Below are 288,358 nucleotides of genomic sequence, written 5' to 3' on the forward strand. Positions count from 1 at the left end.
CATGTTTTCTTGCTTCTCCCTTCTCCAAAGTGAAAGACCTCAGTGCAGTTCTTGTCCAGTTTTCAGCGCACTCTGGGTTCTGATGTCTTGAAGCAAACTTAGGTTTCATGCCTGGCTTGATAGGGAGTGGTCTGAGTGCACCACTAGCCCTGCCCTGGTCCCTGTTACCCTTATTGGAAAGGAAACATCAGTTCCATGGCTAAAATACTGACATCTCAGAACATCAGCTTGTGAGATGCAGAAGGCAAGGTGGCATCTAAGTCCTGATAACGGAGAGGAGACTCAAAAAGGCTAGAGAAACTTCATGCTAGTGTGGTAGCGGTAGCAAGACTTTCATGCACTTCAATGAGAGTACCATCAAGGCTTGAAATACTGACAGCTGATCCTCTTAGTCCCTGCTCAGGAAAAAATGTCAAAGATAGTATCAAATTTCCTCAAGAAAAGAAATTCAAACAAATAAATAGATGTTTATATATCATACACCAGCATGCACAGTTTCTAAAAATAAATACAGATACTTATGTGTTGTATTTTATCTTTGTTACTGGACTTCAGGAATTATTATTCTAGTTACTAGGCTGTGTTATGCTTCATTTGAATTAAAGTTACTAGAGTTGCTCTAAATACACCATTTTCTGTTACTCCTATCACCTGAAAAAATACATGCACTATAAAAATACAAAATCTGCTCCATTTCAATATAAACAGCAACATCTACAACATATTGCACGTAATTTCTGAGCTATAGGTCTTCTGCTTGCCAAAAGTCTAAAAGTGTGCGTCAATCCTGATTAAACACAACTGTAATTTCATCAGGGGATGATGCTGAGATCCTAAACCGCAAGCGTACAGCTCAAGCAGTTTGTGAATGGTAGCCAGTCCCTGTGATTAAATACCAAGACTGGAATTTAGCTCAGGACTGTATCACTATCTGTCATCCACCACACTTGTTCCTTTCCTAGGGGAAAGCAAGCTGTCAGAGGCACAAGAAGAACCCCCAAACTACGCTGCAAGGTTACTTCAGAGAAACTGGTAAGAAAACCCACTAGACTTAACAGGGCAGGGATTAGTCCTAAAGGCTGGAATACAAAGTAACTGATCTTGCGGTCATTAATGAGGGGAAATTAGACAAATAAAAGGTTGCCTCACTAAGTACTGCACCTCTCGCTTCCCCCTGAGTTAGCAGCAGCTGCGTTGCAAACATGCATTAAGCGTAACAGGCTGAGAGCAGCATTGCAGAACAGAGATTATTGGATAATTACATTGATTTTTACCAGGAAAGAGCTTGCTTACGGAACATTTTAGTAAATCATTATTATCCATTCTGAATTTATGATTGTTGATTGTAAGGTGTGTACACAGGTGAGAAGGGCCAATCAGTTCATATGAATCTTTGAAGCTCAGAAGACTGAATTATTCCAGTCCATTTACCAATGTATTTTCATATCCATTTTCCCTGCTGAGAAGGTTTTAACCTAGTTTTTGCTCTAAAGGCAAGAAAAAAAAAAAACCCTGTCATTTACAGTAAAACCATGAAATCAGAGAGGATCTTGCAATCAGATAAGATCCATTTTCAGCCTTATACCCAACCAGGTGACTTCAGCTACAAGTTCACAGCATCAGCATAGCTTGGCAAATGGTCAGCTACAGAGGTAAGCCTCCTCCTCTGCTCACTTTGTTGTTCTGTTTGGCACCACACTGTTTGCCCTATACCTGGTTCTGGAGAGCAGAGGCAGTGATTGCATCTCCTGAGGTGCAATTTTGACTAAATTCCTCCCTTGGTATCATGGTTTAACCCCAATGGGCAACTAGTACCATGCAGCTGCTCACTCACTCCCCTCCCCTTGGTGGGTTGGGCAGGAGAATTTGGAAAAGGTAGAACGTGTGGGTTGAGATCAGAACAGTTCAATAATTGAAATAAAGTAAAATAATAATAACAGCAACAATAATAATTGTAATGAAAGGGGAGGTAACAAAGAGAGAGAGAAATAAAACCCAAGAAAAACAAGTGATGTCCAATACTATTGCTAATCACCTGCTGACCTGCTGACCAATGCCCAGCAGGTCCCTGAGCAGTGATCGTCCCCTCCTGGCCAATACACACACACACACACCCCAGTTTATATACTGAATATGACATTCTGTGGTATGGAATATCCCTTTGGTTAGTTGGGGTCAGCTGCCCTGGCTCTGCTCCCTCCAGGCTTCTTGTGCACTTGCTCGCTGGCAGAGCATGGGGAAACTGGAAAGTCCTTGGTTTAGACTGAGCACTACTTAGCAACAACTAAAACATCAGTGTGTTATCAACATTATTCTCATACTAAATTCAAAACCACAACACTTTACCAGCTACTAGGAAAAAAAATAACTATATCCCAGCCAAAACCAGGACACTTGGTTAGGGTCAACTCAGATTACTTCTAATACCTCTTAACAGTTGCATATTACCTATTTTTCCTTTGGTTTTTAACCATTCTGAAGCTGCAATTCAGATTTCTTCTGCTATAGACTTGATTAAAAGCTATGATTGAACCTTTTTTAAGGAATTTCATTTTTTCTGTGCTGTTCAGGATCTTTACCACACCATAATGCATCTATGTCATTTACCTCATATACAGACCATAGCCTTAAATTAATGCATGTTCTGAAAGAATGAAATAGTACAATAATTTTATTGTATTTGAGTAATACGGCTTTCTAAGAGGCTATTTTTCTATCTGTTTTCATATCCAACTTGGCCAAAAAAAGTACCCTTTGATGAAACTTGGTCTGGGGAGCTAAACACCTGAACTCTACTAGGATTATGAGATGGGTCAATGACATCCAAATTTCCATACATGGAATATGAGGTAGATTTTTCCGAAAATTACTAACCATGCTGCCACCTAGTGAATCTGTACTGTCTCTGATAATACTTTTGTTCATAAGGATATTTAACTCCTCTTTTTGAGGGCAGAAGCAGCTTCCTTTTAAGAACTGTTTCAATAAAATAAGACACTAAAAATGTATAAAATGCATTACAATTTTCTTTAAAATTTGGTTTTAAATAGCCAGATACAACTATTGTAAAATGCTAGAGCTTTGAGCTTGGGCACTGTTTTTTATCACTGAATACCGTTTTCTTGTAGGATCATCCTACAGAATTCCAAAAAAATCATAATCCTAAAATATAAGGCCATTGTACACATAAGCATCTCTTTTCAATCTTTGTGCTCTCTGTAATGGTTAAAACTTCACCATTTTACCAACTATCCTGTGTTTGTTCCTGCACAACTAAAATCAATACACTTGCCATTTATTTTGTGAACTGGGTCCTCCCGTAGCTGCAAGACTTAATCCGTATGTCTGCCAAACTGTTTTTAATATAAATCATCTGCCCAATAAGCATATTGGCCCCTGTTTGCAAACACTTTTTAAAGAAGAAAGACTGCTTGGATTTCATCTAAGAAAATTACGCATTCAGCAGGCTTGATTTTTTAGTTCTTTTTTGTCTGCTGTGCATCTTAGTGCAGGAGAATGCTGAGTAAAATGATTTTTACAGGGAAACAACAGCAGCTGATCCACAGTGAAATCAATTCTTGCTAACAGTAATTAGCATTCCATAAGGAAATCCATGGCATAACCTCTTGCTATCTGACATTTAGTCTTTCCCAGATAAGTGAATGATGGCAAAGCACCTGTGCGATCTTAATGCCTTATTCAAATCCTAGAAATATGTCCTGAAACTCCTCATCCTGTACACTTATTCTCCCTATACTATATCAAAATAAGCCTAGAAAAGTAAAGACATTTGGTTGTCATAGGACTGTATAATAAACATTTGTTTCAGGGCCAATTTTCTTGTTTCCAGACTGCCGTTAACGGTTGCCTCTCTTTTGTTCTTTGTCTCCATAAAATTGTGTTCCACTTTTGCAAAGGGGAATCCCCTCTGGCTGCTGAAGCTGGGGCTGACATGTCCTGGCAGAGTCTCACACCACGCTGTTCCACAGTCTAGTAGTCCCACTACCCTTGGACTGAAGATGGTCTAAATCCAGGTTATCTGTTTCCTAGATGAGTCAGTGCACGCTGCCAATCTGTGTTTTTCATTTAATAAAGGAAAATCAGGATGAACAAGGAATAGGCTGAGCAGATCTAAAATGCTGGGAAGTTAATCAAAATTCGGATGTCATCGACCTATCTCATAATCCTAGTAGAGTTCAGGTGTGTAGCTCCCCAGGCCAAATTTCATCAAAGCATACATCAGCATAGACACATCTGTGGCTCACAATAAAAGCATTTTGTATTGGAGATACATATATCATCTGTAAGTATTGTAAGGCTGATTTTAAGCATGTCTGCAGTAAATTAGCACTGAGGAACAAGAGGATGTAAGCCAACCTGAGATTTAACAGTCTGAAGCCTGCGTAAAATTGGAGTTTATACAAAATTTAGATCAAGAGAAGCTGATCCAATACCTCTCAACCCCTGTGTTTTATTTCCTAAATAAGTTGTCACCATACTAATCCAAGTGCTGCTATATAACCAGAGATGTTTAGTCTTAGGGCTGTGTTATACACAGGTAGCCCTACTGGATCCAACTCTGAGTGCTTAAAACTTTCCATTAGGGCCAGATTTTTAGGGAAGCAGGCTATTCTGGGTGCTGAATTTTTCTGAAATATTTGGCTGGCAGCAGCAATAGCAGGAGTTAAGCTAAATGGTCAGCCTTGCTTTGGGTTGATCATAGCAGTCATGCAGTTCAGTGGTAAATGTTATCAGCTGCAAAAGCCCATGTTCAGGGTTGCCAAATCCAGCAGCCCAACGAGGCTGTTGCGGCTCTGTGGCCCTGGGGCTGACCAGTAGCATGTCCCCCCAGTAGGCACAGGCATACATGTGTTCCTAGTAGTTGTGCACACATGTACACAACACGTATACACTGCCAACTACAGAGATCAACACAAACCACAGCACTTGCACAAGAACCAACAGCCTCATCCTGTTCCCCGCTCTGGCTGACCCAGCTGTTGGTCCCCTGCTGGGAAATACATCTGTGTAGATGCAGTGGGGATCCCCCTGGCAGCTGGGCTTAGGCACAGTGCGCCTGGTATCTGGCCTTGGATCCTCAGTGTCCCCAGCTGTTGGCACCTGTGCACAGGACCCCCCTACACACACCAGCACACACACAGCCCCCAACAGCTGAATTTAGCTGGTGAGTCATGCACCTAGTCATGCACCCAGATCATTGCTCTCCCCACTCGTCTCATGGACGCAGGCACACACACACACACACACACGCACACACGCACGCACGCACACCCTCCTCTGTCTCCCAAGGCCCTTGCCCTGCTGGCATCCAGACACATGGCCCTAGGACCCATGGTGCCACTCCAGCTGCTGGCACTTAGACGCACCCACACCCACAGATGAAAGTAATTAGAAATGGAGCTGAGTGAGGAGAAGCCAGTTCAGGCTGCACTGATGAGGTGCCAGGCATGGCCAGGCAATGCACTTCTATCTCAGTAAGCCTGAAGAGCATTTGATTTTCTGCCTCAGATGTAAAATGGAGATCTTGAGCACTTGTAGTCTTTAAAGTACTTTGCAGTTCATTTTTTGTAAGAGATGTTACTAACCATTATATCCTAGAATTTATCCTAACAAAGGTATCAACTGGTAGAGCTACTTTTCGTCTTATCTCTGTTAAAAAGTATCTGTGGTATTAAGAAATATTGAAGAAAGGCTCTTGTGAACAAAAGCCGCTCTTTTCTATTCAAGGTAGCTAAAAACAGGAATAGGAGAATGAGAAATTCTTACGTAGTTTGTCAAACATTTGGGAACCTTCAGTACATAATGTAAGCTCTTCTTGACCTGCCACTTTCCAACAGACAATTATCTGCTTTTATTTCTGGTAAATCAGTAGCAGAATGTGGGATGTAATCCTAAATGCAGGATTATATGACATCCTGTGAACCAAAGATGTGGTTTATAATAATCCCATACAATATGACATTAATTTCTCACTTTAGAGACTTTAGAACGACTTCTGTACTTTGAAAAGCTATTAATTAGCAGCAATAGCCAAGGAGAAACTACGCCACATTCACTGATATCTCAGCTGACTCAGTTACTTCAGAATGCATCCACCAGTAATGTTATTTTATTAAGAGTAATGTCTTACGCAGATATTTTTCCTGAGATGCAGTTCTGCAAGTGCATAACTCCTACGGATAGTGCACACTTGTCCACTTTATCACTGTTTCCCTGAAATAAATATATATATACATATATAGAGTGACCCGTACCAAGCCATGTTGATGCAGAAAGTTGATGTCTTTTTTTTTTATCTTTAAAAAATATGATCAAGAGCACCTCCAGAATCAACAGCAACATTTGGCAGCCAAACATCAGAAGCAGGTGACTGCTGGAGGTCCTGCAAGTATGAAGTCCTGAAGGAAGATCACTCTTGTGGAGGTGAGATGTCAGGATTGGTGGTGGTAAAGTTTTGGTGAGGATCAGATGGAGATTCTAGTAGAGTACAGCGATATGCTTGTCACCCTGAAGGTGCCAGTCCTATAATTACCTAATTGATGTAGTTTAGGTGCTATTTCTGCTGATTCATCTAAAATAATGAAAAGGGAGGATGGTCAATCACTGGAGATCACAGAATCAGTCAGATCTCACAGAATCTTTTCTACAGTGAAAACGCAGAGTAGGCTGAAGGGCAGGTAAACCAAGGCAGAAAGAAGACTACTCCTTCACTGGTGAAAGCATGTAATCTGAATCCAAGCCATACTACTATTTCTAAACAGTCCTGTCAGGGCCCCTAAAACCAGCCTTTATCAGGCGTGCCTTGTCATGTAGGTCCAATGCTACTATTGAGACAAAGAAGAGGGAGAAGGTCTTTGGGCCATACAGCTCAGGGAGATATTATTGCAAGTTTTCTCCTGGTTACACTCAAGAGATGAAAAGACATGGCAGAAATCGGTGTCAGTACAGCAGCTCAGGTGTGACATTATCCAAGTGAAATTTCTGGGAAGGAGGACCTGTGGTTAGCAAAACTTACATGAGTAAGAGGTGTTCAGTGCCACGTCACATGGAGCCCCATAAGGCAGGGGATTGGTTTCAGAGGAAAAAATGGGGAAGCATTACATGTCTTCCAGAAGGTTCTCAGATTGGTCACACTTCCCACAAATCATATTTCTTCATTCCCTAACGGTGAACCTTTCTGTCCATCTCCCTTGGATATCGCACAGTGCCAGCAACATGGTCACGGTGCCTCTGCTCTTCTCCTTCTCAGCCTTAAGAATCCTCAGCCACTTCTGTGCTATCCAACCTTTTAGAAGCTACCAAATATTCCTCTTTTTACATTCTGCTCCTGTTATTTGCCGGATGCTGGATGCCTGACAAAGGTCACGTTATCATCACAAAGGATGGGCAGTGAGGTGGGAGGGAGAAGCATTTAGCAACTACATTTTTATACCTCTGCAGGCAGTCCTTGTCAGAAGAGACGTCACTGATGAAGAATCAGAACAAACGTCTATTTCAAAAGGTCTAAAGGGAGCACAGCAAGGTACACGCTGACATCACCCACCAGCACGGTCCCACCTGACATCCTTCAGGTTTGAAAGGCCAGAGCTACCTATTCTGAAATGAAAAACATAGCAGCTCTCCTTCTGATGCTGGAGCTGCAGAGTACTTTTATGCACAGAAGCTGCATTTTGTAGCCCTTGCAGACATGCACAAAATTTGTAGTGACATGAATGTAGTTACAACAACTTTTGAAATTACTAGAGTTTGCAGTGACCTGAGCCTGTCACCTTACCAGTGCCTCACTAGTTGTGCATGCTTAGGCATTTGATAAGCAGAGCACAGGAATTGCTGAGTTTTGTATGAGACAACCCCCTGCCACACACACACAAAGTCGTCCAGTTGTCCTGCCGAAGTGCTATGCTTCTGTGCTATGAAACCTGAAAGACCTCTCACCACACTGTTCCACAGAGCTTTACAATGTACTCTGTAATTTTCTATGCAGTCATACAAGAGCATTGACCAAGTTTTAAGATAAATACAATAATTATAATTCAAAGTCTGCACTGTACATGGGACAGGCAGGAAGGTCAGTGTTGTGAGTACAGAATGATGTATGTCCACCTCCCCCTAAGCAAGAAAAAGTGTAGAACAAGAAATAAAGGGTTGGTACAGAAAATATTTAAATGCACAAGCAAGAATGATCTGTCCCTTACATAAGCGATATTCTAGTTATGAGTAAAAAACCTCAATGTCTGTCATAGAAAGTAAAACAAAATATTTGTAACGCAAACCAAATCTGACCAGTTTCCCATCCCAAAAAAAAAGGAGTCCCATCCAGAAAATCTGGCAGACCAAGTATGTAGTCTCCTCAGAGGATAACAAAGAGGCTCTGGTTTTTGAGTGGCTGTTATCAGACTCCATGCTGATCCTGGCATCATCTCCATCCTGCAATATCTCAGGACCGTTTTCCAAACTGCAGGCAGGCAGAAGTGTCTGGCAAACAAAGCCTAGTCCAGCCCCACATAAAAATAAATAAAGTGGAGCTACTGCTGGAGGGCCACTTTTTTTCTTTTGATTCTTAGGAGGCTGTGCTGGATTTTTTCCTGTGGTCCCACACTGCAGGGCAGACACAACTTTGAGAAGCAAACACTGCAGTGACAGCTTTGTTAGACCATTGCTATGAAGTTTGCTCAACAGACCAAATCATCACTTCTTCCCTAAAGAAAAGGAGACCAGTGGGGTATTGCTTTATATAAGGCACATTTTGAGGGTGATGTACCCTCAAATTTAGAGAGCTTTCAACTGCAGAGAAAGCTTTCCAGCAGGAGATGGTAACTAGTCAGCCCCAGGACAGTAGAGGCCACGTGGACAAACCAACCAGCCAGTCATGTGAGGATGCAAGGCTGCCAGAATAGCAGGCTCTGCAAATTAATATAAGTGCATATGAAGTTAATGTGCTGTGAAGTTTGTATTCCTTCAGACAAAGGTCACAAAAGTCTGTACTTCCTTACCAGATGCTCAGAAATGGGTCATATGAGCTGTGAGCAGAAACAGCACTCCATGCAAGCAAGGAGACTGTTGCAGATCTGTTTAAACTGATCTAATCCCAGACTACCATGGTCCTCCCTTCCCTGCATCAGTACTACCAGTGGGGACAACGGGAAGAAAAACATCCATGCAATATATCAGTGTAGGTTACCATAGATCCCATAGCTTGAATGGTCTCAGGTGAATGTGTCCTTCAAAGAAAGTTGTGGGCTCTATTTATTGATATTTTTTTTCTGTAATGTATTAATTTGGACAGTTCTATTTTGTGCAAGTTGCTTGCAGCTATTGACCAATAATGGTACAGTGTACGTAAGATAGGAATATGATCACTGCTGTTAGTCCTCATAAATCGGTCAAGTTCAAGTTGGAAGAGGTGTCCTTAAACATCATCACCACACTTTAAAAGCCATTTAAACTTAACAGTGCCACAGAATTAAAGGGTTCAAGTTATCAAAATTTTTAAGGGCACACTGATCAGAAAGCTTATAAGCACTGGATCCAGTACCTTGGTTTTGTTTTTTTTACCAAAAAGATTTTCTTCTTGGTGTGTGTTACGATTTCCACTGCTCCCCCTGTCATGTCCAATTGTAATGTTGATCATACTCTATGAGATCAAAAGTTTACAGCACTAACTTCTGCTCTGCCCAGAAGAATTTAACTTCATGGGTTTAAGCACATTTAAACCATGAAAACTGATTAAAAAAAAAATCAAAGCCTTAGATTCTAATGAACTTTCCTCATCTATTTTGCTAAAAATAGATGTCATGGCTGATAAGTTAAATAGCAGAAATTGTTTCCAAGATGTGAGACTAGAGGATATCTTTCACTGGTTAATATTTTGTAACCATTTCTGAGAATTTGACCAAGATTTTGGTAATAAATGCAGATAGAAAAACCTGATAATAAAGCTTAAAATAGTGATAAATTATCCCTAAAACCAACTGGTAAATTTAGAAACCCCTTTGTAATAAAGCGTCTGTAACAAGTGGCATAGTTGTGGTTGTCATCAGCAAAAAAAATGTTTTACAAAGACAAAGAAAAGAAGGTAGGTGCTTTTTGGTTTAAGCATCTACCCTTCTAGTTTGTCCATACTGGCTGAGTTTGGCTTGAAAGAGTATGCTACATGCAAGCTGAAATGTCAAGGCTTAAAGCAATTTATCATCTGACTATTTTTGCTTTAAATTTAGTAATGAACTCCTTAATATGCTTGTATTGAGAGGATTGACACCAACATTAACTATACTACCAATGGGGGGGGGGGGGGGGGAAGAAAAAATAGAAGAAAAAAGAAAGGAAGAGATATGTAGGCAATTTTTTACTCTTTGCCCATGCAGACATTTTGTTATTTAGATGGAACAAGCATCTCTTAAATACCAGGACTACCACCCTGCCAAATTTCAGACCACCTTTTAACGTCTACTTCTTTGCAAGCACTGAAGCAAGTCCCCCAGGGAAGCAGTCATGGCCCCAAGCTTTTAATGTCCAAGAACCATTTGGACAACACCGTCAGATATCTGGTTTAACTTTTAGGTTGCCCTGTCAGGCAGAGCAGGAATCAGGATCTGGACTTGATTTTTGTGGGTCGCTTCCAACTCAGGATATTCTGTGATTCTATGATTCAAATTTATTTTCTGAAGTAGTCATCAGGGTTTTACAAATATTTTTTTTTTGGGGGGGGGGGTTTGGGTTTTTTTACTTAAAATGAAATTAATCCCTCAGCTGATTTTAACATAAGGAATATTTGGGGTAGCCATTATATGTGTACATTTTTTTTCCAAATATAGAATTACTAGAAAAGCTTTGTGAAATGTTAAATATGCTGTCCTTGGGCTGAAGGTGAATCACAATTTCTGATGAACTAATAACTCAAAGCTGTAAAAAACCCAGGAGCATTAGGAAGTCTGAGCTAGTAACAAATTCTTTGACTGCAGCTGATGTCTTAGTATGCATATAAATAAATAAATAGATAATAGCAGTCCACTGAGATTATAGCAAAAACAGTTAATGCATAATTTTGCATGGAATTAGGAAAATGTCAGTCATAGAAAGAATAACTGGCAAGTGTTCTGCATCAAAGCTTTAGCAAGCTGACAGATGGCTTAGTTAATACTTTCTTTTACCAGTCTACTGGACCAGTTCCATGACCCTCATGTATGTTAAGAATAGGTGTAACCGAAACTATTGCTTCATGTATAGCTTTAACTATAGCTACTGATACAGCTATTGAACTAATCTCCATTCTTTCAAGCAACAGTTTATATTCTTTTTGTTGGAGGAGCATAACTTAAAAGAAATCTCCGCTCTGGGAATATTTAAAACATCTGTCTTTTAAAAGTTAGAACATCTCTTTCACCCTCTACTTACCCAGTAGCATAATTATCAAGGCACCAGATACAGTTTATGCCACTGGAAGATTAGATTTGCTCTGATGTAGATTATTTTAGTGTAGGTTGGACTCTTCAAGGGGAAAAAATCTATCCCCGTGGAAACGCTGTTATCAATTGCCATGATTTCGCATCAAAGTGAACCAATTCACCACCACTTCAAAGTGTTATGTGCTTAATTCCTAGACAAATTACTGTGGCATAAAATCCCTAGTTCTGAGAGAAACATCCAGGTTCCCTACACAGTGAGCATAGCATGCTGGGTATCAAATGAGGGAATCTGCATAGCCTGCTGTCAGCAAATCAAAACCAGCAGCTTCACACTGCTCCTGGCCAAACTGGGCTAGCCTGACCATGAAAGTCCCTTCAAGCAGTTTATCTGTTCCTGGCCCTAGGAAATGCCCCAGCCTGTTTTATAGCAGTCTTCCTTTCTTTTCTCTTCCTCCATATCAGTGGCTTCTAAATGTACTTCTTTAAAGGTGTCTTGGGGTCCTAGGCAAGTGTCTGCAAGGCAGAAACCACCAGTATTGCCTAGCAGCTACCAGCATCAGAACCATGGAGTAGACGCCTTGACACCAAGGTTGCATGTATAGGCAAGACTGATGCCATTTTATTCCTCATCAGCTACAATGTGCAATTGCTACTGGCTCAGACCAAGCAGCAGAAATCAGTCTGGCCCTTTCTGAGCAGGCACTGAGCCTGCAGTCAGGCTGCAGGACCCCATAGTCCAGGAACAGTGAGGAGCCAAACCAAGGCAATGAGAATACAAAACTGTTCCACATGATGCACGAGGCATGGTCATAGGGACAGTCCCAGAGACTTGCTTAACACAGCAATGTAGACATAGTCCTATCTATGCCATGTAGACTATATGATTTTACTTCATTATTGCCTCACTAGTGTCCAAACCCTCAACTGTAGTCAAAAATAGCCCATGATAGTAATATTTTATTAAGTAAGGACCATCAGCTACATGCACTACAGGGGCTAGCACAACGCTTCCCATCCTTTGCTCCCTTCTCTAACACAGCTTTGTCTGAAACCAGCACAGCAGAGCATGGCTTCATTGCTTGCTTCAACAAGAGCTGAATATGAAACATATTTGCTAATTGGTAGTGGCAGTAGTATGGGAACACGTTGTATTTAAAAATTATAAAATAAAGCCTGGTTTTCTGCCAGAAGAGGATCCAGCAGGCAGGTACAAGAAGATAGTTTATTTTTTTGCTTGGAAGTCCACGGAACCCAGCAGTTTATTATTGCTGTCACTTTCAAAAGACGTAATGCTGCCCTTCAACCATACAATATCAGAACTGGATGAAAATAGCTAGCAAGAATTCACTGTCAATAATAACTGCAATAGAATCCCTGTTTTGTTACCACCTGCTTATGTTGAATAAGGCTGTTAGCTCCAACAGTGGTCTGTGATACTTTTTACTATGCTGAAATTCTATAAATTTGATCACTCTTTGGTCAAAACCAACAATACATGTAAGACATGCTGGACACAAAGAGGCACATTGACATTCTTGACTATAAACTTCTAAAAATAGTTTTGTTCTACATTTTCTTGTAGTTTTTAAACATTTGCAGTCACTATCCCCAGCCACAAGCATTTTGTTCGTGTTATTTCAGCTCATATATTAGAGTCAAAATTAATTCTCAGTCACCCAAAATTTCCCTTGACTTCAGTTCTTCTACTTTATCTTTCCAAATAGGGAACAATAGCCAGCTATTACTGAAAACTCCTACTTTAAATAAGATTGTGCAACAGTATTACATACACACACAAACACAGGCAGCTGGAGAAACTTTCAGGGATGCCTTTTCTGAAATTTGCCATCTTTATAGCAAAGAAGGTTGAGGTGGTTGTGAAACCATTCTTAAACTAACCCAGTTTATAGCTTAGTATTTTAAAGTAATGCAAAATTAGCTGTGGCTTGCTTTCATAATTCACTACCCTAGCAGAAACATGCATTATAGAAATACTGATGAAAAGCTCTTAATAGTAATCTCTTTGGAGCAGTTTGGTGTAATTCTTTAATGTCAAGAGATCCTAAGGGTCAAAACTGGGATTGTAGCTAATTATTTCCTCTCAGTAAAACTGAGCTTTGCAAAACATAATTGATAATATAGCTTGTATCTTTACAAGCATTTATAAAGACAATAGAATAATCGTGATAGAAGTATTGCTGTATGGTAGTATTTGAAACTTCATTTACCAGTCACTATGCTACCCTTTGATTGGGTTAATTACATTTTTAATTGCACAAGTAATACCAGTCATCATTGATTATTTTTAGCCCTGTAAGATATTGCTGAGTTTTAGATACTTCATAAACTTTAAGGCTGTAAAGATACATTCAACCATGTAAACTTAACATCTGTATATCACTGGCAATTAAGAACATAGACAACCCTTAGCTGATGTAGGACAAGGCAATGTGAAGGGCAAAGCAATCCTGAGCTTGTCAGATTTTTCAGTGCAAAAAAGAAGACACAAATAATTGTCAGGACCTGTTCCAAGGCTGCTTGTGCACCTGTGCTTTCCCCACCATCTCTCTGCTCTGCACCAGGCAGCAGAATGAAAGCACTGCTGAGCTCTCCCCAGGTTCACCCAGGACCCCAGAGCATGGGCTGAAGGGCAAACCATAGTGTCTGTGGGTCATCCTGAATGAAGAGCAACCCACCTCCTATTCTGCAGAGACGCATACACCTTTTTTACAGCCACAAAGAACCTGTGCTGTGCTATGTTGTGCTCTAGGCACAGCCTTGCGCGGTGCTGGACTGGCGTGAGCTATGATGGGACATCTGTGCTCCAGCACTTACAGCACCCCAGACCTCATGCTGTGGCAGGAGGGGGACTCCGGACTTTGAAGATACTATTAAAGATCTTGAACTCTCAACTACACTTAGGCAAGAAGATATGAAAAGAGAAACATCTGTCTACACTTTTAAGAAATACAAGATTTGCAAGTGTAAATTGAGAAATTCCAAATGCTAGCAGTCTTAATGAATTCAAGTTGCTTAGTAATGGCTGATTTCCCCCTTCTCCCCTCATCTGTTGCTAAAGATTATCTCATCCACATTAAAAGGCTAATGAAACATGTCTGCCCACCAGCGTCTAACAACTACAGTTAAACTAACAAAGAGGATTTAAGCCCTGACTTTATACGAAAGTGGCCATTGTCTTCCATTGACTGTTTGAGCCCTGGGAGTAAGGAGCTGCCAAGCAGCCAGCAGTAAGATGCAGCCAAAGCACTGACTTCCTAAGGGACTGCCCCAGCCTTTTCTGCTGCAAACATGTAAATGGGACTCCCGCCAAACCTAAAGACTGAATCTTGTTCTGCACTGAATTTGGGTCTGATGAACAGTTTTCAGAAGACAGCCTGAGTGAACAGCAGCAGGGATATCACTCTCAGAAAAAAAGGAGAAGCCATGGTACCAGCCATTGCCCAGGAATCCAGGAGAATTAAGGCATGGATGAAATTAACTGTCTGGAGAATCTCAGAGGCAAGCCAGCCCCTAACCTGCAGGAAATCCTTTCCCTCATTCACTCCTTACCACACATTCCTACCAATATGATTTGCAAGAACTGCTGCAAATATGAAATGAGTGTGACTCTAAAGATGATAAAGACTCACCCATTTGGCATCTGAAGTTTCAGTCAGACTGTGGAAAACAGCTGTGGTGATTTAAGGTATCAGACCTGCTGTGCCAGTGATTACCTACTGCACAGCTGAACTAGCATACGGGAGTACCCGAACAGCTTGGTTTTAACAGCTTTCCAGCCAAGAAACAATAAGCAGCTGGAGGTAATGCTCCACATTAGGTCAGCCCTTTCCAAAATGACTGTTGGTCTACATCCTTATTTAAATCAGGCACCAGTTCCATAGATACTTTAAGCTAACGCTGTTACCAAAATGAAGAAGTCTTCCTCCATAAACCCCTGGGAGCTCATTGCCATCTTTGCACCACTACCTCCCTTTCACCAGCACAAGTATTCATACCAGTGCAAGATGAACTGGAGGGGAGACCAGATGTTACAGAAAACTCACCACCTTCTCAGTTTCCAGTGGTGTTGGCCCCCTGATCTGGCTGGTATGGCCAGACAGCACTTGTGCTGGCAGGGGCGTAGGGGCAGTGTGGGCAGGAAAATGAGGAGACAGAAGAGGGGACAGGGACAGCTTTCAGCGTCGGTGGCTTGTTTTTGAACAGTACACCCAGTGCTTATATCAGCTGAACAACAGAGCATCCAGAAGGGAGCTGCCAGGCAAAGAGATTGCATAGGGTTTTTTCTTTAATCAATGATAAAAGGGAAGAAAACATTGTTCTTTTTAATTACATGAATTAGCAGAAAGTTTTGAACCTAAAAACATGTTCATCTCAGAACATTCTTTGATTCTATACTAAGTATGGTTTCCCTCTTACAGTGTCATATAAATACCCACTGTTAAATATTCACCTAGGCTGTATTTGACAGCTGCATTAGTACCATCTTACAATATATCCCTGAGTAGTAATATATCTAGTAACAGATACAGTGAAACATAGGAGTAACAAATCCCAAGCAGTTTACTTACTTACATAAAGATAATATAGTATTTTAATTATATCTTGAGTGTTTGGGGAAATTCGTATTCTACTCTTTCATTCAAAAAGAAAAACAAAGTGATTTTAATAGATTTTCTCGCATTCTGATCACGAACGCTATGATTTTATGGTGTCCATAAGTACTTATTTGAGTGTGCATGCCTATCTTTTTACTACTGCATACATAAAAGCTTACTAAAATGTATCTGTGTGTGAGTGTATATTTACTGGCTATGTGTGAGTAAGCTGTTTGTACTGTCTTTTGGTATGATCCCAAGGATAATGCAAATGAGAAAACAACAACTAGAAATAGCAATACAACAATATTTTTATATATTTATGGAAAGAAAAAATATTTCAAAATAGAATTTTCCTGGTATTTGTCAGAGAAAGCTGAAATGCAGAATATGGCAACATTGACTGTCCATCACAGAAGTACCCCTGTGCCCTTTTCTGGGTAGAAAAGTGCCTTCATGCCTGGTTTTGTTAAAGCCAGCCAATGTGACTTGGGGAGGAAAAAATATATCTTGCTATACTGGTTATCCTTGACTGCTGAACCATGTATACCAAAGTACGCTTTATTGTATTTGGCCAATGTGTATAACTAAATACAAATAACTTGCAATATATGAAGCTGCTTGGGATATGCATTTGCTTAAAATTATTAGCATTTTAACAGCAAAATGATGTTTTGACATTAGCACTCTATTTGACACATGCAGAAGAACTTCACACCTCTTTTAGTGTATTGCTTCAGTCTGACTGCAATGCAAACAAGACCTACAATCAGAAAAGAATTATTTATAAATTGTGTAGGTTTAGGAGCCACAGAATGAGTGAAGCAAAGCTAAATCAGTGAAACCTTACATTTTCCCACAGACATTGTGCTGCCTGAGACTGAATCACAAAGCTGATTTCTTCTAGCTATTTTGGAAAACATGTTTAACTTCATTAATTCATCGTGCAAGCATAACACAAACATTATGTGGCTGTTTTCAATGCAGTGCATCTACCTACCTTCAGCCTGGAGCAAAGCGTTCACTTTCCCTTGAGATTATCACCCCTGGCCCCCCTCCTGGAGAATGCATTTAAACTAAGGTTGGGCTTTCTCTGACATACCCTCCCCCCAAAATGACGATCCCACCCCATCTGTAGTGGTTGACAGCCTGAAGGTGTAAGGCATATCCCCAAATCCCTGCTCAGCCTAATCTGCAGCAGGGATTTAAGAGCAGTTTTCACGTGTCCTCTGTGCTAACCGAGAAAGAGGCTCTGCGGCAACCTGCAGTGAATCTCTGAAACTGAGGGCTCCTCTTAACCTAAATATTTCGGAAGTCCTGAAAAGCACAGATTACAGCAACCAGCTGGAACGAGGACTCCCTAACTGATAGACTGTCTAAGGGTACAATCTCAGAAGATCGTTAGACCGGGAAGCTTGCACCCTTGTCACTAGAACAAATGGTTAGACTTACATAGGTGCTTACATGTAGGGATGGGGTTTTCTTCAAGACATCATAAATTAGCATAGCTGAAAAAGGGGCAAAAAGCAGGATGAAATAGTCCTCTGAAGTGGGCCTGTGCATTCTTTTACTTATGCCATGGTTACACTATCACAACAAAATAGGAGGTTATCGATGTTCGAACTTCCCAGTTCCCTATCTCCACCATGTAGACAGAGATTATTGATTACCTTTCCACTGCTGGTTTCAACTAACATTCTTCTATCAGATGTGGAGTGTTCACATGACTTCTTCATCTGGATATGATGAGGAAACAATAACACACAGGTAGTGGGAATAATGACCGTTTTGGTGTGGTAATACTGTAAGAAATGGGCTGTGTATGTCCTAAACATCAATGAATTAAATAAAAACAATGACCCCATAGGGACATCTATTTTGAATTAATACTGCGTTACTTAGTTCATCCTTTAGAACACCTTGTACATAAAGAGTTTGCACCAATGGATGCCAAATTAGTTAAACTGCTGCTTCTAGTCCATAAAATAGGCCTACGAAACAGCCCGTTTTGTTTTCACCATCCAGCTTAATCACACCTACCTCACCTAGCTTCATATGCCAACACAATTGCCTGACACAAAAATTTATGACTGACTGGATCCATCATTATGAATTAATAATATAAAACAAAGAATGTGCATCATGAAATGTGTTAAAACTTAATTATTAATCATCATCTCCATATTCATGTGATGGATAAACTGAAGGAAGAGTACTGTCAGTGGTAAGCAGCCGTATTATTCAGCAATCCTCAATCATGCTAAAATATCAGTTCAGAAGTGCTAGGCGGCAGCATGCACTGCTTAGCGGCAGTGCTCTGCTCTTTGGCTCAGTGATACCTAAAAGAAATCTGTATCTCTTACCGAGGTGCGTGACTCCTGCTCAGGGGTGTCCTGCGCAGCTCGCTGGAGGAGGAAGGAAGGGCTAATGCAGGAGAGACCAGCCCTACCCACAGCCACCCCATGGCTGTCTGCCTTGAGCGGGAGCCAAACAAAACCCAGAGGTATCTTCACCTGAGCAGTTCAGACCGGGTTCCTGTGCATCAAACACACTCATCGCTTTATTCTTTCAAAGTGCTGAGGAGCTGTGAGCATCCTACTAAGTATTCATAAGGTGCAGCAAGCTCAAGTTTTCCCAGTTATACTGTGACCACCTGAGAAAAGACCTCTGGACACGTTCCCACCAGCTGGCCAAAACTGATTGTGTGCAGTCATCTGTCTTTACTGATGAGGGCAGTGCGTTCAGTGGTTCCCGTGTACGTCTTCCCAGTAACTCTCACTCCTCTATCTGGCTTATTCATGGAGCTGATCAAACACCAGGAGAATTCAAAAACTTTCCTGAGGTTCTTGTTTCTTTGCTGCCTGGTAAACGTTTCTGCGTCTAGCTAGTAGCTCTTTTTGAGGCTGGGCTATCTCAGACATGTGGCCATGCCTGATGACGGTACATTTCACAGAGACTAGTGGAGACCCTTCTCAGTGACAGGTCAAATCCTGACTTTGGGCATGATTGAGTCACTGCCTGATGAAATCGTGCATTGATGCAAGGCTTGTTTTAAACAGATGTGCAAATGTTTGTTGCAGTGCCTGTGAATCTGGAAGGACAGTGCAAGTATGGAGTTCTGGGGGACAAATCCTCCCATATATTTTTTCCACTTTGAAATGTATTCTAACCAAATTGGTCAGGTAAGATGAAACATTGCACAGGCAAATGATATAATATGAAACATTGCATGGGTCAAAAGATAAGGCCAAGAAAACCTCAAGAAGGATGTCTGTCAAAACAAAATAGGAAATAATTACCTATGAAGAGGAACTTAAAAGAGTAGGCCTGGAGACAGGGCCTGAGATGGATGAACCTAGTTAGCAAACCATGAAATTTGGCAAGAGTTGTTAAATGTTTTGATCTTTAAGTCAGCCATCCTCATTATACACTAATTTCAACAGAAAAACACACCTCCTCATCAAAAGCTACCTGCTTCCAGAAGACCACCACCCAGAGAACATGAGTAGTAAAAATTCTTGACTATACCTTTAAACTAAAGTGAGGAAAGTTGTAACCAATGATATTTAAGAGGAATGATTGTACTAGAAACTGAAATGTAGAAATATCACAACACTGTAAAGATCTGTGTACTAGCTTTGCTAATTATCACCTAGCACCCTTCTCTGCTCAGATTTGTGAAATAAACAAATACCTCGACTGTGTGTGATTCAGCTAATGCACACTGGGTAACAATCCCACAGTTGCTTCCCTGTTTAAACATGGCTGAAAAATCCTACTTGGACTGCAGGCTGTAATACAGAATAAGAACAATTAAAGCATGTGAGCAAAATTCAAGTGATGTATTTTATAACACCTCTTGGGTATTGAAGGTCTAAGTGCTGTGTAGATCACTTACTTGCTGAGGCAACCGTGTAAATGCAGTGTACCCATATGGTTCCACACGAGAACCCCAACCTATGTCACAGTCCAGCTATGCAGACTCACTTTAAAGATACACATCACTTTCTAGATGTTACCCGGGCTAAAAATGTTTCTGCATCCCCCCCTTAGGAACAACAGAGAGCAGCTTTGTCAAACATTAGCACCTTTGAGGACCTGCCAACTGAACCACTTAGAAATTGCCACAAAGCCTTTTTCATCAGAATAGGCTTGGTAAGCTGTTATTTTCAGCTAGCCTTAAAATTTTTTACAAAAAAGAAGGTCACTATGACTGACTGCTGGTTCAGCTCTGTGAACTGATTTAAGAGTAGAGCAAGCAAATAATGGACTCTTGCACCCAACCTTCTCAGTAATTAATGGATTAACTTCATTATTTTGAGTATTCCACATCTTAGTCTTATTCACCAGGAAAGCTTGAATGGAAGTGAGAGTACCCTTGCAAGCAGTAGAGCCAGTATAATTCGAGCAAAATTATTTGAGGGAAAGGAGATGGGTACTTTTTCTAATTTTTTTCCTTTTGTTTTATTGGAATAACTGCTACTCATAGTTTGTATTTCTGGCCTAACTTTACAAACCAATGCTCCATTAACATAGAAATCTTCATTGTTATAATGCATTGTAAACAACTATCAATCTAGGGATATGGTTCCACCACCTATTTTCACCCAATTGGCCAGGGAGTTGGTTAAAGACATTGATACATCCAAAACCCAGTATACCAAAAAAAATTACATTTTCTGTTTAGGCTGCACTGCAGATTGCATGACCACACAGATGGCTGCAAAGAAGACGGCTGGATTATGACTGCAGGGCTTAAGTGTCAGAGGTCTCTGCACTGCTCAGTGGCAGGAGCTAAGCCAGCAGTGGCATGATCAACAATACTGATGGTCCTGGTGAGAAATTTATACTTCTGGAAGGAAGGAAAAATAAGGGTGATATCACTTACAAGAAGAATTTTTTTTCCCAAGTTTTCTGGAGGAGTCCCTGTGTTGTAATGAAGATCTTCAGTCTGATTCCTTTCTTTGTAGTATATGAGATTTCATTTTTGTGATTCATGAATTTTTAACTTTTACTTGATTTTTTTCCTGTTCTCAATATCCAGTAACCTTGTATTTTTAATTTGACACAGTGTTCTAAAAGTTAAATATAAAAGGGTTTGATTTTGCAGTGGCTTAATTTCCAGAAGTTGTGTTCTTAAAAAAAAAAAAAAGACATTTTCTTCCATGTATTCTCTCATAGCTTGTGCGCTGTTGCCAGTGATAGCAAGGACAGAGTCTGATCCACATGCTATTAAATCACCTTAAAACACAGTCAAATCAACTTTCTTTTCTTCCTTTCAAATTACCAAATAATTTGTACAGCTGAAACAGAGAGAACTTTGTACTTGGGTTGAATTTTGTTGAAGTGGGAGAGCTCATTTTTCCAGTAGCACTGTAGATGGTATGGATGAAAATATTTTGAAAGTCCATATAGTAAAAACTTGGATACTAGAAATGGCATATTTAATCAGAAACACATGTAAAGAGTTGATTTTTTATTATATTCTTCAGAGTTAATTCCTACAGCAGAGGAACTTGCCTCCTTGATAAGCTCAATAGACAGCCATATTCAGAATCCTTGATGCTCCCCTAAACTCTGATCAAGGTTTAGAAGGGCTGTCTGGATTGTTCCCCTTTATCTACAGCTGAGTAATGGTTGTGAATGTTTTCTTCCTAGATCTTCTTATATAGTCTTACTCAGGTAATAAAGGTTTTCTCTTGCATCTGCTGTACATTTGTGTGTCCCCTGATCTTGCAGCTGCATTTGTCTTACTCTACAATAGCACAGAAATGAGAACTGAAATCTCCACTTTAAGATTTTCTCCTACATCAGTATTCAAATTTCCTTTCCCTACCTTCATATTGCTTCTTTCGGCCACTTCTGTGAGCATTCAGTGCAGTGCTTCATGCTAGCATGTGCCTGATACATGTCAGCAATAAGCTGGCATTTTCTTCAGGGGGTGGGGAAGGTGACAGGAGTGCTTTCTTGGAGTATTTCCCTATACGGTATTGAAAAGGTTTATGGACAACTGATGCTCTTTTCCTAATAGCTCAGCACTGGATCCAAGATGACATATTCTGCTTTCTATAAAGTTGCTTGAATATATTCTTAATAATTTTTAAAATAGATTGGTAGTAAGTGAAAGAAAAATGAAGTATCTGTAATGCATACAAAGACAAAACCAAATTAGGAGAGCATCAAAGAATGTACATGGGATACTTTGCTTATATCTTTGGTATGCACTGATTCCTTACTCATCACGCTTGCAACTTTGAGACCTGGCCCTGTACAAAATGCCCTACCTAGCTGTTACGTACAGATGTGCACACATCACATTTCTCATTCTTGTACTAAAATGTACTAGGATTAACCTTAATTCCAACCTCGGTAACATCCACGTAGAGGCCTGTTAAAGGCTAGGTATTTGTAGTCTGTGACGCCATAGACTCTCCACAAATTGACATGTAAAGTAGGTGTAATAACTCACTTTTCCTATCTAAGATAGTTTGACATATAGATTTATTCACTTAGAAGTGTCAATTCCAGTTGCTGGTAGCTCATTATATCCTCTTGTAAGACAAGCTGCATGGTAAATCAGTGCAGGCGCAGTGTGGATCTGCCAGCAGAGGCATGCTGGTCAGGAACCTCATCTCCTGCCATTGTGTAACCAACTACATCAGCAGAATTCTGTACCACAGATAGGTGTTTAGCTTGGTCTGATTAAAACCCAAGATTTTCATCCTTTGGTCTGGAAAGATTTTACAGTAAAAGCAAGTGTTGTCCTGACTCATCCTAGAGAAATTTAATTTTCATTCATTTCGTTAACCAGGGCTGGTTACATCCTAATAATGGACATTCACCCTAGGTGTTTGAAGAAACGGATCTCAGTGAGTGGCTGTATTTATTAACAGGCAGGGTTCACTCATGCTTAGAACTATTCTGAATTTGACTTGAAGTTATGCCGTAATTTGCCAAAATGCTGTCTGTCTTCAAACTATTGCCATTGTTGGGTTTTTTTGATCTGACCTTTAAATGTTGATTGAAGAATATAAATATTCCTGTGTTTTACAATACTGAGCACAGGGAACCCTTCCCTAGATAGTCTTTAGATGCTACCATAATAAATAGAGGCATTAATGAAGACAAATATCAACATCCATGCTCAGTCTTTCTTGTTGCCTCCATAACGCTACTAGAAGACTGGTGTGCTCTTTTCCTAGCTCTGTTTTCTATAGTATATGCAAGTAAGTGAAAGCACTTCTGAGAAACATTTCAAAGTATTTGTGTGTAGTGATCCTTATACTGACTTAAACCTGATTTTTTTAAAACAGCTGCTAAACTGTCATCACGTCCTTCCCCCCACAAGCGTACAGCCTGCAATGCCCTGTGCAGATGAACATTTTGCTGTAGAGTTCGCCGCACAGGGCTGAATGTGCACATTGTTGTGCATGGCCCTAGTTCACTTGACACTTTTTGAAACATCGGTAACCAGCTGTCTGCTTCTGCTTTAGCAGGGCTGTTCTAGGATGCTAGTCTTCTTACAGGATCAAGTAGTGACCTCTCCACTCTCTACTCTCTACTAATGTATCTCTCTACTTTTACACTCCTTGATTTATAAGGCAAGCATCTTTATGCTTTGCATTTGGTTTTATCTTTCAACATTTTTGCATTTGGTTTTATCTTTCAGCTTTTTGGAGCTTTTTTTTTTTTTTTTTTTTTTTTTTTTTTGTGCCCTGCTCTTTGCAAGGAAGTAAGAAGTGTGACAGGAAGGTGTGATTTTTCATTTACACCAGAGTTCTCAACAAATAATGACTTTTCACACCCTGTTGTTGCTGCTTAGCCTGGGGGAGGAGTTGTATGGCTACTGTTGTCATATCAAATTAAATCCACTCATGTAATTCAGAAAGACATTCCTCTTAAACTTAACCCTTTTAAGTTGCTGAAGCCCAGTGGCACAAGAGCACAAGCTGAAGTGCATCTGTCTGGGGGGTCTCTGCTGCTGAAGGATGAAAATGGAATGTTTTTATTCAAGGATGGTGCACTTAGCTTTTGTGGTGCAGTGGACCAGATCCTAATGAGGTCTGTGTGGGTGAATCCTCACGTTAGCCGGGAGTTCCCTGCAGGCTCAGGGTATGTGCATGGATGTATTTTAAGAAAGGAAATGTTTGGCTAATGATGCCAGACACTCGTGTTCTCATCTGAAAAACCTGCTGGAATAATTTCCTCTAACGGTGTTTGCCAGGGATTGCAAGCGTAGCCATGGAATGCTCGGTGCTCCTGTATTTGGTAGAGCTAAAACACATTGATAAGAAAATCACCCCCGGAGAGAGTTTTCTGCTGTCAAGGAGTTGGTAGAGTGGGACCAGCTTTGTCTTCATGAGAGGTCTTCTCTGGAGGGGGTTGCTGTTGGTTTTGGTGTGTGATGTACAGCCCTGGCAATTGCCGGCAGCCCATCGGCGGGAGCACAGGGCACTGGCCCGGGGGATGGGGTCCCCCAGCCCCCAGGCCCCCAGCCCCCAGGCCCCGCTGGCCCCTTCCCTGCCAGCCCACTGCATCTTCCCCAGGAGTGCTGGAGCCTGAAGGATGGGACTAGCAAGGAACTGGGCTAGTCACCTCCCCTCCACTTTCCAGGACCTTTGTTGCCTCTGATTGCTGGTAACGGAGCGTTAAGTATTTGCTTGAGTAGCTGCTTGGTGGTGCAGAGAGGGTTAAGGTACCTGATTTACTATAAACCTCTATGTGACAGACTCTTACCTGATGGTGGGGTTGGTTTTGTTTTTTTCTTCTCTTTCTGTAGAATGTCAGCCATTTCCTGATGAGTGTGGTGGTGGTGAATTTCACACCTTTTTTCTTCTCTGTGTGGAAACTTGGGTGTTAATGGTACTGAAGCAGGTCATGTTTTTTAAGGAGCAAGGCTGTCGCTCAGAGTGGAGGGAAAGAAGAGAAGGGAGAGGAGGTGAAGAAAGGGATTTAAGGGAACTGCCACTTGTAACAGGCATTAGTTGGATTATTTTGTGCTGTTTTTATTCAGAGCATGTAAATGTAACATTATTTGCTAAGTGCATTTTTTGCTGGAGTTCAGAGCCGTGGCATAAAAGTAATCCTTTCTTTTCATTTCACGGTGAAATTTAGCACTGCAACACCTGAAGATGGAAAATTGGTCAGTTGATCAAGTCTGCAACTGGCTGAGACAGAGAAATTTAGGAGAACTAGTTCCTAAGTTTCGTGGTAAGTGTTTTTGTTGTTTGTGTGGGGTTTGCTTAGTGTTTCTTTCTGTGCCTTTAATTAGCACTGCCTACCTTGGTTTGGAGCATGAATATATATATATATTCTGACTAGGGTGAGAACTGACACAGATCCGATAAATCAGGATAAGTCTGCCGATCTGTTATGAAGCGTCTGAGAAACGCGGGGGGATGAGACTAAGCCTGTGTGTAAATAGTTGCACCTTGAGTCAGAGCTGCCAGTTCAAAAGGCTGAAAGGGACGATTTTATATTGTATAAATCTTTTGAAATAATGCAACTGTAGTGTGTAAATGTTTTGTGTCTGAGTATATAAACACTCTACAAAAGAGTACATGAGAAACTGTTGTGTGAACTGGCTATTTATGGTGTGCTCTCTTAAAAATCTTGCTTTCCTTCATTAACAAAGTAAGTCTGCTGTGGTGTAAGTAAGGCCTGATTGAAAGAATTGCAGAAGTAGTGAACTGACTACTTTATGTTTCGTATTTGGCTTTTTGTCAGGGGAAGGTGTTTGGCCAGTGATTATGACTCCTGGCAATGCTTGGGAAAGGACAGTAGCTAAACCATCATCTTTTCAGCAGTTGACCTTCAGCAGTGGAAAGCATCTTTGCCTCTCAACTGTCCTTCACAATGTTTTTAGGCATATAGATTGTTACTGTAACTATAAAGTTATTTTACAGTAATTCTTTAATCCCTTTCAATCTACAGAAGAAGAAGTAAATGGAGCAGCTCTTCTGGCTCTTAATGATCGTATGGTGCAGCAGCTGGTGAAGAAGATTGGGCACCAGGCAGTGCTGATGGACCTGATTAATAAATACCAACAGCAAAAAAGTGGGCTAGAATCCCTTACACACTGTTGTGAAACAGCTCAAAAATTTCCAGAAGTAATCAGTGGGTGAGTTTGTATGTGGCACAGGAAGTATTAGTCTGTGTATAGTTCTATTCTTTTCAGAGCATTTTAAAATTGCTATTTACTAGCTCTTTAGCTGTAAGTTTAAACTGTTTTTTATACTTTGGATATCTCTAACAGCATGTGAAATGCAAAATAAGGTTATTACCTTGGGGTTTGAAACAGGACATCAACATTCCTGAACAACACTGTTACTTAATCTTAAACTGCTTTTCATTTCCAGTTCTAGGACCTAGTTTTCATTTAGTTGAAGCATTATCAAACATTTACTGAAGCTAAGATTTTCTGTATTTGAGACACTAAGCTTTTGAAGGACTTCTAAATGTTTGCAGGTCTTGGTGTAAAATCATGATTTAGCCAGAGATAGTATTTGTGTCACAGGTGTATTTACATTCAGTCTCTCAAAGGAAGCTCTGGACTTGATCTAGGTGTAAGCATTTAATAATCCCACTGTGTGGAACTAAATAGATTTTTAGAAAACAAATTCCACAGAGTCTGCCTTCACTGAGCACAGTTTATTTTCTTGTTTGTTTGGGGTTTCTTGAGGGGAGGGGGGCAGAGGTTGTGGGTTTGGTTTTTTTACATTTGGTGTTTTGGTGTGGTTTGGTTGGGGCTTTTGTGTTGATTGGTTCCCTCCAGTCCCTCCCCTCCATTCTGATCTATAGTAAATCTTGTAGGATTTTTTTCCCTTCCCTTCGACTGAGGAGAGACATCCTGAGCTCTGAGTGGTCTCTTCTAAGCCCACGAAACCTGACAGTAGAGGATGCCTTGTCACAGATGCAAAATGCTCTTGTTTGAAGGAAAGGACTCTAGCACTAAGCCTCCATTAGTACACAGTAGTAGCCCAGCAAGAGTAGATCTGTAGAGCATTCTCTTTTCAACCAAAAGGAGTCCAGGTCGTGCACTCTGAGATGATTCCACATTGCAAACCAAAGCGTGGTAAATGGCGATGACGGCATTATTTTCAACCAAACTGCACTCATGAGCAGAACTAAACTGCTCATATCGATAAATCCTTTTGTCCTTGTGGACAATATAATAAATTGCAGAATTATTTCTCAGTCAAGCTGGTTCCCAGAACTAGCTCGCCCTGCTGGTACCAGTGCAAGGGTAGAGAAGGCATGACCCTCTTGTCCGTGTGGAAGTATTTATGAAACCCCTTGGGTAAATGGTCCTGAGAGGGTGCAGGAAGAAGACAATATCACTGCATGTGGGATTTAGTATAGACCTGAAGTATGCAATCACAGCCAGCCTTGGTTTTCTGCACTAGGGTCCTAGCTGGCTTGATTTATAGGAGGCTCCTTCTATGGAGGTAGAGCAAGTGCCTGCTCTGAAGAAGACTGCTGCGTGTGGGCCTTGCGTTTCATCCACGGTGCAGTAGATACATAGTGGTTTCAGCAGGGGCATTCAGAAGAAAACACGTCCCTATGCTCAGGGCAGTTTGAATGTTGCTTTGAATATTTAGATTTTGTCTGTGACTTTGTCAGGGATGTTTGGCTAGGCTGCATCTCTGATGTGACCATTCCCTGTGTACTTCCCCAGTCCTGCAGGTCAGGTGCTAGCATCTCACAAGGAGCATGTGGCTGCAGTATTGTGAGGGCACAGCTTTTCTGTGAAGTTCTGCGGATTCCAAATAAAAATCAAATGCTGAAAATCTCAAGTGTTAGTGTATATAATTTACCTTAAAATCTTTCCCTACCTAGTCTTCTTGCCTGGAAAGTAAGATGCTGGTGTCCCTCTATTTACAGGGAAGCTAGGTAAATAAGCTGCTGCTTCTGAAACATTTTCTGTGTCAAATTCAAGCGTGTTTAAGAAATGCATTCAGTCATGTATTTTAGAATAAGTAAAAAAATATCAAGATATTGTATGCTGTTTGGGGTATAGAATGATGAAAAAACTCCTACAGTAAAAACAGTCTTTTATTACAAAACTAAAAGCTGTATCCTCATATGCAGGTGGCTGTAACTCACTTTTTAACTCTGGAGTGCCTTAGTGATGTACTTTGAAATGATTTTGTCTGTTCGGTACATCTTAAAAAAAAATCCTGTAAGAATACTTTCTTTTGACCTAATTCCAGGACTTATGACTAGAATAAAGTGTAGAAGTCACTGTTTTGAAGTAATGTAATAACATTATTTTTTTGTAAGTTGTTTTGACACAGAAGAGAAAAACCAAAAATTCATAGATCCCTGATATATGTGAAGTAACCTCATGTTTCCTCTACTGCTCAGTGATCTTAGGCTGACTTGTCATCTTAGTCATGTGAGCAAAGTCACTGCACTAAGGTTCACAGTTAGCAGCGCCCATAGCTGACTCTGTGGTCCCACAGTGGCAGGGGACAACTGTGAAAAGAGTCTGCGTGTTCCTAGCCTTTCTTTTGTGATGCTCAAGCTTGGGTGAGAACCAACCACCTTTTCTGTTTTGCAGAATTATTTCTCAGTCAGGCTGGTTCCCAGAACTAGCTCGCCCTGCCGGCACCAGTGCCAGGGTGGAGAAGGCACTGCTCAGGGCAAGGGAGAAAGCAGCACTATAGCAGTCTCCTGGGTCAGCTGAAACTGCTGTGGAGCTTCCAAGAGTTGTCAGCAGTATTTCCCTGTTATGTTTCTCGCATGAATGCTAGCCCAGTGCTTGTTGGTGCACTCGTGGCCAGCCATCTCTTTATCCTGGTGTCTTCAGCCCACCTTCTAACTGTGTGTGAATTGTGCTCAGCTCTCTGCTGGAAACAGAAATAAAGTCATTGGTTGAATGTAGAGTTGTGAGTATGGTAGGTGGACGCTGTGTAGAAGTAACAGACTCATGAAAGGACACCAAATGTGACTTAACGTCTCTAGCAGTTTCGATTAGGACACAGAAATAGTATCTCTAGTCTGTTGCTGTTAAGATGGAAGCGTTTTGGGTCGTGCAGTAGAAACTGTATTTCTGTGCGTGAGTACCTCACACATAGATGTTACCAGGTAAATACCAAGATGCTTTCCAATCTCAAGATTGATTGTTTCTGGGAGCCATGTAGAGAACATACTGGATATTTTTTTGCTTTGTTTTAACCTGATAGCTGAAAAATATTGATGCATGAAAAGGGGAAACTCCCTTCATAAACTTGGCAAACATTAATGTCACTTCCAATAATAGCCTTTTATGTGTGACTGCAGCTGAGGCTGGAACAGTTTATAAAGCATCTTTGGAGTTCAGAGGTTCTGAAGAGATGAGGCTCAGAAAAGAAGCTATTTCCTCCCCTCTCCAAAAAAAAAAAAAAAAAAAAAAAAATTTGACTGCCATGAATTCTTGGTAGTCAGTAACAGTAGCCCCTATCTTAGCTCTGCCTTTCCCGCAGTGCAAGGTAAAACTGTTGATGCTGGCTTCTACCAACAAGAGAAGAAGAAGAAATGACAGGAAAATGAGAAGGGAGAGATGTGGACACAAAAGTTAAATGCAAAGCAGTGATTTGGACTGGCACATAGCAAAGTGAATATCTGGAGATTTTGGTGCTAGTGATGGGCTAGATTTGGAGCAAATGATCAAGAACAGCGGAATGTGAGACAAGGTGGCATCTGGGGATCTTCTACAGTGGTTGGAGTAATACAAAACTGACTTGAAGGTTCAAGATGGACTTTAACCTCCAGAGAAAACAGCGGTTCAAGGTTCTGATTGAGTAGAAACTGCCTTACAATACTGCATGAATCACTCTTTCATGCCACCCCTTGCATATTGTAATGGTTAGTTATTCCCAGAGATTAGTGTTATCAAATTTTGTCACCAGAATGCGTAAGCTAACTAACAAATACCATATGGATATATGGTTTTATTTAACAGTCTGTCATATTCTTGAGAAACAGAATGCACACATTATTTTGATTCAGAATATCCCATGCAAAGAACTATCAAGGACGATTAACTGAAGAAATTGCTGCTTAGGACAAGGCAACTTTGAAGAATAATTACATCCTGCAAAGTTGGCAACACAAGACTCTTGCAATCAAGGTATATCTGATACTTGTTGAACAGATCGCCAAAGATGGGTCCTTAAGCGAACTACCTTCATTATAATACTAAAAATCACACCCCGTACACCAGGTGCCCCAGCCCACGAAGAGGCCCTTCCTCAGTGAGCATGCCTAGTTAACCACTAAGATTGTGTAATCAATATGTAGATTACCGTCCAATCAGTGTTAGAGGGTTGGAAGTTAACAAATTAATATTTATGTAATCATGTATAAATCTGATTGTGGAAACTACCAATGTGTGCTAGCTCACCTAGCACCCGAACTTGTGCAACTTTGTATTAAAAGCAATGTCTTGCATTCCTAGACTTTTTCTTAGATTTTGCACACTGGGTAATGAACTCCCTTTTGAAACTACATTAGGAGATATCAGGCTATGAAGATGGCAGCTATCCTGCAAAACCAAGAAGGTTTATTTTCTTGGGTTTTGTAACTGTCGTAATTAGAATATCACTAGGCAGCAGTATTTACAGTTTTTCTTTTATTTTGTCAGAGTTTGGTAATCGAACTGAAAGATTGATTAAGATACATCAGCATCATGTAAAATCATGACTGTTCAAGATGTTAATTTTTGTACTTTTCTATTTCTACCACCAGTATTTTAGAACCCTAAAATATCTCTTTTCTATAAGCTATGCAAAACCCAACAGTGAAAATACTTAAATCCTTTTTTTTCTTTTTTCCTTCCCCCCCTTTCAGGGCTACCAATGGACAGATGTTAAATTCTTCATGTCCTGTGGAGCAAGAAAAACATCTGTGCTTGGCTGAAAATGAAGAACTAATTGATCACAGAGTGCTAAAGCAAAAGTGAGTTTATAATGCATTTACTAAGTTTTCCTTACCTCTTGAAAATTACATAAACACTTCTTTTTGCTTTGTTAAGACTAAACAGATATTTTATAAAAGATGATCATATTTATTGGAGGCCATATCTAGGTATATGAAGGTATGTCTAGGTATATTTAGAAAACAGCAGGAGCAGGAATTTTTTAGGATTTGACTGAATGAAAAAGTCTAATGGTGTTTTTTCTGCCCTCTATCCTCAGTCCTTGCTCACTATCTCATATCTTACCTCAGGCAGAGGACAAGATACAGGTTTGTCTTTATTAGTCTAGTTTTTAAAATTCCTCTTTTACGGATGTGTTTTCAACAGCAATGTAGCAAATCAGTCATTATAGAGTGGAATATGGCTATAAAAAAATGATGTGTTTGAGACATCTTAAATATAGGACTTGGGAAGGTAGGCATGCTGATTTCATTTGCATGCTCATTTTCCTTGAGTATCAGAATGAGTCTCCCTAAAAACTGGATACAAGACCAGTTGCTGGAGTTTTACCTTTTTTATTTTTTTTTTCTCCTGCATGCTTTTCCCCTTTGAGATGGGCAGTTTGTGTTGGAAAAGCATCCTGTTCCTTTTTCAAGGCAATTGTGTTCTTGTTGGTGAATATTTGTCTGCTTATCGTTATCCCTGTTTATTCCCACCTGCTACAATTTCTTCCCTTGCTACCATTCTCCCCCATAGATGTGACTGATGGCTTCACCATTCTGAGATAAGGGGATGCCTTCCTGCAAAAGTGCCTATTTTATCAAAAGTAACAAGGAGTTAGGGATAAAGCTGTCTGGGAACAGAGAAGAGGGCTTAGTGAATCACATAGTTAATGCTTTTAAAAATAACTGCTACAAGCTTCAAAAAAACCAAAACAAATACCCCAAACCCAAAGATCTTGTCAGCACTGTTATCAGTGAAACAAACCCAAATCACTTAAACCCTTGGAATAAACAATGAATATGACCTTGCAGTGATGGGGTTTGGCCTGTGCTTCTAGAGCATGCTTATTTTTAATTGATGAGTAACTTGCCTTGTGCTGTATAAAGTTTTAAATGGGCTGCGTGAATCAGTGTATCCCTGAACAGACTGGCTTTAGGAAAAGTTCTCAGCAAGCATTGTCAGTAAGGAGCTTTCAAAGGGCTATAATGGCCTCTTCAGGGAAAGGGACTGCGAAAGAGCAGGGCCAGTTCACCGTGGGGCGGAGAAGCAGGAGAGGGAAGTCTGCCACTGTAAATGAAATGCCCATTCTCTGTGAAGTAGTTGATGGCCTAAAAGTCTGTGGAGCTGTGACGATTTGTAGTCTTGAAGGCCTGAGTAAATTTTATGAGGGCTTCTCTTTAAAGGTCAGATGAGAAGCTGGCAAATGTCTTTCTCAGAAATGGCTGTTTTAGCTGACTGAGGGTGGAACTGAACAGCCCTTGCATCCATTAACCACTGCACGAAGTTCACGTTCATTCAAACGTTATTCAAATTCAAGTTAAATACTATTTTTGGAGGTGAATGCTGCTGTTTAGAGATGCCTGTGACTTCACCTACAGTGATAAATGTGATATTATAGAGTTTAGGTTTGATTTTTTGGGTTTTTTTCTTTTCTTTCTGCCTTCTTTTCCCTACAGTACTCACTGCATTTTCAACAACCGATGGAAAATCTTAATGTTTTATATGCTTGAGGAGATTATGCCACGTATAAGCAGATTGTGAAGGGTTGAACAAGACATTTGTTATAGAAATTTGATTATGGGAACAGAAAAGCTGCTTTGACTATAGCATGATGATAGATTCTTAGCCTAGAGTGTAAAAGTAACCCACGTGTCTATTCTGCTACTCCACTTACTTTGAAAGCTGGGTTGGTTGGTTTGTTTTTCACTCAGGTTCCAGTCTATGGGTTTATGTGCCACAGTGAAAAGTGGTTTCCATTTGAATAATGGTGGCTATTTTTTGTATTTTAGTATAATATTAATTGAGATTTCTTTTAGATCAGCTAGTAGCTTTTTTCCATTGCTCTAAATTTGCAGTGTTTAAAGTCTGTGCATTTGTTTCTCTCTCCTAGTCTCTCATCTTAACTAATGGGGAAAGGGAAGCTGTAGCAATACAGGGAGGTGGTTTTGCAAATAAACCACTCTGGACTGTCTCATTCAGAGTAAGACGGAGCATAGGTATCCGTTTCTCCTCAGCCAGGCCAGATTTGGAAGAACAGCTAAGAATGATGATGACTTCCACTGTTCCTCAGTGTTCCCACCTCACCTGTTTATTTGTCAGCAGAGCAGTTATTATAAGCACTTCCAGAGTCAGTTCTGCCAGGGGTTAGTTTAATTCAGTGGGATTCATTTAAATGTACAGTTCATATAATCGATATTTGGCCAGGGTTACACTTGTAGCTTCTGTCTCCTCATTCATGTCACCTAATCTGAAGAAGAAGAACATAAAGTTTTGTGGGTTGGGTTTTTGGTTTGTTGTCTGTCATCCTCACCCACCCTGCAACACCCATTCTTCAATAACTGGCATGGTTTTGCTCAAAATGAATTTGCGGGTGCTTTTATGGATTATTAGTGCTGGTGAATTGGTTCAGAGTTTCTCTCTCCTGTGTACTATAGTCCTAACAACCATGTTAAGTACACGCTTCTGTATTACTAAATATTACAAAGATATATTGCAAAAGTATCAAAGCAGACTGTTTAGTACAAAAAGCAAGAGTAAGTAGATGCAGCAACTATATAATTTTATTTTCCTTGTGTTGAAGTGTGTATACATATAACCAGATGAGGTTTTCAGGTTACCTTGGTGGAATAACTTTTACTAGCAACTACAGAAGTAAAAAAAGCCAATGTTTTTTTTAATGTCCCAAGAAGATTAATCTTAAAGCAGTGCTTTTCTGTGGAGATAATAAGATTTGTATTATATTTATATAATTATAGAGGATAATTCAATAAATACATTTCCCCTGTACCTGCTTTTCTGTATCGGAGTACCAGCAGTTTGATGGCTCATGGCAGCCTGGTGTTTATCTTGTTGCTAAGACAGAGGCTGTCATCACTGGTAAACATCTGATACTGCTGTGAAAAACCAACCTTTTATTTGTTGGGTTATACTTTCTGTCTGCCTTTCCTCAAGGTGTTTGTTTCTCAAATGATGTCCCTAATGTATCCCTTTCTCATTGTTTCAAATATGATGGTCCAGCTGCTTTCCTTCAGGAGTGATGTCCTGATACAGGTTTATTTGTACATTTATTCTTTCTGTAACTTTCTATAACATTTACTCTGTCTGTATTCTTTCTGTATTTCCATGTGTCCTGTAGTTCTTGAGCACTGCATAACTAATTTGCTCGGAGCAGGCTTATGTGCACAAGCAGGATAACAGGTCTTCTGCCCAGCCTTGTTCTCTGTTTGCTGCCCATTTGGAAGATGTGGCCAATGCTCAACTAAACCTGGGCCTGCTAAGTGCTCAAATACCAATAAAGCCATTGCCACCACTGACAGCATATTGGTGCTGGTGCCCACATAAATTTGGGCTGATAGCAAGGACAATGAATTGGAAGATTTGTTTGAAAATAAATTTGGCTCACATCTCCAAGACGGCCATGCTGGCCTGCATGATGGCAAACCGCTGTTCATCCATTCCTCAGCGGAGCTGGCTTGCCTGCTGCAAGCTCTCTGGAGGTCAGGTACCCACCAGCGTGCACTTGTGCAACGTTTGAACGAGTAACACCCCCCTGGCAGGGACTGGGGGGGAGCAGAGCACAGAGCCATGCTGACTATGCCGTGTGTCTCCTCAGCTAGGGCAGTCTTGCATCTAGTTCGGTCGGACTGCAGGACACTGCGCTGACTACTGGGTAGCTGCATCTGAAGTGTGTTTTAGTTTTGACAAGTCATTCTGCTAATAATCTTTATAATAGAGCTCCTTCCTTTGCTTTGCATTACCCATGCATCGGTATTGCTGGTCTGTGTTTAATGTGTTTTCTCTGAAACATGCTTTAAAAAGAAGAAAAGAAGAGGGGAAAAAAAAGAAAGAAAGAATAAAGAGGGAGAGTAGCTAGCCTGAAAAATTGTTGCTTAGTCAATTATTTTGGATGATGTTGCTCTTTACACAAGACAGTAAATAGTACTTTTATATGTATACATGTATACACATATGCAGCTTTAGTCCTACATAGAAAATCTCCGCTGGAGTGTCTTTATATATAACTTAAGTTTCTTAGTTTCTATGCAGAAACCTTATTGTTGATATCATCAGAATTATTTCTAGTAGATGTGATGGTCCTTTTCTTTGTTAGTTCATATGGACGTGAACAGCAGCCATAAACTCCCCCATGTTAAGTCTCTGACAATGGTCAATAGTGAAAGAAAAGAAGTACTCTCTCTCCATTTTGCTCAGAAGTACTCTCTCTCCATTTTGCTCAGAAGTACGGACATCAGATGCTTCCTTTGATTATACCTTTTCAACAATTAATGTTTAGGCATTCTAAACCATAAATTGCATCTAGCCCATTAATTTTAACAGTGAATGATTGAATCTTTCTTCTAAGAATTTGTCTCAGTACTTCTGAAGCTATTTATTGTTTCAACAGTAGATTCCCCTGTTGAATGATGTATCCCAACAGAAAAATAATTTCTTTTTTGTTTTGATGATTCTGAAAATGACACTTAAACTGTTATTCTATCTTCATAAAAACCTGTTATATCTGTGGGGTTTGTTTTGTGTAGGGTTTGGGGGAGATTCTTCACATTTAGGTTTTCAATTTATGTGGGCATGAAAATTTCTGCCACTTTTTTTTTTTTTAAAGTCAGCATTTCATGTGTCTGTCATTGCAGCAGGAAGCCTAAGAATACTAACTGGAATTAAAAAAACAAACAAAAAAACCCCCCAAAAAAAACCCCAGAAGACTCACAATAACAACTTCTCTGGGCTTGTCGCCTCAGTGTTTTAGAAGTCAACTGGACTGACAGTTTTGGAGCACTTGAGGTCAGCAGAGCTGGATTTACTGCTATGGTGCTGTAAGGTTTTCCACAAGAGTTTGCAGGGGAAAAAAAAAGTTTAATCTCCTTTTTCCACACCAGAAATGAGCCAAGTCTTACAAATGACTTGCAGGAGATACTAACTGCATTGCCTTGTTAAAGTGACTTTGCTAGCAAAGCCCTTTTGATACAACGTAACACATCTTACATGGGTGAATGCAAATAAACACTGTTTCTTTAAAATAGCCTGATTTAGCGGGCAGTTCTGTCAATCAGATTCCCCAAGGAGCATTTTCTCTCCCCCAATCTGTAACTTACAGCTGCTGCCCTCGCATGAGTTGGAAGTGCAGAGCCTTCACTTAAGTGATGCAGCTCCGCAGAATTGAAACTGTCAAAAAATCTTGACTCCTTCTAGAAGCAGGTTGTGTCTGCATCTCACAAACTTTATTTTTATTTTTTTTAAAGCTGATTAATTTTTTCTGTAATTCCGTACTCCTACTGAATGCGATGATTTCTATAGCAAGGATACTGCAGGAAAAGCTGGCACAGGAGCTGCGCTGGGAAATGGGCAGCTGCGGGGTGTGCGCCAGCTCCCGCGCCCTAGCCTTGCTGAAGCCGATGTAACTTCTTGTTCAGTCTAAAGGATACCTGCCCCTGCGTTTAGTGGGATCTGAAAGAATAAAAGACACCATCAAGCACTATCTAGACTGCAGATCGCAGGCTCTAGGGAATAACTGGCAAACGCTGGGTTTGTGCTGGGAAGTAGGAAATGGCAGTGCAGTACATGAAGAGAAAGGCATGAGAATCCTTCAGGTACAGATCTCGGAACTGTGAATAGAAAAAGAGCACCCTATTTTATCTTGCCATTGAGAGGGGGAAAAGAGTTTCTTTTGAATTTTTGTCTTCTGTCATTTCTTCCTTTTAATAGAACTAACCTTTGCAATCTTAAATATTGTCATAAAGCTGAAAGCATATTATACATGTATTAGGGAAATGCAACATGTTCTATGCCTGCAGACTTCTCTTTTCCTTCACATCTGCAAGTTCCGTGGGGGTTTTTTCTGTTCTGATTCTGCCTTGGCTTTGTAGACATGGACTTTTTTCCAGCCTACGAATCTTCAGACATGAGTGCCTTGCTGATGCGTAGTGTAAAAAGACTAAACCTTCAGCTGTGAAAAATGGGACTTTGTTGAGGCCCCACCCATGTGCTGAGTTTGCCTGGGTGTACTGAACATGGGAACCCACTGATGTCAGCAAAGTTCTGCTCAGCTGCCATGTTCTCTGACTGGGACCTGGGCTGATACAGCAAGTATAGGTGTAGCAATGAGTGCCATAGGCTCACGGACTTTAGTAGACAAGAAGAAAAGCTTATGGCACGCAGCCTGTTTGTGCATGTGCTTGGCCTTTAAGTCACTTTTTTTCCTAAATGCACTAAATAGATGCAGGAAACTGATCCTTGCCAGTATGATCAAGACGCTTAAAAATGACAGTCTTACTATGATCTAGTATTTGAACGTGGTTCTAGCTCTCTATGGCACTTTGCACAGCTACCTTGATTGAGCTGTCTATATTGATTACTTACTTGTTACAGCTAATTCAGGTGACTGTGTGAGGTGCACAGGGCACAGAGCTTGGAGACCATGATGCTGTGTTCGCTCTCCACTGTTCTCTCCAGTGCAGTTTAAAACTGTCATCTAATGGCCTGAGTGACACTGCAAGTGTGTAACTCTTTGCCTTATTTGCTGGGATTAGGGATGCCAGGGGTTATATAATTCAGATAGGTGGGTTTGCTCTTTCTGGTTTGTGTTTTTAGGTTTTTTTTTTTTTGTTTGGTTGGGTTTTTTTCAGCTGAAGCTCTTCCCAAATGGCTCAGTCCAAAATGATGTTATTATACAGTTTTGTGTCTCAGTAAACACACTGTACGTGAGCAGAGTAAGGTTGTAATGAAGCCAAAGAAATAGGTGTGTAAAACAGTGCTGTGACTTAGTACATTAAGTAAAGTGGTTATCTACAACAGCTGAGTGGTCAAAAGCTCTGTGACTAGTTGTGTCCTTACTGGAGAGATGCTTCTTAAGATGCAGTTCCACATTGCAGCTAAACATAAAGAGACCAGCTTGCTTCATCTGTGCTGGTATTTGTCTCACCTCATGGGGAGCCATTCTGGGGACATACCTAAGCCAAGAAGAAAAATTAAGAATTTTGTCTCTGTAGCTCCTTGAAGTAACTTGCTGCAGGGTTAGAGGCTTCCCAGTAAGAAAGGGGTAGAGACATGTGACAGCACGGGGATAGGGGAACTGACATTTGGCAGGAATTAGCCATCAGATTGATTTAGCTGCAGCACCAAATTTCTAAAGCACTGAGAGAAAACATGTAGTAATTCGCATTTTGTGATTTTGATCTTATCCCTGTCACAGGTTAGCTAGAAGACCAGAAAGAGATGGTTAGAAAGGGGCTGTGTATGTTTGTACCTAAATCTCCAAATGTAATGTGCTTCTCCGCAATCAAGGAAGGTCTTGGCTATACGCATGAATTCCAGCGCATGTACAGTTTAACCGAAGTATTGTTTTAGTAAAACAAGTTTGCACGTGAGCATTTCTGGGGATAAAGTTTAGTGTGGAGTTGTGTTTCTTTTCAAACAAACTTGTATTTCATTGTAAAATATTACTGCATATATGTAATGTGACTGCCCAACAATGATGATTTAAGCAATAGCTAGTAAAATATTTAATCTCTTGCACTGTTGCAGTGTGAAGATTAAAGGAATTTTTGGATTTTCTTTGGACAGCAAGGAACTATTTTGTGTTGGGTAAGATTAAGAGAAGTAGAATTTGGAGTGTTTTTATTGTACTGGCAAATGTGAAGGGACTGGTGTATGGGAGAGTTACCATGCCTCCCTGGCTATTAGCCATCCAAACTGCAACAAAATTTTATTTTCTTCAAGTAACTGAGTATGGTTCGGTTTGGTTTCAATGGGACTAGCAACAAAAGATATTTCAGTGCTGCTTAGATACAAATTACATGTTTTAAACTTCTGTCCATTTTTGAGCTAGCTTAAATGATAGCATGTTGATAACAGTACACAGTAACTTCCAGCCTGTCTGCTACATCACTCTCATCAGTAAAGTTGGTGAAAGTACAGGATTCAAACTTACAGGCTGCAGAGCTCCTCACTGGTGCTACATTGAACATATGCACTTTATTTGCATAGGAGGGATTTCCAAGAGATTTCAGAATCTGTGTTGCATTTTATTTTCTCGTTTGTGTATTAGTTTATCACCAGAAAAGCACGTCAATTTGTCTATGTGGATATGTTGGCACTTCTCACACAGCTTTTCCTTCTTTTGAGACTGCAAGTACTAATAGAAGTTCACTGCAGTTTGCATCTATTGTTAACCATCAGTGCCCCATAAAATTTGGTGAGCTTGGAGAGACAGCAGCCCTGGCCATTTTGTATCTGTTTTGTATGGGGGGGGGGGGGGGGGGGGGGCATGGTAGTGCTACCAGTACTGCTGCTACTTGTTAATATAACTACGAGGATCAGATGACAGTTCCCAAATGACTATTATTTTTTTTCAGCAGTGCATTGTCATTTGCAGTAGTGCTGGGGTTGGTACGGGTATATCACGGCTGTAGAGCTGCTGCTAGCCTGCGAGCTACCAACCTACATTAAGAGATGCCAAGATGGTAGGCAGCACAACTAGGTCAAGAATATTGAGAGTTACAGACTAATCTACTCAAGAAGGTATTGAGACTATAACTGGCTGTAGGGGCCCAAAATGAGATATCTTCCAGGTATATAGTAGTCTTTCAAAGTGGTGTAAATTAAGCTATCACAAATGCCCCTCCATCGGTATTGCAGTTGATTTTGCCATTGACTACCATGAGTTTGGTGAGGTGGTTTTTTACATCCTTATCTGAAAGAGTCTGGATAGCAAAACCTCCCAATGAAGACCTTGCTAAAACTCTTCACAGCTCTTATTTATACACCTAGCTCTTGTTTATAGGCTATCACAGAGACCTTTAGGAGTGAAAACCCGTGTATGTTGACTGGACTGAAGTCTAGTGGTATTTCTCTCCGTATGTGTTATAGATTCAAAAACTAGGGCAGCTTGGAAGGGACGCTGCAGCATGCCTAGTCCAGCCACAAGTGTTTGGGGGATGTAGGTGAAAGCTCCCACACTAGTGGGGGATTCCTAACTTGAGACCTATGCAGTATAGATTTCAACAACTGTAGTAACTATCCTAATCTCATAATCATAATTAGTGGAGAGAAATAGATGAGACAACATCTGGTCTGATTTAGATGTTTTCTGGTTGTTCTGTCATCCTTTAGTGGTGTCTGTGTCCTCAGTGAATATAAAGAGACTTCAGATGATTAATTTAGGTATAGATGTCTGAATTTTTCCACCACTTAAGCACCTACGTTTGTCATCTGTAATGATAGCATGGTTTATTTTAAAAACTCTTCTAAAAGTCAGCTAGTTGTTTCCAAATTTTTCTCTGCAATTTAAATCAAAGCAAACATAAATTGCAGTGATACCACACGTATCAGGAATCTCTAGCTGTCTTTGACACCTCTCATTTTAATTCCTTTATTGGGTCTGGACTACTATGACTGGGAAGCTGTCTAGGGCTGCCAGAACCACTCCATCTTCTAGGTGGCTCTTGATTGACTTTCAGCTCAATTTGTCTCTACTTTTCCCGGTGTTCCTTCAGAGTTGGGGTTCGGCATGCTCTCTGGAGGAGGAATGCACTTGGGTAGCCAGTGGTGATATCCTACCTCAGGCTGACCCCAGCTGGGGTGTGACATTATGGTCTTGGGGCAGGAGCTGCAGGTCCTTACAGGCTATGTCTGCTTTGTTTTCAGCCATGTGCTGGTAGCAACTGGCCTCATCCCATTCACTGCTTTCCCCTTCGGGAGGACAGTATTTTATTCAATTAAGCTGTTTGGCTTACTCTCACTAGTAAGTTAGCAGAACTGGTAGGAAACACATTATAAATTATGGCAGATAAAGATATTTTATTTTGCAACAGCAGCAAGTCCTCAGTGAATTCCTCTGCTCTGCCTTCTGCTTTCAGTTAGTGAACACCTTCCAGTGTCTCCTGTTTATAACTTTTCACATTTGACACCTGGTTTTAACCCCATATGTTTTGATTGCAGCTTTTGTAGATGTTCTTTATGTAGAAACCAAGAGAGTAAGCCCTGAATTTCTATAGCAATAACTTCCCTTTGTGCTGAGTTTTTAGACTTGCATTTTTCTTTCCTTCTTGCCTGCGTTCCCATAGAAAGAAGGGCATGATCATGACAATATAATCTTTTCTTTTACAGAAAAAATCTGAAATCATTTTTTGCAAGATACAAGACGTTGCAGTGGACAAGTTCTTACGCTTTGCCAGACTTCCCTTATGATGTCAAGTGCATATTAGCAGAAAAAAAATGCCCTGATCACAGTATGAGAATAAGGATAATTGAATTTTTACAAGCAGACATGACAAAATACCTAGAAGGATCACTGTGAGTAAACAGCGCTGAATCTATTTGGGAGCATTACCTATTGGCTGCAGAAGTAAATTTTCAAATGGATGTAAAGCTGTTCTCTTTAATATGCTTGCTTAATCAGAGGTGGCTAAAGGCCTGAAACCTGTTGAAGCCAACAGGAAGATTTCGTTCAAACCTTAAAGCTGTTCCCTTTGTTATTTGTGGGGGAATCAATAGTCTGAGAAATTCTCAGTTTAATGTAAATCAGTATAGACTCCAGCTGGTATCTAACACTGCCTAGAATATCAACTATTTCTTCTACATCTCCATCTTGTTTTCACAGGTATCCGAACAGTCAGCAATATAACATTGTTGTCAATGCTCTGCTGCAGGCGTACCCGTTCCTTGATGAAGATGGGAAGGGCTTTGTAAGTATTGTAAAGAATACTCTGTCTTGAAAAATACAGGTTGTATTGTGTTTGAGGTTTGTTGGTGTGTTTCATTTCCACATAATCAATCACAAGAAAATATCTTCATTCAGAGGAAATCAATATAAATTTCTTATATACTGGCTGCATTCAGAGCTGTAAGCTTTGCTTTGACACGTTTGGCAAATCACATTCTTATTTCATTATTTTAATTAAAGATTAATCCTGTTATAGCCACTCCTCAAAGCCACTGTGAGATCATGCAGACAGGTACGTGAAGTCCCTGGATGCCTGTTATGTATTTTTTTCTGAATTGATTTATCCAAAAATATACATTTAAGTAAATGTAACTTGGTTTTATTTTTAAAAACAAAGAAGCCAAGTCTTTAGAAAATTGTCTGTATAAGAGCTAACATATGATTGATGCTTTTGCAATGCACTATGATCATTTAGCTGTTAGGTATCTAGGCCTAATTTAAAAAAAAAAAGCAAACATTTAAAAACATTGGTTGGCATCTCAATGGGGACATAACGGAAAGCAGTGGAAGGAGCTGACTTAAATTTGAACTACATTTTTTCACTCTTGTGGCCCAGAATATATATCTGTGGTCTCAGAGGACAGTGTTCACCTTCTGACTTCACATTATTGCTTTGCCATGTGATACTTTTATAGCATTCTGTAAAAGCTTGTGAGACTCAGTGGGGGTTGTTAGCTTTAAACATATATAAATATATCTCATGCGCAGTTACTGCAGAAAGCAAAATAATTCTGAAAAAAAAAAAAGTGAGGATTAAGGGGTGGCTATTCTAGTTCTCCCTTGAGCCCACATGTTATAGGAGGGAAAGGACTAAAGAAAAATACATCTCAGAGAGGAGAGAGAGGGAGAAGGATCAGAGAGCAACAGTCCACCCTTATTTTCAGTCAGGATACCACTTTGAATACCCCAGTGAGGGTCCTCAGCCAGGCTCCTGGGCTTCCTCTGGCTCTCTTTGTGAAGGGGAGCTGGAATGATGTTCAGTTTGACTCTGAAGAGGCTTTTACAGCCTTTAACTTTTAAAATCTCTTTTTAAACAGAGATGCTTAAGCTAGGTTTTCAAAGGACTTCAATTGCAGCAGGAGCATAGACTGGGCAAAACTACTTATAACCCCATTCTTGAGGAAACTGCTTATCGGCTCATCGCTTCCCAGATGGATCCCAGAAGTGATGGCATAAGTTAAGTGATGGGGCAGAGACTTCAGAGTTGTTGTTCTTTATCTTTTGATATTTATCTCATGCTTACTAGAAAGCATATCTGGAAGAAACCACCACAAGTAAGCGAGGAAGCTGGAATTAGCAGTTTGCAGTATTGCGAGTCTAATGGTTCTGAGCCAGCCCCTCTCCACTGCCTGGGTCAAGGCAGGAAAAAATGCACTAAAGGTGTATGTGTGTATATTTAAGTTTGGAGGAGGGGGTGAGAACAAATTACTATTTTTATTGGCCCTACTGTTATACATTCTGTTCTTCCTTCACAATCATAAAGGCTATAAATACTTCTTTTTTCATGATCTGAGATAGTTGTGTGTTACAACAGCAATGGCTTAAAACGAACCCTATAATATATGCAGCTACTTAGCATGAGGCTTGCAGTAAAACTGAATTCACATACCTTTAAGAAACAAATTAACAACAAAAGAAAACTGGCTAACCTCCATTCTTTCATCTCTTCTTGAAAAAAGTGTCTTCAGCAGCTCAAAAAAAGTGAAGGTTTTGTAGGCTTTTCTTTTAAAATAGCCTCAGGCTAGCATGGGACTGTAAGAACTGCTGCTTGCTGTTCCTGACAACAGTATTGAATCCCAGGTCTTGTAAGGTGTAAAATATTATTTACTGAGAGGTTCTGAATACCTTAAACTTGTTTATCTATAATAATTAGACATTCATTATTACCATTTTTGAATAGTTCATTGAAAGTATTTAAGAAAACTATCATCAATAAAATAATTCAGAAGGAAAGCAGAAAGGGACTTATTTGGGGACTGACAGCTAAATGTAGAAAAGGAAAACTAACATGAGTAGTATTTTAAACAAAAATGCTAGTTATATTAGTTATTAAATAACATATATATAAACTTCTGGAGGTGCAGTTTGTGTCATGTGGTTTTGTTGTCTACATTGGGAGGAGAGGAATAATACTGTGGAAGGTCTTCATTCTTTCTGTGGGCTCCAAAGGGAGCCTCGGGTGACCAGCTGTGCACAGATGTCTGTGCCTGATAGATAACCCCCCCTTTCAGTCTGTTGTAAGGCTGGAGAATGGGACACAGAAACATGGCAATTCAGCTGAGAATAATGCTTTCCAGGACTGGTAGGTCAATCAGGTTATCTGAGTTTATTTAGCATACCAACAAACATGTTTTCAAGCATTCAGAGGTTTAAATTCTTGACAAAGTTAACAGGAAAAAGAAATAGTTGCATGCATTTCAAAAAAAAAAAAAAAAAGGTCTGAACATAGTTTGGAATATGAAGCCTTGTGCTCCCTCTGGTGTGCTGAAGCTCATTTCTGCCATTGGGTGTTTTCCTTTCTGCCATGTGAAATGCTCTACCCCACTGTACTGTTAATGACATTAATGTATTGCTCTTTATTTATTGCTGGGCTATGTCTCGGTTCCTATGTTCAATTTAACTCTAAATCCATGCTTAAAAGGAAAGCAATTGCTTACCCTTTGGGGTGGAGGAGCATCCACAGTGTCTGCTGGGGTGTGCAGAAGGCTGCAGTAGTTCTTGATGAGACGTCCTGAGAAGGTCTATCAGTGGTGTGATTTTAACTCACAATTCTTGTGGTTTGGAGCTTTTCACCAGAAATGGATGTGTCTTGGCTGCTGGAAGAACACAGTGGGAACGGTGCTGGGTTCTTCCACAGCCAGTATGCATGGCTGTGCGTGGCGTGGGCGGGCAGGGGCAGGCGGGTGGGCTTCCTGGCTGAGGCAAGGGAAAGCTCATCCCGTGACAGATCTAGACATTCCAGATTTAGCTTTTTCTTCTGAACAAGAATAGAAAATCAGAACATAAAGAACTTGGTGTAATGAAAATCTTGGAGAAACTCTGAACTGAAGATTTCAGCACTTTTGTTGTAACATTTTCATGGAAGTGAAGTGGCTTGGAAGATTGGAAAGGGGAAAGATCTGCTGGAAAACAGAGAGGAACAACAAAAAAACCCAAACCTTAGAGCGTTTACATTCACACCAGTATTTTCATGGCAGGAAAAATATTACTTGCAAAGCTTTGAACATTCCACTTTTGCGGGTTTCAGAGGGTTTTTTCCCAAAATACCGGACACTTTATTTATAACTCCAAACTATTTTAAACAAGTACTTTCAACAATGCATATATTATGTAGAAACTTAGTCTAATATTTTCAATCTCATACTGTTGCAGTGAGAGGTCATTAAAAGTTTAACGTTTCAAGATTTACTAGTGGGTTATCCATAATTCTGTTGTCTTGGTTAAAAGGTTTCACGTTTGATTTTGCAGTAGGGAAAAATATGCTTCTGTGCCATCAGCCCTTTTGCAAAGGATATCCAATGCAGTATAGTCAGGATGATGATAATGATCCTAAATGAATAAGTTTACAAATAAGCTACTTAGGTACTATGAATTTAAAAAGAATGTTATTTACTAGATCCCTCCTGAAGCAGGAATTAAAGAAAAATTATTTGAAAATCTAAATAATAATTAAAAATAATGAGGCAAAACTCATTTAAGATGTCTATGGGAGACCTGGAATGAAATTAATTTCCCTACCCTGTTCCAAGATCAGCTTTTGGAAAAAAGTGCTTTAAAGTGATTATGTAAGTCATTTTTCCCATGATGATTCCTTCTACTTAAAGAACAATGCTATCCTAAACTAACACATACAAGATTTAAAAAAACAAAACACATTGAACTCCATTTGATCAGGAAATAGATTATTAGAGTTCTGATGTATAATGTAACCAACACAACATTTGTAAGTAGTTACAGACAAAATAGGTTATACAGCAAAAGCCAGAGTCAGGCACAGCAGTCAAAAGAAAATTAGCATGATGCTGTTTCTTGACACTTGCTAGATCCTATTCTGTATATATTTATTCCTTTTACAAGGGTTACAACCAACTATTTGGAAAGAGTCACTGCCCTTATTCCATTTCAGCCAACATGTTGAAAATTGTATTGTTCCAAGAAAACCTTAAAGGAAGGAAAAGGGAAAAGAGAGGGCTCTTCATCCACACCGGTGGCCAGTGGGCTTTGTGTAAGCGGCTCCCTTGAGCTGGGGCTGCCGAGCAGTGCTATGATGCTGGTGAAACCCAGGATCCCAGTGCTGACATGCCCGATTTATGTAACTGCCGCACACAAAATGGTTATTCGCTAGTAAATTACTGCTTTTAATCTGCATGTAATCCTTCCCCTCCTATGTCAGATAGACACAGACTAATCCTTCTGCTCCCTTGCAAGCATTGTAAACCTTCCTGGGGTGGTTTGGGCTTTTTTTTTTTTTGAGGGCGAGGGGAGGGGAGAATTAATAGAAAATAGACTTATCAGCTCAAAAATGGTAACGAAAGCGTCCTTTGTAGAAGATGCATTACCCGCCAGGGGAAGCACATAAAAGTATGTGCTTGCAGTCTCATTCATGAAATAGGTATGTGAGAAGGGACTTGGCTAAGCTTATGAGAATCCTATTACAGAAATAATTTAGTTAAAACTCTTAATTTATCTCAGGACAGGGATATGAAACAGCTGAATGTTTTGAACTTTGAGGGATATTTAAAGCTCTGTATAGGTGTCAGCATATTCTTTCATGTGGAAGAATAAGCAAAAATATCTTCTAGCCAAACAAAGGTTTTCAAAAGAAAGAAACTGTGCAAAACTCAACTAAGGGGAGATTTAAATTGTCAACTGCTAATATATTCTGGGCTTATCATGTTTTGAAATATTTTAACATCTGTTGAACACTTCAGGGAAGCATTAAGCTAAGGTTTTTGTTTGCTTGTTTCTCAACAGCCTTAAAATGACCATATTCCAAATAAATTTTGCTAGGCATATAACACTGGGGTATTTGCATCAAGATGTAAATGCATAGGGCCAGAATTGTAAACTTATTTGGGAACCTTAATCTCTCAGGCAGATAACAAGTGGGATTTGCAAGGCATGTAGTTACCTTACTGCTTTTGAAAGCAGTGCTGGTGTGATACTCAAATTGAAGCTGTAAATATGCCTTGTGAGGAGGCTGGGGGAGCAGTTGTGCTCTGTGTCTAATTGTTATGTTTAGATTGGTGAAAATGTGACTCCAATCCCAAGTCTGAAGTTTACGTACTAGAAATACAGATGGATTTGTTTTCTTGCCAGTTCTCAATGTTCAAGTGTTACTGGTGCTGAGAGGATACTTCTGTAAGGGCCTGCAGGTGGGTGGCAGAAGGTGTCCCCCAGGAAAGGCACACCTCCCCTGGCTGGCCCAGGTCTTCTTGAGAAGAGCTGAGGTAGCTGCTACAGGGGCTGTGTTCTCATTGCTCTTCCACCATCATTTTTCACCATTCATGGAAGTCTTGCTTTTAGGCTTGAGGGCCTGTAAGTCAGCTAGTACCCTAGCGGGTTGGGAGCAATATGTTCAGCAGGAGAAAGGCAAGGTCATGCTACCTTCATCAGTGTCTCTGTAAGAGACCCTCCTATCCATATCCTGTGGGTGAGAAAGGCAGGCATGTCAGGCTGCTGTGAAGGCAGATGCTATACTACTTAGTCTATTTTTACTGAATTCTGGTTCACACCAAAGTTAGCCCTTAAAGTCATATGACCTTGACTAATAAAGGACACCATTTTGGTAAGAAATCTGGAGTAATCATTCTTCTGTTTATATGGTGGTTTAGTATGTCAGTGAGTACAGGCCTGAGTGCAGTATTGAGTAAGTGTAGTACTGGAGTCAATTCTGGAAAATGAGGTAACAGCTATTTGAATCTCTCTTGCCACATCCTGTCATTTGCAGTCACTTTTCTGACTAATTTTTATTCCCTCTGACAGTTGAAACCCCCTCAATAACTGGAACAAGCATTTGCTTTTGAGGATCTGGCAAAACATTTTCAGTATTCACAACTGCAGGTTTTGCCTGCAGACTTTTTTAATGGCGTTTGATTAGTAATTGCTTCCCCACTTGTCAATGGTTAGCACGGCTGGGTCCTGCCGTGGGATGCTGAGCTGGGGACTGCAGGTAAACAACCATCTGTCCGTAAGGATGCACGAATAAGTTGCTGTTCATACAATTTTCAGAAATGACTTTTCAGCACCCAAGTAAAAAAAGATGCGAGTGTGATAGAAGCAGTGGGACCATATAAACTCCATCTTTGGCTGCCAGAGTGATGGATGGTTCCATTAAACAAGGGCTGCATCCACATGCAGTGCAGAACTACCTTTAAGTTGCAATTTACATACCTTGAAGAGTCTTACAAACACTAGTGTCTACTGAAACGATCCTCTTAATTCAGCAGTTTTGAGTTCAGTTTAATAGACTTGATGCAGTGTAACTGTAGGTTCCCTGCAAAAGGGAGTATCCCACTGTATCTTTCCCACTCCCCTATGTTAGATATTACAATCATACAACTGCACAACCCATCAGAGGCTGTCAGAAGCAGAGGAAAAATAGTCCACTCAGGTTAAAAAAAACAACAAACCCACCCCACCCCCAAACATTAGTTTTCTGTGGCATTAGTGAGCCGATCTGATTCATGGGTAGTTTCATGTCCTGATGTCATGACTGGAGCATCCCAAAGTAAGAGATGAGAAAAGGAAAGCAAACTGTGGTTTCAACTACATCCCTAGTTATATTGGCTAAATCTAACCCTTAGGTTTAATTGCTGTCATCCTTAATGAACTACAGCTGTGCCAGTAGCCCCACCGTTTAGTTGCCATAGAGTCACATACTACAGGTGCTTATGTTTCATTCAGTCCTGAAACCACCAGTATGCTGATGCTGCCCTATGAGTCTTTTTCTGTTATTGGCAAACAGTTTTTTATAAAGTAGAGCTAGATAAAACAAATTGACCTGTTTTAGGAATGTGGCAAATTCTTGATAAAAAATACTGGTAATGACAGATTTATTCTCCGCCCGCCCCCCCCCCCCCCCCCCCCCCCTTCATGCAGCTGCTATGGAAACGGGCCCTTAAAGATCGTTTCAAGTATGTGCGGAGACCCATTGAAGATGATGAGCAAGTCCTGAGGAACAAATGCAAGTTTGGCCACAGGCGAGGACAGACCAGGAAATCTTCATTTGCTGAAAACAAACCTGATGATGTCCAGGTGCAGGTAGAGGTAAGGGTTTTTGGTGCTTAACTGAGTTCTGTATCTTTCAGCTCCTCTGCTGACAGTAAGGCTGCCAGCCAGTAAAAAGGAGAACAAGGTGATCTCAGCCTATTTAAACTCATTTTGTATAGTTTGTCCTATAGCCAGACCCTTGACTTGCTTTCTGTTTTCAGAGACCTAAGTATCAACAGCAGAGCTAAACGCAATACTGGTGCCTTGCACATTTGCTGCCATTTAGAGTTGTTGCCAACTGGACAGAAAGTTCTGGGTTTTTTTTAAATGCAGTGTTCCCATTCTGCTTTAGATAATACACCTCCAATTAGAGTGAAAAATGATAGAGGTTTATGTCTAAGAGCTGAAATCCCTGTACAAATAAGAATGCAAAGTGGTATTTGAGCTGGCAGCAAGTGGCCATATCCTACTGTCGCATTGCACTTTGTTATATAAAAGCTGTTTACGTTGATGTGTGATATACATAGGGATGCTTATGAATGTATGTGTGCAGTTGCTGCATATCCCTTTAGTTAGAGAATTCAGAGCTAACACTGCACAGTAAGTGTTTGAAGCATACTAATTAATTTATACGCTTTCATAAATACATTAAGGTTCCAGTTATGCTTTGCCAATGCTCCTCACACTTCCTTGTACTGCAATTAAAATGTGGTAAAATTTAAACAACTGTAAGAATGTGATAAAGAAGATAGGTAAGCAGATATTTGACTTTAGTTTACACATGTCCATCCTGCTCTTTACGAGACACATGTATTTAGAGTGGTTAACTGGATGCATTTCTGCATGCATTGCCCTTGTGTTTGAAGGAAGCTATAGTTTTCTACCCAAAACTTTTGGGTTTTTTTGGTTTTGTGGTTTGTTTGTGTTGGTTTTTTTAGAAGCTTCTGTAATTTCTGTTTATCCTTTTTTGATTAACGTGTGCAGGAATAAACTTCCCTCTTTTTGCCCGCTTTATTTGAAAGGTTTGCAAAATGTGCGAAGTAAGAAACCTTTCATTTGGGTGCAAAACAATAAACAGTCTTGCATGCAGTAAAGGAGAAATGACAGGCGTCTGGTTTTGGGCATGCATTAAGAGTTAGCCATCCTTTATCTGCTAATGCTTGGAAGGGCAAATACGGGTTGTTTTTGTCACATCAGCTAGCTGGGAAGGGCTTTGCAGTGATCCTGTAGGGACTGTGTGATCAACTTTATTTTTCTATAGAGAATGTCTAACTGCACTGTGCTGTGTGTCTGTAAACTAGGAATCACCCCTCTTTTTAACTACATTACCAAAGGACCTCACTAGTCATTCCTTGTTTGCTTTAGAAATTAAAGAAGGAGAAATTATTTTCCATCTTTTCTAAGGCCCTAGGCATTTTCTGCTAACCTTAATGTTATAAGCAAATAAGGGTTAAACTGGAAGAAGGCAAGAGGATGCAAAGTATCCCTAAACAACTTTTCCTTCCTTTCTCTCATTTTTCCTGTATCCTGAACACACACACACACACATAGATATATATATATAAAAATAATATAGAAATATAAATGCAAGAATTAACACTTGTGTAGCCTATTAAGTCTTAAGAATGAGTCCCATAAAACTGAATGAATCATAACTTTCTTAGGTTTAAATGTGTTTCTACATTGAAAGCAGGTGTGTCTGACTCTGAGGTCCTAAATTCTGTCACTACAAATATGCACAGCTGAACAAGATGTTTGTTTAATATTCTTTTAAACAAATGCAGCATGGAGGTTTTTTATCTGTATATTTAGGGACACACATAAAGGCACCTTTCTGCCAGTCCTTGGCACTACCTACTTTGTGATAAATTTAAAATGCTTAATAAAGAGTCTTAGCCTCAGAAGAATAAATACTTGGTCTAGAAGCCAATACCACAGGCAAAACCAAAGGATATTCAAATTATCATTAGTCAGATGCCCCTGCCTTCATCCATTTTTCAGGTCTGGAAGAACAGCTCAGCCTTGTGCGGACTAGAAGCCAACACATCATGATTATTTAAGGTAAAAGTGTGGGAAATTAATTCCAGGTTAAGGAGACCTGTGGAGAACAATCAGTGAAGGACTCCTAGCCCCTTTGTGTCACCACACTCTCCCTTAGATAGGCAGAGTAGGACGTTCAGGGCATTATAGGTTGAAGCCAACTGGGAAGCGGTGCAGATGAAAAAGTACATCTGTTCCAAACAGCTGACCTACTTACCAGCCACACAGCTGACTTACATACTGAGCTTTAGTTTCTAAATAGTCGTAAGATGTAACTTCGCCAAATGTGCTTTGTGTCAGTATAATCTTGGATTGTTAATGGCATGAAACTGATAAAAAGATTATTTACTAATAAGAAGTCCCTCACCGGTATATCTGGTATTTGTTCTTATATAAAGAGAGTAATAAAGCTATTACTACTAATAGTAAAATCCTTAACCACTCTTTCTACTTTATCATGTAAAAACCCAGCTGCTTGTCAGGACAAGCTTTCTGTGATGTTCTGGGGTGTGCTCAGAGCCGAAGAGGATGTCTGCCCCATGGTCTGTCCAAGCCCTGTTACCTGCCAGCAGGCGTTCCTCCTCCAAACACAGCACAAGCATTACGTGGCCTCCCATGCAAGGCATTGCTTCCAGATGCAGCATCTGGCTTTCTCCTCCGGTTTCTTTAAAACATATGATGATGTATTCCTCATTACATAGCATTACATTCAAGGAAGACCGAACACTATACTCATTTTAGAGTGGCTAGCATCACGGGAAAGGCCTTGAACAAGTGCAGGGCTGTAAAATGGTGGTAGGTAAGCACATAAATCCATGCTGGAGGTGTCTGTTACTGAAGGAGGTTTCCCTTAAAACGGTGATCCTTACAACCACCAGGTTGAGCCGTGATTGCAAAGAAGCTTGGACTGTGCCTGACATAGACTTTAATATGAGCCTCTATGTCTGAGGGATATTCAGAACTTGATCAGGAAAACCTCCTTAATTAACAGGTTTTCTGGCTATGGAGTGAGGGTCCTCCTCTGCCGTTTTCCACAGTCAGGCAAATATCCTGGAGCAGCAGTAATCCCAGAGGGAGTTCTTTGTAATGATAATGCCCTTCATCTGCTGCAAATGGAATATACTTTCCACGAAAGGGGTCATCACACCATAAAAATAAAGAAGAAAGGCAAGCCAGTCTTCCCTCTGAAGCCAGGGGTGGATTACTGCTAAGACAGCCATCCAGTGGCATGTTCTCATTGATCTCCTTGTTTGTTTGGTTTGGGGTTTTTTAGCAACAAAATGGCACCATAAACCTCTTTCTCTTCCCTAAGGAATTATTTGGCTTATGGTCCTTCAGGCTATGAGAGAAACCACCTCCTGCTAGTTGTAACAGGAGGGGCCATAGACTTGGGGGAGCCAGAAGGAATAGAAAGGTAGAGCACTCTCGGTGTGCATCTTTGGCTGGAGGATTTATCGAAAGGCAAAAGGCAAGTACAGTTAGAGCTGGTGATTGGATTCCATATGATGAAAGCATGTGGTTCAAATGTTAGCTTAGTCATCACAGGGGTGGTGACCAAAGAGCAAATTGTCCCTTTCAGAACTTTAAGACTTCAAAACTTTTGAAATCTTGTCAGGTCAGTCTTGAACAGTGCTGTCCATGGAAAGTATGACTTCACAGCCAATTCAGTTAGCTGAATACAGACACAAGAATGCCCACAGATATCCTGCATGGCTCCATCAGTCAATGCAGAAGGGTGTGGGTCTCCCGTAGGTCCTGTGTCATATTTCCCTGCTTCCAGAGACTTCTGGGATACCCTTATGACATCTCAAAAGCCACTACATAGCTACATGTATGCAACTGAATCAAGCTCCTTCAATCCATCCCAGCCGCTGTATGAGAAAACTTGTCAGCAAAGGGACTATCCAAGGAGATCTTAAGTTACCTGAATTTGAAGGGCATATAACAGGCTAGAAGAATTTTAATAGTTCATAATCTTAGAAGCGGAGGAAGTACAGTCGTCCTTCTGCCTCCAATTTCTTACATCCTGTGACAGTTCGTATATGAGATCATCAGGGTTGCTCTGGAGTTGTCACACAAGTAAATTTGAAGTTAGGTGTGAAAAGGAGAAATAGGCTCTGACAAGATGTCAGTTAAGACTGTAGATGTTTGCAGATAACTGGGCATATTTGTCACACCCAGCAGAGCTGGAAATAGCGTAACGAAAACAATTTATAAAGGGGGCACCAGCAGGCCATCTCCTTTCTGTGTCTATAGGATAGAGATAAGAAATGTTCTGGTGATTACTTAGACTGGGAGAAGTGGAAGGATTCTGCAGAAACTTAAACTCATGACCTTGGACATCTGCTGATGTTATTCCTGTACAGAGAAGATAAGTACGAATGTTGAACATGGAAAATGTGCAAATCCTCAGCCAAGAGGACCAGATGAAAATCAGAGATATCTGGCCTAAGAGGCATCCAGGTAGAAGCTGGGGACCGTGAATGCTTTCTTTGGTGGTATCATGTAGTACCAGAGCAGTGAAGCTGGTGAGAACATCCTTGCTGTAAGGCCAAGGTTTCCCCTTAATTAATGAGGCTCAGAGAGAGTTCTTGTCTTAGAGAGAGTGGAAGGGCCTTCTGGCTTTAAACAGGAGGAGGACTGTTGAAAAGCTGTGTGATGGGCTTCCTGAGTCTGGCCAAAATCCATATTAAGATCACCTTGGGTACCCGGAGCCAGATGTAATGATGAGGTCTGGAAGGCTTAACCTGCACAAAGTACCTGGTTCAGGGCAGATGTAGAAGACGGTCCCTGAACCAACCAACATGAGGGAGCTGATTGTTGATGGAAGGAAGCCAGGCATTTAATGGGGTGAAGCAGATGATCTATCCTCTCTTTTGCCTTTACCTTTCCTCAGCCTGTGCAACCTTTTGCCGAAGTCATACTGATACCAGAGCTGGGAGTCTGCTTGAGCCTCTGGGGGTGGTCTTAGGGCTAACAGCAATGATAAAAATGGTGATGGAAAAGTTGCTGCTTTTGGGTGCTTCACAGAAGTTTATCTCATTGGCTTTATGCTCATCATGATCTAGAGACTCTTTTCTGATGAAAGAAGGACCCAGGATTGACTGATGTCTACCCTGTGCGCTGAAGTTTCTTTTACCTCAAATTAGGTAAATTACACAAGTTAGACAATTCCTAGAGATATGTTTTTCTTTGAGGTGATAACTGACATCAGGTTTGTCAACGAGATTATGCCACTGCAGGAGTTAGAAACTTAAAACAGTGTTTCAGTGAGTGTGGAAAGAATAGGATTTGGGAGGCAATGGCTGGAGAAAAGGGAGGATGAGAAGAAAAGAAAGCATGTGCTAGGGAAAAAGGAAACCAAATGAATCAAACATCTGGAAAACTCTCAAAAGATGAACAGCTTGTGCATGAGATGCAGAAACTTGGCTCAGCCTTGTGTTTGAGGGGCCCTACTGGCAGGTACAGCATTAGGTACCATCTATACTGTGAATGCTATACACAGATGAAGCAGGGGTGATAGACCCTTTTCCTCTAAGATTAAAAGCTTCCAAATCAAGTGCTTGAATGTCTGCACAGCCAGAATGTGAGCATGCATATACAAATGATCATTCAGTGGCTGTACTTTTGTACTGTGATTTTTTCCACCAAAATTTTGATGTGCATACATAGTGTGTGGTATTGCTTGCCTCATATTTTAAAATACTTTCGAGTCAAAGTAAAAACTTTAAACACAAAATCCTGATATACATCTTGCACTTCACCTTCTTATTTATGTCACTCACTACCTCCATTGTTCTGTGAATTAACATAAAATATGGAATACAGGTTGTCCCTTGGTAGACGAAAACAGATTTCACCCATTTGCTTATGCAGTGTATTTGCCAGCTTACAAATCAGAAAGCAGTTGTGATCAGAAATAAACTGACTTACGCGGCTTCAAAAGTTTGCAGTTAGCATTGGCATGTGAGTCTAACTCTGAAAGTCTCTGCCTGGCTCAAAAGGGTGATTATGTGTAATTAAAGCAGAGCCTGCTTTAATTAAACATCTCATTTGAGTACAAGTCAGCGTGGATCCTGCAGTAGGTTACATGCTCATTTTGCATGAAAGCAGTCTGCCTGTGCTGGGTCACCTGTATTTGTGCTCAGGGTTTGGACACGAGGGGTGGCACAGCTGTGATGCATTCTCAGTTCTCTCCCACCCTCTGGGACAAGATGGGCCCTGAGCAGTGTCCAGCTTGCTGCCTGCCTTTCAGGTTCAGACTTGTTCCAGATCAGTCTGGGGTGTTTTGAATTATTTTGAGCAAATCTCCGCTTTCTGATGGTCATAGCCTGGTTTGAGCATTCCTCCTGATATAAAATGCCCCAGTGTTCAGCATAAGAAATGTCATTATGATGAACGTGAAAGTCACCACAGATAAAAAGGCTGTCCGTTAAAGTAGTGGTATTAAAAACTGTTCTGTGCACTCTGTTTTTATGATGCCTTGTGTCTGTACATAATCCAGACAAAATAGCAAGACTTTTCAGTATTCAAAAATCAAGACATGAGATTAAGATTATGCTCACTTAGCTACCTGTGAAACCTGTTTCTTAACATGAAGAAGTTACAAAACCCAATTAATGGAAAAGATTATCCCAAACAAAGGTCCCACCATACCCCCAGTGTGAGTATGCAAGCATCATATTCTTCAATTAGACACAGAGAAATCACTGAAACTGCTGCTGTCAGCCTTTCTTGCGTAAATTCCTTAAGCATTGATGCTAACTCTGATGCAGGTAGACTCAGCAATCAAGAAGTGTTAGCAGCTGCAACGCTCTAAGCAATAACATCAGTCGGGGTATGTCTCAGCATCTAGCAAGGAAAATTTGAAATATTCTTTCAAAGGAAATATTATTAGCTGCTTCTGGGAGCTGACAAGGGCAGCAATAATGAAAAGCAATACAACAGCTGTACCGAAACTGCAACTCATCAGCAACCCAGTCCCAAAGTATGATGTAAAAAGAGCTCCCACTCAGTGCTGGCACCACTGAATTTGTGTGGCACTGCTGTTCCAGGAGATGGTTCTCATTACCATTGCATGGTTTCTACCTTTCCAGCAAGCAGATTATTCTCCATCCAAAGGAATTCCCTCAAAGGTATATTCCCAAATCATCCCAGATGAGGAACCTGAATCCAAGGTTAGCAGTGAGCAGATCAACAGCATGCACTGCAGCATCCTCATATCCATCCCTTTAACTCTACTGGTCCTATTTGAATTCACTGTCTCAAACCAGGGAGTCAGTAGGTCATGTTGGCATTCTTAAAAAAAAGGATCTTGATCTTTATTGTTAGCAACTGCTAGGCTACATTTACCATTCAGGAACTGGTGTAAACGCTTGTAAAGAGCAAGAGGTGCCTGCTGTCCTCACCAGAGGAGCTTTCATCACTCTGTGATTAGGCAGTCATGTTACTTTGGTGTTGACATTAATGACTTCTGGGATTTATGATGCTGGCTTTCAACAGTAACTGAAAGCTTAGACCTTGGAGATGCACATCATGCATAAGAATTGCTCCCTTCCTCCCCACAAAGAGATGTAGCAGCTTCACTTCCTTGGCTGTGGCACTGACTCATATAAGTGCCCTGCAAGCTGGGGCTTTTCACAGGAATATGGGGAAAAATCAAGATCCATCAAAAGGACATTAAAGAATTGGGCGTGTATTTAAAAGCCTGTCTCCAACCAAATGACTATCCTCTTGCTTCAGGAAATGGGAGACATGAAGGATTTGGAGTCTGGTTGTTTTATGTATGTATGTTTTCTTACTTTTTGTTACTCTGAGCATCTTAACACTTGCATATGTTTCCAAGTAGAACTCTGAATATCGACTGGGGGTCACTGTCAAAAGGCATCTGGAGCATGGGTAAAGAGCCCTGAAATCTGCATGGCTCCTAGATCTAGTGGCTTTAGTCACAGATACCTGAGATGCCAAGAAGATAAGGGCAGATGCAGGCCTGAATGCTGAGGAAAGGGCTCCCCTATTGCTGTCACTTGTCACCTGTGAATCCAACAGAAGGGCTAAAGAGCCTTGGCAGGACGGCCCCTCAGGCAAGGTCTGTGTTACACTGACACACAGCTACTGGATATGCTTTGCTTACCTCATCAACTTCCTTTCTGCACCTTTTTGAACTTTTTTTTTTTTCTGCTGTATTTCTCTTGAGCTTGTGACAAAAAGTCAGCTTGCTTTTTTAAAGCATTGCAGTAAATTCTCATTTGTTCCAGATTTACTTCTATTATTTAAAAAGAATGTAAATTCTTTACATTACTAATGAAGTACATACATTGCTAAATAAGACAAAATTCTATATACAAAAATAACTGAAGATCACCAATTTACATTATCCTTATTGGTGCAAGGGAAATGGATATTAACAGCGACACAATTGAAAGTCTGGCCAGAGGAGGTTGGCTGGCCTCAAGAATAAAAGATCCTTCATTTAAAGAGGCTCTTAGTTCTGTCCTGCATATATGCTGAACGGTTAGCTTTGGCTTCTTTTCTTCAGACATTGAGACAGGTTTGGCTTCCGTCTAGATAGGATTGCATTTCCACAACATTGAAGTAACTGAGCTTTAACATTATTGTCAACATTTTACTGGAATACTGCTGTGCTGTAACTAGCTTTGTTGCATCTAGAATCCTCTCTAAATTGGCATGTGACAGGCTGATGGACTTGTTCAGTAGCCAGCCTTCCCCAGATTCTTACTGTTCATACCAGCAATGTTAAAGATAACTACAGAAGATTTTAAATCACACTTGGAATAATTCTCCAATAAAGTTTAAAATACTTTGCAAAATGATGTCCCACTGAGGTAACTTCTTTTCTCCAAAAGAAAGCCAGCTCTTGGTTATCTTTCCACTGACCTTAAAAATCAACTTGTTTACAAACTAAAAACTAAAAGGAAAAAATGAAAATATTTTAAGTGAATCCTGCATTTAGGTGTGACTAAGTTAATATCAATTCACTGCGCTTTACTAGAAAGAAGGCAAATTTGCAAAATAGGGAGAAGGGCTGAAGAAAATGGAAATTGAGTTATCAAGCGAGTTACATACTGAACACATTCTGCTGCACGCATGGTATTTTGTAATTTTTTAATAAAAGCAAACCCTTTTGTGATATTAGACGCTAATAAATCCTGAGGTCAAAAATAATTTGTGTAAAATTCAAGTGGTGCCAATATTTCCTGCTCTATCAAAGATATTCAGATTTTATTTCAATGAAACTATGCTTAGAAATAACAAACAACATAAATCAGAATGGTTTTGCCCTTTAGATTTTCAGCTAGGTTGACTGAAAACAGCTATTCATCCACAAACATCTAAAGTCACTGTTCTCCATCTCCACACTGGTTCTGCTAAAGTCAGTCACTGCTGTTCAACTTACCGTGCCGGTGAGGTCCCATTGCTCTGTTCTGTTCTTGACTGACAGACACGCCCCACTTGCACCAAACCAGTTGGAATTAGAAATACACAATGATGCGGTAAATCTGTCCTTCCCCATTATCAGTTGATCGGTGTTTACATAGCACTATATACTACAGTATAGTGATTGTATTCCCCAGTAGGAATGACACCGTCCAGACACAAAATGAAGTGTTTAGATATAAAAGGCACAGGCCTGCCACTGTATATAGTCAAGGAGTCCCCAAAATCATAGCAACTTGGGTTGCTAATGCCAACCCTAGAACTCAGTACTCACTTGCTCTTTCACTGCATGCGCAGCATTGTTTTACAACATCCCAAGTGTTTTACATCATACTTACCATTGCCCATCCTCAAGGTACATAAACATTATTTGTTGTTTCCACTGCACTTTACTAAACAAGAAGTAATCTCTGAAACAGCAGCACTGGCTTATTAAGACCAGTTGAGAACTCTCATTAATTGGTATCCAAACACTGCTACTACAGATCTGGTACATTTCTGGAGCTCTATTACTTGACTGAAGTTTTATAATGTGTTTTATGGCTGGCTACATATATCTATTAAATAGACTACTAGTTTAAACAACCTATGTTAAAGATCTTAAATTTCAGAACTACCTTTCTTCAGCCTAGAAGTGCAGCTTAAAAAGATGGAAAGGTTACAGATGGCGATTGCTCTAAGCAAGCTGAATACTGTAAGAAACCCAGTCCTAACACTGACTTCTGCTTATGTTACTCATATGTAGCGGATGACTTAAACAACAAAGTTTGGCTTTCCATCACTTTTTTTCCCCCCCGTAGATAGGTATGACAGCAATTCTTCCTTGTACTACTGCCATATTTCTACTGGTAGCTTGCCATTGGTGCTTACAAAAATGTCAGATGGTCTCATTTAGGTAATTAGTAATGTCACTAGCTAAACTAGTTCTTGAGGACAGAGCTGACTACATGAAAAGTCCATCAACGCCAGAGGTGTTTGCCTTGACAAGGGAGATGAAGATAAGCTGGAGTAAAGGTCGCAACTTGTTCTTCTCACTGTTTCTAAGCAACCCTGTCAGTTTGTCTGTGGTCACGGCACACTGGGTTGAGTTTGTTTTGCTGTTCTGCCTCTGCAAGTAAGGCACTGAAGGTGACAGCTCTTCTTGAAATAAGCTGCTGTGCTCCATGTCAGGTAGCTGAAGAAGCTCCTGCTCTACAGGCAGGAGGCTTGGAAACAGACCCACAGGAGAAGCCAGTAGTAATGGAGCTGTTTGGAGCCAGAGGCTTCAAACTAGCTCTTGCCCAGAGTAAAAAACATAAATGTAAGTAAAAAGCCATGAACGATTGCCCAAGTGTGTGTGTGTGTGTGTGTGTGTGTGCATGTGTGAGAAAGTGTGCTTGAGATGACAAGAATGGACCAGCCCCTGGTTTTGTGCAGTGGTCGTGCTGAATCAAGAGACAGTCCTTCCAACTTACTGCAAGTGTGAGCAGGTTAAGGTGCAGCTGAACGGCCCACGTGGGGCTGTATGAATACTAGAATGGTATTCAAAGTCAGTAACCGATAAAAAATAGATACCAAAACCCACCAAACACTGATGCCGGGAGCTTGCAGAGATGACACGCTAGCAGCAAAACAGTGCTTTGATGACTGTGAGCAATCTGCTGGAGATTTGCACAGAATTTTTTTGTGGTTTTCTGCCTTTTCTGCACTGCTTACAAAGGCTTTTTCAACCAGGTGAGAAGCAGGAAAAGCCTGATGCTGCTGAAGGACAGGAGTGCTCAGGGTGCACTCTCTAGGTGCAGGAGGGTTTGCAGAATATAAAGCCATACCAGAAAAACTAAACAGACTTTGCAAGGATTCTCAGAAAAGGAGTTCAGGTGATCACGTTACTGGGACCATTCTTCACAGGCAGCACCAGGGCATCTGTCTCAGATTGGCGTGCCAGTAAAGAGGTTACAGAATCATATACTAACACGTTCCCAGGACCGAGTATCTGTGCAAAATTTTCGGACATGTCCAAGGATAAAATAGGTAATTTTCTAACTGTGATGTGCAATTTGTCTCATGAAACATGGCACTAGAAAATTTGAGGTAGCTAATTTGATGCCAGTTTCCAGAGTTTCAGGAGAGAGCTAGGGAACATACTGACCAAGAAACCTCTTTACTGGCCAAATTGGCAAGAACTGTAATGCAGACCCAAGAGATGAACACATTGGGAAGGAATCAACAAAGTTTTGGTAAACAGAAGTATTTTTTCATAAATTCAATAGTTCTTTGAAGTATTCAACAACCCTGAGGACACAGGAAATCCAGCTGACATAGTTTAACTTCAGAAGAGATTTCACCAGATGCCTTTCAAAGGCTTTTACAGGATATAATCTGAGGGGATAAGCAGGAAGGTCCTTGCATGGATAAGCAGTTAAGATAGAACAAAGAAGGCAAGGCAGAAATAGTTGGGATTTACAGTTGAAAAGATTATTAATGCTTAGTTTATGCCATTCAATGTATTTCTAAATGACGTGGAAAAAGGAGAATCATTGGCTGACCACATCTGGTGATGCTAAGGGTACTAAAGACAAAGACGGACTGAAGAATTGCAGAAGGACCCCATGCTACTCAGTGATGGGCCAAAAAAACAGCAGGTAAAATTCAATAGTGATAGATGAAAAACGAGGCACAAGGAGAAAACCCAGTCCTAACAATTAAAGTGATGGGCTCTGAGCTTACTAGTACCGTTCACAAATTATATTTTGATGTTATGCTAAAAAAAATTGGGGACAATGCTAAGCAGTAATCCAAAATGTATATTGAATGCTCAGAATTATTGAAGAAAGAAACAAAAAGGGAGCACATTATTTTATTGTATGTACCTGTGGTGTCCCTGCATTTCAACTAGTATTTTTAAGTTTTACTGTGCCCATTTCATAAAGGCTGTAGTGACATTAGAAAATATGCAAAGAAAATAACAATGATAATTGAAAGTATGGATCAGCTTTTATATATGGAATGATTAAATAGCTTAGGACGGTCTTGGCTGGCAAAAGAGATGGCTGAGGACAGAATATGAGATAGCTATAAAACTACAGTGGCAAGGAGATGGTGAATAGGTTTTGAATCCTGTACAATAATTAGAAGGCTGAAGCAGCAGGAGAAAACACGAAAAAATTTAATTTCTTCTGACAATGCATAGTTAAAGTGTCAAATTTAACGCAGGATGTTATGGGAGGTATGATTTTATGAGAGCTGGAAAAGTGACTGGGAGAAACAATGGAAGGAGAAAATCTACTGAAGGCTGTTAAATATAAAGACACAATCCTTGGCAGTCAATGAACTTCAGTTCAGTGGAGTCTTGACAGAACTCAAGGGAAGTACCACTACACGCTCACCCTTACTTTATACTTCTTCCCAGCACTCTTCTCAGACAGGTAGAGTATGGGACTAATTTGTCTTGACCCACCAACTCTGTTCCTGCGCAGCGAGGACAGGAATGCCTGCTCAAGCTGGTCACAAACACTCCTGTTGCAATACAATTAAGACTAAAATCCTCTATTAGAAAGAGTGCAGACTGTGCTAATACAGCATCCTAGCAAGGGCCAGGTCATGGTAGGTACCTGTCCTGCATGCAGGACTTTTTTTTTTTCTTTTCTTCTGTGATCCCAATGGCTATTGAAATCCATAGATATACACTAGAAGGGAGACAGTTTTTTTAATTGTGTACCTTATGCAACCATTCCCGGAATACCACCTGCACAATCTAAAAAAAGGATGTTAATTAGACTGGAAAGTTTAATTGCACGTACAGAGCAGTGTGAAGCAGTTTTGGACGTTGTGTGTTTTGCAGCTCTGCATCTTAAATGTTCTGGGCAACAGGACTAAGTGTCTTGACTCCCTCTGGCGTTGACCCAGAGGCCACCACTGACACAGACAACAGCTACATTGGTGACAATACGCATAGGAAACGCCAGTGTAAATGCAGCCTGAGCGCGGTAACTGTACTAACTGTGCATCTGTATGTTGTCTCAGCTTGTTTCAATGAGCAAATTCACTGCATCCTCGAACAGAAGCTAAAAAGCCCTAGGCGACTGCCACTGATGTACTGCTTTGGATAGCCACTCCTCCTCTTAGTAATTACTGGGTTTGGAATTACAGCAGGGACAATAATAACAGTTTCGAAGAAGGCTGTTAACGATCTTAAAGTACAGCATAACTTTTTGAAAACACTAACAGTCAAACTCCTTAAATGATGCTTAAGAGTTGCATTAAATTAAAAAAATGCATTAAGAGTTTTCTTAGTTCAGCTGGTCTTCTTGGGGGTAAATACCTCAGCTGCATAAATGTGAAAGTTAATTGTCCCGCTTTTAGGACCTGTATGAGTAAGAAGAAAATACTATTTATCTTGGTAATACAGAGATAATATTGCTAAATACTGAGTCATCATTAGAACTGCCTACTAATTTCAAATAAACCACAATTAGGCAAACCAGACACAGCACAGGAATTTCATGGACATCCTCAGATACGTAATTTCAGTTTGGGAGTCTTGGCTGATAGTATTATATGAAAGCAGATCTAAATATGACTATTAACTATAAGGGTGAGCTCACAGAACTGGTACTAAACCCATACTACAGGTACTTTCTGCTAAGCTTGACCACACTTTGACTACACTCAAGTCACACAAACTACGCCCGATAAAAACGCTAGCTGACTTGTTATGATTCTGTCCTTCATTTCTTGATAGGAAGAACCTATTCCTCTTGAAGGCAGTGCAATGGATGTACATATTAAGTGGCTTAAGCAAGAATATATGAAAACTCAGAGGAACTGGAAAGAAGTGGATAACAGAATGAATGTGACAATAGAAATACGGAGAAAGATGATACGAAATAAGGCACCTTTAAAAGACATTCTTAGACTATTTCCCTTCCTAAAATGCCCTTATCAGGTAACAGAGCTATTTTTAATACTGACATTGAATTCTGTGTTATAGATGTGATACAACCATGGGCACATATTTTACTGGATGTTTCCAGTGAAGTAACCATCGACACTGTTCTCATTAATCTAACTCATATTTTTGCTGCTAACCTCACTTTGAAAGATTCACCAGTCCTGTGTTAAACATGCCACACACAACACTAGTGGGTTCTTTGAAGTATGGTGGTGTTACCTGATGTATTTCTTCCCTGCTTGGAAAAGAAATTAAACCATCCCCTCCAGTTTATAATCTTATTTTACTGAGCTACTTTTATCCTATCTTCAAAGTGTGCACCTCGTGTTGTTTTCAGTTTTGGTTTTGAGGATTGCAATAATATCAAATATTTGTTTTTCTTTTAGCTTTTTAGGGAGTTCCAGCTTCTCACGCAAATGGACATTTATAAGAAAACAGTTGAGATTTTGGAGATTTATTCAGAAAACATATTATCTTTGTATGTGGTGAGGAATAATCCAATTAACATTATGCTGCAAGAAAATCTGAAGCGGCACACAGAGGAAGACATTCTGAAATGTCAGTACAAATCTTCTACACTCTGAATAGCAGACTTTTGTTCTTATATAACTAAACTAGCTCCAATTTCATTGCAAACACATTTTTTAAATGCCATGGTTGCTTGAAAAATATATAGTGATAGGGAAGCATTAGGAATAAAAACTAAGAAATTACTAGGAAAATTAAATCAGTCAGGTATTGGAACTTTTTTTTCTATTGAATAAAAGACTCCAGGTTTGATAAAGTTAGTAACTACCTTAAAATAAGTGTTGCTAGATGAACAGAATTATGTATTTCTAGATACATAAAAGAATGCTTATTATTTTCTAAAAATACACACAGAAGACTAATTTTCTGGTTTAGAAAGAGAAATTGTCCCAGAAAAAGAAAGAGATCATTTCCTTTAGAAAGAGAGGTACTGTTTCTATGGTTAAAGTCTTTATCCCAGTGAGATAAAAGAAAGAGTTACCACCAAGTGTGTTTCAAGTACCTCATCTCTGCAGAGCCACACTGCAGGAGCAAGCACGGGAACTGGTACCACTGGCGAGCAGGTACCACGGGCACGCAACGAGGTCCACATACCTTGATGTGTTTGGCTTACTGGCTGCCAGGGAGCAAGCACCTGCTGCCGCTCACCTTTCTGTGTGAGAAGGCTGGGGATTGCGGTTCTGCAGGGACAAAACCTTTGAAGCAGTTAGAATTGTTACCGTTCCCAAACTGCAGCTCTATCGATGCCTATGCCTGAGCTTAGCTCTGTGAGAAGTGCTCCTTAGACTGTCATTTTCTATCAAACAGGCATAATGCCAGGATGTCAAATCAAAGGTGACACACTATGAACATGTGTGTTTCCTACAGCAGTTTCACTCCTTTTATTACCAGGCTATTTCTTAAAAAAGCAACAGAAAAGGTTAAAATACTGAGATTTTCTTTAAGCTTAAACCCACCAGTACTCAATAGGCTCATGATGGATTAAAAAGGGTCAATGAACAGCCTAATCCTCAAAGCCTTTATGGACTTTCTACTCACACCTTTGGCCTTAGAAAGCTACGGGTGCTGTCCTTTCCCCTTTTCTTATAAAACATGTCCACAAAGATTTGAACTCATACCTTAGTAAAGTCCCAAAGCCTTTACTTTCCTGTTTTTCTCTCACAAACAACTTGACCTGGCACCTGGATAACAAACGCCTGACAAACTAGGCTCAGTGAAACGTACGACACCAGAAGTCTGACTTGCAAAAAAGATGTTACAGTCAGTAAGTGCTGCACCAGAGGGGTAGCAGGTACCATGTGCCAGGAGGTCCTGCAGCATCCGACTGTACCACAGCCTTCAACGTGGAGTCCTCTGGCAACAGGACTCCCCGGAGACATCTGATTTACTGGGGAGAGAGGCCTTTGGGGATGGGCAGTGGGGGCAGGAGGACTACTCAGCTTGCAAACTCCACTAGAAGCAACCCAAAGGCCTACTTACTTATTGTGACAGAAATTTAATTGTATTATTAAGTAGCAGAGTGCATGAATGATTTGAATACTAATGGCCATTGCCAGCTCAGGTGCCTAAAACTTCACTGTGGTACAAACTACTCTTCAAAACGGACCTAACAACAGTTAACCTGCTTAGCTGTTAACTATTACATAGGCTGCAATCTGCTTTTCCAGGATGATACTGCAGTGTCAGAATGTTTTCATTTGTAATTTAGCAGAAATCCTCTTCTTTGACAGATATGAAAATGACTGCTGCATGTTTACTCCTGCCGGATGTCTTTGGAGACGATTCCAGTCTGTTTGCTGCTGTGAACGAGGAGGTAGGAGGCAGAGCACCAGTAGTCTTGGCCTCTTCCTTGCATCAGCTGCCTGGGCACATTGCCTGGCCTTTTGGTGGCTCAGCTGAGTTCGTGGAAAAGGATGACATTAGCCCGCCTTTTGGGTAAAGGCAAATGTTCATAGAAATATGAGCTATATTCAAAGCACTGTTATTAGGTTTACTGAATTCTCCGTCCCGTTCAACAAAGCAGTGCTGTGGCATCATTTGAAGGATCTTTCTTTTTAATTTAGGTAAAGGTGGTGACACCAGTGTTGGAAGTAAAAAATCCCTTCAATGTGAATTCATGTGAGTTTGCGCTGTATGTACAAAGAGAAGAGCTAGCCCAGCTCGATGACTGCACAATGGCCCTGGCAGCACTGGTGGCTGCATTTCATGTCTTCGATATCCCATGCCCAAAGAGAATCCACAGGACGCTGAACTTCCTGGAGTCCCTGGTCTTTGAGGTGAGGAGCCCAGCATCCCTGCCCACCCAGGTAAAGAGAGGGCTGGAAGCACCAGAGTATCCCGGTATCTGATGGTGTACACAGCGCTCCTCTCGGGAGCATTTGACATTCTGTCAAAATAAATCCCTTTGTTGTGAAGATAAATCAGTGCCATTCTTTCTGGTGAAAATGTCTGTATATTTGTAATAGTTATGTTTAATAATGCCCCCCCTTTTTTTTAATTGTACTCGTTACTTTTAAAAAAATTAAAACCTAAGCATTTTCATTATTTTAAATGGAAATTCTAAAGCAGTCTAGAGACATTACAGACAATAAACTTTTTTAGATTACTGCATGTGTCGTTTATTATTTTTCCATATGGATGGAGCATTTGACAATTTCAAATAATATTTTGACTGTCAGAATTTAAAAAACACATTGTAAGCTAACGTGAGCACTTTGCTGCTTCAGATGTTAATACAGTTAATGTTTTAAAGTGGCACAAATTAAAGATTTACTTATTACCATCATTTCATTATATTATGATCACTGAAAGACTACTATAATAATTGTTGTGTTTTAAAATGGTGGCCCTGATATTTAATTTTCAGAATTGAGTTTTCATTATTTTCTCCATGTATGCAACATTCTTCTTTTTTTCTTTGTTGTTGTTGTTGTTGTTTTTAACATTAATTCTGAATTTGCTAAGTAGGGATTCTAAGATGAGCTCTCAAAGTAGCAAGAATGACTTATCTGGGATGCTGCCATGTGCATTTGTAACCACAGCTTTGGTGCCGGTGAGAAAACGCCACATTTTCTTTCTGAAGTTGTTCTCCAGAACAGATCAGCTTTCTTCACGTGGTGGTTCTCCTGCCTGCCCACACAGATCGGAGGCCCTTTCCTCTCTTCTTCCACAGCCTCCTTTTCTCCCTAACATGCTCCTCTTAACTCCTGCATGTCTGGAAACCCCAGGGGTTACTGCCTGACAGTGCACAGCTTTCGCCAGGTGCCTAGTGATGGACAGTAACAGCAGCCAGCAAACATGACCCACTGCATTAATTAGAAATCAAAATGGCTTTTTATTAAAACACTGCATTTTACCAAAAAGATCAACCTCCCACCATTTCTAAAAACATCTGTGTAGGCCAAGCAGTATTTGTGGTCACCACAATTCTTTAACACTCAAACACACAGCTTGGAAGACCACAGAAGCTGCGGTAAAGCTTGGCTGTGCAGGCGTGACTCCAACGCAGGGATGACAGTGGGAGATGCTGCAGCGTGAGGGCAGATCGCTGCATTTAATGTCCAAACTCTTGCTGAAGTCTCAGGATTTTTCATGTGGCTCCAATGGAAATCAGGGGACAACCTTTACCAGTGTGACAGCTGGGACACCTCCAACACAACATACAAACCAATACCAACTGACATTCTAAAGATTCAATAGGTCTCCTGAGTGTTTTTAGTTTCTGAGTGAATGTGCTGGGTGTAGTTTTTGTAACTGAGTTGGCTACACCCTGCTACGTCATCACACAGGATACAAAAGTAAGGATTATGCATGTCCTCCCCGTTGTGACAGCTGTATGGATATAAAACTGGGCTCTGTACCACTGAAGTGAGGTTTATTCTACATCTTGCGAACAGTATTAATTTGAACCCATTTCTTAAACCACAGCACTCTGTAGGTATCTAAGAATTCAGGGAGCTGTTAACAACCCCAAGTAATCTCTGTCGAGCAGCAAATCTCTTGAATGGTTCTCACTGCAGGCTACAGACCTGGCACCGGGGAGAGGCACAGAGGGTCAAGGAAAATAAACTACATAGAAGGACAGAAGGAAAGAAAACAAGGATTTGGCATTCTAGTGATCTGCATAGGCAACCTCAGCTTCTGCCAGTGACAAAATCTAGGTCCATAAACAGGATTCTGATTCTGACAGCAAGTGTCCTGTGAGCCTGAGGAGTAAGTGCTTAGGCAGAGGGCAGACAGCGGCAGCAGAGTTGCTTTTTTAAACTCATAGCCACATTGAGCTACGGTGAGGAATTACTCTATACCAGGGGAACAGCCGGGTTCATCTGAGAATCCTGGGCACACACAAATGTAACAGACGGCTCCAGTTCAGGTTTTATTTGTTTTGTAGTACAATAAGAGTGCAATCTGAATGTACAAATATTGAACAAAATGTAAAAATATTATTTATGCAATGCCATGGAAGGAAATTAACAGAGCAATGCAACTTACTTCATACTGACCCTGTTTCACCTCTTCTTATGGCAGGTACCAGTCATCTACATGATCTGGAAGGGGCACAGAGAGTTCTTGAAATCTTAAGGAACTCCAGCCAAAGAACAGCCTAGCAAAATCTGTGGGAAGATGTAAAATTCTCCCAGCTCTGTGCAACGGAAATGCTGTTTGTTCTCAGCTCTAAAGGCTGAGCAACTGCCCACTGCAGCACTAAGAGGGCTGCCAAAAATCTTGATCCAACTCCTCTCTCTTCTTGCAAAACTAACATTCTAGAACAGTCCTCAGTATACAGGTGGCTAGGCTTTCTCCCATAAAGTGCATCTGGTTTACATCTTACATATATATACCAAGTGCAATGACTTTCCCTGACGAACTGTTGTAATAATCCTCCAAGAAGGAAGGTTGCCTCACCGAAGTACCTGCTGGTGGCATCTGCAGCCTACTAATGACCCAGTGAAATGCATGCATTTTACATCTAGGATATGCCGATGCACTATATGCATTTAAGTAACCTTTTCCTCCACGCTTTATCTTTCCCCCTATGCCTTATTCATTTATAAATAAGACTTTCCAACTAGGAAGTGGTGAGTGAAATAATTTTCCCACCACTGGGAAAACACCCCTATGTCAAATACAAAGACAGAGCAGCAGTCCTAGCTTTAGCACACAGTTTATCTCCACTGTTGTGGTAACTATACTGGAGACTGGCATGTGCAGACACTAATGAATATATTTTCTTTTTTGCTGATGTCCTTACCTCAAAATACATGTATTTTCTTTCATGAGCTGAACAACTTTAGTAGGCTTCCATGTAAAAGGCTGGGACTTTATTGTGCAGCATAAACAAAAACTCTTCTATGAAGTCAAACTTTATTTTTCAGTTGCAGCCTTCTCTATACTGATCTTTTGGTAAAATACATTAAAGATGCTGGTGGAAAAACTCACATAACGTTTTTTTAATCGTGCAAAAGTAAAAACATTCAGTTATCAAAAAAGCATTATAATTTCAACCCCAACATGGTTTGTTTTGTTTTGTTACAAGCAAACAGACAGTTTTATAATCTGTAAAGTTATATGCTGTAGCATAAAGTGTCACATATGTAACGTTAAGTGTTTCATTTTCAAACTATGGCACAAATACATATTAGCCATAACAGTCTCATCTGGCTACCTGTAGCCTAATTTTTGGCTAATCAGTTTTTATTTTGATAATATGAAGTAAAAGCTTCTGAAAAGTAAAATGGGTACATGAAGTAGAATTCAAGAATTCTTAGAAAATATTAAGGTTCCCTTATATAATACAGCATAAATAATTAATGAAGGTTTTCTTGATGTCCAGAGAAAGTTAGGGATCCTAACCATCCATGGAGAATTAGCGCCATTAGTTTGGTAAATAAGACTAGCTGACTCGGTTGTTACACAGTACCTTCTCAAAAGCTTGAACACTTCCCAGAAGGATTCAGATGTACTGGCTCTAGGAGAATATAAATAGTCCACCAGTGCTGAACCTATGTTTCTTCCTTTCTGAGAGTCCTTACTCAACAGTTCTAGCAAGTCTTTGTGCTTTGAATAAAACATGAGCTCCGGTGGAGAAAGCTGGCTCATACACATTTTCCATTATCTTCAAAGTTCATTGTGTGAGTTTTTCTCTGCAGCTTTGAACATCAGAATGGAATTAAAGATTTTTAGAGCTGGTCCCAGTTTAATGCTCATTATTTTGACTATGTCTGATTGGGTCATTAGCAGAAATGCTTCTCCATCAATTTGCTTTAAAAGAAAAAAACACACAAAGTTATTAATAGGTCTGACAGTGCAGCAGTATAGATGTTTCAGAAAACATGAAAAGAAAATTCCCAGCAATTTCAGACAGTGTAAAGAAATGGCTAAATACAAAACACTTTCAAATGCTTTCAGGAGAGCTTTGATTTCAACCTTTTAGACAGATCAGCCAGTCCAAAAGAGCTGGATTACCATCCTTCTGCTTGAAAACAACCATTTGGCTAGCTATTAGCTAACCAGTTCTTATTTTTATACTGACAACATAAAGTAAAAGCTACTGAAAAGTAAAATGTGTAAATGAAGTAGAATTCAACTGTACTGCAGCACAGTAACGCTTTTTAACATCTGAGGTACTCCTTTTATGCAAGCCTCGATAAGAAAGCTTCTGGATTTCACTCCCAGCTGCAGAACTGGAACTCCCTTCAGACCACCCCCTTTTGTTCATTAAATAGCAAATTAAAATTAATTTGGTCCCAGATGCAAACAGGGACCAGGCTACATAATACTGCCTCTTTGACACAAACACAACTTCTCAAAAAACTGAGTATTTTTTCTGCTATTTTAAGCAACATTACAAGTCAATATTCTCCTGTAAGCAAATCGCTCTGTCAGCAGGAGCACTAAATCTGAACATGATGAGCCACAAGGCCCTCACTTCCAAGGGCTTCAATGGGGCCAACACTTTTCTTGTGTAAACTTCAAGCCACTTGGGTATCTACAGTAAATTTTCAGTGCAACATAAGCAGGATAGCTAGACCTAAAAGCCAAGTGTGGTTAAGTCAGGAACACTGCTTAGGCTTGAAGATACTAATTTGAGACAAGAACAGTATAATTTAAGTTTCTAGAAGACAAGCTTTCTGAATCAGACACGCTGCAAAGGAAGCCTGCAAGGTACACCCCAGCACTAAGTTGTGAGGAGCACTGCAGTGGGAACAGAAACATACAGTTACAGTTGCCACAGTTACTTTCTACTCATTTTGTGCACTAACCCAGACTGGGTGGACTCAGAACCAGAAGTGTGTGAACATGGGGGTGCCCACCTTTTTGCAGCCTCTTAATATAAGCAGGATGAGGGTTTATTTCCACAGCAAAAGTCTGAACCAGCACCTTCTACCTACTGAAAGCCTTACTGATGCCAGTCAGTCCATGCCAGTTGGCCTCACTGGGAGAGGTTTCATTTACTACTCACAGGCAAAGCCTGAGAGGCTAAATCCTAAAGAGGGGAAGTACTTCCTTACACCTCTGAGAATGAAAGCGTTTAGGACTCATTCATCTCTGTGGCACTTCCCACCTGCTGACTTGATTAGCAATATGCCAGTTTTTGTCGATCTTAAATTCATTGGTAAGACACCCTAAGTGACATAAGGGATGACCTAGACCTGCATACCTGTTGCAACTGTAAAATGTCTAACATCTAAGCAAGTTTAAAAAGCCCAGAAATGCAGCTTGTCAGTCCTTTTGATAAGCAACTGTAATAACCATTACAATCTACAGAACAGCCTGAAAACTTTTGTTGCAGGACATCAGTAGGGCCATCTGTATGTATTTTCCCCAGTAGGTGCCTTCTCAAGTCTAAGGATGACAATTATTCCTCACCTGAAAGGCTGGCTGACTTGGGATATTACAGTATCAGACTCTGCCCATTCAGGTGGTCTGGCTGGGATAAGCACCTGAACTACTCACTCTGGCAATCTGTGATCAAACAGCCTTCTCGAAACTAAGCATTAACAGCAGTTACAAACCTCTGAGTGGAAAAGAAAAAGCCAAACCAGCTTATAAAGGCCTATTGTACCTTAAAGCCCTATCACTTCCTAATGACAGCTTTGGCACAACAATCTTCTCATATACCAGAATGCATGCGTAGCATGCTCATAAAGTAAGTACTGACTCCTTTGAACCTCATCAGAAACCTTCAGATCTTTTCACTTTCCGCTCACTCACATCACATTCTTAAACTGGCTGTATCAGAAGGAAGAGCATCAAGAGCTAAGTGTGATCAGACAAGAGTTTTAAAAGGTGGTTATCTTGAACAACTGCTCTGCTTTATTTAATTATTAACATAGTGCAGAACTAAAATAACACACTTATAAACTTCCTCAAACCAGGTGAAGAGAGAACAGTAGTAAATCACAAAGTTCCTCCCCTTCTACCATTAGTTTAACTTCAGTTGCAGCAACAAAGCTAGGGAAGCGTGAGAGACCTGGCTGACACTTACCTAGTTTTATCTTCTTTACTTCTTTCCCACTCCAGCCCTTCCTGCAAACCAACCTAATCTTCCATACATGTGCATATGATTTTAAACATACACTTAATCCTACTAGTTTATATGTATTTTTAATGATGACATAAAACTAATCTTTCCACCGAGCTTTGTATTCTGTGTCTTTTTTAAATAAAATTTACCTACCTCATCTTTAAACACCTTGCCGTGTTCTTCACACCCTGGTAAACTCCGTATAAATTCAGAGACCTGCCATCAAAGTATACAACAAAAGACTCAGTAAGACCCGTGCCTTCTCAAAATACTCTTAAACGTTGACAATCATTAGTTTTTTAGATACAGCCTCATATTAGGTGCTCTACCTTCTTCTACGAGTACGTGGACTCATGCAGCTGGGTGTTTAAGGACAAGATTCACAAAATCTGAAAACTAAAAGAGCATGTGCCACCCTTGTCCACAGGACATCTAAGAGTGAGAGAGGCTACTCCATCAAAATCACTCAAGCTACTCTATCCATGCAGATGCAGAACCATGCATCTTCTCTTGGTGGATCAGTTCTCACAAACTGAAATGGTTGCTGCCTTCCTCTTCTTTATTCTTTACTGCAGAGAGATCAGCAAATTCTTTTTCAAAGTTGATGCTTCTTTTTTCTCTGAAGAGATCTGACTGTCCCAGCTGCAGAAAATTTCCTTAGCCATAGATACTTCTGGAAGTAAAGCAGGAACTAGACCCTGTACATCCAAGCATTAACACGTACCTGAACAGTCATTGGGCTCTAATCTTGAAATCAGGTGTCATGGCCTGACCATATCCATACCAATCCACTCAGCACTGTACTCTCACCTCCAAAACAGTGTGCCACACACAGACTATGCACCGGGAATAGCTCCTTGGTCCGGGCTGATCCCTAAACCATTCCTCCAGAACGTATGCGTGGGTACTAGATGTGGTTGATGTAGACCTTGAGCACCTGACCATCTGGGCCACACATTTAGCACTTTTCTTTCCCTTTTTAACTCCAGTGAAAAAAATATATACACACATACATACCTATCTGTATCTATACCTATCTATACACACATGAATTAATACTTAATGCTTCCAGGGCTGGATGGCAGCTGAATGGGCATTTTGGGGTTCTGTTAGATTAGGTCTGGCTGACTCTAATCCTTGAAGTACTAATGCATTACTGCTAATCTACTCGGCTAATCTAAAGGTTTGAATCAATGAAGACTTCAAGGGCTTGTAGTGAGGTAGAAGATACAGGGGAAACTTACCTCATCTGTACTCCACTTAGAAACCTTACTGGCTGGGATCCCAGCCACACTTGGAAGGAGCTTGCTCTGCTGTTCCCAGCGCAAGGGTAGGCCAGGGATTTGCAACTTGGAAGACACAATAACGGGTTGAGAAAGAAGTCTTTGTGTGTTGGGTTCTTCAACATCTTCAATAAAAGGAAGCAACAAACAAGCGTTAAATCCCTCAGTCAGTGATGAGATCAGTCACAGTAAAAGCACATTCATTTCTATTGATACATATGGGCCTCCCTACACAAGCTGTACGATTTTGCTTACATCAGAATAAGAGGGGTACCATGACTGTTCTTCCACTAGTATGAATGTGATTGTATTTGCTCTATATAAATATAACTACTCTCATGTGGAAAAAGTCTCTTCCGACACAACACAATTCTATGCCAACACAACTGCTGGCATACCACACCACAGGTCACATAATTTTAAATACTTTGATACAATAAATCACACCTACATTGAATAGCTACATGTACAGTAGTACAAGAACTAAGTTAATTCCAGGGCTGAGCTGTTACAAATTCATGAAAAGCAGCACTGCACTGCTACAAAATTCCAAGTGAATCAGTTGTACAGTTTCAGCCCACAGAACATTTATGCCTCATCCACAACAAAATGTTTTTCAGTTCTGAGGAAAAAACACAAATGTCTGCAAATTCCTTGCTCCCACTTTAACTGAACATTTTATTTGGGAAATAACATGTAACTTCTCCATACTGGTACGGTTTTTTTACGAAGTCATTTCCCTTTTTATCTCGCTTCTCCATAATGGAAGGAATGAGCTTCCATCCCACTGGCCTCAAAGGTAATGTACCAGTGGGAGGGTGGCTTCAGCCACATGCTGCTGTTGCTGCTGGTGTCTGAAGAACAGCAGCAGTTGCAGATGTGCGTAGGAGGAGAGAGTGAAGAGGCATGCCTCAAATGACGTCAAACTGCGTAAGACATCTACATTTATTTAGATCCACTGCAAACACAAAAACAACGTGCCTGCTATGAACTCAGGCCTGAATGCTTCCCGACTGCAGAGCCAAATTGTAGAAAAGCTCTGGAATTAATTTCTGAATGAAACAGCCAACAAAGAACCTATACCTAATATTCCTTACTAACATGACTTCACGCAATCGCTCACAAATCCCTGTGCTATCTCTGTTTGGATTGCTCAGTTCTATTACAGCTCCATTCTATTTCAGTTTTTGGGAAGTTGCTGTTATTCAGAGTTCTCCCTATCCTTAACATTCTAGTTTTCACACATTTGTGCCCAACAACTAAGGTACAAATTCCTACTACAGACTTTTGCCAGCACTGTGGGACTGGTCCAGAATATGTAATGTGGCCAATACAGGATATGATTACATTTGCTTGTGTTGCTCTACTCTAGCTTAAATTTTTGGTTTTTTCAATACTTACCCTCATTTTATATCAATGTCAATTATTCAGAAGTTGACTCTTAAGCCATTTAGTCAGTATTGTCAGCCCACTGATTAAATTTTTTAATAGACTCTTTATTTTTTTCCTAGCATCATACTCTTACTCTTGGAAATGAGTACTCTAAATGTCTGTTTACACTTCACTGTTGTTCTTCAGATGTTCCTTAAGAGTTTCTACTACTACTAAAACTCTCAGCAAGAAAGAAAGAGTCTTGTAAGGCAGTAAGCATGCTGAATGTAAAGCCTGTTTTACCGAATAGTATCTTTCTCACTGTTCCCTTGAATCCCCTCCTGATTTTTTCTTTCTAAAGAAGGTCTCTTAAGAGCTGAAAATAGAAATATTTAGCTTTTTTTGTTTGTTTTCCATTTGCAACACATGTAATACATTGATACTATAACATAATTAGGAAACGACAATACTGTGTGAAGAAAAGTCCAAAGAAATTGCACTCCATTTTTTGCACATGTTTAAACATAGGTACACCTAAAAGCATATAGGTACATGAATAGTGAGTAGCAGCAATAATAGCTAAGGTTACCTGTCTATCCCGTGTTTTCAATAGTGTCAAATCCTAACAGTTACAGATGAAAAATCTATGCTGGGCATCTATCCATGCTGGTCTTTTTGGAAAACTTCAAGCAAACACAGGTTAGCTGGTTATGAACAAGGTTAGTAGAAAGTAAGTTCATGAACATGACACTGCATAATGCTAAACCTTGTACTCCACCTATCCACATTCAAGAGCTCTATTTACTGACATGGGAAGGAATGCAATGCCTAATGCTTTTGAGGATGTGGTCAAAAATGCCTCTGTTCTCACCCCATCTCGTATCTGCCTCATAGGTAAAATGAACGGCACAAAAGGAGCATGTAAAGTGCCGATTTACCCAACTATATGGAGGAAAAGGAAGTCCCCAAGCCTGCAGCTGGTATAACCACATCCCTGACAAAAGGAAGTTTAGGTTTAGTGTGGGTAACTTCTTGCAAAAGACAACGCAAAGCACAGCATTTTGGCTACAATCTACAGCTGTAATACCAGACATCTAAAGCTCTCCCTATCCTCATGCTCTGGTATTCCTCATTCTGCAAGCCCTGCTTCCCATAGAGAGACAATCTGTGTTTGTAGACCAGAGAAAATATGTCATGTATTCCACTTTATGTCTCAATTCGGACATAATCCTATTTGCAAGACAGCATTTGTATATGGTACACTGATTTAAAATGAACTTCTGTTGTTCTCCAGCGAATCCTTTACAGTTCTCTTTGGGGAACAAAATTAATTTGGAGAGAGGATGGGTTGGACTTGATGATCTTAAAGGTCTTTTCCAACCTAAACAATTCTATGATTCTATGATTTAGGAGAACAGTTAACTTGAGATGCACCATGGGTTAGCCGGTTTCACCAGATCCACAAAGAGCTCCTGGAACCACATAAATGAAGAAACAATATTTGCTTGCCAGCTACACGTGACAGCAGAGCCACATGCAGTAAGTTCACACTTTTAACCCTGACCACTGTTCTCTGCTGACATTTTGCTTCAGAATCAGCCCACCTGCATCTACACTCTTTTTCATACTTAATGCCACCTTGTTATCCTTCTCCCTGAACCCTGTCTTCCTTAATTCATCTCTATCCTCTTAGTGAGTTACCTTCCAACAGAATATAACCTAATGTTTCAAAGAAGATAATGGCATACACTTTCTGGCATTGACCAGAGAGACCATTAACACTGTTCACTCCCTTCTGCATGTTTTAGCTCCTAGCATGTATCAGGATTTGTGTCCATAAAAAAAAGCTGCTATGAAAGGGCCATGACTTCAGTGGAGCTCTTTAGCTCCAAATAATCTTCCTCCAAAAAAGGGAAAATACCAGCACACGTTTTAGAAAATATCAGTAGAGAACTGGTCAAGTATGGCAAAAGCAGACGGAAGAGTAACAATGTAAGTGACATGCAGAAAAAATAGGGCAACAAGCACAGGTACCAGTCCCGACAGTACACAGAAGTCTGCACAACTGCAATTATTTTAGCTTGAGCTTTTTATGACTATGATAGCAAGAACTCAAATGATCCATTTTCATCCTAAAGATTAAGTATTCTGGCACATTTAAACAAACAATGGCACAAACTATATGTATAAAAAGGAGGTAAAAAGGATAACTTTTAAAAACAATAACAGAAAAAAGTGTTCTAGTTTTATAAATCTAATTATGCAAGACCTTACACAGAAATATATCCTAATAAGTAGAACTTGTTGGTGAAATGTTATCCAAATAGTCAATTCTGCCAAACTCAAAATGCTTCACAAAATCAGGCCGTTTCCTTAGAATAAAAAAAAGAATTGCATACAATTTAAAATGCTCCGAACTATTTGAGTGAAAATTTTTGGTATTGTGATATATAATGCAAAATCAACATCAAAACAGTATGTTTCCATTCTGCTGAAATGAAGTAATTCAAATGACCAAAACCTCTCTTTCCTTCACCTGCTTTACAGAGATTCTTCTTTCAATGCATCATTTTCTCCAGAACTCTGAACTACACCATGTTTCAAAACACCATAACAACCCCGATTTTTTACACCTTTTGCCCAGCTCTAGTAATAGATGGACTCTCTCATACTTCACATGCTTGCCAGAGTGCCTCTTAGATCTATCTGAAAACAGAAAAGTGCTAGCAGACAAATGATGGTTTAAAATAAAACAAATATATCAGAGGTTAATAATTAAAAATAAAACACTACCTTGATTTTATCTTTATGCAATGCTCGAGTAGTCTCAGAGAATTTCATAGGTTTTACAAGGATGAGCTCACTTAAAAGGTAAGAAATGTAGACCTTAAAGAACCACAGTTACTCAAGTCTCAAGATTTTTGACAAGACTTACAAATTTTGTGTTGCACAACAAACTGCTGAAGAAAAAAAATCTAAAAGTTTAAAGAATTAAATTATGAAATTAAGACATTTAGTTTCTCATTGAACTTGCATCAATTAATAAAATTATTGCAGCAAAAGCTACACTGAAACAATGCACTGACTCAGTTCAATAACTAGCCTGGTATACTGTTTCACACAGGCAAAATAATTATGAAATGTAAGACCGTGACATTCTGGATTTGTGCTGTATTCTTTCTAAACAATGAGGATAAAAATGAATAATGAGCAGCCACCTCAATCCACCCAACTGGATTAGTGAACAGCCAAGAGTTTCAGCACAGCAGTACACATAACCACAAAGAGCAGCTTCTGTTAAGAGCAGGGCATCAAGAGCATTATCCAGGGTCCTGTCCTAAATATTTCCAGCAAAAGAGATTCCATCTCTTCTCTAGGCAGCCTATTCCAGCTGTTTTCATGGTGAGCAGTTTCTTCCTTATATTCAGACAGAATTTCCCCTGCAGCAATTTGTGCTTACTCTCTTTTTTTCCCATTTCTGCATATGGGCTGCTGGAAAGTACCAGACTGCCCAACAGGCTGAGGCTGGGCTGAGGAAGTCACCTTAACTTTGTGTTATGTCTGCAATGTGTAAATGCTTTAATTTTCTTTCGAAACGCTTTTGAAGCAATAAGTGAATGTTGTACCTTTATAACTCAGACTTAAAAGTCACGGGAAACATTTCTGAAATGTAACTTTTCATACCCGTATTCATTTTGCACTCATCTTTACAACTGGGACCAAATTCTTGGCAAATCCTTTGATAATTACAAGATAGCATTAAAAGTGGTTTTTTTGTGTCCAATAACTTTTTGGACACAAATAGTGAATGTGGAAAATAAGCTGCAATGCAGTTTCATGAAGAATTTCAAGGGATGGCACACTTATTTAGTTCTGCAGATTTTAATAAGAAACAAATGAAGTACTGCCAATTTACCTTTAATTTCATTTGAAATAAGCAGCTTGTTTTCTGTCTCCTCTTCTTCACATTCTTTGTTCTTTATGGAGTCCTTTGTCTGTAGTACTCCACTGAGGAAAGTAAGATGTTCATTTTTTATTAATACATCATAAAAATCACTAAGCACGGTGACATCTCCTGCTAACAATGCTATTAGCACACCAGGATTCACACACAAAGGATGCTGTATCATAATAAAAATAAAAAAATAGAGGATCTAATTTCTAACTTACACAGATGGCATGACTACTGACATGCATTTCGCAATGAAGGCTCAAGAGTAGCGTAAACTAAGATTACATAAATCTTACCAACACACTTTTGACTTCATAACTGAAACTGGAAAATATCCAAATGCAGTGACTGGATGGGTGCAAGGCAGAAGATGGGAAGAGTGAAGAACACATATAGCTGCATCTCCCACAAAGCCTTACTGTTTTTTCAGGCCATTTTCAGGAGCTGTCTAAACATCTCCTACTTTTTCTCTGCTCGACCTTCATCTCCAGCCTACTCCAACTCCTGTACTACACTGACGTATTGTTGTGCAGCTGTTAATGATGCCACTGAAAACATGTATTCTTTTGTTACTGTTTTTGCAGTACTTCTACTCTAAAAGAGCTGCTCTTTGCCTGCTGCCTGTGACTGCTCCCTCAGCTTTGCCAGCCCAAACACCTGCAAAGAGGGAACACTTTCCCCTTACTGAGAAAAATGAGGCAAAAGAGGTGGAAATCAGAGAATGTCTCAAAGCTGAGGGCCGGTGTATTTGCATCTTAAAGTCAGCCCATGGGAAGTTCCTTTTCAAACTCTGTCTTCAGAAGGTATTTCCAACCTGGTTTCTTACAGAAATGAAGCTTTTAAGAACTTGCTGACATTATGTGTGTATTTATTTCCTTCTGCTCTTAAGAACTTGAGAACCCTTTGGCCAATTCTTACTAAACCATCATAGATGCAGAGTTCTCAGATATACTAAGCAGGTAATGAACATGTTTTAAAAATATGCATCAGGCAGAATGGTCTTCAAGTCAAGACTGCAAGAAAGCCCACTACATGAACTCACTGTTTACCACCTATCAGAGAAGCAGCCAACAAGAACCCCTTCACAAATGTCCCAAACTTGAGCTAACACCTTGTTAGACATCAAGATCAACTAACCTCAAAACACAAATCCACAGAAGCAACAGACTTGTTTAATTCCATTGTTTCCATTTATACCAGTAAACCCAATTTATACATTAAATACTATTTATAATATTAAATACAAGTAAGCATGTGGGAATAAATAAGCTAGCAGCTGCAAATTCACTAGCATCAAGAGAAAATTATTGAACACACTATTAATGGTGAAAAATGAACACAACAAATCAGAAAATTCAGCCTTTGTAGTATGGTAGGACACCAACAATAATGGTATGACAAGCAGTGCCAGTGGAACGCGTACAGCAGGCATGTCGTCCTGTGCCACAAAGGACTTCTCCACAGGATCTTCCTCAGAATTATCACCTGCATTTATTTACTTAAAAATTATTTTCCTAACCTCCACAAACACAGAAAACTTCTGAAGTGAGATGCTACAAAATAGTGCAATTCATTACAAAGCCAAAGTAAATGATTACTGTAACTCAATGTATAGGAGAGAGAGCACCAAAACCTGTGAGGAAACATATCTTTCTGTTTTCTTGAGGACAATTTTCATAGCAACATACACAGAGAAATTTTATCTCATCAGTTAAATACAAGATAGTATCATGAATTAAAGATTTTGGGGAAGCGGTTGGAAGATAAATTGAATTTTCTTGTGAGAAGTAGTACCATTTGATTCCCAAGTCTGGGTGTTCACCTCCCTTCATTGTAAATATTTCCAGAGTGGAATTCCTATTACAGTGAAATTCTTTTTCTACTCTAAAGATAGTATAAATTAAAACTGAATATGCTGCAGGCCTGTAATTTTTATCTTGATTTCTAATCTCAGGAACATTCCAGAGGGACAGACTGCAGTTTTTACACACATATTTTTGCAAAGCAAAATTTTCTAGTATAATTGTTTGTATGCACAGATACCTCTTACTAGTTTAAAAAAAAAGAAAAAGAAGAAAAAGAAAGGAAAGAAAGGGAGTAAGTGGAACTGGAGATTAGCTGAGATTCACTTCACACATCAAAATAATCTCATGGTTGGCTTCATATGTGGTTGGTTCCAAAGACTTGTATGAAACAAAAGATTAGCTGGAATATGAAAGTATCCACAACTGTACTGAAGTCAAACATAACTAAGTCCACACTACAAGCTCAGCAGCTAAAGGGCACACAAGTATACGTATCTATGTCTTCAATTATGCATGTGTACTTTGAACACATATCCAAGAAGATCCACTGGGTATTGCAATAACTCAATGTTTTATAACTCCAGTTCATATATACCTAACGTTGTGAACACTGTTTTTCATGCCTTTTTCAAAGGAATGAAAATTATTCAAATAAAAGTCCTCTCTAATCATGCTGGATACATAAAGAATGTGGAAAGCTAGGTGATAAAATGCAGATAGTCATCAGTGTATTCAAACAGTTCAAATACAAACTGGAAAGCCTCTGGGTAGTTCAAAGTTGGCAGGAGGCTGTTATTCTCTTAATGAAAATGACTCAATACAGTGAACAGATAGCACACGTATTGGTTATTTTAGGTCTTCATAAAGACAGCACCCTCTAAAAAAAGAAAGCAAAAATTGTTCTTCAATTAATGTCACATGATAGTCTGTAAAGCCGAAGTTTATTTCTACAAAAAGATGAATTTACTACAACTATGGTTAAAGTGATGAATGACAACTGTTATTTAACACAAGTTATTTCAAAACTACAAATGCAACTGCCTTGTCTCTTTTTTTGATGTTTAAATTCACTTGAGTATGACTAGTGAATGCTGTTTATTTGTGGTACGGAAATTATATCAACACTGCTTGACACTCCTACTAGATGTTTTTCAGTATAACTTGAACAATATGAGCTGATCAAAATAATACGAAAGAACGTTCTAAAGAATAGCTGACCAATTTTAGAAGATGCAAAAAGCTACACCTTCATTTTTCATTTCATTTTTTACTTAGGCTTTTTGGAATAAAGGAAACCAATAAGTAATACTTCAGAAAAGAAAAAAAAATCTAGTGAAAAGAGGAAGCAGTATCATAAAACACTGCCAGATCTGGTTAACCCAATTTGAAAAAAAAGTTTTTAAAAAAATCTTGCAGCAAGTTTCACAGGATTTAATTGATTCTTAACAAGACAATCAAGTTTCAATCACCAGCTTTACTGTGAGGCATTCACCATATAATACTACCTCTCCAAAGTCTCTCAAGACACTGTTATTGCTAACATTTACAGTTCATCTATTATCAACGCATGATAATGTAGCTGACACTTAAATATACAACAGATGACACTTCTTGTTCTAGCATGTCTTCTATTTCTGTATGAAAATAGCCAATAAAGTAATGCACTGATACTGTAACTAATTAAAAATGTAAGGAACCCTATTGCCTCACTTATCCCCGTGAAAACACTGAATTGTATCTTTTTAGTTTCAAAGGTAGCCTTTTTAAATATTATTTTCCAGTGCAAGCTTGGAAATGATCTCATGCCATTTTCTGTCAAAATGATACTCTGAGAGTGTCTTTTACTTAGAGAGTATCTATTATTTGAGAGAAGAAATTTTGAGAGTTAAGGAATTACATTTCATTTGTAAATGTATGTACATATTTGTACATATACAATAACATTATTTGTACACAGAGGTAGAGAAGAAGGATCTCAACTTCCAATAATTTCTTTCTCTTGTAGTACTTTTCCTCTCCTCTCTGATAGGCATTTCTTATTTCTTAAATACACTGTGAAACTCCCTTCTTCCCTATTTCTAATAAAGACAGCTGAAGAACTTCCATCTGCCTCCCCACTACTTCCACGAGTTCCACAGACAAATTGCTGCACTGCATTGCCTTGCAAGCTGCATTTCAAACTGACTGACTCCAAAACAACTCATACTTTGAAAGGAACTGATAGTTACCTGGGTGCCTTCTTTTCTTTCACATCACATAACAGGGGCTTCTTGCATGGAGATTTACTTTCTGCATCATCCTGCTTAGCTGTTTCAGGTACAGTTTTCCCAGATGATCGATTGTGAGCTGAAGATTTCATACCTACGTGACCAGGACTGGGGCATTTTCTGTCACTGTTTAAAACAAATTAACAAAATGTTTAAAACTGAAAGAACCTGAGTTATTCAACTTATTTTCGATATGCGTAAAGAGTCACTAATGTAACTGAAGATATACAAAGTTTTTGGTTTTTTTAAGAAATACACAGAAGTTTTTCATCTGCCACCAACAAAATTGTAAACCTGGGATTTTCAGAAATCACAGTACAGAACTCTCTTCCCCGTGAAATCAAAGGTAAAACATTTAGGCAATTCAACAGGAAGAGAATTTGCCTAATGTTATTTTCGATAATAAGCTGTCCACCTCAAATATTTCTAACATAAGAAAACTTTGAAGTATCATTTTCTGCCTGTCCCTTCTATCCCTTCCATGATATACCACCCTCCAGCCAGGACACTTTAAAAATGTTATTCAGTCTCTTAACAGGGACAATGAAAAAAGGAGCACTTGACATGGTCCCTGCTACAGAGAACACTGCTCAAACTGTTACTAGCTTCACTGGGACAGTACCTGGGCTACCTGTCAGAGCATAATCAAGTCACGAGATTTCTACAACCCTGCATTTACAGGAACAATCAATCCAAGCAGTGCTCTTTGACAGCTGAGTGTTTTGGTTTTTAAAGCATGAAGCTGAAACTGTCTCGAGAATACGATTTAAAATACCACCTATCAAAAATACATGGTCATTACAGTGGCAACTGGAAATCTTCACTATGAACATTCACATTTACGTTATGTAGCCCTTGAAAAGAATGGAAAGCCATTCTTCCTTTCCTTTCCTTAAATTCTCTGTGGATCCCCACAGCTCAGAATAAGCACAAGAGTTGGTGTCCACAATTTCGGATAGAAAACTATCATCTGGAAATCATCATCATGGAATCACATCCCTTTGGTTTTTCCCAGGGCTCCTACTCGAAGCTTCAGCTACAGACTTAAGCATCGTTCTTGCAAAACTTACTCCCAGTAATTTGATTCCCTACTCCCACAACAAGAATTTATAGCGGCTGATCTTCAAAAAGCAGTATTAATTTACAGTCACATCAGTAAGGCCAGCCCAGCAAACAAAAGAAACACAAATAAATCATTTTCTTAAATGAAACCAACTAGCAAACATTCAATTCTGAATTCCAATTACCTTAGTAGTCTAGATAGTTACACTGAAGATGAAAATGAACTCTTGTTAGATCATACACAGTAAAATCAGTTATCAGCCTTTGACAGCTAGGTGACCTTTTCAATAAGCACAGATAAAACCATGTGCAAACAGGCAGACCCTTCTGAAACCATTCAGCAGTTACCTAACTACAAATTACATTGCAGAATACAGAAGTAAATGTGTCCAATTAGTCATGGACATCACTTCAATTGTAATTACTTGATTACAGGAGAGGTGGATCTTTCACTTGCTTCCACTTTTCTGTTTCTGGGGACAGGACTGGCTGCTGGCATCTCTCCGCTCAACCGGTCAGGTAAGAGGCTTTCTTTGTTCAAGTTCATCTCTGAATATGGGCAGTTGACTGCACTAGAAGTTGAAGAAAAGACATCAGAGACCAGTTTTCTAGAAGCAGATGCAATTGATTAATATAAAGTTTAGAAAACAATGGAATAATTACTCATACTTCAAAATGTCAATAAATCCATGCATTAAAAACCTCAACCAGAATGGTTTTTGCATTTCCTTTCGACAGCAAGTTATGTAACACATATATTCTGGAAAACTGCTTGATGAATGTTTAGCCAGCTTTCTCATGGTGATTTATATACAAAATACAGGGTGCCTTTGACTATACCCACCTCTCTCCAAATAATGTCATATTCCCATGGTTATTTTTTCTGTGAACAATAGTATTTCTATTATGCAATGTCTGTACAGAAGCTGCGTTGCAAGGGCACAGTATGAGGAATGGTGCACATCCTCCTACTGCGGCAAATGCCCCATCTTTGCAAATGCCATTTTGTGATACTCCATTAACAGACTGTGATATTTTCGTAATTTTTCCTATCATTCAGCACTCCCTATTTCACTGCACGCAGCTAGGGAAAGAGAGAATGTGACACTGCACGTAAATATTACTCTTAACAAATGCAAAAGCCGTACCTCCCAAAGTCAGAAAGCCCGTGTTTGCATAGGAGGTAGGAAAGGGAAAAAAGAGCAACACAAAACACATGGGGCTGAACTAGGATTTTTTCTTCAGAAAACCACTCTGCAGTATTCAACTGATCAGTCAGGCTACACACACTTCAAAGACAGTATCCTAAACTCTGAAAGGTATATATAAGCCACAACAGTGAATAACAACATACTCAAGTTTTCAAATCTCTATTTAAGACACAGGAGAGGCTGTACTAAACATGACGTTCTATTTGTGGCTCATGAACTATGACACTAACTAGAATGGGAAATTATGTTTTCCTACTCACCTGTATTAATACAAGGACCTCCATAATGGTAAAATGTAAAAAATGCATGTCTGTGATTTTGCTTACTTTCTTTTCAACAATGTAACTACCTGCCTTTCCATAAACCACTCCAATATTTTATTTCACTGATCGTTACATGCATGATTTCCAAACAGAACTGCCTAATATAAACAAGTCTACCATGCCAGCCACATCCCCTGCCACCTCCAAATTACAAAAAATAACCAGAAAACCAACAGCTTTCATTATCATGTTCATTTTACAAAGCACAGCATTAAAAATGAAAAAAGGCCTTTTAATCAATATATGCTGTGCATTCTCCTTTTCCTTTACTGATGAAGCTTTGGAGTCAGAGAGTTAATAAGTATCAACTCCTATGACAAGGTTCGACCAGTATTGGTGACCTAATTTTGGTCTCACCAACATAAAAAGTTGGTCAAAAATTACATTTCTCTCAGCTGTAGCATGAAACGAGTAAATTCCTCAAGGCTACACAGACCAAGTCAATCAGTCCTTGCTGGGGTTATCAAGACAGGAGTCCAACAGCATGTCTGATTTTTCAGTTGGTTCACTTGAAAACAAGACAGTATCAGCCTTTTTTTAAAAAAATCCTTGTATAGCTGTGCTGAACTTGAATTATGGAGGAAAAAACTTGCCAGGAGAATACAGTTTCTGCTTTTCTCATCAAGATGAGATCCCTGTTTAAGCTCATTCCAAGCAGATATTGCTCCGTAACAGCCTGTACGGTGTCTTCAAGGGACATACAGCTATATCCCCAGGTGACCTGATGAAACACAAAACAATCGTCTTTGCTTTCTTCTGAGGAACTGGATGGTAGTCCCAGCACCTCCTCTGAGATACAGGCACTGATTTTTTTTGCCACGAGAACCTTCATACCAGGAGTTTTCACAGCTGAATAAGATATAGCTGAATGTGTGGCTGGACTCTAAAGCACTACACTTGAAATAGGATACCTTTTTGTTAATAAAATTGTTTTAAAGATATGGAACAGAATATACAAATAAGATTATTATCTGAGAATATACAAATATACTTTTTATTTCTAAATTCTCTTAGGCAGAATTTGGCATTTTATTTTAGATTTATTTGTATACGTCTACTTATACTTATTTTTCAACCTACTGTTTTTGTCTCTTAGGACTAGCCTCTGCTAGATGTCTTAAAAGAACAAAAAAAACATTAACTGAAATATGGGGAAGAAAACAGGAATACTAGGGAAGAGAGGAAGCTGTTATATAGTCTCAATTCTTTATACTGCTGCATCTACCACAACGATCTCTTTTTCCCCTTTCATATGAGCTACATATGAACTAGATGAAAGAACCAGGCCTCTATTCAGAAAAAAGGTTTTAAGGAGCCAACGCTAGTGGGATTTAAGTTCTTACTGTGACAAACTCATACCACTGTGATGAAATACAGTTATCAGAAACTCAGGAATATATTGATTCATACCAGATCTGCCATTGCTGTAAGGCAAAGCATGTAATCTTTTGGCTTCCTATGCTCAGAGGGGTGTTTTGAGGCTTAGTGTTTTTAAGCAGTTAGACGGTTGTCTCAAGGAAAAACTAACCACCTAATCAGTCTTACACCACAATGAAATCTGACAATACAATTTCATCTCTAGCAGGTCTTCTGTTTACCAACACTACAACATGTTTTAAATTAAAAAACAAAGAAAAAAATTCTCAAAATTCATTCCTTCACTAGAACTTGACTGCTTATATACTGCCTTTTCTTTTAGCATTTTCTCGAAAAACAGAAGCCGAATGACAATTTCAGTCAACAGTAGTCATAACGTGATGCTTTAGAGCACTAGATTCCGACGAGCTTTTCTTTGTAATTAAACATTCCAGCTGCTGTATCATTTTTTAAAAAACTCTTTGATAGTCCTTTGATGCTACTATTACTTGGGGCAACAAAAAGAACCCTCATGGTTTCCACCATTAGCTTTGTTTCAACAAAATACAGCATGAATGAACCTGTGTATGAGTTACATGGCTTCAGATCAATCAGTAAATCCTGCTGAATCTCAATGCCTCCAGCCTTCAGTTCAGTTTAACGTGTCTACTACAAAGAATAAAAAATTAATCTTGTTATTCTTACATAAGAGAAGTATTTGATTTACACAAGACTGTAAGTTTTAGAGACAACTCATCTCAAGGGCTCAGAAGTCTTGATGTTTAGGTTACTTAATTTTAAATTAGGGTTTTTAACTCTTCTGTCAACTCGAATCTGGATTTCTGCTCCAGCTTGCAGTTCGCCTTAGCACACTATTTTGAGAATAGCAGAGGTTCAGAAGCAGTTTCCAAAATGATTAGATGTCCTTGACTTGGGAGTAACAAGGTCTGCCAGAGGCACAGAGAGAATGCCAAGAAGCAGAAGCAGCAGCAGGTACTCAGTTTGAAACCTCTACTATACATCTGACAGGGCTGTCCACCCTCCAGCACTGCTTCACAGCTTTGAAACCAGTCCAAAATAAAGATAGTCAATTATCATCTGAGCTGCTTTAGCAGGCTTCAGTAGACAAATATTCACATTAATACCACCTGACACACACACCCACACCCCACAGGAGAGTAATCAGCCAACTCTAAATGTTGAAGGATCAACACAGCAAGCAATTAGCTATCTGCAGCACACTTTGCATCCTACTGAAATGGCAGCAGAGTGGCTGGCAATACATGTCCGTAACAGTTTTCTGAGGAAAGGGAGCCAATGCTTCCAGGGTCCTGCACAGGCTAAGTAAAAACTGAGCACTAAAATAAGCTTCTGGTTTTATCAAACCAGGGAAGATCAATAAAGGAAAAATGCAATGCACTGATTACTACTTCCTGTATACCATTCTGAAGAATTCCTGTGATCATAGACCTAGGCTTTTCTAGTCAACAGAGGTTTTACATAATTAGCCCTTTGCAGAACTCTGATGTAACAGTAGCATATCCCATTTGTGGTTATTTTGCAACTCCTCTTCTGTCCCTGTCAAGATCTATCTCTAGGTAGGGTTACACAAATACCGTTTTTCTCAAAAGTTCAAGAGTAATAGGATAAAACTGGGCAACTGATGGGTAGGCATGGACCTTAGCCTTCTCCAGACATGTGGAGATGTTCCTGTGTTCTATTAGTATGCAAACAAAGTTTCTGAAGCGCAGAGTCCAACTGGATTACTTGGTTTCTGCTACATCTAACATCAGAAGGGAATATAAGACAGGCTTCTCTCTTAACCTGAAGAACAGTAAGGTGGTACTCTGTTTCATAAAAGAACATTAATACTGAAGTATTTTTTAATATGGATTATTAGTCTTTATGACTGCTTGGAGTATTTTGCAAACTTGTGTGAAGCCACAAACAGGTCTCCTGGTTTAGCTGTACTGGTTGGAAATGTTACCAACCCCAGCTCCTCATTGCCTTCTAGGTGCAGGCTATTGCCAAGTGTTGCTAAGGGATGAGGCTGTACGGCAGCTTCAGGAGAATTCACCCAGATTTGCTCAAACTATCTTCCTTGGTGTGTTAAACAAACAGGTTGGACTAACTGATGGATTAGACTTTATCTAAAACCGCATTTGCTGTAAGTGATACGTGATTAGCAACAAACCTCCAGCAAGAAGGTCCTGACAACAACTGGGGGATGTATGCTTTTTCTTCTGCGGGATTTTTAAGTGATGTCTTTACTTCAGTTGACTTTATAGAAACATTTTTAACTAGTCTGGAAACAAGTGACCAAATTTTCTCTTCCACAATTTACAATACGTTTATCACAATTTACAACACATGTTTATCATTAAAGCATTCTTTCTTAGGAGGAAGCTGCTTCAGCAGTCTAAACCTGACTCAAGACTAGCTATGACGGATTTGGCTGGGGCCAATGATCTTACATAAAAGATAAAATGAAACTTGAGACTGGCATCAAAATCAGAGGAGAATTACTTCAACGAAAAGATAACAACATTCTGCTGAGCTGAGGTTTCCATGTTTCTGTGCTGTGGTTCTCTTACAACACAGCCTCCACCACGACACATTCAGTTAGTTCACTTTGACTTACACATAGTGCGTGTCAAGTTTCTGGTAAAATTCTTTATTCATGGAGCGCTGACCCAAAACACTAATGACCTGTTTACAACTGACGGCTTTGCATTACTGCTTAAACTCGAAATATCATTGTATGCATTAAACACCAGAGAGCATACAATTCACAATCATATGCAGGTGATCTGCATAATGCTAGCAACCGGCACACCAGTCTCAGTTTCAGCTGCGCAGCACAAAACCCTAGATCAACTGGTGACAGATACCAAGTCCTTATCAACATCAACTTTTCCCAAAAGTAAATGCTTTCACCTCACTACATAATTAATCACCGAGGCTTTCATCTGGTTCCTAAGTTACAAGCTTTCAAAATTATTTCAGAATTACTTAGCATTTTAAATTATCATCTTTTCTGAACACAGGCATTTATGCTGTCGATAGATGTTGTGCCTCATCATGAAAAAAAAGATAAGCATGCTTAAATACATTTCAAGGTTGCCAAGATAAAAGAGCCAAGGGACTGCTACCTGATGTGGATAATTATACCGATTTCAAAATGCCTTTGTTAATTCAGGAAAAAAGTGATGGTACAATGTTAGAATTTTGGGGGTGACCTGGACCCTCAAGTCTGCAGACTGCAGATAAATAAAAAATCTCACTGTTTTCCTCAGAAACGCTCAGAAAAAAACCCACAATATCAGCACACAGGGCAAAATGATACAGTTAGTGAATAAGACACTTAATGGTGTTAATTTATTTGCAATGAAACAGCAAATACCTGTCTTATGACCAACAAAATCTCTTCAGTTATATTTTTATAACCTAGAACTATCAGTTAATGTGCAAATAATAGGATTGCTAAGACTGCAGTAAAAATAAACCACAACAGATTTCCCTGAGTTTGTTTCTTAATATTCAGGATAAGTAAATACAACAACTTTAAATAGCATGGAAAATCTAGTTATAAAAGCAAAGGCTACATGAACTAACTAGACATATAGCTCTTACTCATCCCTTCCCTATGAAACATACAGAAGTTTTAGTGCCAATGTTTATTTAGAGAGACCATAAATTAAAAATTTTTCTGACATAATCACTTACGGTTTCGTTTTCTTTTTTTTTTTTTTTTTTTTTTTCTTTTTTTTTTTTCCAGTTTCAGCCTTGGGCTAAGAATGGGTTCACCTGATTCTAAGTATTTGAGATGGGACACAGTAAACAATTGGAATTTATTACCTTACAGGCCAGGTGCATTCATAAATCACGCAAGACTCAGTCTACTGGAATATGAAATAAAATGGGTCACAGCTAAGCAGCCAGGAAGCATTTGAGGCAAGTCTAGTTTACTTTACATTTGCAGTGGGCTAAGAACATGAATGTAGTAGGTTACCAGATGCTAAATGAAGGCTAACCTCTTAAGTACTAACTCGACTGTTTAAGGAGTTATCCTACTGATTGAGTCCAACAAAAAGGGTAAGAACAATCTGAAAGACAGCAATGCGGCATACTGTGTCATGACACCACCACCACAGCTCATGTTGCAACAGGTTTTGTCACTGGAGCTAACCTAGCCATGCCCCTTCCTGGAGATAAAGCTTGTAATAGCAGCAGGAGTTCTTCTGCGTCCTAACAAGACAAACACAATGCCCTGCTGTGGATAGGAAAGAACTTCTTGCAGCAAAAGATGCCTTTTGCACACTAAACATGTAACAACACAGTAAGTTTTGCTGGCAGGTATCTTTGTTAGGGACGAGTCAGGACTTTAACCTCGGCTGATATGTCATCAAAACCTTGTAGCATAACTCTAGTCACCATGACAATTCTCTCATCAGAACCAAGAAAAGTTAGCTCTCCCATTGCAGAGCTAACTCTTGGATCATGGTAGTTCAGTAATATGTTTTAAAAACATGAACAGACAAATAACCAAATAGCCCTCTAACCAAACGAGAGCAGAAAGTACAAAGTGATATGCCATCTGAGGATTGTATGACTGTGTCATGGAAAAAATCCAAGAGAATTTCTGGAAGCTCAAATTTGCAAAAAAGTGATAGGATTATATTTATGATACTTAAATTCTCAAATTAACATGTTAGGTTAACTCTATATCCCTTACTAAAACATTCAGGATTCACCTCATACTGTATTTCAAAAATCATCAATTTTTGGCTTAGTAACTGTTTCCCATTTACTGTCATTGTCTCTCTGTCCCCCATTCCATTCTTCCATGCTGCTGCTCTCCCTATGTCAGCTCTTGTCTAGGACAGCTTGGGATGCCCATATTTCTGCACTGTATTTCAGGTGTTCAACAAAAGCATCTTTAGAACCACTAGGTACAAACAGCAAGTTGTTCAGGCTGTCATTCAGGAATATGTCAATTGGAATTCCCTTTCCAGCATTTTTCCAAGCCATCAAGCAAATCCTCACGCCTACCAATCAAGCAGAACAAAAACATCCAAGCCATAATAAAATTAGTGGCCTCATATTTCAAAAGGTTCAAAAGTTACTGCTTTACGCATATCTGTCCATAACATCTTGCAAGTTGAACAGCAAACCGAGGAATCCATGTAGGAATTAAATACAGAGCACCTGAACCTCTCAATTGTGACAAAAAATTATGTTCGACAAATCTTATCTCAGCACACCCTGGTGAAATGAAGTTACAGATTGCTAATGTTTATTTCAGCATGTTCACCATGGCAACTGAAATAATTGAATATTTAGGTTTACAAGATTTCCTATTTTTTTCCAGCTTGGATCTGTTTTCTTATGAACAACAGTTAAAAAAACAAACATGTACACACATCGCTCAATTGAAAGAATAACATTACAGTTTCATAGCACATACCCATACCTATGATGGCCGATATGTCTTGCTCTTTTAATGTGCCCAACTCCTTTACATCCTGCTGTGGGACACCCTCCATGCTCTAAAGCTTCCACCAATTCCAAAGGAGCTGCATGTCAGGGGAAAGTACATATGAGATTAAATAAAAGTATCTAATCCTTAAAAGTTATGTAAGTACACAGGAATAGCAGAGTAGCACAGTAAACATGAAGAATAAATAAGTAAACAAAATCTTATTTTAAAGTAATTTAAAAACACATTCTGCAAAAGCGTGATGGAGGTTCAAACAACCTAATCCACTTACTCTGTGTGATTAAGTCTCTATAGAAGAACCACATCGGTATAAAGAACGCACATTTTGGAGGAACAGCGTGACTTCCAATTTCTCTCCTATTAACTACATGTATTTGGAACCTGCTTGTTTTGCAAAAGCACAGACAAGGTTATCCTGCTGTTCCTGAACATAGGAATCTGTCCACAATGGGTACTGACCTCCTCCATTTTTAGCCCAAGTTTTCCAGTGAACAAGACTTGAAAACAAAGGCTGAAATTGCTACTAAAAAGAATGAGCCATCAGGATATTTTTGACATTTTTACTTTCATGTGTCTATCTTTTTTTCATCAACCTGTAACAATGACACCTGCAGAGACATTAAAGCATGTAGCTTTCAAAACTAGCTTTGATGCTCAAGCAAACACGGTATATAACCCACAGGTTCACAGCAAGCAGGGGACACGTACTCCACCACAGGAAATGGAGAACACCTGCTGCACATCTACAAACATGCACTCTCTCTAGTACTCGTGTTACTTGAGAAGTACATGAACTTGTACCTCCCCCTACACATAACAATACTGACATAAAAGGTTTATTTAAATAATTTTTCCTACATGAAAGACAGATTCTTACTCGCAGATGGATAGTGAAAGATGGAGAATTATTATGTATAATTAGGGCAGTCCAAAAGCATATTTTAACAGATGTTCCCACTATGCTGTTACAACACTACAACTACACTGAATTCCAAAGATTTCTATAGGCTTTAAAATGGTGCAGTGAATGATAGAGCAAAAAATTTTATCTTTTCTACCTGTATGCAGATCTGACACCTATAACCTAACAAGTTAGTAGACTCAAAGGAAGAGTTAACTAAACAGGGATGTTTTGTAAAGGAAAGTCCTGTCTTACTGATGTTCTGGTTTTGCAAAGACTAGCTTCCTACAAATGTTCTCTTCACTCAAAAAAAATCAAACTCTCTGAAAATGTACTTTAAAATGGCTGTCCATATTTATGCAAGAAGCCGCTGCTTGCATCATTGTGAAACTAAGATTTTTATTTTTTTTTCAATCTTAGGTAACAAAAATGTTGCAACCTTATTCAGCTCTTTTGCCATATGATACAAATTTTACTTATGTCGCCACAGACTACTATTTCCCACTGGACTGTTCCTTCATTCAGTACAAGGATGCACATCTCAGATTAAGAAACAGATATGCAGCATCCTGTCTTCTCATTACACACTCTGTGCTTTGGCACTTACCACACTATTGAGACTCTGCTTTGAAGACAGAATGATTAACTTCCTAACAGGCAGTCATCACTGTACCACTGGAATGCTCAGAAAACTAATGAATATACTCTGATGATGCTCCTGATAGGAGACACTTCTTCTTGACATTTCAGAGACGCTGAATTGAGGTACTGAGATTTTCAGGTAACACATTCACACAATCTGTATGCACCTTACCTCAGTTATTTTAGATTTAATTTTTTATCAGAGTACTTGGCATTGCTCAGCATTTATTCCCAAGCACAGCTCTTTCTGATCACAGTTACAGCTGTGAACGCTCAGCACTTGTGCAAACCATACCTCAGAGTCACAACATAAAACAATCCCAGAGAAGATCACTCAATTAAAAATCCTCTGTTCAAAGTTTGGCTAAAGTGATTTTACTACCGTTATCCAGAAACACAATGGCATAGGCAGGGATACAGTTACCACAAAAGTCTCTTCTCCCTGCAACCTTCGGTCTCATTTATGACAGACCTCCCTCCTCTTTAACAAGTAAAACAAAATCCCCAGAGAGGGCAAGCCAGTAAATTCAGTATTATTATTGGAACTATGCTTCTGTTAGATTTACCTTCAGTGTGGGCACCACTAACTCCTCTTTGCTCAGCTGAATTAAAAAATCAAGTTACCTGGTTATGAGGATTTGCCACAGCATTTGTGCCTTCTCAGTGCAGTCTGGACTCCTTTGAGCTAAAAAGCACACTAACCTTCAAGAGGATTTTAACAGTGGTACCCTATCCCTACTGAATGCCACAGCAGTTTCATCACTGGCTTCAAGGTCAGGATTTTATGCAACAGATCTTTGTCATCACTTCAGGTTTTGACTGTGGTTCTTATGCAAACAAAGAAACATTTTATTTCCATTACAGTAAGGATCAATAAAGCTATCTACTAAAAAGTAATTAATTACTGACTGTTGATCTTGCACTAAATGTAACATTTACATTATTTTGCATATCCTAGTTGCTATGCTTACTGGGATAGCACTGGCAGGGAAAAAGATAGCACACTACATGTGCCTTTTAACATCATTACGTTACAATGTGATTTCTCTTACTAAGTGGGGGCTGAAGAGGGTGTCCAGTTTTTGTACACCAGCCTGCAGGATGGATATCAGGGCTATCTACATCAGTCCAATAGTCATAAATACTATCCCAGCCATCAAAATGAACCTAAAATAAAAGAGAAGAACAAAACATTTTACATCAGAAAAATTCTCTATAAAATCAGTTTCCCTAAGTAATCTCTAAAAATGGGATGTCCATTATTGAAGTCACTTTAAGAGAACTGTCAGAGTTACACAAAAAATACATGTGCATTAGATTCTGGACCAGGCATACTGTCGCTGAAGGGAAGAGAGAGGTGTCGTGGTTTTTTGCTGTCTTGCATCATCAGGCTCAAACCTCAGAAATAAAGCAGGACAAGTTTAGTTCTCACATTAATACTTAAATTAAGCATTAATTTCTGCCTTTTTTTTCCCTCAAAAAAAGTCAAAAATCCAAACATCTTTTAATCCAAAAATCCAAACATTTTTTAATCTCCTGTTTGAACAGGATTTAGGAATAGCAGAGCAGTAAGCAAAGGACTACAAAAGAATTGCATTTATCCATAAAAATATAAACCAACAAGTAAAATTTTTACTAACATCAGACTATACAAGATAAGGAGTTGAAACGGAAGAGAAAAGTATGTGACTTCCCAGAAACCCACCAGTATGGGCTATACATGTGCTTTTTTTCAGGTGAAAGCTAAGTATCTTCAAATCTTACTTGAAGTCTGTACTAGTAAATAGCTCGGATCTCTTATGCATGCATGTGTGGATGCATGTACACATAGATACATACAAATAGAGCTCTTTCAACATATGCTACAGAGTCAAATTACCATCCTAGAAGTTAAAAATCCTGTCATTTAAATAGATTAGACTGGATAAGGGTTTGGTTGGTTGGTTTTGGGGTTTTTTTGCATGACCAACTTAGAGTTTAGATAGAAAATGCGTAGGTGTAAAGATATTAGTTTTGATAACTCCCAGACACCAGTTAATTCAGATTCAAAATGAAATGTCAGGTGTTATTTTCTGCTTGAAATACGAGGTATGTCTAATCTGTACAAACTGCAAAACCAAGTATCTTTCAAATCCATCTAACTGGATATCTGGAATACACTAGCCCTTCTAACAGTAAAGTGCTTCAGAGCATAAACTGGTTTTGTAAAACACATGAAAAATAATTCAAGCATAACAACTTCTGGAAGTTTGCAATTCCTTAAAAATACATTATCTGAGATTAATCCAATCTAAAGTCCGTAATTAATATAAACTTCAGAATTACAGAAGTCACTGGCAAGACACAAGAGATCAGGGTTATTTTCTCGTGTCTCACTTAGATGTCTCACCTCTCCCTGGATGTTTAAAGACACAGATTCAATTAACCTAGGCCAAATATTTTATGGGCCCTAACACAAACATCATAGCAGACCTTTGACACTTAATATTAAATCATTGCATTTCTTGATAGAATAGACAACTGTCTTACAACAACTATTCCCAAAGCAATTTTCCAACATATTGAACTCTGCTTTATAATTACCTACGTCAGCAAATGTAACTAAGGACAATAAAACAACCCCTTCCAAAGGAATTACATGCATATTAATCAGTGAAAAGGATGAGCAAAAGCTTAGCAGGACCCAACAATGTGACTCATTTTGTCCTGTGCTCAATTTTCCAACCATAGGATTCTGGTTTTACAAAGTACTCATCAGTGACTCAAGCAGGGCAGTACAGTAAGACAGAGAAACTTACTTTTATTCTATAATCATCGGTATCTACAATGGTTGCTACTCTGATAAATACTGGATTTCTCTTGTCAACCACTTCAAGTTTCATGTTTTTCTGAAAGCCATGAGAAGGTTTCTAGAAAAGCAGAACAATATTAACAGAAGAAAACCTCAAAAATCTCACACAATAGTAAAGTATATAAAATCCATAGAAATTTTTGTCTTCATTTTCTCAGATCTGCCCTCTCCCTCCAACAAATCCAAGCATAAAAACGTAATTTAAACCAGTGTTATTAAATTAGAAAAATTAAGTAACTACATTGGGATTCCAGCTTCTCCTGGAATGGACAGGATTCAAGCCATGCAAGCAAGTTAAATGGGGATCTTTATTTTAAATCAGTTGGGTTTTTTCCTAAATTCCCTAGAGGAGTTTTCCCAGAGATTTGGTCAATGGTTTCATGTGAACGATGTATTACATACCAACAGCTTGAAATGTCTATGAAATTGTCCACAGGAAACATATTTGTGCTTTTTAGTATATGTTTTTGCTTTGTGAATCAAATCTTTTTCAGTCTCCTACTGAAGACGTTAACCCATGGTATACTAATAATAAATACTTAGAACAAACACCTATTTTGTAATCCTATTTTGGCAGAAAAGGTGTCTTTGTTTGGAGTACCAGATTTTATCTCTGCCATCTACAGCTATGAAATTTAAAGCAAAAGATATTTCCATTTAAAAGGAACATATGCAAAAAACAGATTATGTTTTTATTCTAGATTTCTAGAAAAATAACATAAACTGTCTCTTTAAGACTTTCCAGACCATTGGTGCTTTTTTTTCAGCTCAGCTTAAGAACTCTGTTTTCTCCCATAATCCAATATAAAATACTGCGACTGCCTCAGGAAGACTTCACCCAAACTCCAACACAATCAGCATTTTATTCCCAGTAAAGCTGCTTGCTTGCTGTTTATCACAATTAGTATTAATATGGTTGTCATTATGTTAGTTCAGAAAGCAGGGAGGTGTTTCTCTGGCTGTGAAACCACAAGACAGAGCACAGCTAACCCACATGTAGTCAAGCTCTCCTTCGCCTCCATCCTCAAAGCCAGCCAGCCTGGTCTAAGCTAACTTGTGGGACCTACACCATCCCCAGACACTCCCTGCTAGTATGGTTTCTGGAGCAGGGCTGAGCCAGGCCAGCTGGCATTCTGCCCGCTTAATGCTGTCAATGCCTGCACACCTGTGGTATGTTCTGTTCAGTTCTCCAGTGCAGACACAAACAGACGGACCTTGCTGGCTGGAAGACCCTGTGGGCCACCGGTGGGGCATTCCCACTGCTGAGCCTGCAGGGTGGCTGTTGCCTGAACTCAGGGCGGCAACATTAAAACATGGATGCTCTGGGACAAAAAGAAAATGTTTGCTTTTAGCTTGATGTAGCCAAGGTCACAGGCCTCCTCTGTTTTGCCAAGGACTATACCTCTCAAAAAATAACCAAACATCTTCCTAATCCTCACTCTGAGTATTCTTGCTAAGACCGTAAGAATGAGTCATGTCATTAAGTCAGACATATTTTGGGGCGATAAACTGCAGCTCAGTAATAAAGCCTGGTGATCTCCTGATCCCACGAACTGCTATAAGCACCACACTTCTGCTTTCATTAATCCAGCTCTTAGCAAAGCGTTATTCAGAATTAGTGACCCTAGTCGGAAAAGCCGAGTCAAATAGGTTCAGTGCGCTGTGAGACAAGGGGCTGGGAGCTACCAGCCATCTGATGCTGGCTCCTAACAGCAATCCTGATCTGCATTACTGACCAGCCCACTTTCCTCACTGAAATCCTAAGAGCTCATGAAAGATGGGTGTCACTGAAAGAAACTAGCAAGTACAAAGCTAAAAGAAAAGGATGTTTCCCACAAACATCATAGTTACGCCTGTGGATGCTGCCCATGTGCCCTACTCGCAAGCTCACAGCTGAAAAAGCCTGCTGAAGGGTATTAAAGACAAACACCCTCTTGGCTACTGCCAGAGACAATGGACTAGATGGGCAACCAGACTGACCTCCTAGAACAGTTTTTACATTCTCACTCTATTTACTGCACCATTTAAAATGTATGGATAGAAATACATCTGTTCAAAATATGTTATGATGACTCACTACCTACCTCATTATTTCTAATAACCAGGCAGTAATTTCCCATAGCAAACTGCATTCATTAGTAATATTTTGTAGCATTTAATTCCATTTATAATGATTAAAATAATAAAGTAATAGTGATTTATAATAATAATTATCTGATTTCTAACAGTGAACTGAAAACCTGCATGAAAACAAACCACCTATTATGCAACTAATTAACTGGATACATTTGGAAACATGGGAACACCATATATGTATTCTCTTCTTTAATTAATTACATGCTTTTCAAAGCATGAAAAAAATATAAGCGTTTTCTCACCACTTTAAAAGCCCTTGCAGGTGCAGGTAATGAACTGGTTTCTTCCAAATACTTCTCCCAAGAAAAATGCTTAGCGTGTGGATAATCTGGCACAGAAGAAAAATGAGCAAAATTAAACACAGCAGTACAAAACCCCAAAATTGATGTCTAATTTACAGAATGCCTAACGATTTCATAATGCTGTTCTGATTTATGCTTCAGATTTATAAAATAAGTACAAGAAAGGCTATTCTAAATTGTCTCTGACACATTCACCATGCAGGTTAAAAAAACTAACAATCTCCTCACACACGATACTCAGTAGCTAGCAGAAAAAGTCACAATTCCTTTGGATATGAGAATATAAATAATGTGGACTGAAAAAACCTGTCCATTCAATTAAAGAAATTATTTTAAGTATTATAAAGCTAATATTTTACAAACAGGAATTTACTGGCAAGCACAATCTAATCAGTGATAGCTTTGTACCACTTTAGAGCACACCTGACTACTTGTTACTCTTTCGGCGAATTTCTTTTAACTGAATTTCTATAAAAAAGCCTGGACATTTACGATATGAAAAATTTACAGATATCATCAAAGAAGATGTTGCCTTTTTCAGAAAGTGTCATGTTTATAAACACTTTATGCAAGAAACACAAAGACAGCTTTGCTCTTAAAGAAAAGGCAGTGCCTGTCCTTTGCCTTTACTCTGCACTAGAAGTTTGACGTTTAAACATTATGATTCATAATCTAGAACAGAACAAAACCAATTCAGATTAATTTTAAAAAGGATCTCACTGAAAAATAGGCTGTAATTAACCTCCTGACAGATTGCTTACGACTTTTCAAGATTGCTGGCTATTAGAATTTCTGTCAAAGTTGGTTTTAATTTTCCATTTTCTCAGACCACAGATGGCAGTTTCCGCAAGAGAGCATTTAGATCATCCAGCTATACACAACAGTCCACAAAAACAGTGGTGGTCTTATATTTCGTACTAATTAATACACTTTCATTCTTCTGTATCTCTCTCATTGTGTCTTCTTCCCTTCCAAAGAGCCCTTACAAATTTGATTCCTTGATCATATAAGGCAATCTTCTCATCAACTCATTATCTTACATATTTAGTTCACGTGAAGATGTTTTTCTTATGCAACAATCTCACACACCTAGAATTTGTTTCAGCAGCATTTTCACAGTGTGTGTCTCAGAGTAAGTGAATACAATCAGCCAAAAATACAAACTTGTTCAGATGCTAAGGGGTATCTGTCATGAATAGATGTCTCTCTACTGAAGCAGCATAAATGTGCATACCTAACACCTAATGCCTATTGTACTTCTACATTCACTATATTATGTCCTGTAAAAAAATGCAAAACCTCTCAAATACCAATTCTTAATCACCGAAAGAAAAATTCAGAAGAGGTAACAATAAGCTTATTGTAAGTTGTAATGCTGCTACCTCACTATAACCTCCTTAAATCTTTCAGATGTGTAATAAGATACAAACCTGGTGGAGTGATGAGAGTTCTTTTATGTTCTTTACACCATCCAACAGGATGAATATGTGGACTAGCTGCCTCACACCTGGTGGAGCAGGAAAAAAAAAGTGATTGATAATGTAGTTCTTCAGGAAGTCCTATTATGCTTAGAAAACGAGACATGCAAAAAAGATTTAACAAATTCCAGATAACCTATGACACCTTCAATTTACACTTAAACTACTAACATAATCTGAAGATATGAACATATTTAGCACACCCTTGTTACCACTTAAACAAGCATCAGGTTTTATTTACAATGTCAATGGAAGATCAAAAAATAAGTCCTTTAAGTCAGTGTTAGATCCATTTAGGAGATAATAATATATAATAATATAATGCTGGACCTGAAAAATTCACATGTAGACACTCTTGGTAGAAACATGTTGGCTGGTTGCAAGAACACAGTAATCCCATCAAAGACAGATGGGGTTTTGCAATGCCAAGATCAAAACTTTAAACCAAAAGCTTAAAGATCTTGATTAATGGTCCAAGTTACACCTGGGAGCAGATTAGAAAATCATGCATAACTGCAATGCACTGTCAATAACAAGTACTAATTCAAAACCAGATTCTGAGTGGTCTGAATGGAGCTATAAACAAGTTATTATAACCCAGCAGCACATAGGCAAAGTACGTCTGAGAAAAAGTGTTCAGCAAAAAAGAATAAAACAGCATTTTAGGCTCCAAACTGCCGGGAAGAATCCCGAAATAACCAGTGATCCAAGACAGCAAATTGCTCTAAAAAAAGCTGATCAAACTCTCTTACTCAAGGGACTAACAACTTTTGATATCCTCCGTCACGTGCATCAAATTTTGCACTAGTGCTATTGCCTGTGGCATGCTACAAGAACCACTGAAGACTAATTGAGGCAGTGTGAGCTACACTTGACATGTGCTGGCATCTGTCTGAAGCAAGGAGAGATCACTCTCACTGTGCTCACTGGTTCAGTTACATTGTGCTCAGAAGAAAGTGGCAGTAGGTCCTGGCTATCAAGCTCTGTTAGCAATTAAAAAAAAAAAAAGACACAATTTTATATCAATTACACAAAGGTAATTGATATAAAAGCAGGTAAGAAAAAAACGAACATTCAGTATTATTAAATTATTATATAGAGAACGATAGAACTTTATTACATTTGTTTTATTATTTCATATCATAGCACATTATGTACAACATAACATATAATCTATAAGATATGTAATGTATATGCTATAATTATTACATAATTATGCAATATTATTAGGAAAAAGGTAAGACTGATCTACAGGAAAAGTAAAATGCCATCAGACTCTGCTGTGAAACATGCACCATCCCTATTGTCTGCAGCGATACCTAATAATTGTTTTTGAGTTGGCTGAACAATTAACAGTGATTTTTAAAGAAGTAGATAATACGTAGTCAAGGTGACTAAGGAACATCATGTTGACACAAAAAGCATCCATCTGATTATTCTGCATGGCACTGCACTATGCTGTGCAAACATACTGTTTGCTTCTATTTAGCTGGAAATTATGAAATCCAACAAAATGCAGCCTGAGTAAGTTGAAATAACTAAGGCCTTCATTCCACATTCCCCAGTAAGAGATCAAGAAACCATGCTTAAGCAGCCAAGCGGCATTCTAGATAGAAACACCATCTCTCCCTCCTGCTGAAGGAATGCTGCGTTCCAAACACTTCTCAAATATTTAATGAGAAAAGAAGACAAGCAGAGAGCATCCATGCATGAAGACATGTATTTCATATACAATAATCATTGCATAAAATACTGAAATACTCATGTGATCCAGTTTCTATTTAATCCTTCACTGAAGTCTATGTCTCAAATGTTAAGCTGGAGAGTAACATGTATTCTCTTCCTTTCCCCTCAATCCGAGTTACTAATGCAAAATACCTAACATGGGTCTGTTCTCCCTGACTGTTGTAATACAATCATTACCTGCATCTACCCAGCAAGTATTAGCATTCTGGAAGTTCATATTAATGAAGTTCCCTTAATTAGCAGTACTAATTTATATTTTAAAAAAAATAACACATTAATAAAATGTAACATTTAAGAGGGTGCAATGAACTGTGCACGATAGAAAAAGAAGTTGAAGGTAAATTAGCAGGCACCCTAACATCTTAAGGCTCAGATCAAAATGCTAGGTCTGCTGATCTTGAATACAAACATCTTCCAAAGACTGCAGAAGGAAACACAGTACAGAAGAGACTCTAGACTGAACCCTGGGCTACTACCACATTGCAGGTTTGAACCTGTGCTGCATAAAAGAAAAAGGAGGACCATACCATATTTGGAATACTGAGAATAACACTAATTTTATTATTTTTTTTAAATCTGAGAAGTAATTTTACATGATGTCTAAAGTTCAATATGGATATACTTAACAGAAACGTAGGTTGGGTGCCTCAGATGCACCATCTCCGAACAAGCACTCCTCTAGCCTTCTACCTAAGAGTCAAGCACTAATGATGAAAAATACTGGCCAACCTACTACAATTATCTTGTGGCTTTATGCATGAAACAGCTCTGCTAGTACATCTTTGTAATGACGCCAAACAGATCAACTTCTAGCAGATAAGACCTACCTTTGATAGACTCTCTAATGGCTCTGACAACAGCCAGGGATTCAGCTTACTTCCAGAATACCAACCTTTTGTCCTACTGCAATACATAAAGCTATACTATATGTATTTATTATTTATAGTATCACACAAGGTACTCTCTAAATCACTGAAGCTGCCATTAATAAAAGGAAACAAAAGGACTTCTGTGATAAGTTTGCACTGTTAAACTCAGCAGCTGACTCCTAGGAACACCTTGCCCCAAACAAATCGAAGAGAAGGTGAGTGCTTCAGGCTCCGTCTGTTCTCTTCCCTTCTCTTTACAATAAATGTGAAGGGAAGCTAACAAGCAAGGGGACAATACTGCTCTCTTCTACCCCTCTCAAGTCAGAATTTTACGTGGAAGAATTTTTCATGGATGAAGTATCCTTCTGCACTGGAAGGACATATTCTCTTACTTCCTGAAACGTTTTGCAGTAAAGTCCAAAACAGTATTATACTTAAAATTATGAGGTGAACTTGTGAAAACACCCACCAGGACAAACCTTCTAAATGCACTTGTTCTGCTTTGCTTTTTCAAGCATAGTTTGAACAAACATTTTTATAAAATTCTGAAAAGTAAATGCCACTGCACAAACTTCTTGAATAAGCAAGCATTATCATCCATTTCTCTTGATCTGAATTTAACAATCCGTATATATGAAACAGATTTTTTGGAAAAATTAACAGGACAGCTTCAAGAATAAGCAAGTGACCAAGATATGTCGCAATGAAAGATCCACTCATGGAAGGTGCTCTGCCATTATAGTACTGGGAGCAAACATGGAACACGTAGCAACAAGTGCTACACACCACAGCAGTGCAAAATAGCACTATAAAGCATCCACAACATTTTGATTTGCTTTAAAAGAAAACCGCAGTCATTACAGATGAGCCCGTTAGAAACATCTGTAACCACTGTGGTCTCAGGAAAAAAACCAACCCTGTTCCCGCAAAACCAGGTCACACAGTCCTTCTTTACCTACTGATTGCACACAGCCTTTTAGCTTCTAACAGTCCATTTAACAATAAATGTAGAGATCAGTAGAAGTCAAACACAATTTAAGGTAAAACTATTATGCTTTAATGTGTGTTATTTCATGGACATATCATCTAGTTTGGAAGAACAACAATCTATCACACTAAGCCCAAGACTTGTCAGCTGGAATGCTAAAGGCTACTCTGACTTTTCACAATCAATTTGCTGCATCCCATAGCTTTTTATCTCCTTTGTTCCAAAACAGAAGGCAGATCACCCGGCTAACGTGCTCCATAAAACATGATGATCCATGAATTGTTAGGATGCTTCCTAGGCCAAAAAAGGTGACCACCACTAGCAGGAGCTAAGAATTTTGCATCTCCAAATCTACCTACCCCTGGACCACAGCAGAGCACCACCACCTTCCACCAAGCAGTGGAGTCACCAGTGACACAGGCACGCTCAACTAATAAAGCAAGATTAAAATGTCCACACAATTCATGCCACTTGCCATCCATTCCTTCTGTTGTGTGAGAACAAGCAGACAGAAAAAGGCATCTATTATCCATACTGGAAACTGAAGCTAAACTGAAGCTGAAGTGAAGCCAAAAGCAGCAGAACCTGCCAGCTGAACCCATAAGAGAGCCACGCAGAGGGACAGAACAACTGGCAGCTCTGCTGAGTTACGGACAGCTTAACTACATGTTAGAAAAGATGTCAAAGCAGGGAAGAGCTACGCAATGTGAAAGGTCAGGAAGAAATTCTGCGATAAGGAAAGCTAAGGGCAGCTGATGACATGCCCCCCGGTGGGTGCACCACTCTGTGTGAAAGGAGCATGTGTGCAGTTCAACTGTCCTTAACTGACAGCAGGACGGCACGTCCCCGTGGGAGTCTCAGATATGGAAGAAGATTTAGTATTTTTCTGTTGGTCACTGTCAGCTGTACTGTTAATTTTTCCAAAAAAAAATCTGTTTCATATATACGGATCGTTAAATTCAGATCAAGAGAAATGGATGATAATGCTTGCTGTTAAAAAAATGCATATTCAATTCTTTTAGAAAATTATTTTCCAAATGGGTCTCCATCTGAAGATCTGGACAGAGTTTTTATTTAGTAATTGGCATGTTCTTTAAAATAAGCTGTATGTGTTATACTCATTTGCTGTTTTGAAATAATTTCTGAAGTTCTATTTTGGGGAAACAAACCTTTTGGTATTTTGATTTTCACTTTACTAAACGTAGATAGAATCTATAACAAAAGTGTTATCTATGAAAAACTGCTCACACGTTTGTTAAACATGCATAAATAATAATATATCCTCAAGAATGCTACTTATACAGCTTCTTGATTGTGAGAAGTCAGTCATCTAACTGCATAAAAAAAAAAAATAAATAAAGGAAAACATAGAAACCATCCTGCAGCCCCATCTAGTGTATAAGTGAGAACACTTCATCACTGACAAGTGTAAAAGCAGGTTATTTTTAAGTAAAGGCTTCCCAAAACGTGGCCCATGGGGTTATAGTATGCATCCAGAGGTGGTTCAGCAAGCCACATAACCATATTTCCTATTTAAAGTCTGATAAGACAGCTGCATGGTGATTTCCATGAAATTGCAGAGCTTTAGGGTCAGATAATGGTCCATTACCAATTTAAATAGTTAAAAGCATGCACTGTGACTCATGGTTTTTTAAGATTGTTTTATCTTCTTTTTGACATAAAACAACCCCTTCAAAAAAACCTGTTCCTTCCAAAGATACAGGGGAACAAAGTTAATTATCTCAAAAAGGTCATGGAGAACTGGAGAGGTGCCTGAGGACTGGAGCAAAGCCAGCATCACTCCAGTCTTCAAAAAGGGCAAGAGGGAACTACAGGCCAGTCAGCCTCACCTCCATCCCCAGAAAGGTGATGGAACAGCTCATCCTGGAGGTCATCTCTAAGCACCTGGAGGAAAACGAAGTTATCAGTAGCCAACGTGGATTCACCAAGGGGAAATCATGCCTGACCAACCTGATAGCCTTCTATGATGGAATGACTGACTGGGCATGTGATGGGAGAGCAGTGGATGTTGTCTGCCTTGACCTCAGCAAGGCCTTTGACACCGTCTCCCGTAACACCCTCACAGGTAAGCTCAGGCAGTGGGGGTTAGGTGAGTGGACAGGGAGGTGGGTTGAGAACTGGCTGAATGGCAGAGCTCAGGGGGTTGTGGTCAGCGGCACAGAGCCTTGCTGGAGGCCTGTAGCTCATGGTGTTCTCCAGCGCTCTGTACTGGGTCCAGTCCTGTTCAACTTATTCATCAGTGACCTGGATGAAGGGACAGAGTGTACCCTCAGCAGGTTTGCTGATGATACAGCACGGGGAGCAGTGGCTGATGCAGCAGAAGGCTGTGCTGCCATTCAGCGAGAGCTGGACAGGCTGGAGAGCTGGGGGTGAGGAACCTCAGGAAGTTCCATAAAGGCACGTGCAGGGTCCTGCACCTGGGGAGGGACAACCCCACGCACCAGTACAGGCTGGGGGCCGACCTGCTGGGAGGCAGCTCTGTGGAGAAGGAGCTGGGAGTCCTGGTGGGCACAGTAAGTTGCCCATGAGCCAGCAGTGTGTCCTGGTGGCCAAGAAGGCCGGTGGGATCCTGGGGTGCATTAGGAAGAATGTGGCCAGCAGGTCGAGGGAGGTGATCCTCCCCTGCTACTCTGCCCTGCTGGGGCTGCATCTGGAGTGCTGTGTCCAGTTCTGGGCTCTCCAGTTCCAGAGAGACGGGGAACTGCTGGAGAGGGTCCAGCGGAGGGCTACAGAGATGATGAGGGAAATGGAGCATCTCCCTTACAAGGAAAGGCTGAGAACGCTGGGCCTCCTTAGCCTGGAGAAGAGAAGACTGAGAGGGGACCTTATCAATGCATACAAATATCTTGGGGGTGAGTGTCAGGAGGATGTGTCTGGGCTCTTTTCAGTGGTGCCCAGCAACAGGAAAAGGGGCAATGGGCACAAACTGCAGCACAAGAAGTTCCACCTGAATAGGAAGGAAAACTTCTTTACCTTGAGGGTGACAGAGCCCTGGCACAGGCTGCCCAGAGAGGCTGTGGTTCCTACATCTCTGGAGACATTCAAAACCTGCCTGAATGTGACTCTGCAACCTGCTGTAGGTGAACCTGCTTTGGCAGGGGGTTGGACTAGATGATCTCCAGAGGTGCCTTCCAACCCTCACCATTCTGTGATTCTGTGGAAAATGAAACAAGATGAGCACAACTTTTAAGGACTTAACTGTTAGCAAAGTAGTAGATGCTGGTGGAGAACAGAACTGGCCTCAGTCTCACACCAAAATCCAGTCCTTTCCAAAACTCATAGATCAGAAAATGGCTCAGAAAATCAAAAGCTGGTGTGTCTTCGCAAAGCACTTTAGAAATCGTTTTTTCTATGCAAGATAGACAGGAAAAGAATGGTGAGAGAAGCATGGGACATTGTATTTTCTAACACTCCTGGTAAGCTGATCCCAAAAGAGCTGACTGTAGCACCTTCTCTGCAGGCAAAGTTCAGACCACGCCGAGGATGAGGGCAGCCATAGTCCTCTGACCTAGCAAGTTTGGGCTGCAGCATATCCAGCATGGCCATCACTCCATCTCTCCTGTGGGCAAGCAACAACAAGCTAGCACAGCTTAACCCCCTTCACAAGCTCTGGCAGTGTTTAGGTTTAGTCAAAAAAAAATCAGGAAGCTGAGATGACATAAGTCTGTGTGTAAGAAAAGATGCAAGAGAATGGAGAACCGAAAGCCAGCATGGACCTGTAGTTAAATCACAGTTCGGATGTACCCAAAGATTCCCAAATGCTACTTCTAGATTCAGACAGCCATAAGAAAATTTAGAAATTCCACCCACAGGGAATGTCTTTGGCTCTCAAAGAAGTATTATTTGTTTCATAAAAGAAGATGGGACAGATGGCAAGGACCTGACGGCTTGTGCCATATAGGTCAAAATTCTCCTTCCTGAAGGAGTCTTTTAATTTGTCCATTTTGTTCACTCTGCTTCCTCTAAAAGCCACTGGCAAAGGATAATTTAACAGGATTTATAAGACACTGAAAGTATCACCACCATGCATTAAAGAACTGTAGTTATGGCTAATTCTGGCCAGGGTACTTACTTTCAACCATTAACGTATTTTCTAATGCTCAGGAAAAAATCAGGAAGGGTATCTTCAAGCTTAAAGCCTGAAGCCTAATAAGCTTACGTGATGGTAACAGATTTCTGTTGCCTGAAGTCCAGCAAAGTCAGTCAACTGCCTTTTACTTATCCAAGAAGAGGAAAGAATTTTTAACCTCAATGAAGAAGTTCAATCTACTCAAACTAACTAAATCACAAAAGGTATACAGAAAGAAAAGGTGTTTGAAAATCATCAACTACATACATTAAATACATCATTTCTCCTTCGTTACAATTCTGAGATTGAAACCTATATGCAGGCACAGGGAAACTGTGAGTCTCCACTCTGGGTAAGCCCAACAAAACTTTTCCTTTTTTGTTACAGAAATAAGTTGGTAGGTTTTGAAACTTATGCACCTAAGATATTTTAAGGCCCCTACAAACCTAGTATCTAAAATTAAAAATGTAAGTGGGATGCATTCAGGATGCATTTTCAGGCTCTCTTTTGATCAGACACTCCACTGTTATTTTCATTTGCTGTTCTTTCTCACATTTTCTTTCCTTCCTCCTCTATTCATTCTTGATCTCCATCATAGCAATGCAGAGAGGTAGGCCACGCCACTCAGGACTTAATTTCAACACACTTCCAGCAGCATCTTCTTGCTCCTTCCAGAAAGGTATTTTTACAATTTCACCAAGAGAAAAAATCATCAGCTTGGCTTCAGTATAAATATAGCTCCAGTGATTTCTCACACACCTATACATTTTCTACTTCTATTTTCCCTCATCCTTTAAGCAGATGTTATTTCATACATTCTGCATACGAAATTCAGAAAGCCCACTTCAGAATACTATGACGGCAAAAATGTAAAGCCTTGTTATATACTTAAAAACTACTTTTCCCTCTTCCAAGATCAGTAGGCAAAATTCCTGTTGACATGGGAATATTAACGAGCCTGAAATTCAGTGTATGTCTGCTATACACAGTTTTAGAGAGATACCTATGCTACCTCTGAACAAACTACAGGTTATTTTGCATTATGTTTGCCCTAAAAGCCTCTACCTAACTGCTGTTTTCATTATTAATTAATGGAATAACTGTTATCAGTGAGCATTCAAGTATCAGGTAATTCAGAATACCTTTTCCCCATCCCCAGTTTCCTGCTGGTTTGTGAGGAAATGTATGTTCTGTGTTACTTCTTTATAGAAATAATCATTAATTTTTCTGGTCTTTGATTCATGGCCTATTATCTTGACACTCAGTCCCTGACCTCATTGAACTACCTGTTCACCGCTGCTTCAATAATTTAGTTCTTCTACAGCTTATTTGTCACGTAGCCAATACAATCATTATTTCAAGAGATGGACTCACGAAGTTTTGAAGTTACATAATAGTTTCTCATTGACGTAGTGCCTAAGCAGTCATCAAATATAGATGAAAAAGCCCCTTTCATTTATTTTTACAGGCTCAACTATGCAATTAAGTTGCCACTGCTGAACCCAAGACGTGGGCTTACAATGCTGTACGTGTTCCGCGGTAACTTACTCTTCGAAGAATGTAAGGTACATTACTTTGCTCTAAATGATCTGCCAAAAGAAGATGCAAGTGCAAATACAATCCTGCACTGTGACAGCCATAGGCTGAATCTCCTTCAGTACCTTTATGCTCATAGTATGACCTACTCCATTCACTGACCTTCCTACATAGATACACAGAGCCCTCCACCATACAACATGCAGAAAGGCCATCTCTAACACAGATCAGGATAGCAGAATCCCAGTTTTCTGAGGAATGTAGAACACAAAAGACCAAAACCAGGTTTTGCCAGTATCCTGATGACTTACAGAAAATGGCTAAGGTTCAGTCTGAACAATGTAAGTGGATCAAGAACCTTATGAAAAAATGCAGCCCTTCTTTCAGTTTACAACAATATGTAAACCTAATTCCAAGTGCCATTATAGTCACATCATTATGGTGCACACTCTTCACTACAGGTATCAACCTCAGAAACACTATGTAATTGAAATGAGAAATTAATCCACAACTCCAGATGTAGCAGCACACATGAACACTCATTTAGCACAATTCAAAATTGTTTATGTGCAATCTGACATTGGAAATTTGATTCCTCCGGTCTGCCACTGAAACATACTTTGGTGGTCATGATTACAAATCTAGCAAAAGTTGGTATGGTAACTGTATTGACAGTCTGGAAAGTATCACAATAGTCCTTAAAGCTAACACATTTCTGATACGTCTCACTAGGATACAAAACACAAACATCATACCAGTAGTCGTAACTCTCATCCCAGTTGTCAAAATGAACCAGAAAACGATTGTCCACCATGTCTGTTACCGTAGCAACACAAATGAAAGTCGGATTCTTCTTGTCTACAGCTTCCAGCTTCATCCCCACTCGAAATCCCGACGGAATCACTGTCTACATAGAGAAAGACATTTAATTGAAGATGAAGACTACAAATCCAGAAATCTCCCCAGTGTCTACAATCAATATACTCATGTCATTTCTAAGTTTCCCAATTAGCTGCTCCAACAAAGTGGCAGCAGCCTAATTAGTTGACATGAGAGATGTTCAAACACAGACTCATGGTGTATGAAATAAAAAAGCTCTAAACATGCTGCTAAAATTAAATGTGTTGGTTTTAACTGTCTTAGATACTCTCTCTGAAAGACTGTGCTTGTTCCACAACTTTATGGTGCAAGACACAGTATTAGTAACAAGTCTTAGATTTCATTTAATATACTGTTTCTGAATGTCCCACATCAGATGTTTAAACAGAACAGTTAAAAATTAATGGATCAGAATTACAGAGGCGAATTGAAGTGGAGATTGTTATTCAATTTGTTGTAACCTTTTCATCTCAAACTTCAGGTCTCCAGTCTGCCATCAGCAAAATATGCTGTGAGTCTCTACCACACACATGAGCATGCCAGCAACTTTCCACACCATTAGTAATAATTGAGTACTTACTGCATTCTGGTTTTCAAACAGTGATTTAGGAGCAGCTTGAGCCTTGCATGCCTTTAGGTATGAGGGCCAGCTGAATTCTTCTTCCTTATATCCTAAATAATGGTCATAAAAGAAGGGTGAGAAATGACAGGCATCAGACACAAGGTGCATGCAGGTGATTTCGTCATAATTGGTGAAGATTTTTTTCCCATGTAGTTCTGAAATGTTTCGTACAATTTCAAAACTGAAAAGATTATGCACTGTTAACTATCTATTCTAATTTTATATAAACTACACTGATAAAATTTACTTTTAAACTACATATTAATTCTATCCCAATATGAACTCAGCAAGTCTCTGAGGGAGCACTGGTTTGGATTATTAGAAATTTTAGCACGACATACCTTAGAGGAGCTTACAGAGTTCAAAAGAAAGTCGATGAAGCTTTTCTTATTTTATTTGGGCATCTGGTATTACAAAGAGGAATAATGTTCTCTACTTATGGCTGGCTGAACTTCCTTACCAAAATGTCAAGCTTTCTTTACACTAACTGAGGAAAATACTCTGCTTTCTTGAGCTGCACATTATTAGTTTCTTATAGTTGGCTAGGACTAACATTTGAACTGTTCCTAATCTTCATCTGGGAGGAAGAACAGTCATATAAATAAAGCACTAGGCAAGAACTCAGCTCAGTCTCAGTTTCACCCTCAAAAAAAGAGCTGGGGAGCATTTATTTCAAAATCACTGCTCTGTCCCTGATCTCTGACCTCGTAGTCCTGGCCATCAAGGGACCTGAAGGTCCTCAAGGACCAGAACATCTAGGGGCAGCCTAGGAACTAAAATCTGTAATTCTACCAGGTATCAAAAATCAGTCTCAATAAGGTTATCAGTTTTATACTAAAATATCTCTCTCCCTTCAAGCAATCCTCTCCAAGTGGCACAGGTTACAAGTCACCTCTGTGTCTCTCCCCAAGAAAACGGCACCTTACCTCCTCTCTGCCTCGCAGGCACCAACTAACTTCCCTTTGGTGGTCTGACTGACATGCACACAACCAAGCTCGGGGCAAGCGTTCTCCAGTTGCTTTTCAGTTTGTTGCTTCTACTTCAGAAAAAGCAAAAGGCCTACAGGCCCCAAAGCTCTTCCCACTATGTCAGTCAGTCTAAAATAAAAAATTCCCTCCTCCTGCAGACTTCACCCTACTACACCCTCTACATCCTACTATCACTAATACAGCGTGATCACTACTAGCTTTAAAACAGCTCCCTAGGTTCAAGCAAAACAGCTGCTTACACCATCAATGCCCCAGGACCCCTTATGCATTTACACTGTAAACTCTCCCCTGCATGGACTTTCTTCATTTTTAATTCTATGCATACAGCACTTGGGAAGAAATCTAGATTTCTGTTGACAGTTTGCCTCTTCTAGTTTCTTAGGGAAGAAATAAAATTATCAACACTATATTGAACTGCATAAAATAATTCACAAGAAGCTGCTTGTACTTCAAATCTATAAAACAATGCTAATATTTGGAAGCAAATAGTCTTTTTCTTTCATTCTCCTGTTAAATAATAGTTGCAGAAACATCTATTTTAGTTCATATGTTACAATCCAGTAAAACAAGACCAAAACCACCATAAATTTCAGTGAGTAATTGCCTTTACTGAAATGGGTCACCTCTGGACTATTTGAAATGTTACTCAAATATGCTATAGACAACAGCTCTGTTTAACCTTCTGAGAATCTCCTATTTTCAAAGGAACTGCAAGTAAAGAACCCTTTAACTTCACCTTCTCTGCATATGGATTTCTCACTTTTCATTTTAAATACTAGCCAACGTAAATCAACCTCCAAGTCTAAACAATGATACTTTTCTTTATACTCCAATTGTTTCTTATTTTGATACACTATAACTGCAGATCAGTTGAAATATTTTTAAAGGAATGCGGTACCAATGCTTTTAATTTCCCCTTTGTAATTTTAGAGGATATTCAAACTTAACTCAAAGCTCACAGCAGACAACACCAAACTCCCACCTACTATGTGTGATGGGATCAGGTACTGGTACTGGGACAAAGTCCAAGAAAAAAAATGGTTTTGGTAGACTGTGAAACCATTTCTGCACAGCGTGGGTCTTCCTGTCACCAAATGAGAACGGGGGATCTCTAGCTCCTACCTCATCTCTCAGAAAAGGACCAAAGGTGAACTTGATTTAGTCACTGTAGGTATGGAAGAGTCAATGCAGTTTTTATTTTGGGACCTTTAGTAACAGACAGTTTTCAAGGCTCTTCCCCTCTCTGCTGATGGCAGAACAACTCCTCTGAAGTTGGCTTCAGAAGACTGGTGGCCTCTGCTGCACCAACTTCTCTCTTTCGCACCCAACTGATTCTTGGCTTAATCCAGGCAAAAGCAGTATTACCACGGCAGAGCCCATTATAATTCTGGAAACACACACATATCCATCCCCTCTCTGCAGGTTTTACCTGAGCGAGACAGAAACACAACCTCGCCTGCACACAGAACAAACAGTGTCCTGAAACACCACCTTTTTTCCCTCCTGGGAAGCCCAGCTGGGTTTTGCTGCCCCCTCCACTGTGGGAGCCCCACCGCAGCCACCTGCTGCCTCTGCTGTCATGAGGATGGGAGGCACCCTGCCACGTGGCCTGTCCTGCCTGGCAGCACGCAGAACTACCCACCCCTTACGTTCTAATAAGCAAGGATATAAATACGTATCAGAGTGCATCTTGACTAATATTCTTCCTTTCTCATGTCCCTCAATCTCCCCCACAGTCCTCTCCCATCACAACACATAGCCTCCCATCCCTCAACAGGAAAGATCAACTGAAGCCTCTTTGGAAAGTTACCCACTTTCACCTCCTCAGAAAACAAGGAGTCAGTTACTGAGCCCCCAAATCCCCCTGGAGCACACTCTCCTTACAAGCCTCCCCTGTGAAGCAAGACTCTTCTGCCCAAGCTTGCAGGAACAATTAAGCGGCGCCACACTGCACAGAACAGCAGCAGGAGTATCTCTGCTCCTTTCTCAGGCCACCAGGTTCCAAACTGTTTATGGTTTACATCATGAAGGTCATAAATTTGCACTGTATCTGGAAAACGAATGGCTACTAATGCAAACCTTTGAGTTCTTTGAAGTGTCCTTTATATAAGATACCGTGCCACTATGTCCTAACTGGTATCAGCTTTAGTGTCCATATGATTTGCAATAAGCACTAAAGAAAAATAGTTAGTGAAATGTCATACCACAACAAAGTATAAGCAACCTTATAAAACCCCACAACCCAATAAAAATGTACAAGAAGCCCCAGCAACCTACAACTGGCATCTTCTCCCTTCCCTTGGAACAACAGAACTCCACAACTATCAGTAAAATATGAGTAGTGCAAGACCTCCTGCTGAAAACTAGAAAAAATATGTCTAATTGATGAATGGCTGTTCGCCCTCAGTCTCCTTCCAATGCATGACTACCATACTGCTTGCTTTTCCCTGTTCATCTTCCATCCTGTGTGCAAGTTCAGCTTGCACTGAGGACAACAGAGTAAGTCTCACGAGTACCAGAGCAGGTTTTGGCAGTCACACGATACCTCATCAATGATGAAATGGTTTACTGCTGAGGTGAAGCAGCAGCCAAGTCATACAAAGACCAAAATATTTTGAAGGTCTTGGATAAAAACATCAGAGAACAGTCTTGCTATTCAAAGTCAAGAATATGTCTTGGAAATAGTAGGAGTACATGGCTGTGCAGGACTGACAACCAGATTCCTGACAATTCCCTTCATATCTTCCCCTAACTTGTCTCCCTCAACAGCTCTGATAGGCTTCAGGACTTTCTTAAGTAAAAGATCCTTCCACCACTTCAGAATGGTGAAAAAAATAAACATAAAAGAACAAGCTTCCCACCAACTTAAAACTAGAAGAGAAACTGAAGAAACTTTTCATAAAAGTGAGTCAGAGAAAGTAACTTTCCTCCAGCAGCAATAATTCATGGTTAACAAAAGGTTAAGCTTTCTAAACCAGGCATTTAAGATGGAAAAGATAACAAACCTTTGTCATAGATACAAAACTTACTAAGCATCCTGTAATAATATCAGTAACTGTAACTGGGGACTACCCATTTGCTACATACACCTTACTAGTTCAGTGGAGGCCAGCCTTCTGAGAAATCCCGATTTGTGTGCAAGAAATTGCGATTTGTGCACAGCCAGTTACGCAGAACTGTGCCCCAAGGAAAACTGCTGCATGGGAGCAGCAGCACAGAGCACTCCTGCCCTGTAGCCAGACTGAAGCTTGCTGAGCGCTCAGAGGAGCAGCTCATGCTCTTTCATACTCCTCCAAGGCTCAGCTGGAGAAATGCCAATCTCTCCCACACTGGCAGGTCCCCTGTCTCCATACTTCCAGTAGCTTTACTCTCACTTTCCACACCTGAGCACTTCCATCCACAGTTTTATAATTCTCCATAACGCATCCTCTTGACTCTGCACACTCATTATTTTGCAGCCCTTCTAAACCACATTTTACCCCCACTGTGTATGTCAAAGCACCACATTCATATAGTTCTCTCTCCTGTCTTCATGGCTTGCTCCCTTCATCCCCACATACTTCATTCCTATTCCAAAAGGGAGCCCATTTATCCCTTTTTCACAGTACAGTTCAGTACAGATGCCCTCCATCTGCCAAAATAAAAAGTACGTAATCTGAAATAGAGTAATTAAACAAGCATGTATTTCAACACCTGTGTACCATTTACAAAAGACATGTACAAATTATGCTTTCAGGCTTGTAATCTCACCCTTTTTTTTCTCCCTCCTGTTCTGTTCATTCCTCTTTTTGTCTCTATTTCAAGCTTACTCTTTGTGGAAAGAGCACAATCTTCCTTAGTCCGTGCCAACACGTGTAATAATGGTGATTGATATCTAGTAATGAAAATGTCCTAAGACCTTCCACTAAAGGATTCTCAGCTGTCTGTGAGACCCCAGTTTAAGCATATATGTCACCAGTATGCTGCCATTTCATTTGCAATAAGCAGTCATTTGGGGGTCTAGGTTTGTGGCTTAACTTTCTTTCCTAATGCCTTATGAATGACTCTTACGGTTCACTTTGTTTTCTTGTTTTCTCTGAATTTCCTCTGAATAAAAAGGTTAGGATTTCAACCCTGGGGTTTTAAGCAAGACTTCGAGTTTTATTTGCCATGTTCAAATACTCTGACTAAATGACCAAAAATGTTTCTACCAAAAATTTTACAGGATTACCTAGATAGTCTCAATCTCAGAACCATGGTAAACATACACATTGCAGACTAAACAGTACCTTTAGGTGGGTGAAGCTTGTGACCTGTTTTCTCACACCATCCAACAGGATGAATGTCTGAAGAATCAGCATTCACCCAGAAATCGTAACAATCTGGGTATCCATCAAAATGGAGGCGTATTCTGTAGCCACAAACCTAAAAGCAGGAATGTACAACAGTGTTTTAAGATGTCTGCCCTACACATAACAGCTTCTGGTCAGTATTACATACAATAACAGTATGTTTTCAGTCAGCCTTTTATTTCTGCTCAAACCAACACTGGATGAATAAATTCATTTGATAAAAAGGAAGGAATAAAAAAGCAAAGTTATTCTCAGTCTGAGTGCCTCCTCTTCTGGTGAAAGGAATTAACTAAAAGCTGCGTATCACCATTAGTGTTCAAAAACTTGTAAACTGTTCAACCCAACATCAGAATAAAACAGAAAACCTAAATAAGAGCATGAATACATCCCACACAATCATGGACAAAGTGCAGCTAATGATGTTTTCAAGCTATCCTGATTAATCAATATGCAAGGAAGTACTCAACAGCAACTATGTTCAACAGGCTCTCCAGAGAGATGAGCAGTCAGTGGAGGTATCCCCCAGAACTTCATTACTCCATGTAGTAGTAACTTAACCACTGAGAGGAAGAGGAAAAGCAGGACACAATCCCTCTCTCTCTACAAAAGTTCTCCACATCTCCCAAGTGTCAAATGCCATAACTTTCTCGCAGTCATCAGTGAAAATCTCTTGACATCAAGGTCACTCTATGTTATATTTAATTTATACTCTGACATAACTCTCAGTTTGCCATCTCCGAATTCTGTGGAATCCAGGTCATCCTGCAGAAAAACATGACCCATCACTTAGGGCCGAGCACAAGGTACACAGGAAATACTCAACTACTGACATACCACCCGCAGAAAATGGAAGAGATATCCACAAAAATGAGATATGGCTATGGGCCATGAAGAGATCTAGAAATGGGTACACAAAAGCCTAGGCTATTAACAGATAAACTGTAAAACTACAGCTGCCTAAAATGCCAGTGATACAGAGCAGAGTACCTACCTATTCCTGTTTCCCCATTTTAATTCACAAAACAAAACCAAAAAAGGATCCTTGGTAAAACTATGTAAAAATTAATGTAAGGTATGTTTGAAAAACATACAAAATGTAACTGAGAAACAGGTTCTCTTTTATACTACTAAGAGCAAACCAGCTATTCTTCAGGAAAATTATTTCATAAACTGCAGGAAAAAGACAAACTGAGTTTATACTGTATACTAACTTGTAGAAGTTGACGGTACAGGCAATTTCTAGAGGCCATCAGCCTTAAAAAAATGTAGCACAACTACAACACAAGGAAGTGTTCCATATTTGCATCAGTGAAAAGAACAACTGTAAATACTATCAAACTTCTGTAAAACTGCTATATACCTGTTGTCATGTTTTTTCTACTTGTTTTCTCTTTTAAATATAGATTTAAACTACAAAATTACAGAAAAAACACAAATCATCCACCTTTTTCTCTAGCTGCATACATTAAATACATGTAAATAGCCACTGCAACGTGCTACTGGATATAGTCTTTACATGTCTGTCAGGCAAATTGACTACAGCATGATTAATTTAAAAGCCATCTTCCTACATACAGTTTCTTGTCTGCTTGTTAGGGAACAGCGAGCACTTTCAGCTGCTGCTGTTACGGTTCAGTCTTTCCTATAATCCCACACCACGGCTGCTCGCAGCCTCTGCTTACCTCAGCCACTGTGAGAACACAGTATATAGACTGGTGCTCAGGATCCACACCCTCCAGCTTCATCCCGACTTTGAATCCATTTTTGTTGTATGGGAAAGACTGATACTGCAATGGAAAAGAACAGTTTCAATACTTCTGAAAGGAGACCAGACAGACAGAGTATCTTTTTAAGGAAAAGAAAAATGATTATTTATTCTTCGTGTTTCTGAAAGAATTAATAAATCACTTTAAAATAAGTTTTATATTTTTAAAAACATACAGCAGAAAAGAGAAGTTGATGATAGTTTAAAAAACACATTGATAGTGGACTGACTTAAAAACTTGACAGTATGTAAAAAAATTACAAAGAATCAGCAAAAAAGTTAATCAAGGGAAAGGAGATATCATGATTTGCCCTCAACTTTTTTCACTAATTGTCAATAAAATACTTTAACAGTGTAATTATTTTTCAGCCTGTACAGTGACACTTTGAGACATTCCTAGTGGTCATCATTCCTATAATAATCACAGCAATGATGCTCTATTTTACCTTTTCATTTCCACATCTCAGGCCATGAAAGATGAACTATAAGGCAGAAATATGAAAAATGTTTGTATATAGGGATGGCCTCTTTGATGACATTTTCTCCTTTACATGTTGAGTCCAGATTAGCTACTTTTCCAGGAATATTTTTGCATCACAGGAACACGACTACCTTTGTATCACATTACAATGAACCCAGGAGAACATCTTTCAAAAAAAACAGAAAGGGAAAATAAAGCTAGAATGGATGTTTAGCATTCCATTTATGCTGCTCCCTGCCCTCTGTTAAAGAAGGAAGGAAGGAAGCTAGTGATACTAAGGTTAAATTGGAGGGAATATAAGAAAAATAACTGGCTAAAACTGAAGAGTGTTTTCCACGGGTTAACAAATTCACAGCCAGTTTTTACGTCCCAAATGGTTACAGACAAAACACAGGAGAAGCATCTTATATTCTCCCCCTTCCTTCTGCTCCTGTCTAAAAGCTACACATGGTCCCTAGCCATCTGGGGTACCTCTGCAGTCAATGGAAACAGAAGGGTATCAAGGGAGGGAGTCAAGAGAGGTCTCACCTACTTGGAAGGAAGGAAATCCTCTCTTTGGTGGCTTTGGCTGCAACTGATACAACTGAATAATATAACTGAATAATAATTTTTTTAAAAAAAACAGTGCATGGTACAAGAGCAGGAATATGCAGTCAAGGGGAAGGGAAATGGAGCACTAGACCAGTTTAAATCAGCCTAACTTGGCCACCTAATAGATGGCTAACCACAACTCTAAGCTACCTAAAAACAGCTGAGATCATTTTGTAGATCTGGCTTAAGTATCAGAGAATCTGATGGCAGTACATGCATTTGAAAAGCTATTTCATCCTAACATCAACACACTTAACGTTTTTATTATCAATGAAAGTGTAATGAAGTTACACTATGCATAATTCTGGATACTTCCTCCAGAGGAATAGAAAAGCTAAGCTTTTTTTTAAAATCAATAAACTGAGATGTTTCAAGTTCATCTTGGTGCACACACTTGTAGCTAATGCCATCTGTATCATAAATACCTTACAGATAAAAAACCTCAGTGGAAAACTGAAATGCTGGAAATACTGACACGTTGAGGAACAGTGGCAAAAAATGTAAGTGAGATTTTGCAAAAGCTAGCACAAATAAAATTACAAAGAAAGGAGACAATTAGAAAATCACAGATCTGTTTATTCTTTCATTATTATAATAAACATTACTGTTCAAATAATACAAAATTCTACAAACAACACACTAAAAATTAAGCAATCATCACACACACATTTCCTGAAATTTAAGACATGAATTATTCAGTATTCTTCCCACTGTCAACTCTAAAACTTCTAAGGCAACACAATCTTTAGTTAGGTTTCTGCTACAGCAAAATAACAGGCAACTTTCAGAAGACTAATAACTTTAATACTATTTCAATTTTGTGCATTATTCTCAATATATCACACAAGGTAAAGCTATGACAAATTTAGTAAACATACAGTGTCTTCACAACAAACATTTAAAGATACTTTATAAGGAAAGACACAAGAACAAAACAAGGGTAAAGGTAAAAGGAGTCAGCAAATGAGCAGATGGCAGACTGAGGATTAGAAATGTTTATATATGGTAGAAGAACATACACAAGACTCAAAAGATTACATCAAGGGAGTTGGAGATTGAAAAAAACGAAATTCAAAAGTCAGTGATTTTGTTTTACTGGAGCAATAACAGCTTGTCAGTCACAGCCTAGAAATTACTCTAAGATTTACCAGGAAGTGGCAAGGACTCTCCATTATCTTCACCATTCCTAACTAAGGGTACAAAAAAGGTTGTGAGAAGTACTGCTTCTGAACTGGAAAAGTAAGAGAAAAAAGAGTAATTCTCACAATCCAAACTGAAATCAAGGATTCAAAATTGGTGGTGAAGTTTGGGTTTGTTTGTTTTTTTAACATTACTATCCTGTGGCTTGCTTGTCCATCTGTAAAATGGAGGAATATTACCTGGTCACTTCTGAGTGTTATTAAGAACTCCATCTCCACTACAGGCTTTAAATACTGCACGCTAAATAAAACCCCAGAGTCACCCCTGGGCTAAAGAATTTAAAAGAATATATTAAATAAGATGCACTGAATGAGAAAGGTATGCTGTGGAGAAAAATAAAGGAAAAAGTACATCATCACGTAAGTCTACACTTTACCACTATGTTCAGTACCCAGAAATGCTGGTGTATGCCTGTGTGCCACAAGAGCACTCCACGAACTTCAGACAGGCAGAGCAATGCTTTGTAAATCTACCTTCCAGACAGAGACACTAGTTATGCAGATTTTTTTTTTGTTATTTTTTAAACAGTATCTAGCACAGGGGGATATAACTAAGGATAGTCAAATAATTATTGTTCTTGCATCTACAAATCTATGGTTTCTGTACATTGCAATTCTCGTTCTTTACTTTTGTACCTATTTTTGTACCTCAGTAACGTCTAAAAGCACCAATTAAAGGTCATCATTACACGCACATGTAAACTGAAAAGCTAATCCTGCACAAAAGATGTAATAGTTGAAGTATAAAGCAAACAGAAAGAAATGGATGCAAGAACCAGGCCACAAATAAGACCAGAATTATTAAAAAATAATACAGGATACACATAGCAGAAGTACAGTAGCTGAGACATGTTCAAATTTTTTGCCAGGTTTTGCAAGAAAAGAGAACAACATGGAAGTTTTGTGGATTTGCATACAGAGCTCTCTTCCAAGCAAGAGAGACGGCACTAGAGAAAGCACTGAAATGACAAATGACAAAGACTACCATAGCAGGCAAAGGACAAGCCAAGAGATGATGATGTGACATCCAATCAGATGACAGGCAAAATGGGAACAAGCCAAACCATTATCTGCTGTAACAAAATATCATGTCAGCAGGAGTGCAAAAAGACAGGTAATACAATCAAAGCAACAAGCCAAAAGATGACCTTTGTACCACCTTTCTAAACATATTTAGAGAGAACTATATGAAATGAAAAATAAAGAAGGTACGTATCAGCTTTTCAGCTTCAGACATCAAAAGGAAAGGCTAGAACTTGCAGGTTTTGGAAAAGCATCTGCTTTCTGTAGTCTCAGTTGACAGTATTCATCTACAACTATAGAATCTCTGAAAAAGCAGAGAAAAATAACTAATTTCACACATCCCAACTATCTTGATTGCTGATGGACAGTGTTATTTTAGTCATGTAGGTTTCCCCAGAGAAGTGTAAAATCCCCCAATTTTTTTTCTAATTCATTTCCTAGAAATTTCATAATCTTAGGTGGTTGACTGATTTGAACTTCAGAAGGTCATACCTCTTTAAAAAGCTTAGTAGGTACTGCAATAGCCTTTTCTTCCTCCAGGTAAGATGCCCAACACCATGCTTGCCTTCCTTTAGAGGGCACATCTGTAAAGCACACAATAGCAAAAGAATTATGCAACCGTTAACTTCTCAAGAAAAGAAAAAACAAACAACACAACACTTTGAAGCTTACAATATACCCAGCTCAAATCTACATTTTATTAAAAGCATTCATGGTGTGTCTCAGGACTTATTTCAGGAAAAGTAGTAGCTCTGTATGTTTAATGGCACCAGGAACATGACTGTTCCTGGTTTGTACAGAAAGGTTTCCAGCAGTTCAAATCTTGATTAGCAACAAGAAAACGCTCTTTCAGGTGACAAGAACAACTTTTGAAGTACTGCCGCCTGTCCCTTTTCCCTTATTGCTCAGAAGCATCATTAAGAGACAACTTGCAAACGTGTAAAAAGATCAGCTCACATCACAAAGTAGCCCAGTATATTCAGGTTTTTTTCTGAGAATTTATTTTCCTGGAAAGCATTTTAAACTGGATAGTACTCATGACATGCTTGTTAAATCACAGTTCAAATACTTAACAGAATTCAGAATGTTTGTAACCTACTCCATCACTTTGTAGTTTGATGTTTTTGGGTGGAGAGGCAGTGATTTAACAGTAATTTCTACAAGCCATCAAAACTGACACTGATGCTTTTTTCCTCACATCATGTCATTAGCATAGGACAAAACCCACCAGTTTCAGGTTTGTTTATACAGTATAAACACTCGCTTACACTTGCATAGTAATTGTAATACTGGCTACAGTCCAACTCAGTATTGGTTACAGTCACATCAGTAAGTAACAGTTTTTAGGTTTTGAAAATAAGGCACTAACTACACTGGCAAAAGCCAGGAACTTCAAAAACAGATGGCTTGTGAGGCTGGCCATGTATATATCTACTTTCATACACCTCCACTCTGCTCTACTGATCTTCACCTAAAATGCCTCCTCTGCTCACGCAGTTCAGCATTTCAGATCAGAACCTCATGCTGCCAGGAAGATTCCTCACAGCTCACGGTCTGATTCTGGCTTGATCCTGACTGTGGGCTACTCACAAGAGAAGTAAGTCCCTTAAGTAACAGTCTGGCTAAGCATTTTTATGATTAAAATGTGAACTGCAAAAACAGTGATGCCAAACTCTCCTAAAGAAAGCTGATAATGTAACCAAAAGATAACAAATTTCAGAATGACAGCAACTGCTCAACACTATTAAAGCACATTAATTTTATTTGTGATTTCCCCAGGTTTTATCTATTCCATTTAATAGATGTGTTGCTCAGCACAATAATACACAGTTATGTGCTTGGTTCTGAATATAAACTGGTCTTTTATACTAAATCTTTTGTGCTCAACTGACATTTTCCCAAATAAAAACCCACAAGAAATCTGTATAGATCATTCTGTCGGTGGACAGCAGTGATTTCCATAGAGCATCAGCTTTGTGCTTGTATCTCACACACTTATCACCTCAGCTTTGGAAACAACTGTAGAAATATTTTTTTTCTTTCAGGAGTAATTGTATCTTGGGAGGGAGATCTTCCGTGACTTTTATTTGTGGCATCTTCAATCAGTATTTCACCTGCCTAGTGTGCAGCAGAGCTACTTGGAGCTCTGTGCCGATTAGTGGCTCAGCAACTTCTGGTAATGGCTCCTAGTCTACAACAACAAACTCTTTGGAGGGCAAGATGTAGGCTTGTGCTTGGTGTACCACTGAGGTATAATAGCTGCTGATTCTCCAATTCTTCCTGAAAGTATCTATCATAGAAACGGCTTGAAAAAACAGCACTCATTTAAAATATGTTTTATTATGCTGCTTGATGCAGCGTATGTCCCTTTGGACTGATTATAGGAATTATTCCTAAACAGTTCCATAAATATGTCTATTTCCAGCACATACAGTAGATACAAAATTGATCTCCAAGGAAACAAAAGCAAACTTTTACTTCTGCTTAATACATGCCTTTCAACATCTGGGAATGCAATGGGCCTGACTCCCTTTAATACCGGCACTCTTTAGAGGGATGAAAAAAAACCTTACAATTCACATCAGTTACATTTACACTCACTGTATCCTCCTCCATGCTGCCAGAGGTATAGAAACTGTCTCTTTGTAAAATGTACTCAATTTCCAAGTGATGGGTTTTTTTTTTCCCCAGTTTTTACTTCGTTCTCTCAGTTCTTCAATCCTTAAAACTTAATTGCTATAAATAACACTGGCACTCTCTTTTTACAGAATTGAAAAAAAGTATTCAATAGGGAATACCAATGCAGTGCAACAATGCTAGCAATTCACAGTAAGAGATGTGTATTATCTAAAATATTGATAGCTGAGATTTTTTTTTTTTCGTAATCTAACTTACTTTGTTTCAAAACTGTTATTTCCCCTTTCCTTTTTCTCCTGGCTCTCTGTGAGACTCTCAAGATCCTTCCTTCAGGTTTGTCCTCCTAAATTAAAAAAAAAAAAAAAAAAAAAAAAAAAGAGTACAGTAACCTCATTATTTCAGAAGTCTAGTACAGTACAAATGGAGACACTCAAGGTTTAACTGTGACTTCATTTAAATGGCGACATAGCTCTCCCATATCTCAAACAAGCCTGCAGATATCTAATAAAAACAAAGCAAGCCATCAGTGACAAATCACAGCAAACATGGTGAAAATGACAGACAGAAGGACTCTTTAACACCAGGCACTCAGCCAGCCAGCCTTGCCTAAGCCAGGGACAGATCACGGAGCCTTCGGCAGTCCCCACTGAGCTGGAGATAAATAGCACTATCCCTGATATGTTCATGCTTCCAAAATAATATAAAGGAAAACCTCTCAAGCTTTAGTCTGCCTCTTTCAAATGTACAATTGCCTTACTAAATAGAAAATGGCACTGATCCTTTTTATTTATGCCACTGTTTGTGTATTATCAATTTTGTTAGCACCTGAATAGATGAACAAAATAACTACTCATTTGAGAGGGCAGATGCATGGAGGCAAAGAAGATATCCCCTGACTTCTGTCTAACATACAGCTATACAGATTGCTACGAATTCCCTTCTGACAAGTCTAGCATCTTCAGCATTTTGACAATTCTGTAGTTGCAGAGGTCTCCCCTTCTCCCTCACAACTGTGCTCCTCCCAGCAGTGTCACAGCAGGAAAACAAATATTATGGCAAGGTACTGTGTTAAGTTTATTCTAAAACGAAGAATAAATCCAAAAGGAGAAAAACAAAAGATGCCCCAAAGCACGTTACACTGCAACACAAAACAAAACCTTTAGCTATGATTTTCTAAGACAAATTACACTAAGAAAATCAAAAGTATTCTCTTCTTAACTGTAATGTAGCTTTCTTTGTAAATAAATTATTGGTCTACATCATTTATCCATGTGCAGAGTGACAAAGTAACAGGTATTGGGAAATATGTACTCCTGCTTTTCTATGCTGAAGACGTAGCAAGCCTAGGTTAGTATCATTTAAATTCTTTTTTGTTCTGTTCTTAAAAAAAGGAGGAAAATGAGATAAAAAACAGCTCTTATCAGTTCATTGTCAATAATTACCATTTACTGATGAGGCATAATTGACTTGGTAAGTGAACCAACTATTACTGCAACTCTGACAGAGTGATGTCATTACTTCTCTTTGTAAACTAATGAAGTTACTGGCATTGCAATGTAAGGCAAAACTCCCACCAAAATACTCGCAGGAATGGGTTTATGACGCATACTAACAATTTCATCGGGATTCTCTTTCTTCTCCCCATCATCCCTGGACTCTTCTTTGAGAGGTAACTTTGCTTTTCTTTTCCGAATGCCTTTAGAATCATCTTCCCCATTGCATTCCATGCTGGGCTTTTCCTCCTTTGGTTCTCTATTACAACAGTAACACAATGACACAAAGCCAGTATTACTTTACTTCTCATATTCTTAAAACAAGTAAAAAGTGAGTAAATCTGAAGGTCAGGTGTTTGAAGGTCCCAAGGTATTATACCAAATAAATTCTTAGAAATTCTACTGAAAATTACAACTGTCAGAATTAATCTGGAAGACACGCAATAGCAACTGCAAAAGGAAAGCTGTCAGCTTACCCTGAACAAGTTCTGTGTGTTTTAAACAGTGTGTCTTTTCCCATGTACCATCAAGTCTCACAGAGAAGCAAACTGTGAAATGTGCAGGACTGCAGGGCAGTTTACAGAAAGGAAAGCAAAGGTAATTGTTAAGACTGACAAATCCAATTGGAGAAAGCTGGTATGTGACTGTGCTAAACAAGCAATCAGAACAGAAAACTTTGAAGCAATTAGCTAAAATTGAAGGAAAATGCACAAAATCATAGATGTTAAAAACTGCCATAATGCAGTAATATTCAATACAGAATGGACATACTAACACAATCCTTCCTATATGATGACATGAACTGCACTAGCTGAAAGAAAAGGAACTGAGATACTACAGTATGCTCATGTTTTCACTCACTGTCATCTATAACAGAGCTCTTGTGTTTAATTATAATTAACTTATCACAACAACCATCTCATTACTGATTATCTTAATTCCAATGATTATGGAACAGGGTGGGAGTCTGACACTGATGCATGCATTCCATAGACTGTTTTACTGCCTGCATCTGACAGCAGAACACAGCACACTGAGCAAAAAAAGTCTGCCTTCAACATCAGTGTTAGACAAAACCAAATGTTGTTAACACATTTACTGGAAAAACAGTGAAAGAACATTATAAACCAATGAAGACTCACCAAAACATGGCTGCTTAACATCTCCCTTTGCCCCACCGTTAATGTTTTATCCCACCACTTTTATCTCATGCTGCATTTATGCCAAATTCTTTGTTTCTATGCTTTATAATAGCACCTACTTGTTTTTTACTTGCTGGGCACATTTCTGGCTGCAAAATTTCCCTTCAGGAACAAATTCTTCTATGGTACCATAGCGGTAACAGTTTTCACAGAAAACAAGTCCATCCATTTTTGCAGTTTCCTTCAACTTTGTGGGGATCCCTGTCTTTTCTGAAAAGGCTGCACAATGAAAAAAGTAATTTCACTTAGGTAGAGCTGATACATTTCCAACCATCCTCAGCAGGCCTCGCCAAGCAAACAGAAAAATAGAAGTCACATCACTCTTGTTAGGATGAAGGACTGGGAGTTAGTGTCTCTATGGAGTCCTTATTCCTGACAAGCAAGCTGGGTTTTCATATTGCAGTACAAGAGAGAGGAATCCACTGATTTCATGCTTCTGTCATCAGTGGCACATTGACACTGCTTGATATGGCTGCTCGTGGAAGGAGTGAATTTTGTGACAGGCAGGCACCATGCTGACTGCCCACACTGCATGGCATCCACCTCATCTCCTGCTGACATGCCTCATTTTTGACCTATGTATAAGGTCATTTGGGAAAAAGGTTTGGGGGGAGTTATCTTTCAATAGGTGAACTTATTTCTGGAAGTAAATCACTGAGTATATTGCACAGTCTCTCACAGCAGTAGCTATTGTTCAGCCTGCCTGAGGTCTACCAGAAGTAAGAAAATCACTAATATGTAACAAAGAAATTTTCAAATACTAAGTTCGTCACTCCTCCTAAGCTACAATTTCCCCACAGTAAGCATGTAGCCTATGAGAGGATGCCATTTCTTTCACTCACAGGCAAGTATGAAGCACTGTCAGGTTCTCCAACTTCTAGACCAGTTTGCTGACTTCGCACCCCCCGAAAAGGCAAATTTCGAGTCACAAATTATTCCTCTTCCTTGAGCACTGTGCTGTCTTCGAAAGCTGAGGCTAATGAACTCGTGTGCAGACTATCTCCACTAGAGAAATATACAATTTATGTGCTCTATTTACACTCCAGCATCATTAGTGATTCAAAGCAACTATTTCCTCTCACAATGGAAAATTTTAGCAATATTTTTATTTCTATTAAATTAATCAAGGACAGTGTAAGGTAGTAGTAGGACGCTTACTTGGTATTTTTATGTGTCCACAAACACACATTAATACAGTAGCAACATTATATTTTTGTTAAGGTTTACCAGACCATAGGGGATGAAGTTGTACGCTTTACTGTAGATAACCGATCTCTCAGTCTGAGGAGAGAGCCTGTTGTGCTACTATGCTCTCACACTGTTGCTTGCCACTATCATCACAGATTTGAATCTTGAATAACTATCATTGCCTTGGAGACAGACCTACAGAACAGAGTAGCTGTGGTCTGAAGCTTCGGACTTCACATCTGAGGCATTACTTTCTCACTGGTGTAAATGTTTCATCTATTCACAAAAGTCACATGACAATTAAGGCTTAGTGGTGGGGGAGTAGCAAAAGAAAACCTTCACTGACTTTGTTTATCATGCTGACCCCAGTGATTATTAAACCATAATTCTGAAGTCTGCTTTTCAAAGGACTTATAGAATGTAGATTTTAAAAGAAAATTGATAAAATATAGTATCAACAAGGAAAAAAACTAAGTAGTTGTAAGAAATTGCAAAACCAGTTGTATTTCTCTGTCACACTACTCCATCATTGCTGGAGTCAGTGTATCAAGATTTTTCAGAACTTATGACAATGTAAACCAACTTCCCTTGAACAAAAAAGGTGCTTTCTTATATCTGTATTTTAAATCCAGGAACCACCTTATCTGGTAGACAGATACTAAAACTATTAGAACTTTATCATTCAATAAAAATATAAATGGTTAATACACACTAATTTTAATACTGTAAAAAAGCATAGTCAGCAGGAGCAAGGCAACAGTGCAGACATATATTGACATCAGTGGCAGCAGCTGAGCAGCAGCCAGTATCATGTGAAGCCAGTTTACAGCGTGTGGTACTTCAGTCACAAATGATCTGCAGGCACTTAGTAAAGTCTGCAGGCAGATGAGTAACATCTAAAAAATTCTCAATATTTTCCAGTAAGAAATTTTGCAAATTAAATAGAGCGAAAATACAGATTCTAAACTTAGAAAAAATTACTGTTAGAAAAAACTGTGGCTGTAACTGAGCTTCAGATGTTTAACAGTGGAATTGTTTCCTTTTACCTTAAAATGCATTTATTTTTATACTTATCACACCCTCAAGAAACAGGTTAACATCATAAGTGATACTCTGTGTATTAAAGCAAGTAAGGTTTTTCTGTTTTGTTTTGGGGGGCAATCTTTAAAGAAAAGTGATATATTAAACAAAATACAATCTACCACAGAAAATGTTTACTGCCTTTGAACTGACCTTCTTGAGCAGTTGGAACCATCCAGGTTGTGGTAGCAGTTGCTTTTTTAACACTTTCCATCTCAGTTTCATCTGTAATCACTTCCAGGGCCCCAAATTCATTCACTCTAAACTGTAAGACAAAACAAATAGCAAAAATTAGTAAAAATGTACTAAAAAAATTAGTAAAAATTTACTAAATACTCTCTTACGGCATCTTCTTCCATTCACTAAGAAGTAGAAGTTTTTACACAGTGTCCTCACCATATTACCCAATTTCTATGTGTTTCTGCTTATCCCCAAGGAATTGGAAACAAGCCTTTCTTGCTTCTATCAAGCAAAATGCAAACTCATTTTGTTATGTAAAAATACTAATTTGCAATAGATATTGATATAGATGCCTCCACACGGAGATTGATATCTAACTTACATGGAAGAATCAAAAAATCGATAAAAGAAATGAATGGGAAAATCTCCTAACCATATGCTTTTTATTGCATAAAAGGAAAAAGGAACCAAACATCAAATACAAATGCTTCACAGAGTACAGAAATTACAGCACCCTCCACAAACACAGTACTTCTCCGCTGTAAAGTGCATATAAACAAACATCTCAAGGCAGTTTACGAGCTGGTTAATTACACGCTGAACGTGATATTACTGTCAGCCAGAAGCAAGGCTCAACAATACCCCAACACGCTGTGCTTCCACAGGAGCACCAGCAGTTATATCCATCCCGCTGCCAGCAGAGAAGCATCTTCCAAATGCCATAATGATTACAGCGCTACCAGAGAAAAACAGACTTCAGCTTCCCAGTCACTACGTGGTCTGCAGGCCCAGCTGGTTACAGGGGTTGAACTCAAGGCAGTGTTTTGTCCCCAGTCACCTGCTCTGAGCAGCGAAGGGGTGTAACTCTCTGAGCTCTGCCACAGAGGACAGGTCTCTAGCAGTGAGGTACTCTCAGCAACAAAGATCAACAGGAAAAATCAGGCCTGAGACAGCCTTTGAAAGCTCCTCGGCACCCACCTGCAAGTATATTCCTTCAGGGCAGTAGCATGAAGCCTAATTCTGTTTCTCTGCTCAGGCAACCCTATCTTGGGAAAATGAGAAGGGGAACAATTGCCTGGCATGACATGGATCTTCGCTGTGCCTCTGGAGGCTGCAGCATGGGTCGCTCCTGCTCACTTTGGAGCCTGCTATGGTACAGGACTGAAAGCAAGCCATTCCGACTGAAAGCAAAGGTGAGCCCCATGGTGTACATACCACAGCAGTGTGCTTTCACTAAGACAGTCCTTCCAGCTTTAGCATCTGCAAAGAGCCACCGGTTCCTAAGGAATGCAAGCAGCTCAGAAATAATAAGCTAAGGGGAGGGAGAAAAAGAAGAGGAGGACCTCACACAGCCATACGATTTCTGGAGCCAAGACCTTTACTTGCACTCAGCTACACGCACAACAGATACACAAGTGGAGACAAACTGTCGATACATCCATCTGGACTGAAAGAGCAGGAGTTCAGCTTCGAAAGGCAACCAAATGCAATTAACACCATGTGCTCATACTCCAGTTTGTGGACAGACATCCATGCTGTTCCACCCAAAGAAAAGCAGTGGAGTTACCATTCAGAAGAGGATCCTCATGTCTTACAGCTGACTTAGGCACCCAGCCTGGATCCTATTTTGGTTAAGTTCGTTTCTGCTATTGGTGCTTTGCTGCTTCTGCAACAGGTGGATGCCGGAGGGAAAACCTTCCTTGCTCCCAAGAGCTCTAACTCTGCAAGAGCTGGCTTAGCAAGCAGGCTGCGAGCACAGACTAAAACACAGTGCTGCAGCCCACTGACCGACAGGTCGCAGAGAGGTTACTAACCAACTTCTGGAAACGTTCTCCTGCACCTTCACACAGTATCAGCCAGAACATACATACACCAAAGGTACTTCTGAACACTCAATTATACCTGGGATATTTCTGCATGATCCAAATGATGTTCAGCCTTGACACTATACATGCTTTCCTCCTCCACTGGGTCCTCCTGGGGTATACAAGTATGTCACCCTAGCTAGCGCAGCGAGCCCCCAGCCCTTCTGGATTCAGAGGGCTGACTCATGGCAGCAAGAGCTGAACTGGATGTGAGAGCATTAAGGAAGCAGCTCTGAAGCAGTTGGGCCACCACGCTATGACGGACTCAGTGATGGAGAGTAACCACGTGCTACTGCCTTAGAAGGCGGGAGGGTGTGACAGTGCTACCGGGCCGCTGCCTCGTCTGACCTCTGTATCTCCCATTTTTGCCTGCAGCCTCCCCTTTATCAGTGCCAGAGGCCTCCAGCTCCTGTTCAGACAGACCTGAAGCAGGTATGTCTGCTTTTGCCCACTGCTTCCCCAGCTACAGCTTCAGCACAATTGCGCATGCTGAGCTCTCCATAGCTGACTGGAAAAATGCCTCAGACCCGGGGAGTTGTACTCTGGTTTTAGCTGTGGAGGAAAAGCAACGAAAAACTTGTGACAGAGGTTAATTGCTTAAAAACAGGATAAATAGATGTACAGAGCAGCATGCTGCACAAAGCCATCACAGGATGAGAGCTGCCACAGCAATGTGCCAACTAGTGTCTACTGTTGGAAGCATGACAAAAAAGAATCTAGATTAATGGTGGTTTATGTGTCTATGGAAAAATTTAACACTTTCCTAAGTCTCTTCTACTAAGAAAGCACATGACAAAAAAACTAAAGGTAAAGGTTCTGTCATAATTTCCTCTATTTTTGGTGATCCAAGACAAAATATAGTAAGAGGAGTCATGCCTTAGACTTCCCTAGGTGTCCTGACAGTCTGAAATTTCACAGCAGTTGATAGAGAGGGAAGGAAACAGTGCCATTGAGCTAACTTCTGAGGATGGATCCATAGCTTTCTGAGAAGTAAAAACTTGTTTTCGAGTTACAAAAGTCTTTAAATAAATACACAAATTTGCATTGGATGGAAGGACTTTCCTTAAACCTGTCCTCGTTAAAGCAAACGAAGTCAGGCCATTATCAAGTACTTTTTAAGTAATCTCACAGAGAAGCCTGATTTTTGTCCCTTCAGTGTTTAAAAGAGAATAAATTATAAAGCTTGTTGGGTATGAATTTAATCCACTTGACTTCTGTCAAACGCCTGTTTGCAAATTTTAAGTAACCTCTTCAGAAGATCATTCTCTATCCCACCCGATGGAACCAATGGTCTTAAAAGGTCAAAAGGCAACAAAGAAGAGAATGAGACCTCAACAGCTTTCATGAGCAAATCCACAGTAAGATAAACAGGAATAAATATAAATAAATAAATTTGGATAGAAAATCTAACTTTCAAAGTTTCATGTACAGGTGAGCAACACAGGCAAAAAATACACATTTTCAAGTTACTGCAGGTCTTTTCACACAAAGATGTCATAAACTGAGTTAGCTGGCAGGATGAGTCCAACTATTAATGGGCAAGCATAATGGGCAATCAGAAGGATCAAAAGGAAATTAAACAGTAGCTTCCACCTAAACATCAATAAGAGATTCCTTCTACTCAGAGCTGAGATACATTTTCACATTCTTCGGAAACGATGCCCTGATATACCAGGACTTCAGTTTATATGACTGTTAATTTAATCCCCAGGAACACTTCAATATTCATTCAACCAATAAAGAACACACTGAGGGAAACCAAGGCTTAAATAAATAATAATCAAGCATTATACTTTCTGAACCATTTTTGTCTGTCCACATGCAAAGTTCTTCTACAGGAATCAAAACTACTATGAATAAACATATTTTTTTTTTTAAATTAAAATTGCACTAAAATTTATACAGGACTGGAATAAGTATCATAAGTCACTCAGAAGAAGCCTTTGATTATTGCAGGCGATAGTATAATACAAAGTATTTCATAAATGTTTCAGATACAATGGAGAAGCAGCCAGATTTTCTGTTACAAGTGCCTCCACTCAAAGTCCATTCCTAAATGTTTTTCTCAAAAAACCTTCTTGTAACTTTTCATTTACATCTATTCATAGTCAGTTTATACCCATTTGTTCCTAGCCCAACATTACCCTATGGATTACACAGCTCTAGTACCCTAGCACTTACTCTCCAGGTATACATTTGAAGCAAGGAATGATGTATCCCGAAACCTGACTTTATTAGGCTAAGCACAAGCGCCTTCTGTTCTTCTTATGAAAATGGTGCTCCATCTTCTTCATCAGCCCATCATTCTTTACCCACCATGTACTGGGCTCAACCATGCAAATTCACTTTTTCTCAGTGAACGTAACTAATCATAACACCGCAGGTGGGCTTCTGCTGTCCCTCCTCCAGTGGCTTTAGGACCTTTCCATTTCTAATGAAAGATCTTTGCTTTATCATGCAGGCTGGAAGGCACTCTGTAGTTTTATGTAGGGGAAATTATATGCTAAAAGAGCTTTCAGTTCTCTTTCTCTACATTTTATTAAAATACTCTTTGTATTTGTCACTATGCGGGATAAAAATAAACTTGCACACAATGTGAAATGTCTACTATATTGCAGATTAACTCTTAGAAACTCCAACCTATTGGGAAGTAATACGTACATCTAGTTTAAAATCAAGTCCCCACTGTTGGATGTGTCTAATTCAGAGCATCACAGATCAGAGTACCTTCATTTCCTGTTACTTGTGCTCTTTTAAGGGTATACAAGATCTCATTAGTACCCACAGAGATCAAATCAGAATAAAGGCTGCTATTGTTTTATACAAGGTAAAAATATTACTTGGGAGAACAGGTAGAAATAAAAAGGAAGAAAAAGCAAGAACAAATGAAGTGCAAAGGTGGAAAAAGAAGAAAAAAATCCCACACATCTTAATGCAGCTTTAAAATAAATTAGAAAAAACAGCCAACACTACCATCTACTGGGCAACATAAGGACAGAGCTCATTGCAACAAGGACAATTGCATTCTGAAAGTAACTTCAGGAACAAAATTTATCCTGACCCCACAACAATGTGATTGTGGACTAGCTCAGACGAAACCTGCAAAATTTCTATCATTAGTTACTTTATGCCTATGAAGTAACTAAACTTAAAGTAGCAGAGTTATACAGCAGTCTGTCAAGAGGACCAACACCTGGGAGTCCAGTGATACAAGTCAAAGGACTACACTCCGATCTCTGGTTAGCAAACAGTTATTCTCATTCTTGATTTTAATCACCGTTTATTCACAATGATTTCAACGGGACTGCTCAGATAAATCAGAGCCTTTCTGGCATCTTACAGCTCTTCCTCTCTTTAAAGCAAAGGAATTGCCTAAAGACACTCCATTGTCCAGCTGCATCTTGCTACCTGCCAAACTATTTTTTAAATATTACTTGACTAAGTTAGTAAATGCCAGAACTTGTTCACTGAACCATTCTCCTCTTCTCTCTGTGTGTGACACAGTCTTTACATGCACAATCCACAGAACTCCTGCCCTAGGCAGGGGCTGGACAGCATTCAGAAAACGAGGCAGCTCTTGGGTATTTTTATATTCTTTCTTCAAGCAATAAAGCCAGTCTTATTTACTCTACACGGTTGGAAAGTAGAATGACTGTTTATTCTCTTTTTAAAAATCCCACTGAAATAACAAAGAGCATGTATCTAAAAAAGCTTTAGGCACTCTAGCAATTACTATTACAAAGCAGTGCAAACTAATTCCTGAAACAAAACGTCTGTTCTCAGCCACTTACAATAGAGCATAAAAATATCTCTTCCCAGCTCTTCATCCTTCTGAGTACTCTGCTCCCAGCATATTTCAAAGCACTCAGTAACCACGTGATCCATGATGCTTGCCTGGTCACAAAATTTTGACTCTTTCAGCGACAGAGAAGGTTATGGGAACGTGTCTCTGCTCCAAACTATTCACTTTCTTTAGTGATGACAAGGGATCCAGCCTGCACACTCCTGCTCTGTAAGTACGGCCAAAGACAAAAAACTGAAGTAGGACCCCAGGCTACTTAGGGCTCCCTAAATCATAATCAGCAGAGATTAAATTTCACACCATGACCAAGGGACAGGGACAAGCACCACCACCACACCACCACCAGTGGAATGATGCTGTCAGCAAGAAAGTCAAGCACTTCAAACAATCTTCGATTGATTTTAAGATGCTTCAGCAACACTGCATTAGCCCAATTCTGAAGTAACAAAGACGACAGAAAATTTGCATCCAAAAGGAACAGGCTTTTTCCTATCTGGGCAGGAACAAGCAGGAAAGGATTACTATCAAATTACAACCTTCCCCCCTCCCCTACCTCGCAAAAAAAACCAACCAGGAACATTCTCTCATCACTTCTGGACTGAAAGCTTGGGTACCATCAGAAAACATATACCTTTACCAAGACAGACTGACATTTCCCCAGCAAACCGCTGATACCTCAGTCTTGTCTGCAGTAACGTTTATCTACTTTATTCTTAGACAGTCCTCAGGCTCTTCCAAACTCCCTCCCTTGCCTTGAGTGCTCAAGAATTATCTTACTACCAGAGGGCTTCTCAATGATTTCTCTCCAGTCTCAGTTGCCTTATTATCTCCACCTCAGTAGGAAACTGCAGCTAAACACACTTTCTTAAGGTGACAAATAAATCAGCGACAGAGCCAGAAGCCAATATGACACTTATTGATCCAGAAGTTGGACCTTCAAAGCAATTCTGGCTCGGAATTATTTTGGCCAGAATATTTCTAGGTACCAAACACTAATATCTCAAGGGGAACCCAAGCAAGTGACGAACAAAAAATGAATGGCCATCTGCCAAAGTTTTGGTTCCAGTGAGTTGTTCAGCACCGCACAGGAAGGCTGTGGTAGAAGCAAGTGCAGCACTAAGCTTTCCTGTGTGGGATTTACCTGCATTAATCGCAAAACTATTCCTTTTCCTTCCTGAAATCCTCTGGCCAGTTATTTATAAATCTAACAGCATCTACAGCAAATGACAAAGTAGATTTTGTGGCAAAATAGCATGTGATCACTTAAGTGAAGACTCTACCGTAACTACACATGAGGAAGCCAAATTAAAAATCCAAAGGCAAACCTAATTCTGGCATTTCTTGAATTTGGAGTTTTAGCAATTTTAATAGTGAAATTTCCTTTTTGGTCTTTCTTTTTCTAAACAAGCTAAAATCATTTTATGACAATGCAAACTTTTAACCAGAAATCTATGGCGATGAAGCACAGCATGAGCTAATGAACTTCATTAGACTGCAACAGAAGTTACTTCCATGTGGAAAAGACCAGGCCACTAGGTACACCTGCTGAGGCTCACATGTGGTCAGAGAACATCTATTCTGCCTTGCTTTCCCCTCCCTGTGCCACCTCTTACCAGCTTCCTTGAAGGGAATCTTAGCTTCTCTCTGGAATAATGCCTTCCCGGTGAAGGCAGTGATTTGACCAGTTCCCAGTTGCTGATGTTTCCCATGGACACTCTCAGGGACTCTCCCAAGAGAGAAATGCCTCTCCAGATACAAAGTGCAGCACATGCCACTGCGCGAGGACAGAAATAGCTCTGCACTAAAAAAGCACTGTACCTAGTTATTGCCTGAGACACTACTGGTATTTCTGACGTATAATCAGGTGAGAAAAAAAGTTGTTTTCAAAATGTTACTTATCTCAAGCAAGCTTGAACACAATTTCAAAAGGGGCAGGTGGACAGACGCACTTTATTGCTTGGAGTTGCTAGACCTATGCATCCAGCAACACTGTTACCTTCTGCACAACACAGCTGGAAATACAAAGCAACAGTGGCCATTATTCCACCATGCATATTCCACTGTTATAGCTGGTTTCCTATGATATTAGCTGCCCCACTTTATTTAAAGGTTAATTCCATCATCTTTTGTTTTGCTTTGTTGTTTTTTTCCATTCAAGCACAATTTGCAAGCTGAAAATAATGACCAAAATTCTGTCCATGCAGTATGTAACAGCTCACTTTCCAAACACAAGCACCAGAAAACTCATTACAGAGTACTTCTTAAACTTCTGTCACTGCATTAGGAAGTGACTGTAAATTATTACAGCTTTTCCAATTTAATGAGTACATTTAAATCGTGAAGTGATGGTGTTACTGTGTGCACTCAGCACAGATTAAAAAAAAAAAAAGAAAAGGAAAAAAAGAAAAGTATTTCACATTTACATTCACACCATGCAGAGTAACTGGTAAGCACTGATGTTTTTCAGATGAGCATACATTACTCAGCCTGACACATGAAGGCATTCTGTAATTTGTAAACTATTTTAAACTCTACTGGAATTCAAGTTTTCTGTTTTATTTAAACATCTTGAAAGAACTAATATACAATGCTAAAATTTTTGTTCTCATTCTTTGGTGCATCATACTGTACAATTTTTAATTCTCCCTATTCCCTGTATAATTTGAAATCCTAGCATTTTCCAGAACCACTCACTATGTAGCTGTCACACAGCATGCTCAAAGCGGCTTTCAAGGAGTATTGACTATTTTCTGACTATTGTTGCTGAAGAGTTTCAATAAAATCTGTATGAGAATGTATTTCCACAGCCTTCTCCAACTACAGGTGACAAAAATCTAACAATTACACTGCCCAAAATCATAGGGAAAGAACGCTTTCAGCTTTTTACCAATGTGGGAACAGATGCAGACATAAGAGACCATGGCATGGCTGAGCAGACAGGCTTGGTATCTGACCCGGCTCCCTTGCTTTGATTGGACTGGGAAGTCAGTGCCCTCTGGCGCAGCCCATCTCGGTAAAGTCTGGCAGGCATGAAACTGCCCATAGGACTTTGTAACAAAAAGAAATTACACAATTTCCTATTTCTAATTTAGTTGTTCTTCTATATCATAAAGAAAGTTAAATCTAAGCAATAATAAGAAAATACTGAGAAAATTTTACACTACTTAGAATAGTTTTCTTACCAGCTTTTATTCATAGAGGAACTTATATTCAGAAAAATGAAGTGGTTCTTGAAAAGAATGGTTGCTCAGATATACTTGCCTGATAATCTGAGGAGGCTGGATATTAATATAGCACACAAGAAAAGAGATTTCTTAAGCATGTCTCTGTGTGTGTGTGTATATATATATATATATATAAATAAGTATGAAACTTCACCATGCAAGCAGTAAGGAGAAGCAAATGCCATCTGACTTACATGACTAAAAATAAGGACTTCAAGTAGGTAACTCCCAAAAAGTCTATATTAAAAAGCAGCATTTCAACATTTTGGTATATGCTTAACTCAAAGAATGCTCATACAATACAGTTTAACAAATCTGAGTGTTCAAAGAAAATCTTCCCCAATATTTTATTAAGAGAAATGACTAAATGTGAGAATGTAAGCAATACATTGTCTGCAATGAATAGTTCAGCTATTGCTTATTATTTATTATAAAAAAACAGGAACTCCAATCTATTACCAAGCTGTAAAAACAGAATCTTTGAATTTGTGCAGCTTGCTGCTAGAGGGTTTTCAGTGGATTTTTCAATTGCATTTCAATGTATATACATGGCAATGGTTTGGTATCTTTAGTGGAACAAGTCTATTATAATTTTTGAAAGATACATGCAAGCTTACAAGAAGTAACTGCTATGGTAATGCCATTTTCATTTTCTTCTTCTTTCAGGAGAGAGTATCAAAACAGTTCAGGTAAACCATCCACATTAACCCTATTCTGAGAATTTGACAAAAAGTGTAACATATCATGATCACATTTACAGTTTCAAGGGATTAGTCACCCTTTTGACCATTTAGAAGCAGCCCTGAAAAATGAATTGTTACAATTACCTTGAAAGCTTAAAAATCCTTACTATTCTAATAGGTCAAATTTTTTGGTATCGATACAAGCACCTAGACTTTCACTGAGTCTTGATGCTCCCTGGTCCAGTGATCTCCTCAGGCCAATTCTGCCTTGTTAGATAATATTCTTCCTTCAGTCAGTGTTAGAATGGCTCCATTCAATTTCATCCAGTAACACCTTGCTTTTGCATTTAAAAAACCCAAAAAAACCAATAAACAAAAACAAAACCAGAATGAGCTGTCTGGCCAATTCTCTCTTTATCTTCCATCACTCTGGACACATTATCATCGCAGCTCTGACTGTGTCTTCCCTAATGCCTGGACCAAAAAAAAAGAATATCTGTCCAAAAACCAAGTACCTGTCTGTTTCTAAATAAAAATAATAATTAAAAAAAAAAAAACCACAAACAAAAAAACAACCAAAGAGCAACCTTAAAATGAAGCTCATGCTTTCCTGAACAGGTCATAGTTAAGAATCTTCTTACGTGATTTCTCAAAGTTACCCTCCACTGCACCTCCCACTCCCCTCCTCTGCTTTGTATGGAACCTTTCCCATTCCTCTACTAATTAATGATCCAACCTTTGCTTTGGTTTTGTTTCTTTTGACATAGGGTAACCAGAACTGAACAAAGCATGTACCAGTGATTTATATGAGATTATTATATTTTCTGTATTGTTCCCTTTTGTATTTCTCTGACATTTCAATATTATGTTTGCCTTTCACACAATGTTGCTTATTAAAATAAAAAGGAATTTTAAAATCCTGAACTGAAAGAAACAAAAGAACGAAAAAAATACAGAACTGGTCAGGGATGTGGAGGCTGATGATACAGGCTTGGCAGCAGCGACCATGAGATTTCAGTGAAGTCTGAAATCCTGAAAGAAGCAAAAGCAAGTACTGAAACAGCAGCACTGGCCTTCAGGAATGGAAGATTTTGGCTTGTTCACAGATCTGCTTGGCAGGATCATACGGGAGACTGCTTTAAAGGGCAAATAGGCCCAGGAAATCTGGATATATCTCCAGGGACTTCACACCAGGCAAGTAACGCATGCAAATCTGCAAGAAGTTAAGTAAATGTGGACGAAAGCCAACATGAATGAACTAGGGACTCCTGACTTTGTCCAAATGGAAAAAGAGGTAAGCAGAAGGTTAAACAGGGGAAACATTATACAGAGAAGGTATATAGTGATATCGCTGCGGTGTACAATGATGGAAGTGGGAAACCCAAAGCTCAGCTGCAGAAGAAACCAGCAAAGGCAACAAGAAAGGCTTCTCTATGTGTAGAAGCAGCAAAAGTAAATCACATTGGAGGGAGTGGCTGATAAAACTGAAGGGCTATGTTGCTATTCAGAAAGACCTTGACATGCTGAAAAAATGGCTAACAAGATCTCATGAAGGTCTACAACCAAAAGCATGCACAAGGCCCTGCACCTGGGACAGAACAGCTGCATGCACTAGTACAGCCTGGGGGCAGACTATTTGAAAGCAACTTTGCAGAAGATGTCCTGTGAGTTGAACATGAGTCAGCAATGTGCCTGGGCAGCAAAGGCAGCCGTGAGCACCCAGGGCTGCTTTAGCAAGAGCGTAGCCAGTGAGTCGAGGGAACTGATTATTCACTGATTATTCGCCTCTGTTTAATTCTGATGAGACTATATACGGACCACTGTGTCCAGCATAAGAAAGACACTGACATACTGAAGCAGGTCCAGTGGATGGCCACTAAAACAAAGAGGGACTGTAGCAAATGACATGCAAGGAGAAGCTGAGCAAACTTGTTTGCTTGCTCTCAACAGAGGAGAGATTTTACTGCTGTCTTCCAGTAGTTAATGGGAGGATAGAGAGGGGATGGAGCCAGGTTCTCCTCAGCTGTGCACAGTGAAAGGACTAAAGACAACATGCACAAGCTGCAAAAGGGGAAATTCCAACAAAGTATCTATAAAAAGAAAAAAATCACTATGAGGGTGGTCAAATGTTGGAACAGGCTGCCCAGAGAGATTGTGGTATCTCCAACCCTGGAGACAACTAAATCCGTACTGGACTTGGCCCTGAGCAACCTCAGTCAAGTTGGCCTGAGGTGCTCCGAGGTGGTGCTCTGAGGTCTGTTCTAAAGAAAATTATTCTGTGATTCTATTCTATGGTTGTGTGATTTACAAAAAACAACACAAAAACACACTCACAACATGTATGTCCTGAATTTCAAACACTTTTTGACTCTTCAACAACAGAAATTGTTGCACAGGCACAACAGTATATGAAGTTCTTTTAAAAAACATATTTTCTTGTGAGATTCTTTTTAAAACATAAACTATGAGAAAACCTCATCAATGTTAGTCTAAATGGAATGATATGAAAATATTGACTAAAATCAACAGGAAATAGGTGCAAGGAAGTCTCTAATATTGAAACTGTATTTTTAGCTAATACAACATAAGACATCTTCTGACAACACATTAAAAAGTATCACATAAATTTTTAAAAAATATATATTTTGAAAACAAAATTGTTATCATTTACTTCAGTAAATACCACCAGTGTGACAAATGTAATTAGAAGTACTGTTCTGCTATCATTCAAATTTCTAAACTATACCAAGCTCAGATGCACTCACTTTATTCATTTTTCTAGGCACCCACATGACAAAAGCATAGCAAAAATAAACTATTTTTAGAAATAAAAAGAACTAAGAATATGAGACTGTCAGAGTCAATGACAGTATAAAGATTCTTAATGATACAGTAATATAATGCTCTAAGTGGACTGTATTTTCACACTTTTCTTTTGGATTTTGTGCACTTGATTACTTCTGTCTATATAGTGAGGCTGTGCTAATTTATGCCTTCCTACAGGGATGACGGCTGTCTGTGCCAGCACCAGAAACTGAATCAAGAAACTCCAGAGCTAAAAGGTAACAGGCTACATTAACTCAAGAGCTGCGATTCATGTTTTATTCATAAAAGCAGATACCTACATACCAGCTTGTGAAATGCATTCTTTTGCCATTTAACGTTTTTATTTCGCTTATTAAAAAAATTATGTATCTTACCTTTAGGTCACTTCCTGGCAAAGTACCTATGCCATCCTTCCAGTCCATAGCACTAAATACATCAAACTCTTGACCATTTCCACTAGAAGCAGATTCATTCATGATGCATGTACTAAAAAAAAAAAAAAAATTAAAAAATAAAAAGATTTTATCTGAAAATGCTGTAAGTGGTTTAATGCTTTTATCGCTGGGCATTTCTTCAAATGTACTTCATAGATTAACATCCATGCTTCCCTCAGCACACTGGCAATGTGGACAACTGATGACAATGCTGGTAATATACACTAATGTAAGACAAGCAAGGCAAAACCTTTTGAAAATCTTAAAGAAATAATACTTGTTTTACACATGAGGAGGCTATTAACAAGGCTGCACTGCAAAGAAATTAAAAACTTCAAACTGCAAAGAAACTGACATGGGGAAAACACCTCAAGTACACCTAGGAAAAACATTTGTTCTGGGGAAGGCAAGACATGAGTGCATGCCTATAATAAATACATTAGGCACTGATTAATAGAACTGCTTTCCCTTAATATCAGATAACATGCTGATGTGAATGCTTCACCCAAGTTCAAATTAAAATTTCAAAATTAATTTGAAACTGTCTCATTTTCACCATCTGACTCAAGACACCCAAATATTCCTGGTCTGTTTCCATATGTTTTCACTAAATTTTTATTTGCATTTGTGAAATTTATTTACATGTAGGTTAGAACATATACACCAGAGAAAACTACTGCTTTGCAAGACTATTTTATTGGATCCCTCTGTTTCAGAACAGTGAAATGAGAGGAAAAGAATATTTATCTTCAGAAATAGTGGATTTGAACACCCTCTTCTGTGATGAGTTTAACCCAAATAATTTGCACAAGCAAGAGAGGTATGTAAGACCTGCCACTGACCCTGAGCTTTGGCCCACCACTTGTCATTGCCACAAAGATGGCACCAGTTGCACTGACCTGCAGATGTTTCTCACAGCCAGTTGTGACTACCACCAACTTCTTCCTTTCTACTTCTTACAAACCCAGCGATCTTTAAAACTGTGGCCTGGCACCTAGTTTATTATTTGTTCAATGTAAAATCTGACTCATTCATTTTCTTTCTGAAGAACTACTGCGTTATGCTTAGCAGCTGAAATAATATGCAGTAAAATTAGCACTGTCTTTGGTTTGTGAACTATTAGCAAAAGCTCACCCCTTTTCAAATTTACACTTTCTGAACTTTTTTAACAAACACTTTCCAAGTCTCATACACCGTCTGCAGACTGCAAACTTTTGCTGCAAGTATCAGTAATTGAAATTCAAATGGGTAGAGAGATTCCTCAGTGCTTGACCTTGTTTTCTAAAATCTAATTTCTAAGTGAGGTCCCACTCCCAAAATCAGCAAATATCTATTAATACTCTCTGGAAATTTGGAATTTTCACAAAAAAGAATGAGTGGTATTTGTTCACTCACAGATAACAGAAAAAGATGCAAACCAAGCAGAACTCAGGTTGTCGTGAAGCTTTTTACCGAAAGTTTGAGAAGAAAAATGCTTAGCTAGTTGTCTGACGTGAAAAATAATCAAATTTACATTTTTTTCATCAAAAAAATCTAAGAATCACTGTAACACCACCACTACAGACAGATACTGCTTTGGGTTTGGGTCTACAATGTGGACTCCCTTGTATTTCTCTTTGGGTTCCTCTTTTCTTTCCTCCTCAACTCTTTAAAACCCTGAGCAACACCTTACTCCAGAAGTACTTTCACTACACAGTATCAGGCTAACAGGAGCTGGACGTCAGTCAGTAACCACTGCCTGAAGTGAAAGTTTCTGCATTCCCCTTCATTTCATACGATGGGTAGGGTTCACAGAAGGGGCTTTGAGAAAACTTCATGTATTTCACATGACAAGTTTGAAGTAAGAAAAACCACATGATTCAATGGGTCTTCTCCATCTCTAATTTCATTAGTTCTCTATGAGAAAGTATTGAAAACCATACTGTTAATGCACAAAAACTCGTATGTCAATAAATCTAAATTAATTCAGTGCAAATGGATAAATTCTCCAAAGCCACAGAGCTTATCTTTTAAAATCACTCCCAGGCAAAATCCACCACCTCACCTCAGGGCACCTCCTGCAATACAACTTGGATGATCTCTGTTTGATCCAAGAGCACAGTACATCGCAGAGCTCAAGCCCACCAAGCATCCAGCTTCCACACCACAGCAGACCAACTCAAGCAGGCTTCCACCAAACTGAGCTGCAGCACAATGGCACGGGCCTTCTCTCAAGAACACAAAACCCAAGTTGCTAAGGAGTAGCTGAGAAATTGGATCTATCCAGAAACCCATGAAATTTTAAGGACCTGAAACATGCTGGTTGAAGCACACTGGCATAACGAGCCCGCTGCTATTAGCCTGGCTAATCAAAGGCAAAGCTGTGTCTGCATTAACTGAAGTTTCTAAGTAATCTTAAACCACCACCCTACTTAGAGGACATTTCACTCAGCCCTCTTATAAAAAACATGTTCCAACCATTTCTGCAGAAGGCATGACAGAAGATGGGAAGAGACTTGGGAGGCTGTGGTGAAATGTTTCCTCGCAGCGGCTGCTGTCCCATGGAGCAAGGCGCAGTGGACAGCTGCTCCAGCAGATGCTGGCATCTCTGATAGTGCCACTCTCATTATAGACAGTTTTTAACAGAAACAGTTGGGGAAAAAATGACATGGAGGAAAAAAAAAAAAACTTAAGAGCCTATCCTACTCAGGCAAGATGTAAACTGTAAAAGTTAAAAAAAAAATTGTTAACAGAAATGTTCAGGGTGTATTTCTCAGAAGAAAACATACAGATTTTCATTTAGTTACACCTAACAGAGTTTCCTCAAGTAACAATCTGTAATAATGATACATTCTACTGTTTGATAAGGTATTAATTGTTGTTTTCCTTTTAAAATTAACTCAGCATCAAAGGCATGATCTGTACATTCCCATTCTGCAGGCTACAGAAGTGTTCCTGGTAGGGATAAAAAGGTCACAGGGCAATGCAGATAGAAATGAATTTACCAAAAGGAATTACATTTAACAAAATATCTGTTTCCAGCTTTGCTGAGTTTGAACACATCAAAGATAGGGCTATATCCCTCTACTAATGATAATAAGGAGGGAGATGGAGACCAATTAAATTGTTACAGCAATGAGGTACTAAAAAAGGATTAAATCATCGCAATATATATATCTAAATCACAGAACAAAGAAAACTACAGAATGCCTTATCTGCTCATTTTCATTTTCGTTTCTAAAGCTCTGATGTAGTTCTCTGAACTAGTATAACTCCATCCATAATGATTTCATTAACTATCATTCCTGTTGCTATGCTTCCAGAACAGTAGTAAAAATACTAGATGAATAAGGGGCAAAGTAACTGCAGTACTCTCCTTATGCCTGCCACATTCTGAATGCCATCCGATGTGACGGAAAGGACATGACAGTAACAACTTGGAATAGTCATCTTCCAAAAGCATCTCCAAAATCCACTATTAAGGATGTAGCTGTATCTCAGTCTTTACAGCCATAAGCTATAACATTTATAGAGGAGTGTGCTGCATGTTAATACTTCAACATTAACTTTTAGACATATATAATAAATTCATTAGAATAAGCAAGCATATAAAATAAGATTAGACACATCCTTTAGAAAGACCTTCATTTTTACCAACTGGCTCAACAATAAATGAGTATCTCACAGAGGAGATACTTAATAACAGCACTAAAAATGAGATCGTTTCATCTGGCAAAAGACTCTCTAAAGATGTAAAGCAAAGAAACAGGAGAGAATACGCCAATTAAACTTACAAGTAGTTTTTGAAGTAATTATAGGGTTATGTACTGAATATGTCAAAAAGTAATAATACAATTCTTTCTTTCAGTCACTGCTTTAAAAAACTACCTGACGTCTACTCAAATTTTGCAAATCTAAAATGCCACCTGTGAAATGTCCGTATTTCTAGCCAGCAGGGCCAACTCAACACCAGGTCACCAGTCTTTTCTTTGTGTTATTTTTATTTTAACTTTTTAGGACTTCTGTAGCCACAAAGACAGGACAGACTAACAGATTTGCCCCACGCTGGTCCTCTCCCCAGCCGACAGCTCCTGCAAAGAGAAGCAAAACTGGGCATGTGAAGCCAGAGGAGGTCTCAGCAAGTGGCACCAAGGAGGATGATGATAAGGTGATGTCCTTATGGAGCCAAGCCATGGACCCTCTTCCCCACAGGGCTGCATGAAACCAGTGCTGATGGATGTTCACAAAAGCAACAGATGCGGTTTTTGTCTTAATACCATAGACGGGTATTTTGGGCATCTCCAAGTAGGAGGCTGCTTGGTATAGCACCCATGGGCGACAGGGACATATTTTCCCTCCCCACACAATAAATCCGGAAAATAAATCAGGAAGTGGATCAGATGGGGACAATTCTGTACCAGAGCTGCAAATACACTAGCTTCTAGGCACCAGGATCCTGACAAGTGCATACTCACCTTCAGCTCTACTGAACATGTAAGAATGTGAATACTACCAGGGCTGACTTGTTACACCACCAGAACCAGAGGAGCAGAATTACCCCTCGCAATGTAAGCTCCCTCTATTTCGTACGGATTTTGTATTAAGCTAGCTTCATAATGACAGCAAAAGCAGAGCCAAACTGACTGTAAACCCACTGGGGTGAGTCCTGCTTTTCTCCTTGCAGTCCCTTCTTTGAGCTGGGTACACCTCACACTTGTCTCTTTCTCACCCTTCATCTTTTGCACCTGATTCTTCACTTAAAGAAAAACAACCACAACAAGAACAGTGCAGGAAATAGTAAAATGCTTTGAGGCTATCCACCACATTTCAATATGTGCTTTGTTTTGTATCCATTTCATGATTCAATTATTTTAATGTTTCATTAAAAGAAGTATCTGCAGATCACACATTTCCTTCAAAACCTCATTTTTTGCTGTTTAGGAATTACTTCATGTAGTTCCTGCCATGTTTCTAGTCCATGTGCTGAAGAGTTGTTCAAGTAAATTTCTCTATTTTGCCTGTTGCTCATACAGTTTAAAATAACTTACTTGTAATAAAGATGAGATATATAGCTTATACATGTGTTCACAAAGGAACCACGGCTTAAAATTCTTTGCCATTCTTGACACTTGTAACAGAAAATGGACCAGATTTCCTACTGATGATGTCCCTTTAGCATTATTTCCTCTTATTTTATGTGGCTACTCTTCTGTCTGCGAGATCCTCCAGGGATACTGTGTATGTTTCTTCCTCCTTCCCAATACTTCAGCTTAAAACTTCTTTCTCACAGAAAGAATCTGGCCACATACACATTACAAAATGCTGTGGACCCTGAGTCTGCACCAGTGCTAAAGGAGGTTCACGCTGTCCTTGCTTGAGTCTGGTCCTTGTCAGTGAGCTAACACAAGTACTGCCATACCATTGCTAGAAACTGGGTAACACAGTTGCACGCAGCATTTATCTACCACCACATTTTCAAATATCCACAGAACACTGTAACAACAATAGTTACCCAATACCAAAGCTACACCATATTCTAATTAAACTTACCAATAACAACTTTTGGTTGTTTTTTTTACCTCACGCTGAAGAAGTATTTCCTCCGCAACGCTTTCATGACTCCTTTATTTCTGTTACTGTCTGTGCAGCCCTGAGTGGAGATTTAACCTACTCAGATAGTAAGACCTGAGTACAACTCTGAAATCCTGTGGCTTAATTTCTCTTAATTCCTTGAACCAGGCACAGAAAGTTACAGAAAACTGCATTTGTTTATCTGTGCCTCCATCCCTTCCCTGTGCAGACACCTCTGAGAACTGTGACGCACCAAATCTTCACGCCGAGTATCACCTGACTTATTTCAAATTGTTATTTCCTTCCCCGAGTTAATTCAATACACATCTGAACACTCCTTTTGTCTGACTCACGCCCTCCTCTTCTGCCAGTTCTCAGCAGCTTCCATGAGCTCTGCTGTCCTTATACAATTAATTCACCTTCTTCTAGCTCCTAAATGTGCTCAGCAGGTTACTGCATTTACAGTTTCCCTTCTCTCCAATACATGAAGAGCTCGTATCTCCCATTGTGATGAGCGGTCCTACTACTGGAGGACTAATAAGCCACCACTACAGAGATGCTATCGCTTTCTTCGGTAAGCCCCGTGCCAGGTAATCTCACTGGTTCCTCACACCCATCACTCACCATCCACCACCCTACCGAAGAGCACTATTAAAAAACTCATGAGTAAATGGAATAGCCCACAAAAAGTCAACCATCTTACTTTATAGAACAGGTGTTGCCCTGTGAAACTAACAAGAGGAAAAGGACTCGCCACATAATCATTTTCCTTAGTTATTAGAACTTTCGAAGGCAGCACTCTAGAAAAATTCATTAAACTGAAGGTGAAACGCACCACTGCAACAAAAAACGGAGTTCACTGCAATTGCCCAAGTGACAACAAAACCCAAGATCACTGCTTCAGCCACCTTCATTAGAGCACCAGTTCACGAGAAGCCCAACTGGACCATAAAGCCACTGAAGTCACATCTGGAAAAATCCAGCACCCAGCACACCCCAACTGAAGCAGGGTGGTGTTACTGCCTTCAGCCGCTAGTTTCAGGGAGTTTCTCTCTTAGAGATGTTCATCATACAAACTTCTGGGAACGTGGTAACTTCCTTGGTGAAATGTACTGGTTTTCTGAACAGCTTTTATATTCCCATTACAAAAACTGGGTTACGATCCCGAACACGGACTATTTCCTAAAACGATGCACGCCAAAGTTTTTCCATCACGAGTTTCATTGATGCTCATCACCTGGTATCTAGCACAGAGCGAGCATCCATTCGCGAGCGGAAACAACCAGCAGAAACGGTCGGCCCTGGGCCACCCGACTCTATGAGGGAAACCAAAAAGAAACCCAGAACAGCACAAAACCGAAAACACAACTCGCGGTTCCATTTGCGCTTCCGCTGCAAGGCTGGCACACGCCACGCCGTTAGGCACAGGTAATCAGAAGAAAGGGAGGAGGCTGCGACCCTCACCGCCCGCCGGCTGCCGCATCTCCCCGGGCCTCCCTCCCACGCAGCGCCTGCTCCCCGGGGCTCACACCGCGCGCCCGGGTGGGACAAGTGACACGGCCGCGGGGCGCGCCCCCCGCCGCTCCCCGCGCAGCCCGTGAGCCCGGCCCACCCGCGGCGGCCCCCGGCGCCGCTGGGCCCCGGCCGCGGCCGCCCCGGAGCCGGCCCTCCCGCCCGCACGGCGCGGCGGAGCGGCGCGGCAGCCGGAACGCGGCGGCGAGGCCCGGCGGGCGCGGCCGCCGCTCCCCGGCGCCGGCAGCCCGCGGCCTACCGCCAGAGGTCCCTCCTTGGCCAGTTTTGCGGCGTGTTTTTGCTGCACTTGAAACTTTATGGAGAAAACCCGGGCTCAGGTCCGCGTCTTCCCCGGGCTCGGGCAGAACCACCGAGACAAAAGCGCCCGCCCGCCCGTCCCGGCCGGCTCCTCGGGGGGAGCGCTCGGGGAAAGTGCTTCTCAAGTTGCTCCGTTTCTTTCCCGAATTTGGCTTTTTTTTCTTTCCCCCACGCCCCGGGCAATTCAGTCGAGCGGGAGGAGAGTGCCCCCCGGCCCCGGCGTGGGGGCGGCGGCGGGGGCGAGCGCGGTGCGGGCGGGGGTGGGAGAGGAACTGGGTGTTAAGTGTTCCTGAGGAAGTTGCACAACGAGAGAGGGACTCCGCTTGTTTACCGGGTCCTTTGGTTTTTTTTCCTCCCGCCCCCCCTCCAACCCCCACCCCTACCCCACCCTCCCCGAGACCGGGATCCGGGAAAAGGAGGCTGTCTCCGCGTGGAAAGGAAAAAAAAAAATAAAAAGCGTAAAAAAAAAAAAGAAGAGAAACGTTACCTTCTCCTCCCTCCTCCCCTCCCCCAGCGCGGAGGAGGAGGAGGAGGAGAGGGGCGAGTTCTTTTTTTTCTAGGGGGCTGCGGGGGTTTGCTCCCCGGCCGCTCGCAGCCGATCCCCGGGCATCCCTCGGCGGCGGAGTCACCCCTTCCCGCGGGAGGGGCCGGCACACGCCGCCTCCCCGGAGAGCTCGCCCCTGCCCGGCCCGCAGCCTCCAGCGCCCGGCCCCGCGCAGCAACTTTTTCTCTCACGCTCTCGTGTGCGCCCGCTCCGACGGGGAGGGGGGAAAAAACATGGGGGTGGGGAACGGGCTCCGCTGCGGCCCCGACGCGGCGCCCCGCGCCCCGGGCGCTACAGCCCCGGCGGCCTCTCCCCGGCCCCGGCCAGGGGCGGGCGGCCGCTCCGCGGGAGCGCCTTCCCGTCGTCCGCCGCTCCCCCCACCCTCCCAAAATCGCTTTCCGCCTCCCGCCGCCGAAAAAACACCGCCTCGCACACGTTAGCGAGAACAAGTGTGCCTGTATCCTGTTGTTGCATGCACCGGCTGCGGAGACGGGGAGAGACGGGCGTGTGCGCGGGGGCCGCTCCCCCACCCCGGCCGCACTTCAGGCGCGAGCGCGCAACTTAACAGAAAAGCCGTGACCTAGTCCCTGCCCCTGCCCCCCCATCCTCGGCAAAATACGCACTCACGTGTATGTGCACTCACATACACCGCCGGCACGCCGGGGCCGGCCTCCGGCAGCCCCCCGGGCCAGCCCGCGCAGCCGGCGGCGGTGACAGGCGCCGGCCCCCGCCGCCGCACGCAGCCCGGAGCGGGCAGGGGCCGTTCCCCCGCCGCCTCACATGTCTGCCGCAGCGAGCGCGGCGCACGCACCGCACAGAGGCAGGAACTGAGCACTCGAGCGAAAGACTTTTTTTTTTTTTCGCCTCTTTAAAAAAAAAAATTGCTTCAAGCTTTTTTTTTTTTTGTATGTGTATGTGTGTGCAAACTTTCCCCAAAATGGCGGAAATTGGGAGATGATTATATTTTAAATATCTCTCGCACACAATCACACAAAGTGCAGGAGCGACGGAAAATACAAACTCTCTCCGCTGCGCGCTGAAGAGGCCTTCGCACACGGGGAGCCACGGCACATTCAACCGGTATATCCCGGCGGCCGCCACCTCTCGCCGCTTCCGACCAAAAAAGCCGGGGCTTTTTCACACCCCTCTCGGCTGCGCATTGCCCCCTGGCAGCCCGCACTTCTCCCCGTCCTTCAGCCTGTGTGAACAAAGAGCCGGGGCTGGGGAGGGGGGGCTCCGGTGGCAGCGAGCCCCCTCCCTCCCCTCCGCTCGCTCCCCGCCCGGCGCTCACACGCACACGCACACCCATGCACCCCCCCGCCGCCCCGCCGCTGCACCCGCATCACATTGTTCCCAACGGCGCGGCGGTGCCCCGTAAGTGTCATTAAATGGAGCCAACTGACAAGCTCATTGGTGGGGCAAGTCTGCAAAATGTCTCTCCCCTTCCCTTCCCCCTCCCTTCGGAACCCCCTCCCCCCCAAAAAAGCCCCCCCCAAACACATTTCCACAGCTCCCTCCCCCGTGTGTGTGTATATATATCTATATGTACATACACATACGTGCGTGCGTGCCTGTGTATGTATATAAATATACAGCGCATATATATATATATATATACACACATGTACTCCCTTCATGTGTTTGGGAAGAGAAAAAGAAATACCAGGCACCTCTCTCTTTCTTTTGTTCCTCTTTCACACTCGTACACTTATGATTTAGTGAGATCCCCGGTGCCCCAGCCGCTCCCCAGCCACTTGGCGAGTCACTTGCCCACTTTCCCCGGCATTAACTTCCATCCTTTCTGCTCGAGGTGGTGGGGGAGAAGCCCCCCTCCCCTTCCCCAGATACGTTTCGTAAGGGAGGGAGGGGAGGTGCGTCTCTCCCTTTATCTCTCGCGCTCTCTCTAACTTTCATCCTCACCTAGGGGGAAAATTAAAACCCGTCACCAGCCTTTGCCATTGCAGCTCCCTAAACGGCTTGCGGATCAGATCGGAACCCGCCGCTCCTTACCCCCCCAAATTCTCTCTCTTTCTCCGTCTCTCGAGTAGTCCTGACAAATATGGTCCAGGGCTGCGGGCACCAGTGAGCATGCGCCCGCGGAGCCAGGGCTGGGGAAAGGGGAAACTGCCGCCGCCGCCGCCGCCGCCGTCGCCGCCGCCGCCGCCGCGGCTGCTCTTCCTCCCTCGCCCGCGCTGCCGCTGCGCCCCAGCCGCCGGCAGCGGCACCCGGCACCCGGCGGCGGCACCCGGCGCCCTTACCGAAAACAGCCGCCAGCCGCGGCTCCGGCGGAGGTGCATCGTCCCCCACGACTGACTGCCGACGCCGGAGGAATAATAAGGAGACTTGTGCAGCAGCCGCGCGCTATTTTGGGCGCTTTCAAAAAGAATGCCTCGCACTTCTCGGGCCCGGGGGGGGCGTCTGGTCCCCGGCGGTCCCGCCAGGTGCCGGTGAGGCTGGGCGGTGGGCGCCGGCAGGCCGGGGAGAGCCTGCCCGCGGCTCTCGGCCCCCATCCTCGACATAAACCAGACCCGGGGCAGAGGCAGGACGGTTCCGCACCGGGGAGAAGTGCGGGAGCTGCGGGAGCGGGGCGGGCAGCCGCTCCGCAGCCTCCCCGGCGGGGGCACCGGCACCGGGAGGGGGCGAGGCCGGGCAGCGCGGACCCGGGTCCCCCGCGCCCCAGCAGCGTGGAGGTGTGCCCTGTGACCGGCCTCGTTTCCCCGAAACCTGGCCGGCGTACCGGCTCGGGGTGGTTTCGGACGGGCCACCTGCCTCGCCACCCTTGCCCTGTATTCGTAAAGAAAAAAGCGTTTATTTCCCGTCCCTTGTTCAGGGAACAGCAGAAACTGAAAGGCCCATCTCAGCTGGTGGGGTTGGCCAGGGTGGACCTCCTTCACCTACCGGGAGGTCTGCTATGCATAAAAGCATTAAGCAAAACAGACCCACAAGAGGCCTAACCAGACTGGGGAAGAGGGAGGATGGAGGTTTGCAATCACTTCAAAAAATGTGTGTGTATGTGTGTGTGTGTATATATATATATATATATAAAATGTATGTTTTGTGTGTGTGTGTGTATATATATATGCAGGCAAAGTATAAAACAACACAGAACATAACCTTAATTATACTCATCCTAAATGTTCAGACCATAGATTATCTCCCTGAGTGACTCTGTCCTTGAGGCAAAAAAATGGGCAAAATGAATTTTGAATTTTTGATAGTTTGGCATATTATTGTATATCTCTTAAAATAACCCCCAAATGTCAGTATATCTTTAGTTAATCCCATTAATGAACAATGTGTTGCTTTCTCTTGGTTTTATATATGCTCCCTTTTAAAGGTACAGTGACAGCTTTGGCCCAAATTACTTGAATAGAAATACTAATAAATATCCCAGAATAGATACAAGTCTTAAATATCAATAGAAGTAAAAACATGGCAAAAATGCTCACCTACAAAGTCAGAATAACTAATAAAATGGTTTATACAAGACCAAATGCAACCTTTTTGCTATTATGGATACACACTGTATTACAGTAGTATCCCAATGATGGGCAGAGGTGGTTCTTCTCAGACAGGACTTCCCAGGCTCAGCTTCTGTGCAGCAGCATACGTACTTTAGAACGTGCATTAAAATATTTAAGAATCAGGCTTGACAACTCTCGTCCCTTAAAATATGCCCATGCTCAACCAATTTAGACATGACTTTACTTAGACTTTTACCATACTATCTTGAGATATTCTCATTTATTTAAATTAATTTATCTCACAGCAATAAAATGGGGCTCACACCTAAGTGTTTACAGGAGCGGTGCCTAAGCACAATACATGGTAGCCTACGAAGAGCATTTCTCACGCCCCTTCAGCTCAAACGGCATTGCATATAGGCTGCCGTTTTCATCAATGAACATATGTTCATTAGAAACTAATTACAGAAAACAGTATTAACCTAATTGTAATAATTAGTGATAACATACATTTAAACTCTTCTAAAACACAGATGCAAAAAATAGTAAAGGATGAGAAAATTCCTACTTCCCACCACTTAGTTGAAGAAATTCATGTGTTAGAAACAAAGAATAAACTATGACTGAAGTCATTCAGTGCTTTTCTGAAAATTATTTCCCCACGTTATTGAAATGTTTTTATGCAGATAGTTGCCAAATAACTAGATTATTCTATTGTAGCATTAAGTTAGCTGGGCTTTGCAGAAGGCACTTAAAGAATGATACAATTTGGTACTATTTAAAACTCTTTAGGACACTTGACCTATACTAGTTATTTCTCCAGATGACACCGAGGTTTTGGGGGAGGGTGTACCATACCCTGTTATGAAAAGGGGTTTCTAAGAGTACAAATGGTGAGTTGTCTGCAGTTATTTTATTTACACTTAAGAGACTTTGTCCCTTTTCCTTTGAAAATCTTAAAAGGAAACACAGAACTTCAAAAACCCTGTTATATTCTAATCCATCTAATCTGCTTGCAGAAGTCATAGGAGACTTACAGAAAATGACAACACAGGTGGAAAAGCTCCTTGAAGGATATATATTGGAAGTCAGAACTGAAACCGAGTGTATGAATCAGCGCATAGCTGCTTTATTGGATCAGTAGTTTCCAATGGATAGCTCTTTGATTAAAGTAAAAGGACCTGGGAAATTAATAAAGGTACCTTCTGTTCTCTGTCTTCTCTTCGATCCTTGCCCTAATCATATTGCGGCAGCTCGTGATGTATAATAAACACATTATTTTGTCGATATAGAATTATTGAGTAAAAATAGATTAAACATTATTTAAATACGCTCTGTAAACATTAGTTCTGTTGCCATTTTTTTTAACACTAGACTTCCATATGTATTCCAAAGACAGAGAATTTCAAACACTTGTTTTCTATATGTAAGTATGGCGTTTAATATGATTTTGGCAGTATGTTTAATGACAGATTTTGGGGTATCTAAATTTGGTCTCTCTCTGAGTATTCTTGTAGCTCATTGAATAGGTGTTTGTGCTGTAGCCAAATACTGATTATTTTTCAAAGAGCATGCGCATGAACATCCATGTACATGGTTTCCAAATCCCAAATCTTGAATACCATTTAAGGTGGTGAATGGAAACAAATGTAAATTAGCAATTCAGTTTGTATATTGGGTTTATACTGTTATGTGATGTAGTGATTCCTCAGCATATATCCAAACATCAACTGAAAAAAAGAGGATCAGTATTTACATTTTACCGGATTACTTGGCACTTCTGGGGTCTTGATTTCTGCAATACAGACTGAAATGCCTTAAAGATGGCCTTATTTCTCAAAAGGGCCTGCATGTGACATTTTATCACCCTTCTTCTAGCAATCAGTGTAGCTCTTTGTGTGACCTTTCTCACCAGTAACAATCGCCAGTCCGCCGCGTGATTCTTCCCCAAGCCAAACCAGGAGGACAGGAAAGAGGGCTTGAGGGCAATCACTAGCAAAAAAATGTTGCACATGTTACTATATAAAACTCTAAGCCAGGAAAATACAAGTGTAAAAGCTTTAAGAAATTAGGGATGACGAGAGATGGTGTATGTGCCTGTCTTGCAAGAAAGAAAAATTGCAGCCCATGGTGTTTCCAGCTCCCCTCAACAGTGCTGGCTCCCTCTCCAGGGAATTTAATGTCCCTGCAGATGGGAAAAAATAACAACTGACTCATTATCAATAGAATCGACTGGTTTTTGCCACTAATAGCAGAATAATTATCAAAGTTGATTAGAATGCCACACTAAACTGGAGAACCAGTAATAGTTCCTAGCTTTCAAATCTGAGTGTGTACCCTGGCGACATCCCAACTCCATACTAGAGTGAAACTCAGGTACGCAAGAGTCATTTTTTCCAGAAGGGAAACCTGAGTGTCAGTACTTGAAATAAACAGCAGTGTTTTCCAGCCAGGTTTCAGCCCAATATGCACCTGGATGCACCTTAGGCGCAGCCTTGGAGAGCTTGTTTCTGGAGAAAGGAGTTTTGGGGCATTGTAAAGTATGTGTTTCAAAGATTTCATCAAAGTTACAAGACTTACAAAGATTTCCAGAGGTGGTCTTCATCCTGAAGAAATTCAAAGGCAGATAGAGAAGTTATGGAATTGTCAGTGCAGAAGTGAATCTAGAGCAATATTGCCTATGAAAAGTTTGGGAAGCACTGGACCAGAATAATGAGGTGTAAAAGCAGAAAAAGCCATTTGTAAGAGTGGCTCAAATGCAAATTAGGACCTCTGTTGGGAATATTGATGAGAACTCTCAAGCCAGGAGAAGACTGACGTTAGAAGCTTGGACATGTGTGTTGGCCATATGGGAAGGGCTCGGAGGACTGGCTAAATCTTGAATCAGTTGAAGGAAGTAAGAGAGGGCACCATTCCGAGTGGTAGGGAGGAGGGGTACAAAGGTTACAGCAGAGAGTGTGCGATCTGGAATGGGTGACAGGCCACAAGAAATCGGTAAGAATAAATGTCCTGTGGGAGGGGAAAGCTGGGGAGTAGTAAAAGAGAGACTTAACACAGAGGGGGACAAGTGGTGTGGAAAGGGGCAGACAGAGCGTGGCAGGGCAAGGAAGGAAAGGGGGAAGAAGGGAGGGGACCTGCATCAGGAAAAGCTGGAACAGCAAAAGATTTGTAGTCTTTAAAATGGAGTTTACTAGATGAAGTTTGAAGGGGTAGTCGTGAGCAATATCTTGATTATGGGTGGAGAAGAGGGCAACCGCCACAGGGCTCTTTTTGACACAGAGCTCTGCTCCTGCATGGTCCTTTCTAAGGTGTGTGGGAACACCCTGCGTATAAGCACCGTTATCATTTCCCTTAGCAAAAGGCTTTGGCTCCAGCTGTGCATAAGATTACAACAGCCTTGCAGCAGAGCATGACATTGGAAAGCCCATTCAAGCTGGATACTCCAGACCTGTCACCCAAAAGCTGGTAGTCACTCTGAGAGCTAAGACTGTATTGTTAAGTATGCACAAAGAAGGCAAGTTGATGAGGCAGCACAGGAACAAACATTACTTTTGGGAACAGAAGCTGAGTGAGAAAGGGTTGCACCCTGCACTCCTTATGTGGAAGATAATTCTGTTGAAATAGGCAACAAATGAAGGGGTTATTTTAATAACTGTTGGTAGGATTTCTAGATCTAAAACTGTTGCTGAAAAATATCTGGAAGTGAATAAATAGCTCATCCTGTGGGTCTGATTGGATGGCAAAGCCTGGCAGTGTGGGGAAAAGAAGGGGAAATCCCATCCAAGGTCCTTAAGACACAATGGCAGGGTAAGAACTTGCTCTCACTGGAGAGCAACAGAACAGTTTTTAGAGCAACGTGTCAGACTTAGTGACTCACAACCACATGTGCATGTTCCAAGCAATATATAAATTGGTCCAGCAATGGATGAAGAGGAAAGAATCCCAAATATTGCTTGTACTAGGCATAAGAGCAGATGACTCAAAGTGTGCCTGTAGACTCCTCCTTATTTTCAGTGATTTTTATCTAATAGTGTGTTCCAGCAATAAACCCCTTTGCTTAATAAAGGTATCAATGATGAAAGACAAACTGCATATAACAGGCAATACATGCTTGATGTATGGGGCGTAATGCACAGGTTTACGCTGAGCAGATTTCTCCTTGAAGTGGCTGATGCACAAGCCTGACGCCAATGGTTAAAGGCAGCAGAAGGAATACAGAAATGCAGCTAGGCTGTCGCAAACATCGAACAGTCCTTTTCTGGACACTGATAAGAGGTTTTCCTTACCTGAGAATTCAGAGTTAGGACTGCAGCAGAACAGGTATCAGCTAGGCCTACCAAATGTGACTGCAATTAAAGCAACAGACAAAGCATCTCCTGTTCACTGTTAGGCCCAACATCCCCTGTAGAACAACAAAAAGCGCGTCCTTTATGACATTTTCCCACGTGATGTCATGTCACGTGGGTATGCAGCAATAGCATTTCCCTCTTTAACAAGCAACAGAGAATATTAATGGGGCCAGTTTCTGAGACCAACAACAAATGGCTTATTCAGAATCAGAGAAATTTAGATTGCATTGTCACAGATCCTGAGACATCAGGCTTTGTGGGGTCAACTCTTACAGTTTCTAGGCTGGAATAGTGGGCATTGTGACTATATACCTGCTATCATGAATTGATACATGTAAATGTAAATAGTGGCTTCGGCAAGTAAAAGGGAGGTTTTGTTCTGGAATTTTAAGCTATGTGCTAACCCCTCATGCTAGGAAATCAATCTGCCAAAATTCATTTATTGTCTAGAAAATAAGGATTGTCATGAACTAAGATTCTTAGAAAAATAATCATGCACAATAATAAGAGGTGGGAGTACCTGCTTGCTATAGATTTCAAGGTTCAACAAACACATTTTAATGGAGAACTCAGTCTCCTGGCTACCACAACAAAGCAGGCAGGATATTCTTTTTGCTTTGAGTACAGAACTGTATACGTTAGTAGTCTGTGCAGGCTGATGCCTATTCATGGAAGAATCTACTTATGTTGGCTTACATTTACAGTTTCCCACAACATGATTTGATTTCAGTATCCAGTGATAACCGAACTGATGCATGCTTTTAAGTTTTCAAGAGGAACTGAACTTCAGAAAAGGTACTTTTACTGAAACTAGTTCATTTTCACATGTTCCGAGGCAAGCTTCCCATAACACTTTACATCAAGTCCTCCTAGCTTCTCAGCCCCCAGGGAATTCTTTGCAAACCAAAACTCCTCTGAGGCTTAAATTTTAGAAAGGAGATAATGTGGCATGGGAACATGAACCATATAATCATTATAATCATTATAGTACTCTACTGGGAAGTATATCTACCCTATTTTACCTAACCTCCAAACATTTAAACTGGAAAAATTAAGTTAAAACTGAAGGATTTTTAGATTTGTAGTGCACAAGTACTGCATCTGGGGGGTTTGGCAAGTTCCCAGGGAACATATAAAACTTGTAAGTATCCAAGAAAGCACAGAAGAACTTTGAGATCTTTGGCTAAATATTGATGATGGACTTTTCTGGCTCCAAAGAGAGTGTCTTCCCTTCTCACCACTCATCTGGCCAGCATGGATATAACTAGTAATTTCATAAATATTTGATCACCTTGAAAGCACCATGCATATTCTTCACTGCTCACAGAAGTAATCACAGTGATGATGAAGTGTAACGGTACTGTTAGTGCACAAAGCTCACCTAGGGGCGATTCTTAACAGCCAACTTCTGGCATCTCTCTCACATGCTAAGTTTAGAGCTAAGGCTTTCTATAAAGTCAATGGAGTGAAGAATGTTCCTTAGAGTGGGATTCAAACATATACATTATGAGTTTATTGCTTTTAATTAACTATACCATGAATTCAGATATATGCCTAGTATTATAGACTGCGTGAATATCTGAATTGCAATTCTCAGTCCAGAAACTTTTGTCAAAAACTGTCTCCTACATGGTGATGATGATGACGATCTCTTTCCATTCATAATGTTTCTGACTTCAGCTGTCTTGGATGAGATAGCTTTGAGCATCAATCCAATGAAAAAGAGATACTACCTAAATATATTTGCATAAGCAAGAAGAGAATATACCATATATATATATATATATATTTTTTTTTTTTATGTTAAAATACTTAATCTTTTGGCAAGTAAAAGGGTTGCTTTTTTCTATGGAATGTAAGCCAAGTTTCAGCTGGGAACAAATAATTGAGTTATATAAGCACACATAAAAATAGACTGACCCACATCTATAACAACAGGATCACATTATAATAAAATGGTATTTGTTGTACAATTTCCTGAAGGCAGAAAGTACCTATATAAATGGACTTATATAAAGAAAGCCATGTAATATTTGGTCTATATTAGGCAGCCATGGAGCTCTGCAATAAGATGGTTTACATGTCTGTGAGCCAAAACATGAACAGTTTGTCTTCCTGGTGCAATGCTATTCTGCAGGGAAGATGAGTATCACGATCTGCATTTGTGTGAGAAGTTTGATGTGAGGTGACATGGTCTAAGAAGAAGAAGCTGCATACAAACAATATTAAGTAAAATGAATATTTTTTATATTTTATTTCTGGAATAGGCCACAGTACTGTTTGTTTACGTTACTACAACTGATCAGAATAGGGCTCTAGTGAGCACAGTTCTGCACACATCAGGGAATCTGCAGCTGCAGATTTGAATAGGATAGGAAACATTATATAAACTTACTGCACATGCTGCTTCTCCTGCTGTAATAGCTAATATGTCAAGACATGCTTATAGAAACAGACATATGCATATGTGCATCCCAGACAAGGTAGGTGCTCAGCTGGAATTCAAACCAATGTGTATTTACAGCTACTGTCACCACCCCTCTCTTGCACAGCTTGCAGATTCACAACCTGCCACAGTATACTCCAAATAATTTAAGTTGTAGTTCTCTTCAGAGCTAAAAGCTGAAAGTATAACATGGTAATTGTGAATATTTAATACTTCACAAGACTCACAAACTAGCTTTACCAAGCAGTGTCTGTTCCTAAACCAACAGACTACGTGCAATAAGAGCACCTTTCTTTATAGCTACCATTACCGGTGCTCAAGGCCAGCTTCCAAATCCTTAAAGCTTAGTTAACTCAGAATTAGTTTTCCTCACAGTACAAGCATGATGTACTCCAAAGTAATGAATATTTCCATGCCAATTTTTATTTTGAATTCTTAATTGTATTGTCTATGACATATTTTTTTAAAATGTGGCAAGAATTCTTTCATAGCAGAGACTCCATAGTGTTCTAATAGGTGAAAAATAAATGGTGGTAGAAGGCAAGCATGGAAAATTTCAGCCTAAAATATTTCTTCAAGTCACAAATGACTGAAAATAGGGTATTAGAACAAAACCCATTTCTAACCTTGTTGCATTTGCCTCCCTTTAACTCTGCTATAGACTTTGTAATAATTGGGGGGTGGTGGTGTTTCTGCAGCATAGATCTGGTTGCTTAACCAGTAAGTTATAAATCTAATTGATCAAGTACAACATAGAAAGGGCAAAAACCGCTGAGTATTTTTTTACACTGGTTAGCCTCTCTGCCTTAACACAGCTGTAAAAGTAACCACCTGAGGCAAACTTAGGCTCCAGTTGCTACCCAAGCTTAGCTGAAAGATAGCTCCTTCTCAGCGTGCATTGACTTAAATGTATTTCAGCTGACTCTGTCAATAAGAGCAAAAACTAAGCATTTTCCATGGTATAGAGCCCGGTTCTTTGAAGAAGAATCAAGACTACAAGGCCATCTTGCACTGGTTATTGAAGAACCATCACAATAATTTTTTCTTTCTTCTATTCCAATGTGGACCAAATTATAAAAGACATCTACAGCATAAATTTGCAGCAGATCAACACAGTAGAATATGTAGTAGATCAAATCTGCATAATAACTGATGATTTCTTCAGCTAGCACTTATGATCAGATAGTCCCTATATCCCGGGAAATCATGCCAATGTTTCAGGTGCTTAGGGGGTCAGATAGCAATGCTGATGTTTTGAAATAAGGGCAACACTATAGAAAAGAGGGCACTGATCCCTCAGCGTAACTGCCTTATTCTCTGTGTATTCATATGAGATTGCAACAGCATGGTCATTATTTATGATTTTGAAATGAGACAAAATAAAAAATTAGAAGATAAAATGTACTTCTAAACCTGCTCAGTGACTGATTATCCAAAACCCCACAGAAATCAATAGGACATTAACTTCCTGTGGGAACTGGGCTCACAAACCTTTAGACCATTTCAAAAATTGTGCCCGTATCTAAAAACAATCTAATATTTCTGCAGCCAAAACCTCATAGGTTTAGTGGATCATGTGTTTATACATTGGAACTTAAGGATGTGAAAATACCTCTAACATTATGAATGTTAAGAAAAAAAAATAATTCATTGTTTTACATATGCCTGACATCAGGAAAGAAAGACTGATCTATGTGACCAAAAGCAAGCTATGTAAATTGAAGCAACTAAACAAAGTGACAGTAGTAATTATATCAATTTGAGTGTAGCCCTCTCTACAGACCGTGGTGAGCAGTAGAGATTCATCTGATCTTCTGTACATCTTTCCTACTGGACTCAATGGCTTTGTGAAGTCTTAACTTACAACTTTCTAAAAGGAAGCATTTCAAAAACTAACCTGTAAGCAAATCAGAATTCTATTGACAGATTTGGCTTACCAGGGTATACTGTTCACTGCACTGATTTAAAATTTATGTGCAATCAATTCCATACCTGGCAACAGGAATACGTAGGAAATTTTGTTTTAAAGCATAATTTTCAAATTGCAGAAGAGAGGAATTCAATTGCTCAAACCTTAATCAAGATCTCAAATAGGTGTTTGCAAAGATTTTTATTGTAAGGATGGCCATTTAACTGCAGGGGTATTAAGTTGCAGATCACATAACAAAAATTTGATTTCCTTGGCTATATCTGTTGTCAGCTTCCAGATGTTCTGGGGCTCCATGTCAGCTCAAATATTCCTTTGCTTGTCATCCCTAAAAGTGCACCCAGTGTGATACAGCTTTATGCCAGCCCAGGGAACTGAACTTGCAGTGACTTTGCACAACTGTGCAGCATGTGAGAGCAGCTGAGGTTCACCCGGGTCTGGAATGCACAGCTGGGAGATTTCCCCAGCTCCAGCAACAGTTCCCGTCCCCAGTCACTCCAATCACAACATAATTGAAGAGATCCTGTAGACTTAGATGGCAAATTTAAGACATCTCTGTCATCCACATACAAAAGCCTCTGTGGGCCACAGATTGGGGACAGGGAAATAACTAACTCTTCAAAAATGTCCCTTTCTGACTTCTGAACCTAGCTTTTGACTGCAGTTCATCTGCTAAGTAATTACTCCCAGCAAGCAGTCACAAAGAAGAAAGTAGGTTTTGGTAAACTGGTTGACAAGAATCACTGGTTCCTCACAAAACTGAACATCTCCCATGCCCCTCTGGCAATCCAAACTCATGTTGTGTCAAATGTGAGGGTATGAATCACTTGGTCTTTTACCAGCAAGAAAAAAGAGTAAAGTCTTAATGTCCACAGATGCAAGGTACAGGAAGTCTTGATGCTCTTGGACTCAGCCGAGCCTCAGCAGTGAGCTCTTCCTGGTGAGCCTCCAGCCAGCTCTCCACTGGTACCATAGGAGGATGTCAAAGGAGTCACACAGGATGTTTTTCAGTAACATCCACTGGATGTGGGAGTCATTATCTTTGAAAATTTGGGTTATATTGTTTAGGTTAAAAAATAAGTCATACTGAGTCTTGCCAAGTAGGTTAAAAATTGGCAGTTCTAATCTCCAAGGTGAGAAAACATTTTACTTTTTCAGTATGATAATTTTTCATTCCTATGTGTAGAAGCTGAACTGAAAAACCATCCTCAGGTTTGACCTGTCTGGAACTGAGTAACTGCTATGGAACCTGGAACTAGGTGAGTGAGGAGCAGTCTAAATAAAAACATATAGAAGTACAATCTTATTATGCATGTAAGTATTATGTATATAAGAATATATAACATAGTTTTCCTATATACCATATACACCATATTTTTGTAGACTGTTGTAGAGGTGGGCCTTAGGATTAAGTAATTCTGTGAGGATGGGGATATGTATTTGGAAGAACATTTTTTACAGATCCATTTTTGTTTGGATATTGTTCGTCTTTATAACCACAAAGCTTGAAGTTGCTTCGAGGTTTGGCACCTTGGAAGTTATTCCACTGGAGACAATTAATACACAGTGTTTATAACTATATATTATAATTGGATATGATAGCACAATCTGTAGTGAAGATGTCCCAACATTTCTCACTTCAAGACACCTCTTTTAGTTAAAACTTTGCCAAATGGATTTTGGACTGAAAAATTTCTTACCAGATGCTTTTCCTTAGCCTGATCATTTTCTTGTTTCTCAATTTACAGATAAAATAATGTAAGCCTTTATGAGAACAGGGCTAAACAAAAAGTGTGTATGTTGCCTGTGTTGAAAATGTTGTGGGTTTTTACCTTAAAAGTTTCAATCCATCCAGTTGCTGATGTAAAATATTAAACTTGATGAGAATGGAGGGGGTTTATGCTAGGAAAGTATTCCTACAGTTCTAAAAATCTATCCACATTTGAAAAATTCCATTTTGCAAGTGTTCAGAAAAGACTTGCTAGAGATTTAGTTGAAAACTGAAGAGTCTGTCTGCTGTGGACCTACTCAGGGCTGCACAAATATAATTCTTCCTATGATTACAGCCAAGCACCACAAAAATATGTGCCTCTTACGGACCTTTCTGTTGACAGAGTGGAGAGGAGAAAACAAATTAATTTGAATTCAGTGTAGATAAAAATGGAATTTAGGAGTTAGTGATTATATACATGGAGAAAGAAATGGAAGGACTATGATAAATGAGAGGGTGCGACCATGAATTACCACGTATATATGCAGGAGAAGGGGACTGGGAGTTTGTGTGGAAGATGAGGTTTAGGGGATGACAAACAACGAAGGTGGACAAAGGAAGAGAACTAAGGTTACCTGAGCAAAGGGACCAGGACAAATATGTGAAGAGAATTAGATGGTGATTTCAGGGAATGGGGGCAAAAATGAACACCAGCTAAACCAGGGATTAGATGGTGCAAGAGGGCTAACTGGTAGTTTGGGAGCTGGTCAGTGGTTAAGTTGAGTTGTTTGGGTAGGTAAGAAGACAGGAAGGTGGAAGGCACAAAGATGACTGCGAATAAGAGTCAAACAAAACATTAAAACAACATTTTACAGGTGCAGTGTAAGGTTAAATGCAAGCTTTTAACACATAGGAAATGCCAACATTGATACTGCTTTAGAAACTTTAATTTGAACCCTTGGGCACAAACATGATGATATGCTATTATGGCATGATGATAGACTATTTCTTCTACAGAAACCCAGACTTACTCAGGGAACCCCATTATAAGAAATCTCCTCTGGGTTTACACAGGGTTATAAATTGAAGATTACAAAACTCCTGCTTCATTGGCTCTGGCAGTCAGAAGGTGTGAAATGCATTAAGCAGTGGATTGCTAGAAGGAAAGCCACCTGCATGGAGATGCTGAAAATTAGGTTCCTTCTTTGCCTCTGACAGTTCTCATATGATACTAAACAAGTAATTTTAGTCTGACTTTTCCAGATGGTCACTAACTACACATTTTCAGAGAGCCACCCGGAGATCGGAGATCTGAGATCTAGTTTGAAATAGTGTTGGCTAGTCATAGCTAAATTCTGCTGGAATGACACTTCATATGTAAGGACTTGAAAAGTCAGGTCCTTGGCACCTTGGACACTGAATATTACAAAACCATTTTGACTTTAAGATCTTGCTTTCCCATTCTATGGCAGTTAATGCTTGACACCTCAGACTGTTCCTTAGGTCCAGATGTCTCCCCAAATAGAGAAACATAATTTAATTTGGTTATTCCACAATTGATTTCAAGTTGAATACCACAATAAGCAACTCTTTTATTTATGCGAAACTACATGGATTTGTTTGTTTCAACTTGAACATTTAGTTCAATCCTACAGGGCTTTTGGCACTTTTTTCATTAGCTTGTGATTCATCTCACGCAAGGGGTCAACTAGGTTCTTGAATTAAACACATAAGGAGAAAAAAACAATAGTTCTGAAATGAGAAAACCATTGTAGCTTGCATTTACTGAATAAAAACCTATGTGGTTAAGCTTTGTAACTAAAATAGAACCTCCACTTTTGGATAGAAACCAGAGAACAGTTTGGAGTTACAGTAAAATATCATGTAGACAAATTAATTTCAGTGGAACAATAGTGCGAAGTGTTGCTTTCATTTTATTTTCAAACTCAGGAAACCCAGACTGTGATTCTTTCATACTCAAGTAGAGTTTATTAAATGACAGCTAATGTAGGAAGATACAAAGCCAAAAACCTGGGGTAGAAAATGAACATTTTTTGTAGTAGTGTGGGAGGATGAAGCTCAGAAGAGTGGTTTATATCTTTTAGTGACTCAGGTATTACATACTCAGATGAATGCTTAACAGCAGAACAGCTTGCTATGTAGCTTCTCAGGCTAGAGGACTGAAAGCAAAGGGTTACACAAGGGAAAACACAAGTATGCTTTGTTCAGCTGAAATCAAACTCAGGATACTCCTAACCCTGGAGTGGTGTTCACAGCTCATGATCTTGCAATTAGGAAAAAAAAATCTCCAACATCAGAACTGGAGATAGCAAAGAAGCATTTAAATATGCTTTTTTCGCATTTATTAAAATGTGAAAATTTAAACTAGAACCTGTCATTTGCTAAGTATGTGCTAATTTTTTCTTCTTTTTTATTTTATATTTTTTCTCTCCATTTTGGAGATACACGGTGTGGCACCTTGAATTAACAGGCCTAATATCACCTCCCCCTGAACCAAACGTCCAAATAACTTTATAGTAGAGGAAATATTATTCTCCCACATAACCACAGACTGCCAGCAGATGCACAGAAAGGCTCAGGCCTCCTAAATTCCGCAGAGAAAGTCTATGGGAGAAACAAGCAAACTCTTGAGACCCCATTCTGTTTCTTAACACAACAAAGACAATCCTTTCCCTTCTAAAAATGTCACTCAAAAAAAGGGAATGTTTTTTTCTATTTTAAATGTGTATAAGCATGTATGCACACTTCCTCAAAAAAAAAAAATATTCCTTTTTCATAGGAATAGTTAACAATCCATTCCAGAAAAATGACTTCAGCCTTCTAGGCTGTGAGAGTGTTACCGCATTTGGATTACAGATTGAAAATATTGCAGGAGTCTTCTCTAAGCAATTTTCCTTTGAGCGACACAATGTCTTGTATTGAAAACAAGTTCATCAGATTATAATCTGACACACTAAATACTTTTTAAACATTCATGTAATTTTATTTAAAAGAACCATGGAAGAGATTATTTAATGTAAGAACAGGATCCCTTACCTTCTACATGAAAGAAAAGCCTATGAAGGGGCTAAATTTTCAAGAGTAGTTCATTTTGCAAGGAAAAGGCCATAGCTCTATATTCAGGTCAATGGTTCAGCATTTTGGCCAAAAAATCTGAAAACATTGTTTTCGGCATTGCAGTAAGGTGGCCTTGCTAATTTCAGCAGGTGTGATCTTTTGCTTTGACAGCCTACAGCCAGAAAGAATTATTAGACCCCGGTCAGTCTGGCCTCCTATATAATACAAACTATTAGGTTTTAGCCAGATCTGTATTACATTCAAAATGAAATTGTTAAGTTAGATGAATAAGGTTTCAATGCCCAGAAGAGTAAGAGATTTGTTAGCTGCAGTCAGAAAACAGGACACAAAAGGTGACACTTGTGCCCAAGGTCACAGCAAGAGCTGATGGCCCAATAGGTGATGTGATCTCAGAAGATGGACCAGACTTCACTCTATGAGGGAAGAAAAAAGTCTTCTTCAAGTACTTGGCAGATCTAATGTGGAGGTTATTCCTTTCCACTTCCAAATCTGGTAATGAGTAAAAATCTGAATATATGAGGAGAACACATTAAGCAGGACTCTAAAAGCAAAGATCCGCAGCACAGCCCTAAAGCATGAATTTGTTCTATGTGAGGTCCCATATTCAGGTGCGGTTGTTCTCTAGTACTTCAGAGGAAAATCAGAAAACTTGTGATAATGTGCTCACATGTTGTTAATTGTTCATGAGGCATAAAAATGCTGTACTGATTCCTGCTGGTGAGTAACTAATGGCCCTGTGCATGGCATCCAATTGTAATGATTGCTATACTGCCCAGCTATAATTTAACAAGCATGCTGAGGGCACTGCCTACAATATCTCTGAGGCCTGTGAAGGATGGACATAAACATCACTTCACTAGACACAGACAGCAAAACCAGAGGGAACTGCATGCCTATTCAGTCAGTCCAGTGCACCTACTACACTTTTTCTCAGGAACTGGATTAAAGCAAATCTTTTCAGAATGAATCATGCTTGTGAATCAAGCGTGTCCCAAACTCTTTGCATATTTTTAAATACTGTCAATTTGCCACACCAACAGAAATTAAATCAGAACCCCAAATTTATTTTTGATAGCATAGCATCAGCAAGCTAAACTAGTGTTAAAAATAAATCCCAAGTCCAATAAATTGCCAGCCTGTTTCCATAAGAAAATGACAGTAAAACTGCTGATCCTTTGCCTTTAAGAACTGTTGAACCTCAAACAAACTAGTTCACAAAATAATGTGGGTGAAAACTCAGATTTCAAATAGAAAATAATCAAAGATGGATACCAACATCAGTTAGTAGCACAGCAAAGACATAATATTTAGGAATGCATTTGTATATATATATATACATCTGCTAATGTAAGAAAGTAAAATACAGCAAGCAAGATAGTTTTTGGCTAACTCCTGCTTTTGAAAGGGATCTCTGTTTCTGTCTGGTGGTGTCAGACCAATACACAATAGAAAAGTATACTGACAGACTCAAGGCCTGTGCCAGTTGTTTTTAACGTAGGATTGTAAAATATTTTCTTGCATTTGATAGCAACAGTAAAGTGACACTGGTGTGAAACTGATAAAAACAAGATCTTGAGTAGGTTAATGTGGTTTTGTAAGTGACTGCAAATAGCACTTGTGAGTGGAAACGTGCAGCATGTACTTAGAAAAGCCATCCATTATTGCAGCATTATGAGGGAAAAGGAAAGGACAGCATCATAAGAGGTCCTGACTCTAGCTGAGGCTCTGTGTGAACAGGTAGATGCAAAACTCTAAATCGGAAATTTGTGGCACATGAACAATCGGGTGCTGTAAAATGTGAGCATTTACGTGGATCCTGTATAACTGGGCCCATATAAAAGGGGATTTTCATTTTCAAGTCTCTTTTGTCTCTGCCAGTATGTGCCACTCACTACCTCTTAAGTACTGTGGAACATACCTGGTACCTAAAATTGAATGATGGGCCTGAACTCTTGCATTTTTCCTGTGTGATGTGAAGTTAAAAGGTTTAGTATAACAGACTTGATTTAGACAAGCAAACAGAAACAAATACGATATTTACTTACTGTAGGCGCTTTCAGTACCTAAGGTTAAAGAGTCATCTGTTTCTCTGGTATAATTCCACTGGTTTCAACGGAATCAGGGCAGGATAAATTTGATGCAATACGTTCACCTGGTCACCTAGCACACAGCAGAAACGTTCCCTTTGTGTGGAAGTCTGCATACAATCAGTTTGCCATCTAGTGGCAACTATTTTGAACACAGACTAATTTAAAACAGTAGCTGTTATTTTAAATACCAGGGTGTATTAAATCGTCTGAGGCGCATGAAAACGTGCATCATCAGGTAAAAATTATTATAAAGCCTCAAAGGGTAACTATGTGCATGCCCAGCGTTGTAGATGCAGACTGGAAAAATTTCCTGACTCAAGCTATGGTGACACAAAAACATCTTCAATTGCGCTAATACTTTCTGAACAGCGTGGCTGAATATATATCACCTGTAGCATTTTACATGAAAGAAGATGGAACAAAATACTGATCATTAGACACATTTTAATTCACCCATCTCCCACTCTTGCCAGTCTCCCTGGGATTAAAAGAAATGCTATTGCTGAAATTTTTTACATAGCCAAACTGTCCCTACTCGAGTAGTCTCAATGGGTGGAACGGCAGCTGCTCATGTGGGAAAAGCAAAGACATGGCCAAGTCAGATTGTTTGTATTAAGGTTATGAGTTACTAATAGAAAGACTAGTCACAGCTAATGACCACATGCCATACCTCCTAACCCAAAGCAGCTACCAGAATCTGCTCAGGAAATGCAAAAAAGATGTACTTTTTGATGGTGGATGGCCTGGTAGCACTTATGCAGTTATCTAAGTGGGATTATTTTCCCTGCTTTTAATGCTAATTTGGCCATTCTTAAGAGTAACTGGGCCTTTGTCTGCTTGTAGTACTTAAATGCTCTTTGTTACTATACTACTCCTTGCTTTACTATTATTACCATATGTATCACATCACAGCAAATGTATCTGACATAGGGAAATGCTGTTATCTTATTATAGAGAGAAATGTCTCATTGCTTCAAACTCAAAGTGGCAAAGACTTCTGCCCTTTCTTCTGCACAAGAAATTCTACACATTTCATAAGAAGCTTAAAAAAACCATTAAACCCAGTGTTGGAATACAGTATCCTTAGACCTGATTTTGAAATACTAAAAAGATATGAGTCCTGCATGTCTAAATTCTACTGGGAGCCAACTCTGTAATGATGGAGATGAAATACTTGACAGCCAACTGATGTCAGTCAGCCTAGAAGACATGCCAAATAGCTAGCAGTAGGTAACCTTGGTGAATGACAAGAACCAAAGGGTAACAAAGGGTCAGAGATGAACGCAGGTCTTCCAATTTTAGAGTATCCTGAATTGACAGGAGATTCCCCCGAACACTGAAAACTTGAGCAAAATGATGTGAAAAATTTCATTTAGAGAAGACTTAGGCTGCTGAAATTCATATTAGGATGTCATTTGCTGTTATCCTGCCGAAAACCATTTAATAATGAATTCTATTAAACTGGAGCTATACTAAAGAGCTGTTGAAATACATTTCGGAGATGTCATAAATACAATTTCTTTTGTTTGTTTTATGACAAATATCAGCTGGCTCTAATGTCAGCAGAGCAGTAAAATTGAGTAAAAATTCTTTAGATGAGAGAATTTATCAGGTTCCTGAGCTTAATGATATGTCTGCTTACACTATAACAGTCAAAAATGTAAATATACATAGACGTTTCGTTGAATTGCTGAATGCATCTGTATTCAACCTCCTATTCGGTGATCACAGACAAATGCTCAGTTCATTGGAAATATACTTTAGCCCCAATTGCCAAACTTGTTGTGATAAAGTGACTTGCATTCTGTTCTGAGCCATGAATCATGGTCACAAGAGTTAATTAAAGTTTTAATGGCAGGGTCAACAAGGTCAAGTGAATGAGTTTGTCTGTATGTAATTAGGGCAGAACCGAAGATAATGAAGTTCAACAGGTGTAACTGAGAGTAGAAGCTGCCTGTTGTATTAGAGTGCTTGACTTAAAGATTCAAAATTGCTTTTGGAATGAAAAGTTGTGGAAAATACCTTTTTACTTCTCAATGGAAGAAATTTTCCTCCAGAAATGACAGGTCTGAAAATAAGACAACGTCCCAACACCATCTTTACTCTTACTTTCAAACCTGCTGAACTCAAGGATATGAATAACATGCTTGTTTCAACAGCACAGATTTTTATTGTCTAGGTAAATGCAGTGTATCTATGACTGCAGAAAAATAAAGGTAAATGAGAAAATTTTGTAGATGGAAATTCACCCTGGGAATGCTTTATTTTACATCAGATCAGTTTTAGAATTTCTGTATTTTCTCATATTGAAATGATGAGTTCAAACTGAAGATGGCAAATAACAAAAATCATGAATTTGTGGCACTTTTCAATCTAATAAGAAAATACATAGTTTATCCCAATTCCTCTATACAGCCATTTCTTGCTCACGAGCTTGCTGTTTTTAAAACAATCACTTTCCTCAAATACTGATAAACAACAAAAGCGTACTCCGTGAACAGGACAAACTGCATGTGGAATAATTTACTGCATAATCCTAAGAACCCAGCCTAAAAGCACTGAGGCAGGTTTCTTTAAACTCCCTCTTTGGAGAGCAAAGGGAAATGTGTGGATGTGTAAGTGTCCCAGTAGCCCTTCCCCCCAGCTGTGTATTAACACATTTATGACAGCTATTGGCAGTGCAAATTTCTTTCTACTACCTTGCCAGCGCTCAAATCAGCCCTTCAATCAGAAGGTACGCTTCTGCAAATGAAAAAGGGGTTCAGTGTCCATGCCCAGTCAATCCTGGTTTCTCTCCTCAGGGCACCAGAAAGAGATGGTTAATTGGTACTGTGTATTACTGCACTGTGGACACCTGCCTGCAAAGAACAAAAATGAGACCATTAGGTCATTTCATAGAGGCTCTACAGTTACATATACCCCAGTAAATTAAAACAGTGACTGGGGACATTCATGGGCACAGAAAGGGGATCGCACATTGAATCAAATGGTGGTGGAAAAGGTTCTTGCCTGTGCTGGAGCACAACTGGGAAGGCTGGCACAGGCCTGGGCTGCCTGCAGGCAGCCTGTGGGCAGCCACCCTGTGTCTGCTAGAGGACACACCAGTCACACCGTGCCACATGGCCCAGCAGTGTTCACTGCACTATAATAGTACTAGTATCAACCTAGTGTATTGTTACTTGTTAAGCTTTCAGGTAACGTGTAGACTTTATGGTTGAATCAATTATAAATAGGTAATCCCATAAAGAGATTTTTCAGGGCTTCACTGTACTCTACCAAAAATTCCCACTAACACTAGTGGAGATGCCAGAATATCTTCAAAATGTAGGCTTGTGGTAATCAGCACATTAAGCTTCTCAGCAGAAAGGCCAAATATTGATTCATTTTTTTTTAAATACAGACAAACTTAGTTCTTAGACATACAGTGGGGCTAGGGTAGAAAGTTTACATTGCTGCAATTGTGTTATAACTTCTCTCTGGATAAACAGAAGATTCCATTTTCAGTTCTATCAGTCCCACACCATTCACAAACAATAAAATTAATTTCTAGTTTGAATAAATAAACCCTACTAAATTGGTTCCTCTGCCAATACTATCAAGCTTTATATTGAACTTGTTCACAAAGCCAACAGTGTCAGTTAACAAAACAAAATGTGTTGTTTACTGGTTTTGCTATTAATTAAGACAGCTCCTTAGATACAAGTAGCTCATGGGGTTAATTATCTCTAGAAGTATCCAATTCATTTGCAGTTTGTCAATCGAAAAGAATTTTACCAATTTTTTGAGTCTGATTCTTTTAGCACTATGAACATTTTAGATTTTGTGAGCTTTTACACTGAAATTGAAGAAGACAACTTTTCAGGAGCTGAAAGTCCCTAAAATTCACCTCTTTCTGAATCAATTATTGAAAGCTTTTTTACATGATACAATCAGAAATGAGAGCATTCTTAAAAGCAATCCAACAAAATTTGGAACTAATAATAGACTGACACATTCAAAGCACATTTCTGCTTCCACTTAATTCTCAGATCTCCCATCCCTCAAAATTCATCCATCTGCAGCCAAGGTTAAAGAAGGAAGGAACCTAATTGCTTTAATCTTCATGGAGATAGAGCCTAGACCACAGAAGATTCGAGCTCCTTCCATATGGGAGCCAAGCTGTCATATTAAGGCTGTATAACGCATGTACCATCAACACGAAACTGTATGGACTGTCTTTCATAGGATACAATTAAGTTATATTTGCTAAAGTTGTAACACATTCTATGTCAAGAAATGTTAGTGCTTTTTACTTTTAAAAATGCATTTTAATCAAGTTCCCTTCACTGCATTGACAGTCTTCCAGTCACTGCAGTAGAAGAACAAATACAGTGACCACTATTTATTTTTTATTTACTTTTCCAAGCTCTTCTATCCTTGAACACAGTGGAAGTATAGTTCCTCCCTATCAGCAGATGGAGACAGAGTACACATGTTTTGATGTCATCATCCATGAGTTAGTTAAAAATGTCTCACCACACAATGCAGACAGCATCCATTGCTCAATCTTCGTGTTTTCTTGAAGATTCCAGGAAAATGAATCGACATACCTTGGGTTTTAGTTATTTCCCTGATTTTAATTTTTTTTTTCAGGTTTTGGAATTACCTAAGAAATGTGATTCAGGGTCCAGCTCTGTTTCTTAAGGAACTTGTGTTTGTACTTGTGCTGTAGCAGAAACAATAAGCGTAACAGCAATACAAATCACCTGTTAACTTTCATGAGAGGTATTAATGTAATATTGCTATATGATGTAGTTCTTCAAATTGTTGTTAATTACTTTTGCAATGCTGTTTGACAGCATCATAAATTGTGGACTTAAATGGGAACATTCTTAAAAAAAACCCATAAGTAATAAGCTTAGGCAGCAAACTTAGCAGGAAGCTAAGTTCTCACAGTTCATAATTACAAATTGACTTTTTGTTTTGGTCCAGGTAGTAAATAGGAACTAGGTATTGCCTGGGTAGTATTAAGTGCTGCTATCAGTTTCTTCAAAAGAGATATAGCCCTACAGAGGTATCCTTTATTTTACTTTCAAAAGGTGTTCTCCATCCTGCAATTGACTGCAGTTATGACTTTGTCAATGTCTCTCAAATCTCATCCATTACCTATCACTACACAGCCAAATAGCGTTATTTATTAACTGTTCTCAAACATGTGAGAGTCAGGTATCAAAATCCTACCAAAGTAACTATTTCCTGGATGTTTCCATAAAGCAAACCAGTACAAACTCTAGGGGTTCAGAAATAATGGAACACTACTTTTCCTCTTAGCCTTAATAAAAAACTGTAGTGTAAAGCTTCAAAAACCAGTCTGTGTTTAAAAGTAGGGCTTGTTGAAACTGAAACTTATCATTTCTTTTAACCTCTATTAAAACTTGCCTTCTGTCTCCCTCTGCTGAATACTTGTCATATTTCATATAGTTGGCCCAGTAAAAAAGAATTTGAAGAAAATAAGAAATACAAAAAGTGATTATTCCGTTACCTCATCATTTTTTGCTAACAGTAACACATCTCTCCAGTTAACGTTCACCATGGAGTGATTTAGTCAGTATATTGGGTCACACAGTTTCTGCCACTTCCAATTTTGATTTGCACCTGTTCATTGGGCTACTACAGTTCAGGTGTTTCCAATCTTGAAGCAGGGATACAACAGAAATGCTATCCTTTCCCTTAGATTATTTAACATTTTCAGCTGTGCAATAGGAATGGGAGGAACCTCTTAGCCTCCTCAGCAAATCCATGCCTACAGCTTCCATTACATTTCAGTCAAACTCAGTAACTTTTGGTTCCATCCTCAGTCTTCGGTTAAATCGACTCTTTGTGAAGAAGTCAGTCAGTGAATGTAAACTCTTGTTATGTTTAATAATGGTTTTAGATTAATGCAATCCATTACTTTTTCAATTATCTTGCTACTTAGAGATACTGCAAAACTTTCTGTGAATTGAATTTTGTTTTCAGCTGACACTTTGGGGTAAATAAGATGCTCTTTGAAACCTTTTGTTCCTTTTCAAATATTTTTCAAATATTTTTTTAATTATTCAAATAAATATTTCTTCATTAATTTGCTATTTGTGACTATTGCAATAGTTGAAGCAAATTAATTTAGTTTTTTTACATTGTTTCAGTCTACCCCTTTGACATCACTTAAGCTCTCAAAATAGGACTTAACTGATGTAAAGATTTTTGTGCTAGCATTTTGCACAGGAAGGAAGTTCACACAATGGTACTAGTAATTTCTCTGACACAATCTGGAATCCATGAGTGAAAGCTCATTTACTGAGTGCAGACTATATTTTAAAGCAGATAACGTTTATTCTGTATGATTTAAAAAGGTATGAAAACCCTAATGAAACTTGCGCATATTACGTTAGTGACAGGAAAAAAAGGTCGTTCTTGGTTCAGTTTCAGAAGTGCTCCCTTATATGATCTCCTTTTTCCAAATAACATAGCATACTGAATCATAATGTGTCTGTAAAAATCTAATCTGAACCCATTAAGGAACTGCTCAGTAGAAGTTGGATCTGCTCTAAAGCACATTACATTTCTTTCTAATGAAGGAAAAAAAATATGGTTCAGGAAAAGAAGAGTCATAACTTAAGTCTGGCATTTCTTTACATAATTATACCTAATTCAATGTGAATTACACTTGATGTAATAAAGGGATAGTCAGAAGAAAAACATTAGCAAAGAACATTATGAAGAATGTACCAGTCCACATCTACAGTTAATAGAATTAATGTTAAAAATTGTAAAAATAATTAAAAGTAGGAAGGTATAATAACCCCAAGAAACTGTGATCAAATGAATGCTGAAAAAAGCAAATAGCAGGTAGAAAATAATATTAATAATGTTGTCTTTCAATAGCCAAGTTGTCTTATAGATATGCTTTGGCTGACTGTAGCTACAGAAGCACCAACATTAAATGAACTGGTAGGATTTTCTCTTTGCTCTTCAGCGGCTTACGGTTAGCTTGCAGATGGCTTCTGTCTCAATGCATTTTAATCCAATCAACCCACCTCACTCTGTCCTATGCTCACCTATAAGAATGTTTTTTTGGGTGAAAACCAGCTGCTTCTTCCTGCTGATGTTGGCGTACGGAATATAGCAACAGCTCTTCCTTTCAACATCATGTGTCCATGGCTCTCAAGGTCAAAACTGCTGAAAGTAAGGTAAAGAGAACTGAGTTTAAGTGTTGTATGTCACTAGACAGTATTTAGAGAATTAGCTATTTGGGGCTTGAAAGAGCTGTTGTTTTATTTTTTACAGTGTTCTTCAATGTTCTCTTCCTAAAAACCAAAATTAAAAGGACACTTTACACTATAGTGCTGGTAGTAAGTACTGCAAAGTACATCTTATAAAAAGGATTTCAAAATATGTGATGTAGTTCCGTTTATGAGATATAGTCCTTGGAAGTGTCTAATAAAATCCTTCATTTGATGACACCAGTGATTTCCTATGATTCTTTAAGTTGTTTTAGCATATAATAAATGACCCTATAATTTTTAACTTGTGCTTTTGCTTTGAAATATCTGAGGAATTAGAAAGGAAAAATAGTTTGAAAATAAAAACTATTCTGGGAATTTAAAAAAATATGTTTAAATTTCAGGGGAAAGATCAAATAAAAAAGCCCGAAGTAGAATGTGATACAAATGGAAAATTTTCAGAGGGTTTTCATTTTCATGTTACATGCATTTCCTTAGCTTACTTGACTGAGCAAAGAATGCTATACCTAATACATTACTACATCCCTAAAACAGGGACTAAGGATATTCTGGGCACAAAGAGAAAAATCCTGGGCCTTTGCTGCTGATGAAAGTTTGTCACTGACTTCAAGAGAGGCTAGGAATTGACCTACTGTAATTAGAGGTCAACAGGTCATCAACACACTGCTGGTCTTCAGTGCTGTGATTTTCACTTCAGTCCTGTCTCACCACTTTTATTACAGTATGAATCTACATCTAGAGCAGATAAGGCTTCAAGCAGGCAGTTGCTAGAGGATGGGCAGTGGATAAAGAATTACAGGAAATGTGCATCTGCTCGGAGCAATGGAATGCAAATGATTCCCACTGAAAATGTGCTAAAGATTAAACTTCTGATGCTAAGGGATACTTTTTGGCGGTAGGAGGTTGCATGGCTGCCAAACTTGCACATGACATTGTAGTCAATTAATATTACAGTGCCATGGTGTACACCATGGAAAAGAAGGGATCAAATGGGTTATTTGGCCAATTTTCATTTAGAATAAGACCAAAGATGGTGGAAATAGGAAAGCTGTATTTAGCCCTTAGACCAACATGGCTGAAAATAATCATTCTCTGGTTTTGCTTGGCTTTGTTCTGATGTAGGCAAAGAAGAAAAGAGTAAGACTGTCCTGGGCATTTATTTATTGACAAATAGGTTTATACAGGCATGATTGATTTCTCTCCTATTGCATTAGAAACTAAAGCTCCTTGCTCTCTCTCTCTTTATGGGAGATAGATGCACTATTCAATATTTAGAATATTACAATATTTACAATATAAAAATAAGTAACTTGCTAAATTCACAGTATCCATGCTTCTGTCAATGTCAGACAGTTCTGTAAATGTCTTGTCTACTGCACAATCATTCAAAGAACTAAGACCAGAAATGGACATTAGAAATGTTTGAGTGAAGCTTCATCCAGAGAAGCATCTGGTTTTGCTTTGAATGCTCTTATTTCCAAAGCCAGTTTTTTCCACTGGCCGATTGCCTTTACAATTAAAAATATCCTTCAAGCATCTTTTGAATTTGTCTAGCTGTAACTTGTAGCTGTTTACTTTTTGTAGCTTTTCTGATAGATTAAAGAGTACTTAAGTACCTGGTATTTTCTGCCTGTGAAGGTACTTATCCATCATAATCAAATCAGCCCTTAGAGCTAAACAGATTGACCTCTTTAGGGCTGTAGCCCTAATGAAAAGAAAAAAAAAACCAAAAAACAAAAAACCCCAAACCATCAGCTCCCTTTAGTTGCTCTTCTCTGCACCTTCTTAATTTCTTAACTTACTTTAAAAATTGCTGGCACCAAATTGGATGCCACTTTGTCTTTGCAGTGCTGTGTTTAAAGGTAATACTTCTTCCCTATTTCTATTCATATTCTCCCACTTTAAAACCCAAAGCCTTAAGGGCTTCTTTTGTGTTGCAGCCTTGCAAAAGCAACTCATAAAAGCTAGCTAGTGTGAGCTAATGCTCATCTACAGCCCTTTTCAGAGACACTGCCTTCCTGAATAAGGGCTCCTTTTACCAGCATATAACAAACCAAATCAAAATGGAAATTGCACTTTAGAGCTGGCTTACATTTTACATTTTTCACTGCAATCTCACCTGCCAACGGAGGTTTATTTAAAACTGGGGACTTAAAAAAATATTCCATACCTTTTCTTTTCTTTTTTTCCCTTTATTAATTTTGAATCACATGTCAAGAATATTATCCAAATTTATCCTCAAAATCCACAGCAATGATAAGGGCACTCATTACCAGTTTTGATAAAAATTCTTGAATAAAAGCAAATAAATAAAAAAAGCAAGTCTTTTTCAAACTTTGCAAAATGGAAATTAATTTGGAAACTTCACAGTATCATATACATTTGGGTTTTGGTTTCATTCCTTTATTTAGTCTTAGTTGTTCTCCAAATAATTCCTATTCCTTTTTAGTTATGAATATGCAATTATTTCCCCTACCTCAGTCCCTGTAACCAATCTACACACATGATTCATTTTATTTTTCTTCAGAACTGAGTCCCATTCCTCTATCAGCTGTTACCTATTTTTTCAAAAATTTGACCCCATTGGAAATATTGTCACCATTCAAAGAGATAAACTTTGGCTTCTTTTGCGCTGATATAATGATTCACTACATGCAGTCCACAGTCTCTACTTGCCATTCTAATACACTGAAAAATTGCATTAAACCCCCAATATTTTACTACTTCATTTATGCAGGGCCACTTTTCATGGATTTACTTTTGAATGAATATCCATATTTGGAATATTTCATCATCTTAGTGCAAATTTTTTAATTTAAAATTTATTTTTTATCAACATAGACAAGAAGTCCTGTAAAACATCAGAACTTCCAAACTCACTTGCTGTCAGCTCAATTCCATTCATCTTAGGAAATTCAGCATGGGATCTTGCAGACCACATGAAAATGTGCAGGGTTAGGACCCATATTTACATGTCCAAGTGTATTTACGTTATAATGGAATCACGATAGTAATTATGTTCCCCTTAGATCATTATTGCATAATGGACCATAGTTTGGAGATCTATGGTGGTCTTACCAGATAAGTCAGGTAAACACACATTTGCTAGTTTCCAATTTTTGAATGCCAAAGTGGATGAAGGGCAAGAAAAGTCTTAAGTCAGCACATGTGTTGTACTTAGGCTAAGAATTTATACAATACTCTACTCCTAAAATGGAAACTGGGGTGCTTTAATATCAAAAAGTAAAATGTAGTCACGCATCCTTCCATTGTAAAGCACCATGTAGCACAACATTAAAGATGGACAATATGAAACTAGTAGCAATTGTTTCTACAGTCACTGTCTTTCTTATGACTGCTTTCTATTTATATTTTTTCAGAAGAAAGTAAAGAGCAGAAGATACAGGATGGAGGGGATAGGCAGAGAAGAAAATTACTACAGAGAGAGTCAGGAGTTAACAAAATAAGCCAACACAAAAGGCAAGAAACAGAGAAGTTAAGAAAGAGGAAAGGACAAAGAAGACAAGATAAAGCACTAGCTAGCGTAAGAAAATGCAAGACAATCTGGAGTCTATAGAAAAGAAAAACTGATTTTACTGAGCACTTTCCTGGCTGCAGTAAATATCTTCAGTTCCATGTTGTTAAGCAAGCACGCAATATTGCCAAAGCAGTTGCTCGAGTCTGGTGAATAGAGATCTCTAGTGCTGATGTCTAACATTTCCCTTTATAAAACAAAAAAGCCCAAATAAACATCTGGAATGTAATTAATTCATCACAGAAAAACAAATCAAAGTGTTCTGCATTAGCAAGACTATTATTATTACCAAAACATATTAACCTTCAAAACATAATTTTACATTATACTTATGGGAATTAATATAATCCTAGGGTCTGCATAATTCCGAAAGCCAACTTAGATGATCAGAGGTATGTTAACCATGCTTCACTTGAAAGGATCTCAAGGCATCTTATGAACTTTATCAGGTGAAGGCTCACAGGTTTTTCTCTGGCTGCATTGCTTCTGACACTTCAGTTTAGAAATGAAGACAGCGAAATGGAATGGAAAAAAATGATACCAAGGTATCTTAGCAAATATACATCCTTTGTATAATTCTCTAGATCGTGTTTCTCTTTTCTTAAAGACACAGTATTGGATCATAAGATAGTGGTTGCTTTATGAAACATATTTTTAGGGGTATTTTTCAATTTGGAGTTGGAATTTATTTAGAATAAATTCACGAACATTGAAATTTGAAAAATATTTAACAAGATATCCCTTGTTACTCATTTAAGTTGTCTACATCCTTACCTTTGCAAGTAAGCACTAGGGTGACATTTTCTACAGGATGAGAAACTTAACTTACTGCTTTACCACTTTCTACATTTTATTTGCATACGGTTTCAACATACTTGCAAGGATGGCATTTCTTTTAAGTTAAAAACTAGGCTTATTTAAGCATCTGAATGATCTTAAACTCTCAAGGTCTCCTGTGTAACAACTGTCAAGAAATGTCCTCATTTTCTGAACACTTATAAATTCAGTAAGTTCAATTCAAAACCAAAGAGCCATGCATTACAACCACACACTAGGAGCTGAAATGTAACAAAGAGCTGTTAGCAACTTTTATGTAATCAGCAACAGCAAAAATTCTGTCTAAATATTTTATTTTCTAAATGCTTCCCCCCCCATTATGATTGATAGAAATCTGGAACTGTTTTCTGACAATTACATACCTGATGTAAACACGGCATTAGGTTTTTACTGTCTTTTTCCCTTTGGAGGTTGTTCTGGTGAACCTGTTGATATGCATGGTAGTTTTCTACACTGTGTACTATGTGGTCCTATCTGTGTGCTTCGCAGTATTCAGGTAAGATTCCTTTGTCTTTAGTCTAATACGCTGGCATACTACAACTGGATATAATGGGTAGAGTGATGACTCTTTCAAGGAGGCATCCCGACTGGAGACATGCAGTCCCAGTTATTCTGTGAACAAGTTTTTCAAATTCAGTTAAATTGTACCCGAAGCTTCTTTCAAATGCACAAGCTGGCAAACAAACTCAAAACTAATGTAAAATGTTGGTCCTAATATACTTCCTTGCACTTGCACTATGTAAATAAATGAATGTAACAGAAAAGATGACATGAAAAAAGGAAACAAAAGATTTTGTAGTCGATAAAAAAGATTAATTCTATTCCCTTTTGAAGTTATTAATTAGCATGTATAGAGCCAAATGTAATGAATAAAAATGGGCAGGAATAAGACCACAATACGGAGTGGGATGTAGAGAGCTTGTAAAAGACCACAGTATTCCATTTGAAATCATATTTAAAAGCACCCATAATATGTTATATAATCGCTAAAGCATTACTGAAAATCTCTGGTTAAATTTATTCCTTCTGTTTCCACAGGATTAAAATGTTGGATGGTTTGGCACCTTTTGATTTTAAGACAAATCCCTCGTGGATTAACCCGTATTATTTAGGTAACTGAAGTTGTTTGGTTTATTTCCTCAGTCAAGAAAATAGATTCTGTCTGGATTTAAATTCATCTTCCTTATGGACAGTATTTTGAAGCTATTTTAGTAATACTAATGATTTCTGTATTTTAAATGCTTATTCATCTTGCTGGCACTTCTCATTTCTGTATTGATACTTACTGTTCAAGTTATTGTCAGGCTTTTCCTTGAGTTGTTCTTCTGATCTTGCATCATCGGAAGAAAACGTGCTGCTTTGCTAGGATGCTTCTTTTGCATTGCAGAATAATTACCTATTCTCTGTGAAGTTCCTTCACAAAGTTGTTAAATTTAATTTTCATATTGCAGCAAATTTCTTAAGACTCATTGGATCCAGATCAGAATAATATGTCACATTTAACTAACAGAAATTTTGCTTTGGTAATGCCTGTATATAGGGGGCATTAAAATTTCACAGTTTGAATATAGCTGAATCCCTAAACATATCTTTATATATCTTAATTCGAATTTCTGCATTTTTGTTTGAGGGTCTCAAAATATATCCTTTTTCCTAAACTGTTGTCCCTAAAAAATTATATGCATACATGAAATTTTACCAGATTTGTAATCTGTTTTACAAAGGGGAAACCACATTATCTGTCAGTAAAGTAAGTAAAGCTCAGAAGTAAATTGGTTGGCTCATCAGGTTAAAAAAGAGTAATAAAGATGCATGGATATTTGTGCAGTGTCAATACTGATTTGAGAAGAAAAAAGAACATTTGTAGCAGTGGAAAAGAAAATTAAGCCATATTCCATTAGAACTACTTTCCAGGGCCCTAATGTAACCACTGGATCTCAACATGATTATTTTTGCCCCAAACTTTATCACCTAGCTTGATGCAGCACGTTTATATGTCAAAGACAGGAACTATGTCATGCAGCTGTCCTTTCTGTCCACCCAATGAAATAACATGGAAAACCAAATATAACAGGATCTATTTAAAGGAGGCTACGGGCACAGACACAGACACAAAATGAAGGTCTCTGAATGATGTTGCAAATGAGAATTCCTTTACTCAGGAGTCTTACTTATGCCTGTTAAAAACAGAATTATGTCTTTAAAACATAACCTCAAAATAAAAATGGAAGTCAGCTCAGAACTGAGGTATCATTACTGGCCCAGTTTTGTAAAAACCTTTACAGAATATCTGTCTATACTAAGCATACTTTTTAAATTATAAAATTATTGGTACAATTTTAATGGATACTATCATTGTGAAATATGATAAACTAAAAATACTAAAATGCACTGTCAAATGTTAAGATTTTTGGAGTGTTATTTCCCACTTTCCTAACTTTATTTTTCCAGTTACTTTTTTCTTAGTTTTTACATTTTTTTAAAGTGGTGGATGAAAAATCCATAATATTGTAGGAACTAATTGATCCTATAAAGAAAAGAATAAAATTGAAAGGCGCAGAATGCTGCCAAATGCATAAATTAAATACAGTGAAAAAATAATGATGGTCTCTCTAATCTCAGCTACCATAATCTTAGGTATTACTTTACTGCAACAGTAAAAGAAAGAAGTAATTCCATTTAAAATGTGACTATTATATATACCTGTGTACTTCGAGATAAGAAAAAAATGCATTTATATGGAAAATTATAAGACTTAGAAATGCACAATTATGGCCTGTTGTGTGGGAGCTCAGGACTACAGCTAGAAGAGACCTCAGCAAGTTGCCCATGAGCCAGCAGTGTGTCCTGGTGGCCAAGAAGGCCAGCGGGATTGTGGGGTGCATTAGGAGGAATGTGGCCAGCAGGTCGAGGGAGGTGATCCTCCCCTGCTACTCTGCCCTGCTGGGGCTGCATCTGGAGTGCTGTGTCCAGTTCTGGGCTCTCCAGTTCCAGAGAGACGGGGAACTGCTGGAGAGGGTCCAGCGGAGGGCTACAGAGATGATGAGGGAAATGGAGCATCTCCCTTACGAGGAAAGGCTGAGAGAGCTGGGCCTGTTTAGCCTGGAGAAGAGAAGACTGAGAGGGGACCTTATCAATGCATACAAATATCTTAAGGGCAAATGTCAAGAGGACGGGGCCAGGCTCTTTTCAGTGGTGCCCAGCGGCAGGACAAGGGGCAATGGGCACAAACTGCAGCACAGAAAATTCCATCTGAACGTGAGGAAAATCTGCTTTACCTTGAGGGTGACAGAGCCCTGGCACAGGCTGCCCGGAGAGGCTGTGGGGCCTCCTGCTCTGGAGACACTCAAAATCCACCTGGGTGCAATCCTGTGCAACCTGCTGCAGATGCACCTGCTTTGGCAGGGGGTTGGACTAGGTGATCTCCAGAGGTGCTTTCCAACCCTCACCATTCTGTGATCCTGTGATCATACATTTTCCATTCAATCCCCCTGCTATACCAGGTAGCCACCCAGCATAAAGTCAAACTTCGTCCTAAAAGTGGTTATTTTTGATCCCATTACCGTTAATAGCAAGTAAACAAGCTGACAGCTAAGCACCACTCCATTGCTGTGTCAAAGACCACAGCTCATCAAATGCCATGATGAGGTCTGTCACCTTTGTCAGCATAGGTGCTCCATGCCTTCCAGGCTGCTTTCCTGTCCACGGGGGAGGCACAGCTTGCCTGTGCCATTACTTTTGTGGAGCTGCACCCTGTGCCAGCAGAGGTGGTCAGCACAAGTGGGTGGCATGGCATGGCTCAACACACTCCAGAGAACACAGCAGAGGACAGAAATGCACCATTCTGTCACTGAGAGAAGGAATTTTCTTGATCAGATAACTTTAACAGTCTCTTTTGGCAGCATAATGTAGTTATTATCACTTTGCTGGTAATCCCTATACACGGTTTAACACAACACAGAGCTAGCTGCAGAATGTCGGGCACAGTGACAGCATGGTAGCTGTGGCAGCCTTGCTGTCAGCACTGAAAAAAGCCAGGCTCCTGGTTGGATGTACCATGAGATCCATATGAATGGATTGCCTCTGCTCACCTTGTAGGCTCTCTGCTCTATCTCCCTTTGCAAGTCTTAAATTGTTCCGAGATAAATAAATCTATCTATCTATCTATGTTCTGGTGTGTGTGTATATGCATATATATATATGCAATGAAGTCAACAGGGACAAAGCCATGCCATTTCTTACCAAACATAACTCCTTAAACAAAAAATTCTGTTTTGTATGAGACAAAAATTTTCTATGTCAATATCGACCAAGTCTATTTGGCATCATGTGCAAAAAGTGTGGATGGTCCATAAGTAAAATTTCCACACCATTTTTCCTCTAGGCTATGTAAACTGGTCATAATCCTGTCATTGGTCATAATTCTGTTAATCTTCATGTTTTTACATGAAATATCTAACATTTTAAAGTCTATAGGCAAATCAGGAAACAACCCATGCAGATGTCTGTGACAAAATTAGAAATGAACTTTATAACTAAAACATTAGTGTAATATTTGATCTTGTGAAAAAACATAACAACCTCTGACATTTTAACTTCCTATTGTTTTCATTTTGAATATGAGAAAAAGCCTTCCAATACTGTTTGATGTAAATATCCTATTTTCATTTACAGTTCTTGTGATATCATTGGAAATAACTTTCTTCATTTGTGGTTTGCTGTTTGCCCTGATTGTGGAAGAATGGGTTTGGGATTATGCTGTAACAGTTACTATTATTCATATCATCATAACTTCAGTTGGTAAGTAGGTTTACTGCTAAATACATGTATAGTATCACAAACTGAAGGACCAATTAACTATGATTCATCTACCATATTACTAGACTCACTCAATTTTTCCTTACAGCTAAACAATGTATATCTCTACTTTCCCTCCATTTGATTCATGCATGTATTTAAATCCTGCCATTTAAAACTTATTCCTAGTTTTGTTGCAGAATTTTCAAATCCTATTTTCTTATTAAAAAATCAGTGGTTTAGTTCATAATCTAACAGTTTGGATCAAACGGCTCCAGCCTAGATACAATTTCAGCATCTGTGAGGTATGTTTTTCACTAAAACAAGTCATTAATAGTTGTCCATGTCCTGACAGTTTTAAGATCTGCTCATTAACACTTCAGCTCCAGTTCAGAGTAAAAACAAGGCTTGCTTCAGCAAAGCCAATTCAAAGTTTTCAAGTTAGATCATTTGAACTAAATCTCATCAAGGAAAATAAAGCATTTTACCATCCAAGCATCTTTTTTTTCCCTGGAACTCTTCCCCTCAAAGGAAAGAAAAGGGAAAGAATTCACTGCTGCAAATGAGACTCGCCATCACTTTTTGCCAGCACCTGGTAACCTGCTCCCTCTTCTCATGCTGTTTAGCAGAACACTGCTATAGCTGTTTAGGAAATATACTTTAACCTCATCCTTGCCAGAAGCCACTTGGGGATTCTTTTCTCTTATAACAATGTGCTTAGTATGTTTATTCTAGAATTTAGAAATGGGGAAAATACCACTGAAAATTAGGACTCCTTTCGTAGTACATCAATTCATTTCATCTTCCCTTTTCCAATGCTTTGTCCATTTGTCTTTTAGCACTTTACACACACGGGGATTCCCCAGTTCCCATGACAAGTTAAACCAGAGACCAACAGAGTTCATCTTAGAAAATTAAGCATAATTTTTCATCTAGGGAATTTGATTTCCTGGAATTTAAATTACTGTTATTCCTTACAAATAACTTTGGTATTTTAATCAAGGAATTTACAAAAACTACAACAAAACCTGCTTTGTACATTATATATATGGGAAGGTATCTTCTATTGTTATATTAGATTATGCATTTTAATGTCCAAACAACCCCAGATTTGTTATTGTTTCTTTTAGATGGCCAACCAAAGCTCTGCTGGATGACTCTGGGCTGCCAGCATATGCAGTGTGCCTCCCAGCTCACTTTACTGCCTCTACAGTCCTGCCAGCTGTTTGTTGTTTTTTGGGTTTTGTTTTTTGGGTTTTTTTTTTTTGGGGGGGGGGAGCAACATTGGGTCATATAATGGCCCTGCAGTTAGCTGATCATACAGTGGGGATGCGGGTCAACTTGCACGAGGCAAGGGCAAATGCCTGGCACAGGAAAGCTCGCGCTGTGCAATAGTGCTAACTTGCAGTGCACAGCTCCAGCCTGCCTGTCATGCACTGCATCGCCAGGCAGCTTAATTTATTTGGATTGCAGCAATCTGTAGGCACTCTACCAGGGGATCAGTGTCTCTATTGTACTGAACTGTGTACAGGTAAGTAATAAAAAAGGCATTTCTTCCACAGAGAGTCTAAGAGGTCCATTTAGCACACACTTATTTTAAGGTTTAAGACTTGACTTCCAGTGGGATCACTCACCAGGCTAAGCTTAATGGTATGGCCAAGTATCTGAATGATCAGGACCTAAATATGCATTTGCAATTTCAATAAATGTAAAGTATATAATTTATAAAACATAACTAAGCAGACCTTTGATAACGTAATGTTTACATGTCCCCTTCCTTACTGTTTAAATATGTGTACTTCTCCTTGCAGTTATGTCTGAATTCCCCCTGATGTTACACTGGTGGCTGGCATTAGGTATAATTACATTCTTTAATTTAAATTGTTAGACTGTGTAGAAAATTAGTATTTACAGTATCAATTGTTTCTTTGTTTCTACTAAATGTCTGTTGTCTCACTAATTTGAGAATTTTCAATATTTAAAGAAATACATGCTTTTTATTTATATTTCTTTTAATGACACAGGCAAGTAACACTGGGCTAACATTTGCCTTACCTTAAAAAAATCTTGTGTTTTAAGTCCAGAGTGTACTTAGCTTATGTTAATCTTCTAAAAAACAGCAGATACACTCACATTCTTAAAATAAATCATGATTAAGTCCTGACTAATCAAACCATCTGACTTAATTCAGGTGTCAAACAGACAGTTGCCCAAACTAGTCTTCCTTGCTGCCTTTTATAGTCAGTGGAAAGAAGCAGGCACCTTCAGAGGCAAGTTTTATAAACACTATGCACAGGTACTTACAGTAGATGAGATAAATCCCCATTGTTACATTTTCTTAGAGTGAATGGCAACCCCAAATTTCTGAATGTTTAATTTTCTGTAAAATGAAGAGCATAGCTTTGTACTAGAATATATTATCTTGAAAAATAGTTAAGGGAAAAGGACTGACTTCTGTTCTTTCTTATATGATGGATAACAAGGATTGACAGCTGCAATAAATTCCTAAATGATGGAGACAGGCAAATAAATTCCCTGTCCTGCAACTGGCTTTTGTATCAGCTGCTGCTGGTGTTGATATCTTTGTAGGTGGTTAAAGCTTTGGGAAAAATGTTTAAGTAGACAGGCTGTTTTTAAGAAATTGAAGATAAAAGAATGTCTGTTTAATATTTTAATATAACATTTGTATTCCACTATAAAAATTAATATAAAACAGTCATATATTTTCTTTCAGGATCTGGAGTCATTTCAATGATTTCTGGAGGACAGACTTTGGCATATTGCTTGTTCAAAGACAACTTCATTTACCCAATTCTAGATGATTTTTGAAAAGAAAAATTAGAACTTGTTTTTATATTTATATTAATTCTATGACTTGATTAATAACATAATTAAAATTAAGTTAGCAACTGACTTTGTAAGGCTAATGTTTAGCTTACCAGACATCTTGTATCTCACACTTGTTTGCAGTGTCAATGTCACTACTTCTAGCTTTTGTATGTACATTTTCCATTAAGCAACTAATTAGACAGGTTATCTCTTTTTTAAAAAAACAAATAAACCATAAGGAGGATGAGAGTAATGGTGCAACACTTGCAAAATCCTACAAGGAAAAGGAAAAAACCAGATCTGAATATAGCGTTTTCAGAGTGCTTGTTATCTGTTGTATTTTATGAAATGCTGACTCTAATTTAGGCTGGAATCTGACCTCTCACAAGCACTGCAAAGCTCTAAAGTCACCCTGTCTGGCATAAATCACTGCAGGTTTAAAGCAGACTTTACTGGCAAACCCCTGGCAAAGAATAATCTGTGAACAGCACATAGCTCTGCATCTCTTCCCGTCTTAAAACTCTCACCTAGAAGCTACCCAAGGAAACAGCAGGCAGACCTGCAATCCCCATGTCTGGTTGCTCCCCTTGCTTCCAGGGATTCCACACACAAATACTTTCTAGAATACCTTCAGGCTATTCTCTCATTTGCTAATGATCCATTTATGGTCTGGGGGTGCTGGAAGAAGGAAAAGCAAATACTACTGACAGCCACTTTTTTACATATCCCTTTCTCCCTCCCCCAGCTGCAAGGGGCCAATGCCAAAGCATGAGTTTATGGGCAGTGGTAATTAAAAACAACAAACAAACCTAAGTAGTGGCTTCAAGTAACTCTTTATCTCCTTAACCATAATGAAGTTGTAACAGGAAAATTGCTTGAAGGCAACTTCATCTTAAATATGATACCAGTGATTTGATTTCAACTGCACTTTGCTTAGAAGCGCAAGACTGGATTGCTGTTTGCACAGGAGTGCTAAATGTTTCATTTGCCTTAATCTTACTCAACAGATGATGCCTCTGAAGAATCTGTCCCCTGTTAATCTAATTAAACATCTTAAAATTTATTGCAAGTTTTAAAATTTTCAATTAAGTTTTAATACTGAAACTACATATACAGTGAGAAGCATTTTGCCATTTTGCAGAAGACTCCCAAAAGAATGAGTTTGTCTCTCATGAATGACAGATATGGAAGTCATTTTAGAGAGAAACCAGGTATGTAAATCCATAACACTGAATAGATGTAGACTTTACAAGTTGTTCAGCATAATAGGCTGTATACTGAAGTCAGCAGAGATAATTCCAGAGAGTGAATTAACTGACCTGCACTGATCACTGGTCTGAACCAGGGACTGGTTTTAGTTTGACAGATTTGTATCTCCAGAAATATTAGTGTGCAGATAACTAACCGGTATTATTTGAAAAATGTTTGCACTTTTCTTCCAGATTTGTTTCAGTTCAGAGCTATAAAAATGGATGGGAAGGAAGTACCATCTAGTGTAAATTCATACCTCTGTCCTCGTCCTCACACTGTGTGTGTAGGTTATGTGCCATGTGGCAGAACATGAGTGGATTAAATATAAAGTTAATCCACAGGTGGAACAAGTTTCTATTTTTAACCTAACAGGATTTTCCTCTATGTGTGTCAGCCCAGCTGCACCTTGTTGTAGCTCTTTTGCCCAGTCCTGACAATTTAAACTTTTGTTTTCTATTTAAAATCTTCAATCACCAGCAAGAGATACCTTCAGACTAATATGACAAGTGCTTTAGTCCATGGATTTCTCCCAAGCATGTGCAACTAGGCCACTGCTAGCAAAACAATCACAGCAAGAACTCCATCAAGGATTAAAGCCTTAGTCCAGCTATTAGAGTTAATAGCTTTTTGCATTGCTTGCAGATACAAAATGGTGAGACAATTTCAGCATTATTTCTTTCATCTCTTCCATCACTTTTATGTTGAGCACCAATGATAAATGTTACACATAATGTTTAAAGTGTAGAGAAAGTTCATATTATACAAATAAATATTTATCAGGTAAGCAGTATGCGCTACACTTGTGTGGACATTACCTGGTTAGAAGCCTTCAAAGATAATATCTAATACTGTGTGGTCTCTAACTGATACACCAAAAGAGTACTTTTGAATATGACAAACCCGGCTGTTTCTGGAACAACAACAAAGTGACCCACTTGAGCAATTTGCATGTGACTAATTGATAACAGTAAAAACACAGGTGGGAAAGAAGAGCTGCTGGAGGAAAAGAAGCGCGTCGTATGTTTCGCAACAGACCTGCCAAAGACTACAAGAAAAGACCACTACAGAAAGCAGAAGGAAAACAGAGAAAACAGCAACAGGGATATGTGTTTGAAAAAAATGTCACAATGAAAGCAAGAAACAAGAAGACATAAATAGTAAATATTAGTGAAAGAAGTAAAAATCTACAGATTGAACTTGTAGCATTGGAGTCTCGTGACATGAGACTTGTATGTCAGTTGGATGCCGCAATCTTTTCTGCTGTATACATGATTTTAGAAAAGGTGGGCTCCACATCTATAGTTACAACTATAATCTGTGATGTTGTGCCTGGGGCTTCTGACCCAGGATTTTCAGAATTCTTTGCTCTCTGCCTCAGCCAGGCACAGGAATATTGTCTAATTTAGTTGGTGTGGGATCGATGTTGTTATTTAACGCCTTGTATGCCGTCTAGTAGTCACGAGTTTGCACAGATATCTGTGGGGGTGTAAACAGTCTAGAAAACATTACAAGCAGGTGGAGGCTTTATCTACTCCCAGGCAGAGTTTGCAGGGAAGAAGGTTAGAAGTTGCAAACATTAGGTACAGAAATCAATGGAACAGTACACAAATGGCATAGCTTAATAATACCATACTTAAAGTAATTTTAAGATTTTTTTTTCAGAGGGAAGAAACTCCCTTTCATTGTATCCAACCACCTACTAAGACTCCTCAGTTCAGCCCTCTCTCTAAATGGCTCTGCATTCATTCTTGTTCCAAATGGTGGAATTTCTTATAACAAAAAACATGAGTGAAATGTGAGGGTTTTGGAGATTCTAAGCTTGTATTCCTATGCTAATAGCACTGCATTCAATGTAATGTCAGAGTTCAAACCAATTCAGAAAGTTGTTCTGGGACCAACAAACTAACTCAAATTTGTAAAATCAGCCAAATACTGAACTGTGGAGTACAAAATATGTAATGATTTTTAGTTGGCATTTTTGTAAAAATATGGGTTTAAATACTTCTCATTTCCTAGTGAAGCAGAGAGCTGGTTATTCAAACTAAGCCTGTCATTTTTCCAGCTCTGGAAATTGCTTGATCAACATTTCCATCTCTTTTTTATTCAAACTTTTAAAAGCAAGCAAAACAAAACCCTACAGTACTCACTATTTCTGTATTCCTAAAAATACCAACAACTACTGCACCAATAAATACAGAAAACACAGTATGCATAATACTAGATCACCAGCAATGAGTGGCTGAGTCACCTGCACTGGAGTCTCCTGCATTGGATATTCAGGCACAGGATTCCTGTAGCCTGTAGTCTCTTGATTAGAAACGGCCATCATAACCCAGTGAGCTTCATTAAACTGAGAGAGCATGTGAAAACCTTACCTATTCCTCATCCTGTCATCTGCTATGTATGTTGTCACACCATAAAGTTAGATCTTCGTTAATCTCCGTGGGTATTTAAAGCTCTATTTAAATATTTTGTATCCTCCAAATGTGACTGACTGAGAATATTTATTTCTTGGCTTAAGATCCTGTGTAATGATCCATCTGCTCGGTAATGGCTAATACCCTAATCTCTTCTTTTTGTGAGCTAATCAAGGTCCCAGACAGCATGCAGTCTCATTAGATGTCAGAGAGGATAAAGGTCTTAGGAATGGTTATAAAATTTGATGGTTTAATTAATACCTTTATTATTGGCTTTAAACCTTTTAGTGTGAGGCTATGATTTTAAGATGCAGACCCGTGTCCCAGCCTCTCCTCTGCTTAGGGAGAATGATATGGATCCCTTTAGAGTCCCTCTTCAGGTGCACTAGGATAATTATGCCTATGCTGTAGGGCAGGCATGCTCTGTGAAGGACTTACATCCTACTTCATCCATTCTCCATGAAGAGGACCGAATTACTACCTTGCAGTCATCTCCCAGTTCACACACTCTGGTTTCCTCTGCCTACAAGGGTGAAAGAAGGGAAAGATGTGTGCTTGGATGACATCCTGACATAGCTGTGGCATGGCATTGGCTTGGACTGGGAATATGGGAAGCAAAACTAGGACACCAACTATGGACAACCAAAATCTGATGAAAGGCCTTGGCCCCAATCTTTAAAGGTTGCCTACGCCTAGAAAACAGTCACAATCAAATACGATGGTTAATTGGAGCCTGTAAGAAGTATGCAAGGTACTTTCAGTCTCTTGCTGTCATTGTCCTAAATCCAAGATAGTCATAGCCTGGGCATTACTTTTCAGTATTTTCCAATGAAAATAAATCCTAATATGAGATTATTTCGTATGTATTTGCAAAGTGATTTGTAAACAAAGGGTCCACTCCTGCTTCCAACAGCAAAGGCCCCATTATCTCTATTGGAGCAATACTCTGTCAAAGAATCACTTATATGTACCCAGACCGGCACTCAGAGCTCAGAGACCCATCACCAGATTTTCAGCATCAAAAGGGGAAGTGTTTAAATATAACATGGGTGATGGCAAAATGCTCATATACATTAAGAATTACGAACTTCCTAGCAGTCTTCAGACACCTTTGCACTGAAATTACATCAGTAGCTTTCAAAATACGCTGAAAAAGTGCTTTGACTAACTTTATAACCTTGATGGGGGTCCATACAAAGATGTACCATTAAAAATGACAAAAAAGATCAATGTGTTTGATATCTATTATGATATTAACCGAAAAAAATATATTGTAGATATTAGTCAAATTACATGAGCAAATTCAATAGCAAATAATATTTACATTAATATGAATTTAGTATTTAAAACTAATCTGAATTCTAAGGGATTGTTTTAACACCACTTCACTGGAAAATTATAGTGAATCCCACGAAAGCGGGGAGTATTTTTTAGTACGTTCCCAGGGGCAAGAAGGGCAGACAGTGAGTGGTAAAGGCAAAGGGAAACAGGCATTTCACGAACATAGCTGCTTCAACACCCAGAAGAATGAAAGAGAACTTGCAGGATATGAACCAACTTACCTAGCTGGGAGCAATTTTCTGTTCTAATGGGAGATATGGTGCTGGTAACTAGGTCCCAACAAAATTTTTCAGTAAATCATCAATACACAAAAATCCATTTTAAGACAGCCAAACCCACCTGTGAACACAGTTAATTAACTTTTGCTTGAAAAAGAGAAAAGGTGAAGAGTGTCAATGTCAGTCCCAATAGATCTCAGTTGTTCAGGTTAGACTCACAAGGATACCAACATGAAGAGAAAGAGAGGGCTGCAATGACTGTGGTGGATACATTCATATCTAAAGCAATAAACTCTCTACATCAAATTAATCAGTCAATTATTTGGTGTGCCATATGTTCCAGCAGATTTTTAAGCATGCAACCCTTGCTTTAGAAATTAATTTTATTTCCTGAACATTTGCCATTGAAACATTTAAAGAAAAATGCAAGTTGTAATTGAAAAGCAACTGCTGTTTTCCATTGTCAGGAAATGAAACAGCGTTGGCTCTTCAGCTTTTGAGCAAATAAAATCAGTTTTGTTTACAAATAAAGTTGCATTAAACTGAAATTTTCTCACATAAGTCTGCTTAGACCAGAAGGTATTTTTATTGAAAAAAGTATTTTTTCCCAAATGATAATGTTTCATACCTTATTTGTTGTATGTATTTTTAGAATGTGTTATGTATCACTAGATAACATTTGCAGACTGTTCCAGTTGCCGAGGTAACTATGTTATTTTAATGATCAGTGGAGAGGATCATTATGTAAAACATTATGTTAATTTCAAACACAGAAAATTGATGTCTTGCTGTTACCTTGAAGCTGCACCTTTTTTTTTCCCCGCAAAGTGCCTTTTTCCATGAAAATGAGTGGTGTAGCTAAGTGCTCAGATATCCTTTTCATACTGATTCAAGTTGGCTTTGGAGGCAAGTAAGACCAAAATGACACCTGACAATGAACTAACAGCAGACTAACAAATTTCAAACCACCATGGTTTGTACAGAAATAGTACAGGAAAAATTGTTCCGTATCATTTTATCTAATATACATGGACAGTTGGTGGGAATTTTAGGAAGACACCTATCTTACATAATTTCATTTTTAACTTTGAAATATATTATTGCTTAGTTGTGGAAAGCAAATTATAAAGCACGTGTAAGTATTGTTTATGCTTAAGTATGTGTAAGTGTTATCCATGATACAGCCAACTGATTAAAAGATTAAAAATCTTATATTAAAATTTTTCTGCTTTTATTAAACTATGTATCTACTAGATTACTAGATTATACCAGCAGTACAAATGCCGTGCATTTATGATTTTATTGCAATCATAAATGCTCTTTCTGAGGCTGCAGCAAGAACCTTGCTGATGTTAGTAGCCCATGGTGCATTTCTGTTCTCAAACCTGCTTTCTCCATTAAAAAAAAAAAAAAATATGTACATTTCAAAATTATCAAAACTAAGTCTCACACAAATTCTAGGACTCGTAACGACAATTGCTGCTACAGCACACCAGCCTCACAAATGCAGATTGTCTTAGGCTACCAAATACAATTCAGCTTTGTCACCACAATCTTCTTTTGCCTCTTGGGAGTTCTGCCTACAGACTGTGTTAAATTATGAACACTTCACTCTTTAGGAGGAACTGCATGCTTTTATGTATTAGAATGTGATATGCTCAAGACATCTGAGAACTGCCATATTCTCCTGACACCTCATCATAATCACCTGATCCATTTTAGAGTCAGTGAACTCTTCTGACAATACTCTAAGTGCATTTTGATGGAGACTGTTCCTCTTCACTCCATGGAGCTTATTCGAATCCTTTCCCAAGGATTTCCTCTGCAGGCAAAGCTCTGACTTCAAAAGGCGATAGCTCTTTCTCAGACTCTTTACCCATAATTACACCTATTACACTGTTCTTCTTCTATTTCAACCTCATGACCTCGTGCGAGCTTTGCTGATTTGTATACATCCCAATGAGTACTGCAAGCCAAAAATGTAAGAATGTGAAAAACCAATATTGTACTAAATCAACTAGATACTGTAAAAAGAACATACGATGATACAGCTGGGAATAAGTCACCTATTAACTAATAGGATTAGGAATTAATTTCCCCCTTCCAAGAGCTTATGCCTCACTTGTCCACTGTGTACAATCAAATACCTTCTCCTGAAAAGCTTTGCTTTCATCGTTAGCATGATGAAAATAAGTGGGCTAAGTTTTCAACCCTTGTAATGGTTCAAAGTTTCTGATGGGTAGCCTTCTGCTAGAAAATGCTGATTACACAAAATCTGTTTCAAAGAAAAATTATTTTTGTAGAAATTTGTTGACAGAATATAATCAAAACACATATGTTATCTTGTTGACTACTGAAATACACTGGAACATGAAGTAAAACAAGTAAAGTCAAACAATGGAATAAAGCAAAACAATAATGAAACAGAACTCCTAAAGTGTACATTTTATTTTAAACATTTTGATAGGTTCTTTTAGAAATTGTAATACAGACTTTTCAGAATTTTTGTTTTATGGAAAGTTTAAATTCTTGTAGGGGGAAAAAAAGAAAAAAATGAGTATGTCAGATCAATTTTTAGCCTAGTAAGATGATTCATGTGTTTTTGGGAACAGGCACTTTGAATTATAACAGTGTTGTTAGATCACAGCTACATCATATTTTTAATCTTTTTGTAATGGGTTTGTTATATGAATAAATACAAGCATAGAATTAGCAAGTAAGGATTATTTAAGAAGTGCTAGCGAGAAAAAATGAATTTTAAAAAGAAATATGAAAAAGGGGATCATCAAGTACAGAAAAGAAGCCAGCTGTGTTAAACCTGCTAGAGGTGAAACACTACCTCTGCTCCACTGATGGAGCAGAGCTGTAAATGGTGTAGAGCAGCACAGAGCGTAACAAGTTAGTAAGTGAAGGGCATGTATTTTCGAGCAGTAATTGACATGAGCTGAGAAATACAATAAGTACAGAAAGAATTTAAAGAGAGTAATGACAGTAATAAACCCAGAAAGCTCAAGGATATGGGATATAAAACTGTATGTACAATGGGCCAAAAATGTCCAAGTTGCAATATTTATATACTACCAAAAAAAAAGATCTACTTTAACTATCATCTACATTGTGTCCTGTATCTTTACAGAATCTCTGTATTCTGTCTGGCTCATCAACAAAAAACAAACACACTTTTCTCACAAGTCCGATACTGTCAAAAATGTGCAGACAGATGGGATTTTAAAGTACAGCAAAACACAAACTGAGTTAAAATTCTTACCGTCTATGGGGATTTCAAATCAGTTCTTCCCAGAAAAACTGAAACACAACTTACAGTAGCCAGTTTAAGAGTGTACGGTGACTGAATAGTAACTTGCAGGTACAACCTTCTAATTTATATCAAATATTTAAACTGTATCTTTGTGGCACTACTGACTTCTAAGCTATCCACAGTCCCCAAATACTTCCTGGCAAACTGGAAATATTTAATGTACTGTCATTTCTCTTTGTTTTTAAGTTTTGTTAATTTGAATGTTATCAACACAATTAAATGCTTCATTAGAGGAAGTCATTACATCAAGCATTCCATGTCAGAAAATAGGGAACACTTTTATTTGCCACCTTTCCTCAGGTAATTTTATGTGTGCATTATGATCATCTTTGAATTACATTCAGTACATATTACTTTGTCAAGGGTCTTGCCTGGTTCATCGCCCAGGGTGGATACCCAAGAGGGGGACAATAAGGCTGAAGGGGTATTCTCAATCTGGAGTGTACCAGAAACAAAGTAACTAATATTCATAGATTTGAACACCTGGAGTTACTGTTCTGATCATCTGCTCTGCGATCATCTAGGCTCATCTCCACAGTAACAAAGACCACACAATTCTCTCCAGACCCCCAAAGAGATTTAGACGTTCTTTATATGTGGTTTACATAAGCAAGTCATCTAGTGCAGAGCTGAAGTTTCAAGAGTGCAAGATTCAGCAGTGCCTTGTATAAATTGCTTCAGCGCCCATACAAGAACAAAAAAGGGGTTTCATTGTTCCCAGCCTGAATTTGTCTAGCTTCTGCTCAGTCCTTGGGATCTTCTCATATGCCTTTGGTACATTAAAGAGCTCTCTGCTACGACAAATCCTCCTGCGTAGGACCTTAGATACCATCATCAAATCACCTCTTCCTCCGCCCTCAGCTGAGCCGAGCAGGGTGAAGGCGTCAGCTCCACACGGTGAGGCAGCCGCCCAGGCCTGCAATCGGCCCCCTGCTCCTCGCTGAGCTCTGCCCCACTGCGCACACAGGCACCTGCAGGTCCCGGCCGCGCCACACGCAGGGATGGGACCGTCGCCCTCATCCCGCGGGGCGCTTCCACCCTCCCACCGCGCAGCCGCTGCCCCCCCCTCCCCCCCGCCCCAAGCGCCAGCGCCCCCTGCGCGCACCAGCTCCTCCCGCCGCCCCCGCCTCGGCTCAGGGAGGGCTGCGCCCACCGCAGCGGCAAGCGGAGGCCCTGCCGCCCTCCCCGGGTCTCCGCCTCGTCCCGACGGCTTGTGGCGGGAAGGCCGCCCCCACCAAAGTCGAGTCCCTCAGGGAGGCCGCAGGGCCCGGCCCCAGCGCTCCTGTCCTGAGCAGGCCCGCCGCCCGACGGCTCACGGTGGCCCCGGCGCAGGCCGGAGCGGAGGGAAACGGGCGGGCGGGGGGTGCCCCGACGGCACCGGGCGGAGCGGGGCCCGGCCGCCCGCGGCAGCGGTCCCTGCGCTCGCCCCAAACGAGGGTGCCCTCACGCCGCCCGGCCCCGCGCGGTGGGAGCGCTGCCCCTGCGGAGCGGACGGCGGGGGCGGGGGAGGTCGAGGTCGGGCGGCCCCGCGGGAGGGCGCCGGCCCCGCCCTCTGCCCGGGCGGGCCCCTCCGCGGCTGGGCCGGGCGCCGGCCGTGTCTCCCTGCAGGGCGGCGCTCGGCGCGGGCAGGTGCGCGGCCGAGAGGCGAAGCCGCTGCCGCCCCGAGGGGACCAAGGCCGGGGAAGAGCCGCTGCGGCGGGAGTCCCCGGAGAGCGTCGCCCTTCTCGCCGAGCGTCCCTTCCGCCCCCGAGGCAGCGGCGGGAAGGTGATCCGGAAAGATGGTGACTGTGGTGACGAAGCTGGTGCATTACCTGCACCTGAGGTAAGGGCGCAGGAGCTCGGCGACCGCCCTGCTTCTCCCGGCGGGCGCGACACCGGGGCGGCCCTGCGCCCGTCCCGCCGGGCCCCGCCGCGGGGTCCCCGCCGCCCGCCCACGCGCCGCGCCGCCGCCAGCGCCGGGAGCGATCGGGGGGCGAACTCCGGCGGCTGCGGCAGCAGCGCTGCGGGTGGCCCGGGCGCGCGTGGCAGCCCGGGCGCGCGTGGCAGCCCGGGGGCGCGTGGCAGCCCGGGGGCGCGTGGCAGCCCGGGGGCCGGCGCCGCGGGTGGGCGCGTGCCCGCTCCCGCAGCCGCTGCCTGCCCCGGCAGCCGCTCCCACGGGCGCTCCCGCGGCTACGGGCTCCTTCCAGCCGAGCGTCCTGCAGCGCCGCAAGGCGCGTCGTGGGAAATGCCTGTTACTGGTTTATAGTCTGGGAAGTTGATGTCCCTGCAGCGCCTGTGTGGCATACTTAGAATAGCATGGATTAGACAAATTGCCTATTTCTTCTTTTTTTGTACGACTTCTGGCAGGATACTCTACTAAGCCGTTTTTCCCATTGTTATCTATTCTAATTAGAATTTAGCAGATAAATGCATATATTTTTGCTCCGAGGGGAGAGAAACCAAAGAAATATGCAGTCCGGGTGGCGTTCCACTTGTATTCTGTTGAATCACAATTTTTCTCCTGTATATGAACACTTAACGTGCATCAAAAGACTTGATAGAAAACATGAAGGAAATGTCTCAAGAGAGAGCATACACTAAGCCAGAGATTTAATTTGTGAAAGCAGTGATATTTTGTGCAGCATTTTCACGTAAGGTGCGCCAGCTCTAGCAACTGATTTCATTAGTTAAATTTTCCCAAGTTAGCCATCGGAATGAGTGGAAAAAAGGACAAACTAACTTTTTATTGATGTGATTTAAGGCTTGTTTCCTAGGATATCTGCATTTTGTAGACTTTTCTGAACAACTATTAAAATAATAATACTTGGGCATGAATTACATGAGAGAAGCATGTAAATGTCACCAGTTTCTAACCTGTTTTTTTGCAATAGGATATTTTATCTTCTAAAACTGTTTAAACTATCCTGCAAATCTAACAAAATCACAGCCCTAATTTTATAAATTTGTGGAGTTTTATACTGCTATTCCTTTGCTGGGCAAATAGAGAAGGAAGTCAAGATGGAAAAAATTTTGCCAATTCCTTATGCCTGCCTCTCTTCCCTTGTCCTCCTCTGAACAGTGGTTATTTGTTTAGCAGCAAATTACTGCTGTTTTTGAACCAGGGCTTCATGGCTCTATTTGCATTATAAACATCAGTCAAAAAAAATCTCAGCCTCAAAGACTTTATAATATAAAGGGAATTAAAATAATGCAGACAGATGGAGGAATGCAGCAAAGTGATACAGTTATGTTCTTAAACCAGCAGCAGCCTGATCACTGTCAAATGTTTTGTAGATATCATGAGAAAAGATGCAGAAGCTAACAAGTTTCATAAACTTAAAGGAAGATTTTCTCTTACTGGGTGAGCATCGAGGCATTGAGAAAGTGTGATGAACATATCTAAAAAATTAATAAATGCATGGCCGGTGGCCTGGCTGAAGGCAGAATTCAATTACTTTAGTGCTGACTGAAAGATGGCAATAGAATTAGGGAAGATGTTTAAAAGTCCAGCAATTCGTTTCTATAGTAGAAATTGAGCTATTGGAGATGTGGCTGCAAAGGGACTCAGTAAACGCAAAAGGTGAAGAATTTAATTTTACTAGTCCTGAATGAACATGAATTAGGATAAGTTTCCGTTTGCCAAAGCTGAAGAAGAGGATAGATACTTTACTGAGTAATGCTAGAGTGATAAATAGTGGCAGTATCTGAAAGGACATAAATGAGTAAGAGGTGTTCCCTGGAACTGGTACACATCAGTGGGACAGTGTATTTGCGGGCAGAACAGGTCAGGGAAGGGTGCCAAACAGCTACTATGAAGCATTACCTTGTGCTTACTCTGTGCCTGCATTAGCAAGTGACCAGCAATGTAACAATGAACACAGAAAACAGTAAAGTAGAAAATAAAGTGCATACATATGAAGTTGTCTGACATATTCTTAGAATACTATTATTTCTGATTAAACCACTTTAGCAGGCTTTTGGCTACCTATGCTGTAATATTTTTTTCTATACGTGAGGATGGAAGTAGTTAAAAATCAGTTAACAGCAAGGAAACTGAAAAATAAGCTGTTCAACTGCGTTAAGAATAGTTAGGCAGCTGGTGTGCTGGGAAAAGGCTTATCATCACCATTGTCCCTTTTCTCCCCCAAGTGCCACATACACAGAAATGCTAAGGATCCATGCACTGGATTTTAAGGTTCTGCCACAGTTAAGTAAATAAATATTATGCTGATATGTCATAAGAAAAAGATATTTGAATGTGGGAAACTGTACTTAAGTTCATAAGAATACAGTTTGTGACAAGATTAGACTGTGCCAGTAAAATAGTACACTGGGCAGCCCAAACAATTAATATAATCAGATCCTTAGAGAATCACAATTATGCCCTTAATTCAGTACTTACTGAGAAACAGATAATTAATTCAAATCACTGTAGGACTTCACAGTTAGAAATGTGGACATCATAGGAATCTGCCTTACCTTTGAATATGACACCTTGCAAAACATAGGATCCCAAAGCTGCAGGAATTTTACAACCCTGGGCACTATACAACTATTCTAAAAAATTACCTTTCTGAAAATCAGAAGTAAATACATTAAATGCAGTACTGATACTTGCTAGAGGATATCATGTAGCAGTACTTCATCTCTTACACTTACCTTGATTAATTGGCCCTGATAGGGGATGGTTCTGTACCCATTTAAGTCCCATTCAGTTCGGTCATAAACTTCTGATTAATTTCAGTCAGACAAAAGCAAGCTTAGTGAACGGGAATGGATCAGCCATGAAAATAATTGCAAAAATACTGAATTACATTCTGAGCAAGGCGAGATGTTTTCATATAAATCTATTTTATGTAATTATCCCTACATAAATAAAGATTGCACACCAAGTGAAAGCAGAGCAGCATACAGAAGATGAGATGAGCAGTGATCCTTGAGAACAACAGACAAAGGAGATGGCGGCAGATAGAGCAGCTCCCAAGGACAACAACAGGCAACACGAGCAAACTGAACACGAAGACATAGACTTATGAATGTAAGACATTCACGAGGGGAGTGAACATTTGATGCTACCAGATTTCCACAGTAAACTGTATTGCAGAAATTCGAACTGAAGCATGGCTGTGGTAGTTCCTCATTTTAGGAAATGAAAACAATTAAGCTACACAGGTGGAAAAGAGCAGTACCAATCCTGAAGTGCTTTTTTTGAAGTTCAGTATTTATTACGAATTAATTATTTGTTTTTTTACCTGTCTCTGAAAGCGGTCACATGAAATGCAACAAGTTTGTTAATTGAAGCAGCAATTAATAAGAATATTTTGGAGTGATCATGAGATCCCTGCTTTTATATCTGAAATTTTTATATCTTTAAAAGGTTGGCCAGCAAATAAAACCCCTTTTGCTAACACTGTCAGTCACATCTACCTTCACCCCTCTGATTCCAGCATATTTAAACTCATCGGGAGGTCTCACTTAGGTTGAGCACGCTTTGGTATCAACATGGACTTAAGGATCTGCCTCTTAAAAATTCATTATGTAGGTCTGCACGGTTCAAGATGTGGCCAATGGACTGAATCCTGGCTGAGGAATGTTTCCAGCTGGCCTGGCACATTTTGCTAAAAGAAGCCCGAGACCAAGAAGTTTGGACAAAACACTGTACTGCTGCTACTCCAACACCTCAGTATGTGGCTGTGCGTGGTTTGCTTGAGGAAGGAGCAGAGGAGAGAGGGGCTGGGGAAGCAGAGCGAGAAGGAGCATGACTTCCTCCTGCTTAGAGGTCCAGCAGAGGTTGAAGCTGCTGATGTTGCTGTTACAAAAACACAGTCTGGACCTTTTGGTTCAGCATCCCTGGCTACCATACTTGGACAGTGTTGCCCTGTGAAACGTCTTTTTCAGAGATTTTGTGCCCCTCTTAGAACACCCCAGGGAACTATCATGATTCATGAGTTCAGCTGGGTATCCTTGCCTCCACTCTTCTTGGGGCTTGATACCAGTGTGGCCATCTCTGATGGACAAGTAAATGATACAAGGTTCTGCTGAGTGCTACAGGTGAGGTTACACAGCACAGGTATTGTTTTACAGTTCCTTATGCTCCTGCACTAGCATACAAATGGTCTGCATGGACCACTGGCTGGTCTTCAATTCTCACCAACCCCTCTATCCCCCATCAAAGCCAAAGGTATACTCGTACATAATTTTATCTCATTTTTAAAATTACAGATTAAAACAATTAATATGCTTAGGACACATAGACATGACTTCCAAACTTCCAAAGTTCTTTTTAGAAGCTTAATATATCATTAACGTAAGATTTGTTTTATATTTAATGTAGCCACTCTCAGTTGCTTCTTCTACCCTAATGCAGGAACATAGCATGGGAGGATGCCAGGTTGGAAAGAACTTCTTAGCTCACTGAGTGCTACCTTGTGGCTTATAAAAAAATCTACCATCTCTAATCCATTTCATAAATATTAGGTTGTTTGTCCTTCTTGATGGGTGTGCTGGAACCTTGCTCCTCTTGATATTTAGAAATTAATTGCTAATTTTAAGCCTACATTTGCCAGTGGGAAGTTTCTACACATTTCTTTTGTATTGACATTGCCTGTTACCTTAAATTGATTTTCCCACCCAAGATATCTATGTTTATGAGTATTCACACTCACAAGCAGCAATTTTATTGTTGCTTCTTAGTTGCTCATGCTGAGTAGATTTTGCTCTTTCCCATGTGGTTGTCCCTATTTGAATACATCTTTCTTCATTATGAGTGATCGAAAGTGATACTATAATTTTAAGTAATGTCTGATCAATGTCTGTGATGATATTAAAACCCTGCTAGCCTCATATAGCTAGATATACGTAGCACTGCATATGCCTTTTTTACTGCTGTACTGCACTGTCTGATGGTTGCCTTATCACCAATTAATATCTGTCATTTCAAACTGATGAGTCCCCTGGTTTATAGCATAAAATCTGGTTATTATGTCTATTAAATACATGCAATTGTGTCTCATTTTTATTTTTTTCAATCCTTTTATTCATCCACTTTTCCTATATAATATCCTGGACTTCCTTTAAATTGATATCCCTAATTTCATACTATCAGTAAATTTCACATTTTTCTTTCTGTGCCAAAGTTATGAATGAAAATATTGAATAATACGATCATTAGTAACAGGGAAACTTGAGAAGTTTTAATAGGAAGATTCCCTTTCCCCCAGTTCATTGATTCGCTTTTCAGTCTAATGTATTGCTGTATCTTTTCAGCTAGTTTTTCCCCGGTTTACAGACTTGCACTGTTCCCAGTCTCGTGTTTGTGTGTGTATGTTCCATATGTGGTACAGTATCAAATGCAATACTGAAGGCCTTATAGGTTAGATCTGCTGCAGCCCCCCATCTTTAATGCAACAAGCTATTTTATTACCAAAATCTGGATTTACCTTGGTAAAGCCATTGTGTATTTTATCCCAGGTTTCCATTTACCTTTGTGTCTCAAAATATCCTTTCCTCTGAAGTTCTTAAAAAGACTTGCATACTGTCAAACTCAGAGTAACAAGTGTAAAGTTGCCAGTTTTTCTGAATTCTATTTGTTATGTTGACATTCTCTGGTAATGAGGCATCAGTTGAGAAGATAGATTTTTTTAATTACTTAGTATTGAATTCATAGGTGAATTGTTTCAATGTTTGGGGCAGGAGATTATTCCGGCTGGCTTAATTTTACCAATCCTTAAAAACTTAGCTTTATCTTGAATGCGATTTAATGTTATACACACATTTTCAGTATCTGTTTGGCCTTTGCTGTCATTCTTCTTACAGAAGACTGAGTCAGAAAGTTTTGGGGTAGCCATGCCAACATTATCTTAACTCCATTCTTACTGTGTAGCAACTTCATTGCAATTTCATTTCTCTTTTCCTTTATGCTGTCAAAGAATAGTATACATTTATTTTAATTTGTATTGCTAGGTCTCAGGACCTGTCAACTGTCAGGATTCAGCTTGACTTCTGGCAATTCTCATTTTATGCCTACACTTTCTAACCTCTAACACAGAGCTTTCTCATCATACCCTCCCCCCACTCCCACTCCTTTCTTGTAGGCTTTTTGCTCATACCTTATACAGTGTTTTGATAGATCTATTTATTTTTTCAACCAAAGATGCTGCATACTTGTCAGTTATCTTTAGGGAGCTGCCAACTCTTTTTCTTCAGAGGATACCGAACATCTGAGAAGCCCATGGCAAGGCTGTAGAACAGAGAACTCATGGTCTTAGACTTGGGGATCATCTATGTGTAAGCTTGAACTCTCTGTTTATAAAGTGACATAGGATGAAAAAAAGGTATGCACTCTGCAAAAAGCTGTTAGTAACGACACACTATTTAAAGTAGTCAATTCAGCTCATTTTGACTGAAAAGGATTACTGAATGACTGTGTATCAGCTCTGCAAAGATGTCACACTCTTTCATGATCATATTTGGCTCAAAAAGAGATATTTATTCATCTCTGCTTTGTAACAGCTTAAACCACTTTCTGACCAATCTGTGGTAAATGACAAAAAAATTCTCAAAGTGAATTAAGAGTGCCCATCCAGCAGTTTTCACTCAGTTAAACTTGACTAGCTCTTTGACTAAAGAAGGCCATCACCAATGTTTTGTTAGCATTTCATTTCTCACCGTTCTGCTCCATGTGATACCTCCCAGAAACCACACAACAGCAGGAGGATTGTTAGAGCCCAGGAAGCATGACATGGGGCACTCGCTGTTTCAGCTTTTCACCAGCCTTTCCAGACACAACAGAAGGGAAGAGAGACACTTGTACTATTTGGAGGTGGAGGGTGACCCTTGCCACCAAGTAGAAGGCTGGCTGTCAGACACTTCTCAGACTGTGTCCTCTCTTTCTGATACTACCTGTCAAGCTGTGTGATCCATGTGGTGGCTTTTCCAGCATTGGAAAGGAGATGGCTGCAATAGCTGTGTAGTTATATCCCTAGTTCTGTTACAGAACACAACAATAATAACTCTATGGCACACACATACACCTTCACTCCCTCACTGGTCCTGTTCAGACGCTTATTTCCTCTAGTCCTTCCTGACGTATCCTCTCAGCAAAACTGACTGCAAAAAGTAATTGAAAAGCCTAATACTCCCATTTATATTTTTGCTGTGACAGTGGTCAATAGAATCATTGGATACTTGATTCTTATGTTGTAATAAGTATAAATTTTTATCAGCCTCATTCCTCCTTTGTACTTTCAAACCCACCTTCATAATCTGACCAAAAAAAAAAAAAAAAAAGCCAGTGTAGCCGTCATAGACCACCAGCTTGGAGGGAAGGGTTGCATCACTTAAATAATTTTCTTCTCTGCAGCACAAAGATCAAAATGAGAAACAGTGCTGCATAAAGTAAGCTTATTCGAAGTAAGGTTTAAAGCAGGAGCTTGAAATACAGTGAAAATTGCTAGAAAATCCACTCAAGAAAATAATGCAGGCAAGTACATTTTACCTACTAGAAGCCAGCAACCCAGAACAGCTCTTAGCTATTATGTGTCCTACTGAGCTGTGGGAATTTGAATAGTTACCAGATTGAATAATTAAAAACTAAGTTGTTTGGTGGAATTACTGGTATGTAAGTCAAGCAATGGTATGTAGTTGCAGTTGTAAAAAATATTCTTCTCAGTGAGTGCAGTAACGAATAGTGAGAAAAGAAATGTCCACCCAGGCCTAAACATAGAATACGAGAAAAAAAGTGGCAAGAATGACATTTGGAGGCAAGCTCAAAAAAAGATGTCTGACAAAAATGAAGTAATCACAGGCGTTCAATAAATTTAGCAGTTTTAAGAACAGAAGCCCTCATACTTCATGTCCTCCCAAAAATAAGCTTGAAGTCGAGGCAAGTATTATTTATGGAGTTTAAAATTCTGTTTATTTTTTCCTTACAGCCAGTCAGGCCTGGACAAAGATAATTTTCCTTATTTTGTTTGATTCTGTTTTGTTTAATACTATTTTCAAAATTGGAATGTCTGTAGATGGTGGAGTGGTGGACCTCCTCATGCTCTGGGCCAGGGCATGTGCTAATGTCATGAACTTTACCATAATTCCCGAGGCAAAAGCACATAGCCTAGGGATTTACAGGAGGTAATGAGAGCCAGACCTCCTTCCCATTGCTTAAGCAGTTTTTTTCCTTCATTCCGTTTCTGCAGAATTGGCATTTCCTCTAGCAGAAGTGAAAGGACAGTCCCTCCTCTTCACAGGTGCAAACCAACCCCTATAGTCTGTTTTATTTATTTACTTATTTAATTTTTCTCCAAAACCCAGGTTTCTGGAGCTGACTTACATATGATTGAATCTGAGTGTCAGAACCTACAAGTAAACATTAAAGAAGCCAGGAACATATCCTGGCTGTCTGTATGTAATTTGCATTGCAGCTGTACAGAGCAACTTGATGAAGGAGATCACAGAATCATAGAATCATTTAGGTTGGTAAAGACCTTTGTGGTTATCAAGTCCAAATGTTAAACCAGGACTGCCAAGTCCACCACTAAACCATGTCACTAAGGACCACATCTACACATTTTTTAAATACCTGTAGGGATGGTGATTCTACCGTGTCCCTGGGCAGCCTGTTCCAATGCTTCGCCACCCTTTTGGGGGCCCAAAACTGAAAACAGTGTTCAAGGTGCAGCCGCATCAGTGCCGAGTACAGGGAGATAATCACTGCCCTGGTCCTGCTGGCCACACTGTTTCTGATACAGGCCACGATGCTGTTGGCCTTCTTGGCCACCTGGGCACACTGCTGGCTCATACTTAGCCAGTTGTCAACCAGCACCCCCAGGTCCTTTTCTACCAGGCAGTTTTCCAGCCACTCTTCCCCACGCCTATAGCACTGCGTGGGGTTGTTGTGACCCAAGTGCAGGACCCGGCACTCCTCCTTGTTGAACCTCATACAACTGGCCTTGGCCCATCAGTCCAGCCTGTCCAGATCCCTCTGCAGAGCCTTCCTGCCCTCCAGCAGATCAGCACTTCCCCTGCAACTTGGTGTCATCTGCAAACTTACTGAGGGTGCACTTGATCCCCTCATCCAGATCGTCAATACAGATATTAAACAGAACTGGCCCCAATACTGCGCCCTGGGCAGCACCACTTGTGACCGGTTTCCAGCTAGATTTACCTCCATTCACCACCACTCTTTGGGCTTGGCCATCTTTTAACCCAGTGTAGAATACATCTGTCCAAGCCACGAACAGCCACTTTCTCCAGGAGAATGCTGTGGGAGAGTGTCAAGGGCTTTACTAAAGTCTAGGTAGACAATATCCACAGCCTTTCCTTCACCCACTAAGTGGGTCACCTTCTCATAGGAGATCAGATTAGTCAGGCAGGACCTGCTTTTCATAAACCCATGCTGGCTGGGCCTGATCCCCAGGTTGTCCTACATGTGCCGCGTGATGGTACTCAGGATGATCTACTCCATGACCTTCCCTGGCACCAAGATCAGGCTGACAGGCCTGTAGTTCCCTTGCTCCTCCTTCCTGACCTTCTTGTAGATGGGCATCACATTGGCTAACTTGCAGTCTTCTGGGACCTCTCCAGTTTGCCAGGACTATTGATAAATGATGGAGAGCAGCTTGGTGAGCACTTCCACCAGCAATCTCAGTACTCTTGGGTGGATCCCACCTGGCCCCATAGATCTGTGCACATCTAAGTGAGCAGCAGGTCACTAACCGTTTCCTCCTGAACTGTGGGGACTTCATTCTGCTCTTCCTCATCCCTGTCTTCCAGCTCAGAGGGCTGAGTATCCAGGGGGAAGCTGGTCTTGCTATTAAAGACTGAGACAAAGAAGGCATTAAGTGCCACAGCCTTTTCTTTTCCTCACCCTTTGTGACAATGTTCCCCGCCACATCCAGTAAAAGATGCAGATTATCCTTGGCCCTCCTTTTGTTTCTAATGTATTTGTAGAAGTATTTTTTGTTACCTTTTACAGCACTGGCTAGCCTGAGTCCTAGCTGGGCTTTCACCTCTCTAGTCTTCGCTCTGCATAACCTCATGACATCCTTACAGTTCTCCAGAGTTGCCTGCCCCTTCTTCCAAAGGTGGCAAACTCTCCTTTTTCCCCTGAGTTCCAGCCAAAGCTCTCTGTTCAGCCAGGCTGGTCCTCTCCCTCACCACCTCACCTTTTGGCACATGGAGACGGCCTACTCCTGCACCTTTAAGACTACCTTCCTGTAGAATGTCCAGCCTTCCTGGACCCCTTGTCAATTTATAACTATCTCCCAAGGGACTTAGTCAACCAGGCTCTGAAATGGGACAAGGTTGCCCCTCTGGAAGTCCAAGGCAGCAGTTCTTCTGACCCCCCTCCTTCTCCAAGAATCAAAAACTTTTAACATCTCATGATTGTTATGCCCAAGATGTCCTCCCACCACCACATCACCCACCAGTCCTTCCCTGTTGATAAACAGCAGGTTCAGTGGGGCATCTCCTCTGGCTGGCTCACAGATCAGCTGTGTCAGGAAGTTACTTCCACACACTCCAGGAACCTCCTAGACTGTTTCCTTTCTGCTATGTTGTATTTCCAGCAGACATTAGGCAGGTTGAAGTCCCCCATGAGAACAAGGGCTAATGATCTTGAGACTTCTCCCAGCTGCTTGTAGAATCATTCATCTGTCTCTTCATCCTGGTTGGGTGGTCTATAACATATTCCCTCCAGGATATCCACTTTCTTGGCCCTCTCCCTGATTCTTACCCATAAACACTCAACTCTGCTGTCACCATCATTCAGCTCTAGGCAGTTGCAACACTACCTGACATACAGAGCTACCCCACCACCTCTCCTTCCTTGCCTATCCCTTCTGAAGAGTTTGTAGCCATCCATTGCAGCACCCTAGTCACGTGAGTTATCCCAACATGTTTCCATGATGGGTGTTTATGTCATAGTCTTCCTGTTGCATGGTGGCTTCCAGCTCCTTCTGTTTGTTGCCCGTGCTTCAGGCATCAGCATAGGTGCACATCAGTTTTACTATAGATCTCACCTCCAAGCCCAGCATGCTGCCACCAAGCTCATCTCTAACGAACTTGATTTTATTCCCTTCCCCCTTTGAATCTAGTTTAAAGCTCCCTCGACGAGCCCAGCTAACTCTTGACCTAGGAGCCTTTTCCCCCTTTGAGACAGGTGAACCCCATCTGTTGCAGCAGGCCTGGTGCTATGTAAACTGACCCGTGATCCAAAAAAAAATGAAATTTAGCTGTTGACACCGGGCCTGGAGCCAGGTATTGATCTGTCTCATCTTCTGATTACATGCACCATCCGTTCCCTGCAACTAGCAGGATAGAAGAAAACACTACTTGTGCTCGTGATCTCTCAACCTGTTGCTCCAAGGCCGTGAGGTCTCTCTGGATTGCCTTCAGACTTGCCATTTGGACTTCTTCATGGCCCACTGGATGGATATGGAAATGCTGAATCCAAGAGCTGTAGTAATAGTTTAGTGAATGGTGCTGCGTCAGATACTTAACTTGTAAAGGCAGTGATAAGAATTATTTACTTTAAAGAAGAAAAAGAGAGGGGAAAAAATGTAAATTTCTATAGTGAAAAACAAGAAAGAATTTGAAAAATGGAGGATGTTAGTTAACTACTTAACAAAAATTGGCCTTGGGGGAAGGCACACATAATAAATATGTTGAGCTGGGGCACAAGATAAGCTGATGGAGAACCAAATGTTTAATGAGACCAAACAGAAAATTATTGGAACTATGTGTGAACTACCCTAATTAACATGCTAAAAGATCCACCTTCGAGCAAAGGAGGCCCCCTATTAACAAAGCCCTCTCCCTACAGAACATGCACAGTGAAAAAAAAAGAATGCTGTACCTTTAAGTGGAGATGAGGCTTGTAAGAACCAGTGAGAATTAAGTGTGACTAAATGTAATTTTAAACAATTGTTCAAAGTGTATAAAGTGTTTTACTATGAGTTAAGAGGCATGGTAGCTTTGTGAATTACCACCTAGCACTCATCTCTGCACAGAGATGCAATGAACAAATATCTCTACTCTTTGTGGATCAGCTCTTGCACACCAGGTGAAGAACACAGAAATGGGATAACAGCAGGACTCCAAAAAACTCAGAAATTTCAATAAAAGCTTAATTTTATCATGTAATCAAAGAAAACTAGATTAAAATATTGTTTCTTTATCTCTTAAGCTGGATGGTCACATAGATTTTACTTTGATGCTAAGAAGTGGTAGTCATTCAACTTTAAACAGATAGTAGTTGCTAAAAATGCAGCATAACTAAATGGATGTGGCAGAAGAAACATTTGTGGTAAAGCGTCAACTTCTGTGAAGGAACTCAGATTACTAGAACAATTTTTTTTTGCCATATGAATTATGAATGCCAGAAATCACTCCCCACCCCACCCCCACCCACACATGCCCCCAGTCTGTACTCGCTATTAAATCAAGCAGAAAACAATAATTCCATTAAATGGTACAACTAACAGGAACTGCAGAATCAGAACTCTGATTTCTGCCAAGTATTTTGCCACTTATATTTCTTGGTTATCAGAAAACCACCATTTACTAATGTATTTATAGGAAGTTATTGATGTTGTTTGAAATAAAATGATGAAAATCCTATGTGCAATTTATTATGGTGGACCTAACATGAAAAAACCCTCAAGTATCTATGGAAGTTGTGCTAAGTGGATTCGTTAGATCCAGTTAAAATTTGTAATAAGAGACAGTCTTGGCATGCAGGAAAGTGAGGTAGTGGTTCATTTCACGCTTTGCAAAAGTGTCACATTGAACTAGTTAAATGGCTGGTATGATGGATGACTCACCTGAAAGGGAATTGCTTCAGGACCCTTGCTGGAAGATTATGTTTACTCAAATGGCGACAAGGAAAGATGACACTCAGCCATCATGAGTGTAGTACTTCAATAATACTTCTGAAATACTTTTGTTTGGACACAAAAGTGAACAAATAGTATTCAGTGGAAAGAAGGCTAGTCCACTTCAAATAATTATAAACCAAATTGATGCTGTTAGGGTAGTATATTGTATGTTCTCTTTGTCTTAGGCCTGGTGGATCAATTTTTATTCTGAAACTGTTACGTGATACACATTTAACAGCAGTTAAGGAATAATAGAAGTCTAGCAGTCTTTACTTTCACAGTTCCACAGTTTCTGATTGTTGTGAATAAGAAATTAACTGTCTAAAGAGAAAGTAATGTGCACTATTTTGTACCTCATGAATCTTATCCTTTCTGCTCTGAGGAAGGGACTGTGTTCGAGCCTCTAACTCATAGAATGGCCATTGACTCCTCTGGATGGGTGCATCCATTGCAGCCAGGGTTGTTCAGATGTGCAGGTGAGCGTGCATGCACAGAAAGACAATTACAGTTGTGATAGCATCTGACAACTAGGAAAGAAATGTCTTTTAGAACCAGTTTCTGTCCATCTCAGATGATTAAATCAAGTCTTCGCCATAGAGGTGAGCTGTGGGACCTTTGCCCCTGCACTTTATTGGCATGGGATCACTACACCGAAGGGTGGTGGGTGTGAGAGGAGAACTAGTCTCCCATGGGTTTTTTTCTGTAGGAAATTTTAATCCTTTAAAACAATTTTAGTCCTCTGTTCTTCACAGTAGAGGAGCATATGGTCCCACATTTGGTGGCCAGCACTAGCAACAGACTAACGTCTTAGATAAATGCTACATTTTGCTATTATGACACTAAATGCAATTAGACCTGGACATAATGAGACAAAAGATTCCATAGCCGGAGAAAAGCACATGTTCTCTACAAATTGGAGACCTGATACTGATTTGTAATTATATATATGGGATAGAATGGTTTATATCACCAATAATCTTGAAAGACTACCATCTGCCTCTAGACAAACTTAAGGAGGAAACTTAATTTGGATAAAAACCTGCTGTGGATTGTTAATTCAGTTAAGGGATCAATTTCTAATAAAATTTAAAGATTGGGCTGTGTGATAATCCTTCGAACTACCTGCAGCAGCAGCAAATTTGTCCTTGGCTGTTGTTCTCCACAGTGCCTCTCAGCTTTCTGGTAAGTGATATACCCAGTATAGTCAATAAAAACTGACTGAAACAAATTTGAAAGAATTTTAAATGGCTGTTATCATAATAGTAATAATAGCAGTAAACCTCATAAAAGTATAGATTATAATAATAAAAGTACATTAAAATATATCTTTGTTTAAGTCATGTGAGGTAAGTAGACATTTTTAAGATTAATTTAAAAATGAGATTTATGAATGCATGCACTTGTACATAAACTTGCTACAAATGGGGTCAACAAAAATCGTCAGTGTTATGGGATAAGACAGACATGAAATGAGGGCAGAACAGAAGTGTTTTGAGTAAATGTCAGTTTGAAGTGTCTTCTCAGTCTTTCAGGACTGCATTTCTGCTCCTAAGCAAGAGCAGTTTGCATGCAGTGAACTCCCTGATACACGCTGGCTTGCCCTGCACTCTGTATCCTTAGCAATTTGCTTTGAACTCTCTCACTCAGCAGAGCGTAAGGTCCAGTTCAATTTGATAAAGAGGAAAACACAATGACCTGTATATAATAGGTTTAAGTGCAGTATGTGGTGTTGTGTTTTCTTTCAAGATGTCTTTAAAGCTAAGGCAGAGATAGCATTTTGATGTGTTGGGATTCATGTTGCTATCCATTTAACAGTTTACATCAGATTTATAAATCTTTTGTGACATTTTTGCTAAAGGAAACATTGCTTCATCTATTACACTACTAACAACAGCATATAGTTTTCTTAGCTAAGTCAGAACTTCAGGCCAGTGTCAGAGGTTAGCTACGTTAGTCATTTGTGATGAAAGAAAAGCCTCTGTTAATGCTGATTTACTAGGATTAGGATGACTGGAATGCTGTAATCCTTCCTGTTGGACTGTTGGCATCATGCTGCCATCTGACAACAGCTGTTTCCTCCTTAATCTAATGGAAAAAAAATTGTGGTAGATTGTTGCTTGTACCATTACAAGCTCAGTTGTTCCAATTTGTTTTAGTAAATACGCATATTTATCACAATAAAACCCTATTAAATGTATTGTGTAAAGTAAGTCTTGTTTATTTTTGGCATCTGCTTTAGTAAGTACCCAAAAAACCCAACCAACATTGTTCTGCACAGAATCACAGTCACAGAACAGTGAGGGTTGGAAGGCACCTCTGGAGATCACCTAGTCCAACCCCCTACCAAAGCAGGTTCACCTACAGCAGGTTGCACAGGGCCATATCCAGGTGGGTTTTGAATGTCTCCAGAGCAGGAGGCTCCACAGCCTCTCCGGGCAGCCTGTGCCAGGGCTCTGTCACCCTCAAGGTAAAGCAGATTTTCCTCACGTTCAGACGGAATTTTCTGTGCTGCAGTTTGTGCCTGATGCCCCTTGTCCTCTCACTGGGCACCACTGAAAAGAGCCCGGCCCCGTCCTCTTGACATTTGCCCTTAAGATATTTGTAGGCATTGATAAAGTCCCCTCTCAGTCTTCTCTTCTCCAGGCTAAGGAGGCCCAGCTGTCTCAGCCTTTCCTTGTAAGGGAGATGCTCCATTTCCCTCATCATCTCTGTAGCCCTCCGCTGGACCCTCTCCAGCAGTTCCCCGTCTCTCTGGAACTGGAGAGCCCAGAACTGGACACAGCACTCCAGATGCAGCCCCAGCAGGGCAGAGTACCAGGGGAGGATCACCTCCCTCGACCTGCTGGCCGCATTCCTCCTAATGCATCCCAGGATCCCACCGGCCTTCTTGACCACAAGGACACACTGCTGGCTCACGGGCAATTTGCTGGGTCCACCAGAACTCCCAGGTCCTCCTTCGCAGAGCTGCCTCCCAGCAGGTCAGCCCCCAGCCTGTACTGGTGCGTGGGGTTGTCCCTCCCCAGGTGCAGGACCCTGCACGTGCCTTTATGGAACTTCCTGAGGTTCCTCACCCCCAGCTCTCCAGCCTGTCCAGGTCTCGCTGAATGGCAGCACAGCCTTCTGCTGCATCAGCCACTGCTCCCCGTGCTGTATCATCAGCAAACTTGCTGAGGGTACACTCTGTCCCTTCATCCAGGTCGTTGATGAGTAAGTTGAACAGGACTGGACCCAGTACAGAGCCCTGGAGAACACCACGAGCTACAGGCCTCCAGCAAGGCTCTGTGCCGCTGACCACAACCCCCTGAGCTCTGCCATTCAGCCAGTTCTCAACCCACCTCCCTGTCCAGTCACCTAACCCCCACTGCCTGAGCTTACCTGTGAGGGTGTTACGGGAGACGGTGTCAAAGGCCTTGCTGAGGTCAAGGCAGACAACATCCACTGCTCTCCCATCACATGCCCAGTCAGTCATTCCATCATAGAAGGCTATCAGGTTGGTCAGGCATGATTTCCCCTTGGTGAATCCATGTTGACTTTTCCTGATAACCTGATTTTCCTCCATATTCCTCCACACCAACAGTTTATTTAGATATATTCTTGTATTAGCCAAGATTCATGCTATGATTTAGCTTAGCAAATCACTGGATTCTGCAGTTTTCTTTTAGCTGCTTCCAATAATAAGACGTTGCATACAGATATGAATAGTTAGGGCAACATAAAAATATTGCAAGCCCTAATAGATAAAATTAAATATTGCAGATATTTTTTTGACACTGCAGAATGTATGAATAGTGATCAAATGTTTAGGGATGATATGGACAGAAACAAAATACAGAATACTCTGCTTATATTAAAGGCCTGTTGTGTAAGCTGTATTTAATACCATCTTTAAACAGATTACTTCGTGTGAGTATTCTGGGTGGGGATTCTTCTATTTGCACCATCTACCTTGGTTTAGTCTGAAGTAAATACAGTTTATTTCAAATGCATTCTTAGGTTTTAGCACTACTGCCTCAAACATAACACCAAAAGCAAATGGTCAGTGGGACAGTGGGCATAGTATGGGCTGGATTCTGAGCTCTGGGGATGCATGTCAATGCCATTTTTCGAAGGACATAGGAGCTGATAATATATACTGACATTTTATAGTGAGAACAGATTTTTTTTAGAAAGTCTTTAATCCAGAGGTATTATTTGTACTTTTTACTATAGCAAAATGTAATTTGACATTTGTAATTCTTTAACTAAAAATATCACTCAGAAATTTGGAGTGATACAGAGGATGTCTTTCTGTTCGTCCATTGACATTTTTTATATTTACATTTCAAATCAGGGCATAAACACAACAGTTTCACCTGACTAAAATGCACCTTTATAATTTAAATACGTGTTTATTTTGCTAATACGTAATTCACTGAATTAAGATAACACTGAACATCCACTATGAGCTAAAAACTTGGCTTGCAATTTAGAAGGGGTCCTGTGTTCTGCAGATAAGTATGCTGTCCGTGTTACTCGGTGTTTAAAATGCTTCCACTACAGGGGTTAGAACTGAAGAATTACTTCATTTCTACAAAGCAGGAGCAGGCCAACCTTTGCATCACAAGATCCAGGTTTAGGATTAAGTTCCTGAGAGTTATTTGTGACCACAGCACATGAAATGTGATCCAGGTTTCCTCAAATGGTGATGCTTTTAAATCTAATCAGAAAAATGTATCCTCAGAAAGTTTGATAAATTCAGTCATAAAGTTAATTGGATGTGTTACTTTTTTTAGAAAGTTATTTTTTAAAATAATGCAATTTAATAAAAGGTTTTGCTACTTTCCTATATACTAAATCATAATTTGTATTTTTTGTCATTCATACACATTTACATTACTTTCATTGTTGCATGGAACTAGAATTGTTTTGAATTGTGGCCCATTTGAACATCAAAGTAACTACTGGATTGGACCAAAGTCCATCTATCTGGTATCCTACCTGTTTAAAAGATGCCCATACAAGAGTTTTAAAGCAGGGCCAACATCCCCAATACTTTTGCCAGCTTGCAACAATATGCTGCCAGGCAATTCCTGAGCCAGATGTTCTTTCTATGTATTTAGTAATAGTCCATGGATTTATTTTCCACAAACACATCATCTGGTCTTGCCGAGAACCTCTGTAAGTTTTTAGCATCCCCAGTATCCTGTGGCAAGCGATTCCGCTCCATTGTAACACATTATGTGAAATGCCACCACTTTCCATTTGTTTTGAATCAGTTTTTTCATTGCAGTTACAGTTAATCCCCCTTAGTTCTGGTACTGGAAGAGACAGTGAATGATCCATTGATATTGATATACCACTGTTTTTTTCCCCTTTGAGGTTTGTATTTTACTAATTGAGGTCCCAGTCTTCACCTGCAGACACACCTTCTTTTGCCTTTTCAGGTTTTTTTGTGGTTTTTTTTGTTTGTTTGTTTGTGTTTGTTTGTTTGGGTTTTTTTAATTGACCCTATGTTTACTGTAGCTGGCAGTAAAATTGGTAGGATTACTTGTATGAGCAAGTTATACCCAAAAAAGCCCTGAATTAGAGATGGTATTTAATATAGTTTAAATCTGAACATTGTTTAAACATAAAACAGCAGCTCCCATTGTGTTTTGTTTGGATGTTGGGGGCAATCAGCCTTTCAACAGAATACCTGATCTGACTGTTCAATTTAGGCCAATACTTATTTTATTATTAATGTGCATTGTTTACCTCAGTAACAGTATGTTATGCCAAAAGAATTTGCCATGTACTTTTATGGCTTAAAAGACTTTCTGACATATACCAAGTACAAAACAGAAAATCCCATTGGTAGATTTGTAAGTATATTCCCAGTATACTTCTGTATTTTGCTATATGCCTATAATTTAATAATGGTACATAATTCCAACACTTATGTACTTTCTGTCCCTAAATTTGAGTAATACAAAATAAAATACACGTACTGGGTCCTTAAGCTTTGAAATTTGGGTCCTTGCAAAGCAACTGTGTTGAATCTTTATTTTAAAATATTAGCCTTGCTTTTCATTAAAGTGCTTATCTGCAGTCAAAAGAATGAGAAATTGGGTTGACTGAAGTAGTTACAATATTCTGAACTGAATAGTTAAAACTAGGGAATTCTACTGACTAAAGCAGGATACTTGAAGCCCTTGGAGGCTGGCATTCATGGTGGGTGGGATATGGGAACATCCTGAAGTTATATCATTTCACAGCTTGTTAGCAGCTAAAAAATTATGTACTTGCTTCATGGGGAAAAACAACATTCCAGTTTTGCCCATGTAACAAGTACTTCAGGCAGCATTCGAGACATTTAAAACTATTACAGTTATATATTGTAATACATATTTCTGCATAACGTTACAGCACACATCATACATTGTGCTGATTCCTTGTGAAAATATCTTCCTGTGATTACTGTAATGAAATGCACTTTGCATAAATAACGTTGTAGAACCTGATGCTTCCAGAAAAAGGTAACTGTCAAACTGAGGCTAGGAGAAAGAAAAATCTTCAGCTTTAAATCTGCTCCTATGAGCATCTGGTATTTACTGTAACAATAATTTTTTACAGCAATTTTATCTAAATTTTTAGTGATGCCTCAAAGCAACTGAAGGGAAGAAAGTAACAGACTAAGAAAAGAAAACAAAATTATTTTGGCAGGCATGCAGCTTTTTCCCCTTAACAGTTTATTCACGGCCAGGAGCCCCAAAAGCAGCATACAGACACATGGTCTCTGTGCTGCTGCTTTGGTAAAACTAAAAGTAATAGGCATCTGAAGGGTCAGTGGCTGAAAGTTAATTTTCCTAATTTTTATGAGTGATCTGTGGGCTTCTGCGTGCCTGAGAACCAGCCTGTGTCAGTGAGAAATGTGATTTTTAAATAAACAATAACGATACTAGTAAAAGCCCTACTGCAGCTGCAGTAGAAAAGCACTTTATACTGCTATAGCCGCCTAATTACCTGAACAGGTATTAAACATTACAAGTACTCTTATATTGATAAAATTTAGCTACACTAGGGTCTTTTTTCTTTACCCATTCTGGAAGAGTCCAACTAGCAAAATTAAAATGTAGAAAGCCCTACTGAGAAAACCTACTTTTCATAATTCTTCTAATTCTTTTGGGAAGTTCTCCAAAATTGGGTACTGTTGACAAGTGCTCAGCCTGAACTGTAAATGCCTTGCTGAACGTGAAGCGGAGAGGGAGCTGACACCTGGTAATTCCATCATTTTGGTGGAAGCACTGCAGGGGAAGAATAGTACATGAAACCTTGTGGAGTTCCACATTGCTGTTCCCTTCTCCCGCCTATTTGGTTTTTATCTGCAAGAAAGGGTGTTGTGAATTTTTTACCATATTGGTATTTTGTAAAAGACCTGCATAGTACAAAGGATTGAAATAAATCAAATAGTGATCTAAGCAAATCATACAAAGAGAAAGCAAAATGAGGAAATATTTGGTTGTCCTATAATTATACCCAATAGGAAAAAAAACCCCAAAACCCACACCACAAAGAGAAAGCAATTTAAATATTACAAAAATGTTATGAAGCCAAACCCCAGAGAACAAACAATTCACACATTTTATTTATTTATTATTTATTTATTTATTTATCTATCTATCTATTTATTTATTTATCTATCTATCTATCTATTTATTTATTTATTCATTTATTTATTCATTCATTTATTTATTTAATTTTATTTATTTACTTATTTATTTATTTATTTATTTATTCCTCAGAGGAGAATTTACAAGCCCACACAGGCTGGTGGACCATCCAGCTCCAGCTGCACCAGGCCAGCACAAAGCAAGGGGAGTGAAGTCCTGGTAGGAGCCACCCTGGTACCCATCCCTCCTGCACCCCCTCAGTGATGAGTGTAGAGGAGCCCGAATGTTGCAGCTGGTGTTTTGCGGCAGGACAGGAACTCGGGACTGAAATCTTAGTCCCAGAAAAATCAGCAGAGGCTTAGTCTCGATTCTGGTGGGGTCAGCATTGTGCTTTATGTGCTCTGACTGTAGAAAAGCAGTTGTATTCTACCTTCCTGCCATTTTATAACCCCATTTTCCTAAGCTTTCTCAGCATTTGATGAAGTAGGGCTGCCATCTTCACAAGCACTGATGATCACAGCTATGGAAATCTGATCATTTCTTGTCCTACAATGTGGGCATTTACCATGTAATTTCTCAATTTGCCTTTTATCTATTTATCAATATTAATAATATCTGTCTCCATAAGAACAGAACCTAACACAATCTATGGTAATGTCAATTAGGCAATTAAAAAATTTGGAGAGAAGTGCTGCATTATATGCCTGCATATACAGGCAATGAGGGAGAAAAAATATTTAGATAATATTTGAGGCTTGCTAGTATGTTTGTGGCCTGTGTGTTTGTTCTGCCATGCTCTGATTTGTCCTTCATCTTGTAGCTTGTCCTTTGAAATCCAGATTATATGTGGTAGCAACAAAGAAGAGAAAAACACAATGTAATTTTCATGTGACTACTACTTAATGACTCCTAACCAGCTAAGCTAACAGAAATGTAATGTTATGATATTTATTAATATCTCTGTTCTAAATCTGAGAAAACTGTAGACTTTCCTGGAGCGGAGGTGCTTGTGTGTAGTTTAAACTTCTGTACATCAGCCAGCAGGTGATGAAAGCTCCTACAGATGATTATCCCTACATGTACTTCTGTAGCATGTTCCAAAACAAAGTTAAATGAAGTAGGTGCTCAATTCTCTCAACAGCAGCAGAGCTCACGGTATCAGAAGTATCTTCTTTGTAGTATTTTCTACCAAGTTTTGTTGTCATGTACACTCACATACAAGATGAGTTTCTTTTTAATGAGAATTTGTGAAATACCTTAAATTACTGAAAGTGCTTATTTCTTATATTTCAGTTTTAAAGATGGTAGAAAAGTTTGGATAAAGAGGTAAAACCAAAAGTTTATGCAGCCTACTTACTGTACAGGGATGGTTAAAATGCATAATTACTGATAAAGAGACGATACTTTGGCTGGAAACCATGTGCCCCTTCAAAAATGTTACCTTTACATTAACACAAAATGCAGTCCTCAGCTCTTTGCCTCTGTCTTTCATACATGCAAGTTCATAGTATGTAAAGTAATATAGCGCTTTCTTTTAGGGTCATGGAAAGATAGAAAAGAGAAGCTGATGATTCCTTTGTATTTAGACAATTTGTCCCATGATAAGAGATGGATGGATTCACATACATTCTCAGATGGAAATATTAGTGATCGGATTATAGTGCGTTCTGGCAATTTGATTTTGTATTTAGTAAAAATGCATGACCATGTATAAGGGGTGGTGTTCCCTGATCCTAGGAATTGCTTTCTGTCCCTGTGGAAAATGCATACTTCCACCGATGCAAGTTAGTAACACCATTTCTATTGACTTTCAAGTGCCAGGATGTAACCCTCCCTGACTGAGAGCACTAGCCAAGTGTATCAGATGGCTTCTTGTCAAAGACCAAACCCCGATGCAGCTGCATGTTGTGACTGCTCATTTGGAGCCCCACTTCCCTGTGGCAGCCCTATGGCTTGGAGCCATTCCCTGAGTGCTCTTCCCTCTTGCTGGGTACACATGTGCATCCTTCTCCACAAACCACCCCACTTCTCTGGCCTGTTTTGTGCCGTGCACCCTTGTTCTGATTTTGTTCGTCACCGTATTAATTTCTCCCAGTGAAGCTACAACTGCATTTCATAGATTGAAATTTCAGGAGACTTGATCATAGATGCCCTCATAATATTTAGATATTATAAATATATTTACATTTACATACATTTATATTGCTTTTCCCCATGTACATTCTTATTTGAAAGATACTTCAGCTTCTCTCCTTTTTTTTTTTCTTTTGCTGGACATATGGTGAACAGTATTGTACATAGCATGAGTTACTAAATAATAAGATACTATATTAAATCAAAGTAAATCTAACCACTAGAACTAAATACCCTTTTTGTGTGAATATCTTCCAAGTGAACTGCAAACATTATGTTTTTCCTGCTGAAACTACACAGATGATATCCTGATGTAGGCAAATGTCAAGTTTAGCCTTCTGTAACATCTGCAATTGCTTCCAAAATGCGCAGCACTGGTAGTGTATTCTTGCTTTGTATTTCTGTAGCTCTGTCTGAACTTTGCTCTACAAACCTGTCAGTCACAATTTCTTTGCAGTCAAGAGATGAGTAAATTAGCTGGAACAAGTGATTTATTAAATGTAGTCATTTGTGACTGTCACGTTAGAGGACAGGCCTTAGAGGCTGCAAATGTGATGCTTTTTAAAAAATTATTTGTGACTAGTGTGTTTGGCTATGCAACAGTCTAGAAATACTCATGAACTTTACAGTTACTGCTAGGTACATGGTACTATAGTACAGACATAACAGTGCTTTGAGTTTTTATTTTTCTTGCTGTATGACTGGTATTTTTTCAGCTTTCTCACTGGCTGCTTTCAATCACAAAGAAACAAAACCTCAAATATTTATTTCTTGTACAAATTTTTGCATAAGTATTCACGTTAATTTTCCCTGAGTTGTTATGAGAGTTACTTTTGAATAGCTACGAAGAGCAAATAAAAAGCACCAGAAGTACTATCAGAAACAAATAATCATTTCTTTTTCTTACAGCTTACATTTGTGAATTTCTGTGTTTAAAACATGACCAGTCCTTGCTACAATAGTGCTATTGGAAAATAGCTTCCAATCCCAAATATCATACACTTATATTCAAATTTAATTCAAGATTACAAGTGTTAAGTGTTGCTGTCAAAGCTAGTTTATTCAAAAGATGTAGAAAATATTTTTGTTGTGTTAATTGATGACTTCTTACAGAATGCAGGCATAACAGAAATGGGCCTGGTAAACTGATGAAAAAGGCAAAAGAAGCAAGAATGTGGAGACTTCTATTCCTCCTTTCTCATTTATCTCTGATACTTACAGACATGGTTTTAAGAGATATTGTCCCGTTAATATGACATTTTTCAAACTAGATAAACCAGAATAAATTCACGTGCTCATTAGTCTTTGTATGGATAACCTCAAAAGCAGAATCAGGATTTCACACGTGGTATAAGTATGGTGCCCTATTTTTGGATTTTTGTTAAACTTAAGGAAAATGCAGTTCTGAGTTGACATGAACCATTTTTTAAATTCATGTGGAATTCAGAAGATTGTTTCAATTCAAAATAGCAAAAATAACACTGACAGCTTGAAATATTTCATATTAAGGGTGTCTGAATTTGATTGCATTGTGTAAAATATGTGAAAAGGGAACATTTTTCTAAGAGTTGTTTGGGATGAAAGAGAATGATGCAAAATGAATATTTTTGTCAGTAAGAAAGAACTAAAAATATTTTGCTTTGTGTTGAAGTTTTACTGGGTAATCTTCAGTTTCAAAGCCCTTACAGAGAAGTGGTTTTCTTTCTTGCAGCCCATGACTCATGCAATTGTTCCTTTCTTTGTTCTGAAGCATTTCTTCTCAGCTCGTAGCGACATTTCTGGGTAGCTCTGGCTTGCTCAGTTTACAATTTTGTCACAATTTTCATGAGCTTTTCTGACTCCCTAAACTCAGAAGACACTATTCTCCTTTGTGGCTGCTCTGTGTTTTACTTCACCGGATGTTTCTGTGCTGCCAATTCAGCTGTGATCAAACCTGCAGGCAATAGCAAAATTAGAAGGGTAATGAAGAGAAGAGCTCCCAGTGACTGTGCAGGCTGACTTAGTGAACATGAATGAGAGCAAGCATGGTTTCAACTCCCTAGGTAGATGTAGACCAAAGAAAACTATCCCAGCCCCCACTCAAACCTGATCTAAAGCTGGGGTTGGAGAGTGAGTAGCTGGCAAACCTGAATGATGGATACAGCCTGCCTTTTAAAGCAGCAAGTCGTATATTTATCTTCAAGTACACAATTGATAGCACCATCTCCATCTCACTTCAAACTTCAGCTGGTTGGTTCATCCATTTAGTTACACCCAAAATGCTGGATATAGGGGTTCACTTCCTGAGATAAAGAAGAGAGGTGGAGTTGTGACTTACAGGTATCTTCTCCACTCCTGCCTCTCCAGTGGGTTTGGTGTCAGTTGCAATGTCCAAGAGAAGAGACAAACTCAGCATTTCTGGCATTCATATGACACCACTCTCATAACAACAAAGTGAATGCCCCCTCCCCCCCCCCATACATACTCCTCATAAGAAATTCCAGAATGAGCTTCCTATGTGTGCTTCAATGTGCAAACTGGTTAGCAAATCTGCTCAAACTGTATCATACATGCAGTTATTCACGTCAGTCATAGGACTACAAGCACCAATGTGAAAAGCAGCCATAAGAAAAGACAGTGTTTTCCACAATACTGTGTTTGTGATATAGTCAGGAGAGTATTTGTGTTGTAGTACAAGGTCCCAGTTGCTCTACAGAGATCAAGACCCTCATCATGCTCAAGAAAGATCAATTCAAATTGAAACAGGTGCAGAAAGAGTCTACAAGGATGATGCAGATTCAAATTGAAAAAGATGCAGAAAGAGTCAGGATAGAAGATCTCTCTCTAAAGAAAACACATAGCATGTTTAACCCAGAAAAACTCTTTTGGACGGGTTATACAGCTGCCTGGTATAAATGTAAAACAAGATTGAACAGGAACATGAGAAACCATGCTCCAGAGTTTTTCTTTTATCTTGATTTCATTTTCATATGCTAGAAGAGTATATCTATCTATGCAGCGAATGCATTCAGTGTACACCACATCTATGTGACACCTAAGAAGGGCCAAGGCCATATTATGTTCTGAGAATGCACTGTCTTTTCATAATTAGTGGCATATGTGAAGTCATGGTTTATAAAACCAAAATTGTATCAAAACTAGCTGAAAAGAAAGGGGGTATTCAGAGTCACCAGAGAAAATCCCTTAGTCACCAACATTCATGCTGACTTTCCAAAAGTGGCATGAAACATCAGTTATGGTAATCAGTTTTCTTCAACGTCCTATACCTCATGTAGAGACACTGCAAAGCATACTAGATTAATCATGTTCCCTGTGCTTGTGGATACAGAAATCCATGCCATTTTATCCCTGTTAAGTCACACACCAAAAGAAAGTAAACATAGTGATGTAACAGGAAGTGATGTGCTGCATTTTTGTAATTGAACATATGGTAAATAATTCTCATAAATAGATCTTATTTGCCCTGTCTATGGATAGGGAAAGGGAAGCAAGAATTGATGTGAGAGTTTGTGCAAGGTCACACTACAAATAAACGTGGATAAATTACCACTACTGAAACTGATATACCTCTGGGTAAAATTCAGCAGCTGTCTGACCATGAGCAAAATCATAAAGCAGATGAGAACCTCAACCACTCAGCCCCCACTGTGATTTATGTAAGGTAGCAGATGAGCTACAATGGGCGAGATCTGAATTTCTCCAGGGGGTGCATTCAAGAAAAATAAAACTGGATAAACCAGAATAAATTCACATGCTCATTGGTCTTTGTATGGATAATCCCCAAACCAGCATCGATAGTTACTGTTTCACCTTTTGCAAAGTCATCGAATTAAGAATTACGGAAGCAGCCACCAGAGTGCACCAGATACATTTTAGAGCAACTTGCAAGGGAAGAGGAACATAAGACATGTCCTTCCTTTTTCTTCTTTTCTTCTTTTCTTTTTGCTATGGGAAATAAATCAGCTGTTTAAATACAAATGTGGAGGTCTGTGAGGGAGAAGGTGAGAACTTTCAGAAATCCGGGAAAAAACAGAAATCAGTTCTCCTAGCTGTGTCCATGTCCTTGTGGTTGCTCTATGCCAATTGTGTCTTGCTTGCTAAATTCCCCCACATATTGAGCTGCCTCCTGATAGCATTGGAAATCTTTTTTCCATAAAAAATTCTATGAAAATTTGAATATAGGATACACATTTCAGGATTAGACCATATCAAATGTTCACAATGTGCTGGGTAGCAAAAAATGTTACCAGCTTTCTGTGTAGAAGTCTGCTTTCTGTGTACACGTGTGTGACTTCATCCCCATCTTTGATATTCAGGGATATGTAAGCTGGTCTGAAACACCTCCTACATACCAGTACTATACATTTCAGAGTAGTGACTACTCCACGTTGTGTATGCTATATGGTGCACACTGTAACTGAACATTGTGTCTTCCATATTTTGAAGGCCAACATGAAAGCATTAAAGGTGGAGCTTCTCTGATAGATGTGGACATCTGCATGTGACCAACCCTTCTAGTCAGCAGAAATAAACAGACGATTCTAGAGTGTGATTCATCTTTATGGCCTAAAGTGGAGGTCTAACATAGATCAGAGGATTTCACCCTCTAAAAGTGCATTTCTTTCACAGACTTTCAACGGAGCATAAGATCACTTGCATGGGTGTAGACATCAAGAATTAAGTAACAGAAATCATACCCTATGTAACCTGTCATATTCTTTTTTGTATCATTTTTACTGTTTGTTATTAATGACTGCAGAACACTTCACCTGTGTGGTTCTTTATGTAGTGGAGTGCCCCAATAATGAAGTGTGGAGCTTAATAAGGGTTAGATGTCATCTTATGAACCTGTCCATTTCATGTGTTTTCTGGCTGCTAGCTGGAACCCTGGAAGCACAGTTTGGACAGTGGAAGTGCTGCTACTTAGTATCTGAGTATGAATTAGGTGAGTGAGTTGATGAGACATTTTCTGCTCAGTTTAAAATCCATCTGCACAAACTTTACAGTAGATAATGCTAGGGAAAAGATTAAACTGTTTGCATTAAAATGTATTTCAAAAGTCCTGAAGTACAGTTGTACTCTCACTGCAGCACTGCACTGCTTGTCTAAATGCTCCAGCATTGATTCCAGAGGGATCTCTGAACCTCAGCAGGAATAAATCCATCTACTGCCATTGAATTCAGCCTATGAATTCAAATTTGTAAGCTGACCTGTTACTGTTTCCTCAAGCCAGTGCTTCTCAGAGGATTGCATTTTTACCTACCTGCTTATAATTGGCACATCATCAGGAACGTGGAATGTGAAAAATCACCCATCACCTATATAAAATATCTAATCATATATTTATACAAAATATGAAAATCAGTGTGATTTATGTTTTTATTGGGAAAACTTCAAAAAGGAAAAAAATTGCTCTGCAGTGAGAAGTCAAAAGCATATGTTGAACACATGCGTATTCAAACCCTGTAAAGCAGCAATGAAGGATGGTACTGCTGAGAAGTTCTCTTTTTAGCGATTGTTTTGTAAAGACAGCATTAAGCACGAGAACCCTGCGTGATCTGCTTGGCTCTGGTGACTGATTATGTTAGGTGTAAAGGCACTGCATGGCATCTTAATCTGAATGTTTAAACTCTTTGAAGGAGTCTGGATTCTGTAGCAACAAAGACTGATTTGTAATCTCCTTTCTCAATGATACCACCTTTTATCACATAAGCCTATGTGCCTCAAATGAGGCATTCTTATCTAGTTGATTACGAACAACCTTACTTTCCAAATAGGCATGCCTGTACCTTGTTAAGAGCATGAGCACTAACTGCAAACTCAGCAATTATTGACTGTAAGTCGGTTTAGGCAGAACGTACACTGGTGAAAGGCAGTCGTGATATTCACGTCAGTTTACAGCAATAATACATCTGTAGGTCAAAATTGTCTAGCTGGCTGCACTGTAAATCAGGAAGAATTTCATCAAAGAAAACTGTGCTGGTGTTACACTGTCGTAACAGGACAGCGTTTGATCCTATCAAGTTGTCAAACATAGTAAAGAAAAGAAGTGTGCCTAGAGTTAAGCTCCTAAATCCACTTCCACATTTGAAGCGCTTCATGTTAAAGGCAGATTTAAGAAGGGAATCAGTATCTCTGGTGTTTTTATGAATAAATTAATCCCTACTCTCATTTAATAATAGAACTTAGTTCTTTCTAGCTCCTTTTCCCACCCTCCTCGTGATATACTTACAAAAGCTTTCTTACTCTTCAGTTGACTGGTACAAAGTCATTCTGAGTTTTACCATTCTTAATCTATGCCCACACTCCCCCACCCACCCCCACCGTGAACAAGGCAGGTTCTTCCCCTTCTCCATTTGCAGTTACATTTTCTTGGAGTAGTCCCTGGTGATGCTACATTGGCTACATCTTGTTTCTGCATTCTTCTTCTTACAACGGCAGTGCAGCATGTTATGGTGTGCCTTAATTACAATGTGTTTTAAGATGCTTGTCAAAGAAAAAGTAGTTTACTTTTTCATTCTTACAGCACCTAACATATATTTAGTTTGGGCAAAGGGCTTTGGAAAGCACTTACTAAACATGGAACGCTTTAAATGTTTTTACCTTTCTTTCTGTTATTTTTTAGCTGTTCTTTAAAGGAAGTTTTATGACTTAATGGGGTATTTGGCATACAACCCATTAGCTGAAATTTTAGAAATGGTCAGGTCCTAAGGACCCTGGTATTTACACATTCAATTTTCTTGGTTCAATTTAAAAGGAAAAGGTTGGATCCCTCAGAAAAGAACTTTGCATTCTGCATAGGCTGTTCGATAATTAAACCACGTGTGCATTTAAAGAAAGAGCCAAAGGCACTAGCAGATAGCTGCCCTGACAGACATTAATAGCATGTTTTCTCATCTCATGCTGATGTACTTCTAAAGTGAACAGTGAAAACAGAGAGTCTTGTTTGTGTGTTTATGTGAGAAGTTAGACGAATTTTTGCCTTGTGGATACAGTCTGAGATGTAGAGCTTGCTGTGCCTTTGCAGGGGGAGTACAGGGAAATCTTTTCACAGTCCTAAATTTTGCAGTGGTTTCACATCCTTGTTTTTGTGTGTGTGCCTACGAGTAGGTACATGCAGATAATTTATCCCAGTGTATTCCTCTTGGTGCATACTGCTAGTTAGGCTGTTGTAGCCATGCTACTGAGCCATTGCTTAAGCAGAACTGTAGCTGTTTCTTTTCTTTTACCCATTCCCCTTGGAGACGGAGAACATCTGGGGAGATGGGGCAGCACCAGCCTCTTTTCTATGCACTGTAAATATTAAAAAATTTTTACATCCACATAGTTTAAAATAGACCCGTTCTTTCTGCTAATTTGTATGCAAGGCTTATCTGTTTGTAATAATGCCTACTTTTTAATAAATTATTTATTTTTTAAAAAGTTTAATATAAAAGTTTTGATTAAAAACTAACAAACACAAAAAATATTTTAGCCAAACCACTTTGGCCAGCTGCCTACAGATAAAACATCTTACGGAAGCCATGGAAGAGGTAGGCTTTCTTAAAACTCACGCCTAGCCTCAATTCTTTATGTGAACTTAAAACTAAGGCAGCAGTTGACCTTAGGTGGTGCAAGAAGTGAAAAGGCACTTCTGTAGTGGTTGGTCTGCTGAATGTCAGCCAAGTTTTCCTGTGCTTGTAATGTTGGGGCTCTTCTCAAAATTTCATGGTGACATTACCCTTTCTAAAGAAACCGTGAATGTCCTGTCTGGCCTTCTGCAGACAGCCACCCTTTTAAGAAGAAACCTACTGGATTAAATTATCCGCTTAAGCCAAAGACAAAATTCAGTTATGTCTGAATATCACCTGTGAATTCTGCAAACTGTAAACCCGTGAACTCACCAGCTGTAAGCATCAAGGACACTGAAGGACAAACTGGTCTTGCTCAGACACGACACAAAGTTCTTCCTGTTTGCTTCTCTGCTGGGAGCAACTTCACAGTGACCTTATGTCGAGATTTCTGTGCCACCCCTGCTTGGCAGCTCTGTGCTGCACAGAAAAATGCATGGCTCACCCATGACTGCATGGAGCTTTCTGGTTTAGGTGTACGATGGTTTAAGTAAGTGAACTTCATAGCAGCACACACCACAACACCTCACATAGCCTGGTACTGAACTTTTCAGATTTCAGATATTTAACTGCAAGCAAAGCAGTTGCATGATTTTTGTTTGTTTTAAAAGGAAAAATGAAATGCAAGTTAAACTCATACTAAAATTGATCTGGTCACTTGTGACACAAAGCAATTATAATTCAAATCATATCCTTCTATGAATGCAGACACAAATGACAAACCTAAACAGTATATATATATGCATTTACAGGTTATCTTATAGTTGCCGTGGAAGGAAAAAACACAGTTTTGTGTGTTGTGTTACAGATCCTGCCTACCAATTCAAAACTAATACCAAGGCAGCGAGTCCCATCTCATCGGCGGGTGCCAAGGCACTGAGGCGGCTGTCCCAGCTGCTATTCTTGCTGCTGTCCCCGCCGCCAAGGCCGCCCTGCTCCAGCTCCCGCTGGTTGGCAGAGCGTGACCTTGGGGCTAATGGTGGCTGGTTTAAGGCGCAGCAGCTCCGAGGCGGCTCAGTCACCTCGTGTCCTCGGCCGACGCTATCAGCCGCCGTGGTTTTTGTGACGAGAGCTTGCAATTAAAAAAATAAACCATTTTTGTATATGAAAAGTTAAACCAAGCACAGAGTAATGTTGCGATCCAGTGAAAGGGACAACGTACAAAGCAGACGCTGAACACGTTTCTTGGTTTTCTTGCCGCCGCGCTGCGTTTGCAACACGGCGGTCCCGCTCGCCACCCCTACGGGAGCTGCAACTCGCGTGTGCAGCCCCGCTCACCTACTCGGGCCCGAAGCCGCGGCACCTTTTCGCCAGCTGCCCGATTTCCTTGCAATGCCTTAACACAACCCCAGCGGCACCACCTAACGCGGCGTCTAACACCAGGCGGGGCGGCCGGCACCCGCGCCCGGAGGCCGCTCGGTCGCGCCGCGCCGCTGAGCGGCCGCTGCCGGGGGCGGCGGTGCCCGGGCCGGGGGGAGGGGCGCGGCCCGGCGGAGGGCGGTGGCGGCCCCGGGCCGCAGGAAGCGCTGCCGTCACCCGGCCCTGCCCCGCCGCGCTGCCGGCGGGAGGCTGGGCCGCGCCGGGCCGGGGCCGGGCCGCCCGGCTCCGCCTCGGCGTCCGCAGAAGGGATGCGGCGGCGCTCGCCATGAACTGGCGGTCCGGCTCCCGCGGCGTGGTGCTCACCGCCTACCACCCCAGCGGCGGCGGCGGCGCCCCCGGCAGGTGAGCGGCGGCGCGGGGAGGCCGCCCCGGCGGCAGGTGCGGGCGGCAGGTGCGGGCGGGGGCCGCGCGGCGGGGGCTGCGGGCCGCGCCGCGGGGGGGAGCGGAGCCGGCCGGGGCGGGAGCTGTGGCGCGGGGCGAGGGGCTTTCTCCGCCCCGGGGCCGGCAGGGTTTCCCCGTTTCAGCGCTTTGTTCCGCGTCCTCCCCGACGGTCTTTCCTTTGGTTTTGTCACCGCTCTCTCCAGCAACTTGCGCACGTCGTGGCAGCCGCAGGCGCTGCGCGGGGCTGCCGGGCGCCGGGCGGCGTCACCGTGCTCGCGGCTGAGAGCGGTCCCGCGGCCGCCCGGCCGGTGCCGAACCCCCGCTGCTAGTGCGCGGTGCGCGATCGGGCCTGCAGCGCCGGGGGGCTGCAGGGTGCCCGGGGCAGCGCTGCCCCGAAGGGTGCTGCCCGGGGGCGGAGATGCTGCCCCGCGGGGTGCTGCCCGGTGCTTCGCGGGGAGCTGCACCCCAGAGTCTGGGAGCGGGCAGTTTGCGGGATGTGGCGTGTAGTTTTTCATGCAACCTCTTAGTGCTTTACTGCTTTGTACTTTGCATTATTATTATTATTTTCTTTTTTTTTAATGTGGTAAACGGAAGGAGGGTGCAGGTAAGGGCGAGATAAACTCTTTAAAGCACTTTGTCTTTTGCTTAGAAGGTGAAACTGACAATGGGCAAAGAAGCCAGCTTCATTTGTACGAAGGCTGAGGCCTCACGGCATGTGTTTGATACAGGCAGAAGCACTACTGGCTTTTCTGTTGCCATGACCAGAGAGGCTGCTGTGTGGAAGGGAGAGTTTTGTCTTTATGGCCCATTCAGTCTTGCTTCTTCCTTGCTGAAACTGTCAACAAATGTCCCATTGATAAAGACAGGACTTTAATGCTGAGAAGCCAGCTGAAACCGGGAAGGTATTGAAACTGGCACGCTGGTTCCATGTGTCCATAGGAAGAGTGTGTCTGATCAAAGAGATTATAGTCTGATTAAAAGAAGGTAAAAGGAAGTCCAGCGTGTCACGCGGGACAAAAGATAACTGATGTGTCACACCGAGAGTCCGTGGCAGAGGCGAGAACTGAACTAAGAAATACAGCCTACCCCGTCTTTGAACCACAAAGCCATTCCTTTCTTTTTGTTGAGGTACTTCCTTCCCCATAAGTAACATTATTTGTCAACCCAGCTCTAAGTCCTGATGTCATCTTAGCTACGTATATAAGGGCACTGCAGATCTAGTTGTTTACTACTGAATGCAAAATGTGTGCATTTTTGCAAGAAATCACAAAATCCACCACATTCTCTGTTATGATTTGTAGTGGTTTTACTCTTTGTACCTCTCCTCAAACTTCCCATGGAGCAAGGGCATGATAAAAACCACTTTCCCTGCTCCTTGGGATAATTTCTGAATAAGGAGGTGTGCACCTGTAGACTATTAAGATTGGTTCCCCCCTTTTAACGCGGGGCTGCCTGGATACATGGCTGTAAGCTGCAGTTGCTCTTAACCCCCCAAGACCCCAAATGCATGAGCACAGTTATGGGGGCCCCTCTGTGTCCTAGAAACTTGTGTCTCATGCTAATGCTACAGCGTTAGGAGCAGTGATCTCATCATCCCTCTTCCTCTTCAGCTGCTTCTGGGGACAGCCTCCTGGGTAAACTGAGACATTACCATGCAAGTAATGGTGATCCTTCACAAACTGTTCTGATGTGGGATTAAGGGAGTGCAGGGGGGAAATAAATGTGAAAAGCAGTCTCATTTCTTTAATTATAACAATAAATATGTATGTTAAAGCTGCACAGGACAGGGGATTCCCACAGTTAGTTTGCCTGAGTTCCACCCCTGGCAGTGTTACGGCTTTCCAGGCTATGCACATTTTGCCACGTAGATCATCAAAATTAAGATCCTAAAGGACACCTCTCTGCCTCTCTGCTGTACCACCCTGAATTTGGGTCTCGGTCCTGTCTCTCCCATTTTCATTAACCAGAATCTCAACTCCATGGTCCTGATTTATCTGTTCCTTGCTACCCTGGATCCCTAGTGTTTTCCCCCTTCTGAAGTGAGAAAGGTTGGGAATATTAATGTCATGGGGGCAGGGAGGGAGAAGAATGGCCAGTTGTTACTTTTTGGTCTTTTTAAAAATAAACAAAGAAACTTTTCTGAAACATTGTAACATTCTGTGGGATTTTTTCCCCCCATTTTTCTAACTGCTTCCCTCCTTCATCAACATTCCTACCAAGTGCAGAGATATTTGATAATAATGCCCAAACCTGTACCATTCGGACATATTTTGTGGAAATAAGTTCATTATGCTCTGCGCAGTGTGCAAGTGCACTAGTTCTGCAGTCCAAATGCTGCATATTACTACTGGGGTGATATTGACCATATTTTGTCTTTTCAAAAAATAACTGAGAGCAACTTTCAGTATCTAGGTCAGCATCTCTGCTAATTTGAAAACTCAGATTTTTAACAGGCATCAGAATATTAGGAAGCCAGTGTAATATAGTGCCAGCTGTGAGGAAGCAGCCCTTTTGGAAAGATTAATAGGGAAACTATGTCGAACTATTCTTTTCATAGCCATTCAAAATAGTGCGTGTTAGAGATTGCTTTGTCTTTGCAGTGTTGGGGAAGCGTGGCACTGGTACATCCTGGAAAAAGCGATACATTGACTGCTCCAAACGAAGTGGCATCTTAGGAAAGGGCTATACTTCCTAACCATTTATTTTTTCATTCAGGCATACAAGAAGTCTTGCTTTATAAGACTTGAGAATTTTACTGATCTAATAGATTGCTGAGCTACTTTTCTGGGGTTTTCTTGGCCCTTCAAAGGCACAATAAGGCTGTGAAATATTTCCTTTAGGAAAGGCTTGCTTTACCACTGGTTTACTAGGCTAAAATCTAGAACAGCCTTGATGCGATTACTTCCAAGTTTGACAATTTAGGAATATTGCCTTGATAGTGGGGATGCACAGAGTAGCATCAGAGCTGTCCTCTTTGCCATAGAGAGGTTTATTTTACATTTTACTTTAAAGTAACTGTTTAAAGATAATATCTTCATATAGTGTAGATATTGATTGTGGGTGACTTCAGTAATATACCTAAGTATTTATTCAAGAACTTCCTTAGAGAAATCACAAAGGCAGATTACCCACTATCAAATCCAGCTTTAGTAGCTCTCTTTTCCATATCGCTTCAGTTTTCTCACTTCCCAGTTTTAACCCATTAAATCCACTGGTGCTGTATTGGCTGTCATGCTGCTTGCATTTTGCTGTCCTTTTCTTTCTGATGTCCATGCACAAGCTTTTAAATTTTTTCTTGTTTTTCCCATTAAACCATTTGTTGTTATATGGACCGTGGAAAGTACAAGTGAATCAAACAGGTTTCAGTCCAAGACCCTGTATCAGTGACTGCTTGTAGGCATGTCAACCTCATGCGCATGAAATCCACACCCTTAAGCGCAGGCTTCCAGTGCCATTTAGGTTCCTTGCTGGGGAATTCTACTCCCATCTACAGTGGCAGAAAGGACTGCAGGTCCTGTGTCACATTTGCCAGCCACATGTAGGCATTTCAGATAACAACAGTCCTCTTATATGGCTGTGTGGGCTTACCCTCAGGCAGTCAAATGCCATCCAGAGAGTCCTTTACAGGACTATTTCTGTCCTGTAGAGTAAATGAATGTGTGTGTGTATGCATATATATATGTGTGTGTGTACCAAACTTTTTTTTTAATGTGATTATAAGGTTAAGATCAAGACTGGAGTATTCAATGGATGGGGAATAGGATATAGCAAAACTAGAAGTAAATGCATACAGAGTGCATGCAGAATGAACTGCATGCATACCAGTGCATGAGGGAAATGGACTTCTGCTACAGAGTATTTTTAACAGCCAAACCTGAAATGCAAACTGAGTAATAGATGAATGATTTTAAATGTGGTGGCCACTGGAGGTTGGCTTTGCTTTCCTCTCCATACCTTTCTCCTATCTGAGATGCTGTTACTCTGTATTGTCTCCTGTGCTGCACTGGACTCGTCATGTGAGTCACAGCCTCCCTCTATCTGTTTCCAGTGAATCAGTGTGCTTGCTCACCAGGAGCCAGCACGTGCACTTTTGCTGCCACTTCATGTATACTTCTTCAACTTACATAGGAAGACCAGTTTGAGTTCTGAGGCTTTGCAAGCCAGCGCCTGTTTAACATCATATGTCCCTAAAGGGCCTGTGAATCTTTGTACTGCCAATTACTTAGCTAATGACTTGTTAAGAAGGACTCCAGCATTTCGTAGAGCCTAGGACATGGCTCTTCCTCCTCAGAGGCCATGCAGTTATATGCACCTGCTCTTATCTGCACTATTTAAATCTTGTGTTTTGTTTGCCAGTAGTCACTTGCAAAATGAGAACAATGAGTTGAGCTTCCCTGAGATGGAAGTAAACCCCCGACCAGTTCTGGAAAGAGTGCTGTAACTCTCCCCTACTGTAAGAGAGAAGATTGCTGCTGCCTCAGGTCTCCTCTTTCAAGTGACACCTGCTAGCCAGGGCCTGTGGTCCACAAGTTTCACCATCCCACTTCATTACTGAATCCACATGACTGGGAGATGCCAGCTGAAGTTTGGATCTGGGTGGCAGTGAAACCAGGGGGCCTCAGTTTGGCTCTGTTGTAGAGAAGTGCCTTTTTTGTGGGTTATTGTGTAAGTCTGCATACACCAAAATACTTATCTTCATATGTCTTTATAAATATGGGCTTTACTAACTCAGTATTTAGTATTCACTGTGGGGATGGGTGACAAGTTAGGGGCATAAAGTACTTGGTGTTTTCTACAGACAGCTGTGGTCTAAATCACTCCTTCGCTGTTTGATCTCCCTGACAAAGAAAGCACATGATAGATGTCCTTTGAGCTTGGAAAAATGACAAAGACCTCTGCTATGAATTGCCCAAGATATATGAATTTTTTTCAAATGTTGACCATAATGGACGTTAAAAATCACACATACAAGAGGAGTTTATTCTTGTTTTACCAGATTAATCTGCCTTACTCATTGTTCAAATATTTGCTCAGTTTAATCTGAAGACTTAATAGCCAAGAAGAAATCTAGTAGTAAGCATGCATTCATGCCTTTTTTCAAGGGCAGTTTCCATCTCCGTTCTTTCAGAGAGAAAAAGCTCTCATTCCTTTCCCCCTCTTTTCCCAGCAGTGACTCACCCTTGGAATTGAAATCCAGTGAAATCCAGTATGAAGGACTAAAGCACTGTGAGGGATACATGTAATGCTCAGTGTACAAGCAACAAATTCAAAAGCTGATTACTCACAACTGACTTAAGTTGGTGGAGCCTTTTGCAATTTCATTTGCAGTCTGCTAGTACAGCACAGATGCCAGATTCTCCGTACCATCACAGCATTTGTTGTTTCTAACCCCTGTAACCTATCTTCTGTGATGCCAGTGTGGATGGCTCAGCCCAGTACCTTCTATGTGTTGCTTTGCCTCTGTAAAGCAAAGATCTATCATACTGCGGCTGACTTTACAAATTCATAGCAATCTTTTTATGTGCTAATTTTGCAGTCTTTACATGAGCACAGTCTTTAAATGCATTAGAAAAATCTTTCCTGCCTTGTATTTGCCTGCTAATTTGAATAGCGTTTATTGTCTGATGCCTTCCAACATCTTCAGATAGAGCTGACAGGCAACAATGCATCAAGTTGCTTTATTTAGAATTGCTTTTGTGTCTTTTGTATTTCATGCATGTACAAATACATAGTATACTGCAGACCCTTAATGTGTTGCTTAGTTACTGATGTATTACATCCCAGTAACTTGATCTACTGACAGCAAGATGTGGTATCCCAACATTTCCTTGATTCTGGATTCCTGCTTCCACCAGTTTGCACCTTATTTCTTCTTTGAATGTATCTTGCTCCTGCCTTTGGTTTTTGTATGTCTTTCCAATTGATTAAACAGCCTTCCTAGTGCCTGTTACCTATTGTCAAGCTGCTGCTCAATTTTATCTTGGGACGGAGCAAATAATTTTCTTTGAGTCTGTTTAGTCTGAAAAACCTTTTTGTGACACTTCTCTTCAGAATTTTCAGCATCCTTCTTTACACTTGCCCTGCTACTTCACTTCTCCTTCACACTCCAGCCTGAATTGCATGTGGTACTTCAGTGTCAGTCTCATGAGTGTCACCTATACAGGTAAAATAACTTCATTGCTGCCTGTTACCACCTCAGCCAATTGTAGATATTGCAGTCAAACTGTCTAGTTTTTCTAAGCATCCTGGTGGAGCACACTTGGTTGCATGTTCTTTCTGACCCCTAGATATGCTCAAGCTCTTCTTTTTCAGTGCAGTCCTCGTTATGTAGACTTGGTCACTGTTTCTTGCACTTAGGCATCCATTTAGCATCTGTCAGTAAGATAAAACAACGTTATTTCAACAAGTGCAGTTTACTAGGTGATCTAGATTATTCTATGTCATGGATGTAGATTTGGTTTAGTGCCCTTTACTGTCAGTGAAAACAGTGTATTCAGTTCTACTCTGGGTCAGGCCCTTAAACAGATATAAAATGAGAATAACTGTGCTGAATCAGTGGAGCTAAATAGCAGAAAAGAGGAAAATCAGGGCCCTACATGCAGAATTTCTTTTTCATTTTAATGACATAGAATGAGATGTCATGCTTGTCTAGCTACAAGGAATGTGAAGCATAAAGACCTTTTGAACATTTTAATTATGGACTTTGCCTTTTTTTTGCTTATGTGTGTACAAATCTAGATGATACGAAGCATATGCAATGTATTACTAGATGTGCTGTTATAAGCAAGCAGATTTTATGCAAAACTGGAATGTAACTGAACTTCTGATGAATGAAATGCCAGAGGAGCTGTGTAAGCCTGAACTCCAACATTCACTCTAAGTGTGGCATCAGAAGAATGTTTTTCGTTTCTCGAAGTTCTTTTTCTTTGAAGAGGAGAATTGTTGAACTTGTCTTCAAATAAGACTAATGGCATTTTCGGAGTGCTGATACTGGCCTTGATTAAAAAGTGCTGTAATCTATTGTTATTGCCCATATTTTACTCGTCTTTTGTAACTGTTACTGGTGAGGCTGGAGCTGAAACCTGTAAGGTTTTAAAAGGCTACTCACACATATTTTGGTAACATTTGCAATGCCAGCACCCTTCGCTATCATTACTGCTTTTTTACTAGAGTTACTGAGTGTGCGCCTTCATTTTTTTCCTATGTATCAGAATACTATGGCTGAACGGAGGCTGTAATTACAGCAAGTGATACAGCGAGGTGCCTGTTGTGGAGTGGTGTTGCAAATTCCTGTTACACATGGGTCACTGACTTTCACTCCAGACTCCTCAGTAGTAATTCTGCTTGGCCAGGGGAAGAAAAATTCCCCAGTTGTAAGTTTTGAGTACTTCTGATGTGTCAGTGGGCTGTTTTGTGAGGGCTGCTGGTTTTGCAATGAACCTGCCTCTGCCTTCGAGTCATGGTCTCAAAATAATCATGTTCAGGCAGGGAATGTAAATGTTTATAGCCAAATAAATAGGGGAAAAAATCAGTGGTTTTGTTTTTTAGTATTAGGATGTCTGAAAAATAAATGGATTTGATTTATTCCATAAGTACAATTTTAGCCATCATTTTCTGAGGTATATTTTTAGTGATACCCTGAGCAGTGTATGGGCTGAGCTCCTAAGCAACTGGCCCCTCTGCACTGCTGAAAGCTATGAATGTATTCTTTAGTCATTGTTTTGTGCCAGCTTTCTTGTATTACAACAGAATAAAAGCATGCACAGGAGCAGTTACTTACCTGGTCATACCTTCTTGTGAGGATAAGCTGCTTAATATTTCCCCTTTGTTCTGTGACTAGAGCATCCCAATCCTTTAGCCTAGAAATGCTTTCACAAGTATTCAGGGATTTTATCTGTCGTCTTTCTACAACACCCTTCTTTCCTAGGGGGGCTTCTTAGGCCAAAAGGTGACAATAAAAATGTATCAGAATGTTTCTTTTGTGGGGCTCCCAGTGTTGCTGGAAGACTTAAAATAGTTTGGGGTAAAGTATTTGAGGAGAAACAAATGTGAATGTTTTTAGTATGCTTAGAAATATGGTGGAAGGTGCATCACACATGAGAAAGCAACAAAGAAAGAGTAATGTTGTCTTCAGAACAAAAAAAAATATCTTATCATGCATACTTAGTGCCAAACTGCAGCAGAACAGTTGGCATGTTTTGCTTGATTTAGCATCAGTACAAATCTTCAGTTTACCACTCCTCCAACTACCTCTTCCTCTCTGACAGTCCCCAAACCACCCAGCCAGCTTTTGCTCTGGCTTAGGGAAGTTGGATATTTTGACTTCACTTTAATATTTGTAAACCAGAAAAATACTTAAGAGGATGTGTAAGAATTGTTTCATCAGTGTTTAGTGATATGTACTTAGTAAAGTACATTGTTCAGGGTTTTTTATTATTTTTAATCTGTTGATTGGTTTTAGCTGATTTCTATGTAGTTGTCAGAGTGATAGTTGGTGGGACTGAAGGCCACTGATGAAACATTTTCTCTATCAAAAATTCTCTGCCTTTAATAAAATACATCAGCAAGGTCCAGGAATATACTATATCCAGAGGTAACTGGGAGCTTTGCCCTTGATTTAAGAGAGCACAAGGTTAGATTTTAGCTGTACAAACAAGCAGAAAGTTCTTGTAGTGTCATAGTCATATAATAATTGTGGTTATAGCTGTAGTTATGAGTGTGATCCCAGATACAAAGCAAGAGGCTTGGAGCAGTAACCAGAAGCCTCAGCTACTGAACAGCAGGGGAGCCCTGGTAAGTGCTGCCATACACAACAGCTGTGACTCACTGGCCAGTCACAGCAGGAGACCAGAGCTATGGTTACCATGGGCCAGTGGAAGATGTTTTCTCTCTTGGCAGTTGCTAAGAGGATGATAGATCTAACAGCTCTGTAGGGTAGCTTCTGGAGCCTCACAGCCTGATTCCCTTTGCAACAACTAAGTAAGGGAACTCTAGTAACGGTGTTATTGTGGAAATAGTCATCCCCATCATTATAACCCACTCAGAGGGTGGGCTTTCATGTCCTGCTAACCTTGTTCTGATGGCTTGCCTGTGTCATCTTCTCCTGAGAAGCCTATATTTCAGGTAGACTTGAGGAGCATCTTCTTGTTCCGTTGAAAGTATTATGCCAGGAGAGAGATGCCACACCATTTCATGAAACTTTCACCTCAGAGTGCCTCCTGAGGCTTGTCCTGAACAAGCAGTTTTGATGTGCAGTGGCAGTGGGTGCAGGTCATGGGCATACTAGGCTGAGAGAGGTGGAAGCTGAAAAGAGTGGGGACCACCACTGAAAGTAGCGTTTCCTTCCATCTCTCACCTACACCTTCCTAATGTGTTTCTTGCCCTGGAATTGGCATTTCTGAGCTGACTGAAGTAGGTGGACCAGGATTTAAAAAAACAAAAATCCAACTGAAAGCAGTATTTTTTGCAAGTGGTGTTTTCAGACAGATTGGTTTCTTAACCTAGGTCGGTAAGTGACTGCATCGGTGACAGTGCTGGCACAAAGGAAGTAAGGGCAACCCACAGGAAAGGGGGATTTAAGAGAACCCTCTGGCAGCCTACATCTGTGCCAGCTTAATGTGATTGTTATGGGGCTGCCATTTGACAACTCATTTTTATGAGTCCTAGTGCTGGCTATGGCCACAGCCTGTGAGAGAGGCTCGTCTGATATAATTTAACTCCATTGGTTCAGGTTCTTTAAAAAGGTAGTTGATGGCTTAACTTTGTACTGACAGGTTTTTAGTTAGTTCAGGTACAGCTTGTCCTTTAGCAGCCACTATAAAGCTAGCATAAGCTTAATCTCTGGCTCATTTAGTCCTGACTCATACCGTTCAGTGATTCAGTCGTGTGCATGGCCTCTGCCTACAAAGGCAGGGTGTGATGCAAGAAGACGTGCTTGACATCCAGGTGCATTGCGCAGCAGGGAACACCTGCACTTCTCATACGGAGCTGCAGATAACCTGCTTTCCCCTCGCTGTCTGCACGTGGCATCGTGCAGCCTGCCTCGCCAAAAGAAACAAAAGCCCAGCTTGGATTCCCAGACACTGTAATGAGATAAATTAAAGTACAGTTTCTAAACTATGGTTGGTCGTCAGTTGATAAGCTTTTGAAAGGTTGCAGATCTGTGCGTTGTTTAAACACACCTTTCTTTGCTCTGAACTTTGCACCAGAGAGATTGCTTTGGTTTCATAGTGCCCAAGGTAGTACATCAAAACAGTATCGGGAATGAGAAGTATAATCAGAATAGCTCATATGATTTCCTATAGGAAATACAACCTAACTTTTCATCGCAGTAGTATTTTCTGTTTTAAGGGTAAAAAAGAATAAGATATTAAATATCTAAGACATTATACAAATGACATTGAAAATGTTATGTACTAATTGAAATGTCCAAGAATCTGTCCAGTGACCCAAATTCTGCCTGCCTTCTCTGTTCAGACAAGGATATTTACACTGTGGGACTTGTTCCCCTTTGAGGTGAAAGCTAAGAAAAAGTCTGTATTTGTTTGATCTTCTTACTGTGGATGGTACATACAAGAACAAACTGAAACATCTTTTTTTTCTCATAGTAAGTAGGATCTGCTTATGAAAGGTTATGGGAAACTTTATGAGCGTCGTGCTGTGAAAGCTGGCATTTGGTACTTTGTATTTCAAATTAGAAAATGGCTTATGACGATGTATGGTATTAAAATCTGTGTGACGTGTCACAGTGTTTTGGTTTGTGGGCCTTGCTTGAGCTTTTGAAGTGATTGTTTAAGAAAATTTTGTCATCCTGTATTAGACATTTGCTTACATGTTTTGCTGAATTATTTGATACAGGTTTCACTAAACACAGACCTCAGTATAGATTGTTATAATTTCTCTCAATTTGAAACATATGTATATGTTTAATCTCTGACATTCAGATTAAGCATAAATTCTGTTTTTGTTGTATACTGTTGAAGAACTTGCTAAGTTAGTTAGCAGGTGAGATTTGGCAGCTAGCAGTTAGCTAGGGTGAAAAATGCATTTGGGGCCAGAGTGTCAGTCAGTACGTCTGTCTGCACAGGACCATGCCAGCGAGAAGTGGGGCAGAGGACGGGAGGGGATGGGATGACAAAACACTCAGTGTAAGCAACCTAATATGACAATCTTTTCAGACCTTTCAAGTTGTGTATTATGATCTAAGTTTGTATGTAAAATTTTGTAAGAGCCTGGAGTCAGGCTTTTGGCTATCTTTCAGCAGCAGGGTGTTTCTTCCCCTGTGAATGCTGTGATTCCTCCTGGAAACAGATTACGGGACTGTGCTGAGTGGCAGCTTTCTTGGGGCACATCTCCATTGCAGCGTGCTCAGACCTCAGCCCAGCATCAGCCAGACCCCGTCGAATAGCCGTGTAACTGTATTCATGTGGATTTGAGCCTAGGCTGAGAAACCTTTCTTTCCTCCAGTCTTTTGTTTCCTGTTTCTTTTTCCCCCCTGTGTGGGGTATGGTGTTGACATAAACGTATAACCTCTGGTTCAGACAAGGTTGGTGCCTTTTGTACTGTGCTCTGTTATGTTAGTCTACTGGAAGTTTTTGTACACCTATTTCTTTCTCACTCTCCAAGACTTCTCACATGGGTATTTTTGTATACAAATGTGATTAAACTTTGATCCAAAGGAGCTTCAATTGGATAAAGGCTATTTCTCCAAGTATGTTACCCTGCACAAATCACTAGTAGGAAATACTGTTCTTATTAAATAGAAAAATCAAGATTACATCTGCATATGCTGTGTTGGGAGGGGTTGCCTTCTTTATAGGTAAGGCAACAGCTAATCTTAGTGCCTGTACATGCAGATATTTTTTATGTAGGTGTATTGTTAAATACTTTTATTTGTTTTTACAGTGTATACTGACTTGTATAATTTTGTGTACAGCTATAGGTGTCATTCAGTTTGCTGGCTAGGAACATTCTTTAGTTGGTTGCTAGCAGTGTTGCTCTAGGCAACGATTTTTTATATAAAAACCTTTTTATTGTGCCACTATAGATTTCTTTCTACAGTTTTGATTTCCTTTAATTAAGACTGTAAGTTCTCTCTCTGGGTGGATTTCTTTCCTTCCATTTTATAATACAAATATTATCTAAGTATATATGGGATTATATGAATAGGTGATCTGGAATTCTATGGATTTGATTTCTGTTTTCTGTGGAATGATGGTTTTGTCACATCTGAGCACACATGTCATTTTCTAGGTATGCATATTAACCTCTTCCTTAAGATTTGTTTAATTTTCCTTTCATTTTGTTGTAGTCAACTTGCAAACTAGGATTGGGAGGTAAGAAAAAATTATTTTGGTTACAATTTGCAAAATCATCTATTAATTAATATCTCTGAAATACACTCAGAGTAGTGAAGGACTGCTTAAAACCTATTAAAATAGAAAAAGTTTTCTGTGTCCATCAGATGTACCACAATATTATGTGATCTTTGCAAAAAAACCCCTGTTCTTAAGAATATTTGGGAAGTCAGAAGTCTAGAAATGAAAAGTAACCAGATGTTTTCTCATTTTACACACCATTGTTTCAATAATTATAAAGGCTGTTGACCTGTCACTTTTATGGAAAACTCCAAAGGCGACATATTCAAGTAAGTTATTCTATTATACCACCACACTGTGGACATGAGAAGCTAATCTCAGTTTCTGTTTAAGTTGACATTATCGTACTTTTGTAGGACTCTGGAATTGCTGAACTTGTTTTGTACTTATCCTTAATTTTATTTTTTTTAGATGCATTCCTCATTTTTTAATTGAAAGATACATTTATGCCAATATATTCTTTATATCATTACTGAATATTTTTCTGTCTGGTTTTAAGAACTTTTACTCACCTGTAGTTATAGCAAGATTCTTCTGAAGACTGATGAAATTTATGTGAGTCAGAATATTAGTATGAAGTTACATTTTTTTGACTTAAGGTGGAAAATTAAAACTGTTCAGGGAAACATACCTTAAAAGTATAAGATGCTGTTGCAAGTCGGAGCAACGCTTTTGCAGCCTATAGTAACCAGTGCAGGAACTGAAGTATTTTAAAGCTTTGATCTTTATTGTTAACTATTACTTTGATTCTGTGGCTTGTGCTGAGCTAGCCAGAGATTATCCTTTGTCCCATTTCAAGCTGCTGCCATCACAGAAGCCATTACTAGTACTTTAAACAGTGAAATTATTTCCAATAACTCCCAAAGTGCTATGTAATCTTCAAGAGAAGGGCATTCATTTATTGATATATAAGCTGCCTTGTGGCTGGCCTCAGCGTGGCCACCATCACCTTAACGGTTTTCAAGCTCTGTGAGTCCATGTGCCATCCGGTCATTTTCCAACTGGTTTCCATCTGAGAAGGGTCGGAGACTGCTGCTGCAGTGAGGGGTCACAGGACAGTCAGCTGTGCTAGGCTACTAAAAGGGCATCCATATCCATTTAGTTTCTGAAGGAGGAAGCTTTTGTCCCTTACAAGCAGAAGAGGGTATTAGTTTGTCTTTTTCCATGACCAAGGATCCTCAGGCCACAGGTTTTGCTTTCTCAGAAGCACCTGCTTTGCGTGGCTGTCACCAAGTTGCTGCTAGGCAAGTGAGAGTTTACCTGCTCGTTATCTGAGAGAGCTCTCCATAATACTGAGGAAATTGTTAAGATGCAAGCAAGGTGCCTTGCCTGTTCCTTCTGCTAGATACACCAAGGTCTGCTTGCCCCAGTTTCTCTGGCTTGATACTTTGGAGGAATGGCGAGGCGGTTGGCATATCCAGCTGTGGCAGGCTCACAAAGTGGGTAACTACTGGACAGATGCAACTCGGAACACTCTGGTTCCTTTAAAGCATGCCTTGCAGGTGATTTCCTAATGAACTCTAGGATTAAATGGGATTAAAGAAAAACTAATGACAAGGGCCGTTCCAAGACCCTTTTACAGTTCTGGGAATGCAAGTCTTCTGATGTGTCAAGTTGAATAAGCAATACAAGGGAAAAACCAGTGGCACTGGGGTATTTTTGTGGGAAGCGGCTTAACTACTCACAGGGTGAGTGTGTTACTCGATGTCTGCTGGTGACCTCCAGCAGAAGAAAGCCTAGCTGTTGGCTAGAGGGTCAGTGCTGAGGTGATGCTGATGCCCTTTCCGTGGGTGTAGACCCATCACTATTTCTGAATGAATTATTTTCTGTTGTGGCTGCAGAGAGTGGATGTTTGCACTGGGCTGGTGGTGTGCTTCAGTTGTGCATCTAGTTGGCTCTGCTCAGTGCTACCACACAATCCTCTGACAGTCCTGGTAGCTGGAGTTCTACCATGTAGTATCTCTTAGTAAACAGAGATACCTTTCCCTTTCCCCCGAATTGCACTGGGTGTACAACAGGCCGGCTGGTTTACTGCTTGTGCTGTCCTTGGAGGGGTCTGCCTGTAAGGATGGAGAGATCCTAGGATCTGGCACATGGTTGTTTTGTGGTGTGGATTTAGGCTGCTTGGAGAAGGGCACTCAAAGGGTGGTGTCTGCCTCCTGTGAGTTACTGTAAAGGGTGGAGTGGCCTTGAGGTGTCAGCTGTGGGGGCATCCCCCTTGGGGCACTCCAGGGTTGCACTGGTGTGAAGCCTGTGTGAACAGAGAAGGAATTGAAGCCAAACAGCATTCATTACTTTGGCAGTCATTGGGAAGAGGCAGCTTCAGTGTACTGCCTCATTTTTTACAGCAACATATGTATGTGTGTGTGTGTGTGTCTGTATATATATATATGTGTATACATATGTACGTACACACACTTGATATATATGTACTTGATAATAAAAAAGTCATATTTATTCTGAGAGGGCATGGTACAAATCATTCTAACTGATTTACTTCTCAGTGAGGCGTCATGAAACAGCAAAAAAATGAAAATGAGGTCAGTTGGCTAGAGGGCACAGTCAATGAAAGTATCCCTAAATTCCTCATTGCACATTCCTGACTTTCAAAGAGGGAGGAGACCTGAGCACCTCCAGTGAAGACACCCGACAGGAGTGGCAGAAGCTGTAAAGTATACACACTGGTTTTGCAGTTAAAGAATTGAGAAAATAGTGTAATTTAGGTATGTGGGCATTTGTCTCTTTGAAAGTCTCCTTTTCATCTTTAAGTTAATGTGTTGTAAATTTTCTGTTACAGTTTCTACTTCCCTTTCCATTGCTCTGTTGATTTACATTTCAGGTTTTAAACACTTTTGATGTTGACAAGTGTATGATTCCATTTCTGTGTTATTCTGTCAGCACTTGTATGCTCTTTGTACATGTACGGCTTTGTCCAGGTGCCTTATTTTGGCGAGGGGATTATTCTTTATCCCCTGAGATACAATTGGCTGCTTATACAATCAAATAATTCTAGTATCCAAAGAAACTTTTAAATGTGCATTTTCAGTGCAGAAAACATTAAGAAGGTGTTTACTGTAATACCTCTGGTAGGAAGAAGCTCAACTGTGTCACCCTGCCTGAGCTCGATGGATGTATTTGTGATCTGGCTCGGGTCCAGAGATGTCCCGTCCCTTCATTGCCTCCCCAGCAGTGTTGGTATGTGCTGGTTCCCTAATTTTTAGGGTGCATTAGGAAGTGCTTCAGAGCTGGAAAGCCAGTGGGGTCCTGCGCGGTGTGGCAAGGTGACATGAGGGCTAGAGATTGGACAGAGTGGTCGGGCAATGTGGCTTGGGAACTGGGAGTGAAGGACTTGTGGGTTGCCTTGCAGCTTCTGTTCTGGTTTGCCTCACACCTTGTTCCCTTCACAGTCTAGAAATATCTCTGATCTGTGCTCCCAGGTCAGGCCTGTTCAGGCTGTCTTTTGTTCCTCCCTCCCCTTCCCCCTAAACTGTAAGGTTAGGTCACTGTCATAATATGATATTTTCACATTAATTACAATCAAGTTTTCATGTGTGACTTAATATTGCATGCAGCAAATGTTGGTTTTTTCCTGTGTGCATATGATACTGTATAAAAACATATGGTATTAATTTGTAGATGTGTCTCATAACGGGAAGTACAGATGTCTAGCATGGGCAACTTGGTCCTGTAACTAAAAATCACAGATAGTAATACCCAGGAGTGCATAACATTGCTCTTGTTCTTCTGTACACAGTGTGTGTATGTACAGCAAAAGAAAATATGAATTTGTATTTATAGCAGCGTCTGCATATGGATTGTGCCTTATTTCAGGTTTAATGCGTTACGTGTGAAGCATTGTATTTCATTTTCCTTGATTGTTACTGGGGTCTGTAATCATAGCTACTTAATGTTACAAGTAAGTGCTATTTTTACCCTGTCTACACAGAGGAATATGTCTAAAGTTGAAGTCAGATAATTAACCTCTAGATACATGGGGAAAGTTAAGAGTACAATGTCATTTTTACTTTCATTTTTTGCTGGCAGCTAAACCTCCACCGAAGAGTTTTGCTTGGGAATGCAGGGTAAGAGTTATGGCTACTATTAGTGATGCTATGATTTTAAAAAGACAGGTTGATGTGGCTTTATATAATTGATTGACGTCTTTCAAAATAGACTGGTATCTTTTTAGAATAATAATCATAGAGAACGTTATCAGCTGAAAAACCATAGGTGGCACCTATGTTGATTTAGAAACTGGTATCATGTTTCTAAGATGCTGGTAAAGGAAGAAGGGGTGTTGGTTAGGAAGGAAAACAAAGAATTTTCCTAAATAATTTCTATTAAGAATTGTCATCTAAATAAATTTTAAATCTGAAAAATGACTTTTTTTTTTAACTTGCTATTAGTATTTAAATTCCAGAATTCTTGGAGTCCTTGCCTGCATCCTCTTTGATAAGTGTACTTTAAAGTTGGTAAGAGCTCTTTTAGTCTTCCATTTACCATAATTCTGGAAAGATTTTTTTTCTCATTTTACTCGCAGCACACTTTTTTTATGAGCTGCAGAGCAAGCAATGAATGTCAGTCTTCCCTTTGTGACCAGTCTGGAGCATTTCCTTTTGTTGCCTTAAAATATGGTGACAGCCTTCCATGACTGTGTCAAGTTTTGATGGACTCGCTGCCCATGTATCCCCACATGGAAAGGAGATTTCTTACACCAAAAAAGAATCAGATCTAAGAGTAAAGAACAAAAACTAGTAATGCTATTCCTGGAAATGAGAAACAAGGATTGCATGTGTAAAATTGTGATCAACTAATAATAAAATACATACGAGGGTTTTTTTTTTAGGGTCTGTTTTTAATTTTAAACAGTTGTTCCTATTATTGGTATTTAATTTGCATGTTTTGTTTACTTTTTATTAATTTCTAGTATGTTTCTTTTCTGCTTTTCCTCCTATTTTTTGGTTTGTATTATGTTGTCTTTGTTTTTCACCTCACCTGGAACAAACCAAACCCTCTTTTAAATCCTTACGGTTGAAGTATTGTTTTTGTATTGAAGTCCTGATGCTCGGGCCTTGTGGACAGGTCGCACAGTAGTGAACGCCATGGTGGGCTAGCTTCCAAACTTGCACATGAACGCATCTGTGTATTCAGATCGGTAGCTGTACATCTGTATAGTTAATTTGTAAGTGAAGGGGCATACCTATGCATACAAGTACCCGTAAAGCTTTGCAGGGAGCTCGGTTGAAAAAAACACACATTTTTATATCTTTTCTGCCAGTGTTCAGAAAACAGGTGGTAGTGAAGGGGGAGAGGGTAGGAGAGAATCTGTAGTTTTGAGTGGCTTCCTACATGCTTGGTTGTCTGCTGACATTTAAAAACTACCAGAAATAAAAGGAGGGAGGGAATATATTAGTGTAATTTTGTTTTACTTAGTGGGGTTCCTGCTGGGTCATAAGACACCAAGCCTTTGGAAGTGCTTGTTAGAATAGGTAACAGCGAGGGCTGCGGACAGTTCAGTTGTTAAACGCCAGGAACGGGTGTTTCCTGGGAAGATTTGCTTAGAAGAATGAATCGGTAGGAAAAGAGTCAAAGGCTCACGCCTTTAGCAGTTGCCCTTGAAGATAAAAAGTAAGAGTTGAGACTCGGAGCCCTTTTTAATCTCGTTTCTTTTGCTGAGGTGACAACAGACTTTTAACTGCCCTCTTTGTGCCGTGGGTCAGTGGGTAAGGGGTGTGAAGGGAACGGCTTGATCAGGGCAGACCTGCATTGCCCTCCATCTCTGCTGTGGCATGCTCTGCCTGGCTTCTGTTAGAAGAGTTCCTCAAAGCAGGTTTGCATCATGTGTGGAGACATATGCAGCGTTTTTGTGTTAGCTCCTCTGAGCACAGAGGAAATCCCAGTGACCACTTTTAAAACCGGTTGCAAATACTTCCTTGCTCATGCTGAGGCTGAACTAAACCCAGATGGTCCTTCCTTTGCGGTGTCCTTGAGGCCCCCCTCTCTCCTATCCTCTTGGCTTTAAGAATGTTTCTTAAAAGCATCCTCTGACGTTTTGCTTCTGAACAGACCTGTATCCCTCAGGGTGCTTGAGTGCTGGCCTGCCCAGCACATGTTTCTCTACTTGGCCCTTTCTGCTTCCTCCTCTCCCTCTTGTCCAGCTTCTGTGAGAGCACCTTTATTTTCTTTATCTTACTGGGTCTTCAGTGGTGATTGGTTGGGCAATGAAAAGAGTTTCCTTAGAAAACATTTTTAGACTCCTGCACAGATTTCCTTGCCTGCTGTTTGAGAATGCTCATACAAATTCATTTACAATTTATTCTGAATGTAAGGATTATATTGTAATAAATTGACTATGAATGTGTGCCAGTTTCCTTCAAGCATAAACAGAATTACTGAGTTGCACTGTAGGCCTTATATTTGCAAGTAACACGGTTATAGGTCTAATAGGTCCTTTAACATGGTAAGAGCTAATACTTTCAGAGAGCTAATTGCTTTTAGAGGCACAAAAGTGACTCCAGTATCATTTCATGGCTGTAACGGTGCATTACTAGATGGTCCTGGTATTTGCCAGGATAGCTTAAATCAGATTTTGTTGCCATGTTGATTTTTTTCCACTGTGAAAAGAAAATGAATTATTTAAATCTTTCCTCTCTGTGTCTCTCAGTAAAGGAATTACAAATACTCTATCTGTTTCACTTCCTGGTTTATTCTCTTTGATATTTATGGAGCCTGAAGTAATCTCACACAGGCTTTATTCTCATTTTTGGAAGAAGATTAGTTCCAGTGGTTGTCTTAGAAGATTACAGAAAAAGTGTACTTTTAAAAGGTGTGCAATTTGTTCGAGTATTTTCCCAATGAGCAGCATGAGATTTGTTGCAGAGAACGTGTTTTGCATACATATTTGTAATTGATATGAGTTGTAGAGAATGAAAAGAATCAGAACTGCAGAGGAAAACATCTGTGTCCATATGAAGCCAGGTGATGTAGAAGGCATTTGGAAGGAATGAGAAAGGTAAATCAACCGACCAAGGGTCAGAGCCAAAAATGTGACGAAGATTCGAGTGAAGCCATTCCTGATTTTCCTAGCTGTGTGCAATATGCTTTCTTTAAAACCAGAGCTTTAAACACAATTAGGGTTGTATGTAAAGGAATTACAGAGGGTGCCTGAGTTTGGAGACTGACTTCTGTTTTCATTCAGTGGGACTTAGAGCTGGAAGTGCTTACAGAACTCTTCCAAAAGTCTGCACATTGCAAACCTGCTTCTAACATGATGCCGCTTGTGTGATTGTATCTATACAGGTTCCCTTGTCCCTTTTGTTTTTGCCTCTGGTGGATTTTGCATTCCCTGGAGTAGAAATTTCTATGTATGGGCAAAAATAGGAATGTATTCTCAAAGCCTTTGAGACTCTTCATTCAAATGGCATGAGAATTAAAAGGGTCAGAATGGCAGGACCTGGGACAATATGGTCTACTTCATATTGTCAATACAGAAGTAAAACCAAAACTGACTTCTGATACTACTTCTCAGTTTATCTAATTGTGATAATTTTTATTGCAAGTTCGATAATATGTGATGTTCTATTTAAAGCTCCAAATCTGAGTCAGTGTCACTCACCTTTCACTAAAAGAAACATGTTGGAGAATAAAGCTAAAAGCATGCACGGAGTTGAACAGCTCAGACACTAGAATGCAGCAGTCCCCCCCAAACAAGGAAACGCAACTGGTGCAGTCAGTTTGTGGGAGACAGGCTTCATGGCTGCATTTGTCAATCCTGAGTTCTTTCTCACCTTGTGTGGAGTGGAACAAAATCACGTTTATTCTGAAGCAACCTGGGATGGCATATCAAATAGCTCTTTTTGCAAATGTTTAGAAGCATATGTTATAGTTCTAACACTATTTTTTGTAGTAAATGATTTTACATCATCACTCATACATGGGGGCCAATGATCTATACTGTAATTTTCGATAGGATGTGCATGTGTATCAGTTTACCATAATTATAATTTAGCTAATCAGAAATAGAAAATAAGTAGTCTAAATGGCTGTATAAGAACACGAGGTCCTGTTAAAGGAAATGTCATGAAATATTTTAATCTTCTTAGAAGTGCTGCATATAGTTGAGGCAGATTAAGTTTTGGCATCGTATCTGGAATCTCCCATTTCTGGTGCAGTGGATTAGAATATTAATTTAACAGCCTGTGTCATTGACAGGATTTCCTTCCTGTTTTCTCCAGTGACAGGTTGGGGTTGGGAAAGGGGGAAGGTCGTGTTCACTAAGGTAGAAAAATCTTACATAAATAATAATGAGGATGTGGCTGGAAGCAGTATGGGGTGTGTGTGTTTATATATGTATATGCCTTTATGTCTTTGTATATGTATATGCACACACTTTTTAGAGTTCTAGTCTGGCAGCCCTAACTTTGACCTATCTTGCATTTGTTATTCATGGAGGTGTTTAAAATGCCAAGTTTGTGGGGTTTTCTCGATTATTGGTTTTGGGGTGAGGGTGGTTTGTTGTTTGTTGGAGGTTTTTTTTCTGTGTGGTTTTTTTTTTTTTTAATCTCCAGAGCAGTTTTGAGCAGGTATTAACAGCAGCTGATGGTATTACAAAAAATCCTAAGAGACCTGATTCTCTTTGCTCAGCCTTTTTTTATGCTCATTTAGAAAGTGAGTACTGTTTTATACCCTCTCTGCAATCACTTTGTACTCTGTCTTTGGAAGGAGAGTAGAGCTTTGCCTCAGTTCCTATTTCTCTGGCTTTTCTTTGGAGCTTAATGGGGATTTGGGCAAGTTTGATTGCAATTGCCATTCAAAATGTCCCATAAGGTCACAGAGCAGGCAAAATAAAACTCTTTAAGTTGGGAGTGCTAAGTATCAGTTCACCAAAAATACTGGAAATTACATTGCTTTGTTACTGTTATCTTTGTCTTCTATGACTCTCTTGAAAAGACTGAGTTGCAGGAGTTTGCAGTCAGTCATGGAAAAAATAAATGACAGAAAAGGTAGAAAGGAAAGGATGCTCTTGTTGCAATGTGTGACAGGATTTATGAGCTAGAATGAAAAGCAGAAATAGAAGCCCAGACTAAAGGTTTTCTAATGCCTTCTAAAAGTTAAAAAGCACTTTAATATCTATATATATATCTATATATATATATATATTTTTGCCTTGTTCTGGACACCAAATGTCCAGACTTGGGTCCTGGTAGGTATTGCTTGAAGGTTACCTGTTGTTCATGAAAGCTAGTGATACTGACGTTTGTTTGACAGGAGGTTTTAGCTATCAATGAAATAGAAAGAATCTTTTTAACGGGTTAAGCCATATACAAAGATGAAGACATTTACATTTAGAAAAAAACAATTTAACTTCACTTAGGTAGTGTCATTACTCTGTGGCTTTACGTAAAATTCGGTTACTTTAGGACAACCTGCTTTGATGGGCATATCAATTATAATTTGATCATTTCTTTAACAGAAGACTTTGAAAAGTGCTCAAAGCTGCATTGCAAAATACTGGATACTGGGTGACAGAAAGAAATTTCTTAAACATTAGGTTGAAACCATTAGAATAAGTGGTGTTGTTGATTTAACACACCCTTGGAACCAAGGCCTTGCATTGTCTTCATGTCTGACCTTTGGGATGCAGCTTTGCCTAGAAGCTGTGAAAGTTCATGATGACCTTCTGGTAGGTGCCGTGGCTATGGGAAGGTCTGGTGATCACTTCCCAGGCCAGTGTCCCAGACAAAAACAGGGAGCTCAAACCAGGCAACTGCTGTAGCCATTAGATTAGAGCTTTCTTTGTTAATTCAGTTAAGAAGTCTTTGCACCTTGCTGTGCTGCTTGGCTTCTTGGAAGGAGAGGTAGGGTAAGGGGAGCTTTGGAGCTTAATTTATTCCCACACCTCTGTTACTCAGCCTTGGATAGGAGACCACATTGTTTCCCTCTCATTTTTTTTGTTGTTTAGATTAGAAAGGACTTGGCAATTCCTGTATTTATATTTAAGAGCATAACATCTCATGAATGATTTCTCAGTAAATAGTTTTCAGAATAGGCCACGGTGCCCATAGGCATTTTTTGATTGTTTAAATCTAGTTAGCCTTTGTACAAACTTAAAATTACTTACGCAAATTGCTGCTTAACTTTGTAACTCCTATGTCAACAAGATAATTTTGTTTTGAGAGTGCTACTCTATTTATGGCCACGGTGCTGGAGTCTATCACAAATCCAAACAGCACAGCTTCCTTTTATCTGCCTTGCAGTTCTCTCTGGGCCAGATTATGATCTTTAACACTCAGTGGTCCAGTGGTGAAAGACTCCAGAGATCTGAGAATTTTTCTTGTTTCTGTCACTGACTTGCACCATGAATTTGAACAGCATGCTTCAACCTTCTGGTCCAAACACTCACCTCTTTCCCCTCCCCCCCCCCCCCCCCCCAGCCTTGTGTATCTTGTTTATCAGGTTATTAACACATCTAACCATGTGCTAGTATGATGCTCAGAATCAGTGAGCCCCGGTATCGGCTGAGGTATGGCTGCAATAATACTACTAATAGCTTTAACATAAATGGCCAAATGTACACTAGCTTTGAGAGTGATGATTCCCTTTGCACGGGCATTTCAGAAGTTGCTGCTATAATGTAGCTGTAGTCAGATATGTTTTTGTCATTTTGTAGAACTCTGGAAGTAAAGTGCTAGTTTGTTGGGGTGCCATAGTGTGCATCTGAAGGGGCTGCAGTGCTCAAGACATTGCCTGTACAAGAATCCCAATAGCAATGGTTAATGGCCAGGATTACTTAAAGAAGCTTTTAAGGCCAAGCATATGAAGACTGTATTTTCAGTGTGCAGCTTAGGGGGGTGTAATAGTCCAGTATGAAAAATAATTATATCATTTGCTAACACAATGCTTATTTTTCGCGCTGTTCTCGGCGCTGGGAATTGTCTGATACAAACAAATGTTTGTGAAATTTTTAGTCTTGTAGAACTTTGAATTGGCCTTCAATTTGGAACCTGTTTAAAGACAATGTTTAAGACTCCCATAGGCTTTGTTAGGCAACTGTGGAAAAGGACCATATTGGTTTCATTCCAAAGAGTTGAGTCCTAATTGAGGTTAAACTCAGTAATTAATCATATGGGCTCTTCCCTTGTTCCACTTGTGACACTTTGTATAGTTGTGACAGGTTTTATTCCCGAAAGATCCAGGCCTAAATTTTGAATTCCAAAATTTGACAGAAGGGGGTGGAAAAAAGGACCCTGTACAGAAATTCCTAATTTGTCGGCAGAATAGGTGTTTCTCATTCCTCCCTTTCTGTTGCGTTTCATCCATTTTTTTTCAGGAAGAAAAGAGATTATAGAGACTGGTATCTTTTTGCTTTGTTCGTACAGTATTTAGTAGCTGGACTTTGTTCTCTCCTGGAGTCAGTGAGCTCACCTGCACTAATCCTGCTACAGGACCTCCACTTCTCTTTCAGCAGTGCCATTCTATTATGTTTGGTTCAACAGTGTATTTATGCTCCCTAGTTTTTATGACCATGAACATCCTTGCATTTACTATTTCTGCCTTTCAGTATATTTACACATGTAATTCATGCATACCCATCTATATAGTATATAAGGATATCATACAATTATGATGTTTGTATAGCAATGTAGAAAGATGATTTTCGGATCATCATCAATTTAGTGGCTAGCCCTGTAGGGGGCTTTTTCACATCTCAGTTTTAAAATGCATCACAATCCTTAATTCTTTAGTGAGAAAAATGAAAGTAAGGGCATAATTAGCTTTCCACGAGCTGAGTTTATCTGACATGTCAGTGAAAGTGCATCTTACTAACAGATTAATCTCTAGCTGCTGTAGTTTACACATGACAAGTATCAATTATGATCAGGCAGGGAGATTTAGATTTCACAGGAAAGAAAATAAGGAACAAAGACAACTGCAGTGGTATGAAATGATTACAAATGAAATCAAAATCAGGCTGACAGAACCTGGAAAAAAGCATATTTTTAGTATGGTGTGTGAAGAGTCATGTTTTCTTAAAGGCTGAGACACAGTTCATCACAAAAGGAAAGGCTGAAGAAAATACTTATGCACAATTCTTCTCCCTTAAGTACTTGCCACTACATGAAGCTCATCAGTGCTTTGTGAAATAACCCAAATCTGGTTTCTTTCCTTGTAAATGTAATGAAGTGTTCATTACAAGAATTGTTTTTAACGGCTCCCCTCTGGAAGGGCTGGAGTGCTTCTTATCACATCCTTGATGTTTCTAATAAATAAATGCATCTCCGGTGGATGGGACAAGAAGATTAACTCTGGCAAGAGACTGCAATAACTATATTGAAGAATGGGTTTCATACCTGGGAGCTCAGTTTTGTGCCGAGATAAACTGGCATAAATCTCATCGACTACAAAGGGTACAAGTCTGAGTATCACAGATCAGAACTGACTGTGTAATTTGGAAATGAGAATATTGCACTGCTCCCTGAAAAGTTATTTGAAAAGTAAACTATTTACTTATGATTGGAAATAGGTGTTAGTAAGATTTTAATAAAGTTTGAGAGTGTTGTTAGTGAAGACCTTAATGTCAATACTAGTTTTCTGGGGGGAAAAAAGACAGCTGGAGAGTAAAGTTGCCATTTAGTAACCTGAAATGCTAAATGAGTAGTGTTTGACAATTACTTATGTGACCGTTAGCAGTAGCTTACATTTGCTGGGGGAAGAAAAGAGATCTCATTGAAGATACTTGTGAAAACAGCTGCATTTTTCAAATTTTAAATAGAAAAACTGAACACCTAAGAACTTAAGAATGTGCTGGAGAAGTAACCTAGTAATAGCTGTTTTGGTAATGAACTGTGCTTATTTTCTACTGATAGTTTTTTGGAAAACAGTCTTCTACAAAATTCTAAAGCTTGCAACATGGGACATTTGATGGAATAATTTTCTAAGTTTTTTTTTTTAATGAGTCTTTCTGTTAATGCGGAATTAATTATTTTTAAAAACATATACCTCTTCCAGTTTTCTTATAATGCTATTACTAAGATTGATTGCTTTTTCCCTTCTCCTCTCTTTTTTTCTTGGCCTTAACTTGTTCCCACCAGTGTGTTTTTATTGTGTGATGCACAACTAGTGCTTACTAAGCATACGTTTGGAGAAGGATGGAATTTAGTGGAAAGTCACAGCAGAAATCCCATATTTTTGGCCTTGTCAACAGATACCTAAAAATAACAATCTTAATTGGCAACCAGTTTTTCCGTGTGCTGTGAATTTTTACCATTATTTTTCTTTTCTGACGTACACGAACCCTGTGGTATCTAGACTAGCACTGTGTGTACAGGGGTTCGTAGGAGGGATGGAGATGAGGATGCCTGGAGGCACTGCTGTGTGGATTATGCACCAAATACTGCTTCACCAGTGCCTTTCTCTGGTGGGGTATGCAAAGCAAGAAACGTTGGACCAAGTGAAGAGAAAATAAGATCTGAACTGCTCTGTCAGCAATTGTTTTAGCAGTTGTTCTCTCCCAGCCTGAGCCTCTCTCTGGCCTAGCCCATCAAAATGTGAATTGTGGATGTGGACAAATGCAGATGGCTTTGAAAGGGTTTGTAGTCCAAAGAGAAACTGGGGATACAGGCTTGGATCGAGTCTGACAAGGGAAAAGAAGGGATCGGTGAGTGGAGCAGGAGCAGCAGCCTGTAGCCTTGGCTCCTGAGGAGCCCGAGTGCTGCCAGTGCTGGGGCGGCCAGTTGTGAATGGCCTGAAGCGACGTGGATTCTGAAGGAGAGATTCACAGCAGAGCAGTGGGGTTTTCGTGTGAATATTTCTTGGAAGGTTCTCCTGGTCATTTGTCCCCCGCTCTCTCTTGAGGGCTTTCACCAGGGGAAGTGGCATTACTGCCAGCTCAAAGTTGGGAGTTGCTGTATAGATTTGTTAATGAGAGATCGAAAGGTCAGGCTGGGAAGAGCCTTACCAGAAAAGCAGCTTATATTTGGTTGAGTAGGGCAGGCCTGTGAGCGGTGATGGAAGGGTAAGGTGCAGCCTCTGAAGGTTAATGGAGTGTTTTTAATGTACAGCAAATGCTTACAGGACCCTGAAAATGGCCTCGAGTGCTCTGTGCTGAGTATCTGTGTGTTTCAGGACACAGACTTCTCTGAAACAGGACCTAGTTGGGGAAGGTGACGAGCTGGCTTTTTTTTGAAGGACAGGAGGAGCGCTGCCCTGGAAGCATGGCACAGAGCCACAGCCTGCTGCAGCGTATCCCAGCTCAGCCTGCCAGAGCCCACCGAAGTGCATGCTTTTAATGTATTCAGTTTTGTTATTTTTATCTTTTGCGTGGTGTGCTGTGGTGGTTAAATTTCAGCTGAGGTGGGTCAGTGAGAGCAGGTTGTTCCAAAGGTGAAAGGCCACTGAAGAGCTGATGAGCAGCTCTGCAGGGCTAAACGGAGGGACGATAAGCTGCAGCCACTGCAGTTCAGTGTAGAGAGTCTGTGAGAGGGACCCAGTCTGCTCTGAGCTCGGCCGGGCCCAGAGGAGGGAAGCCTGGGCAAGGGCTGGGAAGCCTGACCTGCTTTGGCCACACTCAGCACTGATGGTGGCTGCTGGGGAGACTTTTGATGCGGCTCCATGAATGTCTTTCTGCAGTGATTAGTGTTGGATTCAGAAGCAGCACATGGTGCACACAAGACACACCTGTCACGAGAAGTTTAAGAACTGAGGTGGTTACATGGAGAAATTGTATTTATTGGGTAACATGCACTACTAGCCGGATGTTGTTACTGCCACTGATGCAGAAGCTAAATACTTCTTCATATGTGGTTGGTTTTTTTGTTTCCCCCTGGGCTTTCAAATACGGGCAGATTAAGGAATGGCACTGGGGTGCATATTAGCTTGGTAATTCATTGTAATTTATTAACTTAGTACCTGGAGCAGAGAGGCAGAGAAGGTGGAAACTCAGTCCTTCCATAAGGCTCTTTACCTTTAAAGGCAAAGTCCATATAGTTAGGATTTCTTATCGGAGAATCGAGCACATTTGGTGTGAAAGGATTTGTGACTTGTACACAGAAGGGGCTTATCTTCACGAGAAATGTATGACTTTTTTACTTAGGGGCAGCTAACAAGTGTCAATTGTCACGAGATAAAACATAAGGACAAGGTGCTTTTTCTAGATAAACATTCTAAGTCAGCCAAATGGGAAGGTAGGACTTAATTTACTGCGTTTACATTGTGATAAATCCACAATGCTTGATCTTTGATACGTTTTCCTCTCAGAATAAGTGATATTTACTACTTAACCTCAAACCATGACTCCTTTTTTAGAATATGGAGACAAATTCAGACGTAAAAGACATTTGAAGCTCTTTCTAAAGTGTTAAGAACTATTTTTTAATACAAGGAAGAATTTTGATATACTCTCATAATAGTAGAGTAACTTAGTTTAGAAGGGACCACTGGAAATCATTTTGTCCAGTCTGCCCCCACTCAAAGTAAGGCCAACTCTGAAGTTAGATAGGTTGCTACTCATGTAATCCACTGATACTCTGAATCAGTTTGTGGCTTTTGATTTGGTATATTTGACTGTAAGGTTGACCTGTAACTTCAATGACATCATTATAACCTTTGCACTTTCTAAGAGGAATTCTTTGCTAGGTCAGTGGTAATTTTTGCTAATGACCTAATGAGGTCAAGATAAAACCTAGAGGTTTCAGCTTGTTGCTTTCTTTTTTCTAGTCACAGCTATACTTAAGGTGAAAGATGTCTTTTGAAAGCCTTAGCAACATACATACTTGGGGTGAACCAAAAGCTAGTAACATCAAATTGTAGAAGTAGTAAGCTTTCAGTCAAAGAGGAAGCAAGATAGAAACAGTAGCCTTTGTTAAACATTTGGACTCACCAGTTTACTTCACAAACTGTAACTTCAGGAATTTTACTTTGTCCTTTCCCAACTGTAATTAAGGTCATAGATACCAGACTAAACATTAATAAAAAATAAAAGCTGATTAGCAAAGGAAAGAAGTAAAGGTACTATCAACCCATAAGAATTTACTCGAGCAGAAAGGCACTTCTGAAAACTTCTTTATGAACAGCAATGCTAGGAAGATATGTACTGTGAAGTCTGTGGAATTGGCTGGTGTGAGTTGAATAAGAGGTTTGCTGTAACTAGCTACTAGAACTTGCATTCACTATTTCCTCTTTAATACAGACTCCTGTGCTGTTCTACATTGGGTTATACGTACAGCAGAAATCTTAAATTAAAAATATATTCCAGATATTAAAAGCCATTTTTAATATCTTGGTTTGCTTGTTGACAGCAGTTTGCCTTGATACTTTGACACAATTCATCACCAGCTGCCCTCACAGATATTAATATATCCTGTATCTTAAGAATGCTAACCAGGATTTGCTTTTTTGTCTATGTTTATAGCCGTCGGTCTGGCCAGTATACAATGAACCATGACCATTCCAAGAAGACCCCTGATGGAGCATCGTTTGACCGCTCAGGATCCCAGGACTCCTTGGATGAACTGTCTATGGATGACTACTGGAAAGAACTTGAAAACATCCATGAAACTAGAGGAAATAATCAGGAGGAACGAGTAGCACTTGTAGTGAAAGAGCCAGATGGTAATGAAATCTGTTCTTGTGAATGATCATCAGTTTGCTGATTTAGGAATTTTTCTTTAAGTATTATTTCAAGAGATGGCACCCACCAAACACATTGAAATCAAAAAGAAGGTCACTCTGCTGAACATCCACTTTGAAAATTCTGTTGCCTCTGATGCATATCACCAGAAACAGGCAATGCCCTGAAAAAGAATTGTATCAGAGATGAGTAAAAGGCTGGTTTTCCTTTAAATGGCATTTGCAGAACATTAGAAAGGTGCCTATACTTGCAGATCACAACAATTGAAGCTTTATTTGTAGTTTACTGTTAAACTAACTTACCCTTTCACTCTTTGTGTATGTTGTTCGTTATTGTAGCTATTGTGGATAGAAACCTCACGCTTTAGAAGACAAGCCAATGATTAACCGGGTTAAGTTTAGTGAGTAACTTTCTACACTTGTAACTATTGTGACTGTTCAGTTGTATTATTTTTGTTTCTCAGAAGCATTAATTATGGGACACTCCTGAGGGCATGATCTTAGAAGAAGTTGGGCCATTTATTTTTCTTGTCCTATCAGACAAAAGAGTAGTAATGGCCTTACGGCTACTCTTCTCTCAAAAGTTATTTTTTAACAGTGCAGTATCTGTCTCTCCCCATTCTTACAAGAGGCCCACAGTCTCAGTAAATTGAAATGGTGAGTTTTGCATTTTGGTATGGCCTCTGCATGAGTGAGAAGAATGTGCTCCATTAGCTTTCAAAGGGATTTGTACTTCTGCCTCCCTAGGTGTTTTGAAACATCACTGCTATTTACAAGCCCTCTGAAGGGGGTAACAATGTGGCCTCTGGAGAAGGCAGTAAGGCTCCAAGGCCATGTGCCCAGGGAGCAGGGCATCTGATGGAGCTTCAAGGCTTTCTCCAGAGAAGCAGAGCCCATTGTTCTTCAGCACATGAGCTTCTTCTCTTACCTCAGCTCACTGATGCTGCTTCAGGCTCTGCACTCCAAAACCCACCATTTCCTTTTTATATATAGCCTTCTTCCCCCTAGTTAACTGCTACAGCTTGAGCCCCTCACTCTGGCATGAAGCCCAAGGGAGTCAGCACAGCTGAGTTGATCAGACTGAGCAGATGCTGCTTTGCCCCGCACCTTGCCTAATGAGTACTCCTGAATGTGTGGGACACTGCACCTGGCTGATGGGCCTGCCTGGGCGGGAGCTTGCTTGAGACAAAGCCCTGCAAAGGCAAGGCAGGGGAGAGATGAGATATACCTCACATTTTCTCTGGAGAAGGGGTATAGCTCTTCTTTCCAGTCCTAATAACAAAATGTGAGAGTTTTGTCAGAGGCACAGGATTTGGCACATGCCATAGCAAAATTTTTACTTGAAAATTTATACCTCTTCTGAATGCTGTTAATATTCAGGTGCCCACTTGGATGTGCACTGGGTGCTGTGGGAAACTGCAGTCAACAGTGAAGTTGATATGCCAGCTTTGGAGTACTTCTAGGTACCTGATAAGTGGAAAGGTTGCTTGAACATTTGAGAGGGTTGTTGGCATTTGGCACAAGCTCAGCTGCCACAGCGTGTTTTAAAAAACTTAGTGTTTTAAAGAAAGTGTTATTAGAGAGATACTGATTTCAGAAGCAGAAGTTTTGCCATTGCTGACAGTATTTTATAGCTTCATATATATATTATATGATATCATATGATATTCATATATCATATAATTTCATGTGCAGTGATCTGTCAATAAAGGATACTTTATCAGCTGTAAGACTAAAGCAACAATAGTTTTGTGGGCTGTCATGTCAGCAGGCTGGAAACGATGTCATAGGAACCGATTAAAAAACAGCATTAAGTTGACTCCTGTAGCCTGGTTTGTCCTTCATTAAATTGAGCTGGTGGACAGCTATAGGATTAATATATCAAGAAATGTAGGCAGAACCATGTTCGTAAGGGAGCTAAAAAGATTGAGGATTGAACTAAAAATCAATGAAGCAGCAAGGATCAGAAGCTTTCAGACTTCCCCATACACATTTATGCCTGGATACATAAATATAAAATGGTATATGATTTAATAGAAGTGCTGTAGATTATTATAAAGATTGCCCCCAACAGTCTGTATTGGATTAACTATGTTAAAAGCTTTGATATCGTATGTTAACCCTTTCAAAGCTCTTACAAACAATAGCTTTTTTCCAAGTTGGGACAGTGTAAGTAGTTCTTAATTGTGGATCCCCATAGTACTTTCCCTGTGAACTGCATTAACTGTACCATGGCATTAACATCCCGTGTGCTTAGCAGTACTCAAAAGCCAACATCTATGCCTTTTTCTCTTCACCTTGCTCAGAGGGAGAACTGGAAGAGGAATGGCTGAAGGAGGCAGGTCTGTCAAATCTGTTTGGTGAGAGCTCTGGTGACTCCCTGGAAAGCATGGTGTTTCTGTCCACACTGACCCGAACCCAGAAGGCAGCAGTAGAAAAGCGAGTAGAGACTGTCACACAAACCATGAGGAAAAAAAACAAACAGCACCAGATTCCTGATGTCAGAGATATCTTCAGGATACAAGATGACTCAAAGGGAAAAGTAAGTTCCTGTCCATTGTTTTCTTTGATTCTGTGAGAGAGAGGGACATGTATGGGTGGGGGGGAGAAGAGGGATGCGCAGTCACAAAAGGAATCTTTCAAGATCTGTGTCTACCTTTTCACTGATTTTCAAGGGAATTTTCTGCTGAATTTACGGGATTAGCATTAGTCCAGCTTGACATTGCATTAAGCAATTTTAGTATGTAAAAAGAAGTATGTTTATTTGCCTTATATTACTTGAAGGTGATGAATAGAACAGCCACTCCGTGGTAAAGATATTAATCTGAATTAATTTTAACGCTAATGCAAAACATGTGACAACAGTCACCCAAAGAGCTATCAAAAGCCTGCTTTTTTCTTTGTGTGGTAGTGCCCTGAATCCATCCTGAGGGATCTGCCAGATAGGTGGCAGTCCCTGTTACGTACTGCTGCTCTTGTTTCTTTTTTTTAAAAAAAAAGGAAAAGGGGGACATCAACCTAACCTCCTCTATTTTGGCTAGGTCTTTATGCCTGTCTTCTGGGTGCATAGACCCCTCACTAACTCCCAGGGCCTGTGTGTGTCTTTAAACTGTGTGTGGGAAGTTGCTCTGACAGGTCCTGAAGGGTCCCAGTTTCCCTCATGGGGTAGCGAATGGGAGAGTTCCTGTCCCATATGCAGCAAAGGGGAAGGAGGGAAATGGAGACTATGATTAGAATTCCTCTTCTGTGGAGAAATGTATGCGTTTTGTCTGCTCCCCCAAAAGCAATGAGATTTTTAGCTGTAAGAAGACACTCTGACTTGATGGAAGTGGACGGCTAGCTTACTTGACCTCAGCCCCATCCTTTGTTCTCACTGCTGCTGCTGCCATTCAGTGCAATGGTAATGGTCATGGAAAGCAAGGTGAATTTTGAGGGGGTTTAACTTCCTTCTTCCCCCAACAGCTTCCTCTCCTTCAGCAACTTTCAAATTCGTTAGAGTGAAATGTAGTGAGGGGAGTGTGTAAGCTCAAATTCTGAAGGCATAACTTCCTTTTCCACGGTTCTGCTTTGCATGTGGTTGCAAATAGTGTATTAACTCCATAAAAGCTTTCCAGGATCTGATTTGGAATTAACTACACCTAAAAATTACAAGATCTAATAGCAGAGCAATTTAGGTAAAATATCATATAGCTTGAAGCAGTATAATTTCCCTTTCAAGTGTGTTATTTCAGTAAAGCGCAGTAAATACTCATGTTCCTGAATTTAAGCTGCACATTGTAATGTTTGAAAATCGTGTCACAGTGTTCAGTAGACTTCTGTGTATCTTAAAATAGATGTTTTTATATCGATGACATCAGTGAGAAGAAATGCAAACAGACAAATGATTGTAGCCATTTAAGATGTATAAAACAGAAGTTTAGAATATTTATTAAATGTAGAAATAACCGGGGAAAAAGAAGACTTCTTTTAAACAAGTCTCCTTGACTGAAATAAAATAATACAAGTGTAGGCCCTTAAACCTATACCACATTCTTTTCTGCAAAGCAAGATAATTGTATAGAAATCATTGCTTGTGGTTATTCATCTCATCTGTCACAGAAAGCCTGTAGTGCAGTAGCTTCTACCACTTCCCTAGGTAACTTGTCTCGGTGCCTTGTTACTCTCCCAATATTAGACAGCTTTTTACGTAACAAAAGAGGACTGAAGCCATCTGCAGTTGTATGAAGTCATTCCAGTTTAATAATAGCCTCCAAATCCCTGTAACCTCCCTTCACCTGGAGGAAAGCAGGAGGAAAGGTAAAACAATAGTCTTGATGTTTTGGATCAACACAACAATTGTGTTGATGTTGGTACTAAATTTCCTGCCATATTCCTGAAGAGAAGCTAGACTCGGTATCTTGACAGCCTCCTAGTCTCCTTCTACTGCTCTGTGAAACAGTAATAATTTTCTGGGCAGTCATGCTATCTTCTTTCACCTCTCAAGATCTCATATTTAAAAAAAAAAAAAAAAGCGGATTTGTGTTGGTAGTAGAAATCTTTAAAACTTGATTTATTTTTTTTTCCTCAGTATGCATGGAGTTATACAATGCTTGAGTAAAATAAAATTAAAAATCCGAAGTGCTAAACATTCATTGTTGATTTGAGTTGCCAAAAGGATAATAAAAATTATATATGGGTAAAAACTTATATGGGTGTAGATTTTCTACAGGTTGTAAAATATTTTTTTCTCTAGTAGGTGTCATCCAGTTCATAGAATGGGGCAAATCTTGAGACTGGGTAGTGCAGCATTGTAGAAGGAAGAAGATGGTTCAAATCCTTTCCTGTTTTGTTGTCTCTTCAGGGTGTTCCAGTTTTGCTGTTAGGACTATAAGCTGTAAGCACCGATATTAATGCCAGGCCACCCTGCAAAAGAGATGGGATTGCTTTGTAAGGGAGGCAACCATGCAAGATTTTGCAAGAGGGACGTATTTCAACTGAGTCAGTCAAAAGGTCTCCTCCACATTCCCTTTCCATATACTTTCCAGTGCAAATTATGGCTTCAGGTCAAAGACCACAATTTCTTAGTCTTTGTAACTCTGGAAAATCAAGTCTTATACCTTAGCCTTTTAGGAAAAGGGGTAATGGACTTAATTACTTCTTTTTTAATTACCTAGATTTCAGATCCCCTTGGACTTTGGCAAAGGGTTTTCTACTGAAAAACACAGGTGCGCTTCTGCATAACCCTGAATTGCAGGAGTTTCTACAAACACAGGCTTGGTTTTATAGGTGTGCGTATTTATTTTTCCTTTCTTAGGTCTGTGATGGAAGTGAGCCCTCAACTGTGAGAACAAGTGAAAACAAAAATGAAACACAAGATGGAACAAAAGGTAATGCCGAACAACTGTCTGGGCTTTTTTTCCTCCTTTTGTTTTGTAGGCTTTCAACTACACAAACTACTACATAGGTTCTTTATTACAAGTAACTTTTCAGCAAAATTAAATTCTTATGAGAAACGTGTTCTGGCCTGCATTGATGTGGTTTAAAATTTTTAAAGTGTGGCTGTAGGTAGTGTCCTTTCAGCCATCTGGGAAACCTTGTTTGTTACCAGTGATCGTCTTATAATTGAGTCCTCTGAGGGAAGTCTCCTCGCATAGCTAATGCTTAGGTCTTTCCTGATCCTTAATTTATCCCTTCTGGTTTATCTCTGCTGTACAGTACAGGAAATGAAGCATTATACATAAGCTCATCAGTGCGTGCAAGGGAACAAAAACAAATGGACTATAAACATCCAAAAAGAGTGAGAACTGGCGATGTATCTGCAGCTCAAAATTAAAGAAAAGCAGGGATCGAAGGAAAAAGTTATTTACCTTTTTAAGGAAAATGGAAAGGAAATAGCATTATGTGTATGTAGGACTGAGTTGTGTTCAACAGCGCGTGATTACTCCAGAGGGGTGTAGTACCCACTGAAGACCCCTCCCTCTCACTGCCAGGTAGGACAGAGCACCACAGAAGTCCTTAGCTGATTTCATAGGACCTGTTTTGAGAGCATGAATTGTGATGAAAGACTTTCACAAAGCTTTCTGCTGTTCTTCAGGTCAAATAATAAAAGGGTGGCTGCCCTGCATCATCTTAGGTTTCTTCAAAGTAGGGGTTACACCATGTCTGTTACACCACCATACCTACCACTGCAGAGATCAGGATATTAACTGGCAGCCATTTAAGCTTTTAAGATACTGCATTGCTATTCTGCATTGTTTGTATGTTGGGTTTTTTTTTTTCCTTCTTCCAGGGGACTGGATAGCATATAGGTGTTAGACTGACTCCTATAGCTGCTTAAATAGTCAAGCAGGTGGATCAAATTCCCCGCTGCATGTTACTTATCTGTAATTAAGCCACCAAATAAAATACTGCTGCAGTTCTAGAATACTGACTAGTAGTATTCTGGAAAAGTTGTTACTTTAGGATTGGACTTAGAAAACAGCAACAGACAATACAGAGCGTGCATGGAAGTTGAAATGGGAGACATAGATATATAAACCAGCCCTGAATATCACCAAATCTGTCTGTTTCCAGAAGTTTTGTTAATCCTTCCCTCCCTCCCTCCCTCTCAGAAAACCCCACTCCAATAAGAATAGTAAAAAATTGGGAGGACTGCCAGACTGCTGGTTCAGCAAAAGGGAAGGAAGAGATGCCTGGTGCTTGTGTCAATAAACTGCACTGTAGGATTCAGAGCTGGAAAACGACCAAACAATTATTAGTTTTTATCACATCTGGTTCTTTTTTTTTTCCAGTGGCCCTGATGAACCCTTCAGAAATGTGAAGTTCTGAAAGGCAAATCCCATATGCTAGCTCTCCTCAGTACAGATTGTGATGTGGATGGCAAATGCAGCCTGCTTACATCCTGATATACTTCTGCTTTTGTCAACATGCTAAAAGTGGGCTCTGCTGCCAAGATTGGAGCAGGAAGAAAAAATCAGTTTAATTTGCAGTCAAGCCATGCAAATTTGATGGTGTTAAAAGCACCACACCTGTTTCAGTGCTGTGCTGTGATCTTTCCTCCAGAATGATGAGCAAATTAGTGTTATACAAACAGTGAATGAATTTAAGACAAAAAGTAAACCATGCCTGATATTTCAGAAATAGTAAGTATTTATGAAATCCAAATCCAAAGACATTATTTTAAAATGGAAACCCTCTTTAACAGAGAATTAGTACCAGTTTTACCTGAAAAATATTAATATCATCTCAGACATTATAAAAAAAATCCAAAGCTTAATTTGAGATGTCTTAAAACTGTTAGAGTGAATGACTCTGGCCTTTCTCCAAAGGTGATGACTGTTCCTAATTTGGTATTTGAATGCTCCGTTCCCAAGTGCTTCTGCCAGAATGAAGATGATAATGGTTTGCCCTTAGAGCATACGTGGGCTGTGTGAACCTGTGCTCACTCCTGCTTTCTTGCCAGTCTGACACACCCTGTTTCTTGCCTAAACACTGTAAGCAAACTCAGGGGATAATAAGAAACCATTACCTTTTTATTCCTTTCTGCCTGATCCTCCTCAAACAGAACAGTTTAATGAGTTCCTAAGATTTTTTTGTTGATAGATGCATATTTGAGGTTTTTTGGAAGGACCCTCACTTACTGTCTTTAAGTGCCTCTTTTTTTCATGTAGATACAGAATGTGTCTACAGGAAACAAAAATAAAATTCAGAATCATGTATTAAGCTGTCAAAAGACATTATTATTTTAGCAATCCATAACACTCACTAAAGACCTGCAAAGCTAGCAGTATGTTCAACAGCTATGAAAGAAAAGAGTAATCCCAAGTTGGTTGAGATACCTCAAGGAATAAACCAGAAAGAATAAAACAGATGAAAAGCTAAATACTCATTAACTTAAATAAGGGAGCAGCAAAACTCAGTTTACTGTGGGACCGCAGTTGTCCTGAACACACAGGATTAGCTACTAGGGAAGAATGTTAGGTAAAACCTCTGTATAAGCATCATCAAATGGATGAAAGAATATGTAACATGAGGGAAAAGAGCTGTAATGTTTGCTTCTTGATAGGGAAAAAGACTGAAATGTAGTTGTATTTTTAATTAAAGAGTTGTTTCTGCTTTTCATTTTGCATGCTAAATGAAGAATCTATGACTGAAGTGACAAGAGTGTTAGTGAAAAGATTACCACATTTTTTATTTTCTATTTAAAGTCTGCTATGAATTAGCATTTTAGAGAAATGCTTTGTCAGTCCAAAAGAAAAATAATAGCTGTTCTACCTTTCCAGTTCTAAATTAAGATCTATAAACATAGCTCCATCAGGGTATACTCCAGATTCTCTAGCAAAACTAGGAAATAGCAAGGTTGACACTACCAGTATTTCCATGTCCTATTAAAAAGAAACCCAAATGTAGCCCTCACCACACTCCTGAAGAATTGCCCTCATTTTATGTGATCTTTAAATAGCACTGTGAACCATGGAAAAGGTACAGGACTAATGTAAAATACAGTTTCCACATCCTTATAGCAATATTTACATTTTTCTGTATCTTGCATTTCTCTTGTGGAGCATGTAGTTGGCAGGTTGGCAGAACACCAAAGCTGCTTCCTCTTACAGCTGCTTCCTAGTTAATGAATGTACAACAACAGGAGCAAGGCTGTACAACCAAGAAGAAACTCCTTGCAATAGCAACATTTCTAGACCTTTCAAATGTGTACAACGTTACCAAGACATCTGCTTTACACTGCACCTTCGTATGACTAGAGGACTGAAATAGGAGCTACTGCCTTTTTGTCTGTTAACATCAGATCCCTCCCAGGCTGGTAGGAAGTATGTAGGTCATGTATACACCACATTAGCATGACAAAAGTCTTGGGGGAACTGGGAACTGTCTTCCTTTAGTTCAGATGCATTAAATAGTTTACATTATATATACAGATACACACACGCAGGGAGGCCAGAGATCGAAGCCAGGGATGAATTTGACCTTGGATATGTTTGGTTACTGAGGTCTCATATATCTCTTTGCTGAAAGGAGCAGCTCTAGTTTCAGGATCAGCTTAATCTTTAGCATATGCCCCAGGCATCTTTCAGGGTCTATGGAAAGAACAGAAGCCACTTTGGAAAGAGCAAGTGGCGAGTAACACACACAACAGGCAAAATTTGGAAATGTTTTATTCTGCTTCTTACAGCATTACTTGGTTGTAAGTACAGTCAAAGTGTTAACTCAAATCCACCTTCTCTCTGGAAGTGTCTCAGCTGTACATAAATTACCTAAAGCACTGTGCCCTACTAGGGAGTGGCAGTGGTAGCTGCAGCCACTTGCCTGTCTGTCACCTGAGTTTGGCCCTGGCAGACTGAGGTTATTTTCAGGACTCACTCTAAAAGCTACCACAGACTAGTCTTGGCTTTGTGTCATTAAGTGTCATTTGTGTCATGCTTCATACGTTGTTTGGGTTGTGTGCTTGCAGCTCGGCTCTTTTGCAGACCACTGGAAGCATCAGTGTAGAGCAGTACTTCCCTGATGCTTTCACTCTTAATCAGCATTTCTGCAGCCTTTCCCCTGCTTCAAGGTCAAGTGTTGCTGTACTTGCATTTTCGGGGAGTTTTTTTCTGGCTTGGCTTAACTTAGTTATGCCAGGCCAAAATTTCCCACAGCAGTGTATAGAGTGTAATTTATTATGTTATCACAATATTCTTATACCAAAGCATATGCAGTGTTCATGGTTCTCTTCCTCAACTCATGTCCGTTTCCATCCCACTTTTCCTGCATTTGTGGTATATTAGCTTTGAACAGGCTGCAGTCTTGTGTGAGTAGGATTCTAGGCAAAATCTTGGTCCCACTGAAATAAGCAGGATTTATTTGTTTATATTTGCCCTGGTTTTAAGAAAGTCTGAATTTCATCACAAATACTTGCAAGATATTTGTAGTGCCTTGTACAAGGAACCTAGTTCTGGGTGTATCCTTTTAAAAAGTACCAAATCATGAGAGAGATGGTAGAGATATCAGAATCTTTCTCTGGCTAAATTGTCTTCGTTACTTTATATTAAATAGTGTTATTTACAATATGATTTTAATTTTGCTTCTTTCATGATACATTTTTAACTTCAGTCTGAGAAGCAGTGGCTGATTTACAATGAAATAGGACTTCTTTTTCTAAAAGCAGAACTGCCTCCCTTTTTTTTTTCCTTCTGTGATTTTTTTGTCGTTGTTGGTTTTTTTCTTTTTAAACAAAATATGTTCTAAACTTGTCTAGTGTTTGATTCCTTTAAGGAACAAAGAAAGAGAAGTAGGGCCATTGCTGAGTACTTCGTCCTTCCCTGTATCATGGAAACATGTCCAAACAGTTCTGAGAAATCTAGACTCTTCAGACTGAGGTGAGGACAGGAATGCTGGGACAAAGACATGATCTGTGTACTCCCAGTTATTCCCGGATGTTAATGCTTTGGATCATAGAGAAAACATTCCCTTTTGCTTTTGAAATTTTAATGGCAGAAGGAATTGCTGATTTGGTTGCAGGGTCTTTGAGGCTAGAAGGCATTTGACAGCAAGAAACTTCTGATGCCAAAGCTGTTTGGCTCTGGAAAATTCTGGGAGTCTGCTGTTTGTTTAAGGTGGATTGCGTTTTCTTTTCATAATAGATAAATAGCAGAAAACCCCATGCCTTGACAGAATTATTCAAGAAAAGCTACAAAAGATGAACCCTTTTAAGAAGCTAAATTTTCAACTGACATAAAAAATATGCAGAAATGAGTGAATTTGCAACCAGAAAGTCCATCACTTGCTCAACATTACTTTCTACTTGGTTTTAAACTTATTTTCATGCACTGAGTGGTGCTTAATTGTGCTGCAGTTGGTTATTAATTTTTTTACTCTGTTTTCAGGTCCAAAGCTTAGTCTTGTAACAGGTGAGCAGAATAGCCTGCTTGAAGACATGCCATTTTCGGACACTGACATCAATTTGGACATACCATTTGCAGAACAGGCAGCTAATCTCAGAGACAGCTCAGCAGGCAAAATGTGCAAGGGTGGAGGGGGCGACACTCTTCTTCCGGTAGGTGTTTCGCATTTATTGATCTCTTTTATTTTTGTTTATTTTTTTTTTTTAACTAGTGGTAGTGTTTGGATGATATTTGTCTGAAATGGGTGAATTACATTTAGAAGAACTTTGTCGGATCCAGCTTCATGGAGATAGACGTTCTCAAGATAACTCATTTTTGGGAATAGTATTCTCAATAACAGTGAAGTAACTACTTTTATGCCTGTCTGTTTGGCAAAATGCACTCTTTGTGTAAGCAATTACAGACAGGTAATATTAAGCTGGCATAGTGGCTTAGTGGTAGTTGTCCACAGACTGTCCTTCTGCATTTATTTAAAGCCCCTTTTCATGTTACCTGAGGTGACATGCTTTACCTCTGTAATAAAAAGCTCTGCTGTCATTTAAAAAGGGTTGATGGGCGCCTGTAGAAACTTTGCGCAGTTATCCCATACAAATAGGTGAGGGATGAAAATGAAGAACAGAATGGTCTGTAGAAGTCTAAAAAGTCAAATGGCAGAAATCTGGGATTAATTTCTGCTCAGTTTTTCTTTCCAGCTCTTAATGAAAAAGGGCTCATTCTGAATGAATCTGAACAAATAAAAAAGAAAATTCTTCAAGGCATCTCTCTGAGGATCTCTCTCTGCCTAACAGTTCATGACCATGCAGACCTGTAAACTAATAAGTGGTGTGAAATATGTTTTTTTTCCTTGCCCCCACCCCCCCAAACTGTATGCAAACATGTCTGAGTAAACATAGTGTCTGAAGTGATAATGTTTCACAGTTCTTCAAACACTTAATTTAGATAAGAACATGTGCAGTTCTTCAATAGTAATTACTCCATGTATCGTAGTTTAAACATTATAAACCAGACACTAATGGATATTTAGAAATGGATTCTGAAGTGTTTGAGTCATGTTTCTCTAATGCAGCCTATAACAAGGAAATGATAGCTATACTCTTTACTTCTGCATATATGCACATACATACATATATGCATAATACAAACATTAGCTATACTTTTAGCTAGGCTTATGAAGGATTACTCAAAGACATGGCTATGGGATTTCTTCTTCAGTGGTGAAAGGAGTGGCAAAACGATAGGAAAAGGAAGAGAGCTGCCTATTTAAATCTGACTGTATTTGTTCCACCTTCATCATTGGCAGCTATTTTTAAACATACATGTTTGTGCAAGTCAATGAAACCTCAAGGCAGGAAACTGACTATCTACAGTTTGTGAATTATGTTTATGTTTTGGTATGTGCCTTTGTAGTCATGTACCATGACCACCAGTTCATCTGTGCTGTTGCTGGGATTATACAAGATAAGAAAATTATTCTGGAGTATAATATACCTTTCCAAATGGAAGAAAGTCTTATCAGCCTTCCTGCTTTGAGTCATGCACTCTGCTAATTGTTAGGCTCAGGCAAGAGTCTTGCTTAGAAGCCTGCTGGTGAGAAATGAAGTCAAATAGCTCAATGAGCTGAGAAGTCCCTCTCCCTCGCTCTCTTAGCTTAATTTCATATTGGTCTCTGACTGCAGCTTCTGAGCATTTAGTGCAATAGAAATGAGTAATAATTAAGGATCCCCCTTCTCTTTATTTATCGCAGCCAAATATGTTCTTTTGTGTTCATAAGAGCAGAGCAATTTCTGTCCCAGTTGTACATGCATAGGATTGCTCATCAATAGCCCTTTCCACCACTATATATTGCAAAAGGATACAGAAGTAGTGGTGTGGAGGGATGGGAGGTAGTTACAAGCAGGACAAAGCCAGATTCTTCTTGGAGGTGCAGAGCAAAAGGACAAGAGGCAACGGATGCAAGTGACTACAGGGGAAATTCTGTTTTGCAAAGTAAAAGAAGTTACCATGAGATCATTAAGGACTGGAACAGGTGCCCACAGAGGTTATTGTGAGTTTTCAAAATTGAGTTTGACAGCAAACAGGCAACCCGATCAGACTTTGAATTTAGCCTTGCTTTGAGCAGGCAGTTGAATTAGGTGACCTCCAGAAGTCACTAGGAGCCTAAATCCTCCTATGATTTTAAGATCATCTGCTTTACAACCTATTTGGGGGATTCTTCTGTGATTGAGTTAGTAACAGCAAGTTTCATGATGAAAGGTTCTGCCCTGAAGGAAGCACAGCCTTCCAGCTAAGTAATTTGTTATGACTTGGATTAGTCACTCTGCTGCAAATCTCTGCTTTTAGAATTTCAGGCTGCCGAAGGACAAAACAGGTACCACGAAGATTGGTGACCTGGCCCCTCAGGACATGAAGAAAGTCTATTCTTTAGCACTGATTGAATTAACTGCTCTCTATGACATACTTGGTACAGAATTCAAGCAGCAAAAAGCTGTAAAAATCAAAACCAAAGGTAAGTCTGTGTTTCATATTCTGAATGAAATCGATCTGTTTTAATCCAGTAAAACAAATGCATCCAGTTCTTTATGAATTTCCAGCAGAAAATATATATTAATATATATAGTAACATAGGTCCTCAGCAGTGTTTAATAATATGCCTTAACTCAAGGCTCACTTTAAGCAAATTCATGCATATAGTCAGTCCGGCTACAGGACCATGCTTTTTGTCTAAATTAAAGCTCCAGTCAGTCACTGAGCAGATAAACCAAGGAGTGAAGAAGGGGAACTATCTTAGTAGCACACTGTGCGGGAAGAATTGCTTCACAGAAGTTTGTATGTGCTGATGTATTCCCTGGGAGGGCACGTGTATGTGTTCCTTGCGGGTATTCTTTTCCTGACTTCCTGAAGGTAGGTACTGTGCTGCTTTTACAGTTGGATTCAATGATCTTAAAGGTCTTTTCTATCCTAAATAATTCTGTGAGTCTACCTGACTTTTTTGTTTTCATTGCCCTTGACTGGAGATGCTGGGAACCTTTGTCGCCTCCTTTCCTCTTCTGTCTGGTACAGACTTTCCTATGTCACATAGGCCTTGCCCATCCAGTATTTACTCAGGCCATAATGCAGGGGGTTTTTTCTGAATGACATAATATTAAGTGGAAAATTTGGGCTGCTGCAGACTGTGTCGAGACAGCTGCAACACCATTTTGCTCTGCAAGCTGTTGGAGCGTGTGTATATTAACAGTGCTTTTCTTGGGAACACAGGACACATGAAAACCAATTTCAGATGCTAGAGGTTTCCAGTGCTTTGTTTGTTTTCTGTGTTGCTGGCTTCTGCTAAATGCTTTACAAGAGCTTGAAATGTGTTACTAGTTAATCACAAGCCTGCTTCGGCCAAAACCCTGTTGTCAAGGTTCAGTGAATGTGACAGTGCAACAGTTCTTTTTAAACAACTGAAAGCAACAGGAAGGGTTGAGAAATATACAGCAAGGTACAATAGATTCTTCAAAATATGGTCTTTGCTTTACAGTAGTAGAAAATCAGTTTTTGAATGCAAAAGGCATACACAGAAACATTTATGAAACCTTGATCCCTTAAATGCTTGTTCTTCTTGCAGAAGCCCATGTGCTTTCACTAATAAATGGGGACAAGACACTTCCTTTTCTTGTATTTTGGATCTTAATTTTAATTGATTCTTCTTACCAAATTTATTGTTCATTGAATTTCACTCATAGTATTATTTATCTGAATGACAGGCAGTCATGAAAAACATTGAATTGATTAAAACTTCTAAAAGTTAAAAAAGATGGGCTAGACTCATGGGAATGTGTAGGAAGTAGACAGTGACAAGCCACTCTTTCTGCCAAACAGATCTGCTTTTGCAATGTAATGCCTTCAGTGCGCTGCTCTGCCTGACCCTTGCCTCTTCCCTCCTGAAGTGTTCTTTGGCCAATTGATTCATACAATGGTGGATCTGTTGCCTGTTCCCCTTTGGCCTGAGTATGTAAAACTGATGAAAACATAATTCTTCTGGGGAACACTGTGCTGTGCTCAGCCCTTCCTTTCTATGAACCTCCTACAGTTTGTTTCTCCAGCTTCATCTCAGTAGAAACTTTTATTATTGACAAGATCTTCAAACCAATAAAACTATGGGGTATGGATATTGACTGTATGTATGAGTCCCTACATGTTTTATAGGTAGACTTTTTATGCTGATAGAGGTACAAGAACTCCCTGATTTGTCACTGAAACTGATGGTTTCTTTGACATGTATCACATTATCTCAAGGGCTGACATATTTTCAGTAATTACAGCTGTTCTGTGCTCAGATTGGCATGGCATCATACCAAGCAGGGGCTTTTAGCTACATGTATTGTATGCTGTTTCAGAAAAACCACACATATAGCAATTATCAGTACTTCTGAGAGAAGTTCTGTATCAGTAAACTTTGGGTTAGTTTTTACTACTATATCTCTCTTTTAATGGTCATTCACTTCTACTCAGCTGGGCCATAAACACATGGGAGTCCCATTTACTTGAAGACTAAGACTAGTTTTGCATCAGGGAGGGCTAGATTAACTGAGACTAGATTCCTTTCTTTTTGTTTTTTATTTGCATTGCATTACCCCTATTGTAAAGGCTGTTTTCTCAACCAAGACTTAACTGTATTTTTGCTTTTATTAAAAAACAAAAACAAAAAAAAAACCCCAAAATAAAAAAAAAAACAACAAAGAAACAGCAAAACACCTTTGGTGATCTTGTTATCCTGCTGGTGTTATATAATGAAAAAGCACAGGGGTTGAAAAGCTCTTCTTTCAAAACCCTCATAGAGAGAAACGTTCAGAGTAACTCCGTGTGATAATTACATGTCTTATTTTAGTAGCCAAGTTTCTGGATATTTTACTCATGCCATTTGCATCTTAACTATAATAACTTGCATTGAGTGATGAAGATCTGCATTGAGGGTCATCATCACATCCATTCTGCAAACCAGAACCATGCAGATGGTTCATTTATGCAATTCAGTTCACTGTACTGCAGAATATGTGGATGGCAATTTGAAGTCAAAACAGAAGACTCCTGATTTACGGTTGAAGGAAAAGATGAATGAATCCTTTTAGGCAGAATGCTTTGTGTAATAATTTGATTGACAAAGACATTCAAACACACTGAACAAAAGGTCGATAGCTCTGAATGTATTGAATAGGCTTATCGTTTCATAAGTGTGGGTTTCTGCCTTTATCATATGTACTGGAACAGATGTGGATAATATCTCAGTTTCTTTTGAATTATTCTTCAGACTCTGGCTTGTTCGGTGTCCCACTGCCAGTTTTACTGGAACAAGATCAGAAGAAGGTGCCAGGAACCAAGATCCCACTGATTTTTCAAAAGGTAAATAGGCACCAACAAGTAAACCTGCACATGACAACCAAATAATATTTTGTCTTGGATTTATTTGCTCCCTGTAGCACAATTTTCAGTATATTGCTCTATTCAATCAAATTTATTGTAACTTTTATTTGCAGCTTTACTTATTAATTCAGTAAATGTGATACTTTGCTTTGTATCAATTATATTTTGAGTTAACAAAAACCAAACTTTATTCCTTTATAACTGGTCTCCATGTTTTAGGCAAGTTTACCAGTAAGCCTGTGGAAACTGCCAATTAATCCAAGAACCCACTGCAGCCAAATTTCATTTCATAAACGTGGTGTAACTTCCATCATCAGTAGGGATGCCCTTTATTTTTGTCAGAGCAAATACTTTAAATTCCGTAGAAATTCTCAATCCCTAGCCCACAGGCTGAACCTACCATTTTAGGAAGCGGTTTTCTCCTTTCAGAAGTGGTTTGGACCACAAGGCAGGTGGCTAGTGGGTGGGAATCATTCCTGTGGTGGTGGCAGCAGCCCTTTTCCAGACGATTTGTTGCTTTGGTACATGGGGGGCACGCTTTGGCCTGTATCATGTTATGGTAATGGGGAAGATAATGGGAAAGATGATGGAGACCCTGGATTTACTGGCCATGCATAGCAGGTCTCATTGCATAAGAAGGGAGAGACCACAGTGTGTGGACCTGTCCTAACACTGACAGAAGCACAGTGCCGTGTCATCACTGTTTCAGTAGGCTTGGGGACGGGCTTGTTATTTATTGAGAAAGAGAAAACTTTGAGTTTTGCTTCACACTCAAACCTATTGCTGTGTCATTCATTGCCAAAATTACTTCCCCAGGATCATAAAAATACATTTCTGGGAAAGATGCTATCTAGAAAAAAAGAAATCATATGACAAAAAGTGGTTCATCACTGTGTTATCCTAGTAACGCAGTAAGCTTTCAGGAAGAAAATTCTACATAAACATCTCTAGCTTACAGATGTGATTTGTTTTGCAAGGTGCAGACATCATTCTGAATACAGTTATTCTTTAAATGAGAATATGAAAATAAAACCTCACGTTTGTATAAGTGCAAGAAAGAACATTTTTGTGCATACTGCTTTTTAAATGTATTTTGAATATCACTGAAATGAAACAAACCAAGCTAGTAGGAAAGCTGCTTAATTAAAAAGAAAATCTTTAATAAAAAATACACCTAGTTTTTATTACATTGAAGGATTACAGTTAAAAATAATGACATAATTTAGCCTAGGGGTTTTCCGACTGGAAAATCTGAGTGTAATACTGATCCATGTATCTCCACCAGAAGTTTCTGCTGATAGTAATTAACTCTGGCCTGCTAATGAAGCACCATGCAAAGCAGTCCTGATAGAGATGAAGAAGGGATTTGCCCTAAGCAGGAGGCTAGTGGTGAGTGAGCGTGTGTGAAGGAGTTTTGGCCACCAGCAGTGCCACCAGACCTTTGTCTCCCCACCACCTAGACATGGTGATGGTGGCAAGTCACATAACATGCCCACAGCATCTTTGTGTTCGACAGATGAAAGTGGCAGCTGATGCTCTGGTGTAAGCTGGGTACAGAGAGTTGGATGTGGCCAGTTAGCACTTTTTCTTTTTAACCAAGGAACATATACCAGGGTGACAACTTCAGTGCTGTTTTGTAACTTTGTGGCTTTTTCTATCTGGTCTTTTTTATGACATTGATCAATTACATAAATACAATGGTAGGTAAACCTCCTTTAATTTCTGTAATTGGAGAATACACAACTGTGTTGCATAATTTTTCTTACTCAAGAACTGGCACAGGAAGGTATGTAACAAAGGCACTGCCCTAGTTAAACATTGTGAAAAACATTTGTGCTAAAATGATGTCATTGGCTTTTGACATTTACAGATTTCTTTTGAATACTCTTAAATCCATCCTTCAGTGAATACTTCTAGGCATATCTTTTAGAGAAACAGAATTTGTGATCTGTGTTTTAAGTACTTTTACAGAATTTCTGCTAGTTTATCTAGCCATGTGTAGGATTGCAGACTGTTGGGTTTGTTAGGAGAATGCCAGTATTTACAAAACTTCTTTAAACCCTAAAAATACTTATTTCTTTCCAGGTAAAGTCATAAAGAAGAGTATTTTTGAGAAAATTAGTACTGTATTTCTAACGTTACCTTAACTGTTTTGATTTGGAGACATTTTAACAAGGATAGTAATTGGGATTTATTTTTGAAACCAGAGTAATTTTGGAAAAAAACTGCTTCAGTCTTTGGAGGAGACTTGAAGGAGGTCTAAAAAAGTTTTCTTTTTCAATGAAATAGACAAACTCTTCTTTAATAATGTTCATAAAACAGGTAGAGCCATATGAAAGGTTTTGTTCTAAATCTACAATAACTGTAATCCATTTGTAAACTGTGTGTTTGTGTGTCTGCTTGTTATGTGTCTGCATACACAAATGCATGCATACACGTACACGCACGCACACAGATACATACATAAAGGCTCCAATATATCAGAACTATCTACCAGTAATTTTTAATTGGCATCTTTGTTCATGGTTTGTGTTTCACAGCTGATTGCCCAGATAGAAGAGGCAACTCTGGAAACAGAAGGACTTCTGAGAATACCAGGAGTTGCAACAAGAGTAAAGGTAAAACATTGCACAGATTCTTATCATCCCCCATATGATCATACCTGATTATTTTATTTTATTTTGTCATGTGAATATATTTTAACACCAAGCTGTTATGAAAATCTTAAACAGAAAGCGAAGTCTCTTTACAAAGAAAACTGAGTCATATTAGCCAGAAGGCTGATGGTTTCATCCAGTGTAGTTTTGGGCAGAAGACTGGAGTTAAGTTTGAAGGAGAGCCAAGGCTACATTTCAAATTCATTTGTGCCAAAATCTCATTAATTCTTGGCACGAGGTTTCCAGCCTTTTGCTTTTTCCCTGAACCAGCTTAATCATCTGAACAGTTCATACACAGTCTTTCTACCCCAGGAGGAAGCTTTTCTCTGGCGTTGTGAGCCTATTTTAATAGCTAGACTTAACCTATGTTATAGAGCAAGACAGCCAGCATGCACTGAAGAACCTCTCACATTTATTTTTATGAACAGCAGTATAACTACTCAGCTCACTAAGCACAATCTTGTTAGGCATGTCTGTGCACACCGACACTTTGCGGAGTGAGTGCCAATTAGATGCAGACTCTTCCCCAGCATTTGCCTTAATGCAGGAAACTAAATACACCGTATGATTTGCGCCAAGAGTCAATGTGTTAAAAAGATGGTCTGAACTGGCCTTAAATTCTAAACAGAAAGGACCATTTAAGTGGATTCAGCTGTCCCAAGACATCTGCCAGACTGTTGTGTACAACTTGGTCCAGCAGCTGGTTCATTAGAAACAACTGAAAGAAGGGAATAGTATGGAAATTGGCTTTGTTTATTTACCAGTAATGAAGAATTTAAAAAAAAGAAAATGTTTACATTCTCCTCTGGTCTTTATTTTCCACTTTTCGTCAGTTCTGCAAACTGGAATTATCTTGGAGTTATTTTTTTATTTGTTTATTCTTTGATTGTATTCATTTTATATGATTTCCCAGGCAGAGAATCATTCACTATTTGACTTCCGTTAATTTTTTATGTATTTATTTACAGGAGCTACTTCTCTGAATTAAGCAATTGTTTTGTTAGCAAAGATGCTAAGTTCCTTTACTTATTCAAATAGGAAATTGTATAGAAAACCAAAGAATTTAGCATTCTAAAGGACTGATGTTTTCTCTGAATTTTCTTAAACTTTTTTCTCCTACAGAAAAAGAAAATATTTTCCCCATTATGTAGTTTTATAGAAAGGCACAGATAACCTCAAGAAAAAATACTTTGCTATCTTGATAGATTTTAGAGTTATTAAAAAAGGGCATTGCATATACTCCATAGTTAAATACATTTACTTTAAAATCTAAGTGGTAGTACATTATGAGGTATAGTTGACATTTCTGCCCTTGCCTCTCAGATAAAACAATTAATCTTATCTAGATGTTTAATACTGCATTTGCCACAGTTTTGGTCTGAATGTGGATGGAGGAGCTGATGACACTCCGGGAGAATTTTCATCTTTATTTCTAAAGCTTGCTTTTGTTGATGAGCAGGAAATCACACCCACTTGACTTTAAACATCTGATTTAGGATCTTTGTACCTTTGAACCCCCTGCATAATCAGTGGAGACAGAAGATCTCTCTGGAGGACAGTTGAGAACATCCAGATTTTATATCAACCTCAGTGTCCACATTTTCTTTGGAAATAGATCCATTTTCCCTTAGAGCAAAGTTAAATTTAATGAGAACAGTATCTTAAAAACGTATCTAGTATCCTTTATCCAATGTGCCCTTCTTGTCCAGATAAATAATTGAGGCCATTCTTTTCCATAGCACTTTCCATAACTACTTCTCACATACTTTACAAAACAAGCCAGTTTCTCTGTCCTCCTCTTCTGTCTGGAAGAACTGAGGCAAGAAGAAGGGAGGGACTTGTGAGACACGCCTCAGGGCCACTGGCCCTATACTGAGGCCACTTCTCACTCTGCCGGCCTAAGAAATAAATTAAGTGGATGCAAGGGCAGGACTAATGCTTAATGGCAGACTAAGAAGGACTCAGCCCTTGCAGCGTGTTCCCATTTTACACCTCTGAAAGCCTGAGCACTGCTAATGCGAGCAGGGCAGGTATATGGTAATGTCTGCTGCCAACAGTATTCCACCCTTTTCCTCCCCCAGAGTTACAAGGTATCACTGAGACTTTCAGAGCTCTTTATTCTGCTGGTCAACCTGGTGTTTCGCAGTGCAGTCCCCTTCTGTAGAGGGCATGTTTGACATCCAGTGCTAGGCAAAGCTGTAGGTGGCCAGCAGCATGGAATGCCCTGTAGATGGCAAGACATCCAGGTGTTCAGTCACACAAATCTTTTTCCCCCTGTTTTGAAAAGAGAATGAGCCTCACCTTGGTGTATGTTTTGATAGGAAACTCTGTGTCAACATGCATAATTAATATATTTGTTTATGAAAATGGCCATGCATGCATTACATACATACCCTTAGGTAGCAGTGTTGGAGTTGCTATGTATATCAGCCGCATCTTAATATTTTGGGGGAAGGGAAGTTGTAACCCTTACGTGAATGAGTGTGATATCTGGTTCTTATAGTGTATTTCATATGGTCCTAAGGCAGGCCCATGGGATTTCTTCCTATATGATTTGGCCATCTACTGCCTATTCCTATGTGTTTGCTTGCAGTTCTTCTGGTCCCCAGTTTATCTTTTTATAGGAAAAATCATCAGCACCTGAAGTGATATTTCAGATGTCCCTTTTTTTCCCCTTTTTCAAATTACGGAAAGTATTGCTGTGTGTATAATGCATGACTTCCAGCAGCCCAGTATATTGGTGCTCTCTGTATCTACTGCCTTTCAGAGTCTTTGCCAAGAACTGGAAGCAAAATTTTATGAAGGGACTTTCAACTGGGAAAATGTAAAGCAACATGATGCAGCAAGTCTTTTAAAACTCTTCATCCGTGAACTGCCTCAGCCACTCCTCACTGTAGAATATCTCAAAGCTTTCCAAGATGTACAGAGTGAGTAGTGTCCTTTCTCTCAGCTGCGAAGAGTTGATACCAGTGCAGAGAAGTGCCTCTTTGCTGTAGCAGTATTTTCACTAATAATATATGAACCTCAGAAACAGATTGAATAACAACACTATGACTTCTCCTGAGAAAAGACTGGGCATATTTTTGCTAATGTACAAATAACATTTTTCATGTAACATCTATTTTAATAATTTACACATGAAATGGAGGTACACTACCACTTTCTGATGTTTCTGATAGTCATTAGGTGGTATAGATGGGTTATAGGAAATTGTGTATGATGGTATCAGTTTATAAACAATATTTGCTTCAAAAGAAAACAACAGCAAAGACATAGTAGTTCTGCAGGAAATCTAACAAATAGTAATTTACATTGTTTAGGGTATTTTGTCCATTTACAACAGGAAAAGTTAGAGCAGAATGTCAGAACTGCTGGTCAACCCTGGTCCCTTGAGATCAGCAAGTTCCTGTGAAAACGGCCTCCTTACCAACTGGTCACCAAGGCAGCAAACATACCAGCTGTAATTGAAAGAGAGCAGCTTGATGATAGCGAATCAGGAGCAGAGAACCCACATACACTAATTCCCCAGCCAACACAGGAGTGGAACTTTCAGAAAAATCTATTCCCCTTTGTCTGCAGGCAGAGCAATGGGGACGGTTCTTAGGGACACTTTCAGGGAATTCCCATGGACAGGCAGAGAGACAAATATTCTTATAAACTGTGGGCTGTGTCAAGTCTCCAAGTTGTGAGCTGCCTTTCAAGGCCATTAAGCAGGTGGGTGTAGGAGGCTGGTACTTAGGCCTGCTACATAGTGGTGTAATTTTGCAGTACTGAGTGGCAAGTTAAAGCTGGCTGGAATGCTTTCAAATGATGCAGCAAACAGCTCCTCAGGGTTGTTTCACTTACTGGATACTGATTGGAGCCAGGAGGGTTTCTGCTTGCCACTCCTGAGCTGTGTGAAGGCTTATGTGGTTTTACTTACCCGGAAAATACTCAGGTGTCAGGATGCAAAACACTTTCTACATTTTTTGACGCAAAACAGACATAGCACTTCATAGCCTCCCATTGTTTAAAATGTCTGCCCCGTCTTGTTGGTTACATGTAATAAGATTAGGTGGTAGAGAAAAAGGGCCATCTTTGTGACAGTAATCAGTGTTTTTCACGGTACTGTGACTCAGTAGTGTGGTTAGAATTAAATATTTAAACAACTTAATTCAGATTATTTAAGTTGTTAATTTAAGTAATTTAAACAACTACAATTCAGCTGTTATTTAGGTGAACAGACAGAAACCTTGATGTAAGTAACATTTTAATTGTTTTGCAACTATATTTTTCCTTACTTTCCTGGGAAAAGGTTGATTCTCATTGCTTTTTGGGCATTGTGACATGGTGTGACATGCCTTACTTTTATGTATGTCTTTCTAGAGGAAGTAGATACACTGTTACCACTACTTCCATATTTTAAATGGCTGTGTAATTTCTCACTCATTTATTCAGATCCTTAATTTTTTATTATGGTAGAAAGTCAGAAAGAGGGTTTTTTTGTTTCATTGCTGAAGTGTTTGGTTTTTTTTTTTTTTGACGGTATCTCCCGAACTAATGTGGATGAAAGGTATTTGGAATAGCAGTTTAGTTGGGATCCCAGTAGGATGCACAAGAACAGCCCTGTTGAATTTTGAAATAGTGTGATAGGACTATGTGAAGTGCAGGTAACTCCTTGATCACTTGTTTTATGTATGGCCTGATGGAATCTGCTGAGAAGACTTGCCAGAGCATGTCCTTTAAAGTGTCACAGGAGGAAATTTATCACAAGTGACAAGCGTGAGAGAGTTGGGGTTTTCTGCTGCTCAACACCGCCAGAACGTAGGAGCTGTTCTAGGAGGTGGAGGAGTGTAGGGATGCACTCATCCTGCACCTTGGGTGAATGACGCACCACCGAGCAATTGGGTAAAAGGCAGAGCCAATGTCACTTTTCTAATATTATAGCTTGCCATGTTTGGTACGGCACTCACTGCCATAGATATGTGTTAAACTTCTCTGTTCTTGGCTTTATCCCCACTGGTTTGCCATTGCAGCTGCTGCTGCTTACATTGCTGGAGACCTGTCTTATTCAGCAACATGTGGTATTCATTCTGTGTGGGTGACTTGGGAGACTATGCAACTGTTAAGGCAATCAGAGAAACTGTGAAAGCAGTTTTGAATATACCCTTTCATGTGTTGGGGCACAGGTTCAAAAAGGGAGGAAGCGTTAGCTGAATATTTCTTCTTGTAATGCTACAAAATAAAGAATCACAAGCCATCTAGAAAATATTGCCAGAAGACTGCTGAGTCATACAGCAACTGAATACTAAAAGAACATTTGGAAGTGAATATCAGGATCTGCCAGTCATTTGTCATACTATGACAATTAGCCATGTGTATGTATTCAGCATTTTGCAAGAGGTTTCCACTTTGAAATCATGCTTTTTGAAGAGGACAAATGACAATTTTAAAACACTGAGTTTCTTGTGCTTCACTGGCAGATCTTCCAACGAAGAAACAGCAACTGCAAGCTTTGAATCTTTTGGTTCTCCTTCTACCTGAAGCAAACAGAGACACTCTGAAGGTTAGAATTGCTAATACTTTTTTCCTACACAAGTATTTTGTCTGTTTCTGTGAACTCACTGTAATGAATGCTATTGTCTTTTAACATTTTTTTTTCAGTTCAAAGTTAATGCTGAAACTAGTGACTCTTTCTTTCTTCATATTTCACACAACTTCAGAAAAAAACAACCTTAGGACCCTAATTTCTCCCAAATGACTTCTAAGAATGTGACTTGAAATTGTTCCAGGAGATTGCAATAATAATCTCCAAGTGAATGACCTTTTCTCTTACAAGTTCTGTTCCCCTTAGTTGTAACTTCCAATACAAAAAATAAGCAGTGTTAGAATACTGTGGGTGAAAGTTTGCTTTTATGAAATGGGTTTAGCTCTTCATTTTTATTCCACACTTTTCTCTGTGCTATTTGTTTCTATTCTCAATAAGCTAGAAATTTACATTTCCTATTGGTATTTGCAGCATGTTACATGGAGTCTTCCAATTTGGGCTTGTCCTTTTGTAGAAAAGCTATTCATCTTTTTTCAGAGTATATTATATCAAAAATGAATTTTCAGGATTTGCGTAGGATGCAGAACATCTTTTATTACGGGCAAAAGATCCTATTAGGTTTTATTGTTTAAATATGACTTTCTTTTTGAGTTTATTTACTGTGTGGAGGCAGTCAGGAGGGCTCCTGAGTTGAGTTACAAGTATCTGGAACTGAATTAATTGAAGATTGTCAGTTTCTGACTGGCTACCTGTCATTCACAATGCAGTGGTTTAATCATTAAACCTTGCAGAACCAGCTGCTCCATGTTTTGATAATCATGACAGGTGGTACTATTGTGTTCACTTTCAGTTTAAGAAAAGCCAATAGTTTTTTTCACAAGGATCTGTGGGATGCTACTATGGTGAAAGTTTATTAAATAATGATTGATTACTGCTTATGAAAAAGTCTTTGATCATGTATTTAATTAGGAATTGTTTAACTTGGACAGTGAGCTCAAGGACAACTATAAACCACATTTAACGAATCGCACAGGTGGTACTTGTCCTGAGCCCCCTGAACAGACAGGATGTGAGCAGGACCATCTGACAATAACTACTGTGTGCAGCTGTGTCGTGACAGTAACTCAACCACGCTCGGGCGTCTGTCCAATGTCCCTGGCGTGTGCGGACCTTGTGGATCATGAGACAGTGCATGCCTGCACGTGGCACAACCTTAAAAGCTTGCATACACTAGGCATGTAAGCTGGTTTTGGTTTTGCTGAGTAAAAAGGCAGGCAGGCTCTGGGACTGGGTCAGAAGCCTCACCTAAGGGTGGATGCGCCATGTAGGAGCTTCCCAGTTACTGAAAGATTCCTGGTGCTGGCTGCAACGGGACTTCCCAGCTCAAGTGTGGGCCTGGATGTTGTTATTAAGGTGGTAATTGGTGATTTATAATTTTCTTAATCACTGTAATGCTTTGCAGTAATGATTTGATTCATCGCTCCTATTGCTCTTTTATCATATTATGCATAATGACTAGTACTGTTTCCTTTTATCATATTGCATACTATTTTCCTTTATTACATTGTAATATAATAAACTACATTTATTTTTATATTTTATTTGGAATCCATTTTCGCTTGGTACCCAGTCAGTCAGCAAAAAAGGTACTTAGGCACCTACATAATGAGGGTTTTAAAAAAAAAAACCTTACTGTGCAGTGCTTTGAAGTCACTTGATTGCTTTTGAAAGCATTATCCACAAAAATAACAAAATTATTTACCTAAATTCAATTTCAATTAAAAAAATATCATTACGTAAAGGAAACAAAACTCACATTACAGTCCTGTAAACAAACATATATACACTTCCTATTACTGATTGATTTTAATGGGTTTTATTAGGAAATGGAGAGCTTCTTCCAAAAATACGTAACGTCACATTTCACTTGTAACTTTTTTATGTGCAGAGTTGAGCTGTAAGTTCTGCTGTTATTTCAGGTACTGCTTGAATTCCTCCAAAGAGTAATTGATCATCGAGACAAGAATAAAATGACATTAAAGAATGTTGCAATGGTGATGGCCCCAAACCTTTTCACATTTCATGGGTTTGGCTCAAAGACTATTGAACAAAGCGAGTTTGTTATGGCAGCTGGAACAGCAAATGTCATGCGCTTTATGATTCAGTACCAAAAACTTCTCTGGACAGTAAGTGTATTCTTAAGGGGCTGGGGGGGAATCATAAATTTTGCAAATGAGGCAACTGAACAAAGAAGTAATATGAACTTATTTCCATGATTTAGAGAAAGAATAGCCCCATCCAGCTGGGTTCTTGCTCATAGGTAACTCTTACGGGAGAGAAACAGAATAATTACATCTTACGGTATGGTTAAGCTCTGATGTTCAGAATTTTAATATTGTATGTACCATATGTAAACTCAAAAATAACTCTTGTATTTGGCCTATCAGTATATGTTGTTCTGAGGAATTCATTCTTTTCTGCTTAGAGATATTAGCAGGAAATGCAGTGGTTTAATCCATTTCCCTTTTGGGCCAAACTTCATTCAAACACACAAACATATGAAATGTGTTTTTATAAAACATGAGGTTGTGTCATGCTCTCAGGGAAAGCTCTAACTCAGATCAACTGAAGAAGTTTGGACTTTGTTGTGCATCAGCAACTTTAAACAGTTTTGACCTTTGCTGCATGTGAGGAAAAGTGATTATCACCATTGTACAGACCAAGTGTTGAGTGAATTTTTTTGGCTGAGGAAAGTAAAAACACTGCATAATTTGACCTCTCTTCCCCTGAGAGCCTACTGAATGGAATGTAACATCATACATGGAGTAGTTTGTAAACTGTTTCACAGCTTTATATTATTTGAATCTTTGTTTATTACTGGAAATAAATACTATTTTTTCAAGTTCTACCTGGCAATCTGTCGATTTAGAAAGTTTTGATGAGTTGGTGACATAAGGTAATTATGTAGATATTCATACTTACTATCTATATTTATCTAGATTCCTAAGTTTATTGTTAACCAAGTGAGAAAACAAAACACTGAAAGCCAGAAGAAGGAGAAGAAGGACAAAGCAATGAAGAAGCTTCTGAAAAAGATGGCATATGACCGGGAAAAGCATGAAAAACAGGAGAAGACCCTTAATGATGTAAGGAAACATACATCTGAAATACTTTGTTAATAAGACAGTAATTTATAGTGAAAAAATGGATATAGCAGAGGGGATGCCTACATTTATTTAACTGAGAATTTCAATAGATAGCAAAATAATGTGGGTTTCATAGTTTATGGGTTACCAGCATGACACATGTAGAGGGCTGGGCTGTTTTTTTGT

The 288,358-nt window shown here is 39.8% G+C and overlaps 4 protein-coding genes across 21 annotated transcripts in view; 3 read left to right on the forward strand and 1 right to left on the reverse strand.

Annotated features, from left to right (window-relative positions):
* The first annotated feature begins 24,864 nt into the window (after positions 1-24,864).
* On the forward strand, positions 24,865-66,679 carry SAMD3 (sterile alpha motif domain containing 3). Its single transcript, XM_056343166.1, has 11 exons — positions 24,865-24,980; positions 25,157-25,252; positions 25,976-26,162; positions 30,875-30,982; positions 41,286-41,471; positions 41,779-41,863; positions 49,003-49,170; positions 63,332-63,535; positions 63,928-64,099; positions 65,800-65,882; positions 66,133-66,679. The coding sequence occupies exons 1-11, from the start codon at positions 24,902-24,904 to the stop codon at positions 66,415-66,417; spliced, it is 1,653 nt and encodes a 550-aa protein (XP_056199141.1). The 5' UTR covers positions 24,865-24,901; the 3' UTR covers positions 66,418-66,679.
* Positions 66,680-68,431: 1,752 nt separating this feature from the next.
* L3MBTL3 (L3MBTL histone methyl-lysine binding protein 3) lies at positions 68,432-152,769 on the reverse strand. 11 transcript variants are annotated; one of them, XM_056343154.1, is made up of 22 exons: positions 152,694-152,769; positions 142,700-142,811; positions 129,899-130,010; positions 127,537-127,696; positions 126,396-126,534; positions 125,041-125,125; positions 122,638-122,729; positions 118,769-118,873; positions 117,024-117,159; positions 111,725-111,816; positions 111,021-111,172; positions 100,989-101,065; positions 99,499-99,584; positions 97,068-97,178; positions 95,322-95,436; positions 92,700-92,802; positions 84,762-84,908; positions 83,236-83,400; positions 79,167-79,258; positions 73,841-74,004; positions 72,750-72,812; positions 68,432-70,330 (listed from the first exon to the last, which is right to left on the reverse strand). In XM_056343154.1, the coding sequence occupies exons 2-22, from the start codon at positions 142,799-142,801 to the stop codon at positions 70,187-70,189; spliced, it is 2,442 nt and encodes an 813-aa protein (XP_056199129.1). In that variant the 5' UTR covers positions 142,802-142,811; positions 152,694-152,769; the 3' UTR covers positions 68,432-70,186. The 11 variants fall into 11 exon arrangements, with proteins under 11 accessions (XP_056199129.1, XP_056199135.1, XP_056199137.1 ...); XM_056343160.1 differs by lacking the exon at positions 152,694-152,769 and adding an exon at positions 152,604-152,622; XM_056343162.1 differs by lacking the exon at positions 152,694-152,769 and adding an exon at positions 151,327-151,494.
* A 23,998-nt stretch (positions 152,770-176,767) lies between these two features.
* TMEM244 (transmembrane protein 244) lies at positions 176,768-193,552 on the forward strand. 7 transcript variants are annotated; one of them, XR_008822758.1, is made up of 6 exons: positions 176,771-176,972; positions 181,814-181,899; positions 182,442-182,515; positions 186,078-186,203; positions 187,331-188,056; positions 188,935-189,014. XR_008822758.1 is itself a non-coding variant. In XM_056344638.1 (6 exons), the coding sequence occupies exons 1-6, from the start codon at positions 176,838-176,840 to the stop codon at positions 189,027-189,029; spliced, it is 561 nt and encodes a 186-aa protein (XP_056200613.1). In that variant the 5' UTR covers positions 176,785-176,837; the 3' UTR covers positions 189,030-193,552. The 7 variants fall into 7 exon arrangements, 5 of the variants coding, with proteins under 5 accessions (XP_056200614.1, XP_056200617.1, XP_056200616.1 ...); XR_008822759.1 differs by having other exon boundaries at positions 176,779-176,977; XM_056344638.1 differs by having other exon boundaries at positions 176,785-176,972; positions 188,012-188,056; positions 188,935-193,552.
* A 5,583-nt stretch (positions 193,553-199,135) lies between these two features.
* ARHGAP18 (Rho GTPase activating protein 18) overlaps positions 199,136-288,358 on the forward strand; it is a 100,976-nt gene continuing 11,753 nt past the window's right edge. The window contains exons 1-12 of one of the 2 annotated variants that reach the window (XM_056344089.1): positions 199,136-199,397; positions 260,345-260,544; positions 262,869-263,104; positions 265,856-265,928; positions 271,422-271,591; positions 273,780-273,945; positions 276,730-276,821; positions 279,383-279,460; positions 282,267-282,426; positions 284,962-285,044; positions 287,006-287,212; positions 288,026-288,172. In XM_056344089.1, coding sequence (XP_056200064.1) covers positions 199,354-199,397; positions 260,345-260,544; positions 262,869-263,104; positions 265,856-265,928; positions 271,422-271,591; positions 273,780-273,945; positions 276,730-276,821; positions 279,383-279,460; positions 282,267-282,426; positions 284,962-285,044; positions 287,006-287,212; positions 288,026-288,172 — 1,656 coding nt within the window. In that variant the 5' untranslated portion in view covers positions 199,136-199,353. Of the gene's footprint in view, positions 199,398-231,323; positions 231,521-260,344; positions 260,545-262,868; positions 263,105-265,855; positions 265,929-271,421; positions 271,592-273,779; positions 273,946-276,729; positions 276,822-279,382; positions 279,461-282,266; positions 282,427-284,961; positions 285,045-287,005; positions 287,213-288,025; positions 288,173-288,358 lie in introns of those variants that run through there. The other variant, XM_056344088.1, reaches the window with a different exon arrangement.

The sequence above is a fragment of the Falco biarmicus genome, chromosome 6 (genome assembly GCF_023638135.1).
Source record: "Falco biarmicus isolate bFalBia1 chromosome 6, bFalBia1.pri, whole genome shotgun sequence".
Taxonomy (NCBI): domain Eukaryota; kingdom Metazoa; phylum Chordata; class Aves; order Falconiformes; family Falconidae; genus Falco; species Falco biarmicus.

What these genes read in the sequence shown, in the direction of transcription:
- SAMD3 (XM_056343166.1), top strand. Translation starts at nt 24,902, where the DNA reads ATGGTACTGAAGCAGGTCATGTTTTTTAAGGAGCAAGGCTGTCGCTCA. An exon ending in AAATACCTAGAAGGATCACT is followed by an intron (nt 41,472 to 41,778) that starts GTGAGTAAACAG and finishes TTGTTTTCACAG; the next exon opens with GTATCCGAACAGTCAGCAAT. An exon ending in ATGTCCAGGTGCAGGTAGAG is followed by an intron (nt 49,171 to 63,331) that starts GTAAGGGTTTTT and finishes ATTTCTTGATAG; the next exon opens with GAAGAACCTATTCCTCTTGA.
- L3MBTL3 (XM_056343155.1), bottom strand. Translation starts at nt 149,575, where the DNA reads ATGGATGCTCGCTCTGTGCTAGATACCAG. An exon ending in GATGAGAGTTACGACTACTG is followed by an intron (nt 101,066 to 111,020) that starts GTATGATGTTTG and finishes CTGCTCCACCAG; the next exon opens with GTGTGAGGCAGCTAGTCCAC. An exon ending in CCCTCTTCAGCCCCCACTTA is followed by an intron (nt 92,803 to 95,321) that starts GTAAGAGAAATC and finishes CCTGACATGCAG; the next exon opens with CTCCTTTGGAATTGGTGGAA.
- TMEM244 (XM_056344638.1), top strand. Translation starts at nt 176,838, where the DNA reads ATGCTCACCTATAAGAATGTTTTTTTGGGTGAAAACCAGCTGCTTCTT. An exon ending in CAAGGTCAAAACTGCTGAAA is followed by an intron (nt 176,973 to 181,813) that starts GTAAGGTAAAGA and finishes TTCCCTTTGGAG; the next exon opens with GTTGTTCTGGTGAACCTGTT. An exon ending in GTGTGCTTCGCAGTATTCAG is followed by an intron (nt 181,900 to 182,441) that starts GTAAGATTCCTT and finishes CTGTTTCCACAG; the next exon opens with GATTAAAATGTTGGATGGTT.